We start from the raw sequence: 239398 nt of genomic DNA on the forward strand, positions 1-239398 counted from the left end.
CAGTGACCAGAGTCCAGGATTCATGCCCATAGAGAACGACCGGTCTAATCAGCGTGCATGGCACACTTAGTGCGTGGGAGAAGCCATCTGGACCTCAGGAGTTTGTGGAGCCCATTGTAGGCACGATTCCCCTGAACAAAGAGCCTGCGGATTTTCGCAGCTTACGTTGTTGTCCGGAGTTACGACAGTGCCGAGGTAGCCAAACTCCTCTACTACCTCAAGTTCGTCGCCGTCCACTGATACACTGCTCCCCAGCCTGTCTCTGACACTATCAGAGCCTCCGACGAGCAGGTACTTTGTTTTCGTCGCATTGATCATTAGTCCAATCCTTGCGGCCTCGCGTTTCTGTCGGGTGTACGCCTCGCACACCGTCCTAGTGTTCCGCCCGATGATGTCGATGTCATCCGCGAAACAGAGGAATTGGAGAGAGCGGGTGAAAATCGTGCCAAGGATGTCGAAGCCTGCGCTTCTCATGACACCTTCCAGAGCGATGTTGAATAGAAGGCAGGAAAGTCCATCATCGTCCTTAAGAATGTTGCCCTCCTTGCCTCGACACATTGCGACGTTTGGCGTGTAGCCGCCTCGTGTCTTCTTCAACATCCTGTAGAACTGGCGAGTTTCCCCCGACTGAATTAGCTGCTGCATCAGTTGTTCATCCGACTCCTCGAAGCGGCGCTTCTTGCTTTCGAAGAGCCGGGTTTGCTGTGTCCTCAGTCGTTTGTAGTGTTCCACGTTCTAACGGATTTCGTGCTTCAGCATTCGGACGCGCGCTGCGTTCTTCTCGGATAGTGCCCGCCTGGCTTTTGGCCCAGTGTCTTCTCGGCTGTGCTGCTGATGACACGCTCCACCATACGCCAGTGGTCATCGAGGGATATCGTGGCGATCGTGTTGTTGTCCGGTAGCGCTTCCCCAAACGCTGTCGCGTAGCCCTCGGCAACAGCAGGTGTTCGCAGCCGATCCGTGTTTAGGCGTGGGGTAGGCCGGTGACGCAGTGTGTTGACAGCGCAGAGCTTCTTCACCATAACCAGGAAGTGGTCCGAGTCGACGTTTGCGCTCCTGTACGTACGTACGTCGATGATGTCCGAGAAGTGCCTTCCGTCTATGAGAACGTGGTCTATTTGGGAATATGTCTGCTGTGGTGATCTCCAGGTCACCGAAATTTATGAGCCGGAGGCCGTTGTCGTTGGTTAGTTGGTGGACACTAAAGCTTCCAATCGTAGGTTTATAGGCCTTCTCTCGCCCGACCTGAGCATTTAGCTCACCGATGACGATCTTCACATCATGTTGTGGGCAACGGTCGTACTCCCTCTCGAGCTGCGTTTAGAAGGCGTCCTTGTCGTCATCACTGCTACCAAGGTGAGGGCAGTGCACATTAATAATGCTCAGGTTGAAGAAGTGTCCATGTATCCTCAACCTGCACATCCTGTCGTTGATCGGCCACCATCCGATCACACGTTTCCTCATAGCACCCATAACAAGGAACGCCGTACCGAGCTCGTGCTTAGCTCCACTACTCTGGTAGATCATGCAATCGCTGCGGTAGCGGCGCTCTGAAACTCCCTTCCAGCGAACCTCTTGAAGTGCTACTATCTCGAAGCCGCGGGCTCTCACTTCCTTTGTGAGTATTCTGGTACTCCCGGGTGAGGTAAGAGACCTGCAGTTCCATTTACCGAGTTTCCAATCGTAGTCCTTCTTCCTTTGCGTAGGTCCGGCATGATTGCTCCAAATCGGTGACTTTTCAATGCAATCGAACAGAGGGTGGCTTGCAAGGCCTCTCCTCCTGCCTCCTATCTCGTCGTTGGAACAACGCATCCTAGCTGTTTTACGTCCCGTAGGATGCCAGGACAGGGTGTACAGCCGGAACTAACATGGGGAACAGACGTTGGTTTGAGCTGCTCCTAACATGGAGAACAGACGCTCACGGATGGACTACTAGCAGATAGCAGTCCATTCCACCTCTCAATTCAGCCTTGCTGCCCATCCACCCAAGGGGATGGGATTCCCCGTCTACCAAAGCTTGGATATTTAGGCGACAAATTACCGTTCTGTACGTCGCGGACGTATTGAGTAGGAGTTGAGGAGGAGAGCCTATGGTAGTCTTCAGAAAGCATCTGATCCAACCCTTTTCAGGAACAAGGCCTTCTTATACTACCTAATAATGGTATTTAACGAATTCCGAATAGAAACTGTTTTAAAATTCTTAACATTTAAAATAAATTACAAAAAAACGGACGGTCCTCAGATAGGGGCAAGATACACCGGCCGAGGTGGGGTAAGACGCCCTAGCATGGGGCAGGACGCACTATCAAAACAAGAGTAAATCTAAGTTCGGTGAACGGATCCACGCATTCTTGATTTAAATATGTCTTATATTGAACATGTGATTGAGTTTCATAGTAATGAATATGGGGCTGTATGGGTGCAAGAGGGGTAAGAAATCGGCAAATTCGTCTTCTTGGCGTAACGACCTCTTGGTCATGCCTACCCGTTAAGGGCTTACGAGACTTGTTTCCCTGTTGTACGTGGATAGTCAGTCCTCTCGTACAGGGGAGGGTCCGGTCTCGGTTGGGATTCGAACCCACGCCGTCGAGGTGGTGAGCCCCGGCGCTCATGGGCCGATTTTCTAACCGGCTCTACCGCTCGGCTGTCGCGGACCCCCAAATCGGCAAATTATAAAAGCCAAATTGATCAGTATGTCACCATAGATCTTTTTTTTTATAAAAAAAACATTTATTCAGGTGTGAACAAAAACTTTTCTTATATACTATTTGTTAATACTACATGTTGGACTGTCATTACGTTACATATACATATGTAGATAGATTTACAATGAACATGAGAGGACGTCTGCATCAATCGCAGCATCATTGTTTCCAATGATGTGGATGATGTAGTTTGAAAAAATGGAGAGTATTGCACTACGTATTGCACTATCCTGTTTAGAGCAGGCCAGTGCAGGTCGAGAAAACGAAAAAGGTACCCTGGAGCAACTCGTTGCAGTCGCGTTTGCAGAGTGTCCCACGCTAGAGCAACACGAGGACATGCTGCAAACTTGTGCTCCAGGGTCTCAACAGCGGGACAAAACGGGCATGCTGGTGTGGCGGCTCTGCCGGCTCGGTAGAGATGTTCCCCGTGTGGTATCTTCCTGTTTGCCAGCAGGTATAGGGCGAACCGTTGTGCTGATGTCAGCTTCCTGGAGCTTATATTTCCCCACACTCTTCTACACAACGTGTGTGGGGAAGCTCCAACCACCCTTGGGTCCGGTAGGGCGTCTGTTGCTGCGCGTCGCAGACCTCTTGTTGAAGGAGATCGTCTGAGGATCTCTGGCACGTACGCCAGGTGCTGGATAACCTTGCGGAGGCAAGGGTCCGCGACAGCCGAGCGGTAGCGCCGGTTAGAAAATCGGCCCATGAGCGCCGGGGCTCACCACCTCGACGGCGTGGGTTCGAATCCCAACCGAGACCTGATCCTCCCCTGTACGAGAGGACTGACTATCCACGTACAACAGGGAAACAAGTCTCGTAGGCCCTTAACGGGCAGGCATGACCAAGAGGTCGTTGCGCCAAGAAGAAGAAGAAGAAGAAGGCAAGGGTAGGACGACGGGACAGCGTTGGTGTCGGGTGGGTTCCCAGCATTGGCGATATGCTCAGACCCGATCACCAAGCATTCCTGCTCCGGAAGGTTCCGGTTTGTTAGCAGCGCCTGTGTGGTGATGGTGGGAATGTGGAGGTTTAGACCACGGTCTCGTGGCAACGCTAGCTGGTGGAGAAGTACCCGGATGCCACCAGATCCGTTCCACAACAGTGATCCAATAATGTGAGAGACCTTCGCCACATCCTGCTGCCGAGCGCCACAGACCGACGCAACAAACCACAGCCTAGGGAGCAGAAAGATGTTAAGCAGCAGCACCTTTTGGGCCAGGTTCAGGTCTCTCACACGATGAAGCCAAACCAACTGACGGAACTTCTGGATCACTACGTCCTAGTTGTGCCCTATGGCCTCGTGGATGTTGTTGGAGAATAAGATCCCAAGGAGCCGGAGACGCTCCTCGGTGTGTAACCATGGGACGTGGATCCTCGTTGCTGGAGTGACGTGTCCGATCGCGATGGTCTTCCCCATGTTCAGTCTGGCCCCTGAGCACAGGCCGAACGCCTCGAACGCCTCTCTGACCCGCTCGATTTTGGATGAGGAGGAAGTAATCACTGAGACATCGTCGGCATATGCATTGATCAGGTCATCCTGATCGGAGCAAATGCTTTCGAGCTCAGTGATAAGGGGATGAAGGTAAAGGACAAACAGAAATGGAAAGAGGATCGCCCTGTCTGACGGAACGTTGGATGGGGAAGGAAGAGGACAGCTGTCCATTTACCAGTAGACGGGAAAAAGACCGCTCTCCAAGTGACATCTCATACACTATTGTGAACACAGTTTTGAACACTTATATTGGACTCAGCACCCAAAATTCAATTCTCAATCATGCGCCACATCCGGTTCGATATGACGGTAAAACTATCGTTTCCCGATAAAATTTCAACACCGTGCTGGTTTTTCCGTTGATAAACCAGTCTATCTACTGTTATTTGGTTTATTTCATGTAAAATAGCACCTTCATGCTAACTTGTTGCTCCATTTTCGTTAAATCGGATGACATCGGACAACTTCTGCATGGGAGTTCCTTTTCTGGCCATTTTGGGCCATAAAAGAAGTAAATATATTATCAATCACTGTTTAACTGATTGAATCGTTCACATTTTATGTCATAAAACCCCAAACAACCACCAAAAATCCAAGCAAAAGCATAATACATTTCAAACCATGATGAAACATTCTGCTGTGTACTCACTTTTTTGGAGCGTGTTTGGGGTGCGACGGCACAATTTTATCTCGGGAGCCCAAACTCGTATCGCATCCAAATAACATCAAAATGAAGAGGATAGTGCAAGAAAAATTCCATCATTTTTACTTAAACAAATGGTTCCTTACAAAATAAATGGCCTTTGTTTCTGTTTTAGCCTGCAGCGTACTGACTTTATGGGTACAGTGTAAATAGAGAAATGATTCATGCAAATCACGACAGAGATGTTATATAGGTATGTCCCTAAAAGTGTAAAAAAATTTGATTACCAGTAAGAATTGTGTTGTTGTCGACGAAAGTTCCCCCGCAAAGCCCTTCTCCGAAGAATAACGTGGCATGCCATGGCCATTTCGCTGGTTTCGTTTCCACGCCGTTATGAATAAGCGGAACAATATTTGTTTGAGCTTGAGAATTACAGTTGCATAATGAAAGGAAGAAATTCATAAACTGCATGCAAGAAACAGCAAATTTTAGAAATTTGAAATTTCTGCAGGATGATATTGTCCAACGTTGCATTTTTTTCCAGTGTACACACTCTTCACTACCACCAAACACCGATCTGCACAGGTTGAAACCAAATACACGACTGGTGGAGCGTTCACCTTGAGCATAATAAAGACTCTACCACACTTGCCACATTGTGGAACGCTCAACTGGCAAAACTGGTTTCAGCGCTCGGCAATAAGTTCAAGGCCACCTTTTTTGAATAATTTATTTTGTTTGGAGATTTTAGCGTTTGAAAATCTATATAGGCTGTTGAACGTGGTGTGATAAAGTTAAGCATTAGAATAGAAATGATGTAGTAAATTTGATCGTCGACTCTGAATGGATGAACGGCACGAATTTTAGTTTCTTGAATTCAAGCAGCTACAACAAAATATTTTATCGAATACTTTATTTAACTCCTAAGTGTTTCAAAAACTTCATGCTGAAAAGGCTGTAAAAACAGATCTTCAGCGAGAAGAAAATCAACCAAAATCTGATGTTGTGTTTTATGATAAATAAAGAGCTGGATTTTTAGACGCTCAAAAGGACGTCAGCTATCATGACGAAGTTCTGCTATTTTTTGTAGCCTAATGTATTAACCTTTTAATTGTTATGCGAGGTTGTTTTGCTTGGCGCCTAATACGATAGATTTTGAGAAAATAACTATCGATGATAAAAAAATAAACGCACCTGTTGGACTCAGTTTGAATATGCAGGATGAGCAGGATATAGGATTAGAGAGAGGTTTAGTGACCACACTTACATCGGTCGATTCTGATAGAAAAAACGGGTTTTGACTCCTGACCATACCTGCTTTTTGGTATGCTGTAGTGTGGTCCCGCAGTAAAGTTCCAAACCAAAAAATAAAACATACTTCGCAATCTGCTTCCCGATCATCCCTCGATCATTTTATATTCGCAGCTCAACTCCGTATCGATCGATCGGATGAGAAACCCTTCCCGACCAAATGCCGTTGATGGTCGGGGCAAGTTTTTTCACCGCGTTTCGTACCGCGAAATTTTTATTAATATCTGTTAAACCGGATCTCAGGGGGCCAGAACTGGTCAGACCTCATCGAGCCAGATCTACAACTTGTATAAGAATTATAATATTTGTGCATAACTTCAAGATCAAAGCAGTAAACGTATGTAATTTGGTCACTGAAACGTCAAACCGCCGAAACATCAAACCGATTGATTTGTATCTTCACCAAAATTATACGTAGCATGTTAGCAAAACCAAAAAAGGCTTTTTTTCGAAAAGATAAAATTAGTAGAACTGGCCATGTCTCAAAATTTTCCAATGCTAATACTCTGATACAAAATTCTACCCCTTATACCCTTATTCCTAGTCTAGAATGTATCTGTAATCTTTGCCCAGACTTTTACTGCCAAAATAGGCTCTGGCAGGGCGTTTGACATAAAAATGATGTGCGCTCGTGTAATAACGCAAAGTTCCACAAAATAGGTTTTGCAGTTATTTTGTCATTTTCATGTTTGAATTTAGCGTATTGTTCATCCTAGAGTAATGAACAAAATCTGTTGCAAAAAGCAAAAAGTAAACGCCACTTTGACATATAAATTCCAGTCGAAAGAAAATCGGAACCGGTCGTGCCCGGTTCCGTAGGGTCCATTGTTCGGAAGAAAGAGACGACCAGCTGACGGACGCGGCTGATAAGATGATAAAAGGGGCTTCAGCCGGGACAATGGGGCTTTTCGGTTCAGAACAGAGACAGGAAAAAACACGTGTAATTTTTTAACATTCGAGTCGCTCGAGATAAGAAAAATAAAAGAGGACCAGTGTTTAAAAAACGTGTTAGATAGAAATAAATAGAACGAAAGAAAGAATCGGACCGAAAACCTGTTGCAGGACGCAACAAAGGGTATTAGTGTCATAATACTTGTTAACGCACTTTTAACCAAGTAGGTCCCGCGAAGGAAGACCTCCTAGCTTGGTTGTCGGTGTGGAACGGGAAGTTATATTTCTGCCGGCTAATTGTCAAAGTCCCTGGACTCTAATACTTTCCAGCTAGTTGCCTCTGCGTGTGGTGGAGGCCTATGCTTTGGAAAGGGAGACTGGGTGCTTCAAGCTTTCGGATATGGCAGTGAGTGAGATAAAAACCAACGAGGTTACTCTAGTCGGAGTTTGATTTAACAATAAATTTATTTCAAAATTGATTCCGTTTATATACCAGAATTTCTTCATGACAAATACCATGAAGAAATTCTGGTATATTATACAATACAATGTTTAATTCTGGCTTATACAATACAATGTTTTAAATGTATGTGTGTGGCAGATGGCAAGAAGGATTCGTGATCCTTATTTTGGGTTTTTCTTCCTATCCACTTTATGATGCAACGCATTGCCTAAATCAATGCGTCATGTCCCTTGTCCATTTTCTATGTTTATTTGGGATCAGGATCGCGATCGGTAACGGGAGTTTACATGTGGGTTTGTTTACAGCGCCGATCTACATATTGATTCCGTTGGTACATTGCGTAATCGCTGTTCCCTATGCCACGCGTTCGGTTCGTCCTAAACAAATGCGCGATCGACCCATGCGGTCGATGTATGTTGATTTGGGCATCTCGATTCCGGTACGTCGTGTCCTTCTCCGAAAGTTCTTTATTTGGACAAACGATCGTACTGGATACTGAAATGTTACAATTTATGGTGGGATTTTGCCTATCGACCTTTTCGTCTTCCTTTTGGTGCACCGTTTCTTATGTTTTATGGTTCTGAGCCGTTTGAGTTCAAATTGGCCGTTTTATTGTGGCTTGTCCTCGAACAATACTATTATTTAAATAAGAAATAGAATTCTATGTGATACCTTATCTGTCTTAAAGGAAAACTAACAGTTGATCATATGTTATTCTGCAAAAACCAAACCCAAGCAGTTGGTTCCTTTCTTTAATTTTTTTTCAAAAACAATTCCAATCAGATTGGGGATGATAGATGGAGTAAAATGCATACCATAAGACGTTAATAAATAGTACCAGGCTAATATCATGGTGGCAAAACAACTCTTACCAAAGAGCAAACTTTCGTTGCATGACCGGCCGAAATGAGCTGGTGTAAAGTGGGTCAAGAAGCATAAATCATCGTTTGCAAAGTTTCGAAGCCGATAACCGGGTCAAGTTGTTTCGTGGGAAGGATAAAACCTTACGGATCGCTTTCATATCATTTTATAAATATGTTTGGTCGTTAGGTTATGAAGCAAGAGAAAAAAGCAGATTTTAAACTTTTTCAAAACCGTTTGCAGAGCGTTCGATTTGTTTAAGCTTTTTTCCCCTAGTTTATACAAAACAACTTATAAAACATAACTTTTCGGATATCATCGACGACGCAAAAGCTTGAATTTTCCAGTGTGCATCATTGGGAATCGAATGCCCCTCAAGCCGAGTAATCCTGTTTACAAAGCGGAAGTGAAAACTGTCCAATGATTTACTATCGAACGCTCACGCAAACAAACAGCGGCCAAATTTCTCACGCCAGCCAGCTCTTCGTCACATGCCCACGGCGATCCGTGTAAATGCAGGTCCCACTGGACTGGCGTGTGCTTGGTTAGGCTCTGTAGAGAAAGCATAATTTGCATAATTTTCGCGCCGTATCTTGTTTGTCGGTCAAACTAGGCTTGAATGATTCATTTGCTTTTCTCGCCACCTCTCTCTCTCTCTCTCTTTCTCGTTTTTGAGTTTGACAATGGAGCGCTTTGCGTTTATCAAAGGGATTCCGCTGGTTGTGCCGGTTGGAAATGCAGCGTGATGCTTTGGGACACCTAACGGATTATTTATGGGTTGAGAGCATTGGAAAATATATGCTTTTCAGTTAGAAAGGACATTTCGGTGGGCATTAAACAAACGACTACACGATAGTTGGATGTACAATTATCCTTTTCAAATGTTTTCAGTTTCGGGTTGATCACATTTTTCGTTGAATTGATAAAATAGTATATTTTTTCACTTCTATTTTTACAATTTTAAATATTTTTAATTTTTTCCCGAATGAAACTGATTGTATTTTTCAGACCGCACAATTTTGTTTTGTTCTTTCGTGTCACCAACTCCCAATCAACACAACAGAAAATCCGCGTTCCCATTAGAACACATTTCTGCACCGATTTCCTCTCGGTTCAATTGTTTTAGTTTTCAATTAAAATCCAATTGCAGACGGAAAATTTCCTCCAGACTGCGCTGCGATGTGCGCACACAGGGGAAACTCGGGCGAAAATTGCTGCTAAAACAATGCCAAGACCGATTGCAATTGTTGCTGCTGAATGGTGTTGGCAAAGAGTTAAAAACTTTATTTCCAGTCCAGTCTACTAAGCCAAGACATAAAATGAGTGTCTATATGTTGTTAAAGGGTACATAAGTTTTATTTCTATTCTGCGTTATTAAAGTTCAACATGCGATTTATTGAATGTTTGCAATTTTTTCTGTTTTATTTACTAAAAAGATAAGACAGGAAAGCAATGGAACACGTTAATAAACACACTCCCTACTCAATGTGCTTGTTATTTGAGAACATTTGATATTGAAAAATGCCTCGTAGTCAGTATGTTTTTTACTTCATTTCTACTTGCATCAACAAAAGCTAAAAACCCACCCAAGGGAGAAGAATTTACGCCATGTCGCCGTGATTGACAGCAAAGTGGCAAGAATTGCATTATCACGTTACAGAGTCAAATGGCGCTGACTGAGTGGAACGATATGGCGTTGAGCGTCGTGTCATACCATTGGGGTTATTTTCTATTCCTTTTTATTTTTATCTTCCATTTTCACTCCAAAAATGGTTGCCCCTGACACCCTTGGTCGCTGTGCAGGAAATGATACGAAATTTAATTTGTAACACTCACTCAACTTTAGATTGCTGCTCGTTGCTTTTCGCGCGCCCTTATGGTGAATTTTATTGTACGACTGAAAGGGTACATTCGCCCAAACGATGCTGTGATTATACATGAATACTTGGAGGTTTTCCTCCTTACAGCTCCTTGGTTCAAGTAAAATACATCGATTCGAAATTTATTTGGAGTTTTCAACAATTAACACTTAATGCTCCAACAAACGAATGGCCTTTGAAACAAGTCAAACAAAGTGAAAACATTCTCATACAAAAGCTTGTGATTCGATTGGCCCAAATGGTAGGCTCGATGAAAATGAAATACCGATCATGGTAACCACATTGGTGGGCAATCTCTAAAAGCGATGAAAATGCTTTCATCGAATGCTTCGCTAATCTTTACTTTTGGCAAATGGCACAATAAAGCAAAGCTGCAAGTGTTGCTCGAAATAAAATATTTAAAAAAATGTAATCCTCCTAGAGGTTCCAGCACAGTGCTGTTTTCGATTACTTAATTCAGCTTTTATTAAAAAAAAAATGTTGTGCTCTCTGTGAGAAGTAACATGTTCTCTGTTAGAAAATTCGATTTCATTCGATAATCTTCGGTCAAAATCTAAATCGTTTCGTTCGATAAAAACAGCGAAACGTTATCTGGCGCTCAGTCCAATCCACCATCACGGCCTCGGACTGGCGTTGATGCCCAAAAACAATCAATTTCGCTTCATTCATTGCCCAGATCGCTTCCTGCGAAAATGGCGGGCTCGTCCAAGCTCGTGTGTCGTGTCTGGCCATCCGGCAGGAAAATGTCGCTTTTCAGTTATCCTCAGCTTTTCCCCCGGTTTTCGATTTTCGCCCGGACACTCTCGAGCACACAGATTCCTGGGCCCGGCGCCCTTTCCGAGTCCGACCGAATGGAATCCCATTCGGTTTGATCATGTGCAGTTTCGGATAATTTATGTATGAACAGACAAACAGGATCTCTCTCCATGTCCTCCGCTCTGGCTCAAACTTATGACGGCCAACGGCGATGGCATCGGGGCCGGATGTCGAGTGAGTATGGGACACTTTTAACGTGCAGCCGGGTGGCCATCCTTTTGTTCCATCCAACACTGAAACGTTTTCCGATGTGTTTCCCCCACCCCAGGCACCGAGGGTAAAGTAGAGTGGCCCATGAGTGTCGGGGTGGTGAGATGGCACTGGATCCAACTCGGGCAGCCGCATTGTTAGAAAACGGAAACATGTGAAGTGCTGTATTTTTTCATCCCTTTTCCGGCGACCACCGCAATCCTGCGGAGCTGTAAACTGCAGGGCCAAATGCCGCTACAACATGCATAATGAGGGATCGGCAAACACTGATCCGTGCTGACCTTCAACGGTACCGGATTCAACAACGATGGCGTTCTCCCCATCGACCTCGTATATGGAGACTCGTATCATTTTCATTATACTCACTTCCACGCCGTTCCACGCCGGGACGGGTTTCCGCTTCGATGCTCTTCAGTCACGAAAAACCCCCATTTTCGCTACTGTCTGTCTCTCGGTATTATTGACTCACTGCGATGGCGTCTAAAACAACTCGAAGTAAATTTCATCGATGCAGCATAGCAAACCTGCACAGGGCAGCGACAGAACCGACCGACCAGCAGCGTAATTAAAAGTCAATTATATTCTGTTCGATTTTCAATACACTTTTTGCCGTCCGCCGGTTTACCATCATCATAAGGATCATGCAACTTCATTAGAAACCATTACCATGCACTGCCGAGGGGTATTTAACATTGCCAGGGGAGGGGGGGGGGGGCATGGGCGTGTTCAAATAAACAACTTTTTCATGTCCCTTTAACGACACACCGTGGTAAACTTATCCGCAGGCAAACTTTTTCTCCCAAAAACAATTTCGGAACAACTTTACAAAGTTACACCCAACCATGAATTAACAATCCACCCAAGATCGGGTGTGGTTGCCTCCCTCTGGCTTTCTGTTATGAGCCATAGCAGTTTGTGTACTTTTTTATTCACCTCACTAAGACCGTGTTTATCATGTTTCTATTCGTTTTTATCTCGCAAAGATATAGTTGGCGTTCCAGACAAAAAGCAAGTCGTCGAAGAATGGAAAACCATAAAAGAGATGGCACTTTGGTTCAATGTGTGTTTGTATTTGTGTGACTCCACGTTTCATGAATGTTTCGCAGCATTCGAAGTAGTTTTTCTCAATTTATGGTGCGTATCGGACGGCATAGATTAACATTTGAATCGGTTTTTATTTGCTAGGATTTCTATTGTGCAGTTGTGCGAGTAGGTGATCACTTCGTTTTTTCCAGATTTCTGTCGATAGACACACAAAAACAACCTCTGTCATGTACTATTTCGAATTCAGCTGGTGGATAAAGAAAATTCAATGCGCTTTGGCTTAAAATGCTTTAGGAAAGATACTGTTAGAACATTTGTTGTACTCTATGTTGCGTTATTTAAATCCGATTCAGATTCATAAATTTAGAATCACTTTATTTAGATTTTGAAATTCATTAAACAATTTTTGAAATAGGTTCATAAAAAGCCCAGAAAGTGAAAAAAATAGAAGAAAAGCTCCCCTGGTTTTTGTTTTTGTTCTCTCAATTTACGTCCATCCCTAATGGTTCATGAATCAATCTGAATAAAGTTTCGGCGAATGATTCATATGAAGATTCATAAGAAGCAACACTAGTTTTGTATAATAATTCTTTGTAAATATTTTAAAATATTGAATTAGTATTAAATAATTAAAAAATATTGAAAAGTTATCTGAATACATGAAGGTCATATTAGAAAAAAAGAGAATGTTTGTTTCACCGAAATCATTCTCGAGTAACAATGTTTCGAGGAAAATGCAAACTTCATCCCTAATACCACTTTAGACGCAGTTCAATGAGCCGTACAGTTGCCAGATACTACCTGCCAATTAGTTTGCGTTGTAACGCTTTGATCAATGATGTCGAAAATCAAAGCAATTGAATATGCACTGGAAGCGATGATCTTGTGCGTCTGCTACTATGCAACGTCTGAGACTGACACCTTTGAAACAGCATTCGAGCAAGAGTAGCTTAGCATATTGTCTGTCGTTCAGCATATTTTAGTAACAAATGAATTAATGTGTAAGGCGGAAAATATTTCCTATAACTGTCAAAAATCAAATTATTTTTGAAATTTTTGCATATTGTAACTTTACTATTGGAGCAGTGTGTTTTCTTATTTTATACATACGGTTCATGGTAAACTTCAACTTTAACGATACCTTTAAAAGAACCGCTTAGACGTGCGACAAAAACGTCACTACAGGGAAGTAACGCTGGGCTTCTCCGTGCATCGCCCGATGGTTCCGTTTGAGCAACTAATGACGACGATGACGTGGCGCATCCTGGAAAGGATTCCTTCCCAAAACCGGCAGAATGCAGATGAAAGTCACAACCTACGCGGCCCCGTTTTTCTAACGCTAATGCATTTCCGCTGTGCCAGCTTTTCATGTGCTGCCAGAAAGAACCTTTTACACACCCACACCCACACACACACACAACAAATAGCCATCGACCCGGCGAGATTCTTTGGCGAATGTTTTCCCTCGCGATGATAATGATGCTGACGAGGCGTTTTATACGGCGCTACCCGAACTCGCCTGCATGCCGAGGAGCGTGCTTTCTGATGGAAGGAAAAAACAGCATTACTGGAAAACTACATCGTCGGTAAATCCAAGTCACTTGTCGATAAAAGGAATCTTTCGGAGAGAGAGAAAAAGAGAGTGAACCAACAAAAAAACACGACGACAGCATTGCTTGATTGAGTAAATTGGTTGGTTTTTGCTTGGTTGTTTCAGCTCGACCCAAAGCCAAGATGGAGACGGTCTGATGCGCGTTTTGTAGCTCAATTGAATGAAGGGAGCAATAAAAGCTTCCAACCAAAGCACGAGAGCATGATGTAAAAGGAAAAACACGATGCCTTGATACGATCAAACGTTTCTTGTAGTAAAACTAAAACTGTGTTTTATTCGCCATGAAATTTCAAAACAATTTGAGTCTTTGTTTGTGAGCACGTCCACGATGAGTACAAGTTCATTCCCAATTTATCATGGGATGTTTTCCCTGCACAACACAGCTGGTGTCAAGTAAATCTGCCAAAACTGACTTTCGCCTATAAATCGCACGTGGAGCGGCAACTGCGACACAAAAATCATCGCTTCACTGGTCCGGGTCCATCGGTTCGCTAGTTTCTTCGCATCAATGGAAATTTCGGTAGCTGAAATGTGATGGTGTCGGCTACATGATGCACAACCGCAACATGTCTTGCATAGATTCGAGAAGCATAGGTCCACAAGAGGAACATAGCGTAGAAGTTTGGCGGCCCTTGGCTAGGCAAAGCGTATGACACAATTTTGCCAACAGCTGGCTCTTTCGGTCCAAAATATTGCCACCGTACCGTGTCACGGACCATGACATCGTGAAAATGTCACCCGCGTACACGGCTGATGATGCAGAGTGGTCTGAATTCCGACAAATAATGTAGTTCGCAGAGGTTGATGGTCCTTAAAGCTCTGTGGAGGGGTTTAGGACTCGACAAAGTTTTGCTCGAAAACATTCTGGAGGACAATGTTGGATGAAAGTATGACAAAATACAATATTTATTTGATAGAATCTTGTAAACAAAATATTTCATAATATAATAAGTGGTGTTTAAAACACACAAAAAATAAATATTCACTATTTATTTTTGTACCGATTTCGTCTTCCAACCTTTTATCCCATTCCCTTAGCACCATTTCAATCGTACCGAAAACTCTCGTCTGATTCATTCAAGCTGTGACATTCAAATCTGCTTAGACAAGTTCGCCCATTCTGTAACTGCCCTGGCTCGTTGGCTCGAGCCTAAACTAATTTCTGCTTTAGCAACAATCGAGTGAACCGTAAAATGTCCACTGCCTTTAGTGCCTTACAACAAGGGGTATGGCTGGTTCGGGTCCAAATACCTGTCGGCATGATCAACAGCCACCGAGCGAGCGTAAAACTCACAGGGACGGAATAAACTGACACTTTGTTGCTTCCTGCTAATATGATTACGAGTGGCGTAGACGAGAATCAATTAGTTCTCTTTGTTGGTTTTAATTAGATTGCGAGAAAACAGATTGAATTTCGAGCAGAATTCGATTTGTGTGAATCAAACGGTGTGTTTCAAACACATTATGAACCGTGCATTCACAATTTCCATTTTACGAATGAGAAACTTTCCATATATTGTTCATGAAACCTGCAGAATTCAAGTACATAAAATCAAATTGTAGAACAAATTTAGTTTTCATAATGTTTTATGAAGTTAATAATGTTCAACTCATCTAATGTAATAAATGAATTTTCCTGTAAAATGGTCACCCAAAAGTATTGCTTTTTTCAAACATATTAATATTATTATCACAGAACGCATTAATACAGCCCCATTTTAAAGTGGTTTATTTTCCAGTGGCTCACTTTTCGGGCACGAATCTGGATCATCCACTCACCACACTTGGGATCCTTTTTCCGAGCACAAACGGGCGACACATGTCAGAACATGCTCGCCTTATACATCCGAGACGAGGATGTACCATGTTCCATATGTATTTTCCCATGTCAACAGCACCCGGAACAGATTTTGTGAACGAACGCCAGGACATTGATAATCCTGCCGCTAGATTTTATTTTATTTTGAGTCTTCAGAGCAATCTTTCTTTATTCGCAGTTCGGTTTTTATCGAGTGTTCGCCTGCGGTGTGATAGCCGTTCACCAGATCTGGTTCATCGCCTGACGATGATGCACATTTGAAGCCTTCTTGCAGTCTGATGCATAAAACATGGTATTCCTTAGCTTGTGGATGAAATTGCCTGAATATTAAAGATTTGCATCGTAAGAGACTGAGATTGCAGTGTTACACAGTTTCAGATGAAGGTTAGAAACAGCTTTGATTATTCATTTTTTGTATACTACTTTTCTACAAACTGAACGACAGTGAATTCAAATAGTTATAAAACTTTGGTTTTAATAAAAATGAGAAGTTCCTTTGCAATTTCTATGCTGAAGTCAGCAATCCATTCTCGTTCTTTTTATTGTCGTCCTCGAACGCAGAATGTTTTCGCTATGGAGTTGAACTTATTGTTCAAAACTAAGTAATACGTTCCACAACCACCAAATCGAATTGGTTTTCCCTTTTTGTCAACAAAAACAATCCTCTGGCTGGATTCTCAGTTGATAAAATCCTCTGGCAAGATTATCGCGCTCATACTAAAACCCCTTTAGGAAATCAGTCGATTGTAATTTGAGTTAATAACTTAGAGAGCTAGCAAATATATTCAAATTCATGTAGTCTAACGAAAAAGTATACTACTACATACTAAAAAGTATATTTAATACGTTGAAAAACTACGTCTATAGCCATTTGTTTAAGGATAGGACATATTTTTGGGAGCAAGATTGTAACAATCGTGTTCAATCATCAATCCTTTATTATTTTGCGCATTGATGATTTATGCCAACATCAATTTGTCGTCAATTTATAGGAATTTTCAGAAAAGAATATTTGATAATGAAATATTACTGATTCGTTTACTGTAACTCACAATTTATTGTCGCGGAACAATTTCAAATCGCAAAATAAATTGTGAAAACCAAGAAACGATTCCCTCCCTAACATATCAAACATTTGACACAAAATGAGGTGAAAATTAAGCAATCGGAAGAAAATGAAGCGGCTTCCATCTTCCACCCTCTCGGGAAAAGCGGGTAACAAAAAAAACTTGGTTTCATCAGATTGCCCCGAACGCGAACCCCTCACAAAGTCACTACGTTTTCGCATTTCCAGTACCATTCAGCACCAATCAATCCCCCGTGGAGAAGAAATGGGTTCCCGGTTGGAAGTTGATGAAATGCTTTGAACGAAAGTTGAATCGAAGTTTGACACGTTCGCTTTCACGCTGAAATGTGTTTTAATGACACCTTATTCTGCTTCGCTGTTTATGCCAAGTTATTAATTTGGAGAAAACTTCATGAGCTTAGGGAAATAAATCGATTGATGCGAACGTATCCAGTGTTAAAAAATATACTTAATTGTGGTAAAACAACGAAACCCTTCGACTTTGAAAATGTTCAAAAGCAAACTGATCAATGGAACAAAGTTGACCCGGTTCGTTTCACGACACATTTTCCGGGTGAAATAATGCGCGAGAGAGGAAGCAGCTTGATGCCATTTTCCACCACGATGAAAGTGTTAGTTAAAAATTAATAACAATAATGAGACTCTTTGTCGCACCGAAAGATGAAACCAGCCATCTTTCACAAAGGGCGGACCTTTGTGTCCGTACGGTCGGAATTTCCGTCGGCGCGGAAATGGATTTGAAAATGATCCCCTTGACACCGATAGCACTTCCGCAGTGCAGTGTTTGGTTTTATCTTTTATCTAGCGAGCGAGAAGGGGTTAAATTTACGGAAGCGGATGAGATCACGCCGTCCTAGACAGTGTCTCTTAACGTTCAATGGAATGAGAAGTTTGCGCAAACATAAATCGTATCATGGTTTGCAACGAAGCTTAAGAAGTATTTAACCTTGATTCAGTAAGTCATGATTTTTTCGCATTTTGAATCGTTTTGATTCTCACTTTTTCCGCGTGCAACGTCTGTGTTATTTAGATATTTTGTTCAAATCGTTTCAACCGACTAGGGAAGTGTTTGCGAGAAAATAACACCCGGACAAACTTTTCGACACCTCGACCATCAAAAACTTTGCGATGCACTAAATTAAAAGTTCATCCGACACCCGGGACGCGACGACATAAGAAGCGATATTGGGAAACTTTTATTTATTTCGAAGCAGTTTCGAACCGATACCACCGGACGCCTCGTGACGGACAGCCAACGTTGGCTGCCGGGTTTGGTGGTGTATGCACGATCATCATTAATTTTGAATTTTCCACAACGCCATTTGCAGAACTTTTGGCCCCGGCCAAAAGGAGAAGCGTAAAATAAAATTTTGGCACAATCGGCCAGACGGTGGTGAATACTTTTGCATGGAATGAAAAGGACATCAAACACAGACAAACGCTATACAGTAGCGCCATCAACACCCGTACACATCACACAACGGTTGACCGAACCGTCTACAACACGAACCCGTACAAAGCGGATGACACTTTTCCTCTGGCCGGATTCTGAAACAAAAGTATCCCTCTGCACGGAAATGAGCGGTGCGGTTCGGCCTGACGGAGAGCGGTTACGGGAAATGAAAACCCTTTTTCCTGCGGCGAACTTGTTTGCTTTCACGGGCATACCGATCGCCGTATGGCGAGGTGCGGTTTGGCTGCAAAACCGAAAATATTCAACTTTCCAACGTGCAGCGTGCCGGGAAAGGGACGGATCAGGTGCAAAATGGGCCAGGGCGACACTTGGCTGGGGTTTCGGTTCCGCTTCCGTAGCGTGGACAAAGTAGAGGAGAGAAATGAGAAAAAGGTCTTACCGTTGGCGTGGAACGTTCTTCCTGCTTTCCTCCCGGTATAATGATGTGTCGGGTTAAATTATTTGCTTTTAAAGCTCGAGCACAAGCTGCTTGGGGGAAGGAAATTAAGTTTATTAATAATTTGCATCCCTCGCTCGTCACAAAACGCAAGGCGTGAACAGATCAAACGGATGCTTGTTTATTTTGCAACGTATAGCCTTTGTTGTTGTCCTTTGCATCTTACCTTTTTCACGTTCGGTTAAGCAGCGTTTTGCTAGCGCCACTTTCTAACGACAAAAGGTCATAAAAATCTTAAAACAGTAACTTATGTAATGAAATATGAACCGTATCAATGAAATATAACAAATGTTTAATTTAATCACTCAAATAATTGAATCCCATAAGGTGAAATGATAGGTTACTTTTACGACGTCACGCCAAAGAACCACCATAACTTTCTCTGCTTTTCGTTTCCATTGATTTGTGCTGCAGAAGCTTTGTTTGGCATTTCAAGTGTCTCTAAACGTCAATAAAGTACCACCATAGCACAACCAATGCCAAAGCCAATCGAGATAAATATAGAATTACCAACGAGCTAATTCCTTAGCGACGGCTCGTTTTATCGCCGTTCTTCACTTTGGTAGTTTTTGTTTGGCTGTCGTCGGGAAGCGTTAGAATGTGAACTCGGAGGTAATTCCTTTTCTGCAAGCTGTTTTCACAACTTGCGAAATGTCTTCACGGCAGGCAACCCACCTTCGGTCGCTATTGCTCGTGAAATCTCTTCACGAAAAGCTCAGTGGAGGATTGATTTCTCTAATAAGCAATGTCACGCATCGAGCAAGTTGGGGAAAAAACGCGAAAGGATTCGTCTAAGATCAGTTTTACTAGGAAAAGTGACTGAAGTGAAAAACAGCTCAAACTGTGAAATAGATATGTGTGTTTACAATTAGATATTTGCCATCATGTAGAGTTTTGTAGTCAGTTTCTTTACTGAAATGTTTTCTTCTGGTTTTAAAACATAAAAAGTAAAACAATTTGAGATAGTTAAAAAAAACTATTCCTAAACTAAAATGTGTTCGTTTAATATATTTTAAATAAGCTTATATCGTAAATATTTTATTTATTCAATGAGAAACAAAATGACCTTCGGAGGTGAAGGCCTTCATTTTCACAATCGTTCCGCAAATAAGTAAAAAACATTCTAGGAAAACTATCACAACAGTACCAAAATGTAGTTTTTTTTACAAATCGCTACCTTCCTTTATCATGGGAATGATTTCATAATCCTTGTTCAATCCATAGTTCAACCATTTTATTGATCACAAAGTTGTCCAACCCATTTCGAAAATCCCTCGGGAGTGGAGTCAAAAGTTTCTTTTCACACATTTGTGCCAGCATATCAGTTGTTTCCCCTCTTACAATATCCGGTTGCCTCGAACAGTTTTTCGAAGCGGAGATAAAATTGGATTGCCATCGATACTTAACGGTAATGAAAGGTCACCAAAAACTTTTAAAAGCTTCAGTGCTCTCAGAGCGGCAGTATTCAACCGTTATTTGGGTTGCCATTTATTTTTATATTTTATGCCCACAAGCTTATTGGAGTGAAGGATAAGGAACGAGTGTAATTATATATTTTTTTGTAAAAGGCTTCTGCACAATGTTTTCTGTTAATTCAATTAACTTGATAATGTTAATTTGTAAGAAATGGTCATTAGGAGAACATGAAACAGGTGGATCAATAAATTGTATTTTTGTAACAAGTATTGTGTTATTCACAAAAACACTGACCAAACTTTCTGTAAACAGTCACAAAAGAAAAACAAGACACATCAGCATGGTGAAACTTTTCCATAAACAAATCGTTTATAAGCAATGCTCACCAATAAACATCAACAACCTTGGCGCTCAAGATAGACCAATATTTACGAACGGATGTAGCTACACTTTCCTATAAGATAAATATTTAGTTTGATCAATCTGCTAGGACAACTCAACACCGACGACGGCTTGTGAAAATTTTGCTTAAACAAGAAACGAAAACGCTACTCCAGCGTTCAACAATGAGTACCTCAACAATGAAAGTAGATTGGGGAAATTTGAAACCGCCCCCAAGAGCATGGTTCTTAGTAGATAACAATTCTCTAAGGCAAACGGGACGGTTTGTTTGACTGTTCCGGGGTTTGTTTTTAATGAGATAACTTTCTCCTAAGTTCTCGCTGGTGGGAAAAGTTTGAGCGATTTCCTAAAGCGTGGAAAGAAAGAAAGAAAGCAAACTTAGTTGATCAACTATTTGATGCTTGAAAAGTCATACATTTATTGTTGCTTTTTGTTTTATGAAGCTCGCCAGGCTGGCGGCAGCTTTGGCAAGCAAGGATTTCTCCTTAGAAATGAGGGAATTTTATTTCGTTCCACTTGAAATTGTGCTAAGCTCATATTCTGGTAAGAGCGAACTCGAATTATTATTGATGAAGAGGAAGAAAAGTTTTAAAAATAATGCTGCTGCACGCCCTGGTGGATCTTTCTAAAGCACCGATAACAAATGGAAAAAGAATTAACAAAAAAAGTGGAATATGTGCTGTGACTCTTTGTCACATTCCTTGTCCCTAGTGTGGATTGGAGTAACTACACGGGCAAAGAATTGACAGACGATGGGAAAATACTTTCATCCTGATAGACAGTAAATTGGCTACGAGTTGTGCTGCCAGGTTGCAGGAGCGAGGATTGGAAAAGAAGCCAAGGCAACATTCATCCATTCAGTTTTGCAGTAAGCCTCCGAAAGGTGACGGCAAGGAATTTCATTTCGAATTCTGCTCAACGTTCTTGGCTCTAGTTCGTTGTAGACACTTCGCAAAATGAAGTGCAAATCTATGGTTCACTTCAAATCAAGAATTTATTAGCGAAAGGAAATCGTGAATGATTGAAACAAATGAAACTCTTATCTTCACATATTGAGCACGTATTGAAGCCTTAAGGTTTCCTATGTTATTGCTCTGGAGCTCGAAACAGATTTACCGACTACATGCATTTAAATCATGATGTGTTCTCTTTTTTGTGTGCTTGGAGTACCAAAATAGGCATTAATGGAGAAATAGTGGTCTATAATATGCTATCCAATCCATTGAAATATTGTGATATTGTTACTCTAGTTTCATATGATTCACAAACCAGTTCATGAATTTCTATAATTGGAAAAGTTTTTGGGTTGAACTGGTTAGTTAACAAATTCTTATTCAAATTAATAAAAATATGGTTATTCTAAATAGAACTATTCACCATCGAATTCACCAGCGAAAAACAAATTTTTAAAAATTTTTGTTCTAGATTGATTTTATTACAAAAATGCTTGTTAAGTGTAAGATCATTTTGGCAGTTCCGTGATGAGCGTCGCGAAAACCATTGAATTACCTTTACACGATGTCGTGATGAAGGATTGTTAATCACTAAAATTTAAACGATGGGTAAACACGCCAAGCAGTTTTTTTTATGTGGTATCAACCATTCCCTTCTGGGTCCGATAAATACCAAGAATCCGTCACAGCAATCTACGGCAAGATTAATTGCCGTATTTATCGCGTCGTCGATAAGGTTGACAAATACTAACAGCAGGCTGGAAATAACTCTGACCTGGACTTGCTAGTCTATTAAATAAGCCTAAGAGCGGATGTACAATGATTGGGCTGCTTCCACACTTACATTGAAGCGTGCGTGAAACGGGATATTTTTAAAACGCCTGTGTAAGAAAAACATGATATCAAAAGAAGTGTTGCAAAAGAAAGCTAGTAACAACATGCTCCCTGCTGCGTAGCGGTTGAGAATGTTGTGTAATGACTTAATTCAACGTACTTTGTTTGGAAGGGAATGTTCTTGTTCTAGCCGGAAAAATGATCATGCATGTGTTTTTTTATTCGCAATGGTCACAAACAGGAAAGTTATTACGGTCTCAGTTTTAAATTGAAGGGTTTGACAACAACATTAAACACGCAACGAATTCCCCTACCATGGAAAACTATGCAGACAGCCGAGAGGGATGTGTTTCTTTAAAATTGATAAAAAAAGTTTACAAGTACTTATTTTAAGTAGTTATGTTTGTAAATTTTTACAGATTTTTTTAATAAATTAGTGCATCACGTGAAAAAAACAAAAAGGTTTGTAAAATACATATTAAGACAACTAAAGAATCAAAGCAAGTATTGAAGAATATTTCCTTCGAATAAAACCTCAAGCCGATTGCCTCCCTTTTTCTATCGTACATCAAACCTTAAGTTTGTAAATGAGGGTTTCCAGGATGACTATAAATGACAGCCTAAGCAAGTGGAACCTAGTCTCGAGAGATTGCGTTTTACGACAAGGCTTAGATTTCCGAATGCGCACTCCGCCCTTCCTGTGCAAGGGAAATGTTTTTCCCGGGCCGGGGGGGAAGGATGCATTTGCGGAAGGGATGTACAAATTGCGGTTTGCGATAATTACCGATCCCTCCGGTGAGATAATCTTTCTTTGATGCCCTTCAATTAATATTCATGAATTTTTCAACGTTCCTCACCGACGAAGGGTCCGTCCTGCGTAATGTGGTAGCGCAGTGAAGAGATAAATAAGCCATTCGAAGGGCAACAGGAGATAGAACCATGGTGATAAAGAAAGTAAACGTTGTGCACATGTTGTTGCATGTACTAGATTGGATGCCATAACTGTCAACTTCAACAATTGATATTTTAATCCTGTTCCTGTTGTGCTCTTGCTTGAAGAACTAATGTATGCAGTTAAGTAACGTCGAGAGAATACACTTAGGAAAATCACATCAAACATCCTTCAGATCACTATCACAAGTTCGTATGAACGACCAGTCAGACCAGGTCCGACCGATAGGTTAAGCAAATATTTGCGCCAAACATGTTAGCTAGAAAAAATACTTTAAACCCCTCAACGAACCCAAGAGCCAAAATGGTCCAGCTCCAAGGATACCAAGGAAACCCTCCACTGAGGTCGAGAGTAGAGTAAACCCCATACTCCCTTGTCAGGTAATTTTCCCCGACATGATCCATCGCCCGAGGGCCCGAGGTTTGGAGGACTACAAGAAACCTGAGCATCATCATGCGCAGCGAATATGTTGAAAACCAATTATCACGCTCACCCAGGACGGATCCAATGGATAGGAGTTGGTGGGGAGTGGGGGGTTATGTCCCGGCTGCCATAAAGCATAGGAGCGAGTTATAATCCCGGACCGAATGTTGTTTACCCGAGGCTCATTGATTTTCGGAAGTGCTGCTCGTTGAAAATGCGCCACACTCCAACGGTAGTAAGTGAGCATTAAATTTATGTAAAACGCCATGATGAGATACTACATCCGTGCTCCAAACGCGACACCAGAGGCAAAGCGACCGCCACCGGGGTTTGTTCGTTAGGTGAGCACGTTGCGAGGGTTGGTTTGGAAAACAAGACAGTTGTTCGCAGGAACGCTTAGTTATGGGGTGGAAAAGTTAACTCTCCTTTGTCGTTTTGCTATTTAAGGTTCACCGGGAAGCATGTTGGGGCGTTTGTTTGATTCAGTGTAGAATATTAGTAGCTTGAAGTGTATTTGCTTGCGAGGAATGTTGCAACATATAGCTTTAATTATAATAATGAGATTTCTTCCTTCAGACAGCTGAACTGTTGAGAAGATATGTATGTGGATACAATAATATATTTTCTCGGCACACGACAAAAATATGCATTATCTTTCCTTCCGAAATCCGATCTCAACGGCTTAGATCAAAAGAAAACTTTTCCCCATTAAGGTTTAGTTCCGGTTATGAGAAAAGCAATTCTTGTGGCACACCAAAAAAGCGACACGTGTCTCACCTGCTATGACTACCAACGTCTCGAAAGACAATACGATACAGTTGAGAATTGAGCAAGGATCCTCAGACACCGCACGAGCTACTTAACCCACTCGAATGTAAATGGAAGTAAACTGGTGAAAATGAAACGCTTGTCGCCGATCGGCAACGAAAGTCATCTAAAATTCTTTCGAAGGAGAAAGCCATTCAACAAGTACACGGTGGCGCTTCGGCTGCCGGGTTGAGAAATGCCGGGGAAAACACGCCGAAGATGGTACGAAAGATCCGCGCATGCCTTTCCGAAAAAGAGCAGATGGAACTAGACTGAGCGTAGGATGGCGTGTCTCGCCGAAATTTGGAATCCATAGAAAAGGTGTACAAACCGGAGGACATTGTGTTTCAGTTTCCGTTCGCCATTGAAGAAGTAAAGGAATTGCTTTTCTAGGTAACGTCTTCAAATTAGAACTGAAATATGGTAATCATGCCTTGAACCTAAAAATCAAGATCGTGAATCTACAAGTGCAAGAAGTTATTTCCAACTTTATAGTTGGAGACGTCCTTCGTAAAAAAATGTAGCATTTCGATAAACAAAGGATTCCCCATCTACTTACTCTTTCGAAGTACAAAACTATAAGACCACACCAATATTTACAAATAAAGGTGCATCAACCTTTCCAATGTTGAACGATCTCTTTGTAAAGACGCTGTGCTTCACTTTAACGATGTTTAATGGCCATGATGACGCAGCAGAATCGCAAAGTTGGCAGAAATGGAAAATGTGCATCAATAAAATGCTGTGTCAAAATTGTGAAAAATGATTCTCCAAGCCAGATGCATATCATCCGTCCACACACTATAATTCTACGATGTGGATGTTGCCGGCCAAAGAAAAGAAAATGTAACGTAAAGCTAAAAGCTTAAATTCAGTAAATAAAATAAAGTATTTCAAATATCTATTGGGATGAATTTGATTTAGTTGTTAAAATTTTCAAAAGAGACGTAAGTGTTCTCATCAAATGTGCTCAATTTCAGCTTTGTATTGCATGGCTTTGCGCGTCTTTGTGTCACTTTTCAAAGTCTTGGCTTATCTCAATCTTCGACTTTATGAATTTGTAAAGCACTGCAAAGCGTTCTGCAGTAGTTTAAAAATTTATTAAATTCCAGTCATAATATTCATTATTTTTATTCCTGTCGTTAGCTTCTCAGAGTGGAGTCAGCTAGCCCTAACCGCATTGCAGTTCTCTATCGCAATCTCAACGTGTATTTCATTTTTATAGCCAAAACGATGCTGATAATTTTTTATTCAAAAACGATAGCATCCGAAGATGTTCCGATTATATGTGGATAATCGTGTCGAAAAAACAGCACGTACTACACATGTTCTTTTAAAACAGGGAAGTTTGGGATTTTATTAGAGGAATATGGTGGAGGCATCGCATCCAACTATAGAAAAAAAATCAAATATAATATGTTTAATGCATCCGAAAAACATATACTGTATGTAAGTCATTTCTAATATCGCACAACCTGAAGTTAACTATATAGAAAAATGTGGTTTTTACTTAAAACATTTCAAACAATACGCAAAATAACAATAAATTACATATGCTCTTGCAAAACCTATTAGCCTTAAATTGACTTTGCACTAGATGCAGAATTTACGTTAATTATTCGCATGCAGATTTGTGAAATTGTTAGCGAAACGAAACAAAGATAACTCAATAGCCCTAAATTTGAAAACATTGAGGCTCATCGACTTTCGACATTGGATAACGTAAATTATAGGAGCAACAGAAAACCATGCTTTTTAAAGGTGCACAAGTGCAACCCATGTGTATTTTGAAAAGCACGGTGTATTGACCCGTAAACGAATTGAATTATAATCTTTGGTTTTCAAATAATTGTTGGTACAAAAAAATTTCTACAACTTAAGCATGGTAGATTTGAAAAATAAATATTCACGGGTCACTGTGATGTGTTTCAGTTGCTGACTGTGATTCAGTCAACTCAGGTATAAAGTTGTGTACCATCCATACACTCTACGGAGCAAAACATTATTTCAATACCAACTGAACTTGTTTTCCCGTATCTTCGACCGAAATCCTTCAAATGACACCTGACCAAACTGTACCGAGGAAAAATGCAAAAATGCTTATCAAGCGGACAGGGGAGCGAGGAAAACAATAGCCTCCATCACCAAGTCATTCGAAATCTGTACAACATGGCTAACACACTCGTCGGTACTGATGTCGATGCATACACATTGCGAATGCATAGAATAAAACAAGTTGTCGATAAACGGAAAAACGGAGCCCGGCCTAACAATAGAGTTTTCCAGGTGCCTGGTCCTGGACATGCTACTCGAGTGGCTTCCTGCATCGAAGTTTGTGCTTTTTTTTTGAATCCATGCTGCATCGAGCAGATAAACTATACTAGGGGCCCGGAATGATCGAAATGCTTCTGTTTGCTTCTACTCGGCGTTGAGAGGTGAACGTAGGCGACTGCATTGGTATGGCTCTCGGTATGTGGAAACGAAATCGGTAGAATATCTTAGTGTCCGTTCAATGGCGAGACTCGACGATGGCAAACAATAGATTTTATCTAGCACAATAGAACTGAATAGATCGGCACGAAAAGCAGCGTAAGGTTTTCAAATATCTGCTCACAATTTACGGTGGAAATCTTCTAATATGTGAATTTTTGTTAGTTTAAGTTTGGTTCGAAAGTAAACTTATTCAGCTCGCTTTCTTAATTTGCTATAAGTTTGAAATGGAGAAAATAAAACAAAATGTCATCAATTTCACCAAGCAGGGCAACTGAATGAACATCGATAAAATAATTAATTTATAATTTATTTTCAATTTTCTAAAACTATAATAAAGAATCATCTTTTCGTGAAATCATGAACATATGTCTTAAAGTGTTGTTGGCAAGTAGGTTCATTTCTCTGAAAATTCCCACGCCCGAGATCAAAACAAATTGGTTATCCAACACATTTCCCATCTCGCATAAACATCTTCTGCAAAACATCTTTTCCGGGACGGTTTCCCTCGGGCGACGGGCTCGAATATCTCCATACAAAAGACAAATTGTCTGGCCACGATCACGACCGAAGCCTGCCTGTGAGACGGTGCGGAAAAGAGGCACCAAGCGATTCTTTAACTTGTAAACAATCTGTAGTACGTGCTGTGGATGCTAATGCAAATTTGTTGCTGCTGGTAGCTCGACTCGGCTGCTTCCCATTTGTTGATAATTTTTCACCGACTTTTTCCACCCGGCTCCAAGCTTCGCCGTACGTCGTCGAGCCTCGAGTTTCCGACCACTTGAGGCACGCATTTTCCGAATGCCGCAAATGGCTTTGGATCTCACTTGGAGCCAGCGTCTTCGGTTAGGCATGATGTACGGAAATGCTTTCACGTGAAGAAGGTAGGATAGGAAGGAATATCATGTAATGAAGTGAACCTATAAATGACGACTTTTACTTTGGAAGGATGTATTTTCTTATGCTTTCCATGTCTTTCGTGAATTTAATCTGTGTGATGATTTTTTCTGTGTGATGATTGAACAAGCTTTTAAAATAACGTAGAAAGTAATTATGCAATTTTCAATATTATCAGCATTCCTTTTCGATGAAAATAAGTGTGTTTTATCTGATCTCTTGAAAAACGTGGTAGCTCATTTTATTTTTTTTCTGAGAAATAACATTAACTCATATATCAATCAACTAAAACCAATTCGAACCGATACCTATGTATGCTTCGTCCCTGTTCAAAGCTTTTCAAATCCGTTTTAAAATATTTGGCAGTCACCTTCCGAATGTTTTAACTGAGGAAAACCATTTCACCTTCGAACCTTAGATATCTTGCTAATTCCCTTCGTAAACCTGGTTATGGACCATTCATTCGTTTAGCATTACGCCACCTTTGGACGATTTTCAGCATGCTCTCTATGTATTAGAAATTCGTTTGAGATTTTCAAATCACCAAAACGCATACAAACAGCGAAGGTGCGAAATGCAAATCCGTTAATCCTTTGCTGGTGAATACGATTGTTTAAAACCAGCCAGGAAAAACTGTCCATGCAATGATGCCCTCGGCCAGCGTTAGTAGCTGAATAGATAAACCCTTCCGGATTACCAAGCATTTCTAATACATGGTCCATGTGTGTTAGCGATGGTGGAAAACCTTTACTCTGTTCCCATCCGAAACAGTTTTTTTACAAGACACAAATGAAAACAAAAGAAAGGACAGTGAAAAAAGTATCTTTTTGTGTTTTGAATTTAGTTTAGAAAATTTGAATTTGCAACTAGATAAATCCTGAATTTAAGACTAAAATTCTTTAATATTCAACAATTCAAGCACAAAAATCCGTTTTTTGATACCGAAGATCATCGCTAAAATTCCTTGTGATAACTATAAATCATATTGTTAATAAATAAATAAATAGTTATATGATGAATAAAGACATGTCAACATTATCAACAGAGTATGTAACATACACAAGTGGCAAGAGATTCCACGTCGGTTTCACAGTTATGACCGATTTTATTGTACCGCTTATCATCATCAGCTCCCGATGGCGATGTCAATAAACCAGGCAAAACTAATTAAACTTGGTTTGAACCATGGCCTTACGTAATCCCCAGTCGATCGGTTCTACTTCGGTCTGCAATACGAAACCGAACATTTGTGCTGCTCCGGTGCCGGCATGTGGTCATGTGTTACGTGTGTCCCTCGGTGTCCGGGTGGTCCGGGCCCGACATGACACCGAGCATACAATTATACATCACCGGATATAATCTCTTTTCCAATCATGTCGAGCATCACTTCGTGCGAGGAATACACCGGAGGCTCGGCCGGCCTCCTTCCAAACACCTGCACCGAAGGTTGCCCAGTGCGTTTAACATTGATTATCATACATCCTTCGACGCAAGGACGGGAACGAGAGCGGGACTTATCATTTCTGCGGCCCGCTGTATGATGTTGTGCAGGTTTTACGCTTTCCGCGTGTCTTCGATAACAAATTCCCTCGTGCCGAAGGTGCCGGACTTGTCGGCTAACGACACCGTCAAGGATCAAAAGGGAGGGGAGGGGGAAGGGGGGTGGGATTTAATAATAAATTGATTAGTTCTCCAGTTCATACCTGACCGGGAAATGATCCAGGCAAATGGCCAATGGGCAACCACTTCCCAAGTGGCAACGTCTTGAGTAGCTCTCGAAGAACACGCACCCGTTTCTGACTGAGCCGTTCCGAAACGGAAAGCGGAAACGATCCGCAAGGCTGGGAAAACAGATCGTTACGATGGTCCCTTTCCCTCGGGCACCATTCGCAACCGACTGGCGAGGGAGATCGAGCGGAAAAAGGAGTGAAAATAAAGTCTTCAAGACTCACCACCATCCTCCACAACGCCGTACCGTAGACGGGCGAGGAAAATCAAGCATGGCAACACGTAAGAGGATTATCGCAGTTGGTACGAGATGCACCCGGGCTCGTGCCTCGTTTTCCGACCTTCGACACCGTCCGAGACGTTCCGGGAGGAAAGTTGTAAGAATATAAAGTCTACCATAACACTAACGACTCCATCGGCGAAGCGCATTCGGTGCCGGAAAATGGTCGGGCCTGATGTCCGATAGAGTTTCCCGATTTTAGCTCTCCCATTTCGCCCCGCGGCAGCGAGGCAGGATGTAGGAGATTTGTCGTATCGATATCCGATGGCGAGCCGGCTCGAGAAGATCGATGGCAGATTGATTACCCGGTTTCACCCGAGGCGAAGCGGACGGGCGATGGAAATCTCGGAAAATGCATAATAGCCAACAAGATGCTCTAACAATCGGTTGCAAAGATGAACGATTTAGTGTGGTTATATTTTCCAATCGCAGCACTAAACCGGAAAGAGGAAAAACATCCTCGAAGATGTTTTGAGAACAGGAAAAACCAATACAGCTTGATTGATTTTAAGATTTTTGTTTTGTGTTAATATTTTTGTTTTGTGATGATGTTAATCCTTTTGTTTCTCGGCATTCAAAGAAGATAACGTAATATACAATAAATGTTTAAAAGTCACCAAATGAGTAATTTAGTTCTTAAAAAATAAATCTTGCCTATTGCCTACAAATCTCTCGAGTAAGATGTTGATCAACAGCCATTTCTATAAATGAATCTCGGAAACTCCCATAGGATGTTCATTATCTTTGAACGAAACAAATAGTTACCACTTAATCTACACCCGAGCCAAGTTGCCACGGTTTGCAGAAGGCATCAATTTAATTTATCCTCCGGAAATGGAGCTCATATAGCCCGCATTCGCTCACATGTGTGACACATTTTCCCGGTACGAGAGTTTTCCACCAGGGCAATCCCCCGGAATGCCGAAACGGAAATGAGCCTATAAAAAACTTTCACCGACCGATTGCGGGTCGAAACACTCCCATCCTAACGCTTATCCCCGTCGCAAGGGTGGATTTTCCGGGCTTACGTGACTTTTCGTTGCCGCATCCGCAAACTGTGGGGCTATGGCGACACATGTGTTGCAATGAGAAAAAAGGAAAGTACTTTTTATCTACAATTTTTCCCTTCTCGGGTATCGAAAGGAAAGTGTTAACCCGCGCCGCGGGTCACAATTTGCACGAAGTTGGCGAAATAATGAAGTTTTTCGCAACAGATTGTTTCAATCTCTTTCTGGTGCTGAAAGTGTTTCTTAGGGCTCCATCGATCCAAGGAGGTGATAATGTGATTTGTTTGGAAATTTTTCGTTTGGAATTTTGCGAAGAAACAAAACTTATCCTAAAAATTGTATTCACAAAAGATCCAATGAATTTGCAATGAAAAAGTATTTTTTAAATTTTGCATTTGTTTTGAAATGGATTGTGTGGAAACGTATCTATGTTATTCAATAAATTAACGCTTAAATGTGTATAAAACCACGTTACATTTTTATTTGTCATTAACTCTTGAATAACAAAGTTTGCTTATGTCAGGTTAAGCATACTATCCAAAATATAGAACTCACATATAAACAGTATTGCTCAGGCAGTTAGAGCAACCTAGATAAAACAAATTGTTGTAGTTTAATCAATTTCATATAATTCCTCATAATAACAGTAAAACTCCTTCTACAAACAGTAAAATGTTCCACATCAAGATTGATCAAACGTAAATTTTAAACATCAACAAAGCGAACACCAAAAGAAAAAAAAAGCAAACTCCAAAGGCTCGTGGAAGGACATCTTTGCTCCTTCGGGTGCTTTTCACTTGGTACGTTAGCACCTTCACCTTTCATTTAGCATAAATCCTGAAACTGCTTGCTTTTAAATGTCACGAACCATGAAATTAATTGCTGTGGCGCTCTCTGGTTTCCTTCACGACTCCGGTTTCGTTTGAGGGCAACGTTTTACTTGCTATTTGTTTTTTTTTCTTCCTACCTTCCTTCTTTCCTTCCTTCCTTCTTATCGTCAACAGTCGTCCTGCCATCGTCGTACACGTTTCAAGTTTCATTGCATCCGCTCAGTCTTTTCCCAGTTCACGAAGGGTCGTTTTTGCGAAGTAAAACTGGCTGACTGCCTTCGCCGTCTGATCCTACCTTGGGCCAATAGATTGGCTTACAGCGAAAACAAAAAAGGAAATACTAAAATAAAAGGTGAAAAGGAAACCATTTCGGTCCGAGGACATACCGGGTCGGATGTATTTGTTGGCCCTGTATCGCCCTCGCACCCTTCCCCCGCAGCGGAAAGCTACACCATGAGTGCATCCATGAAGGGAAGATGGTTGGATAAACACACAAACACGCACGTACACGGAATGAGTTTAATATCCACTCTGTCACATACATGGTACCGGACTTCCGGTTTCAGGCTTAAGACAAATCTCCGGCCACCTTCAACGGTCGATTTTCAAGATTCCAAAGTTCGCAAAGTGCGAAGCGGAGTCGTAGTTTTTCCGGCCGCAATCTGACCCTCGGTTCAATACAGGAAAATAAATTACTCTTGTGTTATCGCACTCACTTCCGGCCTGTCTACGGTGGGCCGATGCAAGGGAACGGTTGTTTTTCCTTAACAAGCGGTTTTCTGCACGAATCGTTTGACTTTGCAGAAGATCGATGGAGGTTGGCATTAAAATAATATTGGACACATTTTATAAAACGAAACTCAAAAACACATAACAAAAGCTCAGTTCTTTGCACAAAAAATGAACCGAATAAGTTCGAACATTACTTCACCTGAAAGCAATCGAACCGCGTGACATCTTAAAAAGTTGTTTCCGGCCAATATTCTTTCCTCATCAATTATTATGAAGCCTATCATAATTTATGATCTCTTACGAAGCACTGCAATTACCACCCGGAAAACCAACTTTTCGCCATCATCCACCGACAATTCGGAGTCGAGTGAAAATGGCATTCCGGGTACGGGAATGAAAAATAAAACCCGAACCGGATCAATTAGTTTTCTTTCAAGAGTGCAAGCTTTGCCAACTCGCTCGCTGTCAGGAAGCACTTAAGATTTTATTACTGTCCCCCCGAAAATAGCTTTATGAAACGGGTCATTAATTTAATGAGGGTGCAAGGATGCCCTCGATGCGAATGGGTAACGTGCCACATCGGGAGGGACAAAGAGCGAACTGGCTCGTGTATTCCTTGGAACCTTGGAAAAGCTCCACGGAACACAACGATGCTTGTTGGGGGTGAAGTTGATGGCGCGAAAACTTTGCAAAGACTACTAAAGTAAGAGTCGTAAAACATAGTGCATTATTGATGTACCACTTTGTGGGTGCTGTCGAAATTGATTTTTATGTTTAGCATCAATAATAACTCACTGCTGGATTCTTCTGCAACGCGATATACGGGCTCGTACTTGTTGGAAGCTTGTGACTCCCATGCACTTATGACATTTCAGTGGAATTAATGTCTAATTCAACAAGGAATATTTTCTGTTTTAAAATCACATTTTAATCTCCAAGTTAATTATGCTGCTGATGGGTTCGTAGATTTCAATTATTTTATATTACAATTTAGAAGCGGTTTTGTTACTTATAAACCTTTCCTTAAACAAAGACATATCAGGAAACAAAATTTGTAAATTAAATTAGATCTCTTTCAAAAAGTATTTCGATCCAAATTAACATGGAATGTTATGTTATGTTCAAATTTCAACATTTTTTACTTTGCAAAATCTACCTGTCCAAATAACGCTCTTCAAATTATCCGACAACCAACAAACCCGGCCAAACTTATAATAACGACCGTTGGCCAGAAGAAAACTTTTCCTACGGAGCGTATGGATCAGGTAAAATTAAATACCTTGTGTTTGACACTGACGTAAGTTTCGTCTGGACCGAAGTTGTTTTCGTGGGCGAGCGGGGCGACTATTGGTTTCTGCGGTGTGCGGCATCAAACCCACGTCAAGCGGGAACGTATTTGTCCAACGCTAAGCCGTCCAACGACCGGTACTTATTTGCGACCCATCGGACGCTATTAATAATTTTTCAATAACTTTGCCAAGTTTCAAACTGTTTTTGATCGCGCGTAACGGACACGTTGGCATCTGTAGACTTTGCTGAGACGGAATTCAAATTTAACGTAACATTGGCGATTTTTTTTCACACTTTTAACCTTCGTTCATGACGATAAGCAATAGGTTCGGCTATGGTCATTCATCCGGAAATGAGTTTGCCTCATCAGTCGATTACTTTATTTATCTTTACACGCGTGCGGGTGTTAAAGCGAACTCAAACAATTCGCCGTCCGCTAATTTCATGCATTATTTATCATAACCGTTCGGCTGCAGACTAACGAAGTGATTTTATGCTCTGCTTGATGGATTCATTCATCGAATCCTACTGCGAGGCGAATAAATATCATCCATCATTGCGTTGCAGCGTTGGTTAGGGTATCGAAACGATAATAATTGACAAACTAATTTCACCGATGGCAGTGTATTTACATTTTGCAATTGTACGCTTATTTTCCCTTCGCTCCTGGAGCCGGTCGGGCATGTTTTATTCATCAACACACGACGTGATAAATCGTGCGGAAAATTCAACAACCTACGATGTACTGTAGAAAGCTGATTACTGTGTGATTTGCATTAGCTGAATAATTTAATTTTTTTTTTTCATTTTTCAAGCAGAGATAGGAAGCATCATTTTCAGGAGCACCTTTTGCATGCGAAAAATATAGACTTAAGGGAACTGGAGCGACTCGGAAGTTGTCCTAGTTTATGAAAACGCCCAAAGAAAATTTCAGGCTCCGATGTGGCGAGCATAGTATCACGTCTTTGAGGCAAACAACAGCATAACATCACGTCCCAAACCGGTTGGTGTTTGCCCGGAAGGACTTTTTTTAGATGGAAAAATATTTATCAAATTGTGTTGTATTTTTTCCAATTATCATGAAAAAAACGTTATGTTCGAAATTCCCGACAGTTTTACCTTAATCAAGTACCGTGTTTCTTTTTCGGCTATCTTTATAATGAATGTGGCCTACGGTCAGGTATTTTGAAGGTATGTTTTCCTCTTGCCTCTCGCATCTAATTACCTTGCATTCCATAGAGCAACGACTCTTCATTATAGAAATACATTATTCTCAACATTATATAAAACATCATTAAGCGAAAGATGCCGACATTCTCATTACCGCGACAAATAATGTGTTCAATAACTCTTCAAGAGAAGATCTCGGTACCTTACCCTAGCTTATCAAGTTTAACCAGCGCCAAATTAGTTGACCCGAATTAGCGGTCCTTGATAGCCCGCACGCTATCAAAGAACGCCACCATCGGCTTGTCCATATGTGGCGGTGTGTGGCGTGTGTGTCAGGTTGATTGAAATTTAAAACATCGCTCCCACGTGTGCGAAATGTGTGCCGACACACGAACTCGACCGCGCTCTCGCTGGTCCCCGCAGCAAAAGAGCAAACGATTGCCAAGTGCACCGACATTATCGTTTAAGGATGACACCGGAGCAAACCCGGCGTGGCGCAAAAGACTTGCTGCAGCATAACCTAATTGAATTTATGCACTCTTACGTGGCGGTGCAGCAGCAGCACCTAAATCCGGTATATTTTTTTCTTCCACTGCCGTTTTTCTCACCCTCGCTTTCGGTCTCATTCGCGCCAAACCACGAATAAACCACGGCGTGGAATGGGTGGGTGGACGGTGGAACTCAATAAATCTTGTGCCATGCACATTACTCCCAGCGCTCCCATTCCGGGGCCGGGGATGCCCGTGCGGTCGTTAGGATGCAAAATATGCTTATCTAGTGCCATTTTTTCTCCACCACACGCTACGACCGGCCGGCCGCATCGCAAGCCCCGGCAGAACAACATTTCGATCTACCGAACACCACGCAAAAGCACCGAGGACTCGGACTCGGTGGGCCGAGAAGAAAACGAAAACGTACGCCGGCAGCAAGGTGGGAAAACAAATCAACCTCAATTGAGACAGCATGGCAGACATTTTTATAATATATCCTTGCCTTCGGTCGGTGTTTTGTTGGACGGGTCATGACAACCGGCGCGAAGCTATCGATACGTGGTTTTTACCCCCACGAATGAGGTGGATATGGTCGGAAAGAAATTTCATAAACTATATGTTTGAAAGTATATAAACAATGCCAACTCAGGACAAATAATGTAACCACAAAAACTAATTTAAATTCAAACCAATTCCAAACCAATTTAAATATCAATAAATAATTTTGCCTTAATTGTCTAAATTATTTCGTTAAGGCATTGCATGTTGCGCTCAAATTAGTATATTATTTTGAAAAAAAAAAAATTATTGACATAACAAGTTTATTAAAGTTTAAAAAAATAGCTACGTAATATATTTACACATTTTATGTCTTGTATGTTTTTGCTGAGGAAAGGCAATAGAATTAGAAATCTTTTTCAATCGATCCTTCCCCTTGGAGACGACGCCGTCAGTTTGCAGAAATATTTCACCCGAAAGAAGCTCCATTAGATTGCTTCAGATTTTAGCAACAAATGGGAAGTCATTCGAGACAGGATTGGTGGAAATGGTCGATCAGCTTTAGCAAAGAAAAATGCATCAATTTGTCTTTTCAAAAGACTGGTAGCGAGCAACAAGTAAACCACTCCTGGGAGATTGTTTAGAAGTGTAATAAATTCATATAATTTAACTTTATTGAAACCCTTTTCAAAAGTGATGTGTATTAGCAAGCGTAAACCTTTTTATATGTAGTTAGAAATTGTATTGAACAAATAAATAAAACGAAGCGATTTACGAACGAGTATGAATACGATCGCAAACACAAACAGGTCCAAAACAGTTCCGGTTCGTTATCTGGCACCAAATTGCAGTGAAGTGCCTGTCAGCTCCGGACTGCTCCACACAGACGTAGCCACAACGACAAATTGATTTCATACCGATGGAAGCAAGCAGGGAGGGGAAAAGCAACCTGGGTAGATATTTTGTTGATCGTACCGATCAGCCAAAGCCGGAATGATTGACGCGATGAAAACAATCTTTTCATGTCACTCCCCCAAGCCCAAGCGTGGACATGGCCTTTTTCACGAGCGTTATCGAATTTCCGTGCCATGCAATGTGCATAGGTGTGAATGGGTCCCGGGTGCACGATTCAATGCAGCTGTATGGCGTGCTGATGGAATTGAAATTTGAACGTCACACCTTCGCCGGGCGCTGGCCATAAGCCGGTGGAAAGCGATCGATACGCATCCCGATGGGTGAGTGCATTATTGCCGACGTGGCCTTTGCCGGGTTTTCCTGCACTTCAACTGGACCAAGGGAAAGCAGGAAAAACGGGGCAAAAACTGGTCAACTCACGCAACTCCATTCAGGAAGCTTATGGGTGATTATGGGTTGACGAAGTGTGTTTCATATGAATTAGTTTAACAGAAAACATTCAGAAACAATTTTTCAAATCGAAATTGACAAACCTATTTTTATACTTTTATTTTTACTTCACTAATCGAGATTTTTCAATCTACACACATAGTTAAAAACTACAAATAACAATTTCAAATGTTTACGGACTTACAATTTGTCTTTCTGGCCAGAATTCCACAATTATAAAGATTTAAACTAGAATTGTGTAAATCTGATTCATATTCATGAATCTGAATGAATCTCTGCCTTACAAGGGATTCATGAATTTTCGTCGAGAGATTCATGAATCCGAAAGACACACCAACTGATGAAAAGTCACCAGCCAAAAATGGGTTGAGGGACCCCCTTTTTTTTTTTGGTCGCATTGTCCACGCCTAGAATCGGGGAGAATCGTGATAGATCCATGAAAGATTCATTAAGGTTTCGAAAGAATCATTAAGAATCCATCTGAATGAATCTTAGGTGAAAGATTCATATGAATGAATCTCACCAAAACTGACTCGCTAAACTATTCAGCTACATCCAAGGTGCATGTAAATCAACCGAACCAATCATATTTTCGACAAACAAAATGCATTCATTTTATAATATGCGGGAGTACCGAATTTTAAGACCGCTTCAACGATTTTACTTTCTTTGTGACTTTGACAAATGTAAGCTCGACAATCAGGGAAATAATACCCAATATCCATCCGTAGCACAAGAAATAAAATACTGGCACAAGATCGCTAAAGAGCAGCACAGACGAAACGTTCAGTTCTGTAGGCGTTCGAGCAAGTCTCCACGCTTCACGCATAATTTTAAGAATAACTCCATTGGCGTATAGCTGACCCAGGTACTCTGCAAACTTGGCCTCAAACCTGGACCATACGCTAAAGTAGTAGCACATTTGAATCTCCATTAGAGGTTCATTTAAAATATAGAAGTGGGACGAATTAATGAGCGATTCAAACGAACGGTGGTTGCGGACCATATCCGCGGCATACTCCGTGACGATGTAGGCGTATCCAGGCTCATATGAGAACGTGTAGTTACTGATACGTGTACCAGTTATCTTTTTGCGCATACGCTCTGGGAAGTCTCCAGGAAGTGTACTTATGAAGTTATCGATCATGGATGGCTCGTTCAGTAGTGTTTCCGATTTGAAAAACTGTTCCAGTGTTTTCGGATCCTCTTGGTATCTCAGCAGAACCATAAACGATGTCACCTGTCCCAGGTATGCTTCCAACAGGATAAACTTGAAGATTTGAACCGCAACGACGAGCACGGCCTGAAAACGACGTGATTGCTGCCCATCGCCAAATATAATAACCATTATTATATTCAGCTCCAGCTGTTTCCAGAATATCCAATTGAGTACGGCGGCAATTCCAAGAATTAACAAAAACATATACCAGACCGCCGGTTGGTAGGGCTTAAGGAATTGTAAGTTATAATTGATCCGCTGCACTCTGGGCATCAACAGTTGAAACTTAGAGCGATGCTGTAGTGCAGGGATCGGCACACGTTTTCCAAAAAGGGCCAGATGATTTAAGAAAAACCGAAGGCGCGGGCCGGATACTTTAAACGATGCTTTCATGTTTTCAAACCCTTTTTAATGGAGAGAGGAACTTTCTAAATAGCAAAGTTACATTAAAAGTGGGAAAAGATAAAGTATTTAAAATGTTATCAATAAACATATAACAGGAACACCTCGTTGAACAATTTTCAACTTCATTTTTGGGGAAAAAACAAACCTGGCAAATCCGATAACAATTGCGATGGATTTTTTGTATGAAGCACTAAAATATTCTTACGGGCCGGATAAAACCATTTGGCGGGCCGGATTTGGCCCGCGGGCCGCACTTTGCCGACCCCTGCTGTAGTGGGACCTGGGGTATTTTCACCGCCTCGTTGCATGCACGTCGCGTCAGGTACATATCCATAGTTCCATTATGAAGCATTCTATAAATATTGCGCAGGTCTAATGGGTTGAGGGAGGAATAAGAAATCTGGACACCCATCTTACGGGCAATAATGTCTGCAATTTCCACATCAACACCCATAACGGTTCGATTTTTTGTCACAATCGTATACGGCATGCTACTCATGAGCTGTGTTCGGAATCTGAGGCCCTTCAATCGTCCAGCGAAGAGCGAGCTAAATTTAATAACTGATGAAATGGGAATGTACTGAGAATCTTTCATGTACCCAATCGATCCATCAATCTCTGCAGCCGATGCGTGTAGTATAATTACGTATTCTACCACACTCACGACGTTGAAGAAGTATTCAATTTCTTTGAAATCTGTCTTTAGTCTCACATTGTACTCGAGCAGAATAACGAATTTGGCTTTGTAGTGTTTTGACAAACCAACAAACGCATCGTTGAGCTGTTGGACGAGATTAAACTAAGTAAGACCAAATTATTAAATATACCTTCTAATGCCTGTGTTCAAACTCATTTCCACTTCCATTTGCATACCTTTGGGCCTACTTTCAACTCTAGGAACACGAGGCAACGCTCTCGAACGGATGTATTCATTCCACTCGCACTGCTGAATACGAGTTTCGGGTAGGGAAGCCGGTGGAGAGCTACCAGCGCCGTATTGTCAATTCCCCACAGGATCAGGGTGTCCATCCTTTCCTGCGTGGCTTCGCCGAAACCTTTGCCAAAACCTTGTTCGGCGATATGTTCCAGCACTTTTAAAGCTGACTGTGATGAAGTCGGGTGGAAACACCGTAGTGACAATAAAAATAAAGCAACCTTTATTCTTGACATCTTGCTGCCAAATGGCTGGTGTTGGCCATGTACGGAATTATTTGTAGGTTGAGAAATTGTTGCCGTGAGCAAACAACTAAATAGGTTAAAATGTGATCCAGTATTGACAGAAAACATTAAGTTGGATTAAGAAATAGTTTACCTTCGAGGTTGTTTTGAGCCAAGTGAACATTCATGTACCACCCTCAAATGTCAACTCCATGTAGGCTCCGGTTTTTCCCCTTACATCAGGTGAAACACGGGAAATCAAAAACACTAACAAAAACATTGCTGCATCCCGGTTCAAATTTGTTGAATTATAGCTCGAATGATGCGTGTTGCGCTCTGCTCTGCAGTGGAAATTAATGACGCAAACAATACCTCACAAATTGTGCACTTCTAGGCAGATGGAAATTATGCAAATCGGTTTTGCTCCAAACGCAGGCCAACACTCGCCAGCAAACCGGAATGGCGTTAGATAGTGCCGGAAGGACTTGTTTGATCTAAAATGCCGCATGTGGTTAAAAGGCACCGAATTCTAGACGCACATACACACACATACACACTACTAGGCGGTAGACGGGTGCAAAAGCCAAGCCAAGCCTAGGAAAATGCGTGGCATGGTTCAACAGCAACAGCAGCCGATTATGGCACGGTGACACAAACCCGGTCGATGCCCACCTGATGATGTATGGAAGCATCCCGGTATTTGTTTGGCAAACGCCAACAGCTGAACCATTCGATTGCTCCCTTTTCCCATTCGAATTTACGGTTCGGGTCGCAAATTGTTGCAAAACTGGATGGAAAGCGTCCGATGGATGCTGATACGAAACTCAACGAGGGCGAGACAGCACACTGTTTGTATAGTTCCTTATATTTGTTGGGCGTACTAGATAAGTACTGTTGGTAGGTTGATTCCGTTACAGTCACAGAAATTCATGAAAAAATAAGAGACATAAATTAAAGTTTACATAAACTAGACACTTAAACATTCCTATAGATTATTAATTTAATAAAGAGAGCAGAACGATCAAACTTACGTGGCTAGAAAAAGCTGAAAAATTAAACTTTGAATAAAGACAAATACTATCGTGCCGCAACGTTGCAGGTCATCGAGAAATTGATAGGTTTCAGACAAAATAAAAATTGTTCTTTTAAAACTTTTATCGAAAATTCAATTAAAGTATGACCATAACTAAATTGAACCAAAGAAAGCGCGCTACTGTGGCGCCTCTAGTGGCGTCAGCCGGAAACTAATATTTTTAGTAGTATTAGTAAACAATAACAATGAAGTTGTGAAAGTTTCAGACCTGTACTATTTTTTTTCGCTAAATGCCGTATAATGGAAATTGATCGACCAAAAATAGCTCCGCACAAATAACTGGAAAACCAAGGCAATTGAGCAAATTGAATAAGCCGGGAACCCATAAAAAAAAACAATAAAAATGACAAGTATTTTTCTTTTGTACAATTATGCATAACGATTGTTATAAAAATAGGTGTTTAGTATTCTAGTGTTCACTGTCCTTATAAATTCACGTATTTTGTGTTTTGGTTCCTGCGCTCGTATCGTGGAAAGGGACACCGTTTTCGCAACGTCCGTTCACTTCTTCTTGCCAAGAACATCTCTAACTGTTCCAACAGTTCGTCTAAAATGAAGTTTTGTGATTGCCCAGAGTTTTTCGATGGGGTGAAACTCTGGGAAATTTGGTTTTGGTACCAAGTGGATCTTATTGGTCCAGTACCACTCCAAGACCACCTTGGAATAATGGCAGGTCGAAAAATCAGCAAAATACTTCATGTGAATTTATAGGAACAGGGAACATGTAAATAGTAAAAACCTATTTTTAAAACTAACCTTATGTATAACTGTGCAAAAGAAAAATACTTTTAATTTTTCTTTGCTTTTATTATGGATTCCAGGCCTTGTCAATCTGTCCACCGGCGCTCCAGTGATTTGTGCGGAGCTATTTTCGGTCGATCAATTTCCATTATTCGACATTTCGCGAAATAAAATAGTACAGGTCTGAAACTTTCACAACTTCATTGTTATTGTTTACTAATACTACTAAAAATATTAGTTTCTGGCTGACGCCGCTAGAGGCGCTACAGTAGCGCGCTTTCCTTGGTTCAATTTAGTTCATACTTTAAATCAAATTAAAATTCTATGTAGACCGATATTGAAGATTGTAATTTTCTGTAAAGTGCAACATCCGCAAGACTATAAGAAAAATAAGACAGACTTCAACTATACTCGAACAAACGTAGATATTCACATGAATATATTCTTCCAATACTTCAACCATTGCGATCAGAATACGTTGTCGATAGTCTCAAGAGAAATTAAACAGCTGACAAAACAAAAGCGTCGCAAGTGAAGAACATAGACACGGGGGCACACAACACCGGAATGTTAATAGAACGACATGTTATAAGAAGACTGCTTTCCGAAAGATCTTAGAAGATCTGCTTCCCGAAAGACCGAAAGAACGTAGAATATTTTGCATCAAGGCGGCTTAATTTCCATAAGACAATACACGGCTTGTGGAAGCACAGTCTTTCCCATTCGAGGCAAAGTGTTGGGCAAGACCGTTTCTCGAATCGAAAGTGAATGCTCAAAACCAATTATCACGATAAGCGTATCTTGCAAAGGGATAGTGTAGTTCTTGGGTCGTCGGAGCACTAGGACATGGGATGTTATTTAAAACAAGCGAGACTTTTAGATGAAGATGTACGAAAAGTGAGACTGGTAGGAGGAAATCGATCGATTATGATAAATTTGTGATGTACGAAACACAATAGTACATCTAATACCAGAATTACTAGTGACGATGCAAGAGCTAAGACTTTTTGCTATTGAACATCTTCATGTAGTGGTTGGTGAAAGTAGGAATTTCATAATCAAACATAGCAAAATAATTTACTTACATTTCAATTTGAAAGCCAATGTTTAGAAGAGTTCCCTTTCAACATTATTCCATCCCGATCAGTTTCTTATGCTCTCAGCTATCGATTTTTGTGATAATATTTTTGTATAGAACGGAACCGGCTGGACCACATCAGTGCGATGGAACAGGCCCTTCTCTTCCAGAAACCGTGGCTTTGGCAGGGCAGGTCGTTCGTTCAGGTAGTCCACGAGATACTTCACCGATCGCAGGTGGCAGATGTCTCGAAACAGTCGCTCCAAACTCATCAGATGCTCCGGTACGTCTGGCTGTTCCACATCTTCACCGCCTTCGTGCGCTTCTCCGACCGGTCGAAGTTCCCATGGCAGCGCACGGCCGAAGGCAATTCTCGGTCCGGTTCCGCTTGCCGACCACTTCCGGTTACGGGCGCGAACTTCGGCGATCCGATAATCCAGGGCCATCTGTGGCAGATTCCACTCGGCAGCGACCGACTCCGCCACGGCTCGAATCTCCTTCGGCGCAATGTTCAGTGCACGCGACGTTTCATCGGTCGACCCGCTGGAGAACAGCTGCTTCACGATGTCCTTCGTCAAGGTGGACCGTTCCGCACCGAGTCCGTTCATCCAGCGGACGAAATCATCCACACCCGCGTCCATCTGTTGATCCACCCGTTCCGATGCTTCCTGGTTGCACGGTTCGGTTTCGTACCGCTTCGAACGCCACAGGATGCGCTTCCGAGTCGGCTTCCGGAGAAAGTTGCCCATCCAATCTTCCACCCGCGGTGGCAAGGGACGCGGTTTGCTCTTTGGCTCGATTGTCACCTGCATCTGCACGGCGGCACGGTCCGGTTGGGAAACCATGTCCTGTGCTTCGTGGCCGCCTTTTGCATTCTCCCGGTGCCAGCCGAAGGGTGGTGATGAAAAGTCCTTCCTCCTTACCGCCTCGATGCACCGGTTCGTTCGCTCGGTCAACCGGCGGGACAAACTTCGGTCCATTCTTCGGTCGATTGGGTTTCGCTTCAGCAGGGTGATGAAGTTTCGCTCGAAATCGTCCACCATTTTGCACGTTTCCTTCCTGTCCGTTCGGTCGCTTCGTTCGTACCGCGACGGACGGATACGGATCTTCGACACTGGGGTGGCCATCGGGGACACGTATCCATCCATTGGACTCGTCGACGGGAGACGCGCTGTCAACGGTTGAGCTCCGGATTGCTACGATTGGAACATTTATCTCCACCGGTCGCTCTGCTAATGAAATGGAATTTAAATTGGAGGTTATTGCAAAACAATTTCATCACATTACGGTTTCGAGTTGTTGCGGTAAAATGTATCTCACATCGACAAGTAAGATCGATTGGAACTTTCAAAGTAAACCCATGATTAAAAATGGAAAGAAAGCAACTTTTTAAAACATTAAACTGACGGCGAATTGTTTCATAATTTTATTCATTCGTGTACTCTTTCTATCCAGAAGTTATAGTTACAAACTGTACATGAACTGTATACAAAATTTATACTGAAAATAAGAGATGTTTTAAGAACAAAATATCGTTTATGTTTCGATCACTACGAAACAAAGGGAACACAACAGTCAGCAAATAAACCATTGGAGCAATGCAGAAACACTAGGATGACACAAAAACAAATGTGATCTCTTTCTCTTGGCAAAGGTTTCACGCTGCAGGCACATGGAAGACAGACCACAGCGGGTGAAAATATAAATAAATATTTGCCTACAAAAAATGCCTCCGGAAGCTCTTTTTTTTTTTAGACCGACAACGAGAAGCGCTGGTATAAGAGAAAAAAAATAGAATATTATTAGCGTCAGCAACAGAATTGCAATTTTCAACAGTGAAAAGGAGCTGTGGACGTATGAATTTCAATATGAACAATAATTAAAGAAATTTGTTGCGAACTCTCTTGGATTTAAATTTAATTGAAGTTGCAACAGTTTCAGCTTGAAATGTGTATATTTGTTGACTATTATTATGTTCATTGATCCACTATGAAACTTGACGAAATTAAGTATAGAAACATCAAACAAAGAATCTTTATGGTCTTTGACGCTTGCGGAAAACGTTCTTTTTCGATTAAAAACATTTTTCACACACGGTGGAAAAACTTTCAATTGTCCGACGCACTCTTCCACCTATCAACGTGTCACACTATCCTTAAATAGATGAAGCATTCCGCTCCGTCGTCGTCCTGGTAGGGGAGCAGGAACCAGCAGAATAACTTCTTGATTGGAATATTTCACAACTTCTCACCTTACGACGGGCAGCGCACCCGACGCTGCCGCCCGGAGCCATTCCAGACAAAGTTTTTATCTATATGACCAAACTTTCGTGTCGAATTGGCCACTTAGCATCAATTGCACCGGTGCTTGACACTTACATTGTGGACAATTTTCTCCATCTTCTGCATACTTCTTTCTCAGAAAAAGTATACCTTCAAGAGTGGGTTACAGTTTAGCCTGCGGACACTTTTTCATTCTAGAATTTCCCGCTCCCGATTTGTTTGGAAATACTTTGTTGTGCTTGGAGCGAATGTTGATTTACATCAAGGGATGGAAATTTAATTACACTGTAGACCACGATAATCTTGTGCGGTTTCACACTATACCACACCGTATCCTTTATATCCATTCGATTAAAACAAATAATTACTCCGTATCGATCGATAGAGGAAAGTGTTCTTTTGCATATAAGGACCGTAACTTTGCAGCCCATTTCACTTGTCGATACTTTCCGCGATGAACAAGACCGTACTATTTACCCTTTTACTTTTTAATTTCTACAAAAGAAAGGAAGAAGTTGTTGAAAGTTTGGCGAACGACGCCATCAACTCACCACTCCACAGTATACGCCAGATTTATCAAGTCAACGATCGGGATGATGCGGGGACACGGTTCAGTGAGTTACTTCCGTCGGTAACCCTGCGAGGAGTGGGCAGAACCAGATGGCCAATTGAAAATGCCATAATAATCGTGAGGACAAGCAAGGTAACTGTTGAGGTTTTCTTCCAATTATCAGCTTTCCAACATTTGTTTTCGAATTGCAGAGTTCATTCGGATACGTGCTTGAAAACCTTTCCAAATCGATGGTGGATGTCGAGAAACTGTTTGTGGTGGTTGATCTTGAGCTTCTGCCAGCTCCAAATCGTTCGGAGTTGGTTGTTGAACAGATTGGCCACATGCTCTTTCGTCGAGGGATACTAAACTACTGCGTCTTAAGTGCCTCAACGGTGCCACCATCGGAGAGTTCCACCATCTCCCTATCAAAGTATGACGTTCTTCTGAAACGCCTCATACTGTACAACCCCAACGCCACATCCTTTGAGGTGCTTTTCCCTCCAGTCCTTCACTCCCTGCAGGGCCACCACGTAAAGGCACTTTTTTTCCGACAACTTTCCTTATGCCTACAAACTCGACGGCCGTTGGGAGGGAAACGATGTGTACTTGCTAAGCCTAGCAAAGCGTCGCTTTCGGTGTCGTGTGGACCGTGCGGTGTTGAACATTAACCGTGCCAATGCGTTGGGCCTAATGGAAACGGTTCAGATGGAGCTGGAGAAAGGAACGGTTGACCTGCACATTCCGAGGGCGCATTACACCAGAAAGAACACCGGCATCCGTCAAGCACCGGCGTACGAATGGGAGTCGCTGGTGCTGGTGGTTCCAAAGTCGGACCAGCTGAACTTGGGCAACATCATGCTGCAGCCGTTCTCGGTGGAGGTGTGGACGATGGTCTGTGTCTATCTGCTGGCGAGAAACTGTTTCAAGATCGTTTCCTTCTTGAAATACAGAAGACTTCGTCCGGTGCGGTTTCCCTGCCATTGGTCTCCATCATTAGGCAGCGTGCTTACCGTCGGCGTGGAGTTGATTACCTTTCTTCTGATCGAAGGCTATCTCGCCAAGATAACTGAGTTCTTGCTATACTGTCGCTTCAAGCAGGACCCGCAAACGCTGGAAGAATTTTTCCTTTCCGACATTCGCGTAGTCATACCGGAGTACATGGATCCACTGGTCGCTACCTTCGAGCCGCACGTGGCCACACAGCTGCAGACTAAAATGGTACGTCCTCGGGAGTTCGCCCAGCTGCCGGCTAGCTGCTGCGCCCGTATTCACACCCTCCAGCGGGCGGAGTACATCATCCGCACGCACAAGTACTGGAACGAGGAGGTTGGCCGTCGGCAACTCTACATTCTACCAGATTCCCTGAGCACGATCTCGATGAGCTACCTGCTGGGGCCAAACTTTTCCTTCCGGAACTCCTTCGAACAGTTCATCCTACACGTGTACGAAAGTGGCCTGATGACGCAGTACATCCGAACGCAGCGGGAGTTTGTGGCGCTTTTGGAGCGGAACCACGTTTCGAAGGGCTGGCTTACGCTGGAGGATCTGTTTCCGTTGTTTTTGCTGCTGGTCTGTGGTTGGTGTTTGAGTTTCGTGTCGTTTGGGTTAGAATATTCTTCCTTAAGAGTAAGCCGATACTTTTGTCGCAATAATGTTTGAGACTGCACACCAGATAGTGTTAAGGATTTTGGGCGTAGGCTTAAATAACACAGATTGCAAAGGATGCTGCATAGTTATTATTTCTGTTTTTCCTCCATTAAACCTTTGCTGTTAACCGAATTGATACTCGTCTTGCAAATACCAATTTCACTAGATGAATTCAAATGCGATAACTTTTCCAAAAGAATCTTTTCAAATGTGCAAATTACGCTCAATATTAACCAAAACAACAAGAGTAAATGATTTAAAGAAACTGAACGCTGTATTTAGCATAGGAAATTGAAACAGTTGAATGATAATCGCTATGAAAAAAGGCGATCGAACGCTCGAAATTTCACGGTGTTTCTGAAGTAACACTGAAGATTTGTTGGAAGAATTCAGAACATCACAGCGTATAGCATAGCGTTATATTTGATAATTTATCTTGTACAAATTTAAATAAATCTTGATCTTGGAGCTAGAATGTTTATAGTGCTATCATCAGCTTTGGCATTCAAATTACGTGCCCATCATGGAGTTTACTTTTCATTAGTGTGTAGAATGCCATCCCATTCCCCAGACAAAACTAAACTCCATTTACTATTTGTTCACATGCTCGCTCGTTCCGATCATCACCGAGCTGTGAAATAACCATTGGGACCCTGTTTATTTGCTTAGGAGCATTGGAAGAACTTTGAATGCAAGGCGGCTGAAATACCCTTTCGGTTCTTTTTTATGGTTGGATTATCAATCTGGACATTATATGACTGATTCGAGCGAGAAATGTTAAAACCTTTCGAATGGAGAAACACAACTTTTATTAAGAACGAATTTTATTGTTTATCGTTTCTCGAAGGAAAAAACGCCTCCCCGCAAACACTTCTAAGAAAATTTATTCGGTTAACCACAAAAATATATATATGAATATATGTCTTACGCTAAATTCATCTAGTCACGATTGCTACTTCGGTTCCGGGTTTCACGCTAATATTCACAATCGCCAAACAGAGTCAAGCCAAACGGGGTGAAACAGCCAAGCGTATGCGTTTTACATCTTTTTGTATTTTTAAATAGTCGTCATCACTCTAAAACAGCATTCAGTACGTTGGGAAACGTGGGAGGGGAGGGAGAGGGGTCTGCATCGATCGGCGATGCGATTATTGTTGTCTGCACCAAACTTCGAATGGCGCTGGGCCATTCCAGGGAGCCTCACGAACGGCGGGTTGGTAGGGGGCGGTCGGGCGTGCGCCCCGTCTTTGTGCAATCACGTCTCGACATGCTCGTGTAGTGATCGTAACGATCGTAACGTGCTCAAACGCTTTTTCGCCTCAACCGTCAGTTGCGGACAGTTCAGAACGTTGAGCCACACCAAACTCCGGCAGTAACGCATGATATGTTCCACGGATAGATCCGTGATCGCTTTGCAGCCCTCCAGGTTCAGAAGCCTTAATCCTTTCAGATCTCGACACAGAAACAGTACGGCATTGTCGCAGATGCGCTTGCACGCGTCGACGAGGACGTACTCGAGCAGGGGACACTCGCGTACCATCGACTCGATGCCGGCCTCGGTGATATGTAGCCCTCGGAGGTCGATCTTCTTCAGCAGCGGAAAACTCAGCGCCATTAGCGTCTGATCCGACAGATCCCGACAGTGGCTGAGGTTAAGGTAGCACAGCTTTCGCAGGTTGGCGATCGGGTAGAAGCGTATCCGCTCGAACGGCATCACAACGGTGTCGAACACGTCACGGTTGAAGAAACTGTCGCCAATGTCGAACGTACGCTGGAGGTTCAGGTACTCCAGGCCCTTCAGGTGCGAAAATGCAAGCTGCAGATCGTGAATGTTCTCGTACGTGCACTGGTACAGCGTAAGGCTACGGATGTTGGGGCAGCGCTCGAAAAACCGCGGCAGGATGTTGCGCGAAAACGTGGCCGCCGAAACGTACAGCTTCTCCAGGGCGGGATTTTCGTACGCGCTCAGATCCAAGTTACCCTTGACGTGCGTGGAGTCGGTAATTTTGAGATAGTTGAGCTGTTTAAGGTGCGCCAAAAAGGACAGGTGCAGATTCATGATCCGGGCGACGCGCAGCTTGATGCGTTTCATTTGTGGCAGGAAGGCACTGAGGGCTCGGAGAAATTGTTCGTTCGCCGAAAAGATGTTGTCCAGGTTGAGGTGAACGATGGACGGTTGTGCTCGGGCCAGCTCCAGGATGTCACGTTCCTTCAGTTCGTAGCAGGACTTGAGGGAAACCTTCCGTAACCGGAGCGTCTCGATGCGCCCAATCTGCTGGAGTATTGCGCTGTTAACCTTGGTGTAGCTCAGTGTGATCGCCTCGAGCGTTGTTCGGTGATGTGCCACAAAGTCAACCAATTGTTCGCCCCAGTGCTCGTACGAGGAAAACGTTAGCTTGAGTGTCTTCAGGTTGGGACTGATCTGTTTGAAGGCGCGAAACAACTCGTCATACACGAACGACGACCGGAAGGTAAGCGAATGCAGTCGCTCCATGCGGAAATCGAATGGCACCTTGTCGATGCTGTAAGTAAGAAACTTGATCGATTTGAGCGTCAGCGACCGGAGGGTGGTCCGCGTGCAGCGCATCATGTTGATAAGGGTTTCCACGTCGTACACTACACAGTCATTGAGCGTTAGTTCCACCACGTGGTTCCCCACGGACCACCACAGGCTCGGGGACCAACGGATTTCGCATGCCTTCAGGCACACCTTCTCAAAGGTGCTGCGGGTGTTCATCAGCATTGTACACTCGGTGCACCCTTCGTATATCAGGGTGCTCCTTAGCGAAAGCACGAAACGGTTCATCAGCGAACGATTGTTGGTAACGATGTCGTACCATTGCGGGCATGTCTGTCGCACCGAGGCCAGATCGGGCATTCGCAGGTTTTTGAAGATTGCGTACAACACCTCGGGCGGAAGCGACTGAACCCCACTGGGTGCACCTCCGCCAACGCTACTATTGTCGATGGACACATCCATCGTACGACTGCAAGTACAAACATGGCCTTTTTATTGTGGATAATATGCTTTGTGGTGGTTGCGTTTCGACGTTCTTCGTACTCACTTACCCCCAGCAACTGGGAAGGCAATGTTGTAGAACTGTAGAACGCAAATACGACCAAATCAGCACGATTGAATAATATCGAACAAAGAGACGCAAAAAGTACGTACTGCGAGTTGTTTTCAATCACAACTTTTTGCAGCCCCATTTATGTTTACGAACTGGTTTATGAGTCTTGTTTGAATGTTTCATAGTTACCCGTGTAGTGAAACACATGGTCAAGATACTTTTTGGCAGTACATAAAGCGACACGTTTTGCATCAAATAAAATTTACGATAGTAAAAGATACTGGGCAAAGACAAACTGCCTCAGCTTTGCTTCAACTGACCATATGCTGTAAACGCGATTTATGTTCTACCAGCTGATTGTCATTTGAAAACAGACTGACAGCATCCTGTTAAAAAATCAAAACATTGCATTGCAACCCGGACCGAAAACAATCTTCTCAAGGTAAGTTTTATTTCGTCATTTGTGATAAACTTGTGCAGTTTTTTTTCCAACGAGCTAATCTCTTTGTACGCAGAATCAATAGCATCCCATTTTGTTGAAGAGTATTACAGAAACGACCATGTGGCCACTGATTATGCAATTCTTCCGGTCAAATGCGGCGTACATCACGCTTCCAGTGGCAACAATAGTTGGTGTAATTGGCTACAACATTGAAAGCCTTCTTTCGGATAAATATACCCCGTACAGTGGTGAGTATGAAATTATTCAAAATGGTGTGATCGAGCAAAAAATTACTTACTCTATATTAAATGATTAACAACCAATGTCGCTTGTAGGTTCTATTCAGGAAAAGCGAGCTGAACGTATTACTGATGAAAGTAAACTAAAGGATGCAACGAATGTTGAAAAGCTTGTATACAAAGAGAACGTTTTAGGGCGGAACCTTTCACCATCGTTAGAAAAATAGAAATGAAAAGATGTTTATTTGATAAATGTAAGCCCCCTTGCACTATGTAATTAAAATATAATCGCCGTTTGCATCGACGTTCCTACTAAAACCTTACTATCATTTGAAACATAATGTGAATTGTATGGTTACGATCTTCATCCAATGGCATATTTACTATATTATGATCAAATGGCTTTCAAAATCCTAACAAACATATGGTGCACCTGCTTTGGTATACGGCACTGTGTTTTGTGAAGCTGCCAGCATTCACAAAAAACTGACAGCTTTCATCAGCATCAACATCAATATCGCGTCACTTGTTTGGAAAGATGTGTTGTGCGTGTTATTGCGGCTGAGAAAATGAAGAAAGAAAATACAGAAGTGACCGAGCGTCCGTTTAAATTATAAGTATCCTTATCAACTGCCACCCCCGCGGATATGAATAGAAGTCTGATAGAGTTTTTCCATTGTTTACAGCGCATCAAATTTTGAGTCTGACCGGCATCAACTTTGAGCGCAAGAGCATCATCGGCTTCGTTGAGCTGACGATTGTGCCAACCAGCGATTGGCTACCGGTCATTCGCTTGAACTGCCGCCAGTGTCGCATCTATCGCGTAATCTTAAACGACAGCTACGAGGCCGACATACACTACTTCGATCCGTTCCAGGACATCTGTCAGGGGGAAACGAAAAACAAATCGTTGGAATTTTTCTCCAAATGCCATCTGGATGTGGCGCGCAAGACGGATGCGGACGAAAACAAGGGCGAACTTGCGGTGGTTGTGCCACCGGAAGCGAAGCACCTGATCGGCGATGGCCGGGGTTTGCGCATCGGTATCGAGTTCTCGCTGGAGGACCCCCCCGGTGGGGTGCACTTCGTCATACCGGAGGGCGAAGGTACAATGGAGGAACGGGCGGCGCATATGTTCACGTACGGGCATGAGAATTCGTCCCGCATGTGGTTTCCTTGCATCGATAGCTATGCGGAACCGTGCACCTGGAAGCTGGAATTTACCGTGGACAAGAGCATGACGGCCGTGTCGTGTGGCGAGCTGGTGGAGGTGGTCATGACGCCGGATCTGCAGCGTAAGACATACCACTACACCGTGTCGGTGCCGGTCTGTGCGCCCAACATTGCGCTTGCCGTTGGACCGTTCGAAATCTACGTCGATCCGCACATGCACGAGGTGACGCACTTTTGCCTGCCCCAGCTGATGCCACTGCTGAAGAACATCGTACGATACCTGCACGAGGTGTTTGAGTTCTACGAGGAAGCCCTGTCGACCCGCTATCCGTTCTCCTGCTACAAACAGGTGTTTGTGGACGAAATCGACAACGAGTGCAATGCGTACGCCACTATGACCATACTCTCGACGCACCTGCTGCACTCCATCGCCATCATCGACCAGACGTTCCATTCGCGAAAGGTCATGTCGAAGGCTATCGCAGAACAGTTCTTCGGTTGCTTCATCACGATGGAAAAGTGGTCAGACGCGTGGTTGGCGCGTGGTATCGCCGAATACCTTTGCGGGTTGAACTCGAAAAAGTGTTTCGGAAACAACGCGTACCGCAGCTGGATCCGGGATGAGCTGGACGAGGTGGTCCGGTACGAGGAAAAGTACGGTGGAATCATTCTCGACTGCAGCCAGGCACCGGCCCCGCCGGCCGTATCGAGCATCAGCAACTCCCCGGCCGCCCCGCAAAAGGCGTATAATGACAATCCGTTCTACTTTCCCATCAAAAACCTTCACACCATGTCGCCGAAGTACATCGAGATGATGCGCAAAAAGGCGCACCTGGTGATCCGCATGCTGGAGCACCGGATTGGACAGGAGCTGCTGCTGCAGGTGTTCAATAAACAGCTCGCGCTGGCATCGAACGCCGCGGGCACGAAAATCAGCAGTGGTCTGTGGGGCCATCTGCTCATCTCGACCAACGTGTTCACGAAGGCCATCTTCACCGTGACCGGTAAGGATATGGCGGTGTTTATCGACCAGTGGGTTCGCACCGGAGGGCACGCCAAGTTTACGATGACCTCCGTGTTCAACTCAAAGCGTAATACGATCGAGCTTGAGATCCGTCAGGATTGCGTCAACCAGCGAGGCGTCCGTAAGTACGTTGGGCCGCTGCTGATTCAACTGCAAGAGCTGGACGGCACATTTAAGCACACGCTGCAGATTGAGAACATTATTGTGAAGTCAGACATAACGTGCCACTCGAAGAGTCGACGTAACAAGAAGAAGAAAATTCCCCTATGCACTGGAGAGGAGGTGGACATGGATCTGTCGCCGATGGCGTAAGTAAATGAGTAGTTAGTTAACCTTTTAAGAAATGCTAACAAGCTTAAATTGGTTCCATTATAGAGAATCTCCAGTTCTTTGGATCAGACTGGACCCCGAAATGACGCTGCTTCGCTCGGTTAACATAGAGCAGCCCGATTTCCAGTGGCAATTTCAACTGCGCCACGAGCGTGACGTCACGGCTCAGCTGGAAGCCATCAAGGCGCTGGAAAAATATGCCACGGCCCAAACGCGCCTCGCGCTTACCGATACGATCGAAAACGAGCGCATCTTCTACGAGGTGCGCTGCCAGGCCGCCCTCTGCCTGACGAAAGTGGCCAACGCAATGGTTACATCCTGGCAGGGCCCGCCGGCCATGCTAACCATCTTCAAGAAGTCGTTCGGATCGTTCAGTGCGCCGCACATCATTCGGCAGAATAATTTCACCAACTTCCAGCACTACTTCCTGCAGAAGACGATCCCGGTGGCGATGGCCGGGCTGCGGACGGCACACGGTATCTGTCCGCCGGAGGTGATACGATTTCTGCTCGATCTGTTTAAGTACAACGACAACTCGAAGAACCATTACTCGGACAACTACTACCGGGCGGCGCTGGTTGAAGCGCTGGGCAACACAATTACACCGGTCATTTCCGTCGTCCACCAGGGAAGGGCGCTATCGTCCGAGAATTTGTCTGCCGATGCGAAGTATACAGACTTTCTGCCTTGGTCCACGGTTCCAGTGAAATTAATTTGATTATATTTTTTCGTTCTACTAGGTTGGTTCTCGAAGAGGTCACCCGTATTCTGAACCTGGAGAAGCATCTTCCATCGTACAAGTTTAGCGTGTCGATCGCGTGCCTCAAGGTGATTCGAAAGCTGCAAAAGTGTGGCCACCTACCGACGAACCCAAAGATCTACCGAAGCTATGCCGCATACGGGCAGTACATCGATGTGCGCCTGGCCGCGATGGAGTGTCTGGTGGATTATGTGAAAATCGACGGCCGTTGGGAGGATCTACAGCATCTGATGGAACTGCTGGAGAACGACCCGGATCCGATGGCGCGCCATCAGCTTGGACGGTATCTGATCGATGCACTTCCGTTCGATAAATCCAACCGCCATCGGTTGGATAGGGAGGAGTTGGCATTGCGCATTTGGGATAACATGAAGTATGCCAAGGGTAAATAGTTTTCAAAGGAAAAATATTTAACTAAGATTTTATTTAATTTCAGTTCGAAGCTATCTCATGATACTCGTCTACGGTGCGATATGATTGATTTATACTACACCCTGTACAGTATCCGGCTGCCACACTGTCTGGCTAATCAGGAGCTAGAGTCCATACTGCGCCCGCAAAAGCTTGCGTCCACCTTTGTTTCCAGTTCGTCGTCCTCCGATCGGCCGAATCGACGCAACTCGTCCACAACGGACGATATCGAGGTCGGTCCTTACATGGTAATGAAACGGGACCGTTCCGCTACCCCAGAGCCACCGACGGTGCCGAAAGAAACGTTCGATATGATTGAAATCGGTGACACGCAAGTTATGATACCGAGAAGCCGCGAGGAGTCACCGTTTGGGCGGACGGAAAGCAAGATTCAGGAGGATGCGGAAAACGAACGTGTGGCACGCGAAAATCAGCTCATCATCGAAACGGTCGAGGCGAGCATCAAAACGGAAGTGGTCGAAACTGAACCGAAGCAGACGGGTGGCGTGAAGGAAGAAGTTATCGATCTGGACGAACCGGATACGCCGACGCCAGCGGGCACGGCGGACAAGGAGCCACCGTTGAAGAAGTTAAAGACGGAACAATTCTACTCGGACAATTCCATCTCGCTGCCGGGAATTAACACCGCAGGCATGCAGGGAACGGGGCCCACCGGTTTCGAGCCGGGTATGTTTGGCAGCATGCCGAGCGCATTTCAAGATTCATCCGCACTGGCTGATTCGAACAGTTCCAAAACCGACGGGAGCAAGGTGAGTAGCGGAAGGCTTTGTGTGTGTGGCAAGCACATTTTAATGTTTCTCCCTTGTTTTTGGCACAGAAAAAGAAAAAGAAGGACAAGAAAAAGCATAAGCATAAGCACAAGCATAAGCACAACAAGGATAAGGACCGCGATCGGGACAAGGACAAGGACCGTGAACGGGGCAAGAGCAAAGAGAAGGATAAGAAAGATCCTAATATTGTGCGCGTCATCAGGGAGGAAACACAGGAGACGCTTAGCTCGGCGGATAGTTCCAGCCGGGACAGCAATCCCACGATGGATTTAACACTCTAATTCGTATCTTATTTTAAATTACCCAATAAATTTGTCGTAAATATTTGCTCCGCAATCCACGAATATTAACGAACGAATTTTACGAAATTTGTTTATCCGGTTCAATCTAGTTTGAGAAACCCAACAAAACTCCATAACCCTACAGTATGAACGGAAATAGTCCAGGGGATTTAACTGTGGCAGTTCCAGAAATTTTTCTCTCTTTAGATCGACTAGTCAGGAAATCTCTAGATTGACTATTTATGTGACTAATTCGACTCAAATCATTGTGAGTCGATTCAAACAGTTTAGGAACAAGTCAGAATCGAATCAAATCGAGTCCCAAACCTATCAAATCTGATTCAAATCCTAATCGAATCAAATCGTTAGAAACCGTCAAATGGGATTCAAATCTTTAGAATCTGTCAGATGGGATTCGAATCTTTGGAATCCGTCAAATGGGATTCGAATCTTTGGAATCCCTCTAGGGATCGAATCTTCAAATCTTCCGAATCCCGATTCTGCCAACACTAGTTGCGTGCTTCGGTCGATATGACATTTCTGTCGTTGGTGCTGCGGTGTGAAACAGCAGAGGAATTAGCAGCACCCTCGTTGTTGTCCTGAAACAGTACGGGTACTACTTCTTCGAACCGGACCGTACGGGCCACATAACAACAATTATCCTTGGAGTGGCAGATCCAAGATTGTTACGCAGAGATATAGCCAACCGTCGGTGTCGGTGCATCGTAGCCTAGTGGAACGGATGTTGCAGCTGATGGGGCAAGTTTCGACTCTTCTGCAGACGCAGCAAGCGGTGTAGTTGGTGGGCTGTGCCAAATGGCACCGTGAATCGCGTATTTTGCTGCATCCGCGTACCCACTGACTTCAACTGGTGCGTGTGTGTCGAGGCTCCGGTGCAAGAACCGGAATGGCGCTGTAAGGTTTCGCGTGGCCAACGTGCGGGCACACTGCCAGCTCTACGATTCGGTCGACTTTTGCCCGTTTCCGTGCGCTGCTCCAGCATCGATTCGCTGCGAACGGACAAGCGAGGGTTCCGCACGTAATTTTCGGCACTGCATCGGCCAGATGTGAAGGTTCACCGAGCGTCCAAGAGACAAATTGCTTTAAGAGAGGGGGAAGGCATAGCGGCGTTGCCGGTGCGGGTCAGGTGATCGAACAGGTAACGAACGCAGAGTGGTGGGCATCTTTCGGTCGCGCAGTAAGGTGTCAAATAACGCTGCAAGGAGCCTCGAACCGCGACGAAGATCGCACAGGGAAAAGAGTGTACCATCGGGTGAGGCGTGTGTGACCCTGCTGCTGTCGTTTCTGGCGTGGCCATACCAAATGCAAAAGAGAACGAACCGGAGGGCATACCCACCGCGTCAACCGTTGCCATACAAGTTCCAGCAGCGAAAACGAAGCCGCTCAAGACGAAGACGTTGGCGACAGTAAGAAGCTGCGAAAGTAAAGCAGCGAGAAGTGATGCTATGCTTGCTTTGGCTCGGTTTGAATGTCATGCTGTAGCGGGTGCCAGAGCAAGACCGGCCGACATTGGAAGTGACCGAGGGTGTGAGCGAGAAGTGCAAAAGAAATAGCAAAGTGCACCGCTACCAAGTGGAGCAGATGACAGCATTGGAGGGCGCCTGCAGTGCGAGCGAGATGGAGGAGCCATTCCAAAAAAGCGAAGAGAGAAAGATAAACCCAACAAACCTTCGCTGAAAAGAAGTTAAAATAATACGAAACCAGCAGATTTTAGATCTGCTGCCCGTGTGCTGGTGGTAAAGTGGTACAAGATTCGGAGGATTTTTCTTCGCCACTATCCGGGCGAACCCTGCGCTATGCAGGGTGTTGGTTAAACGATTCAGGTGCATACTGTTTTTGTTTTGCTGCAAAGGGAAACAAAAACGGTCGAGATCCGTGCAGGCAACCTTTCCCAATGTGCAACCGGGCCAGAAGAAGCGGTGAGCAGGCAGTCAGTCAGTCGACCGTCGGAAGCTGGTTCTTGCTGTTGTTTTTGTTGGCCACGGTATCCTGTTCTTTTTCTCTCTGTAACTCCATTGGACGAATTCCGCTCCTCCCGATGAGCCTTTCGTCCTGTTTTCACTTCATCCTTCAGCCTTCAGGCGGTGCTAGGTTGTTCACAGCCTGAGTGAGCGTGAGTCATCTTTCGTTCTGATGGAAGAATTTTCCAGTGTAGGAATTTGGTGCATTTCGAGGCTCGCAAAGTGTTGTGTGTTTATGCGTTTGTGCTAGCGCAGCCTACTCATTCGCGTTCCACACCATCCCGGTTGTTTTTCTTTCTGTAGTGATTCTTCTACGGTTATTCTTTCCCATCTTCAGTTGGCGACGATCGTGTCCTTAGTTGAGAGTGAATAATAATTTCAAGGAAGGCGGGGAAGAAAATAGCAAAAAATAAATAAATCGGGTAGAAGTGTGTCCGGCAAAGGTGTTAGTGGTAGCAAAATTCAAGAATGTATTGCAACGTAGATAAAAGTCAGTCTACGGCCGGCGGTAGTGCTGGTAGTGGCAGTGTTCCTAGTGTAGGCGGAAACGTGATGATGAGCGGTGTGCTGGGATTAAGTGGCAGCATGGGTGGCGGAAGTGTGGGTGGTGGTGTCGGCGGTGGCGGCGGCGGAGGTGGCGGTGGTGGAATTGTCGGAATTGGTAGCGGAAATGGTAACACTGTACCACCCAACAACATGAAGAGTGCTAAAGAAGGTGAGTGATTTTGCTTGTAAACTTATAAAAAAACTTTCATTTTTGGGTTTATTTTTCAGTTTGATATTTAATTTTCAAAGGCACGACATAAGCTTTCGACTGCCAGAGAACGTTCTTAGACGTAAAAACCACATTTGGTACAAGTCCGACAAGACACTGGCTCACGTTGCTTTTATCGGATCTAACGAAGCCAGAGATTTTGTACCTTTTTTCCGTTTCAACCGAATTTGTCAAACCGTGGGTGGACCCGCTTAAATGTTGTGTCCATAAACATTCGCGCAGCGTAGTCGTCAAGGTTGCAGATGGCCGTCCTAGGTTCAGACGGGCCTCTAAAAGATGTCAATCTTTTTTTCCTCATCGTCGCAAATGTCCATGACGATCGTATAAACCACGGAACCAACAACTGGTGTCCGCTTGGCGTGTTACGGTTGATTGAATCGTGATTTACGGTTTCAATTTGTTGTGCGTAGCTGTATTTGTTGCAAATTTGGCAACTTGTTAGTTACTTCCAAAAACCGTCGATTATCTTCTGTGTTCCAGTTAACCGTTCACCGCTTATCGTTGGATTTCGTCTACAATAGTCCTCTTTATTCGTACCAGACTTCTTTATCTAGATTTCACTGTATTTGTTCTGAATTTTAGCACCAGGGGAAGGTGAAAATCGCCCACCTTCTTATCTCACCTTCTGCGATAAGTTGGTATGTCAACATCCGCCCCGATCAGCCTGTTTTCTTCCGGCTTATCGAAACCTTGGCCTCGATAAAGCGATTTACCGGTACCGTTTTTAAACGAAAACCGCCCCGAGCAAATGTAAGCGCAGATTTTTTTCTGTAAGATAAAAGGGCTAGTAGTGGCGGACCATTGATTTCTGTGTAATTTTATGTGATTCAGAATTATCGGTATCACAAGTTACTTAAGGCGCAATGGAGACGACCCGAGAAAAACCCGGTATACCTTCGGCCACAATTGTCCACGTCTAGCCGGTTTGCAGGGCCCAAGAAATATCGAAGACCTGTGGGAATATGTAAAAAACAACGCATCGGACAAAGAAACGCGGATCACGCAAAAGAAACTGCAAAAGTGAATGAATCGCCCGTTCGCCATTTGAGTCATGTGAGAATCCGGATTCTGGTTTCAGCGGGAATTCTACACTCGCCGATGATCGCTAGCGTCAACAGACGGTATCCGTTTTGTTTTTTTCTTTCTTGCCTTTCTTGCTTGGCTGGTGGAGAAAAAGGGCACAGACAGTTACCGGTCTCGCTGAAGCCATGGTCAGTTGTCATGGACTTCATTGTCCGTTTTGTTACCTCACTATGTTTTCCCTCGTTCATTTTTCATACGTCGGATGTTTAGTGTAATTAAAAAAAACATTTACCGTGCTTTAGAAACAATTGGATACTTTTTCATGTTGTACTTAAATGTCTGTCAAGTAAACCTCTAAAATCATCTGATGCAAACAGCACAGTTTATTGCTCCACTAGTGTGAAGATCGTGTGCTTATATTGCATCGGCCGATCGCTGTCGTTTGCAGAAACTTGAGAGCCTTCTTGCTCGCTTCCTTGTCGTCTTTGCTGCTTGCGTGTTTGGTGCAACCTCGCGCAAAAGAAACCCGCATTCCGTTTGCCGATGAGCGATGAACTTGACCGGACCGGAAATTTCTCAAATAATTACCACTTCCTTAGCGAAAGAGGAGAAAAGTAAAGCAAGGATCGTAATTCACTAGTTATTTATTTTACACGACAATGTATTGTCAAGATGCATGGCAATAATATTTAGGTTTGTTAATATGGAATTTAAGTTCTTCCGTGAAAATGCAATGTATTTGTGAGGAATTTAAATTGAAGCATTTTTAATGATGTTGTTACTACATGGTAGGTTTTATTTTCTAAACTCACCTCAAAGCTATGAGCTATAAGTTCGCTATAGGTACAAAGCGTTAGGAAAGCAAATAGTTTGCGATATTTGCTAGTAAAATTACTCAAACATTCTAGATAAACACCCGACCATTTGTGTATGATTCGTTATTTTTTGGAAGAAGTAAATTCGTGTTGGCTATTGCCAAACTTTGAATGCGTCACGTGGTTGGAAATTTTAAAAACTTTTTTATCGAACAAACGTGATGGGATGTACTGCCGCATTCAATGGTTTTATTTCCCTCCAATCTCGTTTTTGTATGTTCATTTCCGGTTCATGCTTTTTGTGCTTTCATTTCATCGGATAACCAAACCCTACATTTCCTTCTTTCGGATTTCGAGGCAGAATGGGGAGGAAAATTGATAACGAACAACAAAAAAACACACCCCAACTACACTGAGCGCGAATGCACGGAATGCAATATTCTCATAACGATCCAGCTGCATTCGCTGCGGAACCAGAACAGGCGGTTAAAACGACGGATACGACAACCCGTGTTGCCCGTCGCTGTGCTCATAACCGCTGCCAACTGCACCGGAATGAGAAAATGCATTCAGTTTTGCATGCACCGATCGCTATCTAATCCATTTGGCGGAAAATTTGTGCCCGCCTCGTGCGAGATTCATTCCCCCAGCCTTAGTCTGTGCCTTACGGAATCAAAAGTGCCACGTGGAGCAGAATGTTCTTCACCACCGACATCCATATCTTTTGGATCAAAGAACGAATTAATCAAATCGAACTGACCGCATGATTTACTCTAAGCACACACTAAGTGGCACTCCAGCCATTCGTGTCGTAAGGTTCCGGTGAAAAGATTTATTGAAATGAAAAATTCAGTACCACGGAGCAGCGGATTAAGGCTTACTCAGCAGCCGGTTGCAACCACTTCATCGATAAATGCACCTTTCCACAAACCCAGCAGCAAGCAGCAATGATAAAATTTGAATTGAAAGTTTTAATTCAATCTCTGATTCGCTGAGTCCTCTACTCTTAAGTGTGTATGCTTTGCGTATGCAAAATGATTGGCAAATAATAAAGGATCATAATCAATTTCACTCAGCATCAATTATCGTTTTATTTTACCCTCTGATGGAATACGTAATTAATCCAGACTAATTTGCATGCCAAATGTCAAAGGCGACACTGTAACCGCGCCACAAACTCCCGATGCATTTGTACCTGTTTTCTGAACGAGTGTTGCATTACGCAAAGATGACATTTGCTGCTAATTTACATGCAGAGTATCACCATGTCTATATTTTTGTTGAACTGTTGTTTCTGTTAAGTTTTACATAAAGCTGCAAAATGAAGTTCCTCACCATATCAGCTAGCGTAATTAATAGTGAACGGTTTTTAACAAAATATCATTGTGCGATAGAAATGCATCATCTTCCAGAAATGTTTCCCTTCGTTGCAATGAGTTTTTGGCCTGCCCTCTGTACCGATAGGATGTCTCCGTTCACGCATCATTAACTGCACGGAATGGGAACCATTTTCCTGACCGCGCAAACACCGCACGCCCACCCCACACCCCGGTGTACCAATAAACGTCAACCGCAACCCCGAGACATTTTCACGCCTAATGTGCGACCACATTGATGCCGAACGGGGCGGAAATCTTTCGTCGTTAGCGCCCTTTGGGTGAAGTTTTTGATTCGGTTCCGACTGTTCCGGTGGGATTGTATTTTGTTTTTTTAGTTTTTACTGAGTACGATTTGTTTTTTTGCTATTCAACCACGATATAATTATCTCTACCGTGAGAACCAGCTTCCGAAATGCAAATGGTCGACGAGAAAGGGAACATTGATATCGGCTTTTCCCTTTGGGCAGCCTAGACGATGGAAAACAGTACGAATTCCTCTGTATTTTTGTCGGTCCAACTTTTCTAAAAGTGACATTTTTTAACGCACTCCGAATCGACCTGGTGAGAGACGGTTTCTCCAAAGGAATGTTCTGCCAGCTCCCGGTTGGCGCGTTCTGCCGGGGAAGCTGGCGCGCGGCTCAGTATTTATAGGCCGCACTGTGTCCACCGAGCGTTGGTCGCGCTAATTTTCCGATGGGAAGAAATTAACGGGCGGTTTATTTTTGTCGGTGAACAATTTACGCACACGCACACCGATCCGTTCCTTGCCACTGGACGGGGAAAACCCAGAAAAACAGTAATTACTTAGCATTTGTCTACCGTAATGGTCATGAGCATGGCTTGGGAGTACGTACAGCTTGTCATGTCAACACGTGGCTATTTTGTAAGAACGTAGTAAAATAAATTTATTTATTGTTTATTACTCTATCTTGGCTTATTCCTTACACTTGCATCATACAAGAACGTGTCAAAGTTATCACAAATTATCGGACCAAATCAGTTGCATCAACATATCTGTTCCACGTGATAGCCACTGACGTCTGTAGGTGGTTTTCTTATGCGAGGAAATTATATTTATGCCTCACGTTCGATGATCCTGAGCAGTTGGTCACGAAATGCAAATCCAAACAGACCACCATTCTTACCCATACACTTACCGTCAAGTCGATCGACAGCAAAAAAATGAGGAGGAATATCACGTGCCGTTATACCTCGCAAACATCGCGTGACAAAAGGAAACTTTTGGCCATTTGTCTTCATTTAGTTTTGCCAACAAAGGTGAAACAACGAAAGTTTCCACGACGGTGGTAGACAGTAGGAAGCAAACTTTTCCGTAAGCCATCACATCCATCCTGTGGAGGAAAATCTCAGCTCCTTAAAGACTGGAATAGTTCTGCTGGAAGTGTTTTTTGCACATTAATCATTTCACTAGAATGACCACAATGATGATGATGATAGTAATGAAGTAGGGACTTGTAGTATCTAACAAGTAATGACCAGTAATTGGTCAGGTGAAGGCTTCGAAAAACATTTTTACAAGGTGTTTACTTCGTTTAATGGTAGTAAAAAATGTTAAATTAAAGTAAACTTGATAATCATTTCTAGTCTTATCAACAGTAATAGAAATCACAGAAAAGTAACCAGAGTAAACGTAACAAAACAATAAGTAAACGTAACAATGTTGATCTTAGAGAGCATTCAGGTGGCCACCATCCTTTTGCCTAATTCTTCTTCTTCTTGGCGTAGCGACCTCTTAAAGTCATGCCTGCCCGTTAAGGGCTTACGAGATTTGTTTCCCTGTTGTACGTGGATAGTCAGTCCTCTCGTACATGGGAGGGTCCGGTCTCGGTTGGGATTCGAACCCACGTCGTCGAGGTGGGGAGCCCCGGCGCTCATGGGCCGATTTTCTAACCGGCGCTACCGCTCGGCTGTCGCGGACCCCCAAACCTTTTCCCACCATCCTTTTGTCTAATTAGACACATAATTAAAATAAATAATTTTATAAGATCGATAAATGTTTGAGTAGAAATGAAATAAGTAGAAAATTTTCAGTCTAAATGCCGTTATCTGCATCTATAAAAAAGCAAAACAAATCGATGTTCAATTCACTAATTCACTAATTCATAGATAAAGTTCAAAAATATCTTACCGGTGGTTAACGATGTCTTGATGGGCTAAACAGGGTCCCAGACCAGCTTGACCATTCTTTTTAAGTTTAAGGGGACACTCGGCAAATTTATGTTTGATCTACCCATTTAAATACCCTGTGTACTGATCTTTTCGACACGTACACCGGTTAAAAATACTCCTTTATACTTAGCTCCGCGAAATAAAATTACGGTAATTGACTGATTGCACTCTTGTTTTGACATCGTCACGTTTTACGCTTCCTGATTATTATTTCTTGTTTTTTGATACCTAATACATGAACCTTTCCAGTGCTGCCAATGTTTTTGTTAACATTTTTACGCTAATACGAGAAATATTTTCGCAAAATTACTGCAAAAAATCGTCACACACATTGTAGACGAAATAAACATTGTGGTACGCTCAAGCTACATTGTGCCCAACCTAGGCTCAATAGACCATGAACGGTTTCGAGCAGATCCAAAATCGATTATCAAGTTTATGGAGCGCATCGATTCCTGAAAAGATTGCTGCTAGTTTCATATTCTGTTTAGTTCGATTAAAATTGTACGCATGACTAACGCACTCAAAAGATGATGGATATTTTGTTTTCAGCTCTCCTGTACCGATTTTTATTTACCTGACTAAGGATCAGATAAACTCTATCGGTATAATCCCATCGATCCCCATGAGCTAAATGTGTGTCGGAATTTGTAATTGCCTTGGGATGTTGACAGTGACTTCCGAATGCGTTTCGCAGTTGTTGCTGTTGGCAGCATCCGATGGTTGTTGTGTAGGCAGTGATTAGCGCCCGACACTCCCGTCAATTTCGTGCTAAATGGTCCGTGCGGTTGACCGCAGTGCGAGTGCTGTTTGATTGGTATTGGATGTTTCTATTATCAGCCTATTTGTTCAAGCGGACTAGCAAACATGGGAAATTATTTAGAGTTGCCAGGACTGGTCGAATTGCGCAAACACTTTAGATATCGCTTAAAGGTGCATGCTATCGTTGTTCCGATCAATATCTAAGTAATTATATTGCGCGAATGCACATTTTGTGAAGTTTAAAATAGAGAATGTGAACTTTGCCTATATTGATCAACAATTATTTCATGTTGAATTGCTTTACTCTTGGCCACATGATTGTCTTTCTTACTCCATGTCAGTGTAATGAAGTTATCGTCACAACTAACCATGTTTAAAACTGGCTTTCATCGTCAATAAAACTCATCCAGGCTGTAGCTGAAAGCTTGACGGACTAAATTGGCCTTTGTAAATTGTTCAGCACTGCTGGAAAAACGTTAAAACTTGTGTGCTCGAGGGAAGATTGATTTTTCTTTCACCATTCCCCGTTGTGAATCACAACGAACAACTCAAAGGTAAAGTTTCATACAATCCACACACACACTCAATCCAAGTTATTTTAACCCGGGATAAAGCCAACAAAGAACTCACTAGGCAAAGTCCAGCGAACAACAGGGTTTCTCCCTTTTCCGTTCGCTCGGTGGATGCCATAATCTAATATGGACGGTAAAAAACAAACAGCTATCTACTCGGCCATCAGCGTGGGTCCGAAAAGAAGTGCCCGGTTCAGATGCTGTGGAACGATGCTGAGCCCTCAAAAGCGGGCTATCCGCCTTCCGCTGGGTGATAAGGCCGGTCCAAAGTCAGCCGAGTTGGGCTAAACGGTTTTCCGGTCCAGTGCTTTGCTTTGTTCCGGCCAACCCTAAAAAAAAACAAAAAACAAACAGATGCCAATGGGCCGTTCTCGCTCGGTACGATGGAAAATGCAAGGATAGGTTCCGTCAGTCGAAAGGAGGGAACAAGAGATTGGAGGCCGGTACATGTACTTCAACTTTTGGGTGCTAACCGGAGCAGAAGTGAGGCGGTTGTAATTGGAGCGGATCCTTCAGGAATCCGTAGACATCCGGAGAACGGGGTGTGAGTTAGGAGTGTGTTAACAAGTCAATTAATAATTATTTTGTTTATGCCACAGACCTATCCTTCCCCGTACTCGGTGTTAAACTGTCAATATGCCTGACCAACACAGTATTTCTACTTCTGTTTTACTACATTTTTATTCAAAAATGGTTTACAGTTTTTGGTCATTTAAATTTATTATGTTTTTACCATTGGAACTGGCTTCGTTAGAAGAGGTTTATATAAAAAATTTAGAGTTAAACTCATCTTGCAAAAAATAAAAATAAAAGCAAATCTCACTCACTAAATTTTTTCCTGGTATTTTGATTAACCCATCGGGACATTCCTAGTGGTATTTCTGTTTTGTTTCAAGTGGGTTTCCAATCTAGTCTGGATGCGTTTGGAACTCCGAGGGAAAAAAAATACAACAAACAACTTTTCACCGCCTCGACTCTGGTGCATCGGATTTCGGAATTCGGTACTCTGACATAAATTCAACCCCGCTCTATCTAGATTTTTTAACGCACCGGAATGTCACCGTCAATCGGTCGGTTTTTGTTACGCCTCCGCCGGTCGAAGGATAAATGGTTTTGACAGTGCGCAGGCAGGAAAAGGTGTGGGCCACTGGCGACATTTTCCGGCGAGAAGTTTGTTTTCGTTGAACAGACCGAACTGTCACGGGCGGAGATATTTTCATTAGCCATTTGGCCTCTTCGCTTGTCAGTGAATTTGTGGAAACGGAGGGAATTGTTAAAATACTAACGCACACAGGTCGAATGGAAGACCTTTGGAGGATTTTAGTGCATCGTGCTAAACCATAAAGTTTATTTTCCGCTTTCCCTCTCGGTTTCAGATTGACCTATGTTTTAGATGGGAGATAAATATTTGTTTTGTGTTGAATGTTCACGAGGATCGTTTTATATTTTTTAACTTGATTTGATTTTTCCAAACATACTCCACCATGGGATGTGATTCAAAAACTACGCATCAGGAAAACAGTGACCCTTTTCCCAGTTTTTAGTCAAAACATACTCTAAACTCTTCCGAGAAGCTGCCCGCTTTTCCCTTTTGCCCACTGTGTTCGCCCTGTCAGGAGCAATAACGCTTGTCCTCGGAGAGCGAATGGAACAAAATTTGGGTTCATTTGAACACAGCTGTGTTGCATATCCACTCAAATGTAGGACACTGCAGTCTGCACATCGTTTTCGCAATTATGATGCTGTCCCGTTGTTGTCGTCATTCACACTTTGCCCGGGAACCGGGGAACGTATCCGTGTTGCTTTCCAACTCTACGGAACGCTACGGAACGAAAGCTGGATGCCCTTTTTATGACCGGCGGGGAGAGCAAGCTCCCTTGGGAAACCCGATAGGAACGAGACTAACGCGAATGGACAGCTTACTTTAGTTCCGTGTACCAGGGGGATCGTGTAAAAAACAGACAAGTCGCGTGAAAAACTAACATCAAAGCACTACAGGAAGTTTTTACATTTGCTCGCGATTAGGGTAGCAAACATTGCCATCGTTTTGAGAGTAGTTCGCAAGGGTTAGAAGACGCTATAAATAGAGTTCACCTAAAACTGGGGCATTTTTTCACTCCCAACTAATTAACTCACACTGGTTATGAAAAGTAAAATAACATTGTCACATAGTTCGTAAAGTAAGTAAGTTTTTGAGCAAACAGTATCTACTTTACTGTCACAATTAACTTTATGGTTTCAATTTTTTTTTTACTCTACTTTGTGTTTGAAATTTTCCACTCCGTGAACATTCAGTTGTAGCATAGTTTCTACTTAAAAGCACTCCGTTCATTCTATACGGTTTCAGATTGCCTGTCTTAGAGTTCCGTTTCAGGGCCTGAATCCTGTACAAATTCTGTTTATTCCAGCATCAAAAGCAACTGCCAGTGTTGATGCCACTATTTTGTGGTGTGGAAAGTGACATAGTTCATTATCGGATCCTTTCAGGATTTGACCACTTCATTGATCGAACTATCGATTCTCGTTAGTGGTTAGTTGTTTGCAGATGCTGGAGATGGTGGTTCAGTATGGTTTATTAGTTTAGCTTCGGTTGGTAATTGAATATTGCTTCTTGGATCAAATATGGCAGTATGGCACATTTATCCTTTGGAATATGAAGAAGTTTATTCTCGTAAGCCCTAAAATAAGCTATCTAACAGACTTTACCCTGGCTCGAGGCAGGTAATTAAATCATTGTACCAAATAAGAATAAAAAGATAAGCAGCACATGTTCAGCAGCAGATGAAGATTTTACACATAACACTCTCTTTATATTGGAGATACCGGCTAGTCATGGTAATGAATCGAAAAAAAATCATCTTATATTTATCATTCATCATTACAACATTCTTAAACTTCATTACAAATAGATAGGTTTTTGCAAATTCTATATAATTTTAAACTAATTCTTAATTTTTTTATTCGTTTCTTTACAGGTAATCAATCGAATTACATATAGTATCTAGGAAATCGAATCGTCTGCATCTAGGATAAGTACTTTATGGTATCTACTCCTTATCTCCATTTGATCGCCGTTACAGATGTGAACAACATCTGGCACATTTATTTAGTAATCAAATATTTCGTCAAGCGGAATAACCATTCTCATGAATGTTACCCTTTCTAATCTTTAAGTAAAACCCTCCCACACCCCTTCGCCAAATGGCAACCCTCTTCCTTTGCCGCCGAGGAGAAATTAAATTAATTTATATTCATCCTAGGTCCACCGTTCGTTGGCGGGTTACGGCGGTGCGTGGAAAGAGGGTTTCGAATTTGAAAGTTATGACAGTTTTTGGTCGATTAGAAAAAGCGTGTCGGATAGTGTTATCCGCTACATGCGTCATTGCCTTGTCGTCTTGTTTGTTTTTTTGGTACATCCCACGTGAGCCAATGTTTGCAGATGACGGTCTCGGTCTCATCACTCGTGGTAGCATAAATTTTCCACCGGTCTGAACCTTTGCGCGGGTTTAGGATTCCTCGCCCCTTGGTAATCCCTTTCGTGCGTCTCCTTGTTCCAGGCCCCGGACAGATCGGATAGACACGTGACAGGTGGCAGGCCAGGAGATTGGGTAGCTCTTTACCCTCTCTTCTTCGCATTCCCCTACAGTATTGCATACTCATGGTGCTCTTTAGTTAAATATGTCCAAAATTATGGATGAAATCGAACGCACTTTACAAAACTTAGGGTTGAAAGGAAACATGATTGAACGGATCGACTGACTGCAAGCTGACAGGTGGTAGTTTTGTATTTGAGCTTCATTGAATTAATTTATTCAGTCGTTCATTTCCTCTGGGAATCGAATATTTTTCACTGTTAAAGATCACCCTGCGCCCTCGGGGAAAACTTTTCTCCACTCGGTGGAGTTCATCCACAATAAAAACCCCACCCCTTCAGTTGCAGCAAGTATTGGTTGACTTGCCGACTGTAACGACATTAGCTACAATACATCTGTCCTTTCCACAAATGGTAATGAGGCTTGCGCGAGTGTTCGTATTGCACTCGGGGTGGAAGATCCCTCGTCATTCTAATCTCGCTGGTCGTAGACCCGGACGGATGCTGGCCATGAATTAAACGTCTCCGCTTTCCACCGGTAGACATGCATATTTTATGGAAATTTGTAATCACATGAATTCCATCATCAATGTAAATGTTTTTCCACCATCCACTTTATCCTTGCGTTAAATTTAAGCGAAGCTGGGTTAATGTTTCTTTTGTACAATTCCTGTTCTCTTCGCTGTGGAATTTCTTTTTTTTTGTTTCGTTTTGTACATTTGACTGTACTATTGAGCATAACCGTGGGATGAATTAAAAGTTTTACACAAAATCTCAGGAGAGGACCAAATGGTTCAATGCATCATCGCAACTGGTTGGTAATAGAAAAAATGGAATCTACCTTAGATTTGTTTCAGTTTTGCTTGCGTCTACTCAAGTACTTTTGTCCTTTTAAACATGTACGCTGTTCACTCTGAAAGCTTGAAATACACTCCTACACATCAGAAAATCCACTGTAAAAAGCAAAGGTGAAAGAATAAAAAATCGAACAGCGTTGTACATGTTTTTATCAAAATACTACAACCGTCCGGAGCTATTCTTGTATCCTATTCTGTACAGCAGCAACCTGTTCAAAGTGGAAAAATATATCAACTGTTTCCAGGTAACGCCGGCAGGCAAATGTTCGTGCCAACGCCATGCAAAAAACAACCCCGGTTAATCCGCATGTCGAGGCCAGCTCTCGTGGATTAGAGTGGAAAATTTGAAATCGTTATCCAGTTTCCTTCCTATCCCAAGGAAATCGTCTGCTGTCAGAAAAAATAACAATTTCTACCTCAAGTGGACTTTGACTCAACATTAAGGACGCTTACTAAATTGTATTTGCCCTCCTTCTCACTACACTTTTCCGGAGGGCGGCGCTTAGAAAACGATATGTTACCCGGTTAACGGAAGTGCGCATCGCTCGGCCGTTACTCATCTCGGAACATCATCATTTATGCTAGGGTTAGATTCATTTCGGTGGTCTACGGACCGAGATGGGATGGATTGCGCTTTTTATAAGCTACCTAAAACCCTTCCTACAGCCCTACAATGTAACTTTCACCACTCGAGTAGCTCGAGAAGCTACAAAAATCCAATAAAAGGTTCAATGGCTGCTGTTCACGGAGAGAGTAATGTTTTTTTCATTTCGTCCCTCTAGCGAAGGGAAGCTTCGAGGTGGATGAAAAATTAAGCTTTTTACGATCTGCCAAAATTGAGTTCGAATGAACCGAGGCCGTAATCTAGACGGGGCATGCGTTATCTAGTGTAGGATCATAAATTCTTACAAATATACCGCAAGGTGTCCCATTTGATTGAATTGATTTAATGCGTCCAGAAAAGGGAATAGAATGGATGAATTATGTGTGAATGGTTGGTAAAAAATACACCATTTTATGATTAAATGGGTTCCAGTTAGAAACTGGAACTTATAAAAACAAATTTCGTAAAATGTTACAATGTGGCGTACAAATTCCGTTTTTGTTACTCTTGTTACTATACGTGTTTTTTTCTATACGTTTTATAGTTAAGGCAGGCAAAACGCTAACGGAAAATCATGGAACCTTTGCATCAAATAAATTGTACTTCAAACTAACCCCGCGGGTGGGCCTTATATTGCTCGTTTTGTGCAAAACATTGTTGCACACTGACCGACAAAGAATGCCCGTTTCTAGGTTCTTTGCTGGTTATTGTCGCTTTTTCGCTTCGTTCTAAACCACTTGCAACCCATCACGTGCCGTTGCAGTACCACGGATGTTGATGATGGCGATGGCGATGGCGTGTCGTGACCATTTCACCCACGTTTTGCATCACGTTTTTGGCACCGTCCGATAAGTACGTGTTAGGCACCCCAAAGCGCACCGAAACGGGATCGATAAGTGGAAACTATTGGCCTCGATGGTGGTGATCGGTCGGGGTTAGTTTTGTGTGTTTAGTGTAGGAAAAATTCATAACGCAATTTGACGGCACGATTCGTCACAGTAAAACTGGCTAATTGTTGTGGTGTTGAAAGCATGAAAATATAAGGCCAACTGGAGGTATGCTATTCAGTTTAAAGTTCATGAATATTTTATATATATTTTATAAAGTCTATTTCAGAACCGTAATTCGTACGTGATACAGATGACTCTGTAAAATAGAGAACATATTTTTATGTTCTCTTTGTGATTTCTTATTTCTTGTTATCCTTTTCCGCTACCGAGAAAAGATGTTAGAAAGATCATGAAATATATGAAATTTCTTCACTCTATTTGACTGAGTTTAATGTATCAGTTTCATTTATTCATTCTTTCTTTTAACTCTCATATCGCACCATCTCTATTACGTTGCGGCATCGCATCCATCAAAATGTATTAGAATCTTTTTCCAACAATTGGATTCGATTATCATTAGACAGTGCCGCGGCTCGCAGTAACCTACCCTACCCCCGTCCACCATCACAGTACGAACGCAAGCGAGGACTTTTCCGAGCTTCGCACTTTGCAGAATAAAATTAGCGCGAACATTAGCGCACTTGCACCCGAACCAGCACGGGAAGTAAATCCATAATGATGTTCGTTCTCGCTCGTAATAGCTTAATTATTGGCGACATGCCGCTAATTGGATTCGTTTACACCATCCACCCACCACCTGGTGCTGGTTTCCCTAGTTTCCACGAGAGTGTGATTCGTCCTTGCGCTCGCTCCAAGTCAAACGCGAGCTAAGCTTTTGGCGCACATCGCGCCTCTGGGGTGGTGGGAGGTTTTTCTTTGCCGCTTGGCATCTTTGTATCGAGGATGTGAAAACTGTAAAGAATTGGTCTAAAGTTAATGAGCTATACGGGTATGTGTATGAATACGATCGTTGTTATGATTGATCCATAACATATGGAGGGTATTTTTCTTTCTACAAAATACAAAGTTAAGACCGATACAAAGATGTCTGGTATTGTACTCAGTTGTTGAAATTATTGTTTTTTATTAAAATCTCACTGTTTTTTTTAAATATTCGCATCACTATTTGTTGTTACTTATCCAATCTAGAAATTTACTGGAATTAATTATAAGTTGTGGCATTTGAAAAATGTTATGCTTTTTTCTTGCAAACAATAGAATACAGGTGACTTATCATTCCCTTGTGCTCGATCCTCCTATTGGAATTGTATTTGCCATCCTTACCTCTAATCAAGTGATTAGTTTTATTTCCCACAAAGTAAATGATCGTCGACCTAAACACGTTTGTTTACGGTACGAGTTATAAAATATAAAACGATTTACAATTTAGTAGTGTTTTTTTGTTGTTTACTAGATTAATCAACTTTAGCGTATCATAAAAATGCATGACTTTTTGTACATGTATCAATATTTGATGAACCGTGACCTAATTGAGTTTATTTTGGATCAATGATTTATAAGATAGAATTCTTCCTAAAGGAACACACGTTTATTCAAATCATTCCTTGAGTCCAGTATTTATTCAACGAAAAATCTTTTCTCAACTTCATTTAATTTTATTTACAAAATCTGGCTCACGTTCGTCGGATTTATTTTGCATTTTAAGAAACCCATCATCATCATCTTCGAGTTCAAGAAAACTGTTTCGCGCGAGTGCCGTCATTCAGTTCGGCGCGGGGGTAGCTATTTTCTTTGGCGTACGGCCGTCACTTGCACGTGCAGCCGTTGGCAACGTGTCACCGAAAGGGAAGCGGAACGGGATAGTTAGTTTGTTTTTCTTCCTATGACGGCCTGTCTGCCATTGACTGTCAACGCGCGGCCCCGCAGGACTTTCGCAAAACGCGTCATTCGCTCGGGAGAATAGAGTCATCCCGTATGTGATTTCCGAATTCCACCTTTCCCGGTGCAAGCTCCAGCTGATAAATATGGCATTAGGGATGAAGATGTTCAGCTGAAGACAGTGATTTTGCTTATAATATTTTTTGCACGATGCCTTTGCCAAACCTGGTGAGGGGTCATTTATTCAACTCGTGCGCACTCACGGATCGGTTGTTGATCCGCGAGGGGGTCTCCCGCCATCGATCCCCAGCATTGGCGCGATATTTACGCAAATGGGTTTTCGATCCGACATCTGGGATAGGGAAAAGAAAAAGAAACTCCCAAAAGGCTCATCCCACCGCGGTCTGGGAAGCCGCGGTTCAATCACATGCTGGTGCCACGGCACGACGGGAAACTATTTGCATGCACGCGCGCACTCAGACGGAAATGGTAAATAGTATGTCGCATGCAAATGCGCCCGACGCTCAGCTCACCTCACTCAACCTTCCATCGGCCAATACCTGGAGGAAGCAGTGTCATTTGCCGACGAACCGGATACCGGATGGAGTCGTCATCGATACGACGGGAAGGTTTCTTTTTCTCTTGTGTGTGCTTTATGTTGGGTTACAATTTTTCTTCTATTTTCTTACCCGACATGTTTCGCGAAACCACGCTCGCAGATGTCCAGCAACAGCCGAAACGTATTTTGTTGATGCAAATAAAACATAAAGTACATTTTTGTGTAATGTGTTGAAGTAATGCAGATGCTGCGATCATCTGGGATTTAGTTCGTTTGAATATTTCCTACCGTCGGCGACGCACGGTTTTGCCTAGACTTTCAACGTCGCCGCTTTGTTTCTCGCAAACACCTTATTTGCTGCAAATAAAGCCCTCGCCACACTCGCGTGCGTAAGCAACAGAGGTCAGAGGAAGAGAAATGGCACTTGGAAGATGCAATCGGATGGTTTCCGGAAGGTTTTTCTTTTTATTTGCAAAGTGTCTGACGTTCTTATGCTGCTCTCCCCCGGTTTGACCGGCAACACTAGAGCCGAAGACGAGCTCGATAGTCGGAACGATAGAAAAAGGTCCAGGTGCTGCAGAAGATATGGTAATTTAATATGCAAACAGTATTCTGGCCCTCGCACTCTAGCCCCTTAGCAACGGAATTTTGATTTGTACGATGATGATCATCACGTGCCCCCCTCCTTTCAATTGCTTCCCCTAATAGTGCAAAATGCGAAAAGCAATAAGACGGGTTTGATTCGTTTTTTTCCCTATTGGACGCCAAAATCAGACCCAGGAATAGTTGGCAGGTGATTTTGTTGAACTCCCAACATCGTAATGCTACGGTTTTATGTCTTTATCGAGTGGGCAAATGGCGACAAATTGTTTCCTGCTGCTTTGCTTCCTATGCATAATAATGGTGTCCATTTCGTTAAAGACAATTTATGTGTGGAGTTTAGGAGCTAAAAAGCTGTTTCTTTAAGCTTTTATGTTTTTCAAATCTGTCTCGAAGGGAGATTTTTTTTTGCAATAGGCTTAACAAACTGATCAGGCATATTTATACTAACTCTAGGTCACTTTCATGTTGGGGACCAATCTTTCTAATGTTGTATCTTCGGATGAACAATAAATAACAAAATTGTCATCTAACTATAATAACACAAATGTCATGAACTCAAACTACACAACTGACTAAAATATATCAATTCTACATACTTTGCAATTTCTTCATCCTATACACCCCCTTCTAAATCGTCCATTACCGATGTCAATATCTTCACAAACAAAAGCATACGTTTAAGCCTGATCAGGGTCAAGATCAGATCAAATTCTAGTATCTAAGTAAATGTAGAATGTAGGATGTATAAACAAATCGTTGATGCTCGTTTTGCTCGAGTTTTTAAATTGAACAATTTTCCCACTGAACTTCATCAAAATGCTACCTAGGCAACATACAATTCCAATTGGCTCAAATGTTCTTACAATTAATGAGGAAATATGAGATCGAACTCGTTAAAAAAATTGTTATACATGTTATAATGTAACAAAATGAATTAAACGTAAATATACTGTTTCTACTATAACTGCTACTGTATTTTCGGATTAACTTCTAAACATTCTCTACTGTTTCTCCATTTCTAAACAATTTGTTACAGAATTTTGTTTTTGTGTGTGACTTTCATTTAAGTTTTTAATTTTATAATTCATCATTTTTTTATACCCTACTTATCTATTTTTACTTTTTCGCTAAGACGCTAGGAATAACTCCTTTGCCATAAGCTTCAACAATGAGTAACGTAAGGTTCAGTTTTGTCTATAGCTTGGGTCTTTTTAGCAATTTATGTGATTATCTCCTAACATATGGTTCTCATGCTCACTTGTATTTTTTTCATTTACCTTTAAATTTACCTTGAGCATGTCTGGCATGTCTTTTATTAGGTTGCTTGGTAGTCTGTCTTGCAAATCAATTGACTAACAAACAATGACAATTGTAATGGTAACCATTTAACGCCCATTAACCAATGTTATACATCATTTGCACATCCATTATAGTAATGGATTGTCGATGGAAACAACCTTCCGAGCAGAACCGGATGGTGCTGATGTTGCACTATTCGGTCCGTATTGCACAAAAAACGGCTACTCACACTGTACCATGTATGTGGATGCTGACGTATCTGCTGCCGATGACTATGCAAAACCGCCTACAGTATCGTCGACGGGCGCGCTGCTTACGTACGTGTAGTGGGTCGCCGTCGACCTAACATTAAATTATGCACCCAATGGTTGCGAGTCGTGCCAAACTTCGAAACCGGCATCGGCAGCAAGAACATAAGCACGACTTGGGCGCGATCCTGATGGATTGAAGTGTGATCTATGTGACTAGTTGTGTATGCTAAACGATATGGGTTCGTGTCTCATGTGACACCGGTGCAACCAGTAGAGAGGGATAGGGGAGGAGGGAGGGAGGCTGCCACACGGCGGCAAAATGAAGTTGGCTCATGCTATCGTTTTGGGCAGCGGTCACGGTGGTCTATTTATAATTTGTGACAAGTTTTAAACGTTGCCAAATAGACGATGCCCCCGATGTAAAGCGACACGCACCTCCACACACACCTCCAAATTGGTAAAGGGCATGGCAATCGGATTGATGTGAGAGAAAACATGGGAAAAGTGTTGCAAAACATGATTAACCAATTAAATCGGTATGGCAAAACATGTATGTTTTTTTATTAATGCGTTCTTTATTCTACTGCGAACTCGAGGCTTCAATTGGCATTTTTGCACAACTATGCAAAGGCGTTAGTTTTTGATTTATTGCAGCTGCTACGATACAATTGTACTAGAGTTGTGACTTATGAATCTTTTGAAATGAATCTCACATTTATATTAATCTTTCACCAAAGATTTATTTAAAACATTGATGAATCGTTCTAAACTTAAACAAATCCTAATGAATCTTTATGAACGATGTATCTTTAGGATTTATGAATCTCTTATTTAAAGATCAATGAATCGTGTATCCAAAACATAATGAGTCATTCAACTTCATGAGTCTGAATCTCTGTAACTCAACTCTAGAAAACATCTGTATTCTTTTTCGCAATCACCTATTCTTTCTTTTCATTAATTTGTATTCGTCTTTATTTTGAAACTTTTAGGACCGGCAATTTATCTTTTAATGTTTGTACATATGTTCGTTGTCTGCTTAAGATCTCTTGAATCTTCAAAACAGCTGCTATTTTATTTATTTTCACTTTTATGTTCTCCTATAAAATATACTTTATTCGTTATTTTATTCGTTGCAGCGCAATGTGTACATTTTTTACCAACTCGATCAAAAGATGGAATGTCATTCGCTTTCTTTTGTTTCCCCGAGAAAAGAGAAACCCATACTCTCATGGCCATCTCCACGTCCATAACTGCACGCGCACAAATTTATGCTGCGGCAGGTTTGCTCGAATCGTAATTCATCATCGTTCGTCCTAATTTATGCACATCAAAATCAGTTTTGATGAGTTGAACAGGTGAGGTAGGCACTCGTAGTTCAAGAGAAGAAGAACAAAAAACCACAAAACACCACATTCTCTTACACAATGCCTGGGCCACGGCTACAGTCGACACTTTTGCGCCCCTTCACTCTTCCTCGTTGTCCTGTTGTACAGTTCTTGATGACGTCCTGCGTGGCTCTTTTGGACTGCTGGCGCACATCAGGCTGCCACCGAATACCGGTATTCCTCCCTAACCCAAAGGGATTTTTGCAAGGAGAGACAATAGGACAACTGAGAGTGCTCCTTGCGTCAAGTGAACCGCTGGAAAATGGGGGAACTAGAGGGAATAAAAAAGCGGCCGGATATGTCGCGTGTCCCTACGTCACGAAAACGCCTTTCCCTTTGGTCCGTAGTTCGGCCCGATGTCGTAACACCGAGGTCGGGTGGTGGTGGAAGTTTGTTTTCGCTCTTCGTTGCCTGTTCGTGCATTTTCCTTTTCCACGTCAGGGAGTAGGTTTTCCACCCATACAACCGTGCGAATGGGATTGTTCCCCTCCGTGTTTGACAGACTCCGAAAGGACTCGCAGTGGTTTACCCTTTCGGGCGAGGGGTGTGTGTATATGTGTGTGTGTGTGCGATACGACCACCACCGTACGACGTTTGTCGGTATAGAGTTGCGTGGGTACGCTGTCTTGTCTGCCAACGTGTAGGGTATGTCTAGGGCATCTAACCCCCGGGTGAACTGAACAAGGGTCGGTCGGTCCTACGCTGGATGATTCATAATATACCGCGCTTGCCCTACTTGAACTTCGTGCCACGCACGAACACAGGTATCGTGAGCAAATTTTGTTCGCTTGTGTAGTAGTAGTGTAGAAAGAGCACACATCCCTATGCTCTCCGCTTCTCGATTGTTGCAGCCTCGATGGGAGATTCACGCTCTGTTATCGGTATTTCTATGCTGTCGACTCTCCCCGTCTTCAGTTCCTCGCGTGGGTGATATCAGCTTCTGGTAGCAACATGCCTCGCTAAGACCTAATGCTCCCCTGCGAAGCCCCTGTTCGGTAGAAAACGAGAGAACTCCAACTCCAAGAGGCACACAAAGGCTTGCAATCCAGGGGCTCCTCGGAGGAAACTTCTCCTTATCGCCGCATGGACCGATAATGTTGCAACAGTGCATGACGTAAAACATGGTTTGTTTACCAACTAACGTGGAGGAGAAAATTCTTACTTCAATTCTGAGTAGCTCTGAAGATGGTTACCTCTAGTATTACCAGATGGTATTTCATTTCTCGAACGTCTATCAAAGGCTGGTTGTTTTCCCCATGAAGTCATCAAAAGGTTGGCACGCAATCCACGCTAGCTGGGATACCCGCCAACTCCTCCAATGGACCAGTGCCATAAGCGCGCTGTTCGCCATTCACCACTTCCCTCTGGAACGCACACTCTGCTACTCTTACTTTCAATTAACCACGGCCCCACGGATGCTCTCCCTTCAGCTCAAACAATCTCGCGAGTTCGCGGAAGAGAGCGCTTAGTGTGCTGCTCTGCTGCAGAAACAACGCGCCGCTGCGCCGTTGTTTATGTCCACATGGTGGTGTTGGTGCCGTCGCTCCCCCGGGGGTGGGCCGGACCGACATCATCACCGTTCGCGCGCGGGTGCTTCGGCCCGAGTCAGCACAACGCTCCGGTCTCAGTTCGGTCTGGCCTATCGACAGCTTCTGGCGTTTTGTGGCGCGTCGTTGCAGCAGCAGTAAAGTGCGCTCAGTAGCGAGTTGGTTGTCTCGGCAAGCTGTCGTCGTCGTCGTCGTCGTCGTAATAGTCGTTTTCGTGTGGCACAGTTAGACATCCATATATCCCCCCGACGTCGGTGTTGAAGCCCTTTTAGTAGGTCGTCGCTGCTAGGTGCGGAACCTATTCAGGTGTGTTGCGTGTGTTCCGTTCCGTTGCCGCACAACGAGCGGTTGGTGCGATGCAATAGGAAACTCCGAGTGCGAGTACTACATACACCCCTTCTCATGAAGGGCGTCATATCACGCCATCAGCATCGCTTCTTTCTGTGGCCACTTCGCCAATTCTGAAACCCTCTTGGTGGAGAGCACCGGACAAGACGGGGCAGAATAAAGTGAACCCATTTGTGGACAGCACGGCTATTACTAGCGCCGTAATTCGTGCAAAGTGAAGTCATCGTTGTCAGGCCTGCAGCGACCGGGGGAGTGCGTGAGCATTCATTCGAACTTTAGCGGGGAGGAGCGAAGAGGAGCAACCCGACAACAATCTAGTTTGACAAACTGTTGGACTATTCGTTACGATCCCTCCGTCCAATTCCCATTCGGTCGTGCAGAGAACGGTTTGTTCCTGGTGGACAGTTGTCCTCATACCCGTCAGTATGTGTGAATTACGTCAATGGGAGCCACTAGTGATTAGTATCAAACTGCTAAGTGATTAATTAGAGCCTGCCGGAATCAGATTTCTGGAGCAAACGAACTTCCCTATATCTGAAGTTCGTTCTTATAGTTCTTAACGCAAAATCATAGTGCTGTGAGCAAATCAAGAATTTTAGTCCGAAGTGGCTGAGCTCTATTAAACAATTTTAGTGAAAAATACAGTAAGTTTAAAGGTGTATTCATTTCAAGTGTTCCGATAACAAATTACGGCTAGTTTGGGGCGTTGCATCCGGGATCGGTCCACTCCGGAGTAATCGAAATTAGTATATCAATTATTAAAACTTGACGTTTGCGTGTCTCCATTCCTGGTGGGATTGTTGTGTTTGAATTCTTTTGAGAGAGGTTTTAAAAGTTAGATTGTCCATTCCCAAGTAAGTAAGTTTGGCGTGCATGTGTATCTGTGTGTGTGCGGGTGTATCTGACACGCTTCCCTCTTGTGATCGTGTGCGTGTTGTGCGTTCGAGTGAATATTCATTACAACACAACACAACCGGACGATTTCGCGTCCGTATTTAAAGTGTCCTGCATCATAATCATCCCGGGTTCTGCATGGAAGTGATGGGCATTTTGGAGGGAAGGTGCTGAAAAGTCTACCATATCCGTTAACCGTGATTTTTCCCCCCTTCTAGTTTTCATCCCTTCCGACAGGTTGTGGCTCGTGCCAGACCCCTTCGGGTTTATTTTTTCGGGGAAACAGTGAAGTTTGGGCCTAGAAGTGTGCGGTGTGCGGCTATAAGGGCACCAAGTCCTGAACGGAATTCTCGTGTGGAAGTCCCTTGCATTTTCCACCCCTCCGTTCACCGATTTGTGTTGTGAGTGTCAGGTTCGTGCGATACCTAGCGTTTTCGACGGCGGGAAAAACGAGAAACCACGCTATTCGCGAGTGTGTGTGAGAGAAAGAGATAGAGATTGAAAGATCCACAGGGGTTTTCCTCGTCGTAGCAGGCAGCGACGGTTTTCGATTGTGGAAAATTGGTTTTCCTTCTTCTGCTTGCGCGGCCCCTCCTGGTGAACGTCAAACCAAAGTGAAGCCTCAACTCCCCTCCAGTTTGGTTCGTTGCAGCATAAAGAAGAAAGGGGTCGCGCTCGGCAATATATCCCCGTGGCCAATCGGCGTTTATCGTGGAAGGAGGAGGGAGAAGAAAGAGGAGTGAGTCGGCAGCGACAGCGACCGCTTTCACCCTCACCCCGTGAACCCATTTGTCACACCGAACCGCCGGACCACCCCGTGTCCAACACAATCCGCCAGAATTGAGCCGCCTATGTACATCAAGAAGGATCAGAAAAAGGAAGGTACGTCGACCGGCCTGCTGGCTTCATTCTTTTTCCTCAGCCCTTTTCCACCCAGGGGTGGCCACCGTTTTTTCCTCCCGTTTGCATGCAGTTGGGATGTGATAGGATTTCGCGTCGTATTTTGCATTCCGTTGTCTCCAGTTCCAACCCGCTCCGTGCCGGGTTCGAATGATGAAAAACAAAGAAGTTAGAACCCGCCGCACCCGGGTAAAAATGCTGCTCAGTATCGTTAGGTTTGCTGATGGTAGAATTAGAATGTTCATTGCGCACCCCAACGAGGGAGGGTGGATTTGTTTACAATTTATCCGCGAGTTCCCTTGCATCTGCTTCGATCAGACGCGTTCCAGAAGACCGAGGGTTCACAGAAATCCAAAGCGAACGAAATCGAGGTTGATTACGAACGTTCTCAATCGACACACGCTGGCGGCATGGAAACTCCAAAACGGCAAGTTATGTTTCCACTCGTTGCTCTCGAGCCAGAGTTCACAACGGGAACTGGTGAGCTAGAGGAGTCTTCCCTCGCGTTGTTTTCTTACTACGCTTTACGCCGGTCACTTGAAAGCCTATCGAACGCATGTTTAGTATCCTACCGAAAGATGGACCAATGACAGAGTAATGATCTCACAGTCGGGTGTTTATCATGCGGGTCCGTTGTTCGTTTTCCATTTTCTGTGTTTAATTAACGCATTTCATCAATTGAGGCACTCGATTTGTTCTTCCTTTTTCGCAAAAGCGGATTGCGTTGGAAAAGAGCAGTGACTTATGAGTCTTTCGGAAATATTCATTCATTTCATCTTTTATGCTTTGTCAAAGATTCGTGAATCTCGAAATATACATGTGTCTGGCGACCTCACACTGGTGAATAGATTTATTAATAAATCCAGACTGTTAAAAGTCATTCAAATCCGTGATTCTGGATCAGAATTTCATAACTCCTTTTTAAATTCAAAGCCTTAAAAGAGTTGGACAAAATTTAAAAACGGGATAGTACCAATTATTTGAGATAATAAATTTAGAGCACAGCTTGGGGAATCGAGTACAGTACAGAAATTACCAATAAGTATTTGGTGAATATTCTGTAAATAATTATTACTTCTCGCTTCAAGTGATCAAGTGATAGCTATGGAAATCCCACGCCATAGCATTTTTATAAAGAATTGTCCTTTTTCAAAACATTTCAACCAATTTTTCATGTTTTTCTTACTGCAACACCAGGGGTTTAAATTATTTAAAATTGCAATCCGTAGAATGGTGTGGTATTCGTTTGGACTACGATGTTTGCATATTTTGTTGAGTTTAGATATTATTTTCATGAACATGTTTTATTCTTGGCGAAATCAGTTTGAACGCTTGCTTGTGTACTAAAACAGAATGATATTAATTATACGAAAATTTGCTTCACTTTTCACTCATTGTAGATCCTATTGTTTACCAAAATAATTCAATTAAGTTCGAAAGTATAACTTATCAATTTTACTGTTTATCAACCTCAAGCTTTAACAAACTCTATGAGACTAATACAAATAAATTTGAATATTACATTTCCTTATCTTAAACCATGATTCTCCAATTTGTGAAATTGTTGGTTTCGCATACAAGTAAGTTACATCCAGTGTGTTTAATGATAAACATAATCCGCCACAGAAACAGCTGGTTTCACTTTCCAACGAATCGGAAACATGATTTACTGTAATTTGCCTCACCAGGAAGCGGAGTGCAGCTAGCTCTGGCTTTGGTTGGCTTGGCGGCGTACGCCCCGGATACCGTTTCGCCAATTCTGGCCACCGAAGGGGCGGGAACACATCTTCCGGGTTCACCGTCGGTCGTTTCGATCAACCTGTGTGCGGTAGAAAATGGCTTGGTTGCCCGTATCTGCACGACTGGATCGCAGACGCACCGCATACACGCACACACAGCGTACGGTGCTCCATTCTCTGCTGGTCGTGGAACGATCGATTAAGCCAGATAATTTCCACCATTGTATTTCGTGGCGAAATCTTCAACTAACCGCTCGCCTCACGCTGAAACCTCCTTCAGCTTGATCCAACGCAGAGTTTACGTAAAATCGCTCCACGGTGGTCTTCTTTTGTTCCTTCCCGGGTGGGGGAAGGTGTTTGGAGTGGGTTTTAATCTGGGTTCGCCGGCAGCAATGCGTCTTTGCGTGTGCATTCGGCCTGCGACGTAGGGCGAGATGAATTTGTTTTGTTTTTCTTAATGCGCACGGTGAGAACTCACTCGGGGAAGGAAATGAAACTCGAACTCGATCCGGGTTTCTGTTGGTTGGCGTACTCCAAGCTGCAGAAGCCAACACCACTGCTGTCTGCGCATGCATGTATGCTCGGAGGTCCGATGCTTCCCATTTTCCTCCGCTTCGTAGGAAGGAAGTCAACACCAGCCAGCGATCGGCCGGTAGCCCTGAGCGCGGGTCGTTGAACATTGAACTCAACCTTGCTCACCTTAGAGCCGCTTCGCCGCCCAGCCGGCATCCGCCAGCCCAACCGTGCGCCGCCATCTCTGTCTGTCCGCAGGCGAACGTCATCGTCGTTATTCGAAAGACGAAAGGGACCCGTTTCACACGTTCACACGCGCGCGCGGACCATCCGTGTTCGGACTTCTTCAAGACGGAACCGGCGATGGTTCTTTTGGCCGGTTTCTTTTCTTCCCCCGGTGCCAGGTGAGGTTTGGGCTCATCAGCATAATAAAATCGTACGTGTGACTGGCCTGCGGCTAGCGTCGGTCGACCGACGTTGACGACAGTCGCGACTTTCGGAGGCAGTCGTGTGTGGAGTGCTAAGTCACAACTCTTCGGAGTGTGCAAAAGAGACGAAAGCGAACCCATAGGAGATGCTTAAGATGGTGCAATAATTTTTATGCTCACAGCTTGCACGACTTGGGTTGGGAAGAACATTCGTTCTATTCGTTTTCTACTTTGTGCTAAATCAGGGGTCGGCAACATCTGGCCCGTAAGAAAATTGTTGTCCAGCATAAAGAAAAACAAACATCTTAATTATTGTCAGATTTGTTCACTATATCACACTTGCCTTCAAGTTTAAAAAAATCGTTGAAACTTTTGAACGAAGTTTTCAGTACCAGGCGACATCCTCATATCCTTTTATTTGACTTTTTCGATCGATTTACTATTTACCGGTCTACATTTTCCCAGTCCCGCGAATCTCGTCCATAATATAGCTAAAGTTTATTTTTCTTCCACAATAACTATATTCAAGGAGTACAGTTTTCGACACCATTACAAAACGAAATATGGTTCACAATATTCAAAACATCCCGAAGCTTGGGATCATATTGATCGGTCGGTAAAACCTAGCTATGGCAAATAATTAGAGTAGATGGCTAGTTTTTCAGCATAATAAAAGAGATTTATTTAAAACATAACAAAAATATATTTTAAAACATAAAACAAAGACCCAAATGTTGGAAACGTACGAAACTCAACGAAAACAAGTATAAAAGTAATTGGTTGAATGTATAAATTTTAAATATGTTTTCGTATGTGTATGTTATTGCCAGATTAGAAATTTAATAATTTATTCAAAAAGAGCTCAATATTACTTTCAAAACATTAAATCGTCTAAGGTATTTTTCCTTGTCCTTTTCAGGAAACTTGTGCCGACTCCTGTTCTAAACAATATTTTGTTAGTTTATGACAAGTAACTATGTAGATAGTGTTTGATTCTTTTTGTTTTTTAACTGATTTTGGTATGCTCATTTCAAAATAAATGTATATTAAATCAAGGCTGGGAACAGATGGAATATTTTTCTGCCTTTAGCAGCAGTGACTCTTGACATATTTTAAATTTCATTTAGTTCGTCAACTGTTAATTCCTCGCTGGTGTGTTTTATCCGACATCATTCGTTCACTAACGGTTGGGTTGACATTATTTAATATTCCCCTGTTTGAGTGCTTTTTTAAACCGCTTCTGTCCAAGGCTTGTTTTTGAACCGTCATTAAAGTGCCTTTTTATTTTAATGTGTGTGCATCTTTCGGCCGTGGCCAGAATGTGCACTTTTCCGCGATCCGAATCCGCCCGCGGCGTAACATTCGACGTGGCTTGGGGCTTATCGAGCCGTTAATCATTCGAATAAAAAGGCGAAAAAGATGAATTATGAAATAATTATTAACACCGAGCACGGTCCCGTCCAGCCGACGCGGGCGAATCATTTCCTCTGCCCTCACCGCTCGCTTGTTGTGGCCTGTCGGCGGCGATCTTGGTGACAAAAAAGTTAACAGAGTGAATAAACCCTGCAGGCCGGAGGAAAAAATGTTTCCCTACTCTGACCGGCGCGGGAGGCTGACTTTTTCCAACTTTCAAAAGCAAATTAATTATGACGATGGCAAGTACGATGCCGGACGTGCAACGAAATATGATTTTCCTAAACGAAATCATTCGCCTTAATGGTCCGGTGCGTTAGTTCAAAGCTTGGCGGGGGAGGGAAAAAATATATTTGCGTCAAAAGCAGCTGAATGCCCGACTTTTTGTTCAACTTTTTTTTCACAACAACAACCGTCGAACGAAAGTATTTGATTCAGATATGTTCTCCCAGGGCCAGGAGGGTCCGGCATTGGCGACGGACGAAACGAACGAGAGAAATTATTAGTTTTTTGTGTGTGACATGATTATCAAACCGTTAAGTTCGCTTTTTGCTGCAAGAAAAACGATAAAACCAACGCTTCGTCGCTATGGAAAGTTGATGTGAGATCACTGTTGCGTTCATTTTCATATGAATAACAACGATGGTGGAACTAGTTTCTGTTTTCCCTAGTACGTTTTTTTCTCACATCATCGTTTCGTCTCTGACTGTTCATTCATTGGTTTTGCTCGCGTTGGAAGAAGTGTTAACGAATTGCTGAGTGGATGCTTCTTTTTTTCCCCCGTATCATCCATATTTGCTCCGCTTTGCTAATTGAACGTCTAATTAAAGCTAATCATTTCTCGGCCCGATGTTGCGCCTATTTACGCTGCTCTCGTCAAGAACTGGCGAGTAATTAGGCCCGTGCGCCAGATTAATGGTGCACCGTCAGCGGGTGCGATCCCGGAAGAAAGTAAGGCCCAGGCGTTGAACCTCAAAACATGTATTGCGAGCCTTTTTTCGATTTAGATGCGAATCGCATAATTTTTTTGGCAATGTTTTTGGCATTCGTATGAAAATAAATAAGTTTCTGACTGATAAGTGTTAAATTATGGTTTGTTGCAAATTGGTGAACATTCCTTCCAATGTATAATCAATCGGTCACTATAGGTTCCTTTTTTATTTTTTATTACATTATAAATAGCATTTTTCATGTATGGATTCATTCAGTCAATCATAACCTAGACTTATACACTGTGTTTCAAAATGATAGCAACACATAGTTTTCTTGTGTTCAGGGCTTATGCGAAACATAAGATGGTTTTCAAACAATACACAGATATTAGTGAGTATTTAGTGAATAATTTTTATTACTTTTTTTTTATGAAAACGGAAAACATCCTTTTGGTATTAAGAAATTAAAAACAGTGGAATTCCACAGTTATTGCAACACCTAGGGTTTTAATCAAATAATGCGTAAATGGATAAAAACGTGAAGGTTTAGTAATCAGTGGTTCGTCCATTACGATATATTAGTTGGAAAATTCTTGATGGCATGTTATTGGTCAATTTTCCCAACGTATAAACTAACAAGGACCACCCATTATTTCGGATAGCATCTTCAGCCTATGTATGTGCTGTCTGATATTTTAATGAACCTTTCCAACTGACATTCTCCAAATAACGAATAACAAATAACATTGGGTTAGAAGATGCGTATATAATCTTGGATCTTTCAAATATTTATCATTTTTGTACGCACATAGCTTTATTTTTATTTTCTGAAAAACAGAACTGAAACATTCTATTCCATTAAGAAATATGTTTCTGTTCCTTTGTTTTTCTTACAATCATTTACATTAACATAAGGTTTAAAATTACTAGGTGATGCTGTAGTTATGGAACGCAGTGTAAAATCATATTTTATTTAACATTCGAAGAAAGAAAAACATACAGCCATTCATTAATCTTCTGAAGAATCCATCCACACCTCAAAGAGTAAAAAATAGGACAGTAATCTAGTTGAAGGCCATGTTCCGACCTAAAGTGTGCCAAAGACCGCGCAAAATTTTACTTCCCTGGACCATTTTATTATCATCTACCATCGTGCCACGGCGCAATATATTCGTAGAAACGTCGGTCTGAATAGTTTAACAACATTTTTTCTTCTGTCCACTTCGTGACCGGTGGTGCATTGGCTCGTTTGGTTGATCTCTTTTTTCCGCACTGTCCGTATTTCAGCCACTTTTGGGAAGATCCCAGGGCATACGTTCCAAACTAGCGGGAAAGATACAACCCTCTTTAGATCGTGCCACTCCGATCGGAAGCCTTTTCGTGTGCTTTCCGTCATGTTAAATTGCTTCACGGGGTGGCTCCTCCGTCGCTACCAGCTGGTGTGGCATGCTTTTTCCTATCAGGACCGACTCTCATCCGCCCCGAAAGTGCGGTCTTCTTGATGCTACTTTTTTTGTCAAGATTTTGACAGTTCCCAAACTTCAACTTTCAGTTCAACGGCAACCTGACGTAACCGTGTTATAGGTCATCATCACCATCATCATCATCATTAGTGTCATCCGCTACCGAACATCATCTGTTCGTTCTTGTACCCCCACCTAGTCCGTTTCATTCTCCTACTTCCAGAGCGAACATCTTGGGTTTGATTTGCAATTTTGCCAGTAATGGCTCATAATCATCATTAGCCCGAGCTTTTGCGGGTTCGCTGATGCGGATTTTTCTCGCTCGCGTTCCGTCACGAATTGTTGCGCTCGTGGTCGCACTGCCAAGTGGTAGGATGCCCTACTTTACCGGCAAGATGATGATGGTGGTAGTCCTCCGAAAATCCAATCAGCTCTTGTTGGGTCACGGTTGCATAACGAAATTGGTTGAAAAATTGAGGCGATAAAGAAATTTACTACACAGCAATAGTAACCGATTGGAATGTTTCATGAGACTTTTCTTTTCATGTTTTTGGGTTTTGCAGAATTTTCTTTTGGTTTATAAGTAGTCTCGAAGTACAATATTTCTGATCCCTTGATATCCTCTTCTCAGGGTGGCCACTCAACCGGGAAAACCGGGAAAACCGGGAATCAACCTTGAATTCAATTTTACCGGGAAAAAACCGGGAAAACCGGGAATTTCGCCGAAAAAACCGGGAATATTTTTCATATAATATTTTTTTGAGATTTACATATTTTATTCTCGTAGCGTAATTATATTTTCATGTAAAATTGTCACTACATTTCAATTGTTAAGGGCGACATTTGTTGTCAACTGTTTGAAGGTCCACTGTATCCGTATTGCGTTTTCGTTTCTTCCAGTGGTGCCGGCGTAGAGGCAAAGCGAGAAAGCATGATGATTTTGTCGCCACGGAAGCAATGTGTACGAAAGACAAACGCATCGAGGGTTAACATTGGTAACATGGTAACGGGGATTTCCAGTTGAAATTGTAAATGCATTGATCATCTGTTTAAACACTCGCTATGAAATAGCAATGCAACCAAATGTCTTTGTATATGCTTCAGATAGTAGCCAAAACAGTTACTTTAAATCTAGTAAATCTACTAGCTGAAAAGCTAATCGCTTCCTATGATATTGTACGAAAATATTCACAGCGTTCAAATCCGTCGTTTGAAATTTCGATTGCAAACTCCTGTCCTTCTACCAATATTTCCTGATGAGATCCTTTATCCTGTTGAGTTTATAAGGTTGCTTGTTTCGGGACGATCGCACGCGGTGCAATCTCTTGCTTCACTTGTTATGAATGTGTCACTATGGATGTACCTTTCGGATGTGATCTGATCGATTTATATGCTTGCAGATATACGGAAATAATTATGTATGTTTCATTCTATTTGTCAGCAATGGTTTGATATGGATAAAGGTTTTTGTTTTACCTTTAACTGTTAACCACTCTCTAGCTGGTGTATTGGTTGTTTTGGTATGGGATCTCATTGTATTGCGGCATTCGCTAGACGAGTGTGCTGATCAGTTTTTATTCTTGGTGAAATGTAGCTCATTTGAGTTGTTGGTGTGTTTGCATAAAATTTTGATAACGTGAATCATTTGTATCGACGTGTTTATGAACGTGTCTTTTGATAGAAATATTAGAAGATGTACAACAGGTATGCTACATCTCCCTTCTTTTGTTGAAAAATGTTATGATTAAGCAAATTCTATGAGCGAAGGAAAAACATTTTTCGTTTCTAATTTTGAGCCGAATTAAAAATTAATTTGTTATTTATGTCATTAATGAAGTTGTTCTTTAACATTTTTATAAGGATTTTCTTTTAAAATATATACGCTCAAGCAATGTGTGTTGTTGCAATGAAAGTTCAGTTTACGATGCTCTATAATCCCAAACCGTATGTGTTGTCCCTGTTTTCCTTCGGTTTTTCAATAGTTTTTGTTTTTGAAAATTTTGAAGTTATTTCCTTAAAGTATTCTTTAACACATAACTTACATGCAGTTTTGACCTACCTAAAAAACCATAGAGACATATAACAGCCAAGTTTATCTACTATAAGCAATCGAAATGTAGTGAACCTGCATAAACTAGAAAAAACCGGGAAAAGCTGGGAAAAAACCTGGAAAACCGGGAAAAAACCGGGAATTTGAAATCATAATCTGAGTGGACACCCTGTCTTCTGAGCATTTCGTTCTATTTGATTTTTATATGACCCAGACATTGTTTTATGGCATAGAAATAATCAAATTATTGAACAATATTCCCGAAGATGTAGTATATCTGAACGTTGACTAACCATAGTGTAACAAATTTATTACGTAATCTATTCATAAATATCCTTAACCTAGACAATCCAGTCGCATAAGAGTTCTAGGCTTGTGTTTTTCACTGATGCTCCATCCCTTCCGGCATCGGTATCAGCTGGAAGCGTCTCTGGTCGTCGTTGTCCGGCGACTGAATCACTCCGACGTGTTGGGTTTCCTGCGCGGCGCAAACATCATGGCTGCGCTTCATCAGCCGCACGATCGTTTCCTTCGGCTCGCACACGTAGATTTTCTTCTCGACCAGTACATACCCTCCACAGCCGCATCCACCGCCCGCTTTCGCATCCGTCGCGTACGTGTCATACACGTTGCGCTTTTGGGGAATGGAGTTCTCCAGCTCCGGCGGTTGGGGTAAATCTTCTGGTCGCGGTACTGACTCCATTTCCACGTGGACCAGCGAGGTTTGCTGCTGGGACGAGTCGGCGTTGGAAGCGACCGGCTGTAGGTCCTCCTTGGTAGCGGTATTCGATGCTCCTACGCCGGTGGTTTCCGCTGTTGCGCCAGATCCGGTGGTGGCCACATTAGACGACACTTTTCCCTTGGGTTTCTGCTGTTTCTGCTGAAGAGGCAGCGGTAAGGGAAGTGTTTGGGCGGCCGTGGGCTGCTTGTTGTGCACCTGCTGCTGCACCACTTGTCCTAAGGGCGTGGGCTCGGCAGACTGCGGTGTGGTAAGGTAGGTGACACCAGGGAGCATAGTTTGGCCGGAGCGTTTCACTATCGTCACCTCCTCGGAGCTGTCAAAGTCTTGTAGACCGTAGGCGTACGGTGCTGGTGGGAGATCCCGTTGAATGAAGACCGGATTGGTAGGGTCTGCCGAGGTGCGTCCAAGTATGAGTCCTCCTATTCCTAGACAAAGGCTTAGATACACCAGAGCTGATGTACTCGTCCTGCGTGTTGTCCACCGCGTTCGGATGAGTCGTTGAATGTGAGTTTGTTTCATCGCTCTAGCGGGATATTTAGTGCCTGTATTTCTCATCCTTATTCTCCTCCAGGGACGTTGTTCTAGCAGCACTCGCTCACGGACAATGTGGACAACGTTCCGCGGGGACCATCTTTAAATATTCGACCCTTCGTCCATACGGTTATGTAGCCACCAACTGATAGCCTGAACCTCATCCACTGTATCTAATGGCTTTTGTTGTTCGGTTCACCGAAAGCCAAAAATCCCATGAGCCGCTGCTAGTTTCTGGCGCGCGCGGTGTCTTCGTTTGGTTACCACACTGCCTGACCCTTATCTGGTGAGTGGCGTGCGTGGAAAACGTGTCTTTTTCATACGTCGTCGCTGTCGTCGTCGACGAGAGAACGCTTGCCCACCACTTTGTCCTCGTTCGACGATTACGCAATCTCACACCGAGAGTCGCTAGAGCTCGACGGTACTTGAGCGACTACCCGGCGACGTTTTGGGTTAATGTGTGACGCTTATCGTGTGGGTAGGCGTTATGAATGCAACCTAGGCTAAATTGAGCCCCGATGCAGTTTTTCTCTCAATGGTTTTGAGGCGAACCTCAGGTGCATGACTTTTCTGCGCAATGTGTGAATGTGTCGCGATATGAGATTGTGTAATGCTGCAAAACCGGTGCCCTCTGTAGCATGCGATTAGATTATTTCCTTCTGAACGAGATTGGTCTCTTTTGCCGCGAACAATCGCTGACCAAAGTTCGTTCTTTTTAACGATTTGTTTTTCTTTTTTATCTACAAAGGCTACAGCCAGTTTTTTATCGTTTGAACTGTTAAAGTTTCAAAGTTACTAAAGACTTTCACTCCATAAAAACAGACTCCATTTTATCATTCAGAAGGGCCGAAACATGTCAAATTCATTCATTCAACTAATTATTATACAGTCGTTGCCACCTATGTTTGCCTTTATCCCATCCATGATTAAAATGCCGCATCAACTTCTACCTTTAACGCATCTGAGTTTGTCTCTCACTCGTCAGTTTTTGTTTCGTGTTCGTTTGGTTTTGTCTACTGATTCCAATTTTATCCCTATTCATAAATTTGGTTATTTAGAATTAAAACAAAACTAAAGATTGTAAACAAACAAAACAAGAGACGTTTAGCAGCTATGAAAATATTTGTATATCTTCGATTTAACCCCTTTTTCGGAACATTAATCGGAAAACCGACAAAAAATTCTTGGTTATTACCATTGTTTGTCAAAAGTTATTTTAAAGCATAAATTAGTTGATGTTTACTTTTCATAAAGTGTACTTATCAATGAAAATGACAATGACTTTTATGTTTTTGTGACAAACTCAGATGTATTAGAGACAGAAGTTGATGAGCTACTTCAAAACATGGTGCCTTCGAGTAGTGGCTGTAAGTCAATTAAAAAGTCTTCCGGGAAAACAAGATCGTTTCGATAGACTTAAAGATGTTGTAAGTGTTTTTCTCAGTTTATACTAAACTAGCTCGAAGCCCCGGCGAAGCTCGGGGAGGAAAAATGTGACTAAAGTTTTTATTCTTGGTTCATTTTCTATGCTACATTCAGATTGCCTACAGACATATAAGTAGCTGTGATATCACTCGGAAATTTTCTTTCATCAATAGTCTAGGGGGCAAAGTGCATGGGTGTTGTTCCGGAGGATCGGAGTTCGAATCTAGGCTAGGAAAAACTTTTTTGTTGACGGTTGTAAAAATTTTTTTTCATGATTTTTTTTAGATATTTAAATTACTTTTTCAAATCTGATCATATTTTGTTACATAGATTTCAAATTATCATAACCATTATTAAATTAACAGCTTGGTGGTTCAATTTATTTACATAGCCATATGTACCTGTATTTTCCCTATGCTAATCAATCGTACAACTGGTGTACTGGTAGTGGTGCTCGAGCCTTGTATCAGAGGTTTGGTGTTCGAATCCCGAATGGGACTATCTTTTATAGTACGAAATAAAATTTTTCTTCAAAATCTACGTTTGCCATTCAAGTACCGATATTTCCTCACTATTCCTAACTTGTGCTATGGTTCCTCGGCAAGACTACGGCTTCGCTCTTGGTAAACCCGTGTTCGAGTCCCGTTTCCACTTAGAGTCAGATTGTAAAAAGCATGCTTCACGTGCACTGTAAAATAGTAGGGTTTATTGCCTCATCTCATCACGGGACTTTGAAACTGAGATTTATAAAAGTAAAGATTGACGATCTAATTTTGCTCACCGCTCTTCTTTACGTTGTTTGCCAATTTTATCTCAACAAATCTGAGAAGATGCATTCGTGGAACTTGATTTTGTAAGCAAATAATTTTTCATTCATGTCTGCCTCAGCAGAGTTGAGTTCAACTTCACACGCTGCTCCGACTGTTTACGTAATGCTTCAGTTTCGACTGTTTATGTTCCCCATGAACTCCATTATCATCACCTGACACCATGCTCATTTTTTTTTCTTCTTGTTTCCGACGTCAACAAGAGGTGAAGGCAACGTTCGTCTGTCTCGTACCCCTTTTCCCTCATCCGCGGGGCATTCCTTCCTCTGCACGTTGGTAATGAGTCATAAAAACTGGCCAACTCTTATCTGTCGACAAATGCCATCTTCGTTCGTGCTTCACTGCAGCTGGTCGATAATCGATGCGAAGGGATTTACTCTGTCTGTCGATGGTTTTGACTTTTGCCTAGGTTTTTCAAAAAGCGAACCACTGGGTTTCACAGAATAGTGGTTTAAATGCGTGTGTTGGTTAAGTCTCGCTCAGAATTGTCCAAATTGGTCAACAATCACGTTTGAAAGGCGGTTCTGATATCTACCTAGCCTAGGAATGTAGTGTTCCTGCCGGTTTTAGCAAGTTTATCTTACATCTCTTCGAACGTTCCAGCGTTCAGTCATTTATATATCGCTGGATGTTTTCAACGCCTCACCTCGAACCAAACGGACATGCCATACAAATGCCATTGTTCTTTCCAAAGCGTACACGGAAACCTCCGACAGTCACATAATGCTGCAAAAAATATTCACAATTATCAGCCCGATAAAAATCTCTCCAGTCCTTCCTCATGCACCGTAACTATTCCGCTTCGTTCGTGTCGTTCTTTTAATTCATTTGTCGCTGGCGCGTTCCATCTTAAACGATGCGCCATATTTAATTAAAGATAGTTACCCACAATGAAGCGGGCTACTACCGGGAAGAGGAACTCAACAGAGGAGGCGATGGTTCGCTAAATTGTCGTGATGAGTAAACTTCTCTTCGTCAACGTCGTTGAACCGGCACCGACCGAGTAGTTCTCTGTGGTAGCTTCTATCTGGTTGATGGTTGCAACGCTTGATACACTTGCCCCTTGCGAACGGGTAATCGCGAAAGTGCATCGTCGTGTGTTGCGGAAGGATGCCTCACGGCGATGGCAGCGAAGCCCGTTATCGGACGAAAAACAAAATGGATCGTTAGCAAGTGATGTGATAAGACAAACTTACCATCGTCCACCTAACAAAGGAGAGGTTGGGCATGTAGTGGAGATCGACCCGACGTTCAAGAGGATTCAGCACTGGCCGGAAGGTGTCATGCACCGAAGGTACTTATCAGCACTTTCTCGGTCAGCTACTGAACCATCGCGACTATCTGTTACCGGACCCTTGCCGTCCGTCATCCTTTACCCTCGGCTCAATAATTGCTCGATGAAGTTGATGAAGATGAAAGACTCTTGGCGGATCGGTCTCCTCGGGCCACTCGTTAAATGGGTTTGACATAGGCTTGGAGTACACTTGAGAGAGTTCAAGAACACACCATCACCGTTTCGCGGGTTGATAGTGTTACCATTTCCCGTGCAGATAGCGATGACTGGCGGTTGGCATCTAGTGGTCCAATGTCCCTTGGCAAAATGAATCATTTCAACTCGTCATAACCCAAGCGAATAAATTGAGCTCTTCGCGATGCCTGAGCACGCCCAAACGTTTCCGTTCTTGCAACAGACATTTCTGCATGGCTTAGATACTGCGAGGTTTTAGCTTCGTCGTTCCTTCATGTTCTAAATTAAATAGTATGTAGTACGAAACCTTAGCTCCAGGTTATACGGGCTCCAGTTCCACGAGGTGTCGGATACTCGTACGTCCACATCTCCCATTTGTATCTCGAAACCATTCGTGTCGTTCTGTTGTGGGGGAGAAGGTATCAGAATCACCATCCACTCGTGGTCGTTCGTAATGTGATCTGCCTGTTTACTGTTTATGTTTTCATGCTCCGCCAATGCCCTGGGAGAACCATTCCATGCTCTTTGATCTCAGCCCCGATCTTCGCACCAGACCGGCCGGTAGAACAACAAACGTCGTTTGCCAATGCTATTGAGGATCTTTATTTCGTATCGATCAGAAACACGATCCAGTATCGTTTCGTTTGGATTTCCGGATCGTAAACACGGCCCCGGCGAGACGATTGCAAACGGAAAGCGAATGGCATCGTAAACAATACCGCGTGCTGCGCTCGGGTAAACAATAATATTTTGCCCGTGTAGCCATTCGCACGTTCATTCGATGCTCCGTGTCGTTGCGTTTTATACTCTCGGCATTGTCAACTCGGCTAGCCTTGTGTTTATTACATAGTTCTTACACATTAAATGAGTTATCTCATCCACTGTGTTCAATATTATTGTTTAGCAATATTTACTTTCATTTTATCAATGTTCAACAACGATGAGCTATTATTTTCTTCAACTCTCCAATGAAGCTTTTTTACATAGTTTAAACATTTATGCAAGCTTGATTAGAAAAATCAATTTAAACGTTTGCGTATTTCGCTTATCGTAAACTTTATTACTGTTTCTCAGCATCAAACTAGAATTTTTAAACGCAATTTATCATGACATCGTTAAATGTTTCATTATCATAACTTCTATTGGACTTACCAGCTCTACATAGTTAATTTATACGTTGTTATCCAATTTATGTTTTATTTAATATCCACAAAAACCAATTTGCATTAACAATTTTTCTATAGTTGAATTGCATTTTTCTGATAGCTTAACAATTCAATACAATTCTAATTGAATTTGATTTTATTTTTATGTGTTTGAATATATTTCAAGCAAAATAAAGGTAGTATGCTCTTATTTAGCTTCCAAAGCTTGCGTGTCTTTCATTCCAGTAAAACTTAACTACAAGTACATCTATCTTTCCAAAATAGTAGTGACGATAATTTTTTTGAAAAATGGAAACATTTTAAAACAACAATAATCTATAAATTTAAAATATACAACAAATCTTTTGTAAAACCACAATCCGAAAAAAAAGGAATTTATTTATCTAAATTGGATTTTGTAAGTGCTCGATGATGATGTATGTTTCGTAAAGCAGTTTCCTTCGTTGTGTGTTGTTAGCCAAATTAACAACCCTTACGGGAAAGATTAGACGTATTTATAGACTTGTCTTTTCAATTACTGGAATTTATAGCGCCGATTGCGCCTTTAAATCTAGTTTTTTTTTCAACGATCATGTCATTGCGTTTAGATCGACAGTTGCAAACCTAGCAAAGGCTCTCATCAAACCACGTACAATACTGCCAGCAGTTCACAGCCTGGCCACGGACCGCCGTTTGTCAATCAGCAGGTGACGGCCGGAGCAACACGTTCGACCTTTGGCTTTCGGTTTACGCTTTAACGGTGGACGGCGCGGAATGTGGACGGGCGGGCGAAATCGAACGCGAATGGTGAAGGTGAGATGGGCAGCAACCGTGACAGAGAAAGAGGACCGAGGGCGGGGGGTACTGGAGAGGTCACACACTGTTTGGAATTTGAAATTGAAACTCGACAATTGCTTCCTTTTTTCGCCACCGTGAGTCGTTTTAATTCATCGCACGACGGCGACGACAATTACGCGGATCGCGCCGCGGATTTGTGATTGCATTCATTGGCACATGAAGTTGCAAAAAGGAAAAAGATGGAGGTAACGAAGTGTACGTGTGATACCGCTGCACCGGGAAGTTGTGCTGTGTCCGTTCGCGCGTGTGTAATGGAGCGATTGCGTTCCGTTCCAGCCAAGGTGCATGTGATACGTCACGCCGTAATGCGTCGTGGCACGCACGATGCTGCCACTGTTCCCTGGTGAGGTGGTAAATTTGGGATGAACGGAGTGTCTTGTTTTTTCTTCTTGCACAATGTTCTCCCCTAAGGGAGAGAGAGACCTACATTTTTTTCCCTCAAGTTCATCGGGTGTTCCGCAATAATTAGCTATGAATGGAAAACAAACAACAGCAGCAGCAAGCTAAGCGGAAAAGTTATGGCACGCATATCCATCCACCTTCACATGGAGCGGTACGTGCTTCATGCTGATGCCCGTTTTGTACTCGCTATGTACGATGCGGTTTCGAGCGTTGGCATGCGAGGTGACTCAGTTGAGGCGGTCTTGAACAGAAATGGAGGAAAAGAAACTGGTTCCACTTGTCAGGTGAACGATCTTAATAGTGACTAGTTGAAACATTCCTCATGTAGATTATTTACCTTCAATGTAACGTATCAAATGCTTATTTTCATTAGTTATTTTTGTTTGTGTCTCACATGTTTTTAATTAATTCAAAAAAGTTGTACCAAGACATTTTTATGAAATTGTTGTTTCAGAGAAATGCGATGAAAATACTGATTACGTAACAAGCAGAAACCTTTCTTAATGTGTTTATTTGTTTACGCTTTCATGCTTTATGTTAAGTCTATTCCCGTTACACAACGGCGTTCTATTACCGGCACGGTATTTTTAACATAAAGTCCAATGGAAGTTTTTTAGAAAGTGGTTTGCTGGCAGCCAATTAGAAGAAAATCATCCAGTTGGAAGAGTTTAATGAGCGGTTTCATCCCACAAGTGTCGGTTTAAAGCCGTATTAACATACCTCTCGATATCAAATACAGAGAGAGGTGTTTACTCAAATATTAGATTTTACTTTAACCGGTAGTATAATTAGTATAATTTTTACGTATAATTTTTACGATTACAATTTTTACGATTTACTTTTCTTACTAATATGTTAATGCTTCTTCTTCTTTCAGGAGTCACTATGCGTGAGAAAAAAGGAGGTGCTCTGCAGAAGATCAAAAAGCGGTTATCGCACAGCTTCGGCCGATTATGTAAGTAATCTCAAGAAATGTTGTAGTTGAATCTCTGTGCATTATCCTCGATATAAATATTCAAAAAGTCGTTCGTATTTATTCCGAAAAGATGCACAATTCTAAGAATTTTCTGTGCGTAGACAAGAATATCCAACATGCATAAAATTTCGGGTATTTTTGTAAGCAATGTTTTCTGTTTTCCCAACGCGGATGGAGGATTTGATTTCCGTTGGTCTGGTGTTTTTCAAATCGCTCCCAAATCTAGGTCATCATAGTTGTGATTGACATGAGGGAAGAAATGAAATGAGCTTCTCTCAAAACGACGTGGTGTGAACCATTGAACAAGGGAAAAAAAACATCGAATCGATTTTCATCCATGCAGCATCGACCGATGTGTGTTTATCTTCAGCTGGGTTTGCTGTTAGTATTCTTTCCTGTTTGTGTGTGCTTGTGTGCGAGATATTCAGTATGTGTGTGTAAATTTTCCGATCGAATATGGACACGGACTGAACCAATTTACATTCCACCCTAAAGAGTCAGATGCCACAAAATGTTTGGGGTATTTTATGCCATCCTTAAAAAGTACACTCTACTTACTTCTGTCTCGATCTTCATCGAGTACCCTTTTTTTTGCCGAAATCAAAGGGTGAAAATTGGCCGTCCAAAATCAAACCAAACTTTCCAAACCACATACCACGTAAGCAAAAGTCGACCCGGACAGCTGCTAAGCTGAATCTGAAAGTGAGATGGAAATAAAGAAGCGGCTGTGGTGGAATTGAATCAATAAAACTGTTTATTTATAAAATTGTTTCGTACCACCTTTTACCACCCTTTTTTATCTCCACCTCCTCTCATGTTGCTCGTGTAGAACTCGCCAACGAACGGGCCGAGAGACTTTTAAACTAACGAACGCACGAGAAAGGATAGGATCGCTTCGGTTAGTGGCGTAAAATTGGCCGCAATATTGACCGATAGTGTGTTGGTGTTAAAAGTGGCCAGTTCCGGTTTCACCCCTTGCTGGCGATGTTTGATAGTGAGGAATGGTCTTTAGTGGTAATACCATGAAGTGGAGATCGCTTTTTTTCTGATTCCCTTGAGGAAAGTACTTGTACGGAAATTTGTCTAACATTTACATGGGTTGTGCAAATTATGTGAGCGTATACGGAAAAAGTAGGGTAATACATGCGAGCAAGAAAGTAAAAATCAATACTTTTGGAATGTTTAATGCTGTAAATTAGCAAAGTAAATGTTTTGGTGAGTGTAGTTTGTAACCGTCGTTATTATATTTATTGGAGTTTGAGTAAACTTATGTGCAGCATTATAAAATGAATTTTTATTTAACCTCTCTCGAAACTGTATTATTTTTACTTGACTTGATCATCATACAATCGTTTCAAAACTTTTTAGTCGTGTTTCAGTATTGTGATTTTGCAAACGCTGGTCTAACAAATTTTCGTAAATTACAATGTACGGTATGTATTCAATTACACGGTGCAATGATTTTCCAACCCTTGTTAATTGTCCGCGTGAGCCACTTGCTACATTTTTGGTAGCACGAGATGGGTAAAATTTGCATGTTGCAAACATAATCATTCGTATCCTCCTTTTTCCCTCTGGTTTTATGCTACATGCTTAATTTTTAGCTCCGTTTTTTTTTGTGGAAACCCCCTATACTGTATAACCATTTTTAATGTAATGAACTATACTTTACAAGAAAATATGCACAAACTAAAGAACTGTTGAGAAACCTTTTTCTGTGTTCATGTTTAACGTTCCGTTGAATCTGTTCATCATCACCAAAAAATAAAGTATCAAAACCATGTACAATTTTTTGGTGGAACAGATGTCGACGTGACGACAGGCAACATTTGATTGGTGAGGGAAAAAAGCGATTACGCTGAAATGGATTTAAAAACAGCCCAAATCGACTGACCCGCTCGGTTCGGTTAATGGAAATGATCCCCGCGGTTCCCGTTTGATTTTCTCTCGGGTAGTGCGAGAAAATGGATTGCACGTTAGTACGCAAATTGTTAACTACAAGTTGATTCCCTCGTCTGACGTGAAAACATGTGTTGTTTCATTTTTATTAGCTCGTTTGTGCAATTTATTGTTGTAAATCGTTTTATTCCTCTCTCTCTGTAACTCGTTGAGTTTTTCATCATGCTGTTCTTGGTATTTTTTTATATAAATTATTTTTATGTATACATATTTTGAAATTTACAAAACGATTTATTCCTTTTCTTTTCTTTTCTTTTTTGATATGGTTTCCATTATAGCGCACATTTCAATTGTATTTAATACCCTTACCATTTATCACCTAAACTATTTATGCTGCCGGCTTATGACCCCTTTATTAATCAAGAAATGTATGGTAATCCGTATTATGTGCGCAGCTTATAGCGCAGTACTCATACACACCTTTGTTTGCTTTCCATTGGCTTCTGCTCTAAGAACTTTCCCGTCGCTGCCTTGCCTTGCACCGAACCCGTTCGCTGCTGATGAATGGTGTGCGTTATTATCTGCTCGTAGCATCCTCTTGTGTTTGTAAATTACTTTTTAATTAGTTTCACTTTGTTTGCCGAACTGGTAATTTCATTTCCCCGCTAAACGTATGCCACCGCACGCAAAATTGTGCGGAAATCAGCACAAATCAGAGCCCAGCAATAGCGTCGGGCGAGCAGACGGGAAAGAGTCTCGGTCGCAGTCGGATGATCCCGGTGGTCTACCTTTCGCTTTGCTGCGCATCGGTTTCCGAATGAGCTCACCGGCAAAAAGTGGAAATTGCAATTTTGCCGTCAAATTTTCCCTTCACGCCGACTCCAAATGCTATCCCCCCCAAACGACCGTTCGATGCGCAGGCTAACGTTCGTGCCGAATGATAAGTTGGAACTGACGGAAGGGTTTTTTTTCGGATTTTACCAGCACGTCACAGCCAGCAGTATGATGAGGGAAGCTTTTCGTTTCCATCGTAAAATTTCACTACCCATTTCCCGCAGCGCGTTGCAAGCTGCGTGTGGATAGCCAAAGTTCGCTTTTATGAATCCGGTTTTGTAAAATATATTTCGATATCATTTTATGAAGCCAGGGAGCCGAAAAAAATAACACGAACCTAGTTCCAAATCCTTCGCCGGTTTCATAGTAATTGACGCGAAAATGCACTTGACCACGGCCAGCTTCCGGTTTGTGCACGGCTAGACTGGCTTGCCACTAGCATTTAGAGATAACATATGCACATGGCAGTGTGGTGTATGAGAAGAGATAATAACACACGCGGTAGGGATAATGTTCTTTCAACCGAAAACGACGGAAATGAATGGTTGAACGGACGAGCAAACTGTCGGTTGCAATGACAAGCTGGAAGTAAAGAGTAAGCTTCTGTCCATAGACTATCAGATTCGACGGGATCTCATTTGCCATTCTTCGACAAAATTTTCCCACTAATGTTATGATTCGATTGTGCGAAGCTATTGGTAAAACAATGGCTTAAATCGGACGAAAAATTAATCTTTAAGTTCATAACTTGGTTACACAATTATAATTTAATGTGTTTGTTAACAAGATAGAATTCGACAGTAGTCAATTATTTGAAAGAAACTTCATTTAATGTGAAAGTTTTTGCCTGGCGTCTGAAAGTTTGAGAGTGTCGTTGGCATAAGATCTTTATTTGCATGTGATGTTTAGTTCCTTCACACTCGAATACTTTACTCGTGAATCTTGCTTGATCGTTTTAACGGTATTTTTAAATAGTTTTTGAACACGTAAATGACTGTTTTGTAGTATATTTGTTTATTTGTTTATTTGTATAACGGACAGTCAAGGTCTCAATTAATATCCAAAACTAGTGTAAATGGAAGTAAAAAATTATAAAACTTATATAACTTATTAAGCTTATGTAAAATAGGGGTCCATTGTAAGCCGCAACTTAAAATTGTTGGCTATTTTTTATGTTTTTAGTTTGTTGATGAACCTCTCTATCATTCCGCTAGCTCGGTGTGAAGCAAAAACGACCAAAATGACCGCTACAAAACATTCAAACATGCTCAATTTGGTTCTCGAAACTGGAACAGAACAGAAAAATCTGATTTGGATTTGGATGTAGCTTAAGATTTTAATAAAATTCTTGTTTTGTTTTGAAAAAATGATCAGCTGATATTAATTCAGACGACATTAAAAATGAAAATTTTATATAGGTCAAAATGTGACCTATTTTAATTTTGATATAAAGTTATATAATATTCCTCGTACTAGGTTGTATGAAAAGGTTAGGTAAACTTTGTTTTTTTTTTTAAGATTAGATGTTTAGATTTTATCTATTTTTCTGTGCATTATTATCAGTTTATGTTTTCTTCCTTTACAATTTCTCGATCGATTTAGAGGCGAGGTGAAATATTAGCTTTGAATCTGATGTAAGATTAATATTTCTTCTCTTGGTTTTACAGTATAAATTTATTTATTTGGCCTCAAAAACAAGTTATTGAATGCTCTATTATATCATTGAGAATCATTTAATGCGATAGTTCATTTCTCGTTAATATTTTCTTGTGGAAATTTGAAAGTTTGGTTGATAAAACATTATTATTGACAATTTTTCTTTCGTGCATGAACTTTGTAATGCTCTTCCAGTTTCTATGAAAATGCAAAAGGTAATTTTTTTACTTTCGATGCTTTATGTTTATCTTTCCTGTTACTCTTATCGTCGATGCATACATATTTATTTCATTACAAAAAAACCCTTTTCATGGTTTTTGCACTACGGTGTGTGAAAAACTGCACTGTTCTGCTTTTTTCGCAAGAGAAAATGTTTATTCCGAACAAGTTGAAGCACAAGTACCACGATTCGGAAGCGGACAGTTTTCTCTCGACACGTGGCCCGTGCAGATGCAACGTGCGCGCACTTGCGAACCAATTCGGGTGAATGGGCGGGAGGGAGTGTTGTTAAAGCTACTGCTGCAGCAATGGTGGCGATGAGGCTCGTTTGCATGCAAGCAGCGCTGTGGTCATCCTAGCGACACAAGTGTTCAAACATGTGCAAAAGGGTGGAAAAACGACAAGGTAATAAATGCACGAGAGTCGGATTTTTTGTTTTGCTCCTCTACTTTTTTCATTTCGCGAAAGATTCGAGAAGTAAGAGTGGTGCATCGGAATGTGTATTCGCTACATTTCAGGAGTTAAAAAAATATATTGAATGTATGGGAGTGGTGTTTGGGTTGGGGTGTGGATGGACCGTGGGTGGTACAATATTCCTCCCGATTCCACGCTCGCCAAATGTTCCACCATGCCCCGGTCCGATCGCCACCAAACGAACGGCACGATGAAGCGATTGGCAGTAAATGAGAGCAGAGACAAAATTTGTGTAAATTATTTTCCACCACCACATCTGCCTGGTCGGGAACTTGCATGTGCATCAGCGGTCCTCCGCTTTGCCAGCCTTCTCGCCGCCTCGTCGCCCTCCCTTTTGCTTGGTTCGGAGATTTTTCTCGTGAACGATAGGAACATGTGTATACGAACACGGCGACAAATGGACCCGATGCAATATATTCATCGTAGAAATGCTGGAAGCGGAACATAATAAATTGTGCACGATGTTGCCGTTTGTACGTTCGCGTGTACCTAGAGGAAGGTGAAAATTTTCCCTGCGATAGACCGAAAGACAGACGCAACCGTGGGTGTGTGTGTGTGTGTATGTATATTACATGGGGTGGTAGCGATGGTAAAGGGCTGGATATTCTCGTAAAGCGCAACGAATGGAAACACCTGCACACAAAGTGCACAACACACTCCGGAGTTGGGTGGACGCGTTCGGTTGAGTGCAGTTGCAGCTGCAGTGCATAAAATGCGACACCAACATGACACCCCACCGTATCCACCCCATGTGATGTGCTCTGCCGTGTCGGACAGTATGCAAACTCCCTTTCTGCTGGAACATTTTCGGGTCGGTCGGGTGCATCGGGAAAATTATTCCCCAGGGGGAAGGAGCGGTTGCATACGAGCAAAGACTAAGGAAATGAAGTTTCTTTGATGTTGTCCCGCTAGCCGGTCTTAGCACGTGTTTATGGTTGTATATTTATGTGTGCTCGAGTGTTGGCGAAGAGACGGGAGCAAAGTGTAGACGCCCTCGGCTCAGCGCGGTGTTGAATTTAGGTTCCCTGAGCCGGACTATTTGCTGTGCATTTTATGCTTCCGTGCAACGGTGGGAAGCATGGTGAGGCTCAGTTTGGTGAACTTCATACGAACCGGGGCCGTTTGTTTTGCCAGTAGATTGATTATAGGTCTTAGCGTTCCGCGGTGGTTGGGTTGTCGTGCACGGGGAAAGATTTTCCTGGCGATCCAGTTTAGTTATTGATTGTATTAGAGAGTTGAAAGGAGAGAGGGTTGATTGAATACTCCATTAATATTGGCTTAGGTTTCATGATCCTAATGAACGGTTGACTAGTTTAAAAATGACTTTCAAATTATCTTTACTAAAATGTTTGAACATTTCTTTTAGAACATATTTTTGCATTGTTTTACAATTAGTGTAGGTAAAAGCGACGAGAAAAAAATATTTACAACGTTATGCTCTACTTCTGGTGCCTACATTTGTGTTATGCATATGTTTTCCTTTCACTTTTTTTTATTTTAATTTCAATCATGGTGAGCAAAGTTCTTTCACTGTTTAATTTTGAATTGATTACATTTCTCTAGAAGGCTTTTCTTACTGAACAAAAAAACTTAACATGATATTCTATGATTAGATATTCATGACAAAAAAATATACACTTCTGTTATCATGTTTGCATCGTTGCCTCCTTCAAAATCACCGTTAGTTTACTAATAAAAAATGTAAATTTTGCCAAAACACTGCATCATTTGTGCATGTTATTTAAAGGAAGTCACACACTAGAAGCACTGTGTTGGAAACGTGCCCTATTTTAGAGTGAGAACGTGATCCTGCATGAAAGTAGTCTTCGTAAGTAGATATTCTCCAGCTCGAAACGCAGCAAAGATATGGCGGAAACTGAAGGCCGGAGGGGGTGACGTTGAACAAGATTTTTGGTAAACCGACGCCGCACGCACGGTGGATTCGTTGTTCAGGTACGCCATGTGAACAGCGTGTTTGCTCGTTAGAGGTACGGCAGAAATCACTCTTCAAAATCGTGTACAACATTTTCTACCAGTTTTGAGTCGCTGGTGTTTGTTTTTGTGCAGCGTAAGAAAACATGTTGAGCGTTCCTTTTTCCTGCGTTAGAGCGAGGATGTTTTTCACCGTTGTTTTATTAGATCACAATGCTGCCAGCGAAGGCTCAACGGCGCGTTGTGAGGAGCGCAACCCAACCGGTGTACAGTTTCACATTATTTTTTTCTTCTCGAGCCTGCGGTGGCAAACATGTGTTGACTTTCTTTGCGCAGGGCTAGTAAACATTTCACTTAACCGCTTCGCAAAGCTTGCCCGAGCTTCCTGCTCAAAGCCACACGTATACTTCATGATGATGTTTTGCGCCCGGTTGTTCTCGGATAAGATTTACGCCATGTGCTTGCATGTGGTGGTTGCGGTCTGGGAAGGATCGCCGAGAACTGATTCGAATACCGAGTCACCCGCTATTCAAACAGATCTGCTCCTTCCAACATCCTACCACCGTTTGGTGGAAGCGTTGCGTTCGATCGAGACCTTGTTCAGGACATGTTTATCATTCTGCTCAGTTTGAAGCGCGTGATTTTGGTGGAAATTGTGGTTGTTTGTTATGTTCTACCGCAAAGAAGACCCAGAGGACATGAAACGTCTACTGACGGTCCAAGGGGATGCGATTATTTGACAAGTTTTGGTGATGGAACTTCGGTTAGGAATGTTGAACTAATTTGGACCAGCTCTTGATGTCGTTTATTCTTCAAAATAATTCGAGGAAATGATGCTTTCTTCAAACAACATACGGTTAAAACAATATCAGTTCAATATCCCTGATATCCTTACTTAGTCTTAATGCTTATCGACACTACTCCAGCATCAACCTGTGCCCACGTTTTTCCGACATTAAATTCTATTACCAGTTTGAACAGAATCCCACAAGCGACAGCAGATAGCAGAAAGGAGGAATTGGGTGGAATAAAATATTCAAAGCCACGCACGCCAACTCTCAACCATCTTCCATTTTGCGTATGCCAAACTGTCTGTCGAACCCCGGTCACGGCGTTCGCTTCAAGCATCTACATCCATATGCATACAAATACTCTACCACCATGGTCGCCGCCATGCCTTTGATGTGTGTCTTCAAATTATGCTACATCATAAAATATTGATTGCGCAACAGCGAGACAACGGAGCGCGTTTTCCTCTTCCTTGCATCGCTCGACGAGCGGAACATTCCTTAGCTGGATGGAAACCAAACTGTTTGAGTGGATCCTCCGATGGTTTATGCTTTAAAGGGCACAATCTCTCACCCTCCCCCTCTCTCTTTGTTTCCCTATGGAATTGGTTCGCTTTAAGTGTAGCAACATCGCGGTATTGGATCGTGGTGGATGTAAAACCGCGGCGTAGGCAAATTGCACAATATGACCCACGAACCGATGCGCCTGCAATTATGCATTTTCAATGAAGCACTTAATTGGAGAAATGATAAACTGCTTTACCACTTGCGGTTGATTCGATAAATTATGTCGCAATTGTTGTAGCGTTTGTAGCTTTCCATGTACAATATGTTGTAGCTTTGTTTCTTGAAATTACTTTAAATCGTGTATTCAAATAGTTTATTTAAAAGAGCTTAGCAATAAAACCATCAGGTTATTGTGAAATAAAAACAATTAAAATGTTCCGGCAGAATATTTGAATTGAAAATAAAAATAAGTTAAAATAATTCTTTCGGAATTAAAAACATTATTGATATGATCATTTAACACCAATTATATTTTTTATATTAGATATATCAGTAGTAGGTGCACTACTTTTTTTATACATTTCAATATATAAACGAGAAATATTCGTGTAGTAGCTCACAAAATAAATCGTATGTCCTATCCGGATTAATATTTTGACATGAAACTTGCCAGAGAAGTCAAAAACACTACTAAAAAAATAACAATTTGCCAATTCTTTTAACGCGCACAGTTTGAGTACTAATGTCATCTAACGTAGTAGTATGATTTTGTAATCAATCTCCTAGCTGTAAATTGCCGAATCAGACACTTAATTTTTTATCATACGGTCCGATTTTTCTTTATAGTTAAGGCAAAGTATGTTTGTTTCATGTTCCACTCATCAGTTCTAGCTGAAAAAGCAAAATCGAAAAGTTTGCAACATGTTGTGAATATTTTATGTCACCTGCGATCGCAACGCAGTCAGAGTGCGGTTCTGGGCTTCCTCGCTTTCCCAGGCAACGTTGGTTTATTATTGGCCCGGTACGCTAGGCGGGGCTAGATAAAATCGAAATATGTCCAACTCCGAACCCCCTTTCCTTCCTGCGACATTCGGAAAAATGTTTGCACACCTACGTACCGTCCCCCAGATCCTTGCAGCGAGAGTGAAATGTATCACTGGAGTGTGAAAATTGGCACCCCATAAACACACGAGCACAGCTTTTGCGTGTTTTCCATGTGTTTCCCCGGCGATAAAAGGTCATTGACAGCCAGAGGTCGGTCCAGCTCAGGCGAATGCTCGGCAATGAATTCCCCAGTGTTACGTGTGGCAGGACTTTGCATGCAAATGAGTCATGGAGAGAGTTTCATTTATGCAAACATTATGGTTAGAGTGGAGGTCCGGAGTTCGGCAAGCATGCCGGGTTTGTTTTATGTTGCTTGATCAGTGTCAATAACGCTGCCAGTGTCGAGCCCCTTTCGTTCTAGGTGGGACGAATGCCCTCCCGGTTTTTGCATGTCCACCGCTGGATGGGGTATTGCAAATGGAAAATTATATTGACCTCTGGAGAGTTCGCTTTGAAAGCTTTTCCGATATGCCGGCTGAGTTTGATTGATTGATTTAGCGAGTGATTGAAGAGTGCGGTTCAGCCATTCCGGTTTGCTTAAGCAGTGGTTTCAATAATGTCGTTATTGGTTTAAGGTATTATTGTAAAGGTGCACTTTGTTCGGTAAACATCTATCGAAATGGAATCAATCAATACGGACAGCATGATAGAAAGGATCGAACCTCACTCAGTAGAGTGCTTTTCTGATATCGTATCGATCTTTTGCCCTGTTGAAACAGTCTTGGAAGTTTTAAATTTCGGAATTCAATCAAACCAATTTGAAGTGAAATTTTCCATGAGAAACTTTAGTTCAGGCGTGGCCCCAATGCATGCATAGCTCTATGATTTTGTAATGGTAATTTCGGGGTCTTAACTATTGCAATTCCAGCCGCTTTTTCCCATAAATCTCCATCCTCCTGTCAAACAAGTTCTTTTTTAATTTGATCAACTACCGGAACTTAAATGTTGAAAAACGTTTGAAACAAGCAAAAAAAAAAAAATTTCAACCAGCAACGACGCAACCACAAGGATTTCCTTTCTCTTTTCATTGGTGACGCTATGTTATTGTCTGGCATTTTGCTTCACGATCATCTTCCAAAATTCACCCAACTTTCGCACGGCGACACTGGGCGTGCCCGGTTCGATTGGTTCGAGCTTACGGGAAAGTTCGTGTGTGCGCTTGAATTATTCATGACAGCCCGACGATCGGCTTTGTGTGTTGGTAGACCAACTAAGAAAAAAAAAAACACTCTCCTTCCTGTTTTTAGTAGCTAGAAGCGTAAAAATGAAAATGGCATGGCGCAAAACGAAAAATGTCCGCCTTGTGGTACAGAGAAGAACAGAAAGCAAAGGGCAGACGAGCTTTCGTAAAAAATGCCAAAGATACGGAAAGATAAAAATCTCGCCTTGTGCATTCAATCTCTCCGCTTATTTTTTCCCGTTTGGGTGCGATCGGTGGTTAAACTAATAGTTTTTGACAAGCTCCCTAGCCGTACGGTTGAAGGGACTGGCTTTTGTTTTTCTCGAAAGTCGTTATTGCATAGAGTTTCCATCGTGCACTACTGGTTTCCAAAGAATGCGAAAAGCGTATATTTTATTGGATTAGTATCGCTTGGTTGCGATTTTTCATCAAAGCCACGTTCATGTTTCTTTTGGACGTTCCTTTGTTTTCTCTTTTCAACTGAGTGATGTTAAAAAAAAATTGTATGGCATTCTTTTCGTGTTTTTGTGTTATTTAAAAACAGAAGAAAAAATTAACATTGTAGTCCTCTCCGTTTCCCGCCCATCCATCAAACACCATTATAATACGTGTCGCTCGTCCAATGAAGCTGTCAATAATAATTTTCATTCCCGGCGGAATTTTCCCCGGACACTTACCGTGCCGGTCGAGAGTATCTTTTTGGCTGCTTTCTGTCCTGCATTTGACGGCCAGGAATCGTTGGATGCCATCGGCTCACCGCACATTCCTCAACGTTATTGGATAGCCAATGAAGTGACAAGCGGGTGTCAACTCGTTTTCCCACCGGCCGCAAAAGGATCGCAAGTATCATCCTTCTGCAGGAACAGGCCGCAGTTTGTCATCATCTGTTCAGTCGATAAAATGTGTACCGCTCGGGGTTGTTCCTCGATATATCGTGCCTTAATGCGATTTTAATGTCAAAAATATTTATAATAAAGCTGTCGGAAACCGATCTGGAGAGATGCAACGTTGACATTGTGTGGTTAGAAACATACATAGATTTAATTTTATGCCAACGAATAACTTTGGCTAGAAAATGCATCGAATATATCATGAAAATTATTAGTTTTGGTGGTGTTGGTTTGTACTGCTTTTTCATTAATAAAAATTTTTGTTGTGAAGACACCACGAACGAAAATGATTATTTAAAGAGCAGAACATCACTTTAAGCGGAAAACTCATTTTTCCTCGTGTCAAATCCATCTGGAGGAAATCCAACGTCTCGCTTCACCGTTTCCGCCTCCCTGCCGGGTATTCGTTTCAGGGAACTGAGTTGAAAAACTTTTCTAATTTCACAAGTGAAAACCCGTCGAGTGACAATTGAAAAGTTTTCCCACCCGAGTACTGTTGCTGGTGTGAATGGAAAGGAAAGAAACGGTGAAATGAAACATCCATCGAAAGATGAGAATTGTTTTTCGGGCTACAAACAAAAATAAAAATGAGCCAAAATGTTGCGAACAATATTTTGGAAGCCATTTTCGTTTTTGCCTTCCGTTTGGCAACGTATATTTTTCGCACAAATTCATCTGAAAAGCAAGCCTATTTGGCTCTTTACCCTAATAAAAAAATTCACTGAATAACCTTGTATAAATTAGAACAAAAAGACATTTAAAGAATAAATCTTCAAATTTACCACCAGGGGTCGGCATTCGTTTCCTGCAAGGGGCCAGATGCTGAAATGGAGTCCGCAAACGCGGGCCAGATACTTAAAACGATACTTTAATGTTTTGAAAGTGATTTTACACCATTTTTGGAGGATTAATTTTTTTACTAGGAAAATAACATAAACATTTGGAAAAATTTATAAATTATTTTATTATTAAAAAAAATCATCTGGCGGGTCGAACTTTTCAGACCCCTACTCGACTTGATTTATGTGGGATGAACCTCTGTTCATAATATTTTGTATTATGTTTCAAGGGTAAGTTCGGTTTTATGCTCTCTGAATAAGTCAGCTATTTGATTCCGGTAATGAACCCGGAAAATTAATTGGGAGCTTGTCAGCTCGCAGTAAATTGGTCTTGGCGATATCTTCATTCTTTGAAATATTAGAAATTGAGAGAGGTTGTAAAATGAGCTAAGTATAGGAAATTTACGGGCCTCATTCAAATTACAATGCAAGAATGTCTCTAAGATAGACACCCTACCATTACTGAATGCTGGAAAAACGATGATGTTTCCTCGTAAGTAATTATAAAATTTATTTGCTTCGGAGATAAATAATAGACACTTGTTACCGTACTGAAATCACCATGTGCCATAAAACATCCTGTTTCTTGTGTGTGGTGTTTATAAAATGTGCCTTCGTCTTAGATTATGCTTCACCGCGAATATAAAACTGGCGATCCGATTAAAACCCATAAGTATCGAGTGATGAAGATGTTCTCCGCGTAAGAATACGATCAACCCGGTGAGAGCGACGTTGTTTTAAGAGCATCAAGAGCATCGGCGGCAGTCGACAGCGCCAAAGCAAGTGCGTCGGGTTTATGGTACATTCTAATGACGGCGTGTCACATCGAGGGCATGTGGTAAGAATTTATGCTTGCACAGCATATCATCTTCCGGCTGTGCTGTAATGCAAACCACATTAAAACGGCAGAAGGAAGCTGCAAACAGCATGTTTGTTTCTGTATATGTGGTTTACTATGTAGTCTTCCCCATCATACATACACTAAATTTATCTCCTGTACCGGTGCAGAAAAAATGCAGGAAAAGATGAAAACAATTAACTTCCACCATCTTGAGCTAATGGTTTTACGCTCATTTTCCTTCGTGCTCGCATTTATTCCGGTAGGGGGAAATGTTCATGTTCACTATAGGTTTTCTGAACATCGTTCTTGGTAGGTTTTTTCTGTGTCAGCTTCAAATTTAAGCCCCACAGCAATGTACCTATCAGATGTGGTTTTCTCTGACGCATACCGTTTTTCGCCTTTTTTCGGTAGCTTAACGCCGTGTGGAAGAGATCTCACGAGATAAGTTAACAGCGGTTTTGTATCTTCATCAAACGTCAACGAAACATGCCGTGCTGTGTGAACGTTTTCGGAGGTTATACGGAGTTGAATATTTTGGCATTTTCAAACCTCGCTAGGGAAAATCATCTTGATTCATTTTTCAAATTTTGTAACGCTACTTTTACAATGCGTGGGAATTTATTACCGTCACCAGTTGGTTTGGTTTAAAAAAGAATTTAACCTACATCACATTTATGAAAGATATGGTTTAAGAAGATGCCACAGTACCATTCCATGCAACAATAAATAAATATTGTAAGCTGTTTTGGAACGTTGTAGAAATTTCAACTGGACTGCTGTCATTACGCAATCCTGCGTTTTTCAGTGCTTCAGAAAAACCCTCGACCGACTCAAAATGATTGATGGTAGACTCTCTTTTCGGCAACAAATTCATCCTTCCCGTCTGGCGAAATGGAAAACTTCCTTTTCTTTTCCTTCGGAATACCGATTATCTTCATCTTCCCTTCTCGCCCTTTTGTAAGTTAGCGAATGGTGCAGAGATCTAGGATCGATTTAGGAAAATCCTACCTCCCTTCCTTTCCTTACCAAGGACAACGTAGGCGAGAGCGGTGGACAAACATTTTCATTCACGTAGGCTGCATTTTCCTTCCCCCATCGATTTCTGCGTAAGGCTTGCTGGCACAATTGTGGGAAGGTTGGAATGCCGGGAAAGGGTCGGAACAGCCAGTAGCACATTGAAAACATCCAATGAAAATTGTGTAATAAATGGTTTTATCTCCTGTCGTGAAGTCGTGTCGGGCGGTGAAATGGGATCGATGAGGGGCAACTTTTGGCAATCTGGTAAGGATCCTTTGTGGGGGAGGGAGAGGAGAATATCCCACACGGTTTCTCGTAAGAGTCAACGACAACAAGCGTTACAAGCTAGGAAAAGTTGATTTTCTTTCCTCAGCCGCTGGTTTATGGGAGCGGAATTCCAGTCACCCTCCGAACGAACGAACGAACGTTTTCCGTCCCCCATCTTTTCGGTGAATGGATGGATCTTTCCCTCGCGAAGAGACGAATGGAATAGGGGGGTTAAACCCCATGAAGAGATTTTCACTACCCTTCATTAAATGATAATCCGCGCTCATCATCGCGGTGCCATTTTTCTTTTCCTATTTCCTACAACGCTCTCGTCTGCAGGCGCTCCGCGGGGTATGCATGTTTTATGGGGGGGGGGAATATGCCCGTACGTTCGCATTTTCGGGAAACCCTGATCTTTTACACTACGAACAACACCTCCAAGAGCATGATTGAGAAAACGAAAATGGAAATCGTTTCATTTCGACCGATTTAAATCGATGAAAATGTATCCAATGAAATGTTTTCCCTTCCTCATTGCCAAGCTTATTCAACCTTCGTCGATACTGTCAGCGAAGCGATTAGTGAATGCAAATAATTGTTTATCCTCCCAAGGAAAAAAGGATCCCGCTGGTTCCATTGTTTTTCCTTAAAGCATTGCAATGCTTGCACTGTTTAAAATTTCCAATCAATATTTACATATTCTGTTTATTGTAAGGGGAAGCTGTTTGAAACTTTGCCTTTGTCTGAGTGGGAGTTTCATCTCTTTTGTTTGCTTTTGTGTGAAATCTTAGAAAATGATTGGAATTAGGAGAGCTTTAAGTTTCTTTTGATTGAAATTTATTTGAGTTTCAATGTATTCTTTTATTTGTATCATTTTAATGTTGTTGTTTTAAAGGCACGCATCTGGTAAATCGCATTTCACTAAACCCTCGAAAGTCATGGACCGGTGCCAGATTTATTATAGATGGTTGTGGGTGTTTGAAAGACCCTTCTCGACCACACCAGTTACCACGGAGGGCACATAACCACCCCCGGGGGGTGATTAGTGAGGGATGATAATTATCATAAAAGAGTCATTTTTCAACCTCCAGAGAGCCACATAGCTTCGGCTGTAGGTGTTGAAATGAATCGTCTTCCTCCCGCTCGGAAACCGATCGGAAGGATTTAAAAAAGGACCCTTGACCGGTCGACGCCAATTGCGTCACGCTATCCCTGCTCCCAACCGACAAGGATGAGGCTTTGGTTTCCCTCTCTCGAGTCAACTCTGATGGGGGTTGAGGTTGGGATGCAGGAAAAAGGATTAAAAGTCACCGAGGCACTCTCCATTTTCTAGCCTTGCCGCTTTCATCCAGGGGGGCAATGTTTTCGCAGGCTGGCAGGCTTAGAGCAAACTGGCAAATGAAAAATGATCCCAATGATCCACGTGACGCATTTATCATGTTTGATTTACTTCGCTTGGAGGTTGCCGTTTCGCTTTCGGTTTCCTGTTGTCCAGTTGTTTAATGGTTGTCCTTTATCTTGCGGACATTTTATCTTCACCAAATGCGACGAGCGAATCCCTTCCCGCAGCTTTACAGTTCCGGTCGTCCTTTTTTCCTTTCAAATATCGTTTTAATACATAGCCTGAAGAGGCGGCCTGTTTTCGTTGCATGTATTTTAAAGCTTAAAATTAATGTGAATATATTGCTTGTGGTATTCGAGCTAAAGTATTATGCCGTGTACTTCTGAAATCTGATCAAATGTAGCCTTACATACTTCTTATTCTCGGTTTTCCATCCGTTCTCAAATGATTGTTTTCTTTCGTCGTAAAATAATGGTTATTTGGTATCGTTCGTGTGGAAATATAGTAATTTCCATATCACGTTGCTCGTACACGAGTTCTTAACTAAATATGTATCTAGAGCAAAAACAAAACAACAATGGAAGGTTTCGATTTGCAAAGCAGTTTGAATTATTCATGAATACCACGTTATCCATTGCCCATAGCTACTTTAAGATGGATGAAAAGTGTACTGTTACGAACTTTTTTTTATAACATTGGTAATTGCTGTAAAAATAAATGTCCAAAGTAATAAGTAATACATAATTTTGAAGCAGCAAAAAAGACGTTACACGACCATTACCCTGCAGCACCGTCATCATCACCATCCCCAGCGGTTACTTCCCAAAAACAATTGTACAAACTCATCCGGAAGCATCTGAGAGTCGAGTCGTTCAACGTTCAAATCGTCCGTTCCCCTCTGTGAAAACTGAGTTCCACCACATGCTCCGACGATGATCTTTTCCCACGTTGCCGGGGTAGGGAAACCTTCCTGCTTTACCGTCGAATCATGTAGCGCGTGTTTTTGGCGACATTTATTCCATCACTCCACTTCCCGCCCTCGTTTATGAGGCTGCAACATTATGGGAAGTTTTTATTTTTATAACACGCGTACTGAGCAACGTCTAATGGGCCCATCGTATGCTACCATTTGCAAACACCGCTCGATCGAGAGGGTGTGAGTGCTTTCCATTTCTTCGCGGCTTCGATGGAAAATTGCCGTCACTCGTTGAACGATTTTCTCGAACCACTATCAATTCGGTTTCGTTTGCTAGGGATGAGCGGAAAGTTGTGTGTTGCGCTGGCTCTTCCCGTGTGTTGAAAGGGGGAAAAGGGTTTCCGTGTACATCCGTGAATGCTCCTCGGGGTCATATATTCGACCCTCATCCGTGCGCGATATAAAATTCCTCGAACGATTGATAACAATCATAGCCCTTTCCTTCATTGTGAATCATTTTTGTCGTTTTTGTATTTGTATCTACGTGAAACGTGAAAATTCAACCTTCTGTAAGAACTAAACATGGTAAACATCATTTGTGGCACTGGTGGGTCATAATTGTAACTTCTGATTGAATGGATTAATCGATACTTGTTCTGGATTTAGCTCGGAGTTTTCCCTTATAGCTTCAGTTAAGCCCTATGCTGCTGTTTTCCATTGATTTTACCTGGATATACGTTCCTAACTCGCTCAGAAAATCTCTCTTCCGTAGTCAGCTCGTTTCAACACATACTTTCACAAAGGTACGCCGATTTCATTTAAATCCATTTCCAAACATCACGGCCACTTCTGTTGCCACATGTGCCTGGGAATTGGCGGTGGCCTGCTAGTATTTGCATATTTAACTAGTACTACCGATCTTTATCTGCTTGCCAACACGCCCTCAAACGCGCTTCCTAGACCCTTGTAGAGCTGGTTGGTGGTTTTGCCAGGAAGAGCAATGGTGTGTTGGGAGCATTTAAATACGTTTCGTTACTCCTGAGGCAGATAAACGCTTTTTTGTTTCGTTCATTCATTATCGCTTATCTTGGTTTCAACTTCGCCCCTCGCCGGTGGCTCAAAGTTTCCGAAAACCCCGCACGTTGTATCTTCTGTGCTTTTTTTTTGCACTTCACGACGTTCGCGGCTACTTTGTTTACCTTGAATGAATTTCCACCTGCTCAAGGCGGGCGGTGCTAAATGTAAAGAGATGGTTTTGTGCAAGAAAGTAAAAAAACACACACATCCTTAGTGGCTGCAGCGGTAAATGGCGGAGGTGTACTGCTCCAAACAGCAAATGGTTCAGCTTGTTGTCTGTTTGTTTTCAAAAGGCATAATTATCAGGTAATTAAAATTTTATCGCACACTCTCCTCTCCTGCAGCGTCCCGCAGGGTGGCTGTTTACAAGTGCCTGAAAGAGCACTTTCAAATCTAAAGCAACGTAAGGTTTAGTGGGGAAAAGGAAGGCGGGGGAGGTGTGTAATCGTTAAGTACATAAATTAGCATACATACACTAATTTGAAGATCTAAGATGATACCGAACTCCGAATTCGAAGTTAGGTTCTTGTAGCAAATTAAACGATAGCTTCAGTTTCTTCGTTCAGTTTCATGATTATGCAATTAAATAATTTGTGTTCGTGCAAACGTTGTACTGTTTTTTAGTTTACAATAGTTTTCGGAAGTACTTAATTTGAATTTCTTGTCTCTAAAACTACTCGCGATGGTCATTTAAACATTGCAGAGGTTGAATGAACAAAATACAGACTAAAATATCAATAACAATCATGACATAATAACAAAACTAATTATGTCGAATCTGTTTTTTCCGAACAATATCTGTTCGTTTAAAAATGTATCCATACGGAACAAAGGGATACTTACATGTAGTGTAACTAAATAATTATTTTTATATTTATTTTTAAATCAACGTATATCGAATTATTTTAAAACAAGTACTGAAAGTAGTCAGTATAAAAACAGTATTAAGCCAAAACATAAATTCGTATGCTCTTTATTATAGTTCTGATCCTTCTTTTGCTTTTTTTGTGACGCACCTTTAGATCCTTGCTAAAACCGTACCCGCAATGATTCACTGTAGTTCGATGTGTTTTTCCACTCGCTTTGTAAAGCTGTATATTTGCGGTTACAAATGACGGAAAAAAAATCCACAACCACTGCTTGGGATAGACGGCGGCTGTGTTTGCGGCTCTAAATTGAACTCGCTTTGCCCGAGTTGGTGATGGTTTTTGTACATCCTATACGCGGTACGGAAGTTCGCGACGACCCTCCCTTGTGACATGTGTGACGTAGTGGTCATGTAACAGAGAACAGATTCTCGACCGCGCTCGGGCCCTTTCCAGAGGTTGTGCCCCATTCTTTTCGGTTGATTGGCAAATTTATGCTAAAACCACCTGTGCGCGCACCAGGGGTTGTTATGTTTCACCCAGGGAACGGTGGGCCGATGCTGATCGTTCGGCGTTGAAGTTGGTGTGAGCCCCGCTCCGAGCATTCACTGTGGTTCATTTGTGGCGCACTTTTATGCTTGGGGCAACGGCATCGTGCTGCGGTGTCTGCGTTGCACCGTTCTGCAACCCGCTGGTGTCTAGCATAAATTTGAATTGAATCAATTTACGATCACCTGCTGTTGCTGCTTGTTGATTGGGGGCGATGCCGATGGTGGGCCCCTGTTTAGCCGATGGTCGACGCCCAACGGTGGGGTTGTATTCCAGCTCCAGCCTGTAGGTACCTATGCAGGCGTTGCAGACAATTGTGTCGTTTCCGGTGGCGCATAAATCCATTTAGTTCCCGGCTCGCTTGTCCGCGCGCCATGATGGCTCAACGCAACGCAACATTTGAGCGCGCTTGAACACTAAACTGAAAAAGAATCCCTACCACTCCTGACTGGGGTCGCCGTTGCGTCTAATCCGCTGTAAAATTTATTAGAAGCATGTCCTGCAAAATTGATTTATTAATTTCTCGTACCATCCGACGCCGATGACTCCATCGACGGCCATTGAAGAGCCAGGCTCCTCCCCCGTGGGGATGGTTTTAGAAATGAGCACTTTCGGATGAATTTGCACTTCCATCTCCCCGAATGCCCTCGGAAGGGTAAGCAAAGACTCACTCCATGGCAATGTGAGTCGTGATGGATCTCCAGAAACCACACACTTCGTCGTCCGCATGGCAGGAACGTGCGTGTGGTGTTGGAATATCGGTATCGTTGTGCAATATTCGGTTTGAGAGTTGATTAAACTCACGGATGGATTGGTCGATTTCCCCGAAGTCGGATTATCTCGTTGTACAAGGTTCACGAGTGGAAAGTTCACCCAATGCTAGGAGAGAGACTTGCCGCACGGTGGTGAAACTTGTGGATTGTGGTTTTGGAGTGGAAATTAGTAATTTCCATCGTGATGGCATCACGCGACATTGCACCCTGCGAGGGATTATCTCCGGATCGACACCGCGCCTACAAAGTCAGGTTCGGTTTGGATTTGTTTCGCGGGCCAGAACAGGCCGTTTCATTGGAGCTTGGTAATTAAAACGTCAAATTTGATCGTTGTTGTATGGATGGGTTCTCGGAGCGCTCAGGATAAGTTATAGGGTAATCTGTTGAAGCAGGATTATTTGTTGCCGAGAGATAGATCAACCGGTTGATTTCGTTCATTAATTATCCAACAAACAGAGCTTAGTGGTTTAGATTTTATGTTTAGTTAGAAACAGTTAGCGGACAAAGCGATAAAAAATTCTTTTGACTTTGCACTAATTTTATTTGTTCCTCTGAGTTTACCTACGTGTACATGAGTAACTGTTATTATAGGGCCATTTAATGCACTAAACAAAACTCATCTTTATTATTTTATTCAAACGAATTTCTGCGCTTTAATTTTCTTTCTACTGAAGTGGTGAAATCGTTGCCTTCGGACATATATTTAACATCATTACCAATAAAATGCTAAATTGACCAAGTGCATTTGTGTCGTACCAATAATCAGCTTTGGTAAACGCGATGAGTGCAAATTGACGCTTGTGAACGAAAGCAGATGAGAGACAGTGGCGTCAAGTGTTCTACTTTCCTGCCGGCAGAGGCACATGTTTCATTCGACCCTAGAACCGATGCGATATTGCAACTGTATCGTTGCAGGAGCAACTTTTAATGGAATTTTAATTGTGCTGAAATGGCTTTTCGCTCTTCAGTGGAAATTGTGCATGCAGTTCCATCGGGAGAATAAACACACTGCACTTCATTTTTCCATCCGAGGAAACGAGTCCCTTTAATTGCGGATCGCAAACATGCGCTAATTGGCGGGTGTTGAAAAATGTTTCTCCATGGTTGTGCAACTTTATTTGAGAAAACGTAAAAATTAATAGCATCCAGCAACAAAAGAAAGTTCCAACTGGTGCTTTCAGCTTGTTATCGTTAAACTGTAATTTTTCAGTCTCAAGACTCAACTGTAAAAAAAATCTCAAAAGATAAAAATCTTCATTCTAATACACCCGTGTACATCATTTAACATACTCAATTTTCCATGTTTAATTGTATTACACAAATATTGGAAGTCAGTTTAGGAATATTATGGATTACATATATAATACTAAGTACATTTTTTTATCTTTTTTGTATGTAAGTGTTTCTTACTTCTGTCCTAAAACATGGCATACATATTGTATGAGTAATGATTAAATTTTTCTTTATTTTGCATTTTAACTTTATCCTTTTTTTGTATAAAGATAAATGTTCACTATTTTTGCTGCTATACCATCAATCGGATTACATAAATCCATTTCAGTTACCCGGGATTAGAATCGATATTATCTTGTATGTTCAAGAGTTCGGGTGGGTTTCGCTGGTGATCTTTTTCTCAATTGCACGGTCGAAGATTTTGGTCTCTGGAACCATTAGAATTCAAACGCAATATTCCCCGCGGGCAAATAAAATGCTTCATTGCCAATTATTGCGACTGAAGGCGGGATCGGAAGAAGAAAATCGGTCTGGGTTAAAGAAGTTTTCATCCTCAAAGTGACAGTATGGGTTGGCAAAACTTTTCCCGCCCCTTTCGCGGGAATGGTTTACCATAATTCAATTATTACTTTCGTCTAAGAATATTTGCCCATCTAAATGGGCTTGTTTGAAAGTCTGCGGGGTGAAGGTTGATGCAAGTTTAGCAAAGTTACAAAATGATTCTATATTCTATCTACCGTGATATTCGCTCGTCCGCGTGGTGTTGAGCTTCGAATTTTAAAATTTAAATAAAGCGGATATCTACCATGCAGTGGAAGCGAGTATAAGTGATGAAAGCTTGGCATGAGTACCCATGTTGCGTCAAATATTGTGTTTTACTAAAGGAAAACACGAAACCGGTACACTAACCTTACTTGGCTCAATTTAGCACGTTTCAACGCCATGTCGGAAACGGTATTATCACGGTTCGAGCGCGTTGGTTTTACACCACATGAAACCACTTGCGACACTTGTTTTTTTTGCATGTAACAACCCGTCTTGAAAACGCTGAAATATTACCGTTGAAAGTGTTACGAAAGAAAAACGGCACACGCGCGTTTAATACCGCACGCAAAGCTCCCTAGAATCGTCAACGCTTACAGTTACCCTTGCACGCACGCACACGCCACCAAGATTCCGTGCCTCCGCCCCACTCAAGGACACGACTGAAGACGACGGAGACCTTAGATTTTATTTCCTTCCGGCTGTCATAAACAGTGAATAACAATGAACAAACCCCCCTCTGCATGTGGAAGGAGCAGCGATGTCGCTTGCAATAAACCACATTACTTGAGTTCTTATGTTAAATTAGCATAATAGTAATAGCGACCCTCGTGAGCGAAGGGAAAACGCTCACCCCGACCGAATCAGCGTTTCACTTTCACGTCCAGGATGTACAGTAGTTCCCATGGAAATCGTCCTAACAGGAATGACACAAGTATCGACTGCCGTTGACAAAAGTCTTGGCTCCCGTTGAGATGAGGTTGCTAAAGTTCTCCCCTTCTAAAACGCGCCCCGTTTCAATTTTAGATCCCGGGCTGGTTTTTGTCTTGCGATGACACCACGATGGTGAAATACTTGCGCGACGTGTGGGAAATCTTTTGCATGGTGGGATTCAACCTTTTCGCCACCCAGAAGCTTTGGCTTTGTATGAACGGAAGCGACCTAGCGCCATAATACCGTAATGACTTGTTTTCGCTTTCCCTGCCATTATAAGGCGTTCCGCGTGCGTGATCTTCTGGGAGCTTTGTGTCACAATATAACCCTGGGAGGAATTCTCTTGTGCGTCTGGTGTGTTCTTCCACGAAGCGCGACTCAGTATGCTCTCTTTCTCGAAACAACACACTCTTCGCGAAAAGGAAGCCACTTGATTACAACATTAATGGGGCGTTTTTTCCGCTTGGTGTAGTGTGCCATTTTAGAGTTCCGAGACCGTCCTCCCGTTGCTAGACGAGAGAGAGTGTGTAATGGCTCATTTAGTGACACCGGCTCAACGCAAATGGCACACCTTTTTCACAACCTAAAAGACCGATTGCTCAGGAGGTTTAGGGGGAGTTAATTCTTCGCACCAAAGTTCGCTTTTTCAGCAATCTGGCTTTTGTCGTCCTGTTGACTGTGACATCTCGCATCTTTTATGCGAATAAAACCCCACCACATCCGTGAGTTCTGGCATCTGGAAATTGTCCTAGATGTGTCGTTAGAAGCGATGGTCTTAAATCAGAAGACCATCTTCTACCTCTTTTCTGAACTTCTATTCAATACTTTGCTTTGTTTTTTTTTACTTTGCTACACATTTAGATTCAGCTCTGGAAATGAATAACGTTTAATGAATGACGCTTTTCTTTTTTTCTTCCTTTCCTTTTTTCTCTAGGTGAGTACCAACATTCTCTCGAGGGATCACGTCTGGAACTGGGAGATTATATGGTATCAGTAACGGAGGTTTGCGGTGGCGTGAGTTATTTATAAGTTCGTAATTTTGAACCTCTCTTCTTATAACCCTTGTCGATCCAAATGTCATGTACATCTTTTATGCATGACATACGAGCATCGATGGTTTTCGGTTTCTATTTATTTAAAAACCAAGAAATCCCGAAACCCCAAACTTTAAAGTATCCGTTAAAGAATGTTTTAGGCTAATTTTTATTACTGTTCATCTCCACATAGCGAACTCTCCTCCGTCGAACTGTCGAACTCAGTTCCCGCAACAGCTGGGAAACTCGTTGGAAACTGGTAGGAAGCTCTTGACAGCACTAGCAAAGCCCCTCGTTCTGACGTTTAATAACTGACGGATTAAGAAGAAGCGAAGAAGACCGAAACAAATGCGTGTCCACTTAGCGAACTCGGGAAACTCGAAACTCCATACAAGTTTGACAGGAGTTTCACCAGAGTTTCCTATGAGTTCGCTATGTGGAGATGAACAGTTACAAATAAGCGTGTTGCTTGTGATTTAGTTTCAAAGCGAACAGACTACTAGTTCTTCCTGGGTGTAATGTCCACGTATGTGGAATTTCACTAAAATGTATGCATGTGAGCATCTTTCAATCGTACAAAAGTAAGCACGATAAGATAAACGGTTTGACTTTGGAAACCCATCGAAGAACCAACAAGCAAATGTTAAGAAACAACCGTTGGCCACAACAAAGGTGCCGCAGCTGTTCCAATAAACATTGATTGATCTAATCAAACAATAGCGGCAACAAAGGCGACTTCCAATTTCCCTCCCAAGATCTGCTTTACATCGCCGATTAAATGTGGCTGTGTAACGACAGCGAACATCTGTTGGATTGCCAGGGAAACTTTGCGGTTGGCTGGGTTTCGCATTGGTGGTACTGCCGTCGTTGCCAATGGCATCCCGAGGTCCTTGCAAATCCTGTTAGATGTTGGCAGACGTGAGAATCACCCACTCACATCAGCATGCGTCCTTATCCTTTCCTCAAGTACAGATTTTCCTTTGCGCCCTAGTGTGAACAAGAGCGTTTCTGAAGTATCAATATATGGTTCCACCGAATCACATCGAAAGTCCTGTTTCCACTTTGCACTGGCCATTGTTGCACAGTTATGCAGGCGGGGTTAACAAAGGGCGTTAGATTGTTTCCCCCTCCTTTCGAAGCGTTCGTTTCCGTTAAATCGTTTGAACGCAACCTTTAGCATACGCTCCCTGGATTGATTGATTAGTTTGTCCGTGAACAACAACGAAGAGCGCATTTCCGAAAGCCACGCCGAAGCCGCATGTTGGCCTTTCTTTCAGCAAATCTTTCAAAGTGTAGCCGAAAATGAATCCATCCATCATTTCGATCCCAACAGTTAGTTAAGGTCGTTTTGCTAAAGGCTTCTCGCTTCGCTTTGAGCCGACAGTTGTTTCGTTTGTTTGCCGGCATCCAATTTTGCTAATTCCATATGCTTTTATGTTTTCCGGGCCGCCAATGTTTTGAGCTCCGTTTGCTTGTTAACAACAATCGTTGCAGCTTCCGTTTGCAGGCAATTTATCAATTAATTCTGCTTGATTAGTCAGCAAACGATGTGCATCATGCTGGATTGGGGTTTACGTTTGATGCACGAACAAACAGCTGAAGTTTTCTTTTCGACCAATTCTTCACTGTGCGAATTTTATGCACCGGAAGAGGGTAGTGGTTTCGAAATTTGAACCCGCATAAAGGATAGAAAAATAAGCTGCTAGTTTAATTATTCTATGGGTGAAAGGAAGTGATGATAAAAATGGCTGAGGATTGAAGGTTAAAAGGGTTTTTTTGTTTTTTGTACAAGTTTGACCACGGCACAGTTCAAGTTTGTTATGCGAGAATCAGTTGTTTTAATGTCATTCTATTTTCTTATATGAAACGCTACTCTCTATCACAAGGAAGTGGGATTTAACGTCGAGCTTGGTTAACGTCTTCAGCAATAGTTCGCGTTCCAATTGTCGCCGTACGGCTATCACAATTAAAGCGAACCGGCGTTAAGTCGGACAAATTTGACTTCTCTTTCCCATCATTAGAACGTGCTTGGAATAAGTATGCTCTCAGTGTACGGGTCGGTTGCTGTAAGACCATATTTCATGAAGCTTTCTGCTTGCTTATTTATAATTCGTTCACATACGCAAAGGTTGGAGGACGACAATGAGCTATCGGCTTTATTCGATCGAAGGGCAGGTCCAAATTCTGCAGCGTTGTTACCTTAGCCAGAACAAAAACGCGGTGTGCCCTTCGGCTGCGATTACCGTTTCCTGAAGTTGTAAAAATCCAGCAGGTCTATACACTCAGTGGACTAAACACAACACAACTACAGCAGCCAATAGCACCTTCTTCGATGTTGGCCTTGAAGCACGTTTGGCATCGTTGTTCGGAATGGTGGTAGTATTATTAATGAATTGTGCTGCCACGATAAGGAATAACGATAATAAACCATAGCCAATGCTGTTCGCGTTTCTTGTTTCGCGTGACACGTTATTCACTGGAAATATACAAAACATAAGAAAATCGATTGTATAATCTGCAATCACTAGAAAGTTCTAAGGGAGCAATTGTTCTATGCATCAGAAATCTTAAGATCTTAACAACGTTACAAACTTTTGACTAAAAAGAAGTATTTTAATGAAAAAAAACTCATAATGACCCATATTGACCGTCTGATGTTGCATGCTATTTTCTTAAAATGTTCGATGTCGTTATGTCTCAAAAGAAGCAACATACAAATTATATTCGAACGATCTCATACCTTGTTTTTTTTGTTTGTCTTTTTGCGGCGCAGCAAATTGACTCCATTCGCCAGTTGACGTACAATGTTGCAATACGGATTCGCTTGGGGTGAAACGTATGGAACGGTGCAGAGCCAGATGATCAATTTAATCTCTAAGCGACGCCGCACATAACCGGCGTCGTCGTTGCGGTTTTACACACTGTCGAGAGATTTTTAATTAAATCCGTTCGCCACAAATGTCGGTAGATTCGGCGACGTGTGATTGCTGCCGGGGTGCTTGGTCTGGCATCGCTACGTGTAGGAATTTGATATCAATAACCGAACCGCGGGTAAGGATGGAAACCGCTCCCATATCCTGACACGAGGATGACATTTTGGGATGTCGCGCAATACGTTCCATCGAACGGATGGCGCCTTGATTGCCAGCTGTGGTTGTGGAATGATGATCTGCTGGTGCTTTGCTGCTTCATCTGGCATTCCAAAAGTGCAGCTGTTGGAGCGAAATACGACGCAAAGGATGGTTTACGGAATTTGAGGAGCGCGATGTTATTAATTAGTGGGATATTAGCCGCCCGAAAACTTCAATGCATCGGAATGCAATCGGTGGGAGTCGTTCAATTTGCTCCTTTCCTCGTAGCCGTCACGAATCATTCTTTGCATATGTTTCAATAATGAAATTCTTGATAATCATCAATTTTGGGAAGTAGTGATTGGAAAGATAAACCCACAAATTTAACATATATTTGCTTCAAAATTGACAAGAGTAATTTTCTTGCCGTTACCAAAATTTGATGAGAATACTGTAACAATTTACAGTTTGCTTTCAGCTGTTCTGACGTCAATGAAGTCAACAAATTCTACAAGATGGCGGTCTTCTACGGTATACCTTGCGTGGCACATCTTAACTCAAGTTTATTTCACATGTGCAAATAAGCCTTCGCACCTAGGCTTTGCGCACATTTTCATTAGTAACTGGTGTGAAAACTGATGTGTCTCAATTTTGGGGTTTCTTAACCTACTCTGCATCTTAGTTAGGTACTGGTTTGACAACTTCCGTCGGCTTGCATAGTCCGCCCAGCCCAGGGCTAGTGTTGACTCCCGTAGTACAGTTGGATGCGACGGGACCCTGCTTGTAGACCGCACTGCCGATCATGTTTGTCAACGCGTAGTCACAGACGAGGTAGTACGTCTCCCACTTATTGTCCTTCTTCCAGTACTGCATGGCACATCCGATTCGGTTTGTCTGGTCGCTAGCCATCTGGGTGAAATGTCCGATGGCGGGACTGTCAGAGTGCAATAGAAGCAATAGAAGAAGTGTGTACACGAAAATTAGACACTGAACATTTTGGGATAACTAGGAATAACTTGGCGGCCGGATCAAACGCAATGCCATTGTACCTACCCAGTGTAGCCGCTAGGATACTTGTCGAGCTGCCCCTGCGTGGTGTCCTTATACTCGCTCCACCAACTCGCAATACCCTCCGTGATCAGAGTTTCGACAGTCTTAGTCATGCCGTAGAAATATGAAATAGCCAGGTTCTGTCCAGCATAACTATACACAGCCGTGTTGCGGCACTGATCGTGCTTGTAATCGCAGGAGCGTGCATTATTGCCAGCCTGTTTGGAAAGTTCGGCATCCCAGGCGAGTGTTGGCATACGCTTGGCAGGCGCAAATGGTGAGAGTTGACCCGAAGCCAATTGCGAGCGTCGCGTGTTGTGCTCATTGAGAATCAGCGTTTGACGAGCCGGTGTCATTTCGATGACAGCAGGATTTTTACCGGCGCAGAGCGGTCCGCCAGTCAATGGTGGAGGGTTGCATCCCACGTTTGTTCGACCTCCGGTACAGTAGCTGGTGGTACAGTAGTTAGTTTGCCCTTGTAGAGTACCAATTACACCGCACAGGGCTCCGAGAACTACAAGAGAGATGAAATGATTAGAAGTCGGTGCTTCGAAGGTAAGCTGGTGCAGCCGAAGTACTTACCGAAAATCCACCTTGCCATCTTTCTATCTGCTCTGCAACAACGGTACTGCTGGAATAGATACTTCTCTATAGTCTGACACTGGCACCACTGATCTGTTTTATACCCTAAGCCCAGGACGCATTAGAACGATCTCTAAAGAGAGGTGTACGCGTGTCGGATTTCTAACACCCCGCCTATCTTAGTTATCAGGAACACTTGGGTAAACTTTGCAACCAGTACAAACCTTATCCTCTGCTGTCGTGAAGTACCCGAAGTTAGTTGGTGTCAATGTGCCTTGAAAAAAATGATCAAAACAGAACCGTTACTAACAAACAACCGGAATATCGACTGTTTGTATACACTTGAGTATTCTGTATTTTTCCTGTGTAGGAGAACTCCTCCTCTCTCGTTCGTTTTGAACAGGTAGATGTTGTCAAGTGAGAAGTAGTAACCTTCATGAAACAAACGAAGGTACGTCACATCTTCCTTACAACCATTCGGGTAAAATCATTAACAGTGGTTGTTTGTCGTAACACGTTCTAGGGGAACCCCATTGTATTAAGGCCAAACCCTCTAAGGGTCTATGCAAACATGTTTCAATAATGTTCTTATTATTGTATGTGTTTGTTGTGCTAACCATAGACAAAACGTACGTTCATTTTTTTTTAAATAAAATGATATCTCTGATTACCATTCCCTAATAAGACTTCGTTTATTGAAACACTATGTTACAGACGTTTACAGAAGATATTTTGTAGGGACTTCATAAACCGTTTAAGTTTTTTGAATGGTTCATACTTGGCCGACTACAACGTTTGACATATGTTGTGCGCAAAGCGCAAGTCACACTTCCTTCTTATGTCTGTTGGAAATGTAAGATGATTAATTTGCATACATTATGGCGTTCATCAATGCAATAGAAAATGGATCATGGAACAAGGAATAACGGAACATTAGGAACTAAGTCAAATGTGAGATAAGCTAAATGAATTTGACAGATGAATAAAAACAGTAGCAAACTGAAGCTCGAGATGTAAGGTTTCTTTACTGCACTCCGAGGAATTCTACAGTTAGTTCTTCGAACTGAATATTTTCGGGCATTGAGTGAAAGTTTATACTCAATAATTGTTTCACGAACAATTTTATTGGTCTACTTTGGCGACGTACTCACGGAAAATGTCACACGGATAATTGTTTCTTCAGCGTTCACGACGTCAACATCGCGAAGCCGGCCTGGTTCAACGCAAATACGAAAGAGTTTTGCCCATATTTATTCATCAAGCGCGTCGTCGGTTAACCCTTGGAGGAACAGCAAAAAAGCGAGCAATGAGAAATTTAAGTCAAGTTCAAGAAAACATGATCAAGCCGGCCCAACTCAAAATACTGATGGCGTTGAAGAATATTAAATCACCGTAGCGTTTTATAAAAGCGTTCTCCACGGATGCTGAAGCAGAGATTCCGGAGGCATTGGAAAGGATTCAACGGCACAAAGAGGATTTCTTCACCACGATGGAGGAGTTAGAAGAGTTAGATGGCAACGATGATTCGTTGGAATCATGCATCACAGCTAGGGTCGGCATGGCATACTGGAGCGATCCCGACGGCTCAAGTCCTTCCTCAGAGTGAATCTTTCTAAGGATTCAATAGTAATGGGCAACGCAGCGCTACCATTGCAAAACATACCGTCAACTAACGAGAGTCAGGCGCTGCAAGGGAAAGTGATACTGAAACAGTATGATGATACGCATATCAAGGCGGCCGACAACCCTCGACAAAATGCTTCACGGCTAGCGAAGGATTGCAAGTCGGACCAGTCCTGTCGCACGAGCGTGGAGCGTCATCACTCGCTGCTCCACATTGCTTTGACAATTTCGATGGGATTAAATTCGGAATATGAAACGGCTTTCCTAGAAACCGCAGTACTACACCCCATCTTTGATGACTTTGTAAAAAGGCACGAGGCAACAGTGATCTTCGACTCTGAATCGATCTCGGGAGTGTTCGCGTGGCAATTGTGTCTTATTTGTAATTGAATTAAATATCAGTCGAATACTACCTAAGGTCGTGTGTACTTGGGATCTCGCATTCCTAACTGTGCATACGCTGTTTCTATAGAATTTGATTGAATTGTCCGATAACATTGTACAATTAAACTTGGATCTTTCGAACGTGAACCTGTTCGTGATAAATCACATCAGTTTTGAAACTATGAAATCCACATCATAGAAACCAATGATACTGTGATTGACATAAACGTCTAGGAATGTCCGTGTAAAGAGGGAATATAAAGTAGTGATGACCGGCTCGATCCGAACCTGCGAGTTCGACACATTGACGACCCGAACTCGTTGCACCAACGGGTCGAACTCGCATATGATTAGCTGCACCCACCGGGCAACCCGAACTCATTTCAACCACAGGTCGAACTCAATTCTTCTAGAGACGAACTGGATGCCGGGTCTTTCCATGAGAAAAATCGTATATCTCATCACTATTAGAAAGTGTTTCTGTTATTCCTGCCATTCAACCATTTTTACCCGAGTTCCGAACCATGTGGAACCGCAGCAGCAACACGCTTGCTAGATTGGAAGAATATCTTTACCGGTTGTAAGTTGTGGGAGTCCTGTGAAAAGAGGTTTTAGTTAAAATGACAATACTTTCCGTAGTGCAAACAATTATTCAAATAAATTTTAGTGTAAAACCATTAACTATGGTAATTGTTAGAAAGATAAACCCACAAATCTAAAATATATTTCCTCCAATATTGTAAGAATTTTGTCGACAAAATAAATTTTCATGCTGATACTAAAATGTGATCAAAACACTGTACCCACTTAGAGTGTGTTTTTCTGCAAATTCTGCAAGATGACTGTCATTTTGCACATACTACGAAACGTTTCATTCATTACGATATGACCCAATTTGGCGCAGCACATCTGAACACGTGTTTACTGCACACATTAACGTTCACATCAAGGCTTTGCGCACATTTTCATTAGTAATTGGTGTGAACAACATTTGGCTCGCGATAGAAGGGCTCCTTAACCTGTTCTGCATCTTAGTTAGGTACAGGATTGACAACTTCCGCCAGATTGCACAGACCGCTCAGCCCAGGGCTAGTGTTGACTCCCGTAGTACAGTTGGATGCGACGGGACCCTGCTTGTAGACCGCACTGCCGATCATGTTTGTCAACGCGTAGTCACAGACGAGGTAGTACGTCTCCCACTTATTGTCCTTCTTCCAGTACTGCATGGCACATCCGATTCGGTTTGTCTGGTCGCTAGCCATCTGGGTGAAATGTCCGATGGCGGGACTGTCAGAGTGCAATAGAAGCAATAGAAGAAGTGTGTACACGAAAATTAGACACTGAACATTTTGGGATAACTAGGAATAACTTGGCGGCCGGATCAAACGCAATGCCATTGTACCTACCCAGTGTAGCCGCTAGGATACTTGTCGAGCTGCCCCTGCGTGGTGTCCTTATACTCGCTCCACCAACTCGCAATACCCTCCGTGATCAGAGTTTCGACAGTCTTAGTCATGCCGTAGAAATATGAAATAGCCAGGTTCTGTCCAGCATAAGCATACACAGCCGTGCTGCGGCACTGATCGTGCTTGTAATCGCAAGAGCGTGCATTATTGCCAGCCTGTTTCGCAAGTTCGGTATCCCAGGCGAGTGTTGGCATACGCTTGGCGGGCGCAAATGGTGAGAGTTGACCCGATGCTAGTTGCGAACGTCGCGTGTTGTGCTCGGTGAGAATCAGTGTTTGACGAGCCGGTGTCATTTCGATGACAGCAGGATTTTTACCGGCGCAGAGCGGTCCGCCAGTCAATGGTGGAGGGTTGCATCCCACGTTTGTTCGACCTCCGGTACAGTAGCTGGTGGTACAGTAGTTAGTTTGCCCTTGTAGAGTACCAATTACACCGCACAGGGCTCCGAGAACTACAAGAGAGATGAAATGATTAGAAGTATGCCTTCGGTGCTATGAAAGTAAGCTGGTGCAACTGAAGTATTTACCGAAAATCCACCTTGCCATCTTTCTATCTGCTCTGCAACAACGGTACTGCTGGAATAGATACTTCTCTATAGTCTGACACTGGCACGACTGATCTGTTTTATACCTAAAGCAAAGGACACGTTAGAACAATCTCTAAAGAGAGGTATATGCGTGTCGGATTGGTAACACCCCGCTCATCTTTGTTATCAGGAACACTTGGGTAAACACTGCACCCATGCAAAACGTCATTCTCTAATGTCGTGGAGTACCTGAAGTTATTGGGTGTCAATGTGCCGTGGCAAAAATGATCAAAACAAACCCTTTACTAGCAAACAACTGGAATATCGACCGATTGTTTATATTTGAGTGTTCTATATTTTTCCTGTGAAGTAGAACTCCTCCGCTCCAGTTCATCGTAAACAGGCAGATGTTGTCAAGTTACCTTCATGAAACGAACGAAGGTACGTCACATCTTCATTACATCCATGCGAGGAAGATCATTAACAGTGGTTGTTTTGTCGTAACGCGTCCTCGGGGAACCCCATTGTGTTTCAATAATATCTCTATTATTGTTTGTGTTTGTGGTGTGACCATGCCCAAAACCTACCTTCATTTTTTTAATTAAAATGATATATCTGTTTACTACCCTCGATCTGAATATTTTTTTAGTCAAACAAGTACGAGCATTGTATGCTACAGATGATGTTTTGTAGGGAATTTGTAAACCATTTTCTTTTGATTGGTTCAAACTTGATCGACTTGAAATTGAACACGTTGAAATTGAACAACGTTTGAAATATATTGTGCGCATTTTCCATTAGTAAGGAAAAACCTTTCTTGCTTGTTTGTGGACAAGGGATAAAAGCTTCATGTTGTATGCTGTAGTGCAATATCGTGTTGCAATCGAAAGCATTTCAGTGCAATCGAAAACTGGGTGGTGGGGGGTAGTGCAATAAAAAGGCAACAAAAACAATAGACCTACCACTGAGCGGATCTGAGCCCTTGAACTATGCACCATTGTCGGCGTTTGACATAAATAAATTGATTCACAGCAATTAGACTAATTAGACTAAAGTTTAGTTATTTGTTGCATTTACATCACTCGTGCGACAAGCGTGCGAAGAGATCGAGCTCGGAGGAAGAAGCGCTCATTCGTGAATCAACGCAGGGATACAGCGCAAAGGGATGTACCCATTAGCGGCGAACAAATGGGTGACCATGAGCAGTTTGAGGGCAGCGGGGGATTGAAATGGTTTAGCATTAGGTTTACTTCATTTGTGTTTTCACTTTAAATACTTCATGCGCAATGCCATATTGGTGAGTTTGTGTAGTTGATTTGGTCCCATATTCCTACTACGCCAGAACCAGAGCGCTGTTTATCGTAATGTTCATCCTTAGTGCTGTAAACTAGAGCATGTAATTTAAAGTAAAAATGTTGCCTTCATGGCTACGCCACGAAGTCGCCGGTGCGCTCTTACATTGGGTGACAGGAGATGGGTTTATCTCGCCTGGTAATTTTCAAAACAGAAGTATTGACCAATTTAGCACTGGTATTGGTTTTGTCCATACATTGAAAGAGAAAGCAAAGTCTGCATATTGTCGTCAACTCTACCATGTTCTACTAAGTACATACAGCCGCTACCGGCCAGCACGGTCGTCCTCAACGCAAGACTGGCTCCGCAGCCAATACGGTCAGCTACTGCTACGGTTGCCTTGTCTTGCTTTGTCTTGCTCGCTGCTGAACAAGGTGACCAAACCAAGCTAAACATATGGCGAAGGTTTATAGAGCACAGAAGTCAAGGTGTATGGCTTTGATGTCCAATGGCCGTCGTAATGGCAGTAGAGTTGATCGAATTAATTATTTTCATACACTTATTTAATCACTCGAATAAATCTTATCAAAATGCATAAACTTTTCAGTAATACTACCATTAAGACGGCCATTGGTTTTTTTTTGTTGGACATCAAAGCTAAACTAAGTTAGATTAGTCTTTGACCTTTTATTCGCGCGGCTATTCCAAAATTCGTAAAAGAATTCCAGAATTCGTTGTTTTAACGAACACAACGTTACTGTCTCCCAATTTTCTGTCTAATTAATGTCTTTTGATCATGTCTGAATTGGATTGGCTTACTTGGAATCCATTATTTCACCCAAAAGCGTAGGGAACTATGATATCCGATATATTACTTAGCGATCCTTTACCTTTCTCGTGGTGTTATGTGCAAACGTAATTTTCAATGAGTTTAATATCAGTCGAATGGTTGCTAAAGTCATGTGCGCTTGCGTTCCCAACTATGCATACGCTGTCTCTATAAAATTGGTTTTATTTTTCAGTTAATATTGTGCAATTAAACTTGGATCTTTTGACCGTGCACCTGTTCGAGATAAATGAAATCAATTTTCCAACTATAAAATCCACATCATTGAAACCAACATGTAAATAGTTGTACGAATTGCAAGTAGTGATGACCGGTTCGATCCGTACCTACAGCAAAGCATATGCGAGTTCGACTCGTTTTTTTCAGCTTGGCCCGCAACGAGTTCTTATCGATCCGAACCTACGAGTGGAACTCGCATATGCTTAGCTGCACCCACCAGTTAACCTGAACTCGTTGCACCCACATATCGAACTCAATTACTCTAGGAACGAACTCGATTCTGAGTCAACCAAGGAAAAGAATCGAATCATCACTAATATAAAGTGAATTTATTGAAATGATGATATTTTGATTAAATAAATTAAAAACAGTTATTGTTAGGTTGATAAAAACCAGATTGTAAAGAGCTGGGGTCCGCGAAAGCCGAGCGGTAGCGCCGGTTAGAAAATCGGCCCATCAGCGCCGGGACAAACCACCTCGACGGCGTGGGTTCGAATCCCAACCGAGATCGGACCCTCCCCTGTACGAGAGGACTGACTATCCACGTACAACAGGGAAACAAGTCTCGTAAGCCCTTACCGGGCAGGCATGACCAAGGGGTCGTTACGCCAAGAAGAAGAAGAAAAAGAGCTTTCAGATTTTCTCGAGACTCAATCTATTTTCAAACAAGACAAGTTTTTCTAAATTTTCAAGAATTTTTTGCAGAGTAGTGTAGCCAAATAGAGTGTGATCTCAACTGTTGTACTTATTGGCTAATAAGGACAAATTTCACTTGAAAATGATTGCTTGTCTACCCATACATCTGAAAACTTCAAATAATTTCGCGATCTAATAATCAACTGGAATATCGTTCGTTTGCTGCTGTGGTGCATCACTTTGGTTCGGCTCCGGTTTGATATCTTCCGTTGGCTTGCACAAACCGCTCAACCCTGCGTCAGTGTTGACTCCCGTAGTACAGCCGGATCCGACGGGACCCTTCTTGTAGACGGGGGTTCCGATTACGTTTGTCAGCCCGTAGTTACAGACGAGGTAGTACCTGTCCCACTTAATGTTGTTCTTCAAGTTGATCCAGTACTGCATGGCACAGCCGATTCGGCTTGACTGATCGCTGACCATTTGGGTGAAGTGTCCGATGGCGGGGCTACAAATATGAAGTAGAAAAAGTATTTGATAGAAAGAAAGATGCAGACAAAAATGCGGAATTCGGTGGTCATATTCAACGAAACACCATGGTTCCTACCCGGTATAGTCTTCAGGATAGTTGTCCAGCTGGGCTTGCGTGGTAACATTATTCTCGCTCCACCAACTGTTGATGCCCTCCTTGATCAAAGTTTCAATGGACTTGGTCATGCCGTAGAAAGACGAAGTGGCCAGATTTTGTCCAGCATAAGGATACACAGCCGTGTTGCGGCACTTATCGTGCTTATTGTTACAAGAACGGGCATTATTCCCGGCCTGTTTGGCAAGCTCGGCATCCCAGGTAAGCGTTGGCATACGCTTGGCAGGTGCAAAGGGTGACAGATTACCCAAAGCAAATTGTGAGCGTCGCGAGTTGTGCTCGTTGAGAATCAGCGCTTGGCGAGCCGGTGTAATGTCGATGACAGCAGCATTTTTACCGGCGCACAGCGGTCCACCACTTAAGGGAGGAGGGTTGCAACCCACGTTTGGTTTGTCTTCTTTGCAGTAGCTCGTGGTACAGTAGTCTTGCGCCTGTAGACCACCAATTAGACCGCACAGGGCTCCGAGAACTGGGAGAGATACGAAATTAAGGTTTTTCTTTAGCACTCAAAAGCAGGCTGATGAAGCGAATTACTTACCCAAAATCCACCTTGCCATCTTGCTATATGCGCCGGAACAACGGTACTGCAGGAATAGACACTCCGCTATGGTCTGACACTGGTACGACTGATCTATTTTATACCCAAAGCACAGGACAGGAGTACAACAGCTTCTTCAAAGAGATGTAAACGCGTGTCAGATTTCTAGAACCACGCCCATCTCTGTTGCCTAGGAGCTGCTTTACAGTTGGGTAAATACACCAACCACCCACAGCACCATCCTCTTCTGTTGCAGACTGTCCATAAGTGGTGAGTTTTACCGAGTCTGGACAGAATTGACCGAAGAGGCCTATCAAGCGGGGAGTAGTGACCTTCACGAAACAAATTGAGAAAACCGTCTCTGTATTGAACCCGTTTCTAAGAAGATGATTCTCATGTCGTTTTGCAGTAAGACGTCCTCAAAGAACTCCATTGACTAGGCCGCACTCTCTTGGATGCTGGAAAGCCTTGTTTAAATAATGCACTGCTCCAGAAAAGGTGATCTCATGCGAGTGTCATTGAGTATGTGTTAGTGTTGCTTTTGTTATTCTGTAAACCTGCAACTGAATCAATTTTAGCCAAATTCAGAAACATATTCAACTGTAGCAGCAACACGCTTACAAGAAAAAGGTATCTCTGTACACCACTCACGATCGGGTTTTTTTACATTTAAATGGGTTCGACCATTGTATATGATAAGACTCTACAGATGATATTTTGTAGGGACTTTGTAAGCCATTTAAGTTTTTTTATTGGTTCAAATTTGACCGACTACGAAGTTTAAAAAATTTTATGCACAATGCGTTAGCCACAAATGTTTTTACTTATTTTGTCTCATGCTTTATGATGTAGTGCAATATTGTGTCGTACATGCGGTTTCAATGCAATAGAAAGCTTGTCCATGCTTGATTGACTGGTTTGATGCTGTGTGTCACCTGCTCGTAGACCTTGCCTGGGGTAGAATGCTGCAGGCTGGAACGAGAGCCAATGTGGAGCAGTACAGGGTTGCCAGAAATAGGCTTGTTTTGGTCTTCAGGAGGAAAAAGAACGCGCAGGAGCATCGATCTTCTGAGGACCCTGGGCAGCTCCACCGGTCTGGTGACAGCCTAAAGCTCTTATTACCCGGCAACGTAGATCTGCTGAACCTGCCATAGACATGTGCCGGGATAGCGATGGTGAACTGCTCACCAGCTATGGTGACCAACATTTTGAAGAGCACCTAAACGGGGACATTATGAACAGGAGCATGGACGCAGAAGTACCACTTGGTGCACCTGGGTACGATGACGATTTCCCGATTCGATCTCCGCCTGAAGTAGTCCAAGTGATGCGGAACCTTTAAAACGAACGAGCTATGGGAGATGATTAGTGATGAGCGTGTCGACTCGAATCTTCCGGCTTGGAGCCATCTATAACTCAACGAGCAAAGGAACTGTAAAGCACCCCATGAATGACCCATTGACCCTCCCAATACGGTTCCATCAAGGAGTTATGCACCTAAACTTATGAACAACAGACACAACAATTCATGGATGCAAACAGTCCGTAAATACAATGCCGGGCGTATCTGAATAAGCTCTCAATGAGTTGTTGAACCTTGGACCGTTGGAAGCGACCCGGAGCGATTCGGGTCGAATTCCCAATTTCAACTCACTGGTTCAGGTTGACCTGTTGGTACAACGACTTCCGATCGATTCGAACCTACGAGTCGAACTCGCTTATGCCTAGCAGCACTCACCGATCAATCCGAATCCATTGCACCCACATGTCGAACTCAATTACCCTAGGAATGAACTCGATTCCGAGTCGATCCACGACAAGAATCGTATGACTCATAACTAATAGACAGTGAGCTTATTTGTGTAACGTTGCAGTAAATGATATTTTGATCAAAAAAATTAAAAACAGGTACCAAAGCAGCTATTGTTAGGTTGGTAAAAACCTGATTGTAAAGATCTATCACATATTTTTCTCAATATTTAAACTATTTTGAAACAAAACAAGTTTTTCTAAATTTTCAAGAATTTTTTGCAGAGTAGTGTAGCCAAATAGCGTGTGTTTTCAACTGTTGTCCTTATTGATTAATAAGGACAAACTTCACTTGAAAATGACTGCTCGTCTACACATACTACCAAAAGCTTCAAATAATTTCACTTGTAAAAGCGAACGTTCGAATTTAGGCTGTCCACGTATATTGCTATGTCAGCGGTATTTTTCGCGATCTAATAATCATATGAATATTCGTCCGCTTGCTGCTGTGGTGCATCACTTTGGTTCGGCTCCGGTTTGATATCTTCCGTTGGCTTGCACAAACCGCTCAACCCTGCGTCAGTGTTGACTCCCGTAGTACAGCCGGATCCGACGGGACCCTTCTTGTAGACGGGGGTTCCGATTACGTTTGTCAGCCCGTAGTTACAGACGAGGTAGTACCTGTCCCACTTAATGTTGTTCTTCAAGTTGATCCAGTACTGCATAGCACAGCCGATTCGGCTTGACTGATCGCTGACCATTTGGGTGAAGTGTCCAATGGCGGGACTACAAATATGAAGTAGAAAAAGTATTTGATAGAAAATACGATACAGAAAAGAATCGGTGGCCAGATTCAGCGAAACACCATGGTTCCTACCCGGTATAGTCTTCAGGATACTTGTCCAGCTGGGCCTGGGTGGTAACATTATTCTCGCTCCACCAACTGTTGATGCCCTCCTTGATCAAAGTTTCAATGGACTTGGTCATGCCGTAGAAAGACGAAGTGGCCAGATTTTGTCCTGCATAAGCATACACAGCCGTGTTGCGGCACTTATCATGCTTACTGTCACAAGAACGTGCATTATTTCCGGCCTGTTTGGCAAGCTCGGCATCCCAGGTAAGTGTTGGCATACGCTTGGCAGATGCAAAGGGCGGCAGATTACCCAAAGCAAATTGTGAGCGTCGCGTGTTGTGCTCGTTGAGAATAAGCGCTTGGCGAGCCGGTGTAATGTCGATGACAGCAGCATTTTTACCGGCGCACAGCGGTCCACCACTTAAGGGAGGAGGGTTGCAACCCACGTTTGGTCTGTCTGGGTCACAATAGCTCTTAGTACAGTAGTCTTGCGCCTGTAGACCACCAATTAGACCACACAGGGCTCCGAGAACTGGGAGAGATACGACATTAAGGTTTTTCTTCAGCACTCAAAAGCAAGCTGATGAAGCGAAATACTTACCCAAAATCCACCTTGCCATCTTGCTATATGCGCCGGAACAACGGTACTGCAGGAATAGACACTTCGCTGTGATCTGACACTGGTACGACTGATCTGTTTTATACTCAATCGCCGGACACGGGTACAACAGCTTCTTCAAAGAGATGTATATACGCGTGTCAGATTTTCAGAACCACGCCCATCTCTGTTGCCAAGGAGCTACATTGCAGTTGGGTAAATACTGCAACCACCCACAACACCATCCTCTTCTGTTGCAGACTGCCCAAAGTTGGTGGGTTTTACCGAGTCTGGACCAAAATTGACCGAAACACAGCATCGTTACTGGCAACCAACTGAAATATCGAGCGATTATTTGTTCGATTGAGTTCTTCATGTTTCTTGTGGTGGAAAGCAGTTCTCCTCTTCAGTTCATTGTGATCAGGAAGGTCCTATCAAGCGGGGAGTGGTGACCTTCGCGAAACAAATGAAGGAAATCTGTATCTATATTATAACCGTTTCTAAGAAGATGATTCTCACTCGTCGTTTTGTAGTAAGACGTTCTCATATAATACGATCAACTAGGTTGTACCCTCTTGGATGTTTAAAAACCTGGTTTAAACAATGCACTGCTGCAGAAAAGGTGATCTCATCCGAGTGTCATTGGGTTGTCATTGTCTTCTCATGCGAGTAGCTACTGTTATTCTGTAAACTTGCAACGCATCCAATTTTAGCCGAGTTCAGAACCATGTGAAACCATGCTTGAAAGGTTGGACCGGCTGTAAGTTGTGGGAATCGTGTAAGGAGAGTTGTTTGATAACAATAGTTTATGTGGTACAAACAATTACTCAAATAACTTTTTGTGTGAAACCACAAACTGTGATAGTGGTAGGAAAAAAAAATCTACAAATTGAGTATATATTTGAAATTGGTGCCTGCAAGATGGCTTGTACTTTACACATACCAGGAAACGCTGCATTCGTTATGGTATGTTATGGCACTTGAGCAAATAATTTAACGCTCGCTCCAAGGCTAGCGGTGTATTCTTCATAACCACTGGTGAGCGAAATGTGTTCTTTTCGCGATCCAAACGTTCGATACATATTCTGTCTGCTTAGTTTGATAACGGTTGGATAAACTTCCGTCGGCTTGTTCATCGCTCGTCTAACTCACGGGAAGTGAACCAAAACGACTTCTTTTAGTTAGAAATTATCCCCTTTTCTCCCATATTTCATAATTTTTTTCTAATTCAATTTTCTAATTTTTCTGTCTTTTATCCATTTAAAGTTCTACAATTTTTAAAATGTCGATTGAAATTTGCTTCTCAACTATTTCATCGTGATGATTTTGCTGTCTCGGTAGATTTCCGAAGCATTTTTGTTGTAATTCGACATAATAACCTCGTTCATTGAAATTGAAGTTAAAACTTATACTCACGTTGTACACTCAGTCCTGAACTGTACTTACCATTCGATTGCTCCAATATAACGACATTAGCACGTAGCAACGGCGTATTTCCTATTTCTTCCCCTCGACAATTTCAACTTTGCTTCTCCAGCACGAGTGTTAAATACGATTGACAAACTTTTCATTTTACATCATTCTACGTGCCGGTCGGTCGGCTGCCGCCTCGCTGCAAAGCCGGGAAGCCATGTTTTCCCGTTATTGAATTTTTCCGTCTGGAAAATCGTTTCCCATCAGGGCAAATCTTTAGCGCAGTGTGGCTTGTGTTGTGGCATGGGTAGCACTGTGTGGCAGGGCGGCTTTCCTAGCACAGGAAAATCCCCAGCATCAACAGCCCACCGCGAGACTGCTGATGGGAAATCGTTTGACAGTGGAATCGTGTAATAACTTTCCCGCCGATCCCGGCGTTCCCGATCTCCGAAAGCGCTGCCACCGTGGAACTTTTCCGACTAAGTGGTATTACATCTCGCAAAACATTGTTTTGTCTCGCTCGTTATGGAAGCCGCTTCGCGGTTCGGTTGGTAGAGTTCCACCACAGCCGTAAACCCGCGTAGGTTGCTGTTTTGTAATGACTGTAATGACGCCTTTTAATACCCGGTTCGCGCCGCCATTGCCTGCTCCGAAGATGGCTCCGTTTCAATGTCGCCGTTGCCCGCCCTTTCGATGGGTAAGAAACTTCCCAAAACGCCAAACCGCAAAGTGGGAGGGGGACGGGCTCGACGACGGCCAAAGAAGCGAACCGAGCAACTTCACCGTGCAGCATGTCGCTCATCCATTCGGTGCGGTAAACGTTACGAATGACTGGTTAATTAAAATACAATCGTTTGACAGCAGTTTTGTGAAGTTAATTTTCCGCTTTTCAATTAAATCTTTCCGGCCAGCTAGTGAACTCTGGCTAGCTTTTTTGTTTTCTTGTCAAGTTATCGGCCCTGTTTTAAGACGATGTGAAAACAGACCGCGAACGCAAACATGGTGGCAAATTCCTCGAAACGAGCGCCAATGGAAACCTATTGTGTAATATTTTAGAAATGAGTGAAGCGTCTCAAAATTATAATCGCAAGACCGTCATTTGCTATGTTGGACTTAAAAACTGGATTCGTTTTGATTTCTTACCAACACATTGCATTTATTTTGCTTGTACTGGGACAAATATGTGTTTACATTTATTAGCTTCACAATATGAATGTCTAAATGTAAGACCACCAAATTTACGTGAACCATTTTAGCAAATCAGACTTGTGGCTTACCCTGACCATGCTCACTTCCTTCCTTCTGGGACCGACTCTTCTATAACGAGAGAAATAACATTGAAGAAAATATTCACGTCCAGACACCGTGTCCCCCTGGGTGATCCAGCTTCTTCTTCTGTGTTCGCATATAAAGTGCGCCAAGTGAGGAGCAACGTCTTTTTCATCTATTGACTGAACTGGCAGATTGGGTTCGCTTCCCGGAAGGCATGCGGTGATGCTGAACTTGGTGCAATTTGTAGAGCAGTAGAACCTTTCGAATTCGGCTATCCACATCACGTCCGATATGGCTGGAAATGTGCGTTTTCCTTTTCAGCCTACGATCAAATCGTAGGAAGTCCGTTTGTAATTGTTTGGTGCACTGGGCTTATCCGAGTTCAGTTGTTGGTATGCAGAAGACGATTCTCATGTAGTTTCTTACGATCGATGATTTTCTTTGTTTGGTATTTGCGATGTGAAGTATATTTGTATTCATAATTATCTATGCTTTATCGGTTAATTAAAATATAATACATAGTCTGAAATCAAATCGTAACGAAGCACCACCGGAAGACTTTTACAGTCATTGTATTTTAATGAGTAAACTCGAACATTTCCTTCCCGTTGCCTGCAGCGTTTCATGTCCAATTTATTTCCAGAATCGTTGGTCAACCGTGCTCATTTCTTTGTCATTCCTCCCCAATCTTGCTCGAGTTCTCTTGGGAGCCAGAAACTCTGGTTATCAAAATGCACAAGGTTCCACATTATGAACAACCAGCAGGACTTCAGGAAAAGCAAAGAATGCGACGCTGGAGACGAGCGTCCTCAAATTAGTCCTGCCCGAGGAACATCAATCGAATCGTCAGTAATTTAATAGAGGATTCTCTTTGATTTCAAAAACTCCTGCCGGACGTCTCCGTGCTTCCTGCGTCCACTCCAGTGGCCGTCTCCCCACCCACCCCATTATCGGAGTAAAACATACTTTTGTTAGTTAACAATGAACCACATCGAGACTCGAACAACCGGAAAGCCATAAAATGGACGTTTCGAAATTTGATTTCCCCACTCGTTTCCTTCAGTGTCGCTTCCAGGATTCCAAGCGAAAAGTTGGACATTTTTCGACCATTTCAAACGGAAACTAGTTTTCCCCGACAAAAGATGAAGTTGAAGGAGCTTATGAGAAGATACGCATACATAAAGCTACATGGCTAAAGTCGGTTGTTTCACCCAACGTGCAATAGTAACGGTTCCCTAGTTTTGTCGAATAAAAGGCTCCATGTTTGCCCTTTTGGGTCGGTGCGTGTGCGAACGATTATTAGATCATGTTTGCCGTAAGCTAATAAGCGGGCTGAACTTTATTGAGTTTGCACAAGTGTTGTTTATTTTGTCCAACCGATCATCCCACCTTTCCGGTGGTATTAAACTACGACTAGAAACGGCCATTTCACAATTCACCGAAGGGCTTCGCGGAGGGTAGCTTTAAACGAGAGCAGCCTCATCCATTTTACTCGGTTGGGCCGGCAAATCAATTATTCACCATAAAGCCTCCCTCACGACATGATTGCAGATTCTTTTGGGCGCTTTAAATTTCCATCGTTTCGCTACTTGTCCGGTTGTTTCTGTTATTCATTTTCCAGGGCTTTTCTTTCATCAGAATAAATTCATATCAGCAAAAACCGACACAACACCCACTAGGGAACTCACTTTGCCTTGCCTGGCTTTTGCTGCAGTTTGTTCATTTGACCGAAAGACTGATCGTGTTTGGATAGGTCCAACGTTGACTCGCCTCCCTTGCCACTTCCCGTTGGCTGCCTCCCTTGGTCCTGGCCGAGTGTGTGTTTGTTTTCATTCCGGTTTGATGAGCGGCCCGACATACGATGTAAATGGTGGCTCCAATGCATGGTTTGGACATACCAACACACACACACATGTTGTCCTATTTTTTGCCAGTATTTTCCCAATGGTATGGCTTTACGTAACGTGGTGCTATCAGCAGATTTTCCCCTTTCGCACTATGTGCACCTCACCCATTGCACGGGACTGTCGGCGGCCTCATCGTCCTTCCCTCGGTTCTATGTCAAGGACCGGCGGAGTGTTGAAAATGAACTGCATACACACCAGCAAAAGGCCGGTAGCATTTTTCCGTAACGGAGCCTTTACTCTTGATGACGTTCAGAATCGACCGAACTTCCGGAAGCGGTCCCTTGTAACCATGGTCGTTTCGCTTATGACGGTAACACACCTAGCACGCGGGGGTAACGGGGAACTCGAGCAGATGCAATGACACACAAGCCTCCTCCGAGCCCTTTTCAACCCTCCACCTTTCCCGCTAGATGATGGTGTAAATCCATTTAAATTTAAATTTCCATCAACCTAATACCGGCACCAACATCTGGTTCAGGAGAAAGGTTCGCCCGGTCACAGTCTCCCCACAGGTTTTGTCGTGCGGAAGGTGGCCACCATCTGGCCAGGGGCGTTTGATGACTCCGCAAAGTCGCCCATTTGCCAGGGACTTTCGCTCGGTTGTTAGCAGTAATTGACCCAGTTTTGGTTTCCGCACGGTCACGCCCCTGGATTAACCTGACCCGGGCTTCCGGGATAGCTGGCTGCGAGCGCCGACTTTTCCAGAAGATCACCGGTTATGAATACCGAGCATCTCCGGGGCCGGTGGCGGGTGGTGGGACACGAGGTTGCTGCAGACCCGTGAAATCCCTGATAGGCCAATTTAGCTTCCCCAGGTTCTGCCGTATCACGCTGTCATCCCCAGGCTAGTCTGGTAACTGTTGTGGCACGGCTGGAGAAGGCACAACGCAAAAGGAGAGGATGGTGCTGGCCATTTTCCATGAAAAGCGCGATTCTCGATTGGTCCGTGGAGACGATTATTCATTCATGCACACACTCCAACCGGTGGCCGCCGGTGTGTGTTACCTTCCGACCCGAATGTCGAACCTCGCGATAGTGGTGGTGGTTGCTAGGTTTATCTCGGCACACATTTAAATGGCCCTGGCTTCTGACAGCCTTGAACCGAAGGTGATATGACACTTTCCTTCCACCTTCCGAGCCCGGGAACTAATCCATTTCGTTTTCTTTTCCTTCGCCAGCGCTAGAACGTCGACATACTTGACCAGCGTGCCTTGTTAGTGAAGAATTCAGTCGCATTTTACGTCGCTTCCATTCAGAAGGTCCATGACGAGGAAAACTAAACTGATGAGTTTGTAAACCATGTGAGAGGGAGTGACTCACTCGTTGCAGTAAAAAGGTTGTTTATTTGTCTATTCATCCCGGGGTGACAATCCTTCAAGTCAAGAGTCTTTTTTCTAGAAAGACTCGAAATGTCCTCAGGAACGTATACAGAATATAATGTTACTTCTATGGGCATAAACCGACGTTGCGTTGGTTCTTCTTTTGTTTCAATCCTGTGCGAAACATTTCGCTTAAAAATCCTTAAAAAAATAATCTTGTTTAAACACATCTTGTTTAATAAAAGCGTAAAGTTATTGTCACCTTCGAGCGTTCCGTTACGCAAAACTCATCTACATCATCCAGCAAATGGGGGGCTTTCTGACACTGAGGGACATTATGGTTGTGCCACTTGGGAGGAAGTGTCATTAATCAACGTTATTTCCTGGAGCATCGCAATTCTTGTCCGCACAAAAACAGGAACGCTCTGAGCACGGGAACGACGAGAGCAGATCCTTCAGGCGTAAAGTAAAAAGTGGGGCTCATCTCGCTAGCGAAAGACACATAAATGCGCCGCCCGGCATTTCTGTTTTCCCCACTCTGTGAGAGTGACGATAATTATTTCCCTTTGTGTTCGTTGCTGACATTTGTTTCAATTGTGCTCGACTGGCTAAATGGCTAATAGAAGATTGAGGCCTCTGCGCGAGATGACACTCGTCATTGTGCACCAAACGGGAGATTGTGATAATTCTTCAAAACATAATGTTGGCAACGTTATTCTGGACGTAATGGGGTAATTATTGCCTTTGAAAATAGAAAACATGTTTTGCTAAGTGTTTATTTCTCGGGGGTTTTTCATTGTTTTGTTGTATTTCTTTTAAAATGACTGTCCTAAGGATAGACTTGCAGTACATTTTCCTCAACTTATTGGGTCTTTCTTTCTATTTTATTCTTTCAGCCATATCGCGCGAGGAAAGCGACGACTCCACCCAGCAAAACAATCACCACCAGCTTCCGCATCACCACCACCATCACCATGGACATGGTCACAATCGTGGCGGTAAAGTGCCCTTCAACGGTTACACATCCGAGGAGTACCTCGATCGACTCGAACCAAACGGCAACATCCCGGCCGATAAGTCCTACAGCAAACGTAAGTCAATCTGCGGCGGTGCGAGGGTACCTTTTTCCACAGGTTTCAGTGCCGTTCGTTTTCCGCTTCCTCCCGCACATCGTCCGTGACAGCAGCAAAGTGTCACGCAAGTGGGAACTCCCGGGGAAAGTATCCTGCCCGTGCTGACAACTTACCTGACAGCTCCTCAGCTGAGACGATGAGGGGGTGGTGTGTAGCGAACCGAACCGAAGGTTCCATCAAAAACACGATGCCCCATCGTCACCATCGCTTCCGGTTTTTCCGGGTGGGGCTTGTTTGTTCGGCCGCCTTAAGGAAGATAATTTTTCCCGATACCAAAATCACGCCCCGCGGTGTGAGAATGTTTGCTATTTTTCTTTAGTAAAAGTTCGAAAATCTCCTTCCGCTGCGGCTTTCACAAGCACGCGCTCCCCGGGCCAATCACCCTTCCTTTCGCGCACTATACGTGATGGTGGTTCTACCCATTTTCCTATCGACTGTGGAAACCTTCCCGGCCGCCGCGTCGGAGAATGGCCTGTCACGTTAATCTGTTTTCATGCTTAAACACACCGTTTTTGTTTGCGGAGCCATTTCTGTGCGACGTGAAAGAAAAAAACTGGCACGAAAGAAAACAAGCCCCTAAGATGCATCAGAACACAGGCCATGCGCCAGAACTTTTCTCGTTCAATTTAACGAACCTGGGGTAGGATTTTTGTTTTTGCCTTGCTTCTTCGTTGTTTACTGAGTTAGAAAAATACGAGTAAAACATGGATGGCATACGAGAGTGCGGCAGAAAGTAAGTGCTAATGGGCTTTCCTCTACTTTTCTTACCGTCTTTGAAATGTTTCCAAAACTTGCCCTGTCCTCCAAATCCGAGGGTTTCCTATACATCGCTGTTCGGTATTGTCTTGTTATTCTAGCCAAGAACAAATTTTAATCGCTACTGCAAAACAAATACAAGTTCCATTTCCGGAAGTGAACACACAATGACTTTCTCTAGGTAATACGGAAATAAAAGAAAATATCAAAAACCAAACCATTTGATGACTTTTCGAGCCAAGTTTTTTGGGCTAATCTTATGCATTAGCAATGTCCCAAAATACATTTTCTACTATATTTCCAAACTTCGAACTTTTTATGTCTAATTTAAAGGGTAATCATTTTCCTATCGTCCTATCGTCATATTAAAAATGTATCTAGGAAACAAATTTGGGTGTTAAAACATGTAAAATTTACTGATCCAAAACTAGACTATACAACGTCGTTGATAATAAATTAATCCAGAATAAAAAATTTTGAATAGGAAAATCAATGTTTACTATTTTATAATGAGTCAAATATGGTTCGTTTATTTCGCGGTTCATGATCAGGAGTGGTGATAATTAGATTACCATAAAGTTTGTAGCAACAATTAATTCATTCCGCTCATTGTGAAGCTTGGTGGATGCTCAACATATTCAGTATTAATTAAATCTATCACACTCCACACCGACCCGTCGTTGATTATTTGTTGACACTGCGGTTTTTCGCGAACACATATTATGCTTATGATCATTATGAACGCGATAGCGCTCGGTGGAATATTAATTCAAGGCTATGTGAAATTTCATTCGCTTTCATTCCATTATAGAAACCCGCACCGTTTGAATGACGTTGCCATTGGAATCAAATGAGAAAATAGGAGCCTATCCCGGGTGTGGCGATCGATTTTTCCAACCGAACACATTATGCATAGAGAACTATATTCGATCGGTACACCGTCGAAGCCATCGAACGAATCGGGCCACACCGAAATCGGCCACGGAAAAGTCATTTGAATGATTTTTTCCTCGATAATAATATTGCTCGACGGAGGAACGCCCGTCCCATTCGCCGCCGTTATGTTGCTGAGCGTTGCTGTGGTTTTGTGTACGAGTGTATGGGTTGTGTGCAAGGGACGGTTGGATATTTTTATCCGAGCAAATAAATTTATGATTATGGTCCGAGCCACATAACTTTATCGTAGCAGCAGCCTCGGCACACACACACACACACACACACACACACACACACACACACACACACACACACACACACACACACACACACACACACACACACATGCTGAAACGTTTGCGTTTTAGGGCAGGGCGTTTCAGGAGCTTGCGCGACCAGAAGGGATCAGGTTCTAGCCTCGAAGCAGTCGTTGATGTCGCGCCAAGAAACAACGACATTGCGCCGTCTTTGGTATGAGGAGTAGGAGAGGATACATACTTCATCCTTTCTTCGTCTAGGTATGCACACATACACACACGCCTTGTGTGGTATAGCTAAATCTAATGAAAGTGAATGGGTGACAATATTTCATCCCAACTGGCAAACGTACGTACAGAGGCCAAGCAGGCGAGCTTCGGCGTATGCTTCGGTGAACGTGAACCTCGTGCCCAAGTCACAACAAACGCGTAAATAACTGGCGTCTGGCGGTCCCATGGTTGTCGTCGCTCCGGCCGGAGGTTTTGGTCATTGATTTCTTACGTCATTTAGTGTCAACAAAACAACATAAAAATATATCAAACTAGTTTGATTCATGGTCAGCTCCCTCTTTCCACCATTTCTAAAGCAACTAGTTTGCAAGAGTAGATTTTTTGCTTCAGAAGAGATTGTTTTAAATGTGTTTCGGTACTTTTTTGGGATATAGCATATGGGGTTGAAAGTACAGGCAGTCGTAATAGTTGACAATCTTTGGTAGAGTTTTATTTCTACTTTATGTTATTTCGCTCCAGACCATAAAGTTTATGGATTCAGTTAGTTGACTTAAGGTTTTAGGTTTATCTTCTTCTTCTTCTTCTTGGCGTAACGACCTCTTGGTCATGCCTGCCCGTTAAGGGCTTACGAGACTTTTTACCCTATGTGTACGTGGATAGTCAGTCCTCTCGTACAGGGGAGGGGTCCGGTCTCGGTTGGGATTCGAACCCACGCCGTCGAGGTGGTGAGCCCCGGCGCTCATGGGCCGATTTTCTAACCGGCGCTACCGCTCGGCTGTCGCGGACCCCATTTTAGGTTTATATGTGTACCTAATAGGCTTTTAGTTTATTTTTATAACAAACAAGTAAAATCAAACTTGTTTATTCCACTGAGAACCGTGTGTCCTAACCAAAATTTATTTTTTTACTATTGTTCGGAAATAGTAAGTTTTGGGCTAAATAATGTATTTTTGTTCCTTCGGTTATCCTTAAAGTTATGTTAAAGCACAAACCTCGTTTATGCCCCCTTTCCCCTTTCATATTTGCGAAGTAAAATATGTATTGTTGCTAATGCTAGAGGGTTTTTAGATAACTTTACTGTTGTTGTCCAACCCGTGATAACAAGGTCTTTTTTATTATTTCGCACTAACCACTAACGTGGTCGATCGTACGAAAACCCCATACATTGTCGACCTTGTTTAGATGAAGCAGTTAAAAAGTATCGTTAACGTTTAATGGGTGACTATTTGCATAAAGTATTTAGCGGACACTTTTTTCATTTCTTACAGGTCTGAAATTTACGAACGCTTTCCTGTTGCTTGGTCATCCTCGGGATGGAGCTGACTTTTTTTTCACACATTTTTAGAGACCCGGCAGTAAACGCGGTAACCTTTTGGGTTTTGCGCACCGTGGAAGTTGTCTATTCGCTTCCCATTGCTGACTGTCATCGCTAAGCAACCTGCCCGAGGTTATCTAAGCACTGCTCCGCGCTGCTCTTTTGCGTTTGAACTGGAAGTTATTTGCCGCGAAACGTCGCTAAAACGAAACGGCAGCCGGGTCCGTGCGGGTCGCCAGATTTACGGTGCGTCGTTTAGGTGGAATTTTATTTATGGTTGTTTTGAACAAGTTTTCACGGCGTCAGGTTGTTTGTGGGTGGGGGTTTTCCTACCCAGGTTCTGGAAGCGCTCGGTTCGTTCGGGCGCTCGTTACCGCGTGGACCGACCCTTTACGCACACCTCTCGGTGCGTGAACGAACGTCGGACGTCTTTGCCGACGCTCAACAAGTTGGAAAAGCCGCCACATTTTGATGGTCCATTTTCTTTCCCGTTTGGAAAGATCCTTTTTTTCCACCCTCCCCCCGAATAAACGATTTTCACGTCCGCCACGCTGGAAGAAAATCTATCTGCCATCATTTTGCTGAAAACTGCGAACGCATTTGACCCGTGGCCAATGTGCGAGTGAGATTTGGCGAACGTTGTGCGTTAATCTGTTCCGAAAAGATTTGTTTCCTTTTCCACGCGCCGGACCGGAGGTTCTTTGTGTTGTCTGCACGAACGTGTATTTGTTCCATTAATTTAAATTAATCACCTTCCCGCTGCTATCCGTTCCGAGTTAGTGGGCGCGTGACAAAACCTTAATCAAATTGCCGCTCAAAATCGTGTTGGCTGGAGCACGCGAGCTACTGTTTTTAAGTGATTGGGTAAATAATGGAGGCGCCTGGTGTCGCGTGAAACTTATCTGCAGGGACGATGGTTTTATGTTATTCAATTTTTCATGTAATACAAATTTTCATGCAATTTGCCAATTACGAATAATATTCTCTCTACAGGTTTGTTAAACTCAAATCAATTAATTTCGCAGAGTTGATGTTATTGTGATATTTTATCGTGATCTTTAAACATTGTTTTTACAAAAACAGTCCATTTTTCCACTCTACATGTTTAAATTTTTTCAATTTAATTTTATTTGTATCCGCTTTACGCTTGGCAAAGAAACTGCCTTTTACAGAAAGGCTATTTCGTGCGACAATAAACGTTTGGTTTAGCCGTCGGTGTCGCCATTAGTGCTACCGGTGATTAGTTTTAATCTTCCACCGTATGCACACCATATTCCATTAGTTACACATTCATTTTCGTTACCGATCGACCGTTAAAACTAACATTCACTTACATTATGCTCGACGGGGCGAAGGCATGGGATGTGTTGCTCAACTTCCGGTTATTGCTCGAATCCATTTTCAAATTAAAATACAGTCCATGTGACTGTATTTCTGAACGCGTGTGTGTTTGTGTTGACTGTCGCTGTTACAGTTTCATCGGTGGTCCATTTTGAATAGTGTGGAGCAAAAAGTTTTTCCATCCCAAAAAATGCTCCATTTCGACGGCGTTCTTTTCCTGCTTTGGAAAGTATAAAAATGCTGTTCCCACATGTGAGTCCTTGCTGGATCGAAGGACTTTTTTCTGGCAAGTAAAACTTCGACGTTCGGAGCATAGGGAAAAATTATCAGATATGCCAGCGCTGGTCCAGAAGTCCATTTGGTCGGCACTCGTTAAATATACATGTTTCCTCGTTTGGGCGAAGTGAGCAAAAATCGAAAACTACTTTTGATGAAGAAAACATCCTCGGTCCAGTGGAAAGCAGCATCATTGGGGAAGGTGCGAGACGGTGATCCCGGAGGGGTTGGTAGAACTTCAAACGAGACTCACCCGCCCCATAAAAGACACACCCTCCGCGCTTTGGCAAACCTTTGCACGTTGGCGCATAAAACCGGTCTAGACTGGTTTTATGTGTTGCTGGGCGGGCTTTCGTGTCTTCCATTTTCTTCCCGCTGCCCGGTAACTTTTTTTCTTCCCCCGACGTGACAGTTCGTAATGTAATTTTCCACTGTCATGTAATGAAAATCAGAAGTTGTTTGTGCCACTCTTTTCCACGGTCGCTGCTTCGTTCGGTCCGTTCTTGTTTTCTTGATTAAAGTACCTTTCGGCGCTTCAGCTCTCCGTTCGCTTCCGGGAATCATCATCATCCCTTTAGATGGCATTTATTTTTGTTGGCAAATCTCGAGCATCCGTTTTGGGCGCTCACTCGACGTGCACCCGTCATCCGCCCGGTCGAAAAAGCACTCGTCTACTCTAGAGGACACTTGACAAACTGTCAAAATGTTGTCTGCTGTGTCCTGTTTTGCGTATCCATGCGTCCCGTTTCGGCCCGTGCTCGAGCGACTCCCCGGATGCTTTGGCATTGTTGTTCCTTCAAGACGACCTTCCTTTCTGGGGGAAACTTATTACCTAAGTACTTAATAATCCGCTGCTCTCGGGAGCGGTGTTTTCCAAGAAAAACTTATGCCACAGAGGCGCCAAGTTGGGTTTTAAGCTTCCACTCAAGCGGCCCGGTGTAAGCACCGGCCAAACTTGCTCTTGGCCCGCAACTGATGTCAAGACGGGAGAGATGAATGGGTGTGATGATTATGAAGAAAATGTTTCCCTAGCTGTTTTTGTGAGCACTTTGAACGTTTGGCTAAAGTGTGAAGTGCTTACCATTCCTGAACATTTGCAAAGGAGCGTTAGTGTCTGTCGCCTTTCGGCACACTTGTTCCGAATAATAAAATTGTCTTACAGCATGCAATTGGGGAGCGTTAATTTTAAATAATATTTTTTGTAACCCTGTCGCTCCAGAAACTTTTTGGTCCATTGTCATGGTTTCGGAGTGGCATTTTCCGGTGAAAAATGAAATGATGTTTTTAATTTACTTTCTTTTAACTTGCATGAACATACATAAAATTCATGGAGACTTATTTAATTTGTTTTTTTTATTTTGATTCTAATAAGAACTAGATTTTTTTTGCTATTTATTAAAATATGTTGCTAATAACATAATGTCTCTCCAAATGGTTTCAGTAAAGCAACAAAAATATCCCAAAAAGCATATGCCAACAATGTAAACATTGCTTGTCCTTGAACGGAAAATTAAATCCACCACATCAATTATTCATCGGATCAATCTTTATTAATACGCACTTTTTGACACGTGATTTGCGCGTCGAACAAGACAGCACCGTGATTGGCTTTGGCACGTGAACCGTAACCGACTTCTCCATCCCCCAATCCTCCTACTCCAATCTTTTGCCAGTTCTTATCCCTGTTTCCAATTTAAGCCAAATACAGTGTACGATTTTCGTTCGTCTCGGGCATGCGGCGGCCTTTTTCCCCCGAGCCTGCGAATAAGGCGAATCGATACGAATTCGTCCGTGGGGAATTTCGTGGAGCCCATTTTCTGCGATGTTTCGCACGCGTCGGGTTTCGCCGTGACGGATAGGTTCGACGGCTCAAATTCAATTCCATCCTTTGCCGGTGGAAGACAAAAGTTTCCGGGCTCACTGCTCCAGTCTGTTGCTTTTCCTTTTTTGATTTCCCGTTCTACCTGCACCTGCGAGATAGACCATCCCATTCCTAAGGGAGGCAGATCTTAAGCCCGGCCAAATGCACTGTGAAGGTATGTTGTTCGCTGCCCGTGAGAATGCGGGGTGAAATATATTTCCAATCCAAATAAACCACTCCATGTTTTCCCATTTTGGGTAACTTTCACTGGGACCGGTACTCCCGCGAGAATCGATCACTCAATTGAATTGATTTTGGGTTGCTCGTTGCATGCAAGGGGAATCACGGCCACTCCAGATATATATGTGTGTGTATGTGTATGTCTTCGTTTGTGGCGGTATTCCCGCAATAGTTGTACATAATCTAATCAGTAAAATGTTGCCCTTCTGCTTTTCGCTTCCAATCAAAATGGAAAAACTATGAGAATCAGGCGAAACCGTAGCGCACATTCTTATGCTTGATCAATGATAAATTGAAAAAAAGGTAACAATGTCTTTGTCTGTGGATGTGTGGAATGTGGATTGAAGATATACAGAACAATGGAAAAGATAAGATAGTTAACATTCATGCATCGGTCTTTGGTTTCCGGCTATTTTTGAATTGCTTTACAGCATGAGGCATTCAGACGATACACTTTGATAATGTTATTCATTTCACGCAAATATTATAAATTGGGACACAATTTAATAACCAGTCGAATAAATTATCTTTTGACTAGCATTTTATGTTTTTGTTTTATTTGAAATCATTTTTATGTATCTTTATATCTGGCTGTTTTTGTCCTTTCGTGGCGAAAAACGCTGAGAAAAAGCAAAAACAAATTATGCTTCCCTGCACTCAGACCGTAACCTTCATAACGATGTGTTCATCAAGTCTGCTCGTAACATGCCCGTTACACATTCAAGGATAATAACAAACCATCGTTAGTTCACAGAAAATCGTCTTTGTACTACCTCCCTCCCCAATGGCCACTTTTACCCTCTGATATCGTCACGAAAGTCTCTCGAGACTGTGGCAAACCGCCAAGCCTCATCATCGCCAACAGGACCAACGACGTCAGGGCATGCTTATGAGTTACAATAATATAAATTTTAATTTCCCACAAATTATCCGATCAGCCCAGGAACAACACACACCCTACGGCTGGGCGAAAGCTCGTTCGTTCTCGGTGCCTTTCCCATCGATAGCGTCGCCAACGGCAACAACAGGGTCGTTAAGATTGTAACGAATGATATCGGAACGGTCCTCGAACGGGGGTCGATTAAGGGAGCGACCATGTCGCCTTACGTCCACGAAGTACCAAAGTGACCTCGCCCTATGGCATCGCTTCGCGGAATCTATGTGATACCGATCGATTTTCATGTAAGCCCGGCGAGGTTCTAGCGACTCGATAGCCTTTCCCCCTTGGTCTTGTGTGAAGTATTTCCATTTCCTTGTGCGTTGTTATATGTAAACATTGAAACATTATACAGCGCACTGGACGTTGCTTGATCGTTACGAATGTTTCATCGTAATCATTTGCCGTTAGCGTGACGCAATTATGATCGACACGACCAGTTTTCATCGATATGCATGCAAATGAGATTGTTCTATCGTTTTATACATTGTTTATTATCGTTTTTTTATTTTAAAAACCTTGCACAACAAGAAACTTAATTTCCAAGGTTTCCACTAAATATCTGGTTTCAAGCAATCAAGAAATATTAGTTGTAATACAAAAATGCGAAACTTTTTCGATAAGATCTTCCTCTACACAACTTGTTATTTACACCACATTTCTTTTCACATTGTAATCCAAACCCAACATTTCACTACCAAACTTTGCACACTCCTTTATTTATTAAGGCAGATGAAAGGCAAATAAACATCTTTATTGCTGTGCGACATAAAATAAAATGTTTCGTAACCACTGGGTTGAAAGTGGAGCAAACGCTAGCAAAATCAAATAAACCACCGCTACACGGTTGCTACAATGGTAAACTTTTTGCAAAACAACTTTGATACACAAACTGTAGCAAAAAACAACATTCAAACTCTATTCGGATGCAAAAACTGTACAGCTGCTACCGACGAGAGCAGTATAGGAATTGTGCACTGAAGAAACAATCGTACATCGGGCTACTTTACGAGCCGCATCTTTTTCGCGAGAAGCAGCAACGATGCTGCAGCAGTGGAAAATTAAAACCGGCGCCGCTTTATCCGGGGGCGCTTTCGAGCGTGCGTTCGGGTATCCGGAACTAGGCGACGGAAGCTCTGCAGTGGATTGAACAGCAGTGAGAAGACAATGTAAGGCATCTTAATAAATATCAGAATGTGTGTTTTGAATTTGTTTAGACTGATTCATACGAAACAACATTGTTGCTGAATTTTATTTTATATTAAAGACGGGGAGTGTTTTGAAAAATTATCGCACTTGATTGAACAAGCTTTGAAAATGGTATTTTTGTTCAGACGTGATCCTGAGCAGTTTTGTTCTGTGTATTTGAATTTGTGTGTTTTGAATTTGTTTAGACTGATTCATACGAAACAACATTGTTGCTGTATTTTATTTTATATTAAAGACGGGGAGTGTTTTGAAAAATTATCGCACTTGATTGAACAAGCTTTGAAAATGATATTTTTGTTCAGACGTGATCCTGAGCAGTTTTGTTCTGTGTATTTGTTTACCACTAGAATACATTGCTCTTGTCCGAAAGCTTTTTAGCGCTATTTATTACCACTCTTTTTAAAATGTCGACATTTTTGAAGATTTTTCAAATCCGTAAACGGCGTTTTAAATTTATGGCGGCATTTTTCATTTTAAAAATATGAAATTAATTTTTAAATGTGCCTTAATGCATTTGCTTTCTGGCGCACACTTTTTCTGAATTTACATTTTACATTTGAAAAATACTAAAGTAAAAGACAACTCAAATTCGATCTTTTTTGCTTCACACCGAGCTAGCGGAATGAAGAAGAGGAGGAATGAAAACCCAAAAAACCCAAAAGATCTACGAGTCAACAAACATTCTAAAACTCAACCGTTTACGGATTTGGAAAATCTTCACAGATGACGAAGTAGCTGAATTGGACGAGCAGAAAAATCTGAAAGTTTTTACCTTGAATTATAAGAAAAGCCTTGGTTTTTTTTTTTTTGAAAATATGTTAAGCCAAAACGGCTTAAGGCTGAGGCATTAAAATAAAAAAATGTGCAGCGGTTTCAATTACCGCTGTTTTGGATTTTAATGTTAAAATTATGTCAAAGTAAAACTGCCAACCTGGCATATTGTAAAAATTATGTTTAACATGGGTTTTGATTTTTTTTTGTGTTTACTAATAATCACATCCATGTAATTCTCATATTGATTATTTTTCTAAATCACAATAATTCCGCTTCGTATGTTCTACAAACTTTTCTATCCTTACCATCACTTCTGTAGTATCCTTCCTAGCCTACAGCATTCGTTGCCCGATCTTCTTCGCTTGCTAATAAAACAACTCTTTTATTGCCAAGGTTCGCTGCTTGTTATGCATACACCGTCAGCACAAACCCGTCCTGTGCAGTTAGTGCAGTTTCATTTCGCATTTTCTTCCACTGTACGAAAATTGTGTCAAACGTGCGCCGCTTATCCCGCTTCGCCGAAGGCAAACTCAGCCAACCATCCAGGCTCTCCCACAGGAGATGACGTGGTTCGCGGATACAACGACGACACTTTTCACTGGCGCACCGCATTGTTACATTCTCCCCATTCGAGCGATGCGTTCGTGAATGCAAACCGGACTACAAAGCGTGCATCAGGGCCTGAGAGTGGTGGTGAATTACGATAGCAAAAAGTCCACACTGCTTCCCATGGGAGCACGTAAGGGGGAGTTGGCTCTCGAGGGAAAGCACTTCCGGATGGGTTTCCGTCGATGGTTGTTGGTTTTTTTTACGTTTTGTGCATTTGAGTGCATTGAAATGTTCCAGCAATTCCGGCGTTGGTTGGGGATGGTTCTGTTGGAAAGTCGTTGTCCTTTCGCGTATGGCGCCACTACGTGGGTGGGTAAGGAAAATGGAAAGTGCGACCCTGTGGCGCGTAGTTTCGCGATACCGTGGAGGCAAGTAGAGTCCTCTAAAATACGACTACAACAATGTCGCATGGAACAGTGAATCGAGATGAATAAAATAAAGGAATTAAGCCAACACTACCGGAACAACTTGACTTCGAAACAGGGTGAATAACATGAAAACCCGGAAGCTCACACTAGTGACCCATTTTTCTCATTGACCGGAATTTTCTCCACGTCACGTTGCTCTCGGTAAGGAATTAGCCATGCAAATGAGGTTTGCAGACACGGCTGTTCGCGATATTTCCCAGGGAAAGCGTCCAAATGGCGCGTTCAAAAATTAAATAAATCATAACCACGTCGGCTCAACACTGTTTCGCGCGTTGAAACTTTGTAGTATCGCCTTATTAGAGCACATCATAAACTGAAACACTTCCTACGGGCGCCCTGGAAACTGGGTAACTGTGCGAGACCGTAGCATCGTTCGTTGTTGCGAGACACGGTAATGTTCTATTCCATCATAAGAAAGAAAATATTCCCCCATTACGTAACCAGACACGGCCACGAAGGAAAGTGGATTCAAAATTCGTTTCTTTTGGGAGGGTTCGCAAAATGTTACCACTCAAAAACCCTACCGTCCTTCCTACCTTCCCCCTCCCCTAGAGCGAAACCCGGGCCGGCCTGACTGAAACAATTTGTATGAATAAATCATGCTCATTTCCGTTTATGAACCTTAAACTACGCTTCGTACCGTTTGGGTAGGAAAACCTCCCACCGACCGAAAGTGCACACCATTATTGTGTGTTTTAGAAGGGAATTCTATGTCCCATGTTTGGCCACATCCCGCACATTCCCTTCGCTACTCCACCGAGCCGTGTGTGAGCTTTCTTTTTTGTTTCTGATTCGGTGCTTTTTGACTCGCTGGTTCAACGGAAGGCATGCTGTTCTTCCGTTGTGTTAGTTAAAAGGATTCTCGTAAAATGGGTTGATCAGCGTTAGACGAATGCTTTATGTGCTTTCGGAGAAAACTTTTCTCCTCCGTTAAGCTACCAACGAGGAGTCTTATTTTTACATTTCTTTTTCCAAGGTTGCTTGCGAAAAGTTTCTTCACTTTCATCCATAAGCACATTGTTTTTGTATTTCTTACCATGTTTTCACGCCTTCTGCACAGCCAAACCCTAAATCTATGCTGATCAAATAAGAAAAAGCATGTAATGAGATCTTTCGCAAGCTTTTGCACCGCCTTACACCGATTTTCTCTTCCTAAAGACCATCGCAGGAAGCTAAAGTTTCAGCTTTCCCGTTCTATTATGCATGCAATTACTGTTTTGCATTGTGCCTGAATTATTGTTATGCTCGTCGTTATGCATGTTTTATTAAACAATCGCTTCCGCAAATACACGTACCTGAGACCAATTGATCTCTAATTATCTCGCGTTACTTCTCCTACGCACAGTAACACGAGAACGATAAATTTTTGAGTGTATTTATTAGTTCGTGGTTGTTTTTTTTTTAATTTAAGTTTAAATATACATTCAAATATAATTTTTAATTCAAACAACCGCTACCAAAGTTTTTCGTGTGGCCAACAAATGCTACCTACAATTTTTCGAAATTACTCCATTTAGGGGTTTTGCCTGGGAAACCCACAAATACAACCTGGTGATTCGTTTACTTTGGTAAAAAAGGCCACTCTCTCGCTGATAAAAGTATAATGTTAGGTTTCCACGTGGGACTCCATATTTTGTACGGCAAATTTGGCTTCGGCTCGTTCGTACCGCAAGATGCGTCACGGGTGCTACTACCGACCATTATGCGCCACCGGGTGCACCATACCTTAGGGAAAACCGCACGCGATGGAATCGCCAACCGAAACCCCCTCCTGGGGGAGGGGAACGAGTAACTTCCAAAAGGGAAACGTCAAACGTGCATATCGTCGGTGTGTCATACCTTGCGCGGCCCAGGACGCGTCGACGACACGGAATTCGCCCTTCGTTAGGCAACGCAACCAACCGAAAACATGTCGTTTTTCGCCTCATCCACTCAACCCCGCCAGCAGCGGGCTCGAGACCTGGCAACTGATAGAGATTTTGCGTTATTTATTCTTATTTTTTTTTGGGTTTTAGGCCTAAGGTCAAAGGTTGGCGAAAATGTTGGATGGCGAAATTTTCCGCAATTTCTCAACCATTTTCCGCAATATGTTGGGTCTACCACGAAGTGGCTTGTGTGTTGTGAAAAGTTGTGAGCCGCAAAATAAAAACTCCAAGAATGGGGTCGAAGTAGACGAATCGTGGTCTGCTTTAAGCGATGGCTAGAAAACAGAACTCTCCCACACCCTCCCGTGTCCGTTTTATCCCCCCACTTTGAGGTGGTCATTCGGGTTTTTTCTTCGTTACGCTAACGTTGGGCGCAGATGGGTCGCTAGGAAATTTGGTAGGACGAGAATATAACGCTGGTCCTCGTATCCCTCCATTGAATGATTCAGAAGAGGGGTTGGAGTCGGCGCGTCTGTCGCGCCATTGAGAATGACGTGTGAAGATGATAGTCAGCCCATGCAACAGAGGGAACAAAAACCCACCAGCGAGCCTTCTTCTTGCCTTTGGTACACAAAAAAAAACCACAAAACTGCTCCAATCTTTAACCAACCATGGTCAATGTCCTTCTGCAGCGTGCCATCCTGGTGGAATGCTTCCGAACCGAGCGACATTCCCTGGTTGATTTTCATTTTCGTTTCATTCGCCCCAGCGGTACAGAAAAAGATCATTTCGAATGACCATTATTTTTTACAGCACCTTGCTGAAAGGAAAAAGAAAATTTGGAGGGTTGGCCGAGGGACGCGGTTGGAATGGACGGGGACCACGACCTTCGAAACGACGTCGACTGGTCGCAAGGGAACGTCATCTGCGACCGAAAAATGGGCAGAACCCAGCGTCATTAGGGAAAACGATTGATGGGCTTGTGAGAGAACGAAACCTTGACGCAAAAAATCTCAATCGAGCGGTTTTGAACCTTTAAATCATTGCTGTTATTTGAGTTTTGTTGTTTTACCCTAAAAATCCTTTAACATGATAAATAAAGTTTTTTAAAAATTTACAATTTTTCTTATTTATGTTTAAACATTTATTTTATATACTTTCTATAAAATAATAAGAAAGCTCTGCGATGCACTATAATGTTATTGTCCTTTTTCACCCAAACCTTCCGAAGAGAGATACATTCTTATGGCGATGCCATTTAATGTTTATTTAATTTTAACGATGCCATTCGGAAATCTCCTCATGCGGGATCTTTTCCGGTCGTCCAGTCCAACTTATTTACGAAGATACAGCACCTTTTTCGTATCCGTCCCCATTAAAGAAAAAGTGCCTTTTTTGTTTTGTTTTTACTTTCCAATTCCCGTTTCACCTTATCTCCGCTTTTTCAAAAGGTATTCAGTGGACAAGAAAATAATGGAAAAAATCCTCCCGAAAACGAGCCTGCTGTGGAACAGATGCTCCTTATAGTGTTCCAAATGTTGTTCCATGAATGTTTTCTCTGATCCGGCTGAAAATCGGGCGAAAAAAAACCTTGCGTCATAAGGAAGCTGAGATGGAAAATGGAAGCAAAAAAGAGACACAGCCACTTTGCTTTATGGCAATCATTTGAAGGCACATTTTCACTCCACTAAGTGCTAAGTGGCAAGGTTTTTATTTTGAATACCATATCGAGCAGTTTGCGTTGCTGTTATCGCCCGGAATGGCTAATTTCTGCTCACAATAAAAACGTGTCTATTGAAATTATCCATTTCCTGTATCTCCATGAAAATGGTATTTTATTGAGGCAAAAACAAAGCCGAAAGTAGGTCAATCGGCCCTTTTGCCTGGTGGAGCTAATAACTTCTCGTCACGACAGTGGTCAGACCTGCCAACGTTTATCAGATCGTAAGGAATGGTCCCGCAAGAAAAGTAAATTATCCGATGTACTAGCATACGTTACGTTTATTGTAATTTTCATTGCTCTCCTGACTGGCTAATTTCCCGTCATGCGTTGAAGCTTAACAATAGAGGAAAACTTTTTTCACTTGGTCCATTTCTTGTGCGTATCACAAAATACTCCTTCTTCCACTTTATTTTGCCAAAGTTGATTCATCTTTTCAAAAGTATCGTTCCGCAACGTTCTACTTTTAATGAGCGAGGCGTAAATTATTCTCCACCACTTCCATCACAGATGGCGTCTTCTTATCGAACGATCGATCTGCGTTGATTGGTTTCCTTTGCCATGCCATGTTTCCCCTTCAGTCCGTCACGCACGGGATAAATGCGAAAGCGTAAAATGAAATCATCAATAAATTGATCCAATGCATGGCAAATGGACGACAAATTATTGCTGTCCAAGTTTCCTGAAAGCCGAGATAATACTCAATGAAGCGTTCTCTTCATCCTCTTCGCCGATCGCTCCATTAACCATAAACATATTCCACTTTTCACTGGACGGAAGAAAATTGCATAAGAAAAGGGAAAGAAAGTGGGAAGAACGCAGAGAAGTGCGGAGGCGGCAGTCGGCGGAAACATTAAAAATTAATCAATATTCCACGGTAATGGAAATTTATTGAGCTTGGATTCGCAAACAGTCGGACCTGAGAGAATACCGCGGGTTCCCCGGGATGGTTTAAACTAAATGGGCAGTGAAATTGATTTGCCGGTCGGTTGTTTGAAAGTATTGCGTGGTGCGTGTGAGTGTACCATGTTTTTATGCCGCGCCGCGTAAAATATGCTTCCATAATCCAACCACACCCCTCCCCCTGCTCCTTCACTCCGGTGATTAATGGGCTGATGCTGGTTCGTTTATGTTACGCGGTTTAGATCATCGACGTGCATCGATTGTGGTTAGCTCAATACTCCGCGGTGGTATCTTTCGATATCATCCACATCGATTAATTTCACACTTAATCGAGTTTCCAAATGGTTGTGCAAGACCATTTTAATTTTTTTCAATTAAACAACTTTATCTGGTTTTATTACAACAAATCTAAGAAAGTATTCATTTACATCAATTAAGTTCTGTTGTGAGTAAGCTATAACATATTTATTATTCATATCCACATTTAATTGGAAATAGATGTTGATACAATGCTATACGGGATTTCAAAAATTCTAAATCTTGGTTTTGAGATGGAATACGTTTCAATAAACATTTTCTTAAGATAAAGACGGTGACAAAACATTTTCTCCGGGACAGAGAGAGCGAGAGGGATGAAGAGAGACAAAAAATGGAAAAGCTACTGTTGAAAGCTCCTAGCGTCAGATTGAATTTCCATCTTCATCAGCATCGTCGTCGTGGATATCATAATCCGGTGTATCGGCGGGAAGCAAAAATGTCCTCCGAGCAAACGCTCGCAGAAATTCACTTCCGGCGACAGCGGGAATTAAATTTAGCTCCCTTGTGTGCCACCTACCCGCTGTCTTGGAAATGAAACGACAGACACAGGATCATGCAGTAATCCTAGGGTATAGCAGTAGCAAATGCAATCGACGCTGGAAAGTACTCTTGTATTTCGGTGAGATTGTGGAGAAGGGGCTGTAAAATGTTATTATAATACAGCTACCGTCTAACAGAGATTCCGGACCACTAGCATCCACGAAATCCATTCCCGTCGGTAGTTGATAATGCAAACAAATTAAGTTGAGTGAATTTTCTTACCGGATTGTATGGCAAATATTTACTCTGCTGCTTCGGAGTAGTTTCGGAAAGCTCGATGCAAATTCTCACCGTTATCGAGCTGCTGCTCAGCGAAACCTATCGGTTTCCTTTGAACAAACTTTGCGTTGATGATGATAAACTTCACAGTTTCCGATGAGCTGTACCCGCAACAAGAGTGTGTAATCAGCAGGAGCTCTCTATGGAAGCTAAACTTGTCCGTCTTGCGTTGAACACTGTTTACCTTTGAATAGTTACAGCAGTAAGTTCGGTGTAAATAAGACGAAACTTATCCACTTTTCCCATGCGGGCACAAGGATGACTTTCACCCACTCCAACCCGAAGATGGCTTTTTGATGACGCGAAACAGTTTTGGAAATTGTTTGGTAATGGCCGAAGAATCCAAAAGATGTTATTTTGTCATGGAGAAATATTGTTTATTAAAACTAGTGACATATCAACGATTGCTAACATTAAACAATAAATAATTTTCATTTAAAAAATACATATTCCACTACAGATTGAAAGCAGATAATTTTATTTTGTTGTGTTTGCTTCTCTTTATTCGCTTGCAGATTGGAACAGAGTAGGCGATCACGAGCGAGTCCATCGGCAGCTTTCGGTTTCGTCCGACAGCAAACTGCTCGACGACGACATCCGGGAGGAAACACGTGTGATAATGCGACCTAAGAAGCCACCCCGACCCAAGTCCGAAGTGTTCCTGAACAAACACGACCCGCACCCAAGACGGAAACGGTTTAGTGCATTCGGGGTAAGTTTCCATCTGAAATACAGTATGTTCTGCATATCGTGGTATGGAAAAAGAAATATCCACCAAAGACAATCCTTTTTTGGGTGGCAACATAAACGATGTCAAAATATTCTCGTAGTCTAACAGGGCAAAAAAGCAACATGGACATTTTGTGTAGGCTTAAAAATGATGTATGAACATTCTAAGCTTATCTGTCACGATTCTTCATTCGCTTTGCGACAATCTGCTAAACGTTGCAGAGACACTTTCGTTATTAATGATTTTCTCATTCACACTCTCAAAATTTGTATAGTGATTGTACCGATAGGATAAATAAAAACGAAACACTGGTTAAACATTCAACCAAAAGTCCAGATAAAAAGGGGGGATTGGTATGTAACAACGGTTGCGTCAGTACTACACCCTGGTTTTGACATGTTCCAAAGCTGTGCACCATCAATTTTACTAAACATTCACATTTATCTCTCTTGCTGTCTATGAATATATTATATTACAAGAAAAATAATGTTCTCATGTTTCAAAAGCAAAATGGTTCCGTTTCGATGCAGAAAAGACCGTTTGATTTGCGGGTTTAAATCGCCCCATCTTTCTTGCTCCTCAAATAGAAAAGGTGGAAGCTAACCATGATGCTCATCTAACGTGGAAAGCTTAAACTATATATATAAACTGTTTGGGAATATTGAAGTAACGATTACGATTTGTTTTAATAGTTAGTTAAATTGTGTTTCCAACCATTTTTATTCTTCCAAAGATTACAAATCGCGTTTACTGAAATATTTCTTCTCTTTCTCTCATAAAATTCCTATTCATAATCCCAATACATTATTTGAAGTGGTGAGAAGAATCGCAAAGAAAACGAATGTTACTTAGAAAATGCACACCAGCATATGTGAATTGATGATGCCTTGCTTGTTGTGCTGCTAGACTATGATTTATTCTACCATCTGTTTGAAATATGAAAATGCATTTTGCTCCGCGTACTTGCACTGCGCTGCAGAGCCCCATACATCAGCCACACCTTTTCAATGAACTATGCTTACTGCAGAAGGCAACAGTAGACGGTCGAGGCAAAAGTTTTCGGACGTTCATTCAATTGCACCAAAACGTCCACAAATCATCCATTCACGGGTAAACAGCTCAATCAAGCACAATTGAATACTTCTTTTCCACTGCACCGCCAAGAGGTTCCCGATTTCGGTTCAAAGTTCAACTTCTTTTCTTACACTTTTCTTTACACTTTTGCCATTCTTCTACCTCAAGCGGTGTAAAGTTGTAACCGCTCAAGCTTTTCCAGCTCGATTTCCTACTGGCGGATGGTGAAGCAATGCTATGGGTCTTTGAACGTTTGAGGAGTTTTATCCTTTCTTCCGGGGGCGCTCTCGTGATCAGCGGGAAATGAATCGCTCGGGTAACGTTATTTGGTCGCGAAAGTTCACGTCATCAGATGTGCAACTTGTGCAAAGTTCGTTTTGGTAAAAATTGCAATCGAAGCATCAGTTTGCTAAAGTAAAAGCAAAACCCAAGTTTTTCGCCGAGAAAATTCGATGCACACGTAAAGACATTGTGATGTTTTTCCTGCTGAGCAACCATAGAAGCGTTTTCGTGGTCCATGATTTTACGAACTATTTGTGAACAAACGAATAAAGACAACATAAAACTTGCAACATATTTCTCAGTGTTCGTTGATTTTATATTCAACGATCTACTGTGTGGGTAATGCTGATATTTAAATAATGTTTTGTTTACTTATTTATTCTCGTATGATGGGCTTTGATTTAAACAATGTAATTACAGGTTTAACTGAAGCCACAACTTGACTTCTTGATACAGTGATTTTGTTTTATAATGGAGACGCCTGGTAGTTCACAGCGTATAAACGTTATGTGCCTTTTGAAAATGGGTATGAGTTTAAACATTACATGTCAATCATTCTTACATTGTGTTTACATTCATTGCGGTATTCCATCCTATAAAAGGATGTTTGAAGCGTCGTTAATAAAACATTCAGCCCGTTCCTCCCAAAGCATGAATGTTTCGTGGCGCGCTTAACAGCTAATTTGAGAAATTCATAAACTCCGAAACAACGGTGGTGAAGTGGAAATGATCCGACGGGTGGTCATGATAATGGGAAAGTTGTATCCACCTCCCCTCGGGCGCTGGGAAAACCAACCACCCGCGACCCAGACCGCGCGAATAGAAACGTATCCGCCGGGTCGGGTGCTCTCGAAGGTTACACTTGTCAAAACACAAATCCCTTGAATAACGATTATAGTGCTGCCCCGGAGGTGAACGTTATGCTCTTTTTATGCATAATTTTATGTCCGCATGAAAAGGGAACGAGGATGGAGCGAGGGCAGTCGACTCAATCTCGAATGGTAATGACTCTTCGCTGGAAATTGCCGTAGGAGCTTAAAGCACCCCGGCCACACCTAGAAGTTTCGGGAAGCAGGAAAACGGAAGCCCGGAATCATTTCCAATCAGAGCCTCTCTCGCACCCTAATGCGCGCTTCTCAACCCGTGCACGTCTGTGAGTGTCTGCACGGATCCGTAACGCTTTTGCCGGTGACCTATTTTGTGGCCCATAAGTGAGCGATTTATCCTTCTCACGGACACTTTCACACCCCCGAAACGGTCCTTGCTGTTCGCCCTTCGGTGTCACACTTCACACCTTCAACTCCGAGCTATGCCTCAGAAAGGCTCTTTGCGGTTTTCCCCGGTAATGGTTTGACGTTCAGGTTGCGGTGCGTGGCGAAGAAAATTAAATTTCACTTCCGCTGTTGATGATGATGGAACAAAGTTCCCTGGCGTGTGTGCGTCAGTGTTGTATGAGTGGGGCGCAGGAATTTCATCTGATGTTCTTTGAAATTTTCCCATCCACACAAACGAAATGCGGAAAACAGTGACGCCTATCGGACTGACGTTTTCGATGTTGCAAAATGCGCACAAGTGAACGTCATCCGAACCGAAGCCTGACACATTCAACTGTGACCTTTCCAACGTTTTACCTACGGCAGAGCTTGAGCGGAGGAAAGTATTCGCTTCCATTCAATTGGATATGCTCTTTCATAATCGAAAATCTGTGCTTTTTGCAAAGCTACCTACGCTATTTGCAAACGTCCCGAACCTACGGTGCTGCTGCCAGATGTTAAACATACATTGTTGCTTTACTGATTTTTAATGAATCTCAGCAATTAGTCACAAAACCCTTTCTCGTTTATAAAACCTTTATTGTTGAGTGATTGTTACTGTTGGAAAATAATGAACTTTGAATTCATCGAACATTTTTTCCCCAAAAAAAAATAAAAAATCGTTTATTTCAATTTGGTTATCGATCCGCTTCCAATCGAACGTCCAATTATTTCAATCAACATTCGAATCAAAACATTTGCATAAGTATCATTAAGCAAAACCCACCGCTGCCGTATTTGATACAATTGACCACAAAAACGAAATGAATAAGCGTCCCAATGGCTGGGCAGAGAAAATTAGCATTTTCATTACTGTTTCACTTTGTTGCTAATTTTAGCCACCATTGTTAGCACCCAGTGGTAACCACTTTCGGGCCCTGGAGCGGCAGCATCAGTTTTGTGCCGAATCCATCCGATGCGGAAAAAAAGATGAGAAAATCATTTTCGGACTCGGGTATAATTTCGTCCACTTCTGCGGACGAAAACTGTAACCCTCCACGGTTGGTGAAGTGATTCGCAATTTCATCGTACCGCCCGTGGCAGTTCAGTCCTGTGCTGGCTTCATCCCTTGGAAGGTCAGCCATTTCGGTTCGGACCGTAGAACCTGGGGCTCCACTCACCCAGGAGAGGACGGTGTGAATGCATGCAAGCGTCAAACTGTGTAATATCATTTTACATAACTTTAGCGAATGGATCCTTGCTGAAGCACTTGTGAAGCACCTCTGGACGGTACTGTACCCAGAAGCGGTAAAGTACCTACCCCCGGATGAATGCCAATGAACTGGATGTGAGAGTTGAGCAATTGAGTTTTTGATTTTTCTAATAGAACGTGGAATTGACAAGAAGTACTCTAAAATATAGACCTCAGGGGGGTTTGTTCTTTCTAGTGCATTCCTAACAATTCTTGATGATTCTTTCTTTTACATTGCTATAATTTAAACATATCATAACATAACATATTCTGTCCGTAAGGTACAAAATATTAATAAATCAAATCTCTACTCTTTTACATTTTGATGTTGATTATTTTCACTTAACCACTTTTGATTTTCCGTAAGAGTATTGAAAAATGTATTATTGGTTTGTTTTTCAACCTAACTTTTTCCATTCTCGTTTAATTTACTACCATACCTTTCGATACTGATATCGTAAGTAAGCTCAGTCGTGCAAAATCGACTGTCCAAACATTGTCCTTGTTGAGAAAAGCACAAGAAGCAAGGCGCTTCCTTCTACCGCACACCCCTTCACTCCATTGCTCCGTTGTGCAAACTAACCTCAAGGCGTTAATATCTGGACAAACAGTGGACTTTACCACCCGGTGGAGACGTTTGTCAACGTAACACACACGCAAACCCACCCATACACGCCCAACGATACTGTCGTCGACATCGTGTTACATTGCACCACATTGTCGTCGCACGAAGTGGAAGTAAAATATGTCTTCCCCTCAGTAGTTTTTATTCAAGCGGAACCAACAAAAGCTCGAAGAAAAAGAACGGAAATCGGAGATCTCTATCCGTGGGTATTCCGGTCATGATCCTTCGCCCTTTCGCGACGACCGTCAGTAGATTCTGCAACGGATGCAATTCCTAGCTTTTTCCGTCCACTTTCGCCACCGATGGTGCCCTTTCCCATCGATTCCCGAACCCCAACCAACGGGAATCGTGGAAATACTTTATCGAAGATATATTTCCTGCCTTGACAGTGTAAACCCGTTGGTTGGGTAAACTAGAAGAACCGAAATAAGTTTCGAAAGTTAAACATTTGCCAATCGACGTAATAACAGCACCAGAAAACTTAGATTCAATAGCTTAACGTGTTTGCGGACGAATGTCGCACTGTGTTTGTATTATTTTCTGCAAACCAATGTGAAAATAGACCACGTAAATTAAAGAAATTTTAAATCATTTTTATTCGAGTTTTGTTAAATTTGTTCTGATATGAATGTTTTATTTTGGTTTATTTTAAGCAAAACTTTTATTCTAATTTTACAATGTTTTCAAATGAATCTTTCTTGTAGTGCATTTTACAACGAGTGTAACGTATGCAACATTCATAGTTCCTACTGATACTAATACTATCGTATTCCTTTTGTGTTTCCGTCTGGTATCTTCGTCGTGAGTTCTAGATCTTTGATGTTTATTTTACGTCAAGGTGCAATTTCATCTCGCCTCCCCACGCCACCCGTTTCTTACCCTCGTGTCGTTTCAAATACTTTTCTTGCATTTACGAAGCGACCTGTGCATTGGTAAAGTATCCCGTGCGGCATTCCGATTCTCGAGAGGAAGTTCTTTTCTGTTTTGTTTGCTTTGCCTAAGCCCACAAGTGGTGGCCTCTTTTGCGGGGTTGAAGTGAGCGAAGTTTTCTTCCTTCTTCTATCCACCATTTGGTGTGTACCGTGGTTGGGTTTCATTTTCTTGCCATCCCGGGGTATTTTGCGCTTACACAGCCACCCGGAAACGGAAGTAATTCCGTTGCTACAATGTAGCAGTGTAAGTAGACCACGCGGCGAGGGATCGGACGACATCTAACGGGCAACGTGCGCTCAAAGAAATTGTTCAAGACAAGCAGTTAAAAGCAACTGATTTTATTGTTTGAATGAATGGGTGAATGTCGAATCAAGAGGCTTAAAAAACGTAACGGATAGTTTGCTGCATATAAAGTGTTCTGCTGGAAATGGAAGCACGTTTGATTTTTGTGTTCCTGAATTTCTTAATAATTATTTCTTAATAAAAATTCTTAATAAATAATTTACATTTCAAATCCGCCCTTTCTCAGAGGAACAATTTAGGCTGGCAGCATGTTTCCAATAAACAAAACGATTCTAGTTACCTCAGGTCCTCTTGTTACAGACGGCATGGGCTTACCAATTAAGATGTCCTTCCGAACCCTCGTCGCTATTTTTCGTTGGTTCCAAGAACGGCATTGTTTTGCAGACGTCAAATGCACGACGAAAGTCTATGAAGTTTTTTTTCGTAACGGTCTTAGTAGAATACGAGATGTAAATCTTCGTTTGTTTAAATTTGTCGGTATTTGGACCCATGTTCTTGGAATTTTTTCGGGTTTCCCCCGGTGGGCTTAAAGTGCGTTTCCAGCGGCACCAGAAACCCCCGAAGGTACGGATCTGTCAGCTCAGTTGACCCAAAGTTCGTCCCAGAAAATACCCGATGCGAAAAAGTAAAGCGACAATACCGTTCGGTTGATCGTAGCTCCGAAACACAGGGGAGATGTCCGAGGCTTTTAAGAATTTAACTTTATTGCCCAGCGTCTTGTCTTCCTGACACCGTGACCCTTAATCCACCGAAGCGCATCGACAAGCCTTACGTTCCGTTACGCTATGCGGTAACCGGTTTTCGTTCGGCTTAGAATTCTTTCCCTAACGATGACGTTAGGTATTTCACCTCGCGTAGTGTTTTATTTTTCTACGTACCTTTTTGTCCGTTCGCTCACGGTCTGTGGAGAAATAAAAATCATCAAAATACGGCGTACCTGTCGGAAAGTGCCTTTAAAAGAGTCGCTCCACCGTTTTATCCTATCAAACTGTATATCCTACATCTGCTGAGTAGTGGGTTTGCGGCAAACTCAAGCAGCGTAAAATTGTCCATTTTATTCCAAGAGTGCTTCGTCGGCGGAAATATTTCAATAAGACTGCCAACCGGTTATTACCGGTTTGTCGTGAGAAATACTGGGCGCCTCCATTAATATTTATCGTCAAACTCAAGTAAAACGTATTGATTTTTCTGACCGGTACAGATAACGAAATTCCAAAATTATTAAAAATTCAATATCTTCAATTCCTCTTTGTGCTTATTCATGTGTTTAATGAAATTTTCTCCCATTTTTTCCCGCTCCACAGGGTGACTCGCCATTCGGAAAATCGGAAGCTTATATCAAACTAGAACAACTCGGTGAAGGATCCTACGCAACGGTATTTAAGGGTTATAGCAAGTAAGTAAACCTCCGTACTATTTTTCTTCACTTGTTCTATTTTCTTTTCCAGCCTAGAAAATGTCCACACCGGTCCTGCACAAATTTCCCTATCACTTTGATTCGCTTTAATGGGAAATCAATTCGACTCGACAAAACAACCAGCCGGAAAAGTCCTAAAATCATGCTACCCCTTTCGGTGACGTGACACGGTTAACTTTCGAGTCGATCCACTTTCGTTAAAGAAGAAGAGAAAATGGCTTTGCGGGAAAAAAACAAAACCCTGCCCAAAGGAAAAGCAGCCAAATAAACGCTCTTCATTTTTCGCATCCCCCTCCCGTCAGCCTTTGTACGTGGCGCGTATGTGCGTTTGATTGGCGTCCGCACTTTACGCAACGGACGAACGCAACGAAAGGCCAAAAAAAGGGAACCAACGGCGGGGGCCCGAACGTGCCCGAATGGTGAACCTAATCCGGGACAATTTGCCAACGATATTTGTCCACCGGGTATCCTCCCGGGGGAGTTGTTTAGTTAGGGCAATCGGCGATACGGGGGCACACGGGGTGATAAAACAAAGGGCAAAATCGAACGAGCCCTCCGTCCCGAAAACCGTGGTCCCTGGACCGAGGCCGAAAAGCGGCGAAAGTAGCCATAAAGAAATTTAAATTTTATTGCATTATTTATGAAAATCGACCGCCATAAAACGTGGAACGATGTAGTCTGAACGCCGCGCGGGCAACGCTTGGTTTGGTTTTCGTCACACTGCGCGTAATGTGTGTTGGAGTTTTTATGTGTTTCGCGCTAGATTTTTTTTAATATGTCAATTGAAAAACTTCGAACCATGTGCTGCTGTCCGTGATGTTGAAGTTGTGAAGACACGTTGACAAAATCTTGTTGAAAATGAAGCGCCCTTGTTGACGGAAATGTGTTGTTTTGAGTTTCACCCATGTGCATGGTTGAGAGCGTTGGAAAATCATCGTCATCGTACGAAGACATGTGTTTACCGTCTTTGTGGCAGCATAGGAAAACACGAAAACCTCCGACTACATTTTTCGTTTTGTTGTCTGTACATTTTTCGTTTTGTTTATACAATTTCTGTTTTATGCTCACCAACCATTAGCTGGTCGAGTGCAATTTCCTCCAAAAAGACATCATAAATTATGCTCGTTGCTCGTTGCTCGTTGGATCTTCTGGCAGTTGTTTTTATTTTCCTTTCTGCCCCACGAGTGCCGTTCTACAGTTTTCCGGTTTTCCCATCTCGTTATGTATGGAAAATACAAGAAAGAGGTGCTTCTAGACAGCAGTTTCCCGGCACCGATTACACTCCATTCGCTCTTAACCGGGCACTTGCCACGGAGTGTATGAAACACGAACGATAAATCGTCTACTATCCGAGAAGAATGAATGTGGAATTTGGAATTTTAGGGGAAGAATGAAAACATTGGGAGATACGTCGACCAATTGTTTTTTTTTTTTTAACGGTGGCGGGAGAAAACAAATGTAAATCCATTCCATTCTGCATCGTTTAATTTATCTGTAAACGAATGAGTAATGAATCGGGGTTGACTTGCAGCGATTCCAAACGATTGCATATTTAAATCATTTATTTTCCAAACACTAACACTACAGTGAAACAGTCAGACGAACGAGGCGAGGAGTGGTTAACAACCCTCCATTGCAACATTTACAAATCAAAGCCCGACAAAGCACTACGACTTTGATCGATTGATTAAAAAGTTCAACAAATCGCTAAAAAGATCACCCCCAATCAACTGTGCACACAAGAAACACAGCGGGCACGACCTTTAAACGATGAATGTTTCGCTCCCGGTTGAGAAGCGGCACGTTCGCCGAACAATGTTGACGTGAGCCCAATTTTTATGTCCTCAGCTTTGAACGCACGTCATTGGCGCTCAACGAGGGACAGCATTAGAATTTCTTCAGCCTCCGACCGATACTGACCTTTGCGCTGGCTTTAACTTTTTCTTATTTGTTTTAAGTTGTTCCACCTTCTCATAAAACCAAAAGGGTCTCGCTCTACAGTGTGCGTTGTTGGGTGGCGACACAATCTTCATCTCCGAAGACATTCAGAGCCAGAGTGCCTTGGTCTGGCTTATCGACCGGCAACTGTTAGCGTGTGAGCTAGTGTGGCAACCATTCGTCGACTCTTGCTACTCTCGCTGACCAAAAGGTTATCACACAAAAATACAATTTCTCCGAAAAAGCTACTAAACTTTTTCTACAAGCGAAACACATCTTCAAACATCGGAATTGGCTACCTTTTATATCACGATCCGCTTTGCTTCGCTTTTTTCTTGTCCTTTTCGCTGTTTTATTGGACGATAAACTTTCTTTTGTTTAAAAGAACAAGGGAAGTTTGGAAGAATTTTTCATCAAGATGAACTGGTGGAACGGAATATAGCTTGTTGCTAGTTTGCTGCGGAATTTAAAAACTTTTTTCATCGCTTGAGTTACGTTCTCTCGACCGTAGGTTTATAAGAAAAAAACATTGTGTTCAACAGAATCGTTTTAAAAATGTTTCTCACGCAATAGTTTTTATCATATCTATTAATGTTTGAAAGTAACTTGGTTTGCAGATGTTTTAATCTTGACCGTTATCACAGTTTAGATTCAGATATAGAATAATCAAATCGTTCATCAAACATATTCTACCTTGCTCTGTGTTTTTGTACAGACTTAAACCCTGTTTGTTCTTATTTTGTTTAACCCAATATCAGGCTTTCAATTCCACCATAACCATGAAAAATCCGAAGCATTTGTCAAAATGCTCTTTCTCGCCTTGCTGTTTCCATCGATCGTGTAATGCTAGTAAACCAAATTCATTTTGGGAAATTGATATCGTAGTACCGCACGTTCATTGGAAAGCGGTTAATGACAGTTTCGGCTAGGGACATTGCGATCTTTCTCCCTCTAGGGACAAACCATCGTCGTTCCCATTTGCGTCCGGTTCACTGTGCTACGCCCTCGCGGTAGATTAAAGGATACTCTTCCCAGCAGTAAAACAAAAACAGTCTTCGGTTTCGCTTTCTGTATCAATCATGGCCGAACCGTCTCAGCGTGACTGTTGGCATCCAGGGCCGGAAGATTTAATAAACGAGCTCCCATCACTCTTGCGGCGAACGGTAACGAGTAGGAGACATCATCATTAGGACACCTGGTCGTTTAATTAAGTATTTAAACACCGGGGTCCGCCCGGTGGCACCGTTCCATTATTCTCATTATGCTCTCGAGCGTTGGGTGAGGTATTTTCTTACGTATTCACCCAATTGTATCCAGAGATTTTCCATTTTCTTCTCGGATTCTTGTTTCTCTTAGGATTCCTACGCAGATACTCACGTGGTGTGAGAGATAAAAGACTGGCTTTTGTTTTTCGGCCCATGATCCATTTTCACCCCAACTTTGGGAAACATTATTGAACTCCTTCCCTAGCGTTAGGTCTTCGAGACAATCAATACTATAAATAACAATAGCGAAATAATGACAATGGTGCCCACTCGTGAAGCAAGGCGTACAGAATGAGGTTGCCAAAGAGGACCTAAATTAATTCCGCTCCTTTCGTGTTACGTATTTTACCCGCCCACCCGGAAAGGCGACACCTTCGAAAACAATATTCGTTGTCATCGTCGACGTTGGTTCGGGAGGAGAACGAAAAAGCAAGCTCAAGCGGAGAGTAAATGATAACGAACGCCCTAAACGAAATCATTTTTCTATCCCGTCGCCGAATGCTGGTGTAGCTTTCGAACTCGCAACGGAAAGCCATCGAATCGTTCCGCTTGGTCGATAATGGACCCTGTCACTGGCTCCAGTTGATGACTATGTTCTTCCTGCGAAAGAAGAACACTCGTCCCGTATCTTTATCCACCAACCAACCAACCAAGCAGCAGAAGCACCCGAGGATTCCCTGTTGATTACTTCCAGCAAACCCGATTAGAAATGCAATGGTGAATCTTTTCTGCCTCGCGACGAACTTCTAATCCTCCCGTCTACCAGCCGGGATTTAGGTGCCCAGCCTTCCGAGCTTTCCGCCCGGATCGGCGAACGGGATGGGAGAAATAATTCATTTAATCCTCTATTGACATTCGCTCTCCGGACAAAGTCGCTAAATCTGGCGAAAGGCCGGTTTGTTTTGCTGCCCGAGCGCAAGGCAATCGGCAGGACGAAACAACTCCGATAAGCCACGTCCGTCGCCTTCCGTTGTTTTAGTGTGTCTAGACCCCCGATTGGGTGCTTCAGTCGATGATTATTGGTTTATATCACTGTAAGGAAGGTGGGACTGGGGGGTGGGGTATTGCGATGGACTTGCGTGGCTTTCCGTTTTTCTCGCTTGGTGGAAGTCATTTGGCTATTATTATTGTTGCCCGGGCGGCGCCGAGATTAGCAGAAAGCCAACGGCATTGCGAGTATTAAGGGATTAGGCAAGTAAATGAGATGTAGTACGTTCAACTCCGGAATGCGGCTGCAACAAAATTTGGGTTGTTTTCGTACACCTGTTGGGGAAAACAAAACGTTTTCGCATAAGAGAATAAAAGAATGGGAATAGGAAAACAAACTGGTTCTGAAGGTGAACTCTGATCTGGGACTATCGTTTTGCGTATTTTAATTAATTTAAGTTCAATACAGTTTTAACATTTCCTTGAGGATTTAATTCCTTGGATACAAAAGATTGAATACACATTTATTTTCATTTACCACTGTGTTATCACTTCCATTTTGAAACACACCTCATTGAAGTAAAACATGCCAGCTCGTGTTCCGTTTGCTAGCATGTTGTCCTCAAGATGTGTTCGCATTTTCCCAATCATTGGCTCCGTCATGGAAACTCTTTGAGATTGGTTTTCCTATCGAGATAAGCATCATTCGTTCAACCGATCTTTTCCTAATCTTGTTCCATTTTTTGGTCTCCTTCTTCAACTCCCTCTCTCTTATCCCTTACCTTCCTTGAATTGGAATGTGCAGCGGCAGCATCCCACTGACCTACTTATTGTCAATCGGTCGGAAAAGCGTTCCACCCATCGCCCGCGGCATGCACAATAAACCACTCACCCGCCGGCGAGGCGGCTACGACCGTCGAGAGACCGAAAAGTTTCGCATTTCGGTCCCAAAACAGCAACACCCTCCATCGTACGACCGAAAAATACATCGAAGGAATGTCGGTCTCCTTACCGGCCACGGTGACACACACACACACACACGCACACATTGTGAGATTCCTTTGGCAAAACTTTCCTGTCCTCTAGCCTTGTCTCTCTCTCGTTGCCTTCGTTTCGTTCGCTTTTGGAATGGTTTTGAATTCGGCATGCAGCAGCCAAAACCCGTCGCGCGCTCCGTTCAATAATCCCTTTATTTTCTGGCCTCTTTCCCTATTTCTCCACGACTGGGGGAGGGGGAATTTTGGCATTGGGAAAATTGTTTGCCCCTCCGTGCATGGGGTGTGCGTCCTGCACGTGTTGCTCCTCGTCCCGGAGTCGCTCGAAAATCGATAAGTTTGATTCCATTCTGTGATGTGAGATGGTTCGCTTTTCTTGATTTCTTTTTGGGACATTTTTTTTTCTCTCTGCTTATTTTCTTCACCGTTTGCCAAACGCATTTCCTTTTCTTTCGGGTGACTGCTGGCGGTGCTCTTCTAAAACTTTTTTGTTTTCTTTCTTACCTCCTATGTGTTGATTTAGATGATTTTTGCCCGATACAACCTTCAACAAGCAAAGTTTTTCTTTCTACCCTAGATAACGGGAACAGTTTGTGGTTGGGTTTTGGCGTGACGGACAACATTTTCGTCGCATAAACCAATGCGGTTGACAGAGGGTTTGATGAAAGTTGACAAAAATATAGAGAATAAGTAAAAAAAATTAAAAGAATAACCTAAACAGCATTTTATTCGATCGCTCGTTAAAGCAAAGTCCCAAAAACAATTGGTAGCAAAAAAGCTCCAGAAATCAAAATGAAACGTATTCGTTGTTTCTGACAACATTGCTATCAGATTAACATAGAAAAAAAGATACAGATAAAATCCTTCGATGTTTTTTTTCGAATAAACAAGGGAGCGTTTATAGTTAGAGCAAAAATCATGCTAAGGCTAGTTTCAAAAAGCGCAGAAAAAATGTGTACTTTAAGAAGACTGTGGAAAATGAACGGTTTTTCGTGTCGCAAAACAGCTTCCCCTGCGAAACGGAATACGCACGCACAGCTCAACATAATTCCACAAATTGAGTTTGCTTCTTTAACCGCCCCGAAAAACTGGACATCTTAAGCCATTTTTCTTCCGCTTCCACGACAAGACAAGAAGACGGACGCACATAGTCCGTCCCGGGTGAAAGCGGCCACAATTTATCTCCGAAGCAGCCGCCATCAATCCTAAAGTGTTCTAATCGAATTTAGGGTTGGATAAAGGATAACACCGCTACACGGCGTGGATAGGCCAGGTCGTACGTGGTCGTTGAAGCTTGGAGGCCGGCGTCTTTCCGGCCACCGATGAGTGTGTTCTGGTGCACGGAAAGCGTCAGCATCGAACCGAGGCGGACACGTAACTTATTGTCTACCGGTGAACCGTATTTCATCTCCACCAGTACGCGACCCAACCACCGGCCCCCTCTCCTCCCCAGTCACCATCCGACGAACGAGACTAATCCATGTTCTTTCGTGTTCTATTTTTCCCCACAGTTTAACAAATCAAGTGGTAGCGTTAAAAGAAATCAGGTTACAGGAAGAGGAAGGTGCACCGTTCACGGCCATCCGCGAGGCGTCCCTGCTGAAAGAACTGAAACATTCGAACATCGTGACCCTGCACGACATCGTGCACACGCGTGAAACGCTCACGTTCGTCTTCGAGTTTGTGGTAAGTAGACATACACACACAGGTTCCAATAAATCCATCGGTCAGCGGGGCCAATTGATCGGCGTTTCATGCAAACGCGCTCTCCTCCCCTCGACGCCAGCTAAACTTTTAATCCCGTCTCCTCCTGAACCAAGCCGTGGGACGTGCCCCAAAGTTCCCCGCTCGGGATGGTGTGGCGTACGGCCGGAATTATTTGCCCATTTTCCACCGCAAGCCTTACTGCTTATTTATTACCTTTTATTAGTTGTTGAAGTCATTCGTTTCGCTGGCGGAAGGAGCGTTCGTTCGTTCCATAGACGATCCTCCGCGTGGCAGAAGGACCTGCTTTCTTCCGGCGAGATGTGGCAACTTCTCTCGGAGAAAGCGTGTCTGGACCGATCAGCACATTTTATTTATTGCCCCCACCCTCGAAGAGCCGAAGCTTCGTAGGTATCCTTCCGGTGGAAACCAAACGCAACAGGAGAGGAGGAACGTCGGGGGCACGAGTCGGGTGGTGGGAATTCGTCATGAATTTCTAAGCGCTTTTCTTCCTTCGTACCAAACTCCCCTCGGGACCGCGACGGCGTGTCTGGCTTCCTCGGCATTCCGGCCGGTTCCGTATCAATTTTCTTCTCCCTTCCGGTGTGATTTATTATCTGCTGTGTGTTTGGTGTTTCGAATGATTGCCGGCCGCCCTGGAACGAAGAAAAGACATTCTATCCGTTCCATCCGTTTGGCTCCGTTTGCCAATCGGCTCGAGTCGCTTGGGACCCAAGGGTTTTCTTGGGTTCTCTTGTTAGAGTACTGTTTCACTCTTTCTTTTTTCTACTGGAAAGATGGCGCCCGTTACCAAACATAAGTACGTGCTTTGGTGTGACTGATACTGACTGATTGTGATATATTTTTTGTCTCTTCAAACCGAATTTCTTCATTTATTGCTTTCTATCATTTGTTCAAAGTCGAATATATTAAGCTTTTATCTCTAAATTTTTTTATTTCACACTCTAGTATGTTTTACTCAACAATACATTCCTTTTTCATGTGTAGAAAACATTTTATGTTACGTTCTGCAACAGTTTTTCGGTCCGTTTCTTTCTTTCTTTCTATTTTTTTTAATTTACACGAGTTTTCTTGGTATTGTTCCGAGTCGAAAAACAAAATCCCGTGTCCCAACTGGAGTTCCTTTTATCTTCTTTTCAGCCGCGTCTGTTAGCTGGTGGTCTCTTTCTACCGCAAAATTGACCCTACGGTCCTTGATCAGCTAGCGGACGTTGAATATCACCACTACTGCTGTCCTCTGCTCACGCCTCCAACCTGTTAAATTTAAACTGGTTCCGATCGGACCGTTGTTTTTACAACATATTACTTCCAATCGTTTTATTTCTGACGACACTGCATATGATCCAGCATGTTTTATTTGATCGGTAAAACATTCACACACGTCACACACTCGCACCGAAAGCAAACCACAGTTTTCAATTGATTGTGTACCAAATTATCACCACAATGATGTATGAACATAAAATCACTTAATCCCGAGCAAATATGCTCGAGCGTCAAATACGATTTTTGTTTTGGTTTTGGTTTTTTGCTTCCATTTGCTTGGTTAACCACTCCCAGGCGGAATTATTGCGATACACTCTCACCGTTCATCTCTTGCCGAAAGATTTGTTTGTTTTTATAACCCCTAATAAATCAACACAATCCTTGCAGTGGTGGAAAAAAAAACAGCGGAAAAGTGTGCCACATGGTGCGCCACCTCCCTCCCTTAGCCATGTTGGTGGTCCGTTGTTCTAATACCACAGTGGCATGTTCGGTTGGTTTTCGAACAAAATTTCCCATTTCGATGCAGCACCACAAAACACTCACAACGTTCGTGCGTGTGCAATAATTCATCGTTGATGTGTCTGGCCGAGGCGAAAGGTTCTCTCGAGGACCCGACGCTGCGTTCACCCACCAAAGCCGCCTGGTCAGGGGGTTGGTGGTGCAGTTTGTTATTATCCATCGTCATCGCTCGATGGGATGTTCCGAAAACACAACCATAAACAGAAACGGTTCGCCATCGACAAACGTGAGCAATCTGTGGAAAATGGAGGAAAAACTACTACCTTCTTCGCCGGTTCTGGATGAGTTGTGTTCGGGGACGGGAAAGAAACGAACCCATGGAAACGGTGGAAACAAGTACATAAATTACAACTTTGGCTTCCGAGAACAATCAGTGAACAACACTCGAACAAAGGGCGTTCAACAAACGCGTACGATTGCATCGGAAGCTTCCTGAGGTTGCTCTTTCTTACATTATTATCAACAGCGCACCTTTTCGCATCTCCCCCTGCGAGATGCGTGAGTATGCGAAACTCCTGGAAAGTGATAAACCAAAGCGGAAGAGGAAAAGTACCGGGAAAGATCCTCCCATGGCCGGATATGCCATTTATCAAGCACCTGTTCCATCCCGTTTCGCATCGACCCTTTCCAACTTGTGGCGCTCGGTTCGTATTGATTCTAAGTTGGCTGGCGCAAACGTGGACCGGGCTCCCTTTGTAGTATCTTCAGGGTTTGGGAAAGACCGCACACTGCGCCCTGGAAAAGGAAGAAATTGATACACAGTTTCGAAACGGGATACACTTGCTTGCCTTACTCTCCACCACTGCCCTTATTTCATGCAGTCGTCGTCGGGGCTTACCTGTAGGATGGTTATCGGCCGTCGAACGTCTACCGGTGGCAACAATTTATTGAATTAAATTAATAATTAGGCCACCGGCACAGTCCCTTTCCCCACGGCAGGTTGTGCTCGGTGTAAGGTGCACCCTTCGGAGGAAAGATGTAATTTATGGTTCTGTAAAACAACGGTAGGGAGTATCCTGTTTCCTATCCTCCTCGGGAGGTTATCCCTGAATCGTCGGTACCTGCGTCACCGTACGTTGTAATTCCAACGCATTAGTTCTCGATTTAATTATTTATGCTAATTAGTTAGTGCAACTGCCGGGAGGAAATTTGATACAATAAAAAGAGCACCATGGACAGTAGTGATAATCTATTTAGAATAAACGGTAAAGAAAGTTTAGGGAATGGATGCGGGTCAATGAGAAACACTCCACCATTTGTGTGTTGCCTGTAAAGGGATCTTTTAAAAAGATACACTTGTTTGCCCATTTCTAAGCTTGTAAATGATTCCCTTTTTTCCCCTACAGAACACCGACCTTTCGCAGTACATGGAGAGGCATCCGGGCGGGCTCGACCACCGAAACGTGCGGCTGTTTCTGTTCCAGCTGCTCCGAGGGCTCTCCTATTGCCATAAGCGTCGAGTGCTGCACCGGGACGTGAAGCCGCAGAACCTGCTCATCAGCGAGATGGGCGAGCTGAAGCTGGCCGACTTTGGGCTCGCGCGTGCCAAGAGTGTTCCGAGCCACACCTACTCGCACGAGGTCGTCACGCTATGGTACCGGCCGCCAGGTAGGCATCGCTCGTGCTGTCAATTTGTTGGGAACATACAGTTTACCAAACACGATTTCATTTGGGTTCATTTGTTCCGTTTTCCTGCAGATGTTCTCCTGGGCAGCACGGAGTACTCCACCTCACTGGACATCTGGGGCGTCGGGTGCATATTCGTCGAGATGATAACCGGCATGCCGACGTTCCCCGGCATCCGTGATACGTACGATCAGCTGGACAAGATCTTCAAAATTCTCGGCACGCCTACCGAGGACTCGTGGCCGGGCGTAACGCATCTGCCGGGCTACAAGCTACAAATGCTAGGTAAGACGGATGCGGTCCTCCACGCGGTCCGAACCTCCTGCGTCGTCGTACTGTCACCTCTGGGCCGCGATCGCTCACACGTCTCTTCCACTGTTCCACGCGCAGGCTTCTTCAAACCCCGCAAGCTGGGACTGAGCTTTCCACGGTTGTACGACATCAACGAGGGCGAAACGATGGCCACCTCGTTCCTGCAGCTGAACCCGGACAATCGGATAAGCGCGGACGATGCGCTGCGCCATCGGTACTTTGCCTCGTTGCCAAAAAAGCTCTACGAACTGCCGGATGGTAAGTGCATTGCAACACAGTTTCGGTCTTTCTTTGTGGTTTACAGTTAGTTTTTTAACGTAACATTTTTAGTAATAACTAATTAAATTAATAGTAATAACTAATAAAAAAATAGTGAATTAATCAAATAAGAGGAAGGTGTATGTAATCACCTTCCGATGAATCTATGTTGCTAATTCTCCATGTTCTTGCACCTTAAATAATTGAAAATAACAAAATGTCGTGTATGTCACCTCCGCTTTTATCCAAGATTATTATTTTGAAAAGCAAGGATGGTAATACACACGATTCAATTCTTTTCTTTAAGGAATCTTTCTTATGGATAAACAATGTTTTAAAAAAATCACAAAATAATTGCAAGCAGTTTAATTGCCTCTTCTTCTTCTTCTTCTTCTTCTTGGCGTAACGACCTATTGGTCATGCCTACCCGTTAAGGGCTTACGAGACTTGTTTCCCTGTTGTACGTGGATAGTCAGTCCTATCGTACAGGGGAGAGTCCGGTCTCAGTTGGGATTCGAACCCATTAATTGCCATACAACTAAATAGAAAATGTGCTTAAAAATCTCTCTCGAAATGAAATAGACTTTGTAAATGGAAGCTACAACTCCTCTATTAATAACATGAGCATTGTGAGACTGAGATTGATAAGGATTTCATAAACTTTTTTGCATACATTAAACTTTAAAAAATTCAAAATCCTGGGGTAGTGTTCTACATAGTTAAAATTATACTTTAACATACACATAGCTGAAACTATGGGTATGCCATCTAATATTACATGGAAAAGAATAACTTACCTTGCTCAACTTCGGTTTCAAATCATTTCCTCATTTACATTCTTCGTTTTAGAACTGTCCATCTTCACCGTGGAAGGTATTTATTTGCATCCGGAGCCGAACCGCCACCACGCGCACCCGCGCACATGAGAGTTAAGACAAAGCAAAACCCTAGATGCAATACGTTATTATTGTTAGTAGTTAATGTGATTGCCTGCGTTGCTGGCTAGCAGAGGGCGCAGAAGCTGAATTCGACAATTATTTGCTAAGCCGAGTGCGGCTAGTAAAAGTAATTCAAAGTGGCAGCCGATCGACCGTTCGTCGGTGTTGGGTGGTGGACGCAAACCTCGAAAACATCCAACCCTCACGTGCGTGCGACGACCCATCAAATAACCCCCCGTTCACTGGGCAGAGTCAGCAAGGGAAACTATTGGAGAGGAGTGAAAAGAGGATCAATACAAGTTTTGTTTTCTACTGAAAGGCCAAGGACAAAGTTAGACCAGAACGGTTTGGGAGGGGGGTAGTCATAGGAAATGTTAAGGAATCCCTGACATCCACAGTGGAATGTTTGGCTACGCATCGGAATAACCTCCAAACTAAATATAAACTAGAAACTGGATACCCTTAAAAATTCTTGCGGAAGAAACTCGAAGGGTCTCTGAGGCTTGCCTGATGACCAAACGACGCCTCATGCGCTTGACTGACAACGCAAAAAGCTATCCTCCGGAAACCAAAAGTGATGCTAAAGGATGTGATCATTCGTGTACTGTCTCTTATTGCTGCATCGATGTTTATTCTCTGTTCACACAAGATCATTCAAATAGTATTACGAACAGTACGCAACAACAGGAAAAAACACAGTTGGCCGGGAGTCGTTTGGCATCATTGAATTCATTTTCCTTCATCCCCTCCATTCTGAATCAATCAAGGGAGAGAAAATCACGATCAATGTTTTCGTTTAGTTTTGTGAATGTTTTTCTATATTTTTTTTCCTTTTGTAACGCGATAGTTCGATACAAAACATTGTACAAAACAGCTCTAGGTCCAAACAAAGGGTCAGCTACAAATGATCATCAATAGTGAGGGGCAAAAAACATGCTTAACATAAGCAATTACGATATTATTTTACACTAGCCACAGGATTCTTGTATCGATATGAGTAGGTTTTTTTTCATAATCATGTTATATACCAAGCTATTATATTTAGTTCAAACATTTTAGAAAAATCCCGTTCATCAAAGTTTTGTTGAATGAACTTATAAAATAACTAAACGAACGTTTTATCCCCATTTTCTTTTGCGATTCTATGTTCTTACCTGCCGGTATGATTTATTATCCGCGTTTCATAGTTTCCCTTCATAGCAGCTGCTCCTCCCGGGGAAGATCGGTAAACACCTTGATGCTGTTCTGCGCCACCGCAGGCTGTGAGTCCATTATATACGATTAGACCCATTTATCCCACGGATCACCGCTTCACGAATCGAACAATATTACAACACGGGCCTAACACGGTATAACGAACGGAAATGGCGCAATGCAGTTTGATTGTAACGCCTTTGGCACGATCGTGGGGAAAACTTCATTCGCCTCCGAGACACGGAATTCATAAAGCAAAAAAGGCACATCACGATGTTGCATTTAGTAAGGAGCATCTGACGGAGCGTGCAAAGTGTGGCATATTTACCTAATTAATGGACGATTCGATTTGGGACACTCGTTTTTGCTCCTTCACTCTACAAAGAAACAAACAAAGCATGGCTTGCCGTTTCGTTTTCGACGACCTGTAAACTCAGCTTCATTTAATTAACCAACTATTCGCATATTTCTTTATTTTCGTGATCACACAGTCTCGGTTATGTTTTCCCCAATACGTGATAATTCACATCTATGTTCAGTTGAAGGAAAGCTATCGAAAAAAGTATTGACGTTAAGTGTAGGTTTTTTTTTTCTTTTGTTCTTCGTATGGTTTTCAGTTGTAATAATTAAAATAAGCAAAGCCTATTATAAAACAACGGATCAAACTAAGGTGCAACCCTTCGTTTGAATTAGCAAAAATACAAGACATGAAATAAACAATCTTTAAATGACGTAGCTTACAACATTTGTTTTATTTTTTTCATTAGTGGTTGTGTTCTGTATTTTATTCGTTCCGTAACAATATTATTTATTTTTTCAAAGTTATTTCACCGATTCCATTTGCTGTTGCAGGAAATTGTCGTTGCGATTCGAGTGAAATTATTTATTCTCTCAGGGATGAGATGGTAACAAGCATAGGTTAATTTTGGTTTGTGTTAAAACGATCACTAAACTCCACACATTGGTAGACCAATCACCAAGCGATAATCAAAATATGTGAACAGGAAATAAGAGCCCCTTGGTACGGATGTATGGTACAGTCACAATCTCCGAAGGATTTCCAAAACCAAACAAACAAAAATAGACTCCTGTTGTAGAAGAAGTTTTAGTCAACCCAACCGAGAACCATAGGTGAAATATATCGACCGAAATAAACTAGAAGTATTGGTTTAACGTAGCCCATTCATTGGCTATTTCAGTTGTTGTTCCGTGTCCGTTCATAACCTGAAGGTAGGAACAACCCGTAACAGTACGTAGATTGGCGGTAGTTGTGTAGCCAACATGACAAATGAAAATCTCTAAAACAATAAATGCAAATCAAATTTCACGTAGCCAAGTAAAATAAATCGTAAAAACAAGCTAGTAAGAGAACACAGAAACAAAATGAAAGATACTTTAAAAGTAGATAAAACGTAGTAGTTTAGAATAATTATAACGGACTGGTAGAAATCAATGGGTTAATTGAAGAACAGTGACAACTCTAGCCGGAGCGAGATGATGGAAAAGCAGTTTAAGGAATGTAATAAAATGAACTTCTTAAAGAAACAAAATCCAATTAAAAATCGTAGAAGTAGCCCTCATCTTAACAGTTCTAGAGTAAATAGAGCAAACGAAAGCCACGACTTGCCGACGTTCCAAAACAAACTTAAAATTTGCACCTCGTTTTCATTAGACACCAATTTGTCAGACACCGTAGATTACCGAAAACCGGCATAGGAGGGAACTTTCACTCTGTCTTTCGCGCCCTCTTTCTCGTTCACTGTCTGTCTTTCTCTTTAGGAGTTCAGTTCCGTAGGAAACCAAACCACAACTGTTGCTTACAACACGTTTTGTGTGTGTGTGTTCGAAACATACGAAAATTCCTCTCACAAGAACGCCAGAAGGCAAATGGATAGATAACCGACAAAGCAATTCTTCACGTGCACCGAAGAAAGGCGTACACCTCAATTTGGCGTTAAAATGAAAATAGTGTTAGCGAGTAGAACTAGCCTAGCGCCCAGCAGCCAGCCGTGTGATGAGCAAAAGGAAATAGGCAGCCGAGCTATTTCTTTCGGTCGTTCGGTTACTCGAAAAGAAACAAACTAGCAAGTAAAGCACTCCTCCCAATACTAGCCGGGCTCTAACTCTAAACGTCGTACGAATTAGGGACGAACAACAATTGCATAACTAAAGCCGAACTTTAGATGTATGAATGTTTGAATTTTTGATAGTTTAATAAGCATGGTTTGGTTCTGAAGTAAATGTGATATTGAAGCAAAAGACAAGCAGAAACAAAATAACACAAAAGCGTTTGGTAAAGCGGACGACTAACGTTCGTAAGGATAAGTAATCAAATTGAATCATTAACAAGAACAAACAAATTTATAAGTATTTACGATACCAGTAATCAAAGTGAGGGTGTTGTAGGCCACATGAACCGATCGGGCCCCCCGACTGGTTGGTCTGTATTCTCCGTATTTTTCCGACAGCCGAAAAAGGCTGTCCAATGGAGGATGCTGCTCGGGAATGGGGTTTATCTGTGGTTGGAAAACTAAACTTAATGGCACAAGGCGAGACGATTGTGCAGGCAGTTGCCCGAGAGAGTGAGCGTGTGTTTTGATCGTACGGAATATGATTTTCCCCCAGTTTTGCATTGCTAGTTTTGAGAAAGAAGTCACTCTCGATCAAGTCTTTAAATCAAAGTGACTGTAAAAGCGAGCAAGGAGCAAAACTTAAATCTCAGTCAAATAAAACGTACCGGTGTTAAAGCACGCTGGAAACAATAGAAACACAATCGCAGCTGGGGTCTAGCATCCCGGTTGTTTAGCAGTTAAAAAGAACTAACAGTAGAAAAGAATTTACCGAATGCAAGAGAAGCATTCCTAGTGAAGCGGCAAGATGTTTTATGAAAAAATATAAAGCGAAGAACGAAGATTTGGCATGAGCATTGGAACGCTGAATCTTGCTAGTGTAACCACTTAGCAGCTGTAAATCATGTTTAAAAATTGGTTATTTTCTTAAGCTATAAATTGTACCTTAAATATGATTTTTCTGTTCACTTTGTGAGCAACAGCTAAATTTTCTACAATCCTAATACACGGAGATTTGAGGTCCTATAGGGCACACGGTCTTGGGTATGACTTTTTTTGCTCTTAAAACAAAAAATGACATGTTTCAAGCAAAAATAGTAGTGTTTTAACGGGTTCAAACAAAATAGCACTTACATAGGATTGCGGCTTAGATTTCAACACGACCGATACAAAATTAGCCGTTTGTGCAAGTCTACAAAAAGGGTAGATCATTAACACAAATTAACAGATCACAGATTTTCACCGTTGGGTAGCATTTGGTAGAAACTGCACTTAGGAAAATCTATCCGAGACAATTTTAGCTCAAGATTCCATACTTTTATTTCAATTTATTTGCCTAGTTGTACTGCAGCGGTTAAAAAAATAACAATAGGATTATTAATTATCTCCTCGAAAATTTTGTCGCTTCATCGTTTGAACGTTCTTCGATAGCCTATACCGTCCCTCGGGAAAGTTTAAAATGGGCGTTACGAGCAAGATGCCGCTTAGTTTCGCGCCACAACCCATTCTCAGCCGTTGGAAAAGCCTTATTGTCTTTAAGAATATGCATGATGGAAGTATCGATAATGGAAAGAAGAAAAAACAACGAGCTCAATCGACTCCATCTTGAAGAGAGCATTAATTAGCGCGCTTGTAAGAGAATGCATTTTTTTAAACGCAGCACGCACTCTGAACAAATTTGCACGTCCCATCCCACAAATTTCGTCCATAGTTTAACTAAACACATAGCATGGCAATTAACAATTTAGCAAAGGTTATACGCGGGAAAAGGTGGACAAGTTGTTTGTTCCCTACTTAGCAGAAGGCAACGCATTTGGTGTGATCGTGTTCCGCAGTTTGGTGGAACATCGTCTTGTCGCTCGCTTCAGGCGATGGTCTGGTTTGGAAGTATGCGAACATTTCCGTTTCCCATTGTTTCAACAAGGAATTGGCCTTTCTGTTCAAACCTTTTCTAGAAAACCACGAGCAAAACAGTATGGTGGCTAAGACTCTTGTCGCAAACTTATTACAAACCGAAACCAAACTAACATAAATTAAATCAGACGCAAATCTTAGGAGTAAAACAAGTAAGCCTACCAGAAAGCAACACACCGCACGGTGTGGGTAGAAAAACAAAACGTGAACAAACTTTGAAAGTTTTCATATTTTTTGTAAATAGTTTTTAATACATTCAAAACGGAACGCAACGCAAAACTGAACGGAATGGAAACAATGGAACACAACGCAGCGGAAACAGGAAATGATAGTGACCGAACGTCGGTGTGCAGGAGAAACAAGGAAACAAAACAGGCAAATATTGTTTATTTATGAAAATTTAAATAAATTATATATTACGACTAAATCCATCTTCGGGTGTAGCAGAATCCGGTTGGATTGATGCAGGAAAATAAATAAATAAACAAATAAATATGAACAACTAATTCTAGTATGTTGTCCTGCGGTGAACCCACTGCAAAGAACATGGAAGGCGTAACGAATCATTTGAAAGAACGTATTGTCTGGCGTTTATGCGCTTGGGTTAAGGGATTCAGTAACTCGCAGCTGATCAAAGGATGCACTCCGCGATGTTTTGTCTGTCAAGTTTGTCGTCACAACTCCGGCATCATGCATCACGATCTTCGTTGTTCTATTGGAAAGAGGATTTTGTAAGACAGGGTTTACTAATTTGTTTACAATGTACTGACGTACATTGAGTACATGCTTGAATACTCACCGAACAACAAATCATGATTAAATCTGTTCTTACAATACGTGGGCAAAGTTTGCCGGCAGTGATTTCTACACCTGTACAACAGCACCTACGTTTAGGTAAGTGAATATGATAAAGAAGTGTAACGTGCACTTTTAAATTTAGTTGTATACGATTTTTGAAACGTGAAAGAAACGGAAAACAACCAGTTTGGACCAGGTTTCATTAACAAAAGCAATATATGGTCCAGGGGAGATTTCGCTCTGTTGTGTCCCAAACCGGCACAATTTGTTTTGTTACGCAAGTAGTGCCATCGCGTGGAATGATCTGATAAAGTGAATCGAAACAAAATTTAGGTTTTTGCATACTGATCCTCGTGGTTAGAAGCTGGTCATGTAGAAAAACATAATGTTTCGTTTTCATTTATTCAATTAATTTTCCCAATCTAAACATATTCCATGACCAAACAGAATTGCACAACAACAGAGAGCGAGAGATTTGATGGAGAGCGCGTTCTTTTTCGGCTTATTCTCTCTCACTTGCCAAAGTATGTAGAGCTCAGTGAAAGGTAAAGGAAGAGAGAGAATATTGACACTACAGTCAACAATAAACTTTTAGCGGAAATCAACCAAGTACGATTTTACACACCGTATGATTTTTTAGATGATTTAGTTTTATTTGATCAACCTTTCAGCTTACTTATTTTGAGCGGTTTTTTTTCGCTTAATGTAATTTATAAATGTACTGTCAAAAAACATACACGCCATTTTGCCTTGTGACCTATACCTGAAAAAGTATATAAACACTGGGAAGGAGCCTGCGAGATTTTCTTCTCTTTCTCAGACACAGTTTGACAGCGCTTCAGTGCGGATCGCAGTGCTCGGTTGTCCTGGATTAGGTCCGTTTTCGCGGCTTGTTGTCTCCGGTCTGTCGCTCATCCTGAATATCGCTCGATAGCCGTGTGCTGTATTCCGCCCGCCCCTCAAGCCCCTTACCCATACGTATCGGTTTCATCGTGCTAGTTATTCACTTGGCTTGCTTCGATCCGTAGTGTCTCAGCTGGTTACGAGTGCCGGAGGCTGCTCGAGCGAATCCATTGCCCATTTTGAACGCCATCGATTGAAGTGTTGTTTGCCGTCGTCAGTCACGTCACCAAAGCCAACACGACCAGCAGCAGCGCAGTGGAAGATATCAGCTCGAGAAAAAAGTACCGTCTCATCGACCGTCTCCAACAACGCCGCGTGGCGACAGTCACCACATTGCACCGCTGCCACCGCTATTTCTGTCCGCAGCGGCATTAACGCCTTCGACACCGTAGTGTCTGTGAAACTCTGCCGCCGCCTGCGAACCGCTGCTCTCCATCCGTGGTCGTTCGGTGCTCGCGATAAGGAAGTAACTGTACTGCATCTGTGGAACGATTGTCTACTGCAGCAACGGCGCACCATCACCACAAACAACAACCCCGGCAGTGACGTGTCCGAAACAAGTGAATCCAATATGTCGACCACCACGGGCAAACCCGAGTTCCAGCGCTTGCCGAACAACGTGCTCCCGGTGCACTACGAGCTGTCCCTGAAGCCCGACCTGACGGCCCTCACGTTCGAGGGCACCACCACCGTACAGCTGAAGGTATGTAGTAGTACTTGAAGGTGTGTCCGCACCTGTCCTTGGTCGAGCCCCCCAAAATTTCGACTACATCTGCAATCTTTTACCGAACGGTTTGCTTGCCTCCGTTTCGTATGATGCCATGGTTTATCAGCAGTGTATTTATTATCAAAGCCAATACCAAAGATTTAGTCGCCGTTTGTGCGGAAAACAAACCGATTTCTTTTTTAGAACCATCACCACGTGCAGCATCCATTGATGTTGATGCACTCTCAAAGCGATCTAAAAATGAATGTCCAAAATGTGTCCTTCGTATGATGGAGCCGGCATCGCATCTCCGTTTCACAAACACCCTCAAACAACTCGCTGGATACACGATACAGAAACGTGGTTATCACGGCAAACGAGATAACGAGCGTGCATGGTTGCTTACGGGTAATTGCTTCGGCACGATAAGATGCAATTTGTTGTTTCCTGCCATATATTTGGAGCTTGAAAAACACATCGCTTGATGATGTTTGGCTAAGGATTTACATTTTGAGCACTTATTTTTGTATAAATTCCGTCTCAAAGACTATATGCACGAAACAGGAACATTTTGTTACTGTTTAGGTCTATATATAAGCTTCATTTTAATATGAATTTTTATTATCTTAAAACATTCCACCTGAAGTGTAGTTTGGTCTTATTTTAACGCAAAACAATCATGCGTACGTACGCCCAAAACCGTTCCCGAAAGGTCCCGAGGACCGCCCAACCCCCGTTAAAATCCCCTCGATATCAGGTCGTTGACTCGAAAATGCCGCCGAACGTCCCAAATACGTCCCAAACGGTGGTGGTGTCGTTTTTTTCCTCATTTTCGCGACCCCTTTCGCGCGGTGTAAACAAACGCTTCGTCCTGCAAATTTTCGGCCCTGCCGAGGGAACGCGAAACGGTGCGCAGAAAATAACGGTTCAACACAAAGAAAAGCGCAAACAATTTTTCTTCTTCGTCTCGTACACCCGGCTTCCCCAGTGGAAGGAGGAAAATGAAATGCAGTGCATTTTGGTGCATCGGCTGACCCAGCAGCGTGCTGTTTGACGTGGTTGTAGTATGTAAATTCTTCAGCAACATTGGACGACAAAATGATCAACTTCGATCGTTTGAAATGTACGTGAAATGTGTACTGCGCGTTGAGAAGGTAAAACCTTTCAGCAGTGTTTTTTTCTCATCGTGGAACACTCAAAACCATTCATGTCAAATCGGTGAACAAATTTGAAATGAGGAGTTTAACGGCGAAAGAATTGAAAACGAACTAACAGGTTTAAATTGTTCAAACCCGTATGTTATTTTTTCTTTATTATTCTGTATAGAAATAAAAATTCAATTCTGTCGATAATTTGAAGCATGTTTAAAATATCTACAAAAAACTAAAAATCAACACTTTGACAAGAAATTTTAAAAACAATGGGTTTGAATAAGAGTGATTTATAAAACAAACAGGTTTAGGAAAACATACGTGATTAAAACATTAGAGTATCGACCCACGTAGGCTTCCATAAGTTACAGTAAACTCCATATCCCAGCGTGCAAAATCGTTATGCTATTTCGTTCCGTTGTTAACAGTTGTCAATTAGACAGAACGATCGTTCTCGTTTCTCGAGAAAGCATGATGATTTTGCATACTGGGATATTTCGTTGAAGCAAAACAGTTTCGCCATATCTCGGGAACGAACTCTGTACAATGGTGCACACTTTCTTTGGTATCCCGCGTTTTGATGACTATAGAAATGAAACTTTTTACTAAACACATTTTTCTTCCTTTGCAAAGATATACCACAGTCAGCCAACTTAATTGAACATTATTTAACGTGGATTCATTCAATTTATGGAATAATCGCGTATAATCGAGGGTCTACTGTGCTCAAAAAAAAAAAAAAAATGCCCGGAAGAATCACACAAACCACGGCCTTGGAGCACTCCCAATAATCTTAACCTTTTCCAAGCTCTCTCCAGCATATACCAATGTGCAAGTTTGTCGCTTACCTTCCCTGTTTTTGTTCGCTCCACCGTCTTGACCTCGGTATGCAAGATTGCATGCCCTTCGGACTTATGCCGTGCCATACCGATGATCGACCGCCTATAAATGCCTTCGATCGCACAGTGAAAGAATAAGGGAGGAAAAAACTGCGCGCATAGACATCGGAGGATTGCAAATCACGAAAATAAGGGCACCGTTAGGGGAGAGGCGAGTGTTGAGACGCCCGGCGGTACAATGAACGGGCCACATGTTGGTAAATAAAACAACATAACGGTACCGGTTAAAGCCACGAATTAGCATAGCAAAACAGATGGTATACTTCAGTCGCATCGTAACTTTTGTGTTTGTGTGTGTGTGTATGTATGTATGCGTTAGCAAGCATATAGGCGGCGGTAAGTGGGGCAGTTGAGCCTCACGATTCCACCCGTCCCAACATTGCGAAGCCCATGATGCAACGTTTGTATGTTTGGAAGTTCGCGAAAGGAAAGGTTCGAGTTTCGATCGGAAAAAGGGACTTCCCGAAGGGGTGGGTTGGGACACGATCGGAGGGATCGTCGTTTTATTTGTTGTTTTCCTTACTTCGCGATCGCGATCAAGCTGTCACTAGAGTTAGCTTTGTGGTCGTACGAATTGAAACTCTGATTTGATCCGACAAATAAACCGCTTTAGTTCCTAGTCAGCAGTCACGTAATATTTTGAATAACCTTATATATACCACTTGTGGATAAATATTGATAAAACTTGTCGATATACATATTATACATTTTTATTATGCTTTAGCAGAACACCGGCCTTTAAACCATTCGACTGGTGGATGTTTCAAATAAGGGTATGCTTAACTTTCCTTCGCAAGAAGTCAAGCGAGTAAGAATAGAACAACATTCACCGTTCCAACTAGCCAACCTACGGGACCGGTTCCATCGGGTACACCCCATACTTGTTCGTCCAACACGGAATCCCCAGCTTACATTACGGAGAACAAATCATTTGTTTTCTCCCGACACACGTCGTAAAGCGATTCGATTGCCCCTTTGCTCAAAAATGTCACCCCCGGGAATGGAAGCATAATTCAAACGTACCAACAAACCTCAGTCGCCCGGTCGCGTTGGAGTTGGCTACTGAAAAATGGGAGATAAAAATAACAGATACCCAATCGATTCGCTTCGCGGGATCTAATCTGATCCGTCCTCCGCCTATTAACTGGTCCTGACGGGTGTCCGGCGAAGAACGGTTCGATTCATTTCCATATTCCAACGCACCACCGGCGAGGTGCCAACGAGAGCGAACGTGAGGGAGAGAATGTTTGAAACCTCGGGCCCCCCGTTGAATCGATCACAATCGCGTTTATGGATAGACGGGCTAACGGGAGCAATTAACGGTGACAACTTCCTGGACGGGTCGGGCTCGATCCGCCTCAAACGACGGAGCGCGTGCGAACGACTGGGTTTCCGTTTTCCCGGAACGAAAGGGTTTCTCCTGCAAACGGCTCATTTACCGCCAAAAAGGGACGCTAATTTGCGGATGGTTGAATTTGTGCTTTCCAAGTTCACTTTCTACCTTACTGCCGTGGCAGTCGAGCCACGTGTAATTTCACTGATCGTTATTTAGAGATGGATGGAAACTAAAATCAGACAACATTCGAAGCTAATGACGTGCGACGGTGGCTGCTTTGAGTAGTCCTTCGTTAGAATATAATATTAATGGAGGGTTAGGTGGACCTGAACCGAAATGGAACGTCGATCATTCCTCGTATTAGTTTGGGGATCATGCAAATAAATGGTCCACGAAAAGGGGATTGGAGCAGGACTTTTTTTCACCTGCTTTCCGTGTGTTTCGACGATATTTTACCTCATTTTGTAAATGAGGAATACTAATGAGCTACCAATGGAACTGAACACAACACGAAAGTGTTCTTCACTTCTCTAAACGTTTCGTTGTTTAACATAGTACAAACATTAAAACTACATAAACTTTATTTCGAACAAATTAGGTAAACTTTCACCACGATTTGGTCACGACGTGGGGGTGGTTTCTTCCTGGTTCCTATGAAGGTTGCATCAGGAAATGCAGTGCCCTCCGGTAACGCCGAAGATCAAACACGATCGATAATGATCAATTTCATAGGCAAGCGAGAGTATTTTCCCTTCTTTGCCGTCGCCGACCAATCTTTCTGCTCAATAAGAAAAATACCTTCCATTGCAGTCTCGATGCGGAGAGAAAGGTTGAATATGATTTTCCCTCAACTCCGAGCAAATGTCTTCGTGAAAGTGGAGGAGGTGTTCCCGTTGGAAGTTGCGATCGAAATCGCGCTGCGCCCCCAGGAAGCATTTTCTTGTAAAGTTTACCTCCCGAGAGCACGCACGGAAAGAAAGCTTACTTACCTTTTTGTAGGCCGCTCTTTCTAAAGCGACGGCTAGACACAGCGGTATTCGCACGAATATTCCCGCCGTCCAGCGGGAATCCCGCTGGACGACGGGAAACTCCATATGAAAAAAACGGATTTCGTTCCCGCTATGTTTAAAAAACGCGAAACTACGACCCGGCGGGAACGGACGCATTTGCTTAATTGAAACGTTTCATGAAAAGTTTCATTCGCTTGCTACAACAACGTCGGTATGGGCAACGTATATGGATGCGGCCGAAGTTGTTGGAGAGAAACCAAAATGCGAGTAGTCTTCGACGCAAAATTTTGGAGGAGGAACTCAACAACACCATTCATAAACTTTATATTTGATAATGACTCACAATTCCACTTTTACCTGCCGCCAATTTAGATCACGTAAACAAACTAAAACGTAAACAAAGCTTCACTTTGACAGATCGGACGAATAAGCTCGTTCCCGCTGGATATTTTGTCGAATCTGGGCTACTTTTTCCCGTTCCCGCCACCGGGAATTCCAGGCAAGTTTAAACAGCGGTTAATAGTTCTTTCACTTTCACAATCCCTTTGCCGATGAAGTCCTCGGTCAGTACGGAATGACTTTGAATGGGGGCAAATGAAAGCAAAACACAAATGGAATGGGACAGAAAAAATCTCCTCGCCACGTTTCGTTTAAAAATGCTTTCGCATCGAAATCCATACCCAAGGTTTTTGAAAACCCCTTTTTCTGTTTTCTATTTTTTTTGTGCCCTGCCGCTGGTGGTCATAAACAACCGACAAAAATCCTCCACTTCCTGTTCAAAGTTTGCATCGAGCGTGAGAAAATTAGCGCGTTTTATTTATTTTTTTATTTTTTAAGGTCCATATCCACTCGGTTCTGCAATGAATACCAAGCACACTTCGTTTGGTTAAGGTCATCCTCTTGAAAGAAAAGAAATTCAAATCGCGCCTTTTTAGCATAGAAATGCTACAATTTTTGGACACCGATGTCGCAGCAACAACGGCGAAAAACAGTTATCTTATCTCCTATCCAAAGTTTGGTGGAATATCCCTTACGAATCTAAATGATGAAGCAGTTAATTCAGGGTACCTTAATGAACAATATGTGGGTAAAAATTAAAACTCTTTAATTTAAATTAATTTTTGATTGCTTTTGGGTAAAAATGATAAGAAATTACCTATATGAAATAAAAGAAACATTATTGTTTTTACATGATTGATAAATGTTTCATACAAAGGCGATTTTGTTGAATGTTCAAAGTCATGCTCCCTTGGAATCCTGTTGACTTTCAAAATGGTTGAATGAAGTGATCGAAGCGAATAACATCTTTGCATCGTATGAGATATTTTAAAGTTCGTGAAATAATGTTCAGCACCCAAACCCGAATCGACGACGACTGAGAATAAGTGCAGAATCAGTTAATAAGATCATACAATACACGACATAAGGACAGGTTGTCGATCGTACCGAATAAAAAGGTCCTCAAAACAGGTTTTTGGGAGGGCTTTTTAACCGAATTCGCCCGTCATATAGCGGTCATCTTTGCGCGCTTTGTGGCTGACTGACTGACTGACTGACTGTGCCTTCCCATCGGAATTCGATCCGTTTCGAAGCGCGCCGCGGATCGTCCATTAACTCGCTAAAGGTTAGACCACTCCGCCCAGTGTCCGCGTACCGAGGAAGGTACACGCGATCCGTGTTTCGCGAATGCAAGGAAGGAGAAAAACAAGACACAAATCACTGTACATTTAAAGGCCTTTACCAAAACCGGACTACGGGAAATCTGAACGCGAACGTACGGCAAGAAATGAGGCAAGAAAAGGAATCTGACGATCGGTAAAGAAGCAACAACCGATGAATGAAACGAAAGCAAAAGTCTACAACCGCGCGCACCGGAGAGAGACATTCGCTCCATGTTTTTCTACGAGTTTCCTGGCCGATTGGGTACTCGTAAAAGTTCTGTTTGGCGAAAGGTATTTAACAGTGTGTGCTAGAAATGTAGCTACATGGAAGTCTAAACCATTTTTACAGCTTACTAATTTGGGTTTTATCAGAAGATGTTGTTGGTATCCCGCTCAAATACAGTCCTCATGTTTCAATATTTCATATTGCATCGAAGACTTGCAACCGAATTTAAAGTATATTTTGAACAAGAGCAACTTTCAGCGTAACGCTTAACTAATTAGCACTTGAAAATGCCGGTGCAAAAGCATTATGTTTGGCGGCAACGTAAAATGTTGGATATGCACTTTTCACTAAACTTTAGGAATTTTTCTATTTATTGACGGAATATCCTTGGACTGATGAGAGCACACTCTGTCATTTTGAACAACCCGAGACTGCTACAAGTCAAATGGATTTCATTAGAAAGCTCTGCAAACTTTTGGCATAAATATGAAGAGAGTTGCTTTTTCAAGCCTAAATGAAGTATTGTGAAACTCCATCAAACTTTACGTTTTTTTTACAGCTTGACATCCCAGCTCCTGTTTATGTACATTGTACGTGGCCTTTTTGGAGACATTCACATCAGAGGCCATGTTACGGCCATAATTTGATTTTTGTCGAGTTCGTTTCCTGATTGCTTAAATCACTCGTTTCGAGCTCACTGAACGACGTTCTAATGATTTGATATAAGGGAGCGTACATTCAGACGTTTAATTTTTCATCTTAGCCCAGAAAATTTTAATCTATTATTATGGATAAATAGTGAACGGTAATCAAACAAAATTTTCAATGGCTTGTGCAAACACAGTAGAATGTTAGAAAAATATGTAAAAAGTATATGAGGTGCAGTATCTTCACTACGCCTTGATAAAATAAGTGTATGGACATAGTGTAAAAAAAAGGTTTTAAGCGTTAATTTTTTTTGATAGCCTAACTTTGTATTCATTTTCTATTAAACAAGTGTAGATACATCAATAATGTTGGTTTCTTTCCATTTTGCAGGTCAACGCTCCGACGGATCGCATCACGCTGAATGCGCTAGACCTAAAGATCCTGAAGGCGACGGTAACGTTCGGCGAAACGACACTCGACTCGCAGGACATACAGTTCGATGCGGGCCAAGAGACGGCCTGCCTGGTGTTCGGCACTGAACTGCCCGTTGGGGAAGCTTCGCTGGCCGTTGAGTTCACGGGCGAGTTGAATGACAAGATGAAGGGCTTCTACCGGAGCAAATACTTCACGGCCAGCGGCGAGGAGCGGTACGCCGGTGTGACGCAGTTCGAAGCGACAGATGCGCGTCGTTGCTTCCCCTGCTGGGACGAGCCCGCCCTAAAGGCCACCTTCGACATAACGCTCACGGTACCGAAGGACCGGGTGGCCCTGTCAAACATGCCGGTTCGCGAGGAAACGGTCGGCGGTGACGGACTGCGGGTACTGTGCTTCGACCGCACGCCCATCATGTCCACGTACCTGGTGGCGGTGGTGGTGGGCGAGTATGACTACGTCGAGGACAAGTCCGCGGACGGGGTGCTGGTGCGCGTGTACACACCGGTCGGCAAGAAGGAGCAGGGTCGCTTTGCGCTGGACGTCGCTACGAAGGTGCTGCCGTACTACAAGGATTACTTCAACATCGCGTACCCGTTGCCGAAGATGGACCTGATCGCGATCTCCGACTTTTCGGCGGGCGCGATGGAGAACTGGGGCCTTATCACGTACCGCGAGACGTTTGTGCTGGTCGATCCGGAGAACACGTCGCTCATTCGCAAGCAGTCGATCGCGCTGACCGTCGGGCACGAGATTGCGCACCAGTGGTTCGGCAACCTCGTCACGATGGAGTGGTGGACGCACCTGTGGCTGAACGAGGGTTACGCCTCGTTCGTGGAGTTCCTGTGCGTGGATCACCTGTTCCCGGGGTACGATATCTGGACGCAGTTCGTCACCGACATGTACACACACGCGCTCGAGCTCGACTGCCTGCGCAACTCGCACCCGATCGAGGTACCGGTCGGGCACCCGTCCGAGATTGACGAGATCTTCGACGAGATCAGCTACAATAAGGGCGCCAGTGTGATCCGGATGCTGCATCACTACATCGGCGATGAGGACTTCAAGCGTGGCATGCACGTGTACCTTACGCGCCATCAGTACCGCAACACGAGCACCGAGGACCTGTGGCAGGCGCTGCAGGAAGCGAGCAGCAAACCGGTCGGCGCCGTTATGTCCACCTGGATCAAGCAGATGGGCTTCCCGGTGGTGCGCGTCCTCTCGTCCACCGATCTGCCCGGCAACAAGCGGCTGCTGAAGATCGCACAGGAAAAGTTCTGCGCCGACGGATGCCAACCGAGCGAACCGTGCCGCTGGATGATCCCGGTCAACGTGTCCACGCCGAAGTCGGCCAACGCTGTCTCGACCGTGCTCGAGGCGGACACGGCTGACATCACCGTCGAGGGTGTCGGGCCAGACGATTGGGTCAAGATCAACCCCGGAACGATCGGCTACTATCGTACGCAGTATCCGGCCGACATGCTCGATCAGTTCCTGCCCGCCATCAAAGACCAGTCGCTGCCACCGCTCGACCGACTCGGCCTGATCGATGATCTCTTTGCTCTGGTGCAAGCTGGCAAGAGTTCCACCGTTGATGTAAGTCTCAGTTGATGTCGGAAGGATAGGAAATTTTGAAGTCCTTCTTTTAAAAATCATAATCGAACAAACTAGAGTTAGATCGTTTTTTTCTTTCAAGTGAATTTTAGAAAATTCCTAAATATTATAGAATCCCTAAATATTCATAAATTTTTTGCTTAACGTTTCTAATTCGTTGATTTTGTTGAAAGATGCATTCAGATTCATAAATCGGACTCTAGAATGATCGACTATCAATTTACAATGATTTAGGTACACCTTATAGCGCTTAAAAGCGTAATCCTTAACGGTTCGTTTTACAATCCGTTCAAGTTGTTTAAGAAAAATATTTTGAAGTTAAACGAAGCGCTAAATGGGTTAAATAATAACTATTCTATTGCACATAAAAGGGAGTATAGGAATTAACTAATAGAGAGTCGTAGAGAAACAATCTACTTTGAGTTCATGTTTTCACACTTTCATTAACTTTTGAAAACTGTTTCAACAATAACCACAAACAGAATTTGCATATTTTACACATACATATTTAATGACGGCAATTGAAAATAGCATCGGAATCTGAAACCAATTGTTCATTTCTCCTTGTGCTTCTTTTTAGGCCCTCAAAGTGATCGAAGCGTACCGGAACGAGAGCAACTATACCGTTTGGGCGTCGATAACAAACTGTCTGGCGAAACTGCAGCTCCTACTAGCGCACACACCTGTCGCGGAGGAGTTCAATGCGTACGGAGTTCGGCTGTATCGTCCGGTCGCCGAAAAGCTCGGTTGGGACGTGAAGCCGGACGAGAGCCATCTGGATACGCTGCTTCGCTCACTCGTCCTGGGCCGCCTGGTTTCTTTCCGTTGTCCAAAGACGGTGGCCGAAGCGAAGCGAAGGTGATCAATCGCGCCGCATACTGGTGGAACCGTTACGGACTTCAAACTCACTTTCCACTTCATTTTTCTTTTCCATCACAGATTCGCAGAGCATGCGCAAAACAAGAGCGTTCTGCCGGCGGATCTGCGCAGCACGTGCTATAAGGCGGTCCTACAGAACGGCGACCTCGAGACGTACAACGAAATGCTGCGGCTGTACCGTGCCACGGATCTGCACGAGGAAAAGGATCGCATTTCGCGCGCCCTCGGCTCGATCGGTAACGTGGACATCCTGCGCAAGGTGATCGAGTTCGCGATGTCGGAGGAGGTGCGCGCCCAGGACTCGGTGTTCGTAATCGTATCGGTGGCGATGAACCCGAAGGGACGCGACATGACCTGGGAGTACTTCCGCGAGCGCTGGCAGGTGCTGCTGAACCAGTACGAGGGTGGGTTCCTGCTCGCGCGCCTCATCAAGTACCTGACGGAGAACTTTTCCACCGAGGAGCGGGCACTCGAGGTGGAGCAGTTCTTCCGCGAGCACGAGTTCCCCGGAACCGAGCGGACCGTGTCGCAGTCGATCGAGACGATCCGGCTGAATGCGGACTGGTTGCGGCGTGATCTAGACGCCATCCAGGCCTACCTAAAGCAGCAGCAGCAACAGCAGCAAGAATAGAGCGTTGGAAGCGAGAACACCCGCCTCTTTCGATAACCTAACGATATCAGCAGATCTGCAGTGTGCCATCGTTCGCACCGGCCAACAACTTCCCAGCCGGGATAGTCCTCCGGTACGAACGGGAACAGACAAACACCAAATGAAGGAACATTAATTGCCTCAACCAACACCCACCACTCGGACGTTGGGCCGGACCGGTCACCGGCAGAAACAGAGAGCTTGTGTGCGCCGCTAGGCCCTTCGACGCACCCTTGAACTTCATCATTTAACGGGGCCAGATGGAAGCAGGACGCTAGCCGTAGAACAACATCAAACACTGTGTACGTGTGTGTGTGTATGTAACTTTACTGTACTTTTTCTGTTTTGTTATTTTTTCTGTTATGTCTTGTTTACGTGTTGCTGCCATCGGTCGTACGCAGACGTTGCGGAAGCGAACCGTCTTTATACGTTCGTTTGTTAATTTGTAGGTTATCATTATCTAGTGCATTTTCGTTCACCGTTCTCACTCCCGTTTCAATCACATCGCGAGGGGAACACGTGGGGTTGGAATGTGTGCGTGTTAAACCTTTTTCTTACCCCATCGCCCACATTTGTTTGTTGCATTTAAGCCAAAGTTTCATGGGAAAAAATTGACTTGTCTAGCCCAGAGAAAGGACAAGGTAACGACAGGATGATAGTACCGTAGACGTGTATCGATTTGCGAAACCGCAATATCTGTTGCGTGCATTAAACTCTTAACCGTTTCACTCCTCAATGAGCAAAAAGAGGTTCACCAGGGAGAATGTAAGAAGCGTATTATGAACGTATTATAGAAAGTTCTCTAACTTTACGATAAACCTGTTTCGGTAGGCCCCCGAAAAAGAATTAGTTTTGACACCTAAATATCACGAATCATGGACGATTATTTGCAAACGTTATTATTTGCACCGATTGCGCCAAACGGCGCACTTTGGCCAATGCCACTGTTCTTATAGTTTAATGTTGTATTTTAATAATAACAAGCAATAAAACTACGGTACGTCACTAGCAGCAATACGATCGTTGGAATCGGTTTAATACGTGTAATAGTAAAGACAAGGTTGGACAAATTGAAACTACCCTTTGTCCCTAAGTAAGTAAGTAAGTTTGTTCCTAAACGAAAGTCTATATCACTGGAAGATCTAAGCAGTGTTTCCTTTGAGATTATTTGTAACATGTCATGAGTTCTGGCCTTAAAAAATGTATGTACTGATATTTATTGAAAGTCAAACAGTGTAAACCACTGATTTTTTATCAGGAAAAACGTTTTTAACCATCTATATTCAATTTGAATTTGAATGTGTGACCTTCAAATTTGAACCGGTTTTCATTGCATGGCGAAATATTTCGTTGTACCGGTTCACAATCAACTTGTACACAAGTTTGCCTTCAAATTCAAGCCATCCGTTTTTGTAACGGACAAATTTTATCAACTCAAAAAAAGATCTGCGTCGTCTGCCTTCAAATTCAAGCCATCCGGTTTTGTAACGGACGAATTTTACCAACACAAAAAAAGATCTGCGTCATCCAACGGAAATCAAATAATATTACAAACTTTATAACTAGATTTTCCTGTAACTACTACCGCAAAACCGGCCGATCTATAATACACCTCTTTTTGGCCACTGTAAAGCTCTGCGTAGAGAGGCCTAGTCTCACTACAGCATGTTGTATCTCCAATTAAATGTGTTCACAAATATGCAACTGAAACAAACCCTGTATTTTGAATATACAGTAAATAGCTACGGAGGCTTCCAAGCTGGGAGAAAACTCATTTTGCGAAAGTGTTAGTCATTGACCAATCCTACACACATGGTTGAACTGAAGCAGAATGGTTGGAATTCGCCTTGGGTTCAATAAAAAATCCCTCAAATGTGTCTTGCAACTGTTTTCCTGGTAACGAAGGCATGGCCTTTTTTGACCTTAAAATTTGTTTGTGGAAAAATTATAAAATATATGCTATTGCTATAAGTTTTGCTTTACTGGGCTTTACTTCCAGAGAGAAGTCAGATAAGCCAGGCATAATATTTTACTCATATCGATAATTGAATGTGAATAAAAAAAAACTACATTGTGTTTTTTAATACACAATGTAATGTTTACTTAAATTTGCTTTATTGGCAAATTCTTTGTATTTTGTCATCAAATTATGCTCTAATTGTGCAGCTTAGAGATGAAATGCAACACATATGCACACAGAAACTATTATGTAGTTTCTTTTACGATGTTCTTGAAAAATGCTTTATTGATTCTGTGATTTTTCATTTCATTCGAATGCTTTTGAAATTATCGCCTAAACTAATAAAAATAACATTTTCTCAAGTGTCCTCAAGTCTGCTGGATTTGTATTATTTAGTAATCTCGAACTTAACTAACGCCACATGCCAAAAATGTACAGGGTTCTTTTGGACCAACTTACTCCTTTCTGTTTGTGCAATTCAATTCCCCATACTTTGTACTAAGAACTGGAAGAAATAAGGGAACATGTTTCTTGTGTCATCAAATAATGCTTACCTAAACATTCAGAATTTTCTTTCATGTCGCATATACTTTGATCAATTTATAATAATTCTTTCATCTTTCTAGAGGTTTTTGTTTATACATTTCTTTCGTTTATTTATTCTATTTATTTGGTTCAATGTATGTTGCCCAACACAAAACACACCTTTGAAGTCAGGCACTTTTATCACCATACAACGCTGTCATTCTTGAACACCCCCGTTTCGGATTGATCCGCCGCATCCTAACGAACACCAAACACATTCACTTCAAGCCGATGATCCGGAACCAAAAGCGCTGACTGTCGATCAATTATTAACTTCGGTATGCTAGCTTTATGACGTTTAAAGTGCACTCATACAGCTAGATAACCAAAGAGAACATTGACGAAAGGTATGAAGAATCTGTCGGTTTGACGGTTCCTCGCCGGAACGCGATGAAAACTGTGTCATCTTCACCGAAGCCCCGCTCCGGTTCGCGGCCACTCGCACACACCGCATATCGAACGTTTTTTACAATTTGTTTCAATATTGACACTTCAAACAGGCGACGGTTTATGTGACGGCTACAACACACTGTCGATGCTTGGCGAACGAAACCAGCCCGGCTGTTAAGTTTCCGCTTGCCGTTTGCTGGCCGATTGGTTCCTGTCCCCTTCTAGCGAACGCGGGGAGTGCTAACGCGATGCTAATATCTGCCGGGTTCCAGGTCCACCGGATCGATGCTATTCCGGTGTGTGGTCGACTCCATTGACACGTCGCCGCCGGCCATCTTTGCCAGTCTTCGACGGCGTTGCGCTTCGTTCGTTCGCTCACTCGCGGACTCGCGCTATCTCGCGGATCGTCCGGCACGTTTCGTTATCATCTTCCGCTATCGACAACACCTACAGTCGCTCCCTCACCTGCGGTCTGTAATCAACCCCGTGTGTGTGGTTGCGTGTGAGTGAATGTATTTATTGTCTAATCAATACTTTTTCTTTCGCCGCTTGTGAGTGCGCGACCGGGCCAGATCGGCCGATCGGCTGATTACGCGAAACACATCGCAGCCCAAGCAAAGGCGAGCAAAGCGACACCAAAAGAAAAAAAAACACATAATGTTATATTGATAAGCGAAAACGAGCCCTCCATCTGGTCGTCCGCGTCTCTCGCCCTCAGTAACACCTCTTCCCTTTCCTTTGGGGAAGCTTCCTTCATGCCGGATGTGCGTGTGGTTCTGCGGGTAAACACTAGGGAGTTTGAAGGCCGACCTGAAACGTGTCTAAATGAAGAAGAGAATTGATGGGTTAAATAAAACTAGGTTTAGCTTAAAATAGACCAGATTGCGAGGTGTTAAAGCAGAGAAATAATAATTTCAATGTCATGAGGGAAGGAGTGCAACAAACGATAGCATCCACGCAACGTGAGCCCACGTGCTGTGTTCGATGAGTGCATCCCAAGTGCAGTTATCCGCATCATCCTTGCTCGACGGCGTCATCGTCGTCATCATCAGCTTTCCAACAAAACGGCACTCGTAATCACGTGTTGGCGCACAGGGCTTAAGGGGGGATTGCTGTTTCTTTTTCATCTCTACGCTACAAACAAGATAAAGAAAATGTTAGTTGAATTATTCAAATGTGGCACAAACATCGATTTTTTTTTATCGTGATTTGCTCTTTTGCTTTGCTTTGTGTTTGATTTATCTTGTGTGTAATTTATTTAAATCAACCGACCTTGGACATTGTCGCTTACAAATAAATCAGACTCGCCTCGTTTTAAAAATTAAATTGTTCGTTTGTCCCTTGCTTGTCTCTAGAGTTGCAAATTAAAAATCGTCACTTGTAATATTTCTCAGATACTGGAAGTATACACTTGTAATGGAAATGGCGAAGACACATTTTAATGCCTATGCATTTTATTCTGATGTTGACAAACGCATTGATTCGTATCCGGGATATGCGATGGAATAAATAATTTGCATCGATATGTACCTGAAGCGAGAGTAAAACTGTTTCTATGGCCTCTCAAAGGTATTACAGTAAACGGAATATAAAAACATGAGTAATACCTGTTATTTTATCGTGTTTTTTTTCGATAGATGGTTATAGCCTTCTTTGAAAGATTAGGTTCACTAAGAGAGATTTAGTATCAACTAAACTTTTAACGCAAGGTTAGTGTAAGCAGTTTTTTAGAATTAAAGTTGCAAAAAAATTGCGTGTAGTTAAAAAAACATGTCCAGCAGTCAGTTTCTCTAAATTCGCTTTTCACCAGTGATCAGCGGCTTACAATTCCATTCCATGGCAACGTTTTCCGGTAAGGAATGTTCCTATTTTTTTTTTTTTTTGTAAAGAAATCGAACGATCGAAGCGACCGTGACGAATGTCGCGCTTATGAGGAACCGTTTGCTTTGGTTTGGTTTTTTTTTTCATTCAGTAGAGCGTCATTTTTTCGAGCATCCAACCGCGAGTGAATGTTCACGTGTGAAAGAACACACGTTCCAACGGCGTGAGAAAACCAGATGATGGTCACCTTTTTTTGTTTTATTTTTAAGTTCCTCAAAGCAACCAACCAGACCACCGGAAGTGCCGTGGAAGCCGTAGGAAAATAAAAAAGAAAAACCACCGAAATGAAAAAGAGACCACGGTGGAAAAGGTGGCGGGGAAGGGGAAAAACCAACTCACGAAATTCCACCCGTGTGTGTGCTTTTCTTGCACGGAATGGAATGTAATTGCCGTTGCCGGGACTCGGACCATGAAGTAAATAAAAAGGAAGAACAAAACAAATGGATGGAAATGGACCAACCGACGGGGAAGAGGGGGTTAAAGCTGGAAACAGTCTTAAGAAAGGAGAGAAAAACACCACCACATACACTGACCATCCGGTGGCCCGGTGATCAAACGTGGCCAAGTATGGGAAAAAGGGATTGACGGCTTTTTAATTGACATGCCGCCGCACACAAGACGCACGGCGCGCGCGATCACAGGTTCTCGAGCTTTTACGATGATCAGACGAGGGGGGACAACCCACACACGGAATTCCTTGTGATTCGGACAAACGCCACATGCACACTTTTCCGCCTTGGCCTTGGTGGTCGTAACCGGTCGACACGTAAAGGTACGGGTAACGTATGGGAATATCGGCCGATTGGCGGCCACTCCCGGAACTGAACCGATTCATTCGACGCTTCGTGACCGGGAACTCTAAGCTTGCTACAACAACAACGAAAACTCCTAGCAACGGCGTGGAGGCGACAGGTGAGATTACTCAGGTGGACAAAAAGCGCATGGTCGGAACCACTCCACGGAGACGATGACGGCTAGAAGTAATTAAGATTCACCGTCTGTCGTCATCGTTTACACGGAATTCATTCCTACTCTGGCGGTCAATTGATTGAGCCTATGAGGATGGGTAATGTTTTATGAATCACTTGCACATCACACACACACCCGGAAGGGGAAAGGGCCGATGGGGAACGGAGAGAAACGTACGAGTTGCCAAACGGGGATTTCTGACATCTTCAGCCGTTCGATTTCGTCATCTTGCGTCACGTGATCGCAATGTAGGAAACGAAACTTCTCACATCTGGACAGCATGCACACAAGGGGGGTGTTGGGAGGGAAAAGAAAACGCCAGTTTCACACTCCCTCCGCGTCGTTACTTAGCGAAGTAAACATTTCCTTTTAGCAAGATCTCTCAAGTTGTTTAGAGGATCATTGTTGCGTGAACCATAACCACTTCAATCAAGTATGGTATCTTACATCTGCAGAAACTCCAATTGGGAAATCCCATGCCTGAAAAACGGCCACAACGGGGACAGCGTGATTGATCGAGTGGTCTCTCGTTAGAGTGTCCTGATGCCGGTAAGCGCGGTACCTCTCGCAATCTTAGGTGTTTCTCCATACACTTTAATTAAAGTCCACCAGGCGAAGGCAATGGTCACGAGAGATTGAGGTATATACGTACACTATACCGTAGGCGTCAAGAATTGCCAGCCAAAACGGACAGTGAACTTACTACTTCTTGGAATTGACTCACAATGTTACATCGTGCGGGACTCACGTCCCAGAGTCAGAGCAGATGGCGACGGCCGCGAGCGTTTTGTGGCTGGTTCTTCTTCACCGAGACACTCCAACGCCATCCGCCTTCCCACCGGGTACACTTAAGTATGCAGATCACAGAAATTAAATGTGAAATCGCAACAAATGCTTAACGGACCGTGTGGGCGAGCTCGTGCAGGATCGAGTGGTGTCGCTAAGACGTGTCCGAGACAACGACGACATGCTATATTTATGATCGCCTTCTGATGTCGAACATTACCCGAACGGTGGTATGGCAATATTTCAACATCTCCGATGTAGATAGGAGGACTCCAGGTGCAATGGACAATCTCCACGGTAAAGTTCAGCGGACATTGGACTCTTGCAGCCACCTACAGAAGGCCGCCTGGGCTTTAACGGACATCGATCACGCTACTCACAGCGAACTCATTCACGAGTTCGTGTCTAGACGGCGACTACGAAACCCCCGTTAAACCGTTAGCCATTAGCTGGAGGGTAATCGTCTTAGAAGATGTAATTAGCACATTCACTTTTGTCATCCCTCTCTCTCTATCTCGTCACCCTTAATTACCCTAAAATCTGTACAACGTACAGCGCACTTTTGACCAGAGCTCTGCAAAGGTTCAATTTCTGGGATTCACAATTGGGTTACCTCGACATTCGCACGAATTTCACACCTTTCACAAACAACTCCTCTACGAATCAACGAACAATAAACATTGATCTTTTAACAGGATGCTAGAAATTACTAGCACGGGATATGACGTTGAAGATCAGGATCGTTGTTAGGAATAGAAATATGAGAATCATTGCTCGGGACTTCTACCTGCTATCAGTATGGCTTTCCAACCGAATTTCCAGTGGGAAAAGGAAACAGCTGTAACTCGGCTACCCATGGTTGGAAATCCCAAAAGCGAAATGAATCAATCAAACACATTGACTCCTTCGGGGATCATTCACTCCCGAATCCCTGTGGCGAGGAAAAACCCAAAAGTCACTCTCAGATCGGACCGGAGACGCGAAAGTCCATTAGTGGATCCGGAGGGGTACAGTTGAGGCGTAGGCACAGGTTGCAAAAAAAAAAAAACAACAATCAGGCTAGGTAGAGTTCTGCTTAACCCGAGAGTGCAAGGAATTGAGAAGATAGCCATCGGACGCACGCAGGTAGTCCACGGTCTGGAGAAACCCAATCCCTCAGCAGGGCAGGTACTGGGTGTAATTAGTTTTTTCTTTCAGGAATCAACCACCGATCCCAGACGAGAATCCCTGTGACTGTTGCGAGATAGGAATCAAAAACCCTCGAAACCCCTTAAAGTCAGGTACCCCAGACACACCCCACGGTGATCCCGAAAGGTGAACCCGAAGGGCAAAGGAAAAACACTTGGCTCGGGGATGGCAGGAGTTTTACGGGCTCGAAGGGTCTATTCTCCTTCCTTTCGTGTTGGCGAGAACATTGGTTGGAATGTGAAACGATCGTTTCTCTTTTCGTTTTCATAGCACTACCTAACGGGGCGAAGTTAATTTTCGGTCATTTTTCATCCCACTCTTATTCTTCCTACCCTGCCCCCGTCATCCAGCGGGAGGTCCTGATTGCCATTCGGTGGGAAAATAAAGGAAGTCGATCCGGCGGGAAAGTTCGTGTTCAGATGATTCAGCGCAACATATGACGATCCTAAGAATCTCCAGAAATAGCTCATGGCCGTAGCGTGATTGTTCTTTTCATTGGCTGAACACGTCGGCAGGGATTGGTTGTAGAACCCTTCTGGATCTGGATCGTCTTTTCTCTTGCGGTGTGTGGACGGGAATCGGTCTAGACCTGGGACCCCTTTTTGGGCGACGGTAATCAACATCCTTTTGCACTTTTGTGTTTTCTGGGAATAAAAATCCATTTTCCCCGGCCTTCCGTTGTGTACCTCGCTGTACCTGTACTCATTCAAACCGACACTGGACCGTTTTGTCCGGCGCAAGTACAGGTGAAACCGGGGTAAACGGTGTATTGCTTCCAGACCTCATCTCATTTTTCATCCGTATAGCCTGGGGAAATGGCCAACGAGGCATAGCACACCGGCCAGACAGGCCATTGGAAGAGGAAGTGTATAGAATTCTGCATACCGTTCTGCATTATGCACCACCGAATGCACCGTGAATTCAGATCACCAGACAGAATTTTCACACACGGCGATTGTGTTCCAAGTGCTTACCTCCTCTCGATGGAGCAAAGGCGAAACAGGGGACTATGGAGAGTTTGTGTCCACTGAGGTAATCCTTCCCCATTGCGACAGGAATCACGAGTGCTCAGGTTTCACACACAGCTCATAAAAGATGTATGGAGGATCGTCTCGCATCGACAATGAGCAAGGAGTTCGTTCGCTCGGGCGATCGGAATGAATCGTAATCGAAACCCGCGGCAAGAAAACCGCAACCGAGCAGGGAATAAATAAACCCAAAAGGTACATCGGCCATTGAAGTGCGGTGGGCCACAGTTGTCCACCGGGCGGGACACACACGCACATACACATGAAAAGAAATGTGCTATCGGAACGCGCCTCGCAACACATTATGCATTCCGATGAGCGCTCCCGGTCCGACGGGATATGTTGAGATTTTATTCCTGTTTAATATTTTGCATTACGCAAACCTCCACAAAGGGCCGCCCGAGGCTGGCGTAACCGATGTTCGATGCCGATTGTCCACCGGTTCAATCGGTCCACTCCAGTGAAAACCCTCGAACAGAAAGACATCAACATGCGGGCAGGCAAAAGTGATCGGAATACTAAACCGAATCGAATTGAACCTGATTTCGGCCGGTGTCCCAAAGTCCTCCCCTCGTGTGGCCCACCACGAGTTCGAAGGACCACCGAAAGGCCTCAATTTCCATTAATCACACAACGCGCATCTAACGCATGTAACCTTCTTCAATGGTTTGTCTGTCTCAACTGAAAAAGGAAAAAAAAGTCGAAATGAAATACAAAACCGCGTAATCACGCAGACACCTATCCCCTCTTTGTCTCTCCGTGGTGATCGATGGATCGCCGTACCGGTACGACTTGATCTCGGACGGGACCTTGATGCCTCCGGTGCGCCGGTTCGGGTTCGATTATTATGCCTCCCTCCATTCCACCGCTTCCACAACTTCTGATTTCTGACTTCGACGGGCAATTACCAAAAATTAAGTGTTCAATAAAGTGTGTCCGCCGCAACGAGGTTTCGCAAATGCCACCAAAAGCCATAACCGCGGACTACTCGATCGATCTCTAGGTGGACTTTTTTTTCTTCTTTTAAATGTCGAATAAGCAAACATCCTTGAGGTCGGTTGGAAGCTACTGTAGCGCGTACCACAAATTATACTTCGAATCGAAGTAGGTTACGAGACGTGAAGCCAAGGCAATGGTAACTTGATGCTGCCGCTTGTGCTTCAAGAAGGTTACGTTCCTCTGAACGTGGTATGCCACTACCCGCAGGCCTACGGGAAGGTCGATGAATGCGAGATCTCCTTCGGCCATGAAAGCATGGATTCCGCAGCGTGGCTTAAGAGCGTTGAGCACAAAGGCCTAGCACGGAAGTGCACAAAGTCATGGTTTCCGAAACGTGCCGCTGTTCCAAGGTCTGCCGGAAACAACGCGATCGGCCACGTTTCACTTACGTGTCACAGGTGGGAGAAACGTCTGGTTCAGACGTGCAGCAACTCGGCGCTATCTCATCATGTACCGCGTGGAGATAGCACACTCCTGGTACTTTATTTTAGGAACGCCCCAACTTCTGACGATCCGCTCTATCACTCAGAAAAGAAATGGAACATCTTTGACGTCGGAAGGCGACTGATATAGTCCCCGAGTGACTGACAGCCCGTATCAGCCCTGGTCGTGTACATCGCAAAGCCTTATCGGAAAATGGTCCGGTTTGATGTTATAGGTACATCAAAGAACTTGCTTTTGCTTTTCCATTAACCAGGCTCCTTCCTTTTTGGACGTCATGTACGCGCATTCCATTTTATGGAACGAAAAGAAGCAAAAAGTAAAATACAAGCACATACATTGCAACATCGAGCCAATGCCGTCGTAGCCCACTCACCTGCTACCGATGACGATGGCCAATCTCTTCTGGTAAGAAACATAATTTTCGATTCTTACCAGCTTCCGCACTCATCTTTCAGGCGTGCGAGTGTGTTTGTATGTGCGTTTCTTTTTGACCATTCTTCCGAAACCAAATCCGACGGGCCGTTTTTGGCCAGAAACAAGCTCCTCTTCCTACGCGCTTGAACGGTCGGATGATCCACGTTCGCGGGAAAAACTCTGGGAAAACAATTTCAGAGGTTGGCTATCACTTTCTCGACATTGCTTTTAACCCATTCTCTTCCTTAATGATGCACTAACATTTTCCTAATGCAAATAGTGAACTCCTTTTTGCCATTCCAGGCATCGACCATCTTCTCTTCTGCATTCCAAACCCTTCTCAATGTTTCAACTTTTCTATTAAATGTTTTTTCGGCTCGAATCTAATGCCGGTTAAGGCACAGCACTTTCAGGTGTGCTTTGTTTTATCTTAGCTCTCTTCTCATTCCTCCATTCTCATTTCAACCCTTCATTTGCTGAACCGGTCGATACGGTTCTGCGGGTCGCTGAGGGTTAGAAAGATCTACACGATCTCCTCTTTTTCCTCCCGTCCAATGTGGGTGCATGGAAAACCGAATAGAAAATGTGGGGGAAAAACCAAGCGAACCTAAAGTGAAATAAAAGCAGGTGGATGTGAACTTACTGGTCAAAGAAGTGGCACCATCTTCCTCCATCGTTGCGGTGGTAATAGTAGCCCGCGGCGTTTGTGTGTGTGTCTGTGGGTCTGTGTGTGCGCTTACGGTGCTAATTCTAAGCACAAACAGCCTACGCACGCAGGTATGCGTCTAAAATGGCCGGTCGGTGGTGTAATGGCCGGACGATGAAAGATTGTTCTTCTAATTTACACTTTTTTCTTCACTAGTGTAGAATGAAAAAGTAAATGAATCGCTTCGTACGGCGTTCCCTCGCCACAAGATGGGTTAGATGATAAATTAGAAAGCCTATGCTAGAACGCTACGGAACGCTTCAGCTCGCGGGGGAAATAATGTGGAACAACATCCTGGTCTTTCGTGACGGGTGCTAAAGTCTTCGGAAAGCACTAGAAAAGAAATACTAACGACACTGCAAGGAAAGGAGACACTTCCTAGCCTATTTGGCAACAATTCTGAACCCTAACGAGATAAAACGTTCGTGTTGCTGAAATGATTCACTTCAGTTTAAAGTTAAATTTTGTAACATTGGCGCCATGATTGCAATGGCGTCTTGCCTTGGTCCTCTCCACGTTGAAAGACACTGGATTTTAATCATCTTTTACTCTATATGCGCGATTTATTGACACCGCAGTTGAACGAGGATCTACTAATCGGGCACCGGAATGGAGGGAAAAAAGGCACTGGCAACGCTTCCGAACGCCCGATCGGATCCCCTTGTGGAAGCTGTCCTTGCAACGCGGCTAGCTGGCGGACACTAACTAACTGACACTACTGCCTTCAGCTGGACACACTGGCACACGGTTTGAGATGGCTGCAGACCCACGGCGGAAAGCCAGCGAGTCAGCAGCACACTTGCGCACCTTCGCACGGCCAAAAGCAAACTGACTCAAACTGGAACGGCCCGGGCCGTTCGGAGCAACGTGGACGCGGTGGTTTGCCCTCGGTGTGCCTCCCCTCCTTTCCGTCGTTCCGTCCGATTGCCGTCCTTCCACGTGCCACGCTACCTGTGCCTGCCGATTGCTCACCTGTGTGTGCGCTCGGCAACGTGTGTTGGTGGGTTCGCGCTTCTCCGCGAGCCGATCGAGGCAGGCACTGATGCTCGTCGTCCCTCATGACTTGCTTTTGCTTTGGGATGATGAAGCTTTAGCGCTTCTTCGCGCCATTCGTGATCGTACGAGATCGAGTAGTACTGGGCTATTTGCTGATCGATACTTAGCACACGCATACCAACGCGTTGCTAAGTGGTAGTTTGTTTCTTCCTTTCATCACCTTTTATCCTCTAATGGTCATCCCTTTCGTGTGTGTGATCGTACAACCCCGGTCCTTTGTGCTGATCAGCTCTAGGTTCGACATTTTCGACAATTTTGCATTTCTCGAAAGGCCAGCGGTTCTATTATCTAACCGGACCGGCCAATATCGACGCAGATTTTCGCATATGGAAACAAATCCAAGCAAGCAGAACCTACTGTGAAGAAGAAAATCTCACCGTCCGTAAATTCCGATCTTGAGCCACGCTGCAGAACGAGCCGAAACCACCACGGCGGAAGAATCACGGAGATTCAAAAATTTGCTACACCATCGCCCCGAACACGCGATGAGAAAGGAAGGTGGAGTAGACAACCAAAAAACAACCAAAAAAAAACCTGATGAACCGCATACCGTGGTTTCGGGGCTTAGAAATCCTGTTTCTTTGCGGGCGAACACTCGATCGCCTTTCTTGGATCATAAATTTTGAAACTCGTTTTTGGACAACGCGCTGGTTTTTGAGGTGCTTCGCCACCATCATTCCCCATTCCATGCCGCTGCTCATTTTTCGCTTGATTGCGCTGCGTTTGGCGCGCTTTTGGCTGGCAGATTTGATTTTTGTTTTACTTTTGACATTAGTTTGGCCGAAATCGTTCTTGTTTCCCCCCTCCCCCTCCACCCCACCCCCTAAGGATATATTATTTCTGCGCCATTCAGCGTCCAACAACGTTTGTTGCTGGGAGGCAGAAAACTCGCAAATACACGCGTGACTTTTTCAAACGTTGTCGGTGTATTCGTCCGGCATATGGCAGATTTCCAGTTCTCGAGCACACGTATACGATAGATGAGCTTAGAAAAGAAAAAGTATCTACCAGAGGCTGCTCTACGTGATTGTGTTACTTTTCTGCTAGTTGTTTTTGGCAGTTTTTATTTGCTTCGCCTTTTGCCGGGTCTCGATAGCGAAGCTGATCGAGGTAATTGGAGCCAGGTGCCCAGAAGATGCCGATTATGTTTTGCAATGTTCGTATATCGCTGCAACGTCCTTCCCGTAACATTAATCCTTGTGTTGTTTTTGTGTACAGCCAATCTTTTCGTCGGGGTTTAATGGCTTTCGATTGGCGGGCGCCATTGGAACCGAGTAAGCAAAACACCTTATTGGCATAAAGAGAAGAAAACAGCGTGCGCGCACACACACATAGTGTAATGGAATTCAATAACATTCAGTATCGCAGTATCTTTTTTCGTTTCACCCCCCGCAGCATTCAAAATAACCGGTTTCGAGTGTTCGTCCGATCCGGTTCGCTGTAGTACACTTTGACAAAGCAAATTCTAACACCAACCAACCCTAGCACCATAAACTTGGATTCTAAGCTGATGTCCGTGATCCAAGTTGCCGGTGTCGGCCAGCACTTGGTGATACTCGACAGTTTACTATGGTGTTTATTCTTTTCAATTAGTCCACTCAGTTCATGTTTTCTTAGTAGCAAAACCGATTATTTTTCACATATCTGCTTCACTTCAAGTGAATCTAATGCTAAATCACAAGAATGCACTGTTGGCTTAAATCTATGCGCCAGAGAGTTACAGTAAAGCTCAGTTTTCAAGCATTCAAAAAAAGCCATAATAGCGCTCGTTAAGATGATCACAATCGTATCTCCAGATGAAAACTCTATTCATGCTCGAGTGCGCCGTCAGGAGCGGTCGTATTACCGTGCAAAACTTACAATGAAATATGACACGATCAACTGCTTCATTAGGCCTATAATGGTGCGAGCATCGTACATCCGGTTGACTGGATAGCGCTAGGATTGCCGAGGATCGATCTACCACGAGGATCGCTCGCCTCAGGCAAGCCTGTAACCATTTATCACTGGGCTTTCTACATACTGTTACCTCCCTTGGTGGTATGTTCGTTGGTCAGCTGAAAAGAAGGAGTTTAGTTCCACCAAGCCAAACATAACTTGACACGCAATGGTCGTGCATCGTCCGCGAACCGGGGCTCATGTAATACTGTCCCCATTAGACCAAAAAGACCTCTTGGGACTTCTCTTAGGCAACGGTCGCGCTGCACTCGTAGGATAGAGTTCGTGTGCATAAATTATTCCACAACTGCGTACCGCTCCAGTGTCACTCTATGGTCAGTGGCCATTAGGAGACGGGACGTAAATTAATCCAATGCATCTTGCATGGCCCTACCTGGAAATTGGATCGAACCTCAAACCAAACCAAAGGCAGCCTCTGCGTCCGTCTCTGTTTCGCCATGAAAGGATAGCGGGATTTATTGGCTATGGTCAAGAAATAATGATTCTTTCATCTAAAAGCCTACCTCTAAGTCGGAGAGGAGAAGAGAGCCGTGGAATGTTGTAAAGCGGATGTAAATGTGTCGCATAAGGCCCATGCTGGGCAAATGTATTACATTCGCGTTGGTGCAGTCCATGAACCCAGGATAAATGGCTCAGAAATGATACTCATTTCAAAAAGCAATAAGTTTCGCTTTCTGCGCGTTCAAACTGAAAAGGAATGACTAACTTCTAGAGTGATTCCTTTTATTCCTTTGTAAGGAAATATCACAGCACAAGAAATAAATAATGGCATACACTTGTCTACTGGAACCGTAATACAATCCAAACTCTTGTTATAGATCCTTACAAGTTTTGAAATTCCGTTTCCGTGTATGCCTATATTTGGATCAGCTTCGGTTTCCACACAAGTGCAAAGAACAGCCAAAGTGAAGGCAAGACCAGCTCGTGATCTTCTCGAACGAGTGCAGTAAAGTTTACAACAGAACGCAGGGCGGACGAGTACGGGAATGGAGAAAAATATAATCATACTAATCGTCAACAATCATTATTAAACGAAAATATCAAATGGAGGAAGACGAAAGAGGGAACAAAATAATGATAATTCGATTCAACTCTTCGCCGACCGAAGACTGCCTTGTCCTGCGCCGGCTCGAAGGGAGCCCGAATATTCCGTTACCGTGGCGTAACGCCGCAACGTCCCGGGTCCACAACCGTACGGCCGGAGTCCCGAACGATCTTGGACACTTCACGGTCAGGGCCGGACGATCGACGTTCCGAAACGTAAAGGGTTCCGTTCCCTGTCCGAACCAAGATGCTGAACGAGTTGAAGATCCGTGCTGGCCCGGCATAAGTTTCATTATATAATTTATCATCCACCCCGTTGCGGGGAACGAGTTTGGCTCGCTGCCGAGGTTCCGTGGGTCCACCGGTTGTTTCGACGGTCCGAACCATTATAGCCCTCGGGGCAGCTAAAAGACATCCGCTTCGTCCCTCCGATCGCTTGCCCAGCTGCAGGCTAGAAATGAGGAAAATTTGGCTCCACCTCGCGGCCAGTGGGTTGGTGAAGTGGCGTGAAAAGATCAGAACAAGTTCATCATCTCGACAAGCGAAAGGGTAGAAGCCGGTTTTCGAAAAACATAAACCCAAAAACTGGACTCCGAGTAAGGGAAGAACGCTGGAGCGACGGCAGAAATTAAATGTATTTTTTATGCACAAGCTGGTTTTCCCCGCAAATTCATCGGTGATCGAATATTAATACTTTCCGCCGCAGGAAATCATTCATTTTTGTTCTCCATTCCCCCGAAACATTGGGAGATAATATACGCCGCGTTTCCTGAGCAGTTCGACCGTTCTTAATTTCTTTCTGGCAATAAAAACAAAGAAATTGAAAATTTGAATTGAAAGTCCAGTTGGAAACGAACTGGTTTAAAGACTTCAGTCAAAGCATGTGAAGTAAGGGAATTAAAAAAATATAAACACAGTCGTAGGTTCCTTGGGTTAACAGCAGAGTAATCCAGAAACTTTCCCACAATCAAGCAGGCACAATTTAATATCGTTTGACTTTATCACGCCATTCCGGTCGGTTTACTGGCCAGTCCCATATAATATAAATAAAACACCGATGTTTTGTTGCTCCCTCAGATAATCTCCTTTTATTTCCAGGACTCCCTGCTAGTGCTCCTTTTTTCACGAACGAAAGGACTTTCGTTGTTGGACTTTCGAACGGCAGTAAATGTTTATGGAAGGAAAAGGAACTTCGGTAACGATCCAAGAAGAAAAAAGAGAGAACCTTACCACCGCACGCTATTTGCTGTTTTCCACCGAAGAAGCGATGAGGAAACGATCCGTTTGACGAAGAGAGTATTTAAGAAACAAAAAATCAACATTCAAAACACCGGGAGAGAAGGAAGGCTTGGGAAGATGGAAGGGCCAGGGGTGGAAAATAAAATAAACGCTCCGGAGCCATAAACACGGGCCCGCATCTCGGACGCTCGAAAGCGTTTGCAAAGTTCCAAAAATAACACCGGCTCCGGCTCCTTAGCAACCGACGAAGCCGAAGCTTCACGGCACGGACGGCACTCGAAAACTGGTCATGAAGCTGGCCGCCCCAAAAGGTACCTCTTGGCAGCGAGGCAGAGGTCAACCAAGGGAGGAAAACAGAAAACTCACCAGCAGAACTACACGCCCTTTTCCTTGCCCGGTGTAAGTTTTTCGTCTCGCGATCGATCGATCGATCGAACGATCGGTTGGACAGAAACATGGAAGAGAAGAATCTGAACAACGAACGCCCTGGCCCTGGCTCTGGCTCTGGCTGTGCGGTAGCCCGGGACGACCCGGTTGACCTGACCGATTTCGCGAAATAACGTTGATCGCGGCGATTTCCTTCATTTTCCCAGAACACGGTACGATGGGATGCTCGTACGGTTTTTCTTTCCTTGTTATTTTTCCTGTTCCACCGATTGTCGCTCGATAAAATATGTGCAGCACAAATTTACAATTTTCGAATTTTTCGTTTACACGAATTTATACCACGGGGCGCAGGGATGCCGGACCGGGGGGGCACTTGACCAAAGCTGGCAAAGGCACCATCTCCAAAAATCCCAGCATAAGTGCACGCCACGCACGGACACGGAGGACAAGCGAAGGAACAGCAACAACAAAAAAAGGAAACAACATGAAGCCGGAAGAATAACAAGCAGGTTCGCCAAAACATGGACATCCTTTTAGTGCTCGGGCATACATTATGTGCCCAAAATAAACGAACCCGCGAACCGTTGCGGATTGGGCGGGCTCGAAAGGATAACAGGTAACCTTCGGCCCGGCAACGGCATCGAATTGGAAAGGCAGCCCGAAACGCTTTTCCCACTTTTTTGTGCCGGTTGCCCGACACAAGAAAGACACTGCATGTTCGTGCAGGCGAATAAATTTCCTTTCCCGATTGTCATGTATCCTTTATCTTGGCAATATGTTGTTTTTATGCCGGAGAACGGGCGCTTTTAAGATTCTGAATGATTCATGGACAAACCAACGAACGAATAAAATAATACAACCAAAAGTGAAAAACTCCCGCTCAAATAATTTGCTAAAGCGCTGCAATAAATGTATGCCTCAAATGAATTTCCTACTAAAATAAAATGCTAAATATTAGATAAATTGTTATTGTCTTCAATATCAAATAAGTAAGAAGTTAGTTTCTTGGTAACTAAGTAACAAGTAACAAGTAGCTTGTAACTTGGCAATAAGTAAGAAATCACAAGTATCTTGGAACAAATACTTAGTTCTTAAAAAGAGTTTAATATCTGAGTAAAATGTTTCCTGTCTTAACGAGCTCATTACGTTTCAACGTGTACTTTTGTTAGTTGTTAAAGCCTTGCGGCACATATTACAGTTAAAAATTAAAATAACAACTTCCTAGTCCCAAATTTCAAATATTTTAGATTACCACTGGCTCATAATATTAAAAAATATGATCGAGAAATTTAACCACAGTTTCAGCAATGTTTGTTTTTGAAATCAAGAATTTCAGTTCTCCTTTACTTACAAAATTTGGGTATGAAGTTAATTTTCATTAAGTTAAGTATCAAGGCCTACCTTGTTGCCTGCTTTTGCTCAGAGTTTCTTTATTATTAGGCATCTTGCTCATGGTAGCGGCCTACTAAGCCATTCAATTCATTGGGGTGACTTGTTATAGCCTACTACAACACGTGTTTCTCTTCAAACATTCAATAATTTAACATTTTTGTCATTTTGTGATGATGCATTTTGATGCGCATAAAACGCTCGTTATTGCATCGCCGACCCTTAAATGATTACAGCAGAATTAATTGTGTTTTAATGCTTCCAATCCAAAGACTACAATTTTTCCTCCACCCAATGCACCAACGGTTGTCCCGGTGTATTTACGTAAATTAATCGATGTCTCCCATTTCACCGCATCCGCGAGATAAACTTTATTGGGTGTAATAAATCAAAGAAACGTCAACGGGATATTACGGAAACACCAAGCACGCCCGCAATCATCCGAAGGTTCGGTGATCGGGGCCGGAATGTTCTTCTTCCCGGTGATTGAAACCACTCTCCCATCGCTCGGTGACGGCTCCCTATTGGGACAGATCAATTCTTCCTCTAATGACTGCCGGAGGGAAGGTTCTATCACGAAATCTCGAAAGGAATGGCCTCGGGGGAGTCTCCCAAAGCCATCGTTAGCGCGGACGCTTCGGTGGCGGTGGTGGGCGCAGGAAAAAGATAATAATTCCAACCGGACTATTCTGACAGCTTTTTCTTAGATTTCGTTTTTTTGACAAAGTCGTTACCATAATCGGCCGAGCACAATCGACGACGTGGCTTTTCCCAGCCGCTCCCATCCGATCAAAACAGAGGGCGAGAGAAAATAAATAAATGCTCGAGGTTTTACTGCCTCTACGATCCCGGGTCGCCCCCCTCCGCCTTGGATCTTCTCAATCGATCTTTCGATCTTCGATCGGAAAAGCAGCGTTCGTCGTTAGCTTGGGGGTAATGAACTGTTACCGAATGCTGGCCGCCCTTGCCTCGGTGCGACCCATTGTTTTTGGACAGGTTTTTCAGCCTGTGCTACCCTCGTCCGCACCTTACCTCTCTCCTCCCACGCATGGGACGCTTATAGGAAGGAAAACTCCACCCAACCCGTGGTGCCCATCCTGTGAGATGGATCCCGAAAGCCGTTTATTACTTTTGCATCCCGCTTGGGTTTTCGAACGGGTTTATCCGCTTGATCCGCTTTCCCAAAGAAAGGTCTGGCCGCGGGAGAAAAGACGCTAGAACCACGGATCTGTCTCCTCCCAGAGACCGATAGTATCGACGTGTCAAGTTTCCTGTAACCAGACTATGTCAGACTTAAGCCAGCGAATTCTGCTTGAAGCAACGGGAACCATTTTTCGTGCGCAGATAATTTTTTATTCATGCACACACCCATCACCCCATTAAATTGAACGCCATCGTTCGTTTTTCTTTTCGTTTTTTGCTCCCTCACATTCGCTTCTTCGCCCATTCTTTCGCTTGATGTTGCGCTCGCAGTGCAAACGTTGAAAACGATATGAAAGACTTCAACGTGCGCACAGGCAACGAAACGTCGTAGCGAAATGGGGCGCGATTTGCATGGAATTTTTAAAATTTAAACTCTGTATTTGCAGCTTTTCATGTGCTCGCTCGTGTGTTGATTTCCTGTTCTTCGTTTCTTGTTTTTTATTCGCTTTGGCATGGATAAAGGTTTGTGACAGTGTCATATTATCACATAAAAAACGGACGACAAGTAATCGATCCGGATTAGGTTATTCTACACAAGAGAAAGCACTAAAATCTTTGCTTAAAACATGGCTATATGAGAATTCTAATGGCCTTTCAAAGAAATGGCCCGATTAGGCTATATTATATCCACACGAGTTACCTTTTTCTTAGCATACATTTATCAGTCCTGAAGTATCTTCCACGCCGATCTTCCACCAAAGATGCATCCCAACCTCCCCTTTACCTCTGTTTGTGCCGCCCGTGGCCATAATTGAAGCCGTTTGTTTGTGCGCGCCAGTTTGCTCTTCGGCTCGTTCGCATTAGCAAATGGACTGGTGGCACCGATTTGGGCCGCACTTAATGAATGATGCTCATTTCTTGCGCATTCTGCCACTCTCGATCGTCTCGAGATGCTGCTTACTCATGCTCGTCGCTGCGTCCCTGGTCCCGGCCCCGGAGATTCGGCGATCCTTTGCTCGGCTCCTTTCCGTTCTGTTATCGTTTGAGCGTTCCCTGCGCCGACGTAAATTCATCTAATGGCATGGAATTTTTCTCTTCCCTCTTACTTATCTTTTTATCTTTTTTTCGTTAACAGAAATCCTGCGCTTTTTGCTTGTGATTTCTCATTTGCTCATCGTCATCGAAAACAACAACAATATTGTAGCAGCAAGCAAAACGAACAAAACATTTAAACACATCTCTTTATTCATTTTGCAAATCCATCGGATCCTCCTTGTGTGTCACCCTCCCTCCAGCCCCAACGTCAACAAAAACCCTCTGCTCTCCTTCGAGATGTTTCTTTTTCCTCCTTCGTAGATATTCGTTTGCAAAAAAATTGGCAACGGTCGAGTCTGGAGGCCGACCCGTTTCATATGTTATTCTGCTTCAACGGAAGAGTGAATTTGTTTTTGTATTTGGTTTTTGTTTGTGTACGTTTCGAGACCACGGCTCATTGGTTTGCGGGTTAATGGACAATTTCGTCTGTTTGATTTGGTGCTCAAGTGACGATTAAAGTTGTTACGAGCGGTGGACAAGGAGCAAAGTCGTAGAAACCGCTAACAAATTTGGGACTAGGAGAAGCCGGATGGTAGTTGGCGATTTGGAGAACGAAGTAAAACAGTTAAAATCATCATCATCGTTAATTTGTTCGTGTTTAAACTTCAGTATTTATTTCAGTTGTAATATGAAATAATTTCCGGGTATGTTTAAGCGTGTGAAAAATTGGTTTACAAATCTGTAATCGTTAACTCGAACACCAAAACTATATTATAATAAAATAATCTTGATTTGAAACCTTTGTAATAAAATTTAAAACCACAAACAGAACAATTTGAAAAGGTGGACCATTATTTCCCTTTGCGTGTCTTATCAATCCTTGCCCCACTCTGCTGGCTTTCAATCACTGAAAAGCACCAACAATTGGCGGCAATCCCTGCGGAAAAGCAATTCGACATAAATTGAACACCATTAAGAGCTGGACGGATCCAAAGCCCCTTGAAGAAAGCGAAGACGTCGGGATAAGAAAGACCAACGGCAAGAACACTCCATTTTGCAACATTGTTGCGCGAACTTCTCCGTTTCTCCGACGCCCATTTCGTCGATGTCCCACCGGAATTGCTGTCGGTAAAATCCTTTTTTCACTCAGCCAAAGAGCGAGCCATCCATCTATCGAAGCGCGAGGCCAGGGAAACATTTGTGCTATTGGCGCATTGTTGCGAACTCAACGGGGACATGCCACGATTTTATTCAGCGGCAAAGCCATCGGTGAAGTTGCCATGGAGACCGAAGAAGCTGCCATCTTCCTTTGAGAAGAGTAATGATGACCCATTCGGGTGGACGGGCCATCACGGAAGGAGCACGAAACAAAAACACACACACACACACACACACACATTGGGTGCTGAGGAAGGACCAGGTGATGGGGCGCAGGGTATGCGACGCCCGAGAAGATAATGGCGTCGACGTTTTCGCCAACCGAAATCGCGTCCGCCGGCTTCGGTTTCACCTCGATTTTTGCCTTTTTTCTCCCATCCCTCCTCGCCGTTGTTGATTGTTGCCCGCGGGAATCGTCGTTGCGCTCCACGGGACTGCGTGCCCATGGTGTGCGTGCGTGACTCTGCACACACTTGACCTTTTTCCACCGGACTGTGGCCGGCGACGGTTGATTTTTGCGCAACCGACAAACGCAAACCGCGAACGAAACGGAGCCCAACGGACGGCAAAGATGCCAGGAAGTCGAAGTCGCGCAAAAGCGATTCGCGAAAGAATTTCGCCACACACACACACACACGCGCGCACACACACTCACACGTACGAACACGAGTTGAAAATAAAACAAAAAAATCCCGCACGGGCAAAAAGTGGCCGAAACGTTATGTGATTATTTTGAATTGGTCAAAGGAAAAGGGACGCGACGGAAAGGAGGGGTTCGGGAAGATCGGAGCCGATGCGATCGGGGGCGAGCTGAGAAGTTGAGAACCCCCCCGAAACTGGAAATGACATGCCAAAAGGCAACACACCACTGCGGCCAAAGGCGAAGCGCACGAGATCAATGACCGATCTTTGGCGCTCACCATTTTTTGGCCCAACTTCTCGAGGCTCCGAGCTGTCAGTGGATGCTGTCACGTAAATGGGCAGAAACGTTGCAGCGAACCCTTCGATGAGCAAAGGATTTGCTTAATGGAAGGTTTTCAAAATTCAAACCGGTCAATTTACTTTAAACTTTTGCATTGCATATAACATACGATCGACAACCGTGAAATGTTGATAAATTATAATGTTTATGTTTAAGACTCATATATTGTACTATGAGGTGTTTAGATTATCATTATTGTTTTTTATTATATTACTGTTTTAGAAACAATATTTTTCTCAAACCCAACCAAGTATCGCTTTATTTATCATCTGAATTTTAATTATTTCTAGAATTTGCTGTATGAAAATTCAAAGTCGAAATGTCTCAACCAAACTAACAAAACAAATGGCTCTTGAAGGGTTCCGAGTTGATTGGAATGAAATAAAACGTAAAAGGAAACGGCATGGGAAAAGCAGTGTAGATCGAACAAGCGAAAACTACAAGACCCGGGCAGATAATGCATGCCAAGTCACCAACCGAAGCCTGTCATGCGATCGTTTCTCCGGCGCTGCGTTTCGGTTTCGACAAACACAAAAATATCCTTTCTGAAGAAGGGTCCGGAGCCGAGCTGCAGTGCTGAAAGTACTGAAGCAAAACCCACTGTGTCGGATGAACGAAGCTTGTTTGATTCATCGCGACATCGCAGCAACTTTTTTCTTCCAACCCCCATCCACCTTTCGGCGGGCGGGTGGGCCGGAAAACCGTGGCACAAGGCAATGGCGAAAAATTAAGCCCAAACTGTCACAACGCCTCTGCCAGCTTCTTCGTTCCGTTCAATTTCGGTGCTCCGCTGCCGTTGTGCGGAGTGTTTGCAGTGTGGAGTTTAAAAGCATCGTAAACTGTCGTTTTAAAATATCATCAACAGCAAAAAAGAAAAAAAGCGGAAACGACTGTGCACGACGGAAAGTTTAACGGGCGACGAATATCGACAGGCAGTTAAACTTTGACTACCAGAAATTATATTGATTATCGGATGTATTTATGGACCCTCGTTTGTGGACGTTTTTCGCAGGCAAAGAAAGGGTACCTTTTTTATGTTACATTTAATACCCGGTAAGCTGATTATTTGGCCAGTGGAGCCGCCTGGTGAGCGATAATGCAATTAGTAAGTAAAACTACATTTTCTTTATTTTAATTTTTACCCTTGAACAGTTATGTTCAAATGCTTTCGGGGATGTTGAGCTCATTAAAGAAGCTTTCCTCGTTAAATCAGACCCTTTCAATAGGTTTCTTTAAAATGTGTGAATCCTATAATAACATTTTAATTTTCTTTTCATTTCAACGGATTGTTAAAACATAATCTCGTTTGCATGAAAAACACACCAAAAGATCTTCTGAGCTGCAAATAATTCCCATTAAAAATTTGCCTTGGGGACACGTTTCAACCGGAGAAGGTTGACGTAATTCGATCCCCTATTAGATCACCCAATAGTCAAATTCATCAAGCCGGTCGGACAAGAGCAGCGAGAGTTTTAGTGACAGAAAAAAAACGACAACAACATCAAACCTGTTGAAAGGCTTTAGAGAACGGGTTTTTAATGTTCTGATGAAGGAAAATTCCAACCATCCCGAAGGGGTGAGAAGGGGCCCAAAACGGTGTGTAATAAAAAAAGAGCACACCCTAACTGACTGCGGCTATCGGATAAACGTCCGAAATGAGCCCACCAACCAACACCACCCCCCTGGGGTCCTGGCCAACCGTCCCACCCCTCGGCCATCCGCCCCGGGGGCGAGTTTCTTCGACCGGTGAACGTAAAAATGGCGGAGACCCCACATAAAATGCGGTTAGCTGCGTGCGGTGGCGGCGGCGGCGATCCGAGTAGGCGTCTCGTTCTCCGTCGTTTTGAATGTCAACGAGCACGGTAATACGGACGACGGTCGTGCGTGCGTGCGTGCGTGCATGCGTACGAGGCGGGAGTTCTTGAGAGGAGGACAGGAAAAAACATGAATACCAAACCTCTGCGTTCGAGACGAAGGAAGGCCGAAAATAGAAAAATTAAACCCGCTGCGAGGACAGACACGCCGCTTTACGAGCATGACTCAAGGCCTGTGTCCGGGGCGTGTTGTGCAGACCTTCGGAGACGCCGGAGTTCACGCTCCCGGGCAGGGCATCGTGCCTGCACTAACGACCACCGGCTCTCCGTTCGCGGCCACCAGCGTGAAAAGCGCTTGCGACGGTTTGCGTCAGCAAGAAGCTGGGGTGCACGAGATGGCGCCAATCTGGGGGAGGGGGGAAGCTATTAAAATGGTAACAGTCTTAAACCAACAAACAGCCACCGATATGTTCGATGCAAACGACAAGGCTTAAGCAAATCTACCTCTGGTGCGGTGGGGCATTTTATTTTTCTTTTTCATTTAATTTACTATGCATGAGAATGATGGGCGCCTGGCAAAAGGTTGCACAACGAAAACGGTAAGTAATTTTTCACTGCCGATTCTTGTTTCTAGAATAAAATTTATGGAACCATGCCATAGTTCTTTCGGTCGTATTTCACCATTTTCTGTCACTGTTTGTGATTTATTGCATTTGTTTGCTTTTAAGCCACATTTCTTTTCTGATTGCCTTTAAACATTGAAAAGAACTTGAAAAATGGCTGCGCAGAAAAATGCTAATTGGTAACCAAACGCCCGTGGCAAGGAACGAGTTTCCACAGCGGGTCTGTGTGTCATGCAGATTTTCTAACTAGATTAGATGTCCTCGTTTGCGTTAAAAAAAGCACCAACATGGATAAAACATAAGTTATTTGTGTCTTAAGAGGATAAAAATAATGTGTGCCGAAGAGTCAATATTTCTACATGAACTTTTATTGTTACGGCGAAGGCCAAGCCCGACTATTTACGAGCTCCTTACATTAACGGCTCAAAAACATATCGAACGCAAACCGTTCGGCGTGAAGATTAAAACTCATATAAAAGTGCCTTCTTTCGTGCAATCGACCCATTCATTTAATAGAGACACTCTCGTTAAACGAAACCGACGGCATCGATCGTTCTTTATGATCTTCATAACTCAGCATGAGCGTGTTCAAGGCGAAAGGTAATATGCCGGCCGAAGTTGAGTGCGGTTCGTGATATAACCTTACTCCTCGTCTGCAGAATACAATCATTAAAACGAAGCTTTTATTACAGGATTTTTCTGTTGCCCGACAAATTGGCTGTAAAAGTACGAAAACTCGATCTCGGCTGCACTTGGCGGTGTGAAAAGAGGAAACGGTGCCGAAAGGACATTCCCATCGTTAGGGAGTTGGATCGTTAAAATGGTATTCCACCGTCCGCAGTACTGCCGGGCGTGTGGAATGTACCTGGCGTGAAGAGATGTCAACAATTTAATTAGCATTCGCACGGAAAGAAAAACAAACACTCGCGTTAGAGTGTCGGTGAAAGAGATGTTCGTAAAAGCGAGACCCGTTCCATAGCGCCCCCGGGACAAGGGCAAAGCAGTGGATGGCAAAGAATAAGGCCGGGATTCGAAGGAATTTCCAACTGGCCAAGACATCACGTGAGCGGGGTTTTAAATCGTAATCAACAACATCGACTACGGCTGCAATTTACGACGGTCGTGCGGAAATTTATGTGCACCAGCCCGGCCGGCCAGCGAATGCGTTTGCTACTCCGGCGATGTGCAATGTCCACACTGCAACGCCTCTGCAACGCGCTGCGCCTCTGCAACGCTGCGGCGGAAGACGCCAACCCGCGGATCCGATCCAATAAACGCACCGGGAACGGGGGCGGTGTCCACGATTTTATTTATCTTCTCCGGGGAACATTTTCATCCCGCTCGAGCAAGAGTGTTAGTCACGCACGAGTGGACAGAGGCATGCAGGGCCGTTGACAAACACTAGAACGGCACGTAAAGTGCATTGCGCAGGGTTTTATGAGGGATTAAATGTTTTGTTAAACCCATTGTAATCGCTTCATCGAACGACCAAATGCGCACCAGTTCTGCAATTATGGTGAAAAGATGAGTTCTTCGACGTTAAGTTCTCAAATCTTTCATGTACTTTAAAATATCATTGGATAAGTTGTTGGGTTATTTATAAGCTCGAAAGAAGCATCCAATAGGTTATTTATGATCTTCCAATCGTGAAACTGATAAGAACTTTTATTTCCAGTTCCATAAAACAACTATTATTACACAAACTCTTCTAAAACTAAATTTTGTAGCCAAACAAATATTTCGTGTTTAAAATTCTTGGCAATTATTCTAACTTGTGATGTTTTTAAAAACTCGTCTCAATTGTAAACGACAGTAAGTTTACTTAAATGTTTATACAAAACTGAAATAGGAACAAAACCTTAAAGATGGAATTGTAAAATGAAGTATAAAGTTAAGAGTTTATAGTTAACAATCTTTTCATTAATATTAATGTACTTACATTGATTACAATGATTATGGAAATAGTTTAATCGGATAAAACACAATGTCTAATAATACTTAATTTAAACCAAAAAATAATCCGAAAAACAACACTTTTTGTTAAACAACTTGAAACAATTCAAATCTTTTTTAGTTTGCAGAAAAGACACATTAAAGTGGAACCCGTCTACGAACTTTACAGCCAAGGTAAACGGACAAGAAGGCAGCGCAGTTTTATAACAACTATAAAATTAATATGGCTCCAACGGCGACTCCAACAACGCGTGCAAACTGGACAACTTCATTCCCTGGGAACCTTCGGCGCTAAATTGGGGCCAAACGGGCGGCCGACGCTCTGTCCCTTATAAGGATCGCTGCGCGGAATTTACATACAATCCTCGAGCCGTCGATCGGTGCAGTGAAACAAATAGAAGTGCGTGAGGGAACATGAGCCCGAGTGGGTTACAGGCTAAAAGAAGCGGACGATAAAACACCCAGTTTCCACCAGCTCGTTGAACTCTAATGCCGCATTCTGCATTCGGTTACGTTTTCTTGCGCTTAGCTCCATTCTTCAGTAAAGCCCCTCGGCGTTTGTGTATTTGTACTTGTGCACGCAGATGTTGCTCGATTAATCTTTGCCTGCAAATGGGAGTGTTTTTCCTCCTGCGATTCCTCCGGTGACGCATACGCACAGAGTTACGCACTGGATGAGCATACATGCTCTTTTAACGGACGCTCGTAAAGGTAAGCAATCTTTTTTTAACAGTTCTTACCACCCGAGGACCTCAACGGTCACATCCCGTAGCGAAGCCAATGGTTGTTTCTTATGTCGTGCGCATTTCAAAGCGGTCCACGGTCAAGGTGTGCGTCGCCTGTGACATTGACTATCGGTCACCAACCCGATCCGGGATTCTAACGCGAACCAGTCAGATCTTCTGGGGACTCGCTGGCAGTCGGAGCTATTTATAATCCACAGCCACAGCCAACGCCATCGCCGCAGGCAAACCTGTAGCCTCAACTCCCATCCTAGGCGGGCTAGGAGATGGATAATAAAGGAAAATAATCGTACACCTAACGAACAAATCGTTAACCTTTTCATCAACGCCCACATGCGCCTACTCCGTCACTGTCTCGGAGGTGAGTTTCTCGAGAAGCATGACTCGCCGATCGGCTAGAAGGCCCCCTCGGGCGGTTGTTCACTTGATGACGAGAGCTCTCCAATTCTCAACTGTGCCTACGCACTCCCTCCCCAGAAGCGTCCAACGACTCCGACGCTCTGAGGGGCCAGATGAAGTTGAACTGCGAGCCCTCCGAAGATGTCTTGCGGTGGTTGCCCCTGGGGAGCTTTGATGGCTTTCCGGAGGATCCGTTTTGCGAGCATTTCGCGGTCTTATGTTGCAAATCGGTCGTCTGTCTAACGTCACCCGATGAGGGTCGAACAACTCTACACGATCGAATCGCTAAATGATGGAACTAAAGAAGCTGCGGGCATAGCTGAGTTGAACTCTAGCATGACCAGCATGTCGACTAAACACATTTAGGATACATCGTGCTTTGTGCGCAGGAAGTGTTCTGTTCAACCTGATTTTTTAGTCTCTGATCATTTTTATAATCAAGCTGTACAAAAAATCCGAATTCTATAAGCTTTACATTGTGGGACTGAATTTGTTAATAGTGTAGGTGTAATTAGTATATCTTAGTATAAAATGGTCGAACTATTTATTCAATTTCAGAAAAGTACGAACCGGTAACTACAAATTGTTACAGTGTCTTTTTTAATCAAACTGTTTGGTTTTAAAAAGAATAGTGTTTAATTTTAATATTAAAATGTAACAAAGCCTTATCTTCAAATTTCATTTTTTACAAGTTGTTTTGGGCAACAAATTAGATTTTTAAACACAAATTCCATCCGAAAGGTACGAATGCAACATCAAATCTAAATCATTTTGCCAACGAAATATGTTCCGCTCCATCGCCGCGTGGAATCAGCAGCAGCGATTTTACGGGCATTCATCTTCCATTATTTTCCAAAGGAATGATTAATGTCCGCCCGCATTAGTGGTGTACAATTATTTTCTCCGACGCGCACCCCCGTTCTGGGGCACGTTGAGACGAAGGGCGCAGGATGGGTATCTAGGAGGGAGGTGGATTAAAGGATTGAGAGCAGGCGGCGAGCGAGAAGGCGAGAAGGCAGCGACCGCGAAGAACCGAGCGTCTTAAGGAATGTGAAGGAGGGTTCTAAAGTTGACGTCTTGAGTGGATCAACGGGACGTCCCGGAGGCCCATCCCGGAGCAAACCCGGATGACGTTTGAGATCTTTTCGTCGTAATGCTCTCCGGAATGCTGGGCAGAATGGAAGCGACACGGGAGATAAAAATAAGGAGTGCGCAAAGGGTGTGCGTGTGTGTGTGTGTGATTGTGTAGCGCAAAGGCGACGAGCCGCGGGCAATGGTAAAAAAATCGTTTCCTCCGATCGAAGTGATATTTATAACTCTAATCTTTAAAAAGGGGAAAAATTCAACCGCTTTCGGGACTAAAATACCCGTTGCGTGCCATTCAGTTTTGGTTCAGTTTGATTGATTTGATAATGTTTGTCGGTTGTAAGGAGCTTTTAATGCCGAATAAAGAATCGAAGTGGAACGGGAATGGAGTGACCTGGACGAAGGCATTTCTTCGTGCTGTCACTTGTCGCACGGATTGATGTGCGTTCTGAATGAAAGCCATAACTCGTACCGTGGCGACAAGGGTTGTAATAAAAAGATTACGACAAATCAGGTTCTGGCCAATTCTGGATTACTTTCGATAAAAACCTTTACCTTTTTAGGGCAGAGCTTGTTAGCTTTTCTGTAAGACGATTTTCATAACTTCAACGCATGAAAAAGTATAAATTTAAATGCAATTCAAATGTAACAAAAGTAAAACTTTCGTGCAACGTGAATCAAATCTTATTTGTGACTGTATTCGACGGCAAAAGACGAAACAAATGACTTCAATGCCTTTTAGCGTACATCGTCCATGAAATGAGAATATGTTTTTAAGCGACGAACCCGGCAAATTAATTTATTAACGCTATTTGTTGGAACTTAGATTTAGAAAAATGTTTAAATGAAATGACAGTTTGTGCAATGAAATGTAATTTTGAGCTCTATATTACTACCAGAAAGGTAGTTTTAAAAATAGTTACTTCTTTGCCATTTTTCGAAAATTGATGCTGTATACATGCATCCAACAGAACTGCTTAATAATTACAAAAATATTTCTAAATTTAGCATCGATTAGCACCATATTCGATGGAATATTGTAAAATAATTTAAGATACTACTCGTTTTCTACACTTTTTAATTACATTTTCAAACAATCTCCCGTAAAGTATAAGATTTGAAATTTTAATTGGAACTTTATTTTATTTAAACGAGGTTCCTTCATCACAACCGCACCATCAAAGCGCACCTGACACACTTTTCCGGCGTACCTTCTTGGAAACTCGCCGACGAATACATAAGCTAGACAAAACCGCCCAAAACCAACGGATCGAATATCAACCGTTTGACACAATTATCGATCGAAAGAGATCTACCTCTTTTGGCATTTCCGGACCGATCACGATCCGCGGGCAGCCGGATATCGAAGATAAGCAAATGGACACTTCCGGGTGGAGCACGGATCGAGCGAGGAGAGCCTCCATGCGACGAATGGCGAAATGAAAACATATTCATAAGAAAAGCATCCGTAAAAAGTTCAACTTGCAAAAAAAAGGAAATCATCATTGAGGGGCTCAACTTTCGGATCCGCCAATTTCTCCGAACAACCCGGATCGGTTCCTGGACAGCCTGGTCCAGGCTAGCAGCTCATTCGACGTTCGTCGGTTGACATTCTGGGTCGGCTAGGGGGGAAGCGCGCCCCGAAATCATTTATCGGAAAAAGTAAAACATAATAAATAACACACATTAGCTGGCCGCATCCGGTTCGTTGGGGGATTTTTTAATGAGACGCAGAAAGGAGCATCGGGGAGGAACGGGCGATTGGGACCGGTTTTTTATCCACCGCCCAGGCCTACGTCTTCTCCAAAAACCGCTTCAAAATGGCGGAAAGTCAAAACCCAACACGCGTTGCACGTCGCAGCCGATAGCGAAACATGATAGCATTACTTTCTTCCTCCGCACCCATTCCACTTCACCACCCGACCCTTCCCTGTCGAAAGTGTCAAGAACTCAACTGCAGCGAGATTTGATTCTTTACTACGGTGTGTTTTTCTCGAATGTTTTTTCCCGCGAGTAATCATACCGAAATAATCTCCGATACCGGTTCGAAGATGGTTTCGCGTTTTTCTTTTACTTTTTGTTTAAAAGAGTTCGGCTCAACGAAACGGCGAAAAAAGTACGATCACGACAGCGTGGGATCGGGTTTGAGATTGAATCCGATTCGAATCCTCCGAAAGTCGCCTGGCAACAGGCAAGCGAATGGCAATCGAATGCTGCCCGAACAACGGCCGTACGACGTTTTGGAGATTGTAACTTTTGTTTTAATTTGTTGCTTTCCTTTTTTTCTTAACCTTTCCAGCAGAACTTTTGGTCACCCTGGAAAGGCGGTAAAAAAGAGACGCCAGCATCGAGAAATATACACGGTAACTTGATTCCATACCGGTTTCACGTTGGGTTCTCGTTACGTTAAGGCAGAATATAGGCATATACAAAACCACGTCAGGAAAACAAAAACTTGAAAAATTAAATCAAACTGCAAAACTCAGACAACTGTAGTGCTTTGATTAAAACACTGTCGCAAAGGGCCACTTTTGTGTATTTGTTTGCAATTCTTGCGCCTCGCGGGAACTTGTACCGTACCAAAAAGGGATTTGAGGCAATATCTGGCATTTTTCACCCAAAAAATTTAACGAATTCAACGCCTGCTAGTTGCGTTTTATAAGGGACGATCGTGCGCTGTTCATTCGAATTATTCTTTTTTTTTTACTTGCAAGCGACGAACCCCTTCGAACGGAGGCGATCCATACGATCGGACGGCGGTAGCTGCTTCCGTTTCGCAACCACGCAATATAATCGAACGCACCGTTCAGAGCTCGCATCGAACGGCAGTGGGATCCCGCATTGGGGTTCGAAAAAAGTCGAAACATGAAATTTCCATTTTGGTCCAATTTTAATTTCATATGCTTCTCCTCGCGCATTAAATTGATTTTGGGAAGCGGAAAACACAATCCCCTGCTGCCTGTGGGTTGCGTACGTGGTCCTTCTCTTGAGCACGACGCCGGAGAAACGCTCCAACAATTGCAATGCTGGCCGGTGGACTGCAAAACGGGAAGAAAATCGACCAGGACATGATCGCCGAATTTTATTGCAACGCTATAGTGAAATTGTCGAATTAAGAAAAAAAAAGATAAGCTGCTGGAGCCAAAAGAACCGGCTTGCAAGCTCCTAAAAAATGCACCCATACATGGACCAGTACACAGACACATCGTGGCAGGATTCCATAGTTCAAAAACAAAAAAGAATAAGAAAAAAAAGAAAAAGAAACCAGAAATGACCGGCCGGCCGGCCGGCTTATAAAATTATAATTTCCAAACCACCTCATCGAGAGAAAACGTGTTCGAGCAAGCCGTGCGCCGGGCACACACACCCACCTTCACCTCCTTCATCAACTCCGCTGTGGAAGCTGGCAGATCGTGGCCCTCCAATCCGACCATACACATTGCCTACCATGTACCTTCACGAAGTTGTGGGAAGGGTTAAGTGCCGGGAAGTCTGAAACAGGACAAATAAACCGCCAAACACACACACACAAACACACCGGAGTTTGTTTACTCGTTGACCGCACAAAGAGACCCAGGGCGTATTGGAGTTGGAGTCAGGAGACGTCCAGGAGTACGTAAACACGAAGAATAAGTCTACGGATGACTCCGAAGGGCGAAAGCGGCACAGGAGGGCGAATGTCGAGTGCGAGTGGTGACCAACAGTGGTGGATGCTGCATGGAAGCGTTATCGACACCCGGTCGTGTCCGAATGTTGCTGAAATGATACCATTCCTGTTCGGAGGGTTGATTTTGCGGGTATGATTTATGCATCGGAAATACGGATGAGAAACTAGGGGCTTTAATTTCGGTACCGGGAAGCAAGTGACGATATTTCGCTGCTTCGAACTCTAAATCTGTGGTTGTATTCCTGTATAGTATCGTTGATTGACCTGGAACTAAATCGATTCCTTGCAGTGCAATAATTATTCAATTTATTATCAAAGAGATTTTGTGCGAATGATTTAAGCATAATTATTAATTTGAAAATTTAAACGAAACCTAACCTAATCGATTATTTTTAACAACTATATGAATTCAAATCGCTAAAAGTTTTATTGAAAGCCTACTTTGAGCAACCTATGTCAAACAAAAGACTTCAACGCTTTTTTGGTCGGTGTGCTTCATATAATTTCTCAAGCGATGAACCCGCTCAAACCTAGCAACGAACTAAATCTTAATTAACTTTGGCCTATTTCGAGAGAATTGTTTCGATGGCCAATACGAAGGTAATGTGTTCACCCAAAAATGGAAACACCAAACATTTTTCAAACAATGTCCCGCCTCGTAGTCTATACCGAGTTCCACTCAGCGTCTCAACGAACTTTTCTTGGACGTACACTTCCAGAAACTGTTTGCTAAAACCAGCTCTTGTTCTGGCCTACGACCCACGCTACCCTCTCGACGTCACCCTTTAAACATCCTTCCCCCGGCCCGTTCCCTTATCTTACCCCCCGTGAGGCAGCACGAAAATAAAAAGAAAACGAGTGGGTTGAGCTTGATGTAGGCATATATAAGCACACAATCGAATAAAATTGTGGCCGAAGACGTGTTCTCCCTGCGCGCGAAGAACGCATCGTCAAGCCGGTCGCAGCACTTCTTCTCGAAGCTCCGGCTTCGCTGAAGCGTTCTTCCTCCGCACAGCCACACACACTTAGCGTCCGGCAAGCGGACGGTACATGCGCCGGTGCTCCACGGTCCACCCGCGCCCACCCCAAACGCTGGAGAAGAAAATTCTAAGTGGATGATGCTGGATGATTTGAATGCTTCGTGTTTGGCTCGGCCGGGGCCTACTTGAAGCGTTCTCTGCACGGCCAGCACAGCATCCGAGCGTGGGTTTCCGTGGTTCTGTTCCAATGTGTGTGTGTTCGGTGTGCGTGGCTTCGAGGGGGGCTGAAGTAGATCTCGATTGTCATAGCATCATCAACATCATCCCGAGGAGATCGAGACAGAAAGAGAGAGCGAGAGAGAGAGAGAGCGAAAGAAACGTTGAAAGACAGAACAAAGGAAGGGAGAGCTCCCGTCCCATGCTGCACCATCCACACCATTCCACACTCCCTTGCGAACCGGCAGGTAAGCTCGGCAAAGCGGGGTTGGCAGGGGCGATGGAAACGACGATGCTGTGCCTCGAAGGAAGAAGTAGATAAAAAAAAACACAAGATAATGATACAACACCATCCTTTTGTCCGGATGGTCCGACGCAAAGGAAGAGCTGGACAAAGAATGTCCAACAAGATCGCCCCGACCGCTCTTTCCACCTTCCTTCCAACCATCCGACATCCCTTTCCGCCCTACCACGGTTGCAGATCGTGCCCGATTTTCTTCTCTTTTTATATTCCCGGTGAAGCTGCTTCACTGGTTGTTGTGCGCTTTTTTTTTTCTTTTTATTAACTTTTTTGGTTTTTCATTTCATCTCCCGGTTGTCTTTCTTTGCATCATTTTCTTCTCCGCTGCGTGGTTGTGCAGCAAACGAGAAAATTGACCAAACGATGGAACCGAAAACCGTGTACTCTGCGAAGTAAAGGAACGAAAGGACGGTCCGGCGGACACCACGATCTTTTGAGGCGCGAGTGGGTGTGCGGAAAACCTGGGAGGATGCCAAGGGAGACGGCGATAGTGTTGGAACCGAAAAAGAACAAAGAAAAAACGGCACGGAAAAGAAAAACCAACCACCAAGCGATCGGGGAAAAGAAAATCCTGCCACAGCATCGTCATCGCGTTTGCTTCCCGCAGGCGATCTCTTCGGGGGATAGAGGAGCATGGATGGGGTCGTTGGGTGGTGGTAGGGACCACCCGACCATGGTAAGCCTTTGCCAGATTGCACCCTTTATTGTTTGGCTGGGTCGGTGTTTGTGTAAGTTGCCAGATTGCTTTGCCAAAGCTGGGGTGGGATGCTGCTTATGATGCTGCGTGTTTCTTCGTCGCTCTGTTATGTTTTATAACCGATTCTTCTTTTTCCATATTCTCCCTGGGTGCTGGCCGTAAGTGTTCAGCCACCATGCCTTCCCCTTACTAGCTTTTTACCCTTCCCCCAAACCACCACACCAACACACCAGCATCTTCTTGACTTATGTTACCGGGACGCTTAATATTCTCTCAAACTGGTCGTTTCAACTTTTTTCCCTCCCCCTCTTCCAGCTCGTTCCCGGTGCCCTCCCGGTGCTTTTGATAAAACCTGTTTTTATATTTTTACATTCAAAAGTCAGTCAATTTATTGTACAAAATCCCTACACTGGCGCGCCGTGTGTTGTGCTTTTTTTTCCCCCATTTTTCTCTCTTTCCCTCATCTTCACATAATTCGTGTCGATCGGTTCGATCTTTTGTACTGTTTTTTTTCTCTTCTCCCTCGATTGTCTTGTTTGCCGTGTTGAGGCAAAAAAAAAAACAAAATAACCCAACGGCTTGCCCGAAGATGCTGCGAGAGAAGGGACAAGTCGGGTCAGAAAATAACGAAACTCTCGATATCGGACAGGCGAATCTTGGTTAACTCTTTGGGCCAAAGTTAAACAGTAAAAAACGGATAAGGGAAACAAAGTTTTAATCGGAAATATATATACTTGTTGTGAATTGTATATTCAATTATCTTTTTGTCTCTGCTTCTGCTGTTATTGTAAATCCTAACCTTACTCTAAATTATGAAAACAAAACTAGGAAACTAAAAACTTTTTCGGAGTACGACTCCTTTCATTTTGAAGGAACTTATGAAGCTAAAATGTAACAAAATGTTTTCAGATATTCCTTCTAATGAGCTGCGTCGGCAGCAAACAACACGTAAGGATGCGGTGGCCAGCTTTTCTTTCATTCGGTGAAAAATGTTCACAAATAGTAATCCTTTTGCGCTGGCAAACCATCCCATCGACCCGAATGCCAACAGCCAACCGACGTGTATAATTTATATTAACACATTTTTCATCCTTGCCGCGTGTTTTCGCATCCACCTTAGCTACCTCTACCCGCCCATTCGACGGAAGAAATAAATACAAAGTTTCTCACCTTCTTCGGCCCCGGACCGATCGGAGATAAAAGGGGTGCCCGCAATGCCGGGCGACAGCGATTCGGCCCAGGGTGGGGCGTTTGCCCGCGAGTCCTAGCCTTGCGTTTCAATAAATTGGTTGCTCTGACAACTCAAGGTGCGCACGACAAGAGGCAACCACGAGCAAACCCTCCACGGTGCAGCAGGAGGCCACCGAAGGACCACAAGAAATCTGCCGACCAAGGGCTTGCACAAGCTGCACCGCTTTTTCGCGCTTCCACTTAGCCAATCTTCCGATCTTCCGATCGGTGAGGCCAGTTGACAACTAAAGAAAGCCAGAAAAAAGAGAGAAACAGCGGGGAAGCCGGGGGGGGGGGGGGGGGGGGAGGGAACTGCCCTTTTGCGCAACCTTCGAGGACGGGTTATGAAAGGGTTGTGCTTGGCAGGCGGCGATAAGATTTATCCCACTTTCCGACCGCATCCGACAATTGTGCGAAGCGATGAGTTATCGCTTTTATTTAATTCGCAAGAGCACAAAAAAACAGCAACAATCTCCTTTTACGGGAAGCGCATAGACAAACCAGTGCTGAGAACGAAAGCGAAAGCCCGGATTATCTCCCGAGGGCGACATGAAGGACACCGGGGGACAATGCGTCTTGTAAGTAATCCGCGATCCGTTCTTTGCGCCGCACACGTCAAGGTTAACCGGCATGACCCAAGGCAAGTGGTGGAGCTTTCAGCTCTGCACGGCTGCAGCTGGGTTAATGGTTGCAATAATTATTTATAGATATGCTTAATGAAATTAATGAAACAATTTTCCCCTTCCAGCCATCCGCAACCCGCGCTGAAGAGTGAAACCGCAATCGATTGTCGCTTCTCCGATGGGTTTTGATATTTTCTTAGGCTACCGATAATATTCTCCATCCATTCCACCTCTCATCGGTCGAAGGATATTGTCCTTCGGTGGAGGTAGTTTGGGGCATGGTGGACCGGGTATTGGTCACCCTTTTAACAGGGACATGAAAATGAGCATGGGAGTAAAAGAACACCATGTAAGAGATGGCGAGCCGCTAGGAGTGGGCTTAAGGCGGGTTCGTCGCTTGCAATAAAATCATTGATGTCGTTTGTTTCACGCAGCCAAGCGGAGAGTAAGTGTACCTAGCGATACCTTGCAGGCTCTACTCCGACCGTGTGTCCTGTTGTTGGACCTTTTTTCTGCTTGCTTGCCGACTGTCTTCCTTAGGTTTTCTGCTTTGCTATTTTCTCTTTAACGCAAAGACACGCTTTTACGCAACGAACGGGAAGTACGTTCGGTGGCACGATTGTTCGACTTTTGTGCAAATATCTTCTCTGCTTCAATTATCCTTCCACCGTTGTAGGAAAGGGGTGATGTACCAAATTCGAGTCTTTGGAAGGTTCCTTTAAGTTTTATTTTGTTTAATAAGGATTTGTCATGAAAAAGGGAAGCTTACCAAAGGAAGCGTACTTTTCTATTGAGGTTATCAAAGTTTATCTTACTGAAGATTGTGTTTGAAAAAATGTCCATTGTTGTTATCAGTTGATTTCATTAAAAATATTATTGAGAAACTTAATAAGAAGAAAATTTTAGTAAATGTAATGGACTATACTTTTTTTTCAAAGACAATATTTGTATACTAAAATTGTAAAATAACTACAAAAATATAACAAAACTCTGAAGGTTGCGGTTTTACAGAACGGTACATCACTGAATGGCAATCAAACAGATTTGCATCGTCTTTTTCTTCCCAAATCTCGTTCCAGATCCGGTTTGAAGGGGAATTGAATCATGAATCCAGACTGGCTGGGAAGTCCTGCAGTGGCCCTTTTTGTGCACCATCTCGCATATCATTGTGTTTACACATCGGGGAAAGGTGAATCGAAAAAAGCCACCAGACATGCTTGACGGAGGCGATTCTCGCAGACGATCCTCGTGGCGGTATGGGGTGGTGAGGTGTCATTTTTTCCTCATTTGTTTTGGGTTTTTTTATGTGCCTGGTCTTACAAACGTCTTGCAAGAGTTCGTTGTGGGTGAAATTTAGTACATTATTTTTTAGGAATAGTAATTTTTTTTTTTTTACTAATGGATGGTTGTACCAGAATTGCCAACCATAAATAAAAAATTTCTATTAACTCGACATTAACATGTACATTTAAAAAGCTATAGAATATTGTGTTTACTTTCAACTTGGAAATCGTTCATGTAATATTATAGGTGTTGTTTTTAACGAAAATGAGTCAATTGTAGAAAGTTAACCATTATACACCTTTTTCTCCAATTTACATAAATTCGTTTAACATGCAAAACATCCTCGACAATTGAGACAAAGTGTCATCTGTTAAACATTTTTGTCAACGTGTAAAATGATTTTTTTCCTTTACGTTTGCTGCATCAATAATACTCCATCCTTCTCTTGAAGATAATGGAAATAGGCAGCGTAGAACCATAACGAGGAAAAGTCAATCAGCATAAACCTTGGCATGACCGTCGCCAAGAGTGACCCGGGTAGAGTTTCCCTTCGGGGCAACCAATCTTCCTCGGAATGCAATCTGTTCTAGTGGCGCAGCATCCATTTCCATGCATAGCAATGATTTACAACCGATCGCCCTCGACGGAACGCGAACGACGCAGGGAATCGTAAATTTAAACTAAAGCATAAAACCAAAAAGCCAAGTATTTTCCGCCCCAACATGGTGGAAATATTTACCCCTAGCGAACGTTGCTTCGTGCGGCTTGGCATCTATTTTTATCTGTTGTTCTGCAGAAATACCTAGAACTTGGTGACATGGTAGTTCGTTTCGCGGGGTACGACTCGGGGTTGTTTTCCTTTTTTCTGTGGTAAAAAATGTTAACAAAACGTATAGAAAAGGTATGGAAACTCTATCCGCAAAGTTCAAGTGTCGTCATAAAATGAATGAAAAATAAGATAAAGTTCCCCCATTTGAAAGGTTCCTGTTCTATCCACCGTTCAAGTCTTTCGATTGCTTGGCGGTTTCGGTTGCTTGGCTTCTCGAAAGGGAACTCAAACGTGGTTAACCGATCTCCGTAAACCGCAGCGGAATGCTTTTCAGCATAAATTCACTGACGCAAAGTAGTTTCGTTTTGGAAACCGTAAAACCAAAATATCAGAAATACCAGCCCGACCGGTCGGGAATGTAAAAATGTACCACGCATTCCGTCGCTTTGCCCCGTCGCTTCCCAAAATCCCGGGGCAACCGACGACGGGTGTTGCAAAATTAAAAATTTACGACCGCAAAGAGGTTTTAATTACGGTCTTATCACCGGCACCGCGGTGAACCCTCACGATCGCCCGATTCCCAGCACATCCTTTCACCGTTCCTGCTTGATGCTTTTCGCTCGTTCATTCTCCATCGTTCGCCGTCTTCCATCGCCTGTCCCGGTTTGCACCAACCCTCCATTACACCTAATCACGGGCTGACCATTTCTCGATTCGAGCCGCCGTGGACTGTTGTTAATTATTTTACTACCCATCCTGGCGCCGATTTTCATCGCAACCCCTTCCATCGAACGTGTCCTTACGCCACGTACAACCACATTCCTTGCTGACACCACGGCAAGGGCCGAAGGATACATTTTGCTCATTTGTTTCTGCTGACAGGTTTCGGCTTTTTTTTCTTTTCACCATAAAAAAAGTTTATTACTTAA

At 43.2% G+C, this 239398-nt stretch overlaps 6 protein-coding genes across 7 annotated transcripts; 4 read left to right on the forward strand and 2 right to left on the reverse strand.

The window, feature by feature from the left end:
- Nucleotides 1-43065: 43065 nt before the first annotated feature.
- Nucleotides 43066-44127, reverse strand: LOC131294063 (uncharacterized). The gene has a single exon (XM_058322108.1). The coding sequence runs from the start codon at nucleotides 44125-44127 to the stop codon at nucleotides 43066-43068; it is 1062 nt and encodes a 353-aa protein (XP_058178091.1).
- Nucleotides 44128-48297: 4170 nt separating this feature from the next.
- Nucleotides 48298-50663, reverse strand: LOC131294923 (F-box and leucine-rich repeat protein 13-like). Its single transcript, XM_058322978.1, has 2 exons — nucleotides 50552-50663; nucleotides 48298-50469 (listed from the first exon to the last, which is right to left on the reverse strand). Exon 2 carries the CDS (start codon nucleotides 50460-50462, stop codon nucleotides 48738-48740), a length of 1725 nt encoding a protein of 574 aa, XP_058178961.1. The 5' UTR covers nucleotides 50463-50469; nucleotides 50552-50663; the 3' UTR covers nucleotides 48298-48737.
- A 409-nt stretch (nucleotides 50664-51072) lies between these two features.
- LOC131281705 (small integral membrane protein 12-A) lies at nucleotides 51073-51518 on the forward strand. Its single transcript, XM_058311053.1, has 2 exons — nucleotides 51073-51243; nucleotides 51331-51518. Exons 1-2 carry the CDS (start codon nucleotides 51114-51116, stop codon nucleotides 51459-51461), a joined length of 261 nt encoding a protein of 86 aa, XP_058167036.1. The 5' UTR covers nucleotides 51073-51113; the 3' UTR covers nucleotides 51462-51518.
- A 285-nt stretch (nucleotides 51519-51803) lies between these two features.
- Nucleotides 51804-56062, forward strand: LOC131293776 (transcription initiation factor TFIID subunit 2). Of its 2 annotated transcripts, XM_058321843.1 has the most exons (7): nucleotides 51804-51847; nucleotides 51919-53739; nucleotides 53807-54430; nucleotides 54502-54894; nucleotides 54958-55333; nucleotides 55367-55702; nucleotides 55771-56062. In XM_058321843.1, exons 1-7 carry the CDS (start codon nucleotides 51804-51806, stop codon nucleotides 56002-56004), a joined length of 3828 nt encoding a protein of 1275 aa, XP_058177826.1. In that variant the 3' UTR covers nucleotides 56005-56062. The 2 variants fall into 2 exon arrangements, with proteins under 2 accessions (XP_058177826.1, XP_058177819.1); XM_058321836.1 differs by having other exon boundaries at nucleotides 54958-55702.
- A 2266-nt stretch (nucleotides 56063-58328) lies between these two features.
- On the forward strand, nucleotides 58329-181446 carry LOC131294545 (cyclin-dependent kinase 14). The gene is made up of 10 exons (XM_058322627.1): nucleotides 58329-58701; nucleotides 97887-97964; nucleotides 144584-144778; nucleotides 162131-162327; nucleotides 169372-169463; nucleotides 176121-176295; nucleotides 179466-179727; nucleotides 179818-180030; nucleotides 180136-180315; nucleotides 181165-181446. Exons 1-10 carry the CDS (start codon nucleotides 58455-58457, stop codon nucleotides 181239-181241), a joined length of 1716 nt encoding a protein of 571 aa, XP_058178610.1. The 5' UTR covers nucleotides 58329-58454; the 3' UTR covers nucleotides 181242-181446.
- A 5634-nt stretch (nucleotides 181447-187080) lies between these two features.
- On the forward strand, nucleotides 187081-199332 carry LOC131294064 (puromycin-sensitive aminopeptidase). The gene is made up of 5 exons (XM_058322110.1): nucleotides 187081-187161; nucleotides 188193-188834; nucleotides 196159-197796; nucleotides 198395-198672; nucleotides 198754-199332. The coding sequence occupies exons 1-5, from the start codon at nucleotides 187081-187083 to the stop codon at nucleotides 199322-199324; spliced, it is 3210 nt and encodes a 1069-aa protein (XP_058178093.1). The 3' UTR covers nucleotides 199325-199332.
- Nucleotides 199333-239398: the final 40066 nt, after the last annotated feature.

The sequence above is a fragment of the Anopheles ziemanni genome, chromosome 2 (assembly GCF_943734765.1).
Source record: "Anopheles ziemanni chromosome 2, idAnoZiCoDA_A2_x.2, whole genome shotgun sequence".
Classification (NCBI taxonomy): Eukaryota; Metazoa; Arthropoda; class Insecta; order Diptera; family Culicidae; genus Anopheles; species Anopheles ziemanni.

Excerpts from the sequence above, each read along its gene's own strand:
- LOC131294063 (XM_058322108.1), bottom strand. The coding sequence starts at position 44,127 with ATGGCCACCCCAGTGTCGAAGATCCGTATCCGTCCGTCGCGGTACGAA.
- LOC131281705 (XM_058311053.1), top strand. The coding sequence starts at position 51,114 with ATGTGGCCACTGATTATGCAATTCTTCCGGTCAAATGCGGCGTACATC. Across the intron at positions 51,244-51,330 it reads TAAATATACCCCGTACAGTG|GTTCTATTCAGGAAAAGCGA; the intron begins GTGAGTATGAAA and ends TGTCGCTTGTAG.
- LOC131294545 (XM_058322627.1), top strand. The coding sequence starts at position 58,455 with ATGTATTGCAACGTAGATAAAAGTCAGTCTACGGCCGGCGGTAGTGCT. Across the intron at positions 144,779-162,130 it reads CGATAAGTCCTACAGCAAAC|ATTGGAACAGAGTAGGCGAT; the intron begins GTAAGTCAATCT and ends ATTCGCTTGCAG. Across the intron at positions 180,316-181,164 it reads GCTCTACGAACTGCCGGATG|AACTGTCCATCTTCACCGTG; the intron begins GTAAGTGCATTG and ends TCTTCGTTTTAG.
- LOC131294923 (XM_058322978.1), bottom strand. The coding sequence starts at position 50,462 with ATGGATGTGTCCATCGACAATAGTAGCGTTGGCGGAGGTGCACCCAGT.
- LOC131293776 (XM_058321836.1), top strand. The coding sequence starts at position 51,804 with ATGAAGAAAGAAAATACAGAAGTGACCGAGCGTCCGTTTAAATT. Across the intron at positions 53,740-53,806 it reads ATGGATCTGTCGCCGATGGC|AGAATCTCCAGTTCTTTGGA; the intron begins GTAAGTAAATGA and ends GTTCCATTATAG. Across the intron at positions 54,895-54,957 it reads CGCATTTGGGATAACATGAA|TTCGAAGCTATCTCATGATA; the intron begins GTATGCCAAGGG and ends ATTTAATTTCAG.
- LOC131294064 (XM_058322110.1), top strand. The coding sequence starts at position 187,081 with ATGTTTTGTCTGTCAAGTTTGTCGTCACAACTCCGGCATCATGCATCA. Across the intron at positions 188,835-196,158 it reads CCACCACCGTACAGCTGAAG|GTCAACGCTCCGACGGATCG; the intron begins GTATGTAGTAGT and ends TCCATTTTGCAG. Across the intron at positions 197,797-198,394 it reads GCAAGAGTTCCACCGTTGAT|GCCCTCAAAGTGATCGAAGC; the intron begins GTAAGTCTCAGT and ends GCTTCTTTTTAG.